The 270,135-nt window shown below is 43.7% G+C and overlaps 9 protein-coding genes across 13 annotated transcripts in view; 2 read left to right on the plus strand and 7 right to left on the minus strand.

Moving 5' to 3' along the window:
* Positions 1–1,002: 1,002 nt before the first annotated feature.
* si:dkey-30e9.6 (uncharacterized protein LOC564083 homolog) lies at positions 1,003–3,094 on the plus strand. The gene is made up of 4 exons (XM_035164277.2): positions 1,003–1,715; positions 1,943–2,027; positions 2,277–2,419; positions 2,562–3,094. Exons 1-4 carry the CDS (start codon positions 1,095–1,097, stop codon positions 2,646–2,648), a joined length of 936 nt encoding a protein of 311 aa, XP_035020168.2. The 5' UTR covers positions 1,003–1,094; the 3' UTR covers positions 2,649–3,094.
* A 1,809-nt stretch (positions 3,095–4,903) lies between these two features.
* On the plus strand, positions 4,904–8,179 carry arl4aa (ADP-ribosylation factor-like 4aa). The gene is made up of 2 exons (XM_035164637.2): positions 4,904–5,286; positions 6,545–8,179. Exon 2 carries the CDS (start codon positions 6,637–6,639, stop codon positions 7,237–7,239), a length of 603 nt encoding a protein of 200 aa, XP_035020528.1. The 5' UTR covers positions 4,904–5,286; positions 6,545–6,636; the 3' UTR covers positions 7,240–8,179.
* Positions 8,180–58,368: 50,189 nt separating this feature from the next.
* On the minus strand, positions 58,369–79,969 carry etv1 (ETS variant transcription factor 1). Of its 2 annotated transcripts, XM_035162483.2 has the most exons (13): positions 79,639–79,969; positions 79,281–79,382; positions 78,673–78,763; positions 78,306–78,353; positions 74,036–74,089; positions 68,512–68,641; positions 67,384–67,572; positions 66,238–66,485; positions 63,483–63,554; positions 63,326–63,394; positions 63,069–63,238; positions 61,704–61,805; positions 58,369–60,181 (listed from the first exon to the last, which is right to left on the minus strand). In XM_035162483.2, exons 2-13 carry the CDS (start codon positions 79,323–79,325, stop codon positions 59,960–59,962), a joined length of 1,440 nt encoding a protein of 479 aa, XP_035018374.1. In that variant the 5' UTR covers positions 79,326–79,382; positions 79,639–79,969; the 3' UTR covers positions 58,369–59,959. The 2 variants fall into 2 exon arrangements, with proteins under 2 accessions (XP_035018374.1, XP_035018375.1); XM_035162484.2 differs by lacking the exons at positions 78,306–78,353; positions 78,673–78,763; positions 79,281–79,382; positions 79,639–79,969 and adding an exon at positions 77,558–78,093.
* Positions 79,970–82,162: 2,193 nt separating this feature from the next.
* On the minus strand, positions 82,163–135,117 carry dgkb (diacylglycerol kinase, beta). Of its 2 annotated transcripts, XM_047340997.1 has the most exons (26): positions 134,983–135,117; positions 134,402–134,663; positions 132,271–132,394; positions 126,956–127,032; positions 126,261–126,281; positions 125,614–125,761; positions 123,638–123,775; positions 121,141–121,190; positions 119,960–120,034; positions 119,295–119,414; positions 118,667–118,784; positions 118,066–118,154; positions 117,164–117,280; positions 116,871–116,969; positions 115,820–115,921; positions 114,102–114,175; positions 113,409–113,483; positions 111,174–111,259; positions 110,442–110,531; positions 109,481–109,641; positions 102,502–102,566; positions 91,853–91,943; positions 90,590–90,785; positions 85,583–85,703; positions 85,356–85,416; positions 82,163–83,989 (listed from the first exon to the last, which is right to left on the minus strand). In XM_047340997.1, the coding sequence occupies exons 6-26, from the start codon at positions 125,729–125,731 to the stop codon at positions 83,882–83,884; spliced, it is 2,154 nt and encodes a 717-aa protein (XP_047196953.1). In that variant the 5' UTR covers positions 125,732–125,761; positions 126,261–126,281; positions 126,956–127,032; positions 132,271–132,394; positions 134,402–134,663; positions 134,983–135,117; the 3' UTR covers positions 82,163–83,881. The 2 variants fall into 2 exon arrangements, with proteins under 2 accessions (XP_047196953.1, XP_047196954.1); XM_047340998.1 differs by lacking the exons at positions 126,261–126,281; positions 134,983–135,117 and having other exon boundaries at positions 134,402–134,867.
* Positions 135,118–145,584: 10,467 nt separating this feature from the next.
* agmo (alkylglycerol monooxygenase) lies at positions 145,585–185,225 on the minus strand. Its single transcript, XM_035164239.2, has 13 exons — positions 184,758–185,225; positions 180,372–180,502; positions 179,736–179,887; positions 170,051–170,154; positions 169,222–169,317; positions 166,923–166,989; positions 166,535–166,600; positions 165,250–165,329; positions 164,736–164,870; positions 162,855–162,971; positions 159,624–159,706; positions 158,353–158,458; positions 145,585–146,059 (listed from the first exon to the last, which is right to left on the minus strand). The coding sequence occupies exons 1-13, from the start codon at positions 184,866–184,868 to the stop codon at positions 145,979–145,981; spliced, it is 1,329 nt and encodes a 442-aa protein (XP_035020130.1). The 5' UTR covers positions 184,869–185,225; the 3' UTR covers positions 145,585–145,978.
* A 2,174-nt stretch (positions 185,226–187,399) lies between these two features.
* meox2a (mesenchyme homeobox 2a) lies at positions 187,400–196,685 on the minus strand. Its single transcript, XM_035164622.2, has 3 exons — positions 195,539–196,685; positions 191,068–191,240; positions 187,400–188,325 (listed from the first exon to the last, which is right to left on the minus strand). The coding sequence occupies exons 1-3, from the start codon at positions 196,107–196,109 to the stop codon at positions 188,107–188,109; spliced, it is 963 nt and encodes a 320-aa protein (XP_035020513.1). The 5' UTR covers positions 196,110–196,685; the 3' UTR covers positions 187,400–188,106.
* Positions 196,686–221,102: 24,417 nt separating this feature from the next.
* On the minus strand, positions 221,103–257,052 carry crppa (CDP-L-ribitol pyrophosphorylase A). 3 transcript variants are annotated; one of them, XM_035164620.2, is made up of 10 exons: positions 256,664–257,052; positions 255,676–255,967; positions 253,714–253,863; positions 248,655–248,759; positions 247,620–247,665; positions 245,949–246,046; positions 241,594–241,671; positions 241,364–241,456; positions 238,529–238,648; positions 221,103–221,998 (listed from the first exon to the last, which is right to left on the minus strand). In XM_035164620.2, the coding sequence occupies exons 1-10, from the start codon at positions 256,891–256,893 to the stop codon at positions 221,894–221,896; spliced, it is 1,317 nt and encodes a 438-aa protein (XP_035020511.2). In that variant the 5' UTR covers positions 256,894–257,052; the 3' UTR covers positions 221,103–221,893. The 3 variants fall into 3 exon arrangements, with proteins under 3 accessions (XP_035020511.2, XP_035020509.2, XP_035020512.2); XM_035164618.2 differs by having other exon boundaries at positions 248,610–248,759; XM_035164621.2 differs by lacking the exon at positions 248,655–248,759.
* A 1,058-nt stretch (positions 257,053–258,110) lies between these two features.
* Positions 258,111–261,789, minus strand: sostdc1a (sclerostin domain containing 1a). The gene is made up of 2 exons (XM_035162554.1): positions 261,452–261,789; positions 258,111–259,094 (listed from the first exon to the last, which is right to left on the minus strand). The coding sequence occupies exons 1-2, from the start codon at positions 261,645–261,647 to the stop codon at positions 258,646–258,648; spliced, it is 645 nt and encodes a 214-aa protein (XP_035018445.1). The 5' UTR covers positions 261,648–261,789; the 3' UTR covers positions 258,111–258,645.
* Positions 261,790–264,840: 3,051 nt separating this feature from the next.
* ankmy2a (ankyrin repeat and MYND domain containing 2a) overlaps positions 264,841–270,135 on the minus strand; it is a 5,492-nt gene continuing 197 nt past the window's right edge. Inside the window, exons 1-10 of the mRNA XM_035164488.2 lie at positions 270,122–270,135; positions 269,595–269,659; positions 268,222–268,360; positions 268,011–268,109; positions 267,699–267,859; positions 267,261–267,475; positions 266,911–267,046; positions 266,692–266,820; positions 266,301–266,430; positions 264,841–265,763 (exon numbers count right to left, since the gene is read on the minus strand). The exon at positions 270,122–270,135 is cut by the window's right edge and continues 197 nt beyond it. Of these exons, the coding sequence (XP_035020379.1) occupies positions 265,633–265,763; positions 266,301–266,430; positions 266,692–266,820; positions 266,911–267,046; positions 267,261–267,475; positions 267,699–267,859; positions 268,011–268,109; positions 268,222–268,360; positions 269,595–269,659; positions 270,122–270,135 (1,219 nt within the window). The 3' untranslated portion in view covers positions 264,841–265,632. The remainder of the gene's footprint in view (positions 265,764–266,300; positions 266,431–266,691; positions 266,821–266,910; positions 267,047–267,260; positions 267,476–267,698; positions 267,860–268,010; positions 268,110–268,221; positions 268,361–269,594; positions 269,660–270,121) is intronic.

The raw sequence follows: 270,135 nt of genomic DNA on the forward strand, positions 1-270,135 counted from the left end.
TTTAAAAGAGTGAAGTGTTTGCACCTGCAACAAAAAATAAATCATACAAATACTATACTACTATATACTATACTAAACTACATACTAAGTATTTTATCATCTGTTCACTGATTTTCAATTCAAAATAAATTACTTCCTGTGGCATCAAGTTTATTTGCTGAAGCATCGTGTTTACTTCCTGTGGCATTTCCTTTTTTTTCAAAATAAATTATATTACAAAGAATTAAGAGCAAGGAAGCAGCAATAAACTAAATTTATTCCACAATGATGCTGATAACATTACGGTAAAAAAAGATTAAATGATAAAATAAAATAAATGAGGTTCCATTAAACTAAGAATCAACTAAGTGTAACAACTGAATTTCCCTGAGTGTGGATCAATGAAGTTCTATCTAATCTAATCTAATCTAATCTAATCTAAAACTAAGAACATCAAGAATATTTCATCGAGCATCGCTGTCCATTGGTTGTACTTAAATATATATATTTAAAATACTTTATATACTGCCAGGATGCTTTATCTGAAGTAATAACTTACATCTAATATTGTGTATTAATAATGTGAATCTACAAAGTTGTAACTACGGTTGTTAAATGTACTGTAAAAGAAAGTAAAACGCGTCAGTATTTTGGCAATGAAATTTAGGGATGTAAAAGTATAAAACAACATACAACTAAAAAGTACCTCAAAATTGAACTTGTACCTTTGTACTGCCAATACTTCAACCACTGGTGTTGTCTTAACCATAAAGTACAATCTACTGCATCAGTACATGAGTATTCTCCCTGCTGCCGTTACATGAACTAGTAGAACGACTTCCCTGATCTGAACGATTCACAAACACACGTTGTTGTTGCTTAGTTTCCTGTTTTGTGTTGTGTTGAACGTCGTCCTGAGCTCAGCCCACTCGACTTCATTCTTTTTGTTAAAGACGACGAAAGCTTCTCGTTACCAAGCAACACTTTTTATGTGTTGTGTCTGTGATCAGCTCTTTTGTCGCTGCTTCTCTTTCGTGGCGTGAACACTTTGTGTCACTGATACAAACTGTACAACAACTTCACACTGTGTAGATTTAAAGATTCCAGATCTCCTGATGGCTCCGTGTGGTTTGTTGGATCCGCTGCCCTTGGTCAGTTTTGAAAGCAAAGCCCAGTTCTCTGCAAGTCGAGCTCTGAGCTTGGCCAGGAGTAAATACTTCAAGCTCCCAGAGACGGAGAGCCGCCAGGTCGACGTGTGGAGCATCAAACCGCCGGATTTCTCCCTCAAACTCTACAGATCTCTGTCGGTTCCTCAGAGGAAAGAGAGGAAGGCTTTGACTGTTCCAGCAGCTCAACAGACAACGAGAACAAGTGGAATATTTCTGCCTGATGTTTCACGTGAGTCTTACAAGAGGAACGACCGTGTGAAGTTCATCACATCGCACAGGCCTCCCGACGCTCTGGAGTCTGAGCTGAAGTTCATCACATCGCACAGGCCTCGTGACGCTCTGGAGTCTGAGCTGAGGTTCCTCACATCGCACAGGCCTCCTGACGCTCTGGAGTCTGAGCTGAGGTTCATCACATCGCACAGGCCTCCTGACGCTCTGGAGTCTGAGCTGAGGTTCATCACATCGCACAGGCCTCCTGACGCTCTGGAGTCTGAGCTGAAGTTCGTTAGGACGGGAAAGTTTCCGTCTGAACCGTACGTGAACCCAAGACCTCACAACTTCAGACCGGTTAGTGTCTGTTTCACTCTTTTGCTTGTCATGTGCACGTTGAAACATGAAACAGTGATCGACACAGACTCAAAACAAGAGAGTACAAACAGGGTCACACACGTTTTACCTTCTTTGTTTTTAGTGTACTTGTAATATCCTTTTTCACCACCAGGTGGAGATAAACACATTCAAATTAACCAGGAGGAACTTTAAAGTTAAACTTTTTTGCTTGAATCTCTCTTCAGCTTGATGAAAACCTTCCAGACGTAGTTACGACATACGAGAGGGATCCTGGGAACCTGACTTTAAGATTAAAGCATTTGGACACAAGTAAGTAGATTCACTTCTTTCATTTTGGCTCAAACTTTTTCAAACTTTGTCTCAGAATTTGATTTATTCTTCTTTAATATTATTTTTGTTTCAAGATAATAATAATCTAACATATAAATGACAAATAACTACTTCCTTTTGCCAGTCAGGAGCTTCCCTGCAAAACCTCTTCACACAATTATAGTAAAGAGACAATAAAACATCTTGAAAATTGTTAATGCAACTGAATGGTTTGTCTTTCTGTTCCAGTGCCGACCCCACGATGCGACACTCGCTGCACTTTGAGGGACACCAGGACGAAGATGGACACATATAGACCTGCAGAGCCTCAGTGGGACGTGAAGCTCGTCCTCCCTCTGTCTCCCTGGCCTCCAAAATCAGCTTCCTACACTGTGAGTAAAGTGATCGTCTCAGTTTGTCTCAGGTGGTAAATGCTCCACCTCATGGAAACAGTGACATTCATCATTTCGAGCAGTGAAGTCAGCTCAGACATCAAAGCTTCACTTATCAACACTGACTGTGTCTGTTTGACAGAGACATCGGAGAAGAAGAGGAGCGTACAGCGCCTTCATCGATCGGGTCGAAGAGAAACTCTCAAGATCCTGGAAACTTACATCATGACTCTGTTCCCACCGATACACCAGTTTGACCAGTCGTGAGTCGGCATCATGATGTTTCAACATGTTTATATATCAAATAACTCATTAAAAACAAACTGTTCACAAAAATATACTTTTTCATGTCCCATCCACTAACCTGGAGGAGGCAGCCAGCCATGGGGGGGGGTCCATATTTCTATTCACTCTAATGTTATTGCGCCCTCTTCTTGTGCCGTGATGTAATGACTCTCAGATGCAGATTTAGTTCCATCAGCTGTTCATTAACATTTATATGAATATTTGGTCCATTAACTATAAAACACGTCTACTTAGATTAAAACACAAATCACTTACAGACATTTTTTATATTTCCTGAGTGTGTTTTTATCATCTTCTGTGTAGCTGCATGATTTGCATTAATTTCAATACAATTTAAATGAAATAAAAGACATTTTAACATAACATAAACCATCAGAAGTTGTGTTATTGTTTGGTTGTGATCATAAACTGGACAGAAGCAGAGAAATCAGACACATCCCTGTGGTGAGAGGAGTCATGAAGTTCACCGACATGATGAAGCCGACCGGTCGACGGACAGCTGCTGCCTCTGAACCCCAAGAATTATAAACATGTGAAGCCTGCACATGTTTGAAGCGTGTGTGTAATCGCTGCACATATGTGTTTAATGAGTCATCCGTGACTCGGACTTCAACTCAGGGACTAAATATAAAATGAAAGAAATATCACAGCCATGTGTTGCACTTATTTTAACCACATGTTTTCCTTTCATATACTCAACGTCATTAAATCTCCCATCAGGGGTTTGTTTTATCATAATTAAAGATTTAGTTATATCTACGTGTGTCTTTTGTTCTGCACAGTGAAGCAGGAACAGGAAAAACAAATGAAGTAACAGGAAAAAAGGAAAAACTGATTTGTAAACAAAGAGTTTTCTATAGAATCGTGTACCCGTCTGAAAATGGGGAGTTGTTTCAGTTGTGTTCGTAGGAGCTGTCATCCCATAATAAACAGTACTTTGTCCAAACAGCTTATTAAATTCTGTAGTTTTATTCTTAATCGGATGGAAAAGTTAAGAAAACATTAGACTTACACACAGATTATGTTTCCTGCTTCCAACTAAAGTTCTTATTTCAACTCAAACTATGATAATTTCCTAAATCCAACCAAGTCTATTTGTCTAAATCTAACTAAACACAATACTTTATTAGTAACTTGATGTTGTTCTTTGCTTTTTCACTTTAACTTAACTTATCAACAGCTAATATAAACTTAAAGTAGGTCAACATTGTATTGTTTTCATTTAAATACGTGGCTGATGCCTGATTCTACTTTATGAAATCTGTTGAATGTCAGTTGATGAAACTTTGTTCATGTTGTGAGTCTGTGTGTAAATAAACAGAAGTGGAGTTCAGACACTGAGGTTTTGTGAAGAGCCAGTGACTGAGTGTTATTGTCCTTCATGCCTGATCTGTGCTGCTCTTCCTGTTCTCTGACCAATCAGTTCAAACCAAAACACAAGGCTGAATGGGGCGGTGCACACACACACACAAACACACACACTCACACACACAAAGACACACACACACAAACACAGGAAGGCTGACTGGCTGAGCTGAATCAACGGTAAGTTGGATTTTTACTTTTAAACGTCAACATTTAATGATAACAGAGTTTCGTCTTTACTTACTTAAGTGGAAACCTAATTTAAAAATGTGTTTTCAGATATTTAAACTGCAAATAGTTTAAAAAGCTGAAAATCTGCAGCTTTGTACTTGAGATAAAATGTATCATAGAAATGTAAAAAGCACATTTTCAGAAATACTTTCACTTTCACACAAATACAGTCATGTATTTGTGTAAAGTACAAGTACCCACCTCTACTCCACTTTATTTGACTGTATGATGTTATATGAAAGAGTTTATAAAACACGATTCTGTTAGAATATGTGAGTAGACTTCTACAGAAATGTAGATTTTTTTAAAACAGCTACTACTTTAAGTCTATTTTCCTGATCAATATTTTTGGCAAAGTCATTATTTGATTTGTGATTGACAGGAAAATAATCAGGAAATGTTTGGATAACTGAATAATGTTTTTTTTTAAATAATATTTATCAAAATTGTTTGATTTAAAAAGATGGGTTTTGAGACGGGATTTGAAAATGAAGAGAGAATCTTTCAAGAGTATATTTTACACAGCAGTATTATTACCTAATATAATATACATAATATAATTCTAATGAAAACTCATTAAAGTGAAGTGTCACGAGACACTGGAGCAACAGGTGATCCCGGGCAGACCCGTGACTGACAGCCCGTGTTAGCCAATCAGCCGAGAGAGAGGCGAGCACGCGCACCAATCACAGACGTCCGCAGTGTCCGTGTGGGCGTGGCCCGGGAGCAGACTCCCAGCAGCGGAGTCCTCGGCTGCAGAAACACGCGGGACGCAGAGGACACAGGCTGCGTGTCTCTCACTGTCTCTCTCTGTCTCACCCACCCACTGTCCCACTGTCTCCGGTCCTCAGCGACCTGTCTTCTTGGACGTGGCCCGGAACAGGACGCCGGAGCCCGGGTTGGATCCAGGTGCAGCCGCTGCAGAGGACCGCGGGTCGTGGTGCTGCTGCTCAGATGAGTCTCTGGTAGGTGACCTGTGTTCTTCACTGCTACAGGAAACATGCACGAGTCCACCTGACACGTCTGTGTGTGTGTGTGTTGTGTTTATACACAACACACAACACACACACACACAGTTTCATCTTTAATATACAGTCCAGCGTGTTTTATTACAGTAACACCACCAACAGGGCCTAACAGGGATTAAACCTTGATACTATATGTGGTAAATTCATTTTTAATCTCTACATTTTGGTCCTTTAACAACATTATTTACTATTTAAATTCAAAATAAGCACAACAATGTAACTGTTGGTGTAAAATGAAGTATGTAGAAGTACTACTTTGGGTACTGTTGGAGTAATATCATCATAGTATTGATCATATTATCAATATGTCACAGTAGATCCAGGATATATCTGCTCTTCCTCGTTGTGCTTCCGGCTGCGTTGGTGACACACGTGTGGACTTTGTTCTGGGTGTGAAATGAAAAGATAAAGATGGATGTTCACATTAATAAGTATTTGCTATTTCGCATTGACGCGTCGTTGTTATTCCGCAAATGTCCCGACATGTTGTCCTTGCATATTTTGTTTCATTTCCTCAAAAGCAAATACTGTCTGTACTCTAATAAGGTTTTTATTGCCACTAGAGGGCGACTGAACAAGTTTAAAACACCACATCATCAGCATATAAAGTTTTTTATGGTGAATGTGTTCATTATCATTTGTCTGTTTACACACCCGGAAGTAAAAAAAACAGGATTAGTATTCATTTTATGAAGTTTTTCTAGGTTGTCAAATGTAAAAAAATATTGTTGTTGCTTTCCTGAGCTCTGGTTTGGTCTCCACACACTTTAAGCTTGTTTCCACTGTGTTTAAAATCGAGTCCAGGACTTTATCTGTTGTCATTCAGTTGCTTGATCAAGGTGCTTTTCCTTCTGAAAACCTAAATCTGAGCTAAAAGTTTCCTAAAAACTGATGTGAACTTTATTTGTGTGTCAACTGTGGTCGACACAAATCCCATTACAATGTTTAATCCAGCTCTAAAGTGAGAGTGTGTAGCTTTTTGAGGACCTGACACAATCGTGACTCAAAGGTTGTGTTGCTGCAGCTGTGTGAGCAGACGCTTGTTGTGTGTCTGACTGTGTAACTTACATCATCTAAGTTGATGCTGTTGGTTCCAGCCGCTGTGGTTTCTCAGTCACTGTTGCATCGTCTCACTTTTTAAATGCTCCTTCTTCTGTGTTATTCACCCACAATAACACGTGCTGTGTATTTTCAGGTAATTGCTGCATCATTGTGGAATACAAGCGACTCTCTGCTGGACATTTGGATCAAACCTCCCTCATCACAAATCCTTCCCCATGAGGAAAGATGGGGAATGGATTGTCGGAACAACCTAGCTTCCTTTCCACTATCCCGATCTTCCAGTCGTTTCACATCGCCATCCTCGGGCTGGACTCTGCGGGGAAGACCACCGTTCTGTACCGGCTGCAGTTCAACGAGTTTGTGAACACGGTTCCCACGAAAGGTTTCAATGCGGAGAAGGTGAAGGTTTCTCTCGGCGGCCACCGGACTGCCACCTTCCACTTCTGGGACGTCGGCGGTCAGGAGAAGCTCCGCCCCCTGTGGAAGTCGTACACGCGATGCACGGATGGCATCATTTTCGTGGTGGACTCTGTGGACGCAGAGCGCATGGAGGAGGCCAAAACAGAGCTCCATAAAATCGCCAAGACCTCCGAAAACCAGGGGGTGCCTCTGCTCGTAGTCGCCAACAAACAGGACTTGAGAAACGCGCTGGGATTGGACGAACTGGAGAAGCTGCTGGCGCTGAAAGAACTGGGCCCGGCGACTCCGTGGCACCTGCAGCCGGCCTGTGCCATCATCGGAGACGGACTCAGGGACGGCCTTGAAAGACTCCACGACATGATCCAGAAAAGGAGAAAGATGCTTCGGCAGCAGAAGAAAAAGAGATAATTATTTGGTCCCGAGACGACGAACTTGTCTTCTGTTTTATGTGAAGGAAACGTAAAAAGGATTGTCCCCCGGGTGGAATCGAGCTTTCACTCGACACGCTGAGTTTTATCAGTCCGTAACTTTTAGGATTCCCGCCCGTGGTCTTGTGTTGATGCTGTTGACGAGGAAGTGACACGTAAAAGGAATACAGTACGAAGACGAGAAGGTTCTAGACATGTGTGGATGTGTGATGAAGAGTTTATATGGACTAACGGCGGGTTCGGGGGTTTGGAAAGGTGGTGGAAGTTGTGCTAAGGGTGGTGTTATGTTTCACGAGATAGCGGCTGTTCCAAAAAGTATTACCAAAAATAATTTAAGAGAAGGTTTGGACTTTTTTGAAGGTTTTGCTTTGGTTCATGATTCCACATTGTAACACCAGGGGGGGGCCAGACAGACGAACGCAAGTTTTATATGAACTGTTTTATATGATGTAAATTTTTTTTTACACTGGACTTTCTTTGAGGAAGAAGAGTATTATCTCGCATTGCCGCATTATTATGGACTTGCTTGCTGTCTAATACTGTAACTGTTGATTTTTTTAAAAAAAGCACTTTAGATTATCACTTCTTAATATGAAGTTTACAGTTTCTAAATAGAGAATGTTGTGTTGGACTTTACAGGAAATGTTTGGGCAAAATGCGACAGACTCTGCTGTAAGGCTGCTCCTCGTCGGCCATATTGTCATTAGACATACATGCATTAAGTTTTGCTCAATAAAAGATATTTAGAACAAAGTTGACATTGGTAGCTGTTATAATGTCCACTGTGCTATTCAAGAAAATCAGGTACATAACGATTAGTTGTTTGTTCCAGAAAATGGTTGAGAAATGTCTGTTTCCAGAAACCCCCACGATGTCTTCAAATGTCTTGTCTAGTCTATAAATCAAAGATATTCACTAAACTGTCTTTCACATGATTCATTTTAATCGATTATCAAAATAGTTCGCAATGATTTTAGTAGTCGATTATTGGTTTTACTTCACTCAGGACGACTTTGCTGCTAACGTCCCACATCTTCGTACCAAAACAACGTAACATCACTAACTTTCTTTACTGATCGGTCAAGACAGTATGGAATAGGTCAATACTGATAATGAGTGCCCCCTGCTGGATCACGATGTAAACTACTTCAGACAGTCTGATGCGCTTCTAGACTTTAGATTTTAAATCTAAACCGATCGTTACAGTTCCTCCACGGTGGAATGAATGTTTGAAGTATGAATAAAAGGTGACACCTCTACAGGTAATATTTAATCTTAAATTCATGTGAGAGCGTAGTTTGAGATTATTTCAATCTGCAGAATCTGATTATTAAGATTTATATTTATTCGCGATATATATAAAAATACTTTTCTGCTGAACTGCTGACTTCACATGACTGTTCAGTTGCATCAGATTGTGATTCACGGGCTCTTCATAAGAACACACTTCATGCTCCTCTGGCCTGTAATTATCACGTCCTCTCTTTCACTTTAAGCGTCTTGCTCAATGGTTGTGTCGACACAGGAGCACACCCTGAACTCGCAGCTCCCTTTGACTGACTGTGTCTACGTGCATGTGGAGCTTGGCTTCTTCTATTGTAGCTTTTCCCATCAAATCCATCTGCTGTGCTCCAGTATTTGCACGTTATGTAATGTGTTGAATATCAGCAGGTGCAGGTTTAAGCTCTAAACAAACGTCTGTCTACCGTAGCTGCTGCTGCGTGAAGGGTTAAGAGGAGCGCTGATGCGTCGCAGCACAAACAGGCCGAGTAGAAAATGTTGTCGGGGCAGTCTGGAGGACCCAGTACAACAGGCTGGGGCAGGAGCGTCCAGGGGCATTACCGGGTGTTTTAGTGGTGAGTCGGGCGGATGCCTGCGCTGACACCATTTGCTTCTCTCCCGTCCCTTTTGAAACAATTAATGACTGTGAAGCTCAAACCGGCCGTCGCAGCTGCCGGCCTTCTAAAACCAGGGTGTGAAGAGGATTGCCAGTTTGGCTGAATCACCAAACAGCCTCACCATAAAAATATCTGCTCCAGTTCAGTGTGACAATTATGAGCTTTGATGTGGGGGGGGGTTCTGAATCTCAGGAGATGTCATGCATTTAAAAATAGAAGAAATAACACGTCTTTAAATCTGGATTTCACACATTTGTCAGATTTCAGGGCTGCACCACAACTCAGATGAAGTATTCTGTTGTGGTTTCAGAGCGGAGGGGGAGGAGGGGTTATGTGGAGCGGGTGAGGCGGAATGATAAGCGACAGGGGTCCTGGCTGGATTCGAACCCGCGGCGTGGTGGTCACATGGCAGCCGATCTCCCCAGAATGCCTTGTGTGTGTCAGATGTTGATGAATCGTGTTTTTGTGTCGGGAAGCGCAGGTGCCTCTTCTGGACTTTGTTTGCCAAGTGGAGGAAGGAAACGCAAAAGGGCAAAGAAAACCAAACTCACACTTTTCCCTTACTTCCTTTTCAGCTTTCAGTGTGTGTGTCTGTGTGTGTCTGTGTGTGTCTGTGTGTGTGAGTGTGAGTGAGTCAGCTTGATGTTTATTTACCTCTGGTCATTTCCGTACATCTGCTGGAGGAGTCTCCAGAGGATTACTGTTAATTATTGGCTCTCGAAGTCATAAATCCTATTCCCCTCACTTGTGCTGTACTTTCGCTGACTCGGTCTAATGGGTCAAAAAAAAATATGGCGAGTCTGAAACCACCGTAATCACATTTTACGTGTTAAAGCAACATGGCTATTTTCAGGAGGGAGGACATTAGGCTGCAGGGATCACATGCTCTCGTTGAAGCCCCCTACAAGTCAGTTAACGTCGATATTTACCCCGGATGCAGCAGGTACATTTCAAAGCAAGTGAGTGGGCGTGTTGTTGACGTTTCTAACACGTGAAAGATGTGAATAATAAAAAATATCTCAGGGTGAAAACGAGGATCCATACAGACGTCAACTTGGAGAGACGATGAGATTCTAAGAGCTTTTCGTAAAACAAAACAAAACCCTGATTTCCGAAGTTGGATTTATATATAGTGTTTCCTGCCTCCTGCATATTCTACCCAAGCTCCTCCCCTCACCTGCATGTTCCTGTTGTTGTGAACGAGGATTCAACCTCCTGCTGCTGCTTCATAAGCGAAAGACAAACTGTCTTGACCCATTTTTCCAGAGTTCACGTCTGAAAATGGGTCGGCTCCACACAGGAGATCGTACCCGCTCACCAACGTTAGATAAAAACCAGAACATACATTTGTGAGTGGAAGTTAAAGTTGAAATCATTGTGAAGCTGCTGTTCTAAGTATAAAAATCAGCCCAGTGCTGCTGTAACGTTTCTCTCCTGTTCCCCCTCCGCCCTCTATCCCTCCTTGCTCTGCTGAAATCCTCGGTGTGAGGTGGATTAGGGTGAATAAACCTCTTGTCCAGGGGCCGTCCATTAACCCGTTAGCCGTTTGGCACCGGGAGGCTTTCACCAACATGGAATAAAAGCACAGTGCAGTGCACGTGTTGTTCGGAGCAGCTCATCCAGAGAAGAATCCCCCAGTTCCCCAGACATTGTGTCTTTAACACAGCTCTGGAGCAGCAGTTTGTGTCTGAGTTTCTCTTCAGGTTCGAGCACTTTGTTTCTCTACTGTACAAAATGTTCTGTGTGTGTGTGTGTGTTTGGTGAAAACGTGTGAAGCAATGTGAGTGTTTTTTTTTACAACATGTAAGCTGTGAAGTGGGAGGAGCTGCTGGCTGTAAATGTCAAAGTTTACCCACAGAGATAAACGTAGTGTTTCTCAACCCGGACACTCCCTGAGTTTACTGCAGGAGCACAAATGATCAGGGCGTCTCACGAGCACATGAACAATGCTGCAGGTTTAAATCACTTCAGCTCGTCGTTTGTCTGCAGGATTAACACAAAAACTACTCAGTGGATTTCCACCCAACTTTGCTGGAAGGATGGAAGAAAGAATTGGATAAATTAAGGCATGAATCCCAGGGAATTATTCATGGGGAAAAAAGGTTATTTAGAGGATTGATATTAATGAGTTTGCACAGTTTGGTGAAGATCCAACTGAAAAACCAGATCTAACGGATTTAAATGTTTCATAAGGGGATTGTTGGGCCTTGATGGAGGAATCTTCTGTCATCGAGAACAAAACATGACGCCATACTTTCTGAATTCATCCAACATCATTTTCCAGAAATGACCGGACTGAAAATTCCAAATGTGCAAGTTTCTACAAAACATAAAAACCTCCCAGCAGCCGCTGGCAGCGCATGACAGATAACAGGAGGCTCTGTAATTGGATTCTTGGGAATTAGAAGTGGACTCGAGTCGCTTTTACATTTTAATCAAGGACGGCTGATGTTTCATAACACGATGACTCAACCGGGAGATTTTCTTGTTCATCCAAAAATGTTGAACGTGCTCCAACCGTCGCCGAAGCCAATATTATCTCTGCAGAAAATGAACGTCGCCCTGAGGCTCCCGGGGCGATGCCAAGCTTCACCTCCTCAAGAGCAGCTGTCGTATAAACTGCTCAAAAAAAATTCTGCTGTAACATTCACTTTTAAAACAAACATCACTAATGTAACATAATATGAGAACCGGTACAAGTTGTTTCAGGAGAAAACAAGACGTTTCTGGCTCGAAAACAAAGAATAAAATGAAGGTGAAGTCACATTTCAATAGATTTTGACTACCCACATTAGAAAAACCAGACTATTTGTAAGCAGTGTGTGTTTAGTGGGTGTGTGTCTGATGTTCCAGGTATGTCAGGGATTAGAAAGCTCACGCAGACGGCAGCACTGGGGAGCCGAGGACAAACAATGTGGATATCTGTGTCGCACAAGCTGCCAAAACCAAGTCCGGCCTCCTGTTCCAACACTGCTCTGTTCCACTGGTCTCACCCAGGAGGATAGAAGAGGATCTTTACTGTTCTGGCAACTGTGTGTGTTTCATTTTTCTTTTGTCATTCTTTTGTTAGCATTCAAAAACAACACATCCCATGAGTCTTAGCCCCAGAGCTGCTGTCAAACACGGACTAGATCTGTGGTTGTTGAACGAAGAATTAAATTATGTCACAACTTTTCCCTTGAGACAGAGTAAAGAAAAAGACAAATTATAAGATCTAAAGGCTAACCTGACATTCTCCAGAGGTTTTTAATCTTCCATGTGAGAAAGCAGCAGGTTTCTGAAAACTGGGAACAACAAAGAGAACACACATACTGGAACCAGTTGTCTGGAGGAGTTTACGTCTGGAGGAACTGAGGTGAGAGGTAAATCATGCTTATTTGGAAATAAGGTCAAAATAAATATGAGCCAAAAGGGAAGTTTGAGGTCCTCCACGATGTGCATGACCTTTTTGACCTTTAACCCTTCGGTAAACTTCCTCTGGAGTTGAATAAATACACATTTGTGTTGGTAAGAAGAAGGAGCCATCATTTAAAAAGCCCATTAGAGGATCTCAGTCTGCACTTTCCCACAATCCCACCTCCAGAGGGTTGTTGGCTTCTTCCTCTGCTGAGTTTTTGAGATTTATCCCGTCGTGTGCGTAAAAAGGAGACGCTGCAGAACGTGCACACTCTCAGTCTGCTTATTATGCAAGGTTATCGTGACGCCATTTCTTCTTCTTCTTCCCCCAGTCTACTGAGAGCAAGTGGCCTATTTACATGTGAATTCCTCCCGCGGGCCTGCAGCCGTGCTCGGAGCAGAGAAGGGGGCCACCTGCGAGGGGAGCGGGGGGGAGGAGGAGGAGGAGGAGGAGGAGGAGGAGGAACTCGCTGTTTGAGGAGCGAGAGAAGTGCACTCCTGTTTTTCTTTTGGCGCAGAGAATAGAAGCTGGTTTCATTAATCCTCAGGAACCAGGGAGACAGAACGAGGGAGCGGTGCCAGAGGGAACTCGAGCTCCACAGACGCAGACTGTGTTTTATCGGCCTCACGCCCACGTTGAGATGCTTATTTATTTTAGATTTTTAAATGATTTGGTGATGTTGTGATTCCAGTGAAACATTTTTATCTTATTTCTTTGTGAGGCATCAGTATTATTCTCTGTGTAGTTGTACAGATTGTGGACTAGCATCATTCCTACACTGTTACGTCACTTTTGGTGTGTGCACATGAGTACAACATGATGAATGTAGGAGCACTGGTAACATTTCAGTAGGTTTCATGGCTACTCCCACCTGTTTTATGTGCTTTTTCAATTTGTGCAAAAACAAGAAACAGAGTAGAAATGCAGAAAATAATATATATATATACATATATTGCAAAAAATACCTTTTGCTTGGCTCAGTCTGAAAAGATTGTCTTGATAAAATGTAAAAAACACCTCTACCAATCCTGTGCTGCGCTAAAAGACGTAAATGACAGTAGACAAAACATTTAAGATTTGTGTAGAGTTATGAAACTGTGAAATAATAAAATAATAAATACATCAAATAAATTCAATCGATGTCGAATGGAAAATCAGTGAACTAACTTCTCAGCTGTCAAGACTTTAGTGGATGGAAATGTGCAAACTGTAGCAACAAAGGGAAAAGACGTGATCATATTAAAACCATAAAGGGGATTTGTGGTTGGAATGGAATAACGACTTGTGTTGGTCGTAAACACACATAAAACACACAACTTTAACACTGGTTTCACTTCGCTGCCTCCCACCTGCTGTGAGGTTCAGACCTTTAAACTGTTTAATGTCAAACGTAGACGGGACGACGGAGACAAGACAACAAGATCATGGAAAATAAATTCCAGCTCTAAGCAGAAACAATAATTTGGTCGTGAAGCGTCATCAGGCATCAAATTAAAGTGAAGTCTGGCTTATGGGCCAAAACATTTTAAATCTATAGTGTATATAGGATATTTTCTATTTTTATATCTCGTGTTTTATATCTTCATGTATCTATCGATGTTTTTTCGTGTGTTTAAGTCTCTGCCTTTCCTCTAACTTATAGTATTTTATTCCATTTTGGTGAGATTCTAGTATCAAGTTCACCGAACCCCACAGCGCAGGCCTCTCATCTGTCCAGTGATGAAACGCGACCCAACAAATCCGCCGGTCGCTGTGACTTTCCACGAGTCGGTGCGCCAACATAAAGCTTTGGAGACCAGGGCCTAACCCCGGCGTAATCCCTCATGCCCAAACAAGACCAAAGACAGATTTCACAGGCTTGTGCCTCACAATGCCCAGACTGGAGGGGACACGGCTCTTTATGGACCCAATTTGTGTCTGGACCCGCTGCTGTCGAGTGGGTGGGACGGCGTAGCCCAAGGTTCAAGGTCAAAACGAGAGAGAGAATGAAAAAGTCGTCTGGCCGTCATCTTCTCCGGGCACATGGAGGTTTCCTCCGCTCTCGTTCCAGCTGCTGACGGTCACGCTCACTCAGACGGAGGTGAAAGAGCAATCATCACCTCCACAATGAGCCTTTCACACCGGCTGATCCCGGGAATGTCATCCCGTGAACTCGGTCAACCAGAAGACACTGTTGCAGCTCGACAGTGCAACATGTAACCGTGCATGTGGCAGATTCTGGTGCAGGCTCCAGTTTGTGTTGTTCACATCACAGTGGTCTCAGAGACAGATTCAGAGCTACACTGAAGTCCATCCTGATGTTTTCATGTTACACATAGAAGAAGCAGATGAAGACGTCGACTTGGAAAGACAAGGAGATGAAGAGTTTTTGGAGATAAGAGCCGATGCTGGTGCGGAGCTGCTCTAAACACCCCTCACCCGAACGTTTCTTAATCAATCTGCTGCTCAAGAACTCCTGGAAGATGTCCCAAAGATTGAGTCTGGATATTGTCTGGAGTCCTGGAGCAGCAGATTGTCTGGGTCAGATTTGTTCATGTCTGAAAACAACAGAAAATAACGACACCATCTTACCCTGACATTGACAGAAATATTGAGTATTTGGCCTTTTTTATTAAAAGTGGAGAGATCTTATCTTCCTGAATTGTGCGCTTGTCAGAAAACCTCTTTTTCCCCAGGACTGTTGTTTGTTCTAGACTCCGTCTGCAGCTCTGGCGTCTTTGTGATATATTTGAAATTCAAATCAGATCCTGTCTGTGACTCACCTAAACGCCTCTTAGCCCGGTCAGCCCTGAAATCATTTCCCAAACCAAAAGACAGAAGCAGGGTTCAGTCAGAGGTCACATGCTCGTCCTCTCTCTGGATAGTTTAATGACAGGACTGGGATCTGATCACACCACTAAGTGTTAGTAAGTAGCTGGTTTCAAACCAGTGATTTACTAAATTTGGTGACAAAATTAAAGCAAAGATTTCTGGTGGCAAAGTCTAGAAAAGATTCCACAAGCTGCCACGTCGCTTACACGTAAATATATATGTTTCTTTTAGAGCTAATGGTTCTCATGCAGTTCAGAGTGAGAGGGAAACATCCAGTTGTGGAACACACACAACTTCTCCAGGAACACCTGCTCATTCATGCGATTAATCCAATCAGACGGTCATGTGGCTGCAGTGTGATGCAGTAAATCCTGCAGAAACACGCCAGGAGCTTCATGTTCACTTCAAACACCAGAGAAAGTTACTTTGACTGTGATTCTTGATTTTGAGCCAGTTTGAGAATTTCTGAAACTACAGATCTTTTGGTCTGCAGAGAGCTTTTAGTGCGTTGTCCACTACAACCAGAAGGTCGCTGGTTCGATCTCCAGGTCCGCTTGTTTGCATGGCGTGGTGTCCTCAGCACTTGGTCCCTGAAGGCTGTTTCATAAAAGATGTATGACAGAAATCATAAGGGATCACGGTCAGAGTAGAGCTGAGTCGGCTCTACTCTGACCTTGATCCCTAATTTGCGTCACTTTCCGACGGGGAGTTAACAGCTAAGTGTGTCAATATCAGACTTTAACAAACAACCTCTGGTTATATAGAGAAAATATGTCGTACGGGCTGAAACGTCATGATTGACAGATGAGACTGGCTCATGATTGGTTGATCAGTGATCATCATCATCGCAAGATTACAGCGTTTGAATCCGGGACGTTTTGGCTTCACCAACGTTACTACTTCATGATTTGTAATTTAATTTAATCTTCCTCGTTCACTTCATTGATTAAACTGAATTTAAAGTGTCAGGTCAGATGTTTCTTACTGAGGTGTTTTATCGTCTTTAGCTTCTCTGTCACATTATCCCTAAATCAGATTGTTCTTATTGAAATCACATGAGGCCGTGAATCTAATCTGGGACCTGAACGCGTCTCATTCCAGCTCGTTGTTGTTCCTCCCTCCTCGTAATGAAACCGGTCACTGCTGACCTCCTCCTGGTGTCAGCAGCGTGACTCCCCTCGTGTTGGCAACAACCCTGACGGAGGCGTTTAAACAGCGTGGTGACTTCATTAACTGCAGAGAAAAGAAAAGGCTGAATAATGAACTGGGCCCTTTTTTCAGCAGCCATGTTATATTGAAGTCGCTCCGTGATTAACGCTCCTGACGTTGTTCTCGCCATAGCTTCTCCATCTGCCTCGATTTCCATGGAAATCAGAGCTGCAGGAGCCTTTTCTGCCTCGTTCCACTGCTCAGGGATATTTTCTGAAGGGGCGATGCACTCGATGCCCTAAAGCTGAGCAGACGTAGCAGATAAGACGAGGTTGATTTGGTTTTTATGGAGTCTGGGTTTTAAGGAGGGTCTTATCTGTATCTCAGGGAAGCCTGGGGATGCCCGTCTCCTCCTGAGCTCACGTCTGAAGGTGTGGAGGCTGCACCATCTCATCAGCTGCAGGGTGTCAGGACATGTGACACGAATTAAGACGTTATCTTTAAAAAACGGGGCTAAAAGTCAACATTTGAAAGGAAGCTTATCAATGGCCCCCTGCTGCCGTGTCAGACGCTGTGGGTGAAGAGTGGAACTATCAGTTTTTTTCAGGGAGAACCAGACGCTCAACTCCGACACAGAGGAGAAGCTACGGGGGGGGCGGCTGATTCAGGGGAGGACTGGTTTACGTCCAGTCACCTCCCGGAGCCGTGAATCCAAATAAATTAAGGTCAGGCTAAAGTCAGATTTGATGGCCACAGTAACTCAACCTTTCTAAACCTGGATGAGATTCAAGAAGCTGTTTATTATTAACTAAATCTGCTGGTGGTTTAATAGATCTGATCAAACCATTAGAACTGAGAGTTATTTAAAACTTTGGTAACGTGTAAATCAGATTTTATCAAATGTAAATGAAGAACCTTCCGTAACATAAATCCCTAAAAGCGACAAATTATGCAAGAACTACTTTATGAGGTGTTAACTGGTTTAATGCCGTAAAGTGTAAATCATCTCATATATTAAATATCACTCTAAAACTAGGTTATGCCAAATTCAGACCTCACAACTTTCAGTGTCGTCAGATTGTTGGAAAGTTCTCGCTGCAGAAATTCCCTTCATCAACTGGAATAGACAGGAACTGGTACTTAAGCCCAGTGGCTCCTGAGTTGGGCCCCATCAGGGTCACGAGATTATCCCCAAGGGAAAACACACGAGATTAGAAACAGGATAGTTTACCTGTATTTATTACAAAAGATAAAAAGATTTAAAGTAAAACCCGGCAAATATAGAAATATTTCATTAGTCTTCCAATTTCCTTTGTCCTCACGCGACCCCCTGAGGTGATTGACAGATTAACGGCAGCGTCAGTTCACTGCTCCACAGGAAACACAACGACACGTCATGCAACGTGCACGAAGGTAATTCAATTTAACATCCTCTGTGTTCTTCGACCACCTCAGAGGAAAGTGCAGGTGTCTGGTGTTTTTATTCCTGTGGTCGGGCTGAATAGTTTGTGAACTCCTGCTCTCTGATGATTTACTGTTTTCTGATGTCTCTCACAGTAAAAGACGGTGAGACGCTCCGTCTCTTTCTCTGTCTCGTGTGGCAGTGAAGTCCGTGTACAGAGCTGCGCTGACACTGAGCCAACGCTAAGCCTCTTATCACTTTCCCTCCCACGGAGCTCTTTTGTTCCAGCTCCTTTTACCCCCAGTTAAACCTCACATGTCAGATTTTATTCTGGAGTAATTTCCTCCCCGTTTGAAGTGAAGATTTTATTTACATGAAAAAAGCCCTGTCTACAGTTTCTAAATGAGACCATTGTCAGGCATGTTTTTAAATATCTTGAATTAGTCTGTGAGCTGATCTGAGACCAGACCCTTGAAACAAACCGTCTCTCCCGGTTCCGCTCAGCGAAGACGAAGGCTTAAGCTGAATCCTCGTCCTCCTCAATTCACCTGATCTCCTGAGAGGAGACTGACCAGTCAAAGCAGAGTAATCTTCTCTCCTTCACATGCAAGTGGATCTGTCCTTCATTCTGCCGCCTGACCCACATCTGTCACCTCCTCCATTCAGCACCGCCCACTAACAAGTGATGAGTTCATTTACACTGAAAAACCCAAACGACAACATGTGTGCGATGGTTTAAAACAGCGGCTGTGGTTTGTAGATAAGTGCGTCACTCACACACTGTGGTGTCAGGGACCAGTGCTGCTCCAGATTGGATTAACAAGATCTGGACGTTTATTGAGAAACTGGCCTTTTTGTTTACTGCTTAAAAATATATGTGTTTATGCCTCAGAATTTAAATTAAAGGTTGTAAAGCAGAAGTGTAATAGTTTGGAGGGGTGGAGGAAGTTCACGAACGACACATGAAACTCTACTTTATTCAACAGGCATCAACAAATGAACAATTTACAACATAATTATTAAATTCTACATCATCGGTTGCAACTAAATTTGACTCCCAACAAAGAAATGAACATCCTCCTCCAACGTGACTGACACACATACACAATTTTAAGTTGTTGTTTTTGGAGCAATGTGCGACAACAAAGTGAATCAGAGAAATATTCAAGATTCAATAATTTTTTTTACTATATCGACAACATTTATTAGCAAGTTCACGAACAAAAATACATCATATGAAACAGGGCGGCGCGGTGGAGCAGTGTTGGCTCACAGCAGGAGGGTTCCTGGTTCGAATCCTGGCTTTGCTTTTCTCTGTGTAGTTTGTATGTTTGTGTGAGTTTCTCTGGCTTCCTCCCACAGACTAAATACATGAGATTCTCCCAAAAAGAAAAAATCTGCATGGGTGTGAATGTGAGAAGGTGGTTGTGTGTCTCCTGTTAGATGATCCTCAAAAGGAGAAGCTGTACAGATAATGGATGAATGAATGGATGGAGTATGAAACACATGAGTAAAAATCCAAGCCCTTCAAAACAATAATCCTAAAAGACCTAAAAACCAAAGTTAAAATAAATGTCACATGCTTAAATTATTCTGAAAAACCATAAAGCTGAGCGTGAGCTGCAGAACCGACGGCAGACTGATGAAGTCTCTGTCTCTTTCTGCAACATGACCTGAAACACGAGTCCCGAAGCCGATCCGAGCCGAGACCGGAGCCTCATTAGCAACATATCTCTGTGGCCATGAGAGAAAAGAGAGAGAATCACAAAGTAGCTTTGTCTCCGGGCAGCGTTTGATTCTCTGCAGCGAGGCCCCTGAGCTCGGAGACACCACGGGGACTGAAAGCAGACACTTCAAAGTGGCCTGTGTCCACCTCCACCTGTCCCTGAGACCACGGAGGAGACAGACGACGCCTTGTTCCTCTGCGGCAGCAACAGTGAGCTTCAGTTCTGCCTCCAGATGATCTGCACCAACAGCTTCACTTTGAAAGTCTTAATATTCAGGTGATGATCGGCAGGAGGCCAAGTTCTGAAAGCTTTGGTGTGTTTGCTTGTGAAACTGGCTGCAGGAACTTCAGTCTGGGGATTTCAGGGGGAAGTTTTTCTTTCACACAGCTGCGGTGGAAAATCTTGAATGGAAGGAAAAGTGAGTGACAAAAGAAGAGGAAGTTGAATCAGGAGGAAAGAGAGAAGGGTGAACTAAAGATAGATCACAGGTGTTTTGCAGCAGCTTGTACAGATTACATTTTAAAACCATTTTAAAAAGGTGATGCATGTTGAACTATTTAAGCTTTGACATCTCAAAACAAATCCCTAAAACCCTGCGAGACATGAGTTTGGCTTCAGGCCTCTGAACTGCAGACGATTTGTTCACAAACAGGATTTAGAATTGGAAAAATTGAGAGAAACTCGAAAGAAGATGACTGGTGGATTAGTTGATTCACAACACTGAATGAAAGTTAAATCAATATGTTTATTAAACAGAATAGAAAGTTTTATGTCAAAGAAAAATATGCAAATAATTAATTTATATTAATTACTAATAGGAATGTTAAAGATCTTGTTTTTATTTGTTGATATCCACTTTTAAGTCACATAATTAAAGTGATTGTCAACACTTGTAATGTTTAAGTGTAACTTTAATTCAAAATGCTTCCATTTAAGCCAGGAAACAAACACAGAGAAATATATTTCAAATGAGAAAAGTAAATAAAGAAATGAACTACATCCGCACACACACACACACACACACACACACACACACACACACACACACACACACACACACACAGAAAAATAAACACAGCAGCCTGTGCCTTGTGTTCCTTGAAGACTGGATACTGTTCTACAAGTTCAGCAGCTTTCAGCACAATGGTCCCCTCCTCCTCCTCCTCCTCCTCCTCTCTCTCCTCCTCCTCCTCCTCCTGAAACGAACGACCTGTTCAACCAGGGCAGGTGCATCCTGGCCCTGCAGGAAGTCCGTGGCACAGGCTGTGCACGCTCTCCGACGGACAAACACGTGGGCACAGGCACATCTAGGGAAGTAGCAAACAATCACTCATCAGCTATTGTCAGCGTCAGCATGTTTTTATAACTCAGGTCAATAACGCTGCCGAGAGAATTCCACGCAACATGTCGAGGCCCGACTCCGACATTTTTCAGGGCTTTGCTCTGAATCCCTGGTTTCTTTAAATCCCGTCCTACAGGGATCCAGGATCCAGACAAAACATCTCCTCCTGTTTGATATCTTTTGTCTCGGGGCATGTCTGTGTTTCTCTGAGTGTTTGGGTGGATAAGACGACTTTAAATGTCCCCTGTAGCTCTTCAACACGCCCACGTTTGAGAGCTGACAACACATTTCTTCCTAAAACACCCCGAGGACGGCTGAGATATGATGAGACGGACTTTATGGAACCCAGAGGAGGAAACTCGGTGATTCCCAGCAGCACAGAGGAGAGAACAGGCTGTAAAACAAAGAGGTAGAAGGTAATAGAGGCTGTAAACATGTTGCTTCCTGATGGAAACAGTGAAATGAGGCCACTGGGACGGGTGCTGTGTGTTACACTGTATGTTCAGTCAATAAAATGCATCTGGGCACCAGCTCCACATATTTACAGAGCTCACCTGACACCAGTGTTTACTCAAACACGTACGTCAACTCATCGTGGCTCTGACGATAGATAGTTTGGATATTTTCCCTAATTAACACGAATAAAAATGTACTGTTTCGATTTTATTTGGTCCCCGGTCGAAGCGTCATTGTTATTTATTCATATTATGTTTGGGAGGTTGTAAATTCCTCGACCCGATTGTGAGACAGTTTATTGTTGAAAGAATGACTGTGTGTAGATATGAGTCAGAAACAGAATGTGACAGATATGATCGAATTTCATTATAAATACGTTTCCTTGTCAGATTGTGGGTGTGCTCTCGATAAGTGAGATGAGATGGACTCAGACACAGACAGAGATTCGTGGAAATACACATTTTAACATTGATGTCATGTAAATAACGAAGGTCAGAAGAGAGTTTAGAGTTTGATGAGACTGAATCAAAACAGTAAAATGTGATGTGACATCTAAACAATGAAATAAAGTCTTTGTTAAATGGTTAAAATACTTTCCCGGCCACTGGATTTCACCAGTTTTTCCAAACGTGGATGATTCATGATTCATGCGACTCTGGTGATAGGTTATTTACACGTGAAGGTTTTTTAGAAAGTGTCTGCGGCAGCATCTCGCCCCTTGACCCTCAGCTGGCGGCGCACATGCCTTCATGGATGCTGCCGTTCTATTTCTGCAGCGGGAGCGGTGAGAATATGTGGGTTTGTTTTTCCTGCCCTCAGCTGTCCCATCACTCAGCAGGGGAGGGGGACATACCCCAGTTCCTCCCTTTCTTCTCCCCTCTCCTCCCTGCCCCTTCTTTCACTCTCAAATGCTCAGCGAGACAAGCGCTGGGCGAGACGAGGCAACTAGGTCAACCTCGGGGCCATTAAAATGCTGCGTCCCCGTTGAGACAGGGGGGACAAATGGGTCCCACTCCGGCTCAGACGCAGACAAAAGGCCCCTCGTATCCACCGGAGACCTCGGCCCCACTTGCATCCTAATGAGGTGAGGGTGGAGGGACGTCCACTCTCTCTCCCTCTAGTTAGTATGCTCGCTGACCAGGAAACACAAAGAGCCACACAGCCACACAATGGGCCCCTGGTTGTGATAAGGAGGGAAAGACGTTTTAATCAGGGCCACTCTGTTTTTAGTAGGTTGGCGCTCCTGTTAGCAAACACGCCACAAACCTGCACACAACACACACACACACACAACATCACGCAACCAGGCAGGTCGGGCGAAGCTTCGCTGAATTTGCATTTCCCTAATAGGGACGTCCCTTCTCTCCTGCAGCTGATGGATGGCGAGTGTCTCCCCAGATGAAAACCTGAATTATTTAAGCTCAGGACGCAGGTTGGACTGTGTTCATTTCCTGTTAAACCAGACACTTTGATGGGGGTTTAGGAACCGCTGAATATATCAGAGGAGAGTGATGTGAAACTATCTTTGAGAAGTTTCCCACTAAAAATAGAGAGAGGGGGCTAGAGAGCAGACTTACAATATTTTTGTACTTTATATATCTGGATGTTTGACCTGATGATGGCGCTAGAGGCAAATTGAAAGAAGTGTTAAAGTTATTAATTCTAAAACTGGACACACGCAGCGAGATCTGAGCCTGTTTTCGACCTGATTCCTGAGACACACGACCCATTTATGAGTCAGAAGGAATTTAAGTTTTGAGTGACGTCGACATGATGCTGCACATTGACGTGAAACATGGAGGCCAAACTGGTCGAGCTGTCACCACAGCCTCTCTGCCTGTTGGGTGTTTCCTCCTCCTCTTCCTCTTCCTCCTCCCATCACAACCAACATCCCAGTGGTTGTTGTTTACAGCACAACACAATCAGGGACTCGCCGTCTTTCCAAGTCGACATCTTCTACGTGTACGACTCCTCTTTTTCATCCTGATATTTGTCTCACATCCAACACAAATCAAACACAAACAGTTTGAGCTGGAGTCAGAAAATGTCCCTGTTCGTCCAGTTTGAGAGAATAATTCATGTATCTACATCTTAATGTCACATTTCAACATCAGTAGGGAATCATGGGTTGTAAGTTTTAGAAGTTAAGTTCAATTACAAGTGTAAATACAATTCATTACAACATCACCAATATGTGTGCTAATCTTCTTTATATAAACATGTTCAGTTCCTGCTGAGACGTTTCCGTCGGGATCAAAGTCAGACCGACACTTTCATTCATTAAACTAAAACAAAAGGGAGAGAGAAGACAGACTTCATTTCTCTGAGCTGACGTGGTCGATCCGCCCTCCACAAACAAACATGATGATCTGCCATGATGTCACTGAGCAAACACAGGAACAAAAGCCAGCGGGTTAATCATAATGTTCCTGCTGCTCCACCAGGTAGGTGCGTGTGTGTGTCTGTGTGAGGGGGGGTGTGTGTCTGTGTGTGTGTCTGTGTGTCTGTGGGTGTGTGTGTGGGACAAAAGTGTAACTCAAACCCTAAATTACAGGCTGTGAAGTCAAATAACAACAACAAAGACATTTGAGCTGTTGCGGCCTGTTGCATTATGGATGTTGAAACTGAAAGACGACCAGAAGCAGAGTCAGTGAAATACAGAAACTATACATTCAGACTATTACAGCTTTTATCTCAGCGACCACTTTACTTTAATTAATAATTAGAAGTTAGTTTGTTAGTTGATGCTGTAAAAACAAGGTGATGTTTGTATCTGGGATGTTTTAGCTTCATTTCTAGATAGTGGGAGGAAGTTCATCCATCTTTATTTAAAGAATAAAATAAAATAAAATCTGCTCCCAAACCAAAACATCACGCTAAAGCTCTTTTTCTCCAGACAAAGAACTGCAGTCAGATAATATAACACGTGTGTGTGTGTGTGTGTGTGTGTGTGTGTGTGTGTGTGTGTGTGTGTGTGTGTGTGTGTGTGTGTGTGTGTGTGTGTGTGGTCGATCCAAATCATGTGACTTTGCAGAAAGCTGATTTAAGCCTGTTCGCCAATTTATTTGCAAAAGAACAAAGGAAGTGACTCAGCTCCACTATTATATTTTGTAATGTTATTTTTTAATTGCTCTTGCAGATTTAATTAGTCTTTCATCGTTGTAGCTTCACCTTTCTGTTTGTTTTCCTCTGCGACTCTGAAGCCTGATAAACTCTCTGGTTTTATCAGCGGTCGCTCGAACGTGAGCACTTCCCACGAACTCATGAGTAATTGGTTTAACGGTAAATCCCACACGGTGGCCAGAGCTCATCTGAAACCACATTCCCCACATTCACTGAGCCAGAGAGAGAGAGAGAGAGAGAGAGAGAGAGAGAGAGAGAGAGAGAGAGAGAGAGAGAGAGAGAGGTGGAGGAGTGAGGACGGTAACACACCGTGACTGGTGCTGACCCACATCTACTGTAAAGGAGGAAAACCGAGGAAACTGAGGCGTCAAGTCGAAGAAGGAGATAAAAGGTTTAAGTTTTAATTAGATTTTCAATTGACATGTTTCACTGATCAGTCATAAACTCTATCGACTATCAAACAGCTGAGACAGTCAGAAAAAATGTAATTTGACCTTTGACTCGTCTGAAACTAACATCAGCTGACGTCGACCTTTACGTCTAATGGATTGTTCCATGATTCAATCAGTCCATCTGCTGTTTGTGTGTTTCTTTGGCCACCAGGGGGCAGAATAACAAACCATAAACATGCTAATGATAGAGTTTCACACGATGTCTTGAAAAAGACTTGAAACCAGAGATTGAGTTCGACGTTAAAAGTCATTTTCTCATAGACTTCCATTGAAACGATTAGTGGAGTCGCCCTCTGCTGGTAATCTGAGAGAATACAGGTTTCAGACCCTTATGCATTGGCTTCACTTCTAGCTTCAGAGTGTCCGACCCCCGAGTTGGAAGTTATGCGTCATGTGTTATTATGAACATTTGTCACTAACAACAGATAGCTGGCTAACGTAAACATTGTTCCTGTGCAACTGGACAACTCGGGTTCTTCGGGTGTGACGTCGTTCCGAGGGCCGAGCTCCGAGGTGTCAGGGAACGCGTCACAATCTACGTCCATTTGTTTATACGATAACAAACCAAGGATCAAGACACAGTCATGTTTCGGGGTTTTTTAATCGACTTTTCTATTATTTTTACATTTAAATCAGTAAATCATCAAAAACCAAAACGTCCTTTTCTTTTCTTCCGGCCGTCAGTTACAGCTTCTCACTCACAGTGTTCATGTCAGGACTTGGCCCAGTTCACCACGGACATGACACTGCTGGTGCCACCCACACTTAAATATAAGCACATGGTGTTCAGGGCGGGACTCGAGGTATCAGGGAATAATAACAGGAGACGTGTCACATGATTGAAAGTTGAAAAAAATATATGGTTATGACTCTAAACTTGAGCAGGAGAGCAGCTCGTTCTCCCATCAGCCTCAACCAGTAGTTCCATGAGTGCAGCTTTAAACCACCAAATATACGTGTGGATGCTTTATTACAGATCAGGCCTTCAAAATAAAGGTTGGTCTCCTGCCAGTAACCGAACTGGTAAAGTAGAAAAACTTGTCACAGCCAGCAGCATTTAGCCGGTGGTTAGTTCTCCACCCTGTTTGTGACACTGACATTCAAAGTGTGTGTGTGTGTGTAAAGTGTTCAAGTCTCTACATGTCCCAAATCTTAAAAAGTACTTCAACGCAAACTCTCTTTGTTGTTGTTGCTGACTGGTCGGACGAAGCCGCAGTTTTTATTCTTATCTGAACGAATTTGGAAGAAACAACATCGTCTCTAATCAGAAGCAGCGTGAGCTCATTTGGCGAGAAACGCCACATACGTGTCGAAATTAGTCACATGTGCAGGAACACGTCAGCGTTTAAAAGCACATGAAACTGGGAAAGGAAAAAAGTCTCACTGATATATTTTTATCTCATGATTACAAGGATTACAGTGAAACAGCCACATATGATTTTAATGAATATATGAGCAGACCCAAGGTATGTAATGTATGTTTTTATCTTTCCTGCTGATTCCCCACAGAGGGTTTTCAAACCCGTGCAGTTTCCATTTCAGCAGGGGCCACAAACCCCGACCATTAACTTCATTCATAATTTATCGCTGTGTAAAAGGACCCAATTATAACGTGTGTGTGTGTATTACCATTACCACCACTCTGGGGCTGCAGGACTCCCATTAAACTGTGGTTTTTCACCAAAAGCCTGCAAATGGAGGCCTTTGAAATGAATCCACTGGGGGATCAGAGATTGTCAACAGTGCCACAGTGTGTAGGAATTTATAATCCGCCCAATTACAGCACATGCATACATTCAACTCCCCGGCTGTTTAATACATGAGTGTCTGGAGGGAATTCTTATAATGTGAGAGAGAAAAGGAGTAGAAAACACAAGAGCTGCACGTCGCTCTGTGTGTGTGTGTGTGGAGAGAGTCGTGTCTGATCCACAGGGGGTTAACAGCATTGAGCTCTGGGGGGGTGGGGCTGATAGTGAAGACATTTGTTTTGTTCAGTGCTGCAGCAGAGAAGACGTCCCGTCCCTCAGTGCTCCTCTCGTCCTCTCGTCCTCTCGTCCCCTGAGCACACTGGGACGCTGACGCACGATCAGCCCGTGGGAGTGTTTGCAAACTGCCGTCACTCTGGGGTCCATCACAGGGGAAATGGAATTATCTGATTCTCTGGTGGAAGATGTTAAAGCTGCATTGATCTAATATAGTATAATCGAATGTTTTCTCATGTGAACTAATGTGGGTCAAACTACTTTGTGCATCTCTCAGTTCCCCTCTGTCGAGTCTTTTAGTGTCTTTTAGCTTTTGTTTCTAAAGCACAACTTCTGGTTCACTCAGGATCAACAGATACAAAAAATACCAGAACAAACCAAATCACATTTCTGCCTGAAGGAATAAATCTTCTTTTGAGTCTCAGCTAAAAGACATATTCCTGAATTCACTTCGGGTTCCAGTCTACTTTGGTCCTTTTTCTCTACTGTTATTATTACCATCATTGTTTATGCACTTCCTTCTGTATTTCAACCATTTGCTTCCCTTTTTGAACAGGACTTGTTCTGCTCTATAAATAGTTTCAGTTATTTTAACGTAAACATTTTTTCACAATAAAAATACACAATCATTTATATTATTGCTGTAACCATTCTTGTTCTTTCTGCCATAAAACAAAACTTATTGGTATAGAACTCATGATAATAATATCACCAGCTAACGAGGTGGCAGAGGTAAAGGTTGTAGTAATAGGAGAAGTAGCAGCACAATTAGAAAATGAAGAATAAAGAATAATTCACTGTATTTATTTTGTCACATTTTCCAGCTGCTGTCTCATCTTCTGCTCTGACTCAAAGTGACGTGTTGTTATTTGCTGCCCTCTGGTGTACGAGTGTGGCGACCGGCTCTCTTCATGCAGATATTTAAACAAACAGCATTTTATCACTGAATCACACTGATTGATACGAGTGGAATCAGTCGACTGCACAAGTTCACACAGCCGTCCTTATTATTTGGACTTTAAACTGACTTTCATTCATTGTCGACTAAACAAAACCTTATTCCAACCTCAACCAGGATCAAACATTTACCTCAATAACCAGAAGGAGCTCAGACAAGATGTTTTTCATCATTAGGACGGAGATCTGTCCCCATGAGGTCGACTGGTCCTGACAAGATCAGTGTTTATGATGGAAAAGGTCCCACCAGTTTACACACACACACACACACACACACACACACACACACACACACACACACACCTCATTGTCATGTGATCAACAATACAGCTGGCTGGTGTTTCATTTCAGTCAAGATACTGTGGTGTTAATGAGCACCAGGGACACACACACACACACACACACACACACACACACACACACACACACACACACACACACACACACACACACACACACACACACACACACTATCTGTAGGTGTCTGTACAGGTGTTGTTATGTCAGCTCTCCATCATTTACTGTCATTTATTATTGATGCAATCATACATTTAATGTTCTACATCTACAAACATCACTAACATGTGTGATAACATGATAATCTGAATATTTCCACAAAGTATAAATAGATAACTAGGAAATGTGCATTATTTAAAAAGAAAGGTTTGTTTTATCTAAACGAAGATTCTGCAGAAATGCAGACAAACCAAAAAACAACAACACAGTAAAAGGTTGTGATGCATTAAACTGAAACATCTATTAAAACCAGCAAAAGTTAATAGTTTATAAATTTACTGTAAAGACTAAAATCTGCTTAAATCAAATCAACATCCCTGTGATAGTCGTGACAGTAAAAGTAAAACAAAAGAACAGTAACAATCGGTTAAATTCAGATTTTTGCAGTGTTGGTTACACAATATACACATTAAACAAAAAGTTCTGTTGTTACTTTTGGACGTTTTGGACGATGAAGTTATAGATGATAAATAAATCCCTGACAATAATGATGAAGACTGTGTCTCCTTCGTCCTCTGCTCTCTCCTGCTTCCTCACAACTAACCCTCAAGAGGGAGCCATTGTAGCTCTGATGAAGACATGCACACGCACGCACACGCACACACACACTCACACACACACACACACACACTCACACACACACACACACACTCACACACACACACCATCTGTCATTTCAACTTCCATTTAATCTTCAACCAAACTTTATTTATATCGTGCCGTCGTGTCCTGAACTGAAATGAACATTTAAACTTTAGACTTTTCTTCTGAGCTCATTTTTTATTTTAAATTTCACCGTCAGTTTGAATTCACACATGGAAAGCACTGATCTTTATGACTCACAGACTCGACCAGTTTGACCAGTAGCGTGCTCCAACTTCACCAGCAGGAAGTGGATGTTCTTAAACGTAAAGAAGAATCAGTAGCTTTATTTTGAAAAGGGGTGAAAGGTGACTGGTTTGAATGAAAACACGAATAAATGAAAAAAAAATCGAAACAAACCGAAAGATTTTTTCTTGCAAAGCCGAAAAACATGTGAATTCATCTTTTTCAGTGGATCTATTTTCAAAACTTTACTTTCACGTGAAGACCAATTAAAAGGCTCCATTCACACCCTCTAACCAGCTCGTCTATAATCTCCCTGTGATCACACACTTGTTTCTCTTTCTGTACTTTCTCTCGTTCTGTTCCCTCGGCGTACACACTCACCCTTTCCGTGCCACGTTCAAACACAAACAACACTCGAGTGTGACGCCTACAGTAGACGGCAGCAGCGCTCACTGCTGCTTTGTCTGCAGTTACGTGCCAGGTCGTCTCCTTCTGTGATTAATTAGCATCCAGTTCGTAGCCCCCCTGAATTAGCAGGAGCAGAGCACTTGGGCTAATGAGCTGACTGAGAACCCGGAGGTCACGATAACCGGCGCAACTCATCCGTCAGGACCCGAGGACTCGGTGGACTCACACAGGCCTCGGATCAGCTGGACGGGGCGTTCCACGTGCCGGGTGACGCGAGTGTGCGCTCGCCACATTTTTCCGGTAGTTTTGTTATGAGGTTTCCAGACATGGCAGCGTTCTGTGAAAGTGATGGTGGAGCGGAGCCGCAGTGTCGAGGTCCCTCTGCTGCACGCACTCGACCAATCATGAGTCAGTCTCAGCTGTCAATCATGACGTTTCACCTCATTACAATATAATACAAAAATGTATTGAAACAAACCATAAAAACACTTGACAGAAATCATGTTTGACAAAAATGTATTTAACGTGTGCTTTGACTTTTTAATTTGGCCCATGTCCGGTTTGCTAACATGGAGGAGGCTAGGTGTTTTTATGATATACCGGAGCCAGCCACCAGGGGGCGATCATTATGTTTTGGCTTTACTTTCATTGCGTCCAACTTATGGACCAAACTAATATCAACCTTCCATCGAACTCCGAACAAGCTCACACCCAAATGTTGAAAGTAACTGGTACTAGTAACATAATCTAAGTACTTCGTTCTCAAACTATAATCCTTTACAAACGTAGTTACCGATCATCATCGTCATGTGAACAGAAGTGATGCACGTTTGATGGTCGATGTGAATTCATAACGGCCTTCATGCTGGATACTGATGTTCAAATATGTTAAAAAGATTTCATCATCAACAAACGTTTCCCAGAAAAAACCAAACTCTGAGTCCAGACTGTGAAGAATACAGTCCTCTCCCATAATGCACCAGGCTCTACGACATCAGGCCTCCACGCGCTCAGTGAGGTTTGACCCACTTGGCCTCCGTGTCGGCCTCGCGGTCCAGTCCAGAGCCGCCAGCTGCTGTTGCCGCGGGTGATGATGAAGATGTTGGCACGGGAGACGTCGACTCAGGTGCCGTCTCCGAGGGAACCAGCGGGACTGTGACAATCTGATCATCTCCGCGGCGACTGACACCTGACTGCACCCCCCAACCTGGAGCGGCTAACGCTGTCAGCTGCCTCCTAACGGGCCCCCGAACGAGGCGCGGGAACGCCACGTGACCTGATGTGACTCGAGACGAGCGAACTCCGTCCCAGTGTTCGAATGAAACGATGAATTATCCATGTTTTTTATTTCTCCACTGTGGGATGAAGACGTGTCGCAAAGTTTTCCAGGTCGAAACAGAAATAAAAAACTGTTTCGCTCTCGGGTAACTCAATCAAGTTAATCAGACTGTAATCAAGGCTTTATCATTATTTAACATTTTGCTTCTTTGATGTTGATGCTTTGTGCTCGTTGCTCTGAGCACAGACTCGTGCACGTGCACACTCACAATGCACCAGCTCTTAGTATTTAGGGGAGGTTGCCCCACAGGATCTGCTCCACACAACTCAGACAAACACAATTAACTTCTTATTTGTTCCTCCAGTTATCATCATTAGTGTTGATTATAGATTATTGATCCCGTGTCCCGAGCAAAGGTTAAATTAGTGTGCTGTGTGTTGAGGGGAATATTAAATAAAATCCAGGTTTAGAAATGTCAGGAGTTCAAACATGTGGCCGCTCCACCTCCACCCCTCATTTGTAATGTGTCCGCTTTGATTCTTCATTGGCTTGTGTGATAACTGGCCTCGTTTTAATTGGATGAGGCAGCCGTCAGGGGCGCTCTCATTGGTTCGCAGGCCGGCCGGCGCCCCCCTCCCTCTGACCACAGCACTTCCTGTCCCCCAGGACACCATTAGGCGCCGCCAGGTCCAAGCCTGTTCGTTAAAACCTGTCACGCTGCGCCGCTGCCACACATAACAACAGCAGCGCGACGGAGAAAATGATTCAAAGCTCCCTCCTTAAAAACTGTAATGCTATATTTATAAGCCAGTATTTATAAACACATTTGCATATATCAAGATGAAAAAGTTGTTTGAATTGGGGGCAATTTGCATTTGGTGAAACATATGGCAGAGCCACGGAAGCCATGGGCCATGCCTTCATTACCCGATCTTCGTTTCATCAGCTCCTCGCTCCCCCGCTGAGCCTCCCCACGGCGGCGCCTTCTGTCCCTGAGGTTTCAGTGACAGGGGACAATATGTCCCCAAGGTGAGGAGCAGGGGGAAAGCCGCACGCACACCACTCCTCCAATGATTATTTAATCAGACTCTTCACTCTGGATCTGAAAGAGGAGAGAGGTACAAAGTGGCGCTTATTACCCATTTGTTCAACGCAGGGAAAGAAGAGCAGAGAGAGAGAGAGAGAGAGGGAGGGAGAGAGAGAGAGAGACAGGGAGAGTGGAGGGGAGAGAATGGCAGCTCGGTTAACACAGCTGATGAGTGGGACGAGGAGAGGAAGAGGGGAAACGAGAGGGGGATGAAGAGGAGGAGGTCGGTCCGAAAGGGCAGAGAAAGGAAGAATCGAAGAGGAGGAGGAGGAACAATGAAAAGGTGACAGTGTGAGGCCTCCTGTCTGAGATTAGAAATAAAACCCTCATTTTAATCATATAAAGTGAATAAACTTGCACATATATAAATAGTTCAAAGATCCTAAATATAACTGAAGCCTGTAAGTTTGAGGAATTTGAGCATTTGAGTGTTTTCTAATTCCTACTCGTCACATTTCAGAAGGAAACAGACTCTTTACATTTAATTGACAGCTGGAGAATTTGAGAAAAAAAACATGAATTATTATAAATTAACAGATGAAGTTGTTGAAACAGTCTCAACCCCTGAAACATTAAAATGTCGTTTCCACTTTTAAAAATCAGTCAAACTGATTAAGTACATTACATTTGATGTGATATTCTGAAAACAGGATGCTTACTTGTAACAGAGCCTTTTATTAGCTTGAATAGTTTCTCAATCTGAATTTTGGGATGTTATAATAGATGAGGAAAGTCGCCAAAGTGCTCTTCATTGTGGGAACGGTTGGTTTCTCTTACATTTTTAAAGTCTTGACCTTCTATGTAAAGTTCCTCGAGATGAATATTATGATTTGGGGCTATTCAAATAAAATAAAACTGAATTGTAAAGTATTGCTGGATAAAGCAAAAAGCATCTGAACAGACGATTGACATTAAAAACAGAGGAGACGACAACACAAGAAGAAAAGAGGGGATGTGAGTTGAAGTTTGGCTTGTTCGACTTTATGTATTAAAGGGTTTACGTCCTGGTTGGTTGGTTGGTTGGTTGGTTGGTTAGCTTGTTAACTTGCTGGTTAGTTGGTTAGCCTGGCGGTTGTTCGATTGGCTGCGTGTGTGAACGCAAATTTATCTACAGACTTTATCTGCACCCGACCTCCTAGTGGAAGTGACAGACGCATCAAACAAAAAAACAAACAAAAAGAAAACAAATATCTCCCGGTGAAAAAGCGACGACACAGAAGACAAAGATGTCAAGAGTCGACAAGAGGCAACAACAGTGTGTGTGTGTTGTGAAGACGATCACGTGATCTCTGCTGCGTTGTGCGGGTGTGAAAGACGAACTCTGGGTAAACTCCCGGAGCCAATTCTTCCGGGTTTTACCCGCAGGTCACATCTGAGAGCGGCTCCTGGCTGCAGCTCGGCGAGCCTCTCACACCAGCGCCGCATTTGCATGTGCAAAAAAGCCCCATGTTGAAGAGCTGCAGCGGCGACCCCCCCCCCCTGGCCCTCCGCTGCCCTCCTGGTTGCAGCCTGTGCGGTCGACCTGTTTACGATTTGTTTAAGTGCTTATGAAAGCTCCTGATGCACGACCGCAGTCTGCCTCTCAGACCTGATGTTTTGTTTTGACATGTAACACCCGTCTCTTCCAGTCTCCTGGGTTATTTCCAGGAGATCCCTCGGAGCAGGGCGGGGGGGGGGGTCAGAAAGTGCAGGTCACAGTTGTCTGTCACGGTTTCTGGCCTCAGTGTTTGTGTTTCTATTTCCATACGCTGCTGCATTTAGAGCCACGTGGTTGTTTTTGAAGGTCACTCGGGGTATTTCAGGAGAACCTGTCCACAAAGGTCCACCTGAGAGACTAATGTTAGGCTCGACTGTTTCCAGCCGTCTCACATGTTGTAAATGTGACACGACTCATCCAGCTGCAGGGGTTTCGAGAGCAGAGGTTTGTGGGTAATTAAACCGAAGTGAGCGTTTACGAAGATTTATTTTTACACGACTTGTTTTCAACAGCGACGGTGAAATGTGGACAGAAGAAGAACAGAGGGAAAGTTTGTCTCTTCTAAATCATCAGGAACATTGCAAGTCATCGTGATATTTTAAAATCTGTTTCCATTTTAAAATCTGTTTCCATTTTAAACACAATGTGGTTCTTCACCTATAAACCTGTTCTGTCACGTGGAGGATTCTTTCTTTACCATGTTACCAGGTTGACACACATTTCTTCTTAACTTTTTCCTTGAAATATGTTAATTTCAATGCATTTTAAATAAGATAATTCACTTTTAAAAAGGTATAAAAGTATAATTTTGGAGTGTTGGATTCATTTTACATTCATACTGTTATTTGGAATGACAGAAGCTGAATGGTCTCACAATTCATCCACGATTTAAGTTTATCTGTTTACTAATTTCTTCTTTTTACTTTCTAACTTTTCAAACATTCTTACTCATAACTCAAGGTGTTGACTCAATATGTAAAAATATACGTCCTTGAATAAAAATCACTATTTACTGTTAATCAAATTACTAATAAATGTTTATTTCATCAAATCACCCTGTTGGTACAAGCTTCATACAATAAAATAAAATTTAACAGTAAATAAATATGAAAAATATTGAATTTGGCCTCCTACTGTATTTCAGAGTTAATTCACTGTTTGTCCACCTGGTTTCAAATTCTAATCTAACTTCTCCCTGAAGAAACGGAGCCATTAAATCTGAGCTGAGCCCAGATAATAATAAAAAACACACTCCTCTGCTGTGTAAACAGATGATTCAAAATACTGGTTTAATTAATCTGCCTTTATGATAATGATTTCATCTGGGCCAATAAGTAGTAATCTTTGCGATGCCTTCTCCCCCCGTAGTGTAACCCCAATATTATTTCTGCCGTTTATCTGGCGCTAAAACGGGGGCAAACAGGATGAGCGCGTCATTAACGCCACACGTCGGCACGCGGCAACTGGGGGAAAAGCATCCAGAGCGTTAATAAGTAATGACTGCCCGAGATCACAGGAACCTGACACTACAACAAAACAAGATAAGCACAAGCTTTGATAATGACTGTTAATAATTCAATATGTGTAATTATCGCTTTACAGGAAAGCACGATGGCGGCGGCGGCGGCGGCGGCTTGCTGTAGGGATGGTGGTAGCAATTAAAGACGAGAAAGATCGGGGTCAGCGGATCAAGGCGGCGGCGGCGGCGCGGTGGGCTCTCGTGGCGGATGCTGACCTCACAGGTGTTTTTACTGGATGTTACAAACAAAAAAACACATTTGTCGATTAATGGGAAACCGTCTCGGCCTCTGTTGTGTCTTTTCTCCGCAGCATCTCCCGCCGCCGCCTGTATGCGGCATCTGCGACCTACTGCTTCCTCACATTTGCTTCTCCATTGTCCCCCCGCTCGCCTCAGCCAAATGTCGAGGTTTGCACATTTGCAACTCAAAACTCGCCAGATCAATGGCGAACGTAATCACTCTATTTGTCATCCCCAGATTTGAATTTCACAATGAGCCCATTGGAGAAGTTGGAGGAGGGAGGGACAAAAAAATACATATAAGACGTCTGACTTCTCTCGGAATCAATGTCTTTCAACAGCCCTCCACTCCTCTTTGCCGGGGAAGGGCATTCATACGCATTTGGCGACCATTGTCGGCAGCAAAATGACTAATCATAACATCATTGATGTGTTTAAAAAAGAGAAAAACGACTACAGACGACAGAACCATTGACAACCTTTGCTCCCATCCACAGAGAAAGAGTTAATTTGCTGGTGATGATGACACCAGGCTCTTTCAAGCCCCTTTTCAGGCCAGCAGCAGCTGGGGCTGGAGGAGCAAGAGACGGGATGAGTCCTCCGCAGAGCGAGGTGCAGGGGGAGGGGAACAAGAAGAGTCGTTATCGCGTCTCCATTTCGGCGACTGAGAGGGTTTCTGAATTGCCCTGGATTGCGATCCTGCGCTCGTTCATTCCTGCATAGGCCCTGTGAGCGGCGAATGGGCCTTGGGCCAGTGGGAGCCGCTGGAGCTGGAACAAGAATAAGATCACAATTGCATTTAAAGCCCAGAGAGGGAGAAGGAGAGCAGCGACAGAAAGAGGGAGCCGATGAGCCCTAATTGCCAGATGGTGAATATTTTCGCTCCCTTTCAACGGCGCATTAATTGCAGGGCTGCCCGGGGGTTGAGACGCACTGATCAGTGTGGCAGAGGATCCTGACCCTGATTATCCCCCCTCACACTCCCCTCGCTGCAGAGACAGGGAGCAGGGGTGGTGGCGGGGGTGAGGAGGCGCTCAGGAGGGGAGGCGAGGGGCTTTGCAACAGTTACTCACCCAATCATTTGCCCATCGAGCCACCTGGGCCTCGACACTTTGGGGTTTCAAGTTGGAGAAGGCTGGTGATGAGGAAGGGTGGAGGGTCTTTTGGGGACAAGAAGGGAAAGCTTGAGGGGTGTGATGAGGGAAGAGGAGGACGGACCACCCTCCTGTCCTCATCTCTCCTCCCCCGTCACCCACCTTTCCCTCCCCCACCTCCCAGCCCCTCAGCTCCTCGTTTACATATCTCCAAAAGATGTAATTGAATTAAATAAAGCTTTCCTTCGGGGCAGCTGCCACAGCTGCTGTTTGTGGCACGTCAAAAGGCCCGCCACTTTAAGAGCACTTACATATGCTCCAAATTAGCAGGTCAGATAGGCGGACGCACGATGACAGGGCCGAGGCTGCCAGCGCGACAAGGGGCCCGCAGCTGTGAGCAATTCACTGGCAGAGTGGGGGCCCTTTCAGACCCCTGATTATGAAGGGCAGCGGTGCACGTGCTCATACACACATATTTACATACGTGTAAGTGAGCGCATGTAGACACACTCACACACTAACAGATGCAGACACAGGGGTCACCGTGGTATTCAGGAGGCATTACAGAGGATAATATGGAGCATGACCCTGACAGATAAAACACTCATTTCTCTGTAAGGAGGTAATGAATAACAAATCGAATTGTGTGAATGAAAAGTATATTTGTGACCACTCGACAAAGACTTTCTGCTTTTTACGTCATTATTAAAACACACATAAACTGATCATTTGCACAAAATGGAAATGCAAATGAAAAATGTTTACAAACAAACAGGGTTAATTAAACTTTACTGTATTTATCAGATATGTTTTTACAGTATTTTCTACAAACATAAGTTTCTTTACTTCCCACTCTATTTATATTTGTCAGTTCAGTTATTTAGCAAATATTTATTGAAAGAGAACAAATGAACTTGCCCATATTTCTCTAAATAAATCAGTTATGGTGGTGTTAAGGTTAGAGGATGGATGGCAGATTATTACGAAGCCAAAATATATAATTAAAAACAACAACAACAACAACAACCTTCCATACAGCTAAAAAAATATAGAGATCAAATATACAAATGACCAATTTCAAGAATCACAGTTGTGTTTTTGTTGCTGATGTGTCTCATGTGTCACAGAAGCAAAAGTGTGTGTGTATCAGTGAATGTGTGTATGACATCAATTACATATTTTTGTTACATATGCTGTAACACGTGCATAAGATTCGTTCACTTATCGTCTGGACTGTGAAGTTTGATTATACATTCAAACAGTGGGCGTCGTTCGCTGTCGCTGCACCTTTTGAAGTTGATTCATTATTTTGTGTGTAAACACGTTTGTTTTCTTTCTACTAATTCAAACATTGAGATAAATATCTGGTCAGTGTTGGATTGAGTTCTGTCATGAAACACAAAAGGTTCTCCAGCACCTTCTCTTCATCTTCACTTCCTTATATCCCTGCTCTCAGCTGGAAGAAGGACATTGTTTGTGTGTGTGTGTGTGTGTGTGTGTGTGTGTGTGTGTGTGTGTGTGTGTGTGTGTGTGTGTGTGTGTGTGTGTGTGTGTCAACAATGCATTTTACCAAACTTAGTGGGGTCATATCTTCAGAGTTTATCTCCAGATACAAAACTTTTGGAGCTGAATGGCCATAAGTGAAGGTTCAACAAAAATATCATACAAAAAAACACGCAAAGCTTAGATTGTTCAGAAAATGATTTCCCATCATATGACGTCATAGAATTGACGTAATGAAGAAGTCAGAAAATCGTGTCACTCAGTTTCCAGGAATCTGCATCAGGCACAACATCAAGTTTCACTTCTATAGATGGATAAATAATCGATGATCATGTGGTTGGAACGATGTCGTCATGACGTTACCACGAAGCCAGAAGATTTCATCATGTAGAGGAGTGATGCATTAACGTTTGCAACCAGTTACATTAGAGACACGATCTTAGATTAATAAATAACTCCCTCATCACGTTGGGTGTGAACGGCCTCTCAACACGTCGTGGTCAGTGTGCACGAGCTGACCTGTAAATCTGCCACATGCAAACATCTCACTAAACATGGTTGTGTAGCTGAGTGTAGCTGTGTGTTTAGTGTTTGACGAGCAGAGGCCTGATGTCAACACTTAACTTCAGCGACGTCTCCAGTGAGACACGCCTGTCGTATCATAATCAACCCTCGTGAACAATCATCTAATGACTTGTCACTCAAGGTCTGCTGGGCAATTAGGACGCATTTGCATGGCAGCGAATGGTGTTTATGACAAATAATCCGTGGCCTAATTGCTTTTCTGTTTTCCTTAAGACGTGCGCCGCTGATCGGATGTGATTAGCTGGATCGGAGTTAAGGGTAAAGAGAAGTTGAGAAGGATCACACAGGTTGTGTTCAGCAGCAGAGGGAGGTTGTTGATGCCTGTTGAGACACATCGTGTGGTTTTGAGATACAAAGTAATGAGTCAACACGGAAAAGTTTTCAATCGCGATGAGGTTACGAGTTTCTTAACGAAGACGAAAGCAATTTGCGAAGAAGTGATCTCTGAGAATCCTTGTATTATGTCAAGATCACAGTAACTTTATCATTTTTTTTTTTTATAATAATCATACCTAACCTCAATTATTCTTCCCGGAACTTTTTCAGTGAGTGAAAAGAGAGAAAGATTTTTTCACGAGTGTTTAGAGAAATGTAGATTTTGCAGAAACTAATTGTGGATGGCTGCTAAAAAACGATATCAAGTATTAAAAGTTGTGAAGTTGAGGCTTTCTAGTTATTTCTACATAGACACACCTGAAAAAGTTTATAACGAGAACGTTCACACCAACATGGGCAGATTGTCTACTCTGGTTGCTTAGTTACAGAAAAACGGGGAACAGCAGTTATGAAAAGTAAGAGCAGGGATGTTTTTCCTTTGACCGATGATGAGGTGGAACCGTCACTGACAGAAAGTGTTAGCAACGCTTTGCGTCCACTGCTGGTCGTCGAGTCGCGACTGGTGAGAACCAATCAGGAAGCCAGTGCATGTGACGTCATTTCTAAACATCTCTTCTCCGACTTCGACACAGCGGCAGAGTTTCCAAAGTAAAACGGGTCCTGCAGAGTTTCCAAAGTTCTCGTGGGCGATGCAGAAATCACGAAGTGGAGCAGAGGGGCCTCAGATCTACGAGTGTGAACAATCTGGTGCAGATCCAAATACAAATCTGGATTTAAATGTGTTTGCATAAGCAGACTGTTGGACCTTGGTGGAGGACTTGAGTTCTATTCTATTTGGTTATTACTCAAATTGTGTCGATGCTCAAAGAGGAAAAAGTTTATTCTATAAGTCAGTGCGTTGTGGAAGAGCTCAAGCTGAACAGGAACTAATCCCCAGTCCCTCTCCAGTGTCCCGTTCAATCACAACCCAGTTCTCGACTTCATCTGCAGACTCCTCCTGCAGCAGCAGCAGCAGCAGCAGCAGCAGCATTTCAGAATAAATAAATCCCCGTGGACGGTATATCTGCCGACACCTTTACACCGGGCACTCTACTTTTGACTTTGAGCTCGTTATTGTTTCACGTTGTCCTGTGGCGGGCAGAAAGGCTGTGACTCAGCGGTTTGCACGCAACACTGGAGAATAATGGATGTGAAGGCGCCCCACCAAACACGCCCTTTAAAAATGCATGAGCGCCCCCCCAAAAACCTCCCTCTCCCTCCGCAGAATAGAGCTATCACGGGTGCCTGTTATCTCCCCGAACCCCCAGGTAGAAAATGGTAATGATACCACTTAACATCGCTGCACATATGGAGGGAAAATGGAAATGCCAACAGCACCTCAACTATAAAGCAAATCAAATTGAAATATTAATCCGCTGATTAATATAACATTATGAGAGCCCATTCTCTTTGTTGTTTAACAACAAAGGGTTGCAAAATAAGCAACTGCCTAAGAGGTAAGGGGTTTAAAAGAGTCCCACAGAGGTGCTAAAGCCCCTTTCAAACATCATTACTCTGCATAATGTATTCCCTTCCACAGTGCTGAGATTTGATATTGATGTTTACTCATTTATTTTTTAATTAACGTTCCTTGGTAATGAATTCTTTGATGAGAGGCATTTTGTAAATCATTATCCTTGGAAGAGGAAAAAAGGGGATGCATCGCTCTTGCCCCCTTATACTCGTGACAGAAGAAAAAATACTAGGTGTAAGGGGAAAAAGTTGCCGGCAAGAAGTGGGGTCATTGTTTAAAGTTTGTTGTTTGATGCGTTGATTTTTTTCTCCCCCCCCCCCACCTTCACCTCCCGTGTTTTTCAGATTTTCTATCTACAGGGATGAGCAGCACCGGGCCGACAGGGACTGGAGCAGGAGCTCTGTGTGCGATGGAGCCGGTGTGGATACTTAGCTAATTACAGGAACATAACTCAAGGCTTTCAGAGAGTCGCTGCAGTCGGGGAGCAGGAGCAGGAGGAGGAGGAGGAGGGGGAGGAGGGGGAGCGGTTTCATCCACGGAGCCCTTGGTGGAACTCTGTCCTTCCCCTCTTTAATATTGATCACTGGGGATCTCTTGGAGGACACAAAGTCGCCTCGGAGGCAGCGAAACTTTGTTGGATCAACAGTTTACTCTTTCTCACAAATGTCACAAAAACAACAAAGTACTTTTTCAGTCGTGCTGCTCGACAGGAGCGATCTGCCGCCCGTCACCTGTCCTGCTCCGTGTTCCACATCCAGTTACATGTCGGTGGAACTTTTATTCTCTCGTGCAGTAAAAGTTTGAGGATAAAACGATCATGTAAAGACCAAATCAGTCAAAGTCGGCCTGATAACGTTTATTCTTCTCTGCCACAGAGTTCTACTATCACACTGTAGTTTATTTTGGTTCAGTCCCACTTACACAAATACTGCCCACTCCTACTTTAGTATTATTTGCTGAAAACAACAATGACCACTATCTTTTTCATGGGTGTTGAAAAGAAATGAAGTATTGCGAAGCCTGATACTTTAAGACATCACCACGAGTCGCATTCACCCACTCACACAGATTCATTCATAAAGCTTTTCTATAAAATACATACTGATCGTAGCCACTTGGGGAAACAGGCTGTGAACTCCATGTGAAAGTCCATTTGGTTGAACATGACACGCCAACGATTCAGAATCTACTCATCCTGCAGGACAGAGAAACCGTGTCATTATTTTAAAGTCAGGATTCTGTCGACCTGATGAATCCAAGTCCATTATTCACTCTCTTTTAGCTCAGTTTTGTTCCTCACCAACGTCTGGGAAATATCCAGCTCTTAAACTGATAAACGCTCATATCTTCAACAGCTAATAGCGTCTGTTTGCTGCTTTAAATCAACACTGTGGAAGCAGAGTGAGGAGACCAGTACAAATAAACAATGGTCTTAAAAATCACTCTTAAACTGTGTCAAGCCGAGGGAAGCTGCAGATTTGAGTTAATTCTTGTGATGGTTCCAAACCTCTCGCATTGTCTTCACATTGTCATTTGATGCATCGTGAAAATTATTGAGGAGAACACATTCTGTTGGACCTGGAGGAGACAGAGAAGCAGAGAACGTAAACACAAGTGTTTGTTCACAGGGAAACTCCACAGGGCAACGGAGAGGAGAGAGAGGTCAGCGGGGAAATGCATATTTCATCACGGGTTCTCCCACATTGAGCTGATGCAGGGATAATTTGCACAGCGTTGTTTGGGGACTGTGTGTTTTCTGATACTGTAGGCGACTCTCAGTGTGTGGTTCAGACCAGTTGGCCACAGATGAGCCTCGAGCCCCCCGACCCATCTGGAGCCATCTTGGAGATGAAGCAGAAATCTGGAGCTTGTCCATCTCTTGGCAGGAGCCATTTTCTCCCTGCACTTACAAGGCTGATCGTCTCTAATCCCACCAAAGAATTAATTGCTTAATTGGATCAATTAGACGTCCCAATAGGTCCCAAAGACGAGCGGTAGGTGCATGAAAAAAAAAAAAGAAGATGATCCAAACCTCAGTCAATATTTGAAAGAACCACGCGGTTGTTGAATCCAGGTCCTTTAGTGCCGAGAGCTATTTGCTTCTCCATTTCACGATATTGAGACAATTCGGCACAGGTTTCAAATCATATTTAATTTCCATTTGCTCATGTCACAATCTCGCCTCAATCACGCCGGCACTTTTTCATGTTGGCGTCACTCCACCGCGACATTATGCCGTGCTTGTTTTTCCCAGACAGAAGAACTATTTTCATGACTTATGGCGTTTGCAGTGTCTCAAAGAATCGCACTGCTGTTTTTCTTCCTTCAAGCCACTTTTAAATGGAGCCACACTGCACGGCTTTAAAGGCACATTCATCAAAAAAGCGAGCGCGGGTGCACTGCAGATGCTGCCACTTTTTCTTAAAAAAAAAATAAATAAAAAAAGATTGCAAGTAGAATTATGGCTTTTCATCAGCCGATAAATTTCACTTGTGATTAATTGCAACGCTCACTTTTGGGATCACTTCTGCACAAAAGAGCATTTCTGCTTTGTAAAATTCATATAAAAGAAATGCAAATCAATGGTGTTCTTGGCACCAAACATATGCTGCCACAATGCCAACAAGCCTGCCCCTGACAACCCCAGCTGGGGGCTTGTAAGACTTGCTCTTGGCAAAAGACGTTTTTTTCCACCCGCTTTGCAAATGATCACCAATTAATACGAACAGCATCCAATTCTAATTCTGCACCTGGTAAGATTGTGAGTATCTTGTAAAAAGCTCTTCGAAGCCGTGGATCCAAATTACTGGGATATATTTTTTTTTTTCTGTTTTCTACCTTTTGGGATCACAGCTGAAAAAAAAAAAAAATTTAAGATTTCAAAAGTCCAGAACCCGTCGACATCAGGGGGAAGCCACAGAAATGACCTTTAAACTTGAAAAGTGTTGTGATGATGAAGAGGTGAAAGAAAGTGTGGCTTCTTTTATCGTCATGCAGCAACAGAAATATTCCACAAAGAGAAAGAAAACAACCACATTCTCTTATTATTGTGAAAATAAGAGACAAATATATTTCTGTTTTCTCCGATAAACAACTTTATTCATCCATTTCCTCACTGAAACTTTCCGAGGTGAAGGAGGGAGAGACGAGAGTTGTGTTTATCACTTGGTAACACAGCAGCATCCATCCATGTGATGAATTCCACATATTTCCCAAAGAAATTAAACTATAACAATTCAAAGGCGTTTCACGTCACTAATTGCTCATCAGAGTTCTTAGCGTCTCTTCTCTCGCTCCCTCTCTCTCTCTCGCTCTGAAATTGACACTCGCCATACGACTTATGATGGATAGGAAGCTTTAATGAGCTCTTACAAGCAATTAAGTAATCAGGGAACCCTGCTGCTCAGCGCTGGAGCAAGCGAGAGCTCTGACAAACGGAGGCCCATCAGTACTGTAATCAGCACAGGACACAGTCACCGCTGCTCGCTGCTCCCGAACCAAGGGCAGCAATGGGCCGAGCAGCAGGCTCCCGTCTCATGATAATGTTTAGTCTGCTCCTGGAAACTTTGTGACTCGGAGACGTGATCTGTTTGGAGTTGAGATCATGAGTAAAGTTTTCCACAGTATCACTTGTAAAGAGGAAAATACAGAGGAGACAAAACAAAGTTTGAAAGTGCAAAGTTCAACCTTCAGGTCTTGGTGTCGAACAGAGAATCAGCCGACTGACGCTGTTTTATTCAGGAGCAGCAGTAACGGACCACACGTCTCAGGTGTGTGGACACAGACTCCAGCTAATCCTCATCACACTGATTAGGACTCATGACAACTTCTCTTCAAACGAAAAGAACTGAAACATCGATGATACAGAACAAAATAAAATATAAAACTGAGGAAACCGATGAAGAAAGCAGTTCACACACACACCTGCAAAAACTACAAATCTTTAGAATGAGTACTTTAGTTGTTTTGTCACACTTTTTTATATCAAGTGATTTTAAAGTAAAATACCACCGCATGTTATCTGCCTGTGTCCTGTGTGTCAAACGTGCTGTAATGTCAGATGTTATTTTAGTCATATTGCTTGATTTTATTTTATTATCAGGCTCCTTTAAATAAATATTTCCCCTCTTGCTATAAAAACCTTGAACCAGGATCCCAGTGAAATCAGTGAAGTGTGTGAAGAAGTGAATTGTGAGTTTAACTTCTTGAGTTAAGGGGGCAACACAAACAGATTCTAAAAGTGGGACGTCTGCAGAACGACTCAGGATCTCCACAGTAACACGCTTTGTGTTCTTCAACACACAATATTTTGAACATATAATTAAATTACTTGACGTCAATTTTATTTATCATATAACTTTAATGTTACACACAAGACATGGATCTAATATCAGCAAAGACATCACCAGTAGAATAAAGATTAATCCATTGACTCATAAAGGCAGCGACGGGTGATTTGATGGATGCAAATCTTTTGTCAACTAGCAAATCGATAGACTGTGAATAAAGATGGAAAACATATCTCAACTTCCTCCCAACGTTCATAAATTAAGCCAAAATATTCTGCGCCACCATTTTGTTCTGGTGACGTCAATCATGAAGTTTTACCTCTTTTTTATATCATCGGATAACTAATCAAAACCAATCTTACACCAGCGATATTGCAGAAAATATCTTTGAGAAAAAATATATTCAATGTGTGCCTTGATTTTTTTTTGTTTGGTCCATGTCCCATCTGCTAACATGGAGGAGGCAGGGTTTATAACCTATACTAAACTCATTAAATCTCTTCTAATGTCAGTCATCTGCACCACGTCACCACCAGGGGGCGATCAAGGGACGCTACAATGTCGTCCATCTTGACGTACGGTCCAAATCTTATAAATGTTAGTAAACACATTAGCATTATGCTTGTTTACCGTGATTTTAGCAAATTTAGCTTTGCATTATTTCATCTATTTTATCATTTTAACAACATTCCGGTGTTTTGACACCTTTTTTATCTTTTTTTCCCTGTATCTTATTTTGTGTTCAGTGCTCTAGAATGGTTTCCTGTTTTTACGTTGTACATTGTGCTAATATGTAGAGAACTTTACAACCTTTGCTTGGAAAAGTGCTCAATAAATAACGTTTATTATCATTCTCTTCTCATATCTGTGTATTAACGAGAGAGCTGGAGCCGGGAGCTGCTTAGTTTAGCTTTGACGCAACTTCCTGTCAAAGCACAACTTTAGATTTTTTACCTGTGTTACATATGTTTTTGTGCAGAATGACGAGATGAACTCATTTCAATCTGTAACAGACGTCATCTGATCCTTCTGGGGCTTTTGTGTCTGTGGTAAACAATGATGTGACAAGGAGAATGAAATGTAACTGTGAGGGGTTTGGCGTTCTCGGCTCGCTGCTCACCTGGGGCGTCTCCACGTTCTCACCGAAGCATGTTGCTCGCCCCAGGGCGGCGTGACACCTCTCCCACACTCTCCGACTCCTCTGAATTATTCTGCCCCCGACCACACGTCTCACATCTCATGCCGTTTCGGGGTGGGGGTGCCGAGACGACAGCGTTTTTCACATTGAAAATCAAATATGTTGCTTATTAATGGGGCGACTTTGGCGAACGCTACCTGGAGAAATGCCGGCGGCGGGAGCGAGGAGGGAGGGATGCCTACAGTGGAGTGGTGCACTTTCTCTGTCTTCTGGGCAAAAAGGGGGGGAAAACAGCTGAGGGTGCAGATTTTTCATTGCTAAACTGGCACAGTCGCACACACACACACACACACACACACACACACACACACACACACACACACACACACACACACACACACACACACACACGGTGGAAACCAGGCAGCCAGGTTGCGTTAGCCGGTCACACATGAAAAGCACAGATCTTCATGTGTTTCCTGTGTGTGGCGCTCGGGAAAAACAGAGAAAAATGAAAGACGGATAGAGACAAATGGACAAAAATGATCCAAACGCTCACTTGTACTTTTCTTGGTTTCAATGCGACGCCCCAAAAAAAGGAATTCACCACAACACACGTTGAATGTCAGTCACAACAACGCCCGATGTTTGGGTGCATCATTAAAACACTGCCAGTTATTTTCATTAGCAACCATCTGGTTCATTATGTCCCTGCTTATTCAAACATGGACTCCTGCCCCCGTTTCGTGAAACTGACAGAAAACGGCTGCTTGAAACCCGCGCGTCTCTCTCGGGCTAAACACAGAGCGAGCTGCGCCGCAGCGCGCCGCTAACTTGGCGTCATTTCCTCAGATTCCGTACAGATTGCACCAGCTAATTATGATCTAATAACTGGCAGACTGTCTGTTTCAATATTATTACAGGAAGAGTAGGTTAAATGAATAGCTCATCATCTGCCCCCTGTATCAGTCATGTTGTTTTAATGATCATAATTCCACCATTAAATCTTAATAATATGTCAAGATCAGAAGGGAGACATGTCAATTTTGGGCTTCAATGAGAATTAAGCCAAGGATTGTTCAAGTTGAGCCTGTTTCTTTTTTTTTTCTTCTAGGAAGGTTTGATTTCGTTAGCTGTGCGCACACATACACAAACACAGACACACAGACACAACACACACACACACACACACACACACAGCAGCAGAACAGACACAGAGCTGTTTCTGAGTCAATCCGATATTCAAGAATTAATTTGTAATCCCTGATTGATGTGTTGATGTTGAACCGGAAAGGAGCTGAGGTAAATGTTTTGCAGCTTTGGTATTTCCCGAGAAGCAAATATCTTTATTTTCATTTAGTCGTGAGGTTGTTGTTCCTTTTTCTTTTCTCCCTTAAGCTAATTTAAAAAATATATATATTCTTGGCCTGGGAAACATCCTCACCTCACAGTCCATTTAGTGTTGGCCTTAAAATATTGATGTTTAAAAATCACTTTTCCCGAAGACTTCTCACTCAAGCTCGCTTCCAAGTTGAGTTTCAAAGTCTTTGAAAAACAGTCTCACTTCAATTTAAAAGCCCTGGAGCTTTTCTATCAAGCTTCATAATCCTCTTCTGCAGTTGACGTTTGCCCAGTTGACCTGGAGATGTAGACATTTAAAGGTCATATAGAAGAAGAGAACGAGGAGGAAGCAGCTGCTCTGCTTTGATTAACGAGGACGTTCATTTGACTTTCAGGTGTGAAAACCTCTCGGCAACAAATGCTTCCTTTGTGACAACGCCAGTGTTGTGTCTTCAGTCTACAGGTGTTGTGAAGCCCAATGAAATCCGGCCCCCTAACACATAACCAGAATAACATAAAATTAACGTACCCTTTGTTTACAGTGTGTCGTGTTTGCTCTGAAACACGTCATGTCGGAGAAATGGAGGAAATTAGCTTCTCTGCCCAGGTGTCATGTTCACGTTACTGTTACATTCAGGAAAATGTGGGAAGGGCCAATGGCGTCAGTCGTCAACATGAGGGAAACACATCCGCTAACATGCTAACGTGCAATTACACGAACTCGCACCTCGACTGGCTGCTGAACCAAAGAACACGCTCACAACACCGATTTCACTGACTGCTCAGGACTCATGCTGTTTAAATTAGATTGAAACAAGTTATTGCTACAATATTAATGTATAAAATCGTATCTTGTGTGAATATACAACTTTTATGAGGTACTTACTTATGTACTTATTTACTTAAGGCATAAAAAAGAGTTTCTTCACAGCCAAAATCTCCCCTAATTCAAATCCTCGTCTTCTAGCCCAACTCTAGAATAAAGTCAAATCGTATCGGATACCGTAAAAGTTACGATTTTATTTTTAAATATAAAAGCCAACATCTGAAGAAAAATCTCCCGTTAAGTCAAAGTGAGTTTGATGCTAGAGGATCGTTTTCTTGGAAAACTCTTTGGATCCTCTGTCGGAGCCTCGATTACAGCACATTAAACTTTGAACGGCCTCCAAGGACCCGGCGCGCAGCCACTTTCTTTGGACGGACTTCTACAGAAAGTCGTCGCTTTGAGGTGCGAACCTGTATTTTCTAATCATTCTCCCCTCAAGGTTTCTTGTTCGCGAGGTAGAGACAGTGACGGCACACAGCTCCCGGCTAAGAATAGCTGCAGGAGCAGGGAGGAAAATGAGGAAAGTGAGGCGACACCGAAAGGCGGAGAAAGAGAGGAGAGGAGGGGGGAGAGGAGGGGGTGAAAAAAAACAACTCAGGAGGGAGTGTGAATAAGACAATGGCTCCGTCAAGGAGTCAAACGAAGTAAACGTCTTCGGCGGCCGAGCTTCTGGACCAAACACGACACTGCAGCGATCAATCTGAGTCACTGCGGGTGGTGTCAGGGCGGTGACGGGGTGTACCCTGCCCCGAGGTCACCGCGCTGCTCGCAGGGAAGTGAAATACACGTGTGTGTGTGTGTCCGTGTAAGTGTGTGTGAATGAGTCCATTGAAGGGTTAATAAGAGAGCATTGTGTGTGTGTGTGTGTCTGTGTGTGTGTGTGTACAGGAAGGGGCATTGTGGGACAACAGTCTGCGCACAATTAATAGGAGTGCACATTGTTTGTGTTGTTGTCGTATGTTGAGCATTAGCAGGAGAGGAAGCTCATACAGGAAGTCCACTGCGATGTGTGTCAGTCTGGTTCCAGCTCAGCGTTTCTATGACTACACATCCGATGATGGAGCGTCTCACAGTTTAGGTCCAGTGTCAGTTCAGGAGAGAATGAGTTCTTTGTGTGCGGAGGATGTTGTTGTGACGTACAGTGGCACAGCAGTCGTACTTTTTCCAATCGTATCTGAGGCTGTTTTCAGACACGAACTCCGGAAAAAAACTCTGATTTGGCCATTTTTATTGGCTCAGGCTCCGGTTGGCACTAATGGAAATGAGCGTGATTTTGGCTGCGAGGTGAGAAAGTGCCTCAGCTTTCAGAGGGCTTGTGATGACGAACTTGACGTAAGGGGGGAAAAAGAGAAAGACACCAAACTCACCTTTTTAGCGGGTTTTTTATTAGAGTTTTTTTGTGTGAATAGTGTGTTTTATTTATCTCAAAAGTCAGAGATTTCCGTTCCGTTTATATCTTCCTTCTTCTGCATCTCCAATTAATCTGTAACCTTAAACCAGTCATTTAGGTCATTAACTATAAAAGTGGTATGTGCAAGGTATCTATCTATCTATCTATCTATCTATCTATCTATCTATCTATCTATCTATCTATCTATCTATCTATCTATTTATCTTTCTATCTATCTATCTATCTATCTATCTCTCTATCTATCTATCTCTCTATCTGTCTCTCTATCCATCTATCTGTCTCTCTGTCTGTCTTCTATCCATCTAACAACCCTGCTGTTGCAGTGGACACCTGAAATAGAGCCCTGGCAAAGATAACAATGTTGTTTCACATGCTCTAATGCCAGTTGATCAATAGTAATTACCAACCTGTGGACCTGGCGAGCAGAGCTCCTCTGGCCCCCGGGGGTTTCACTGTACACAGCTCACAACCCAGTCCCAGGTAACTCCATAGGAAAGACCTTTTAATTGCTTTGTTCACTGTGAGTAATTGAGGACTGGAGCATGTTTGCCACGAGGAGTGTGACTTCACTTGGCCTCCGTCTAATTAATCCCGTCACACAAGCCTTCTGCCTTTAATTTTCACTTTGCGCGCGGCACCGTGAGGTGCGAATACAACCAGAAATATAGGTTGGTAACTGTATACGACATGCTGAGCCAGATGCAGTGCAGTCGCAGCCATATGGATCCACGGAGATGTGTTTCTGTGTGTTGTTTTCTTGCCTCCGTGTGCAGGGACATATTGCCAGACAGCAGCAACTGTCCCACTGCCGTGATGTGATCCCGTCCCTCGCCTGGCCCCGAACCAGATACATGGAACTGTATCAATATGGTTTCATTAGCATACTGATTAATCAACTGGTTAATTAGACAAATTTCCTATAGGCTGATTATGCTTCCCCGGGCCTCGTGGTGTGAAGACGTATAGAGTTCATCAGTAATTTCATTATTCTGTCAGACGAGCCAAAGTGAGGTGTTGTTTTTTCTGTATGGCACAAACACACAAAGGCACAAACACACAAAGGCACAAACACACAAAGTCACAAACACACAAAGGCAGAAATCTACGTGTAGATAAAATTATACAGACGCACTCCACATGCTACATATGTCTGCAGGATAACATACATACATATGTTATTCTGTATGTTAAATATTAATCAGTGTTGAGATGCTGTTGTGATGCAGAATGTCTGCCTCGTGCCTTTGAGGGTTAGGGTTACTGCTTCTATTGATGTGAATAAATATATTGTAAATTGCATTATTAACATCACAAGTATGAACCATGGAAAGTTAAGAAAAGTTCCTCTGTCTTTAACTCGGTTTCAAACCAGAGTTTGAAAAAACCCAACATGTCCGTTACTTTCTATCATTTCCTGTCCAGTTGACAGAAACTTCTGGTATCTGATAACGTGACTGAAGTTGAAGAGGAGGCAGCTGTGACTTCAAAATGCTCATGGGAGTAAATACGATGATTTCTTTGATAAGATACTTTCACATTAGTTGAAATGTTGAAACTTTAAGGAGTCGAGACCCATTTGAAGGATGGAACTGAAACTTTCAATAAACTTCAAACTCGTCTCCATATTTAAAGCTACGGATCATCCAGTGACAAACCTTTTAGTCCACTGGTTTAACTCAAGAGCTTTTTATTGTGGAACAGGAGAAGAGATTCATCCATAATGTTCTTAATGGTAGAATTATATACAGTTAACCACAAGATTTAGTTTTTCTCACGTAAAATGTTTTGCCTTCAGAAACTTCTAACCTTCCTCATTTCGCCACGTTGACCTTCCACTGTCTCTCTGCACGATGTGAAATGTGAAATTAAAATACAGGATTTGTCCATTTTCCCCGGTCGGAGTCTGGATGAGACGAAATTACAAAATTGTTTTATTTACTTTGTACTGTAGTTTGTGTTCAAAGCAAAAATGATGCAACAAAAATGAACTTTCACCACCTCAGCTTCGTGAAGGAAGTTTCTTCAGCAGTGAATATGAAATACTTAATGTCCCTGTGCATCATGGGATAAAACACATCTCGGGTCATTCTTTAAAATACAAGTGAGTAAAGAAAAGTGTGACATTTCCTCTGAACCAGCTTCCCCCCCCCCCCAGGTCTCATCTCAAATTAAATGAACCTTTATGTTCAGCATTACAACTTGATCTCCTCCCCGTGCTCTTGGCCTCGGTCGCTCCTGTAACACTCGCAGCAGCAGAGAGGCGGAGCGGGCGCCGCCGCGAGGTGCGATGGGTGCCGGCTCTGGCACCGCCAGGCTCGGGCGGCCGTGCAACAGTATCTGCAGGCTGCCATTCCTTCTGTTCGCATCTGAAGAAACCAAACTGCACTGTTGCTCACACTCCCCGATCCCGTTGTTGTCATTGGCCGGCAGCCACCAGTCGTGAGCCAACCGAGTTAACAGACACTTCCGCTCGGCACACAAGGAACCATCTGTTTTAAAAGCCAGAAAGAAATAAATAAAGGGCCCCTCTCTCTCTCTCCCTCTCTCTCCCTCTCTATGCCTCCTTTCTCCCCACTTTCTCCTTCCACCACGGTTTTGCAGAATGCAGACCTCGGCTATTATCCGTCTTCGCCATTTACAAACTACAGAGACTGTGAAAAACACTTCTCTGACTATTTTAAATCTCTCCCGCCCATTTTCAAATGACCCAGAATGAGACATGAACCAGTTTCTTGTTTGAGAAAACCTTTTTTTTATTCCACCTGCTCTGCTGCTAACTGAACGACTCCACCTGAGGTCACATCAGTGAATGTGGCGCTGCTGCAGTTTCCCCCCCCCCACACAGAACTCATGTGTAATTCATTGGACATTAGCGAGGTCAGCTTCACGTTGAAGCCTGATGTTTGTAGCATCTTCAGAATCACGGGTGCGCGCCCGTCTTGGCTGCTCCGAGCTCCTCAGACGTGCCAGCTTGTAGCTAAATAAATATTGGCTGAGGGGCATTTGAAAAAACATATTGTCCTGGCTCGGCGCTCGGTCCCCCTGCCCTCTGTTGCCAAAACAAGACGACGGGGGTCCAGAGCAGAATCTCTTCTCACATGAGCGCCTCGGTAATGGTCAGCTCGGCTCAGCTCGGCCTGCAGCCTTTGTGTCTGCGCCTCCAGCTCCTCCAGCGGACTGTATTTCCTCGTCTCTAGCAGAGGGGGGGGGGGGATACTGGAATGGTGCCATTTGCACTATCACACTACGCCTTTGTTTGTCGTGCGGCTCACGAGGAGAAGGGTGTGCTTGTCCCGCGTGTTTTTGCAGGTTCTTGTGATAACCAGAGATATCTTTGTCGCTCCTATTTGTGTCCCGTGTTTTCGAGACAGAGTCTGAAATACGAGCGTCCACCGCAGCAGGGTTTGTTATTCTGACATTTTAACAGTCTGTGAACTGTTTGCAATTGTTTGCTTTGTCTGTATTTACCGTACATGGGATCTAATTTAAGACCAGGACATGATGCATAGAGGGGTTCAGAATTACCTCATGCAATAACACACAGGGAAACAGTGGTTAACCCTTTGGAGTCGTGTTTGAATGCTTTTGATTTTGCTTTTATATTTCACATTCAAAAATATATACCTTGCTAATGTTCGGTATCTTTTTTCTCGGCACAACTTTGTCGATATGACCTGATAATTCATTTTCCACTTTGACATATTATATCAAAGTAAATGACCTGAAAACACAACACAAAGCGATTTGACAGACAGACTCCGGAGGATTGAACTACTTTATATTCATGAAATGTATTAATTAAATCTGTTAAATGACAAATTCTTACTTTGTTTTCATTGTTAAATAAAGAGTCCTCCTCTTCATCTTCTCTCCTTTTCCCCCAGTTCCCCCTCGTATCAGTCGTCACAGTTCAACTCGCAGAGGGAAACTTAAAATAAAAAATATTAATATAACATCCCCGCCTGCATTCGCCTTAATCGGCGAACACCCCATGAATTCCTCTCTCCGAGAAATTAAGGTGTATCGTCACAAGTGCATTATTTAGTAGATTTGACGCGGGCTGCCACGTATTCGCAGAGAAAAGAATTAATACGCCCGTGGAAACGAAAGCAAGAAGAAGAATCCTGAAAATAATTAACTATCGGAGCCTATTTCTAGTCGTCCTCTTAAGCCTATTTAAAGTGCATTAGGTATTATGAATGTGAGGTGGCTCTAAATTTACCCCTGTGATATCTATCTTCATCTGACTACATTAGTATACTCTGCAGACGCTATTTAAATCACATTGCATGACTTCGACTTCCAGCTTTTTTCCTTTATTTCACACACACACAGATATTTCTCTTCCCACCCAGATTAATCTGAGCAGATCGTTTACAGCCGCCGCGATCAGACCGACACACCTGAAAGATAAACCTGACACCCGTGTTTGCTAAACGGGTGAAAGGCGCCCGTAGTGACTTCAGGAAATTAATTATGTATACGCTAAAGAGAACTCATTCGGGAATTAAGGAGGATAAGTAGCAGTCCATTTTGTGCCTGTTAGGGGCCCTCTCGGAGCTACGGTGGCTACATTAGGGAGAGCTAATGGGCCCGGGGAGGGGGTGCGGGTGGAGAGGTGGAGGGTGGGGGTTGGGCCCCAAGGTCTCCGGGCCCCGGTGACAGATGGTTAGCCCGCCTCGCTGGGTGGCTGTGGCTGTGAGGTCTGTCGTGAGGCTGATCCGCGGAGCTGACAGAGTCGCGGGGATCAAACGACATTGTGGAAGGTGAAGAGACGGGTGGCGTGCCAGGGCCGGAGCCGGAGAGACGGGGTCAGGGCTCCACCGATTCTCAAGTTTGGGAGGAATTAGGGAGAACACTGGTATTTTTTTTTAAAGCCAAACTCACTCAGAGCTGTTTGATGCTGATGTTCAGGGTCTGGAAAGTTAAAAGAAAAGATTAAAAATCAAGTTTTGGCTCAAAAACGTTCCTAGAATAAGAAGCGGAGGTAAATGGGAGGTAAAATAAAAGCTGCGACTATTGTTGAATTAATATATTCTGAGGTTTTGATTCATGAAATACCTGAGAGTGATTTCTGATGCAGCTTCTTTACCCACAACTCATTCACTGTACGTTTGATTTATTCACCAATGATCTAAATAATGTGTAAGAAGACTTTTCACACGCAGACGATAAAGAAATCCAAGAAATTCAGAGAAAAATTATTTTACATCACGTCCTTAAACAAATATAGAAAGTGACCAAATGTGCAAACATACGACAAACTGGACGATATAAACAAAGCAATAATTATCATGAAACAGTAATTTATCTTTTAAGTTTTCTCCTGAGTGAAGTTTGAGGTTTTAATCTCGTCTTTATGAGCATTTTACAAATCCGAGGTTGATCAATCATGTGTTAAACCTCCTCACTGTGACACGTACACAATGAAATAAGCATTATATTGATTTGTACAGTGCTTTTGTTATATTACTATTGATACAAATTAACCTGTATAATGTTTTATTTCCCATTTATTGTGTATCTAAGCAAACTGCAGTGACAGCTGAGCGTTAGCAGGTAGTTTGCACCATGTGCTGCGTGTGAGAGGCTCCAGAACCTTTTATCAATGTAGTTTCATTATTTTATTGTCTCATGTTTTATGTTTTATTGTCTCTTCGGACGTAAACGTGTTTTCACGAGTGTCTGTGAAACTGAAGACTTGATGAATCCCCGTTCAAAACGAGCTCGGCATCAGTTCCCCCGCCACCGCCGCCGCCGCTTCCCCCGCGGGCACAGGACACCGGGCCCGTTTGGCGATTAGCCCGTCTTACGTTCCCGGTGATCGGATTAGACGATCCCCGCAGTCTAGTCTGAAACTACTCCCGACCCGCAGCTCCGGAGAGCGTCTCAATATCCAATTTCACAGCTTTCTAAACCTGGATCACGGAGGCTATTTATTACTGTCACAGGCTTTTGTGTTGGAGGGGATGGGGGGGCGGCTTTTGTGTTTCATCTGCTCCGGAGCAGGATCAACAAGATAGTGAAAAGTGTAATGAGTGGGGAACCGATGGCGTCGCCCCGAAACCTGCTGGAAAAAAAAACAACCCTGCTCCGTTAAATTAGACCACGACGACGCCAGGTTCAGCAAAAAGCATCTCTGCAGAGACCTTTGATCCCGAGCAGGAGGGAATTCTGGGAAACCAGTATGACCGCGCTCTGTCCTACAGCACAACGCGGCGTGCTCGGTAATTGACGAAGAAAGAAAATGGAAAAACAACAAAGAGAAATGTGGACGTGAGAGAGAGTGGGGGGGAACTTGTGAAGAAAATTGGGATGTTTTTGGAAGTTTCTGATTTGGGCTAGGAGGTAAAAGTGATTTTTTTAGCAGATAGTGTTGGTTGGATGAACAGAATAGAGCCTCCTGGATAATAAAACCATTTATGAGGCCGTCTTAAACTGGACCAGCCACTGTAATAGGTGCCTCCATTATAGAGGCTTTATAATTTCCCTGCTTTTTCCTCTCGGAGCCTCTGTTGTTCCTCTGAATTACCCCTGAATGATTTATGCTCACTGCCCTGGCCCCTGTTAGACCCTGGCAACACAGATAGAAACACACTTAGGGCTTTTCGGTGGGTAAACACACTGTATTAAAAGCCAACTTGCTTCAAACAGCCAAACACATTTGCGGCGACGGGGGCCCGCTCGGGTGTCATCTCGCTCGTCAAACACCGGCGTGTCCCGGCCAATCGGGGGCCTCCACGGGCAACATGAGCCATTTAACCTGAGCAAACACGGCGTGTCACCGAGCCCGAGGACGACTTAAGAGCCTGAGCAAACACCGGCGAGAGCCATCGGGGCACGAATCGCGGCGGCCGGGCTGAGGACAAGTCACTCTGGTAATGGGTTTGTGATGACTCAAGATCGAGCGGCCATCTGTTTGTTACAGTGGGGGAGGAACCACAATTCACAGTTCAGATACTCGGAATATTAGTGCAGCGGAGGAGGGGAGGATTTGGCCGGTGGCACAGGATGTAAAGCATATGTCCATAAATGGTAAATGTGTTGACGGCTGAGGCCCCGATTCCCTGAGCCGGGGCCAGATAACAGGATTTGCATGGTGATTTTCAGCCTCGGTGACACGACGCCTTGAGAAAAGGTGTAAGACGAGTAAATCCTACCAGTGACCTTAAGACTCTCCAGTGGCAGGCACCGAGCTGTTGCTCCCCCGTCAGCAGCTCACCACTGCCCTGGAAAACAAAAAAAACCCTCCCCACATATTTAAAGCACGGACGCATTTGCATGAGATTTCAATGACGGGAGTTTGAATAAAACCGCAGTCACTCGTGTCCGGTCTGTAACCGTGAAGTTCATTTGAACTGCAAAAGTCAAACCACAGCCACCAACTGGTTCCCATGGCAGAAGGACTTTAGAAATATAGTGAAGCAGCTGCAGCCACCGACCCTTCACTCCCCCAACCGGGACCGTCCATCAGGAATCTGTGTTCAGAGCCTTTATTTCACTAAAATCACAAATATGAGCAAACCTGCATCAAGATAGGGAGGAAAGTATAAAAGTATAAAAAGTCAAAGTTGCTCAGATTAAGCTAATTTAATCCATTTAACACTATTGTAGAAATGCATTATAATTTATACGATAATTATTAAATGTTAAATTTTTCAAAGTCACTGCATCTGTAAACCAAAACGTAAAAAAGTACAATAATCTGAAATTTGGTGGAATTGAAATATAAAGTAGCAACAAATTAATATTCTCTGGTTAAGTACAGGTTAGAATTGTACTTGAGTGCAGTACTTCATGTACTTAGTTACTTTTCACCACTCCTTGAACGTCCGTAAAATGTTGTTATCATTTGTAGACTTCTTGTTATTCAATTAACTGTAATTCTATAATAATTTCAAAGTCTCTGGCCTAAAAGCACTCAAGTGTAAATTAAATTAAATTTAATGTAAATATAAATGGGCCTGTGAAACAACCATGTTTGAACTTTAAGTGTTGAAAGTAAGAAACGTCCAAAGCATCGAGGAGACGTGAACAAAATGTCTCTGAGATCAGAGATATGGTTTTAAAAAATCCTCCTTCAGCTCATAAAGACGGATTTAATTACACTTAAACTACCTTTTAAGTGCTTTGTGTGCCGGGCAGAGTCGTAGATAATCTGCAGTTCTTTGTGTCAGACGGGTTATTACTGCAGATTATTGCCATTTTATTAAAGAGAAACCCCCCCCCCCAAAAGGAGAAGTGTCATTCATCATATTAAAAAGCGTTGCTGCTCTTGGTTTTTTTTGTGTGTGTGTATATGTCGGATCAGATGCTGTTGAATATCCTCGGAGGAAACAATCAGGTGTTTAAAGTTAGCGATCGATACACAAGTGGCAGAGTGGGGACTGTAATGGGGTCGGTTCGCAACCTGCGCTGACAAATTAAGGCAAGTCGTGTTTTTTCATTACTTACACATCCGTTTTCATTTTTTTTCCCATCAGTGGAAGCAATTAAACACTGCTTCCTTAAATTAGTCATTGATTTTTAGCGATAGTGACACTTTGCAGAAGGAAATAATAACTTTAAGGGAGTGTTACCGTGTTGGTGTTTTTTTTTTTTCATTACTGCCAGTCTTGTGAGAGAAGCAGAAACAAAAGGACAGAGACAATTCACCTCCACGAACAAGGGGGTGTCTTAAATTAGCCATTGATTTTTCCTCAGGTGTCACTTTGGTTAAATGCTTTGTGGTTGGGAGTTTTCTCTCGAACCTGGAAATTGACAAGAGCCTTTAATCTATTAGTCGTCACACACACTGACACACACACACACACACACATTCGCTTCGGAGTTCACGTTCATATTGTACATTTATGACCCAGAGCTCATCTTATCTGTGGAGAGACAAGTGATGAATGGTGCGTTTGAATGTGGAAATCAGCGCTAAATTGCATTTTTCAATAGATAAAACCTCCACAAGAGGAAACACGACAATAAGAACCTTGATGCAATGACTCGTTACGTAAAAACATCGAAAACAATCGTTGTTTTTCAGGGATATTTTATTACAGAATTTCTGCTATTGCCAATCCCGCCCCAGACATGTGGCCCTCGAGAACAAAACTCATACAGACCAGACATTTTTTAATTTTTTTAAATGTTCAAATAAAACAAATTAAAAAAAGCAAAATTAAAAATAAGAAAAAATTGGAAATGAAAGAATAGCAAGCCGATATCTGCCGCACTTCTTTTTCTTTTCTTTTTTTTTTTAATATCTTGAGACTAGAAAATACACAAACAATTTGAAGCAGCAACAAAATGTGGATTTACCTGATTATACAATGGAACACTATTTTTGTTATAACATGAATGTTTGTCATCACATTATAAAACTCTAGATATTTCTTATACATTTTTTTTTTTTAAACCCCCCAAAAAAACAACCTTATCAATGGCGATGCAACATTTTAAAGCAAAGTTTACACCTCATGTTCACCTGGATCCAAAAAGAAAACAGAAATCAGGGACATGTTGGATTTCGGGTTTGATTTTTCAGCCTTTTATCGGCTGCAAACCTTCTCAACCCTCACGAGTGTGTTGCTTTGTACTGTACATACGCTTCCCCCAGTTATTCATTTCCAAAAACAGCTGAATGACAAATGAGTGGCTCTTTGAGAAACAAAGGAAACTGCAGTTTACAGTTAATGAGTTATCTTACAGCGGCCTGCGGCTTTATTGATTATCCTAAACACAGGCTGCGATGCAGAAAAGTTTCATCCACGCAGCTCAGAACAGTTCCCGCGCGTCCGTGTGCGCCGCCTCGTCTCGTCTCCGGGGGAGTTCGTGTCGTCACAGCAGAAACACCTACGTGAGATCTACAGTTTGATTGGACCAAGGGGGGGCAGAGGTCGCTGTTCAAAATGGCGGCGTCGCTCGCAGTTCCCACTGACGGTAGCTGAACGTCTCTTTCATTTCTCTGTCAAGTCTGAAATTGTGTCCCTTCACCACGAAAGTATCGTTGAACAATACGTCGCCAGGATGACGAGGAAAAGGTCGAACGAAAGCGCTCGTCCGCCCGTTCGCTGCTCGTGTGCGGACGAGGTCGCTTCGTCTGTCGTCGTTGGGTCCCGTCTCAACACGCAGCCACATGCTCCGACAAACAAATATCAGAATAATAAAAAAAACAGAAGAAACAAACAGAACGATTCCCACGTTAATGTACAAACATAAACCACCACATAGCTCATAGCTAGCAGGTTAACGCCGCGTCGCTCCTCCTGTCCGTAAAGTGCACTCTCCATCCTGCTGTGGACGTCAGAAAGACAAGAGCAAAAAGAACCAGAGGACGTGTGTGTTTATGTGAGAGAGAGAGAGGAGGGAGGAGAGAGAGAGAGAGAGAGAGAGAGAGAGAGAGAGAGAGAGAGAGAGAGAGAAAGCTCCGCTGCATGTGTGTGTTCAGTCTTATTCCTGGAGCGACTGTGAATTAGAGGACACAACAGTCTCTGGAGTGACGGAGGATGGAAGAAGAGATGGAGAATGGAGGTGTGTGTTTGAGGGCATGAGTGTGTGAGTGTGTGAGGAGGAGGAGGAGGAGGAGGAGGAGGTGGAGGAGGCGGAGGAGGGGGGGGGTTGCCGTTAATAAACGTAGCCCTCGCTGTAGGGGTGCGGTTGGCAGTAGGGCGCCTCCTGCACGTAGGCCATGTTCTCGTCAAAGTGCGACAGCGGCACCGTGTCCTCCTCGTTGATCTGCCGCTCCATGTCCGTCTTCAGCACCGGCCGCTGATTGTCGGGGAACGCCATCGAGAACAAGGCCTCGGGGTCGCACACGAACTTGTAGACGTATCTCTCGCCGGCCACCTGGACAAGGGAGGAAGAGGCGGAGATAGTTGAGAGGATGAATTTGGGAGTTGAACTTTTGGGTTTCAGTAAGTTGTAACTTCTGCGACTTAATGAATCACCGTAGATACCACATATATAGAAACATTATCATCATCATCTTTTCATCCAATTTTATTGAGAAAATACATCAAAAATACGATAATTGTGAAACATGCAGGCGTATTTTTGAGAATATTCTCAAGAAAACTTTTCCTCTTAACCATCAATGGGTTAAATATACCAAGTGTATAAAACTATCATCATCCTTTTTTAAAGAAATGTAATTCAAAAAACGAAGACAAAAATGTACATAAACAATTACCATAAATATAAAACCATTACGCCCAAATTTGTTTTGAATATTCTCCTGAAAATCTCTCATCTTTATCCGTCAGTGGGTGAAAAGGGTCTAATATCATTTTTTTAATTCTGTCTTCAAACTTAATATCCAACTCATTTCAGTGTCAATCTATAAAAACCACCTTAAATCAATTATAATTACAATATATCCTGACTCATGATGAAGGCGAACCAGATAAAAAAATGTGGTAAACAGAGAAGAAGAGTTGTGCAACATGTTTCAAGTTTTCATAAAACATTTACCAGATGCAGACATTGTCTAAAGATGCACAAATTAAGTTTGACTGATTGAACACAAAAGACCTGGAGGAGCTGCAGCAGGTTCACAGCTGGATGAAAAAAAAACATACGTGTGGATGGTGATGACACACGAGGAAACTTCATTCATTTGGTTTGATGCTCAGTGGAGGAGCAACGATATTTCCCACTGTTAAGTATGTGGATGTGTCTCCAACTTACTATCTGCTGCACTTATTCTATCACACACAGCTCAAACTATTTGGGGTTCAGTATCTTGGACACTTTGGCATCCGGACTGGAGGAGTCAGGGATCAAACTACCAACTGTCTGGTTAGTGGACGACCCGCTCTACCTTACATCTAAGCACGTCACTCAGAAGAGCTCATATCTCCATCAAGGCCCAACAGCTGCACCAAATTACACACACTCATAAAGATCAGCTCCCTAAAGATCTCACTTTTTTTTTTAGGAAGATCCAGGAATTATTCTGTGGACAATTTGGTGAAAATGTAAAAACTTTTATTTAACTTCACAGGATTAACGTTGAGTCCTTTGTTGTTCAGCAGCTCCACCATCTTTAAAAAGCTCCACCTCCTTCTTTAAGCTACAGAGGAGGAGGAGGAGCTTAACACAGCTGCTGTCAATCAGGCAATGGACAATTGATTTGTTGTTATGTGAAAAAGAAAGGAAGTTAAAGAATGGGGGGACGGCCATCTGTACTCATGTTATTTATATGAAAGGAGGCAGGTTAATGAAAGATTTATCTTCTCCCCGCTTCTTTTTCATCCTTGAAATGTGTTAAAGTATTATTGTATACGTTTTTTGTGATATTTCATTAATCTTATGAATCCAATCATGAATATTCAGTGTGTTTATTGTTGTAAAGTCTCTGTCCTGTTACCTTTTGCATGATCCCCTTCTCGTAGTAGTAGCGCAACGATCGGCTGAGCTTGTCGTAATTCATCGCCGGTCGATTCTTCTGTATCCCCCACCGACGTGCCACCTTCGTAACAAACACACACACGCACACACACACACAGCACAATGTCAGTAAACACAATCAGGAGAGCAGGACACCAGACGAGATCCCTGCAACACAGACGCTCGACCCGACTTCCTGACAGGGAGCGTCGCTGCAGCTGAAACGTTGAACAAACTTATTTATCCACATTCTCCTAATAAGCGTAATTACAGAGCGTCCGGCCGGAGCAGACCTGAGCAGGGATGTGTTCATTAGGAGCTTGTCACACACCCAGCGGAGGAGGCAGCAGATGTTACAGCACCTGTCTACCAGACCACCCACCACCCGGCCTCGCAGCCCAAACCCACAGCCCCACGGCGCTCTCGCTCTCTCGCTCGCTCGCTCTCTCGCTCGCTCGCTCTCTCGCTCGCTCTCTCGCTTCAGCTTCAGCTTCAGCTTCAGCTTCTCCTCTCTGCTTTTCCTCCAGCTCCCATTTTCTTTCCCCTGAATCTCTTGTTCTGATGTTTTTGATGTGCTCCACCTGGTGAAAAGGCAGAAGTCCCAACACCCGGGGTTTGGTCACCTGATGGCATGAATGGGCCCCCCTGTTCGCTGCAGCTGGCCCCTGCCTCCAGACACCGTTGGGTCTGCGTGGACGGCTGCAAGGTTACCCCTCCATCTCCGCCACTCTACAGCCCCAACCCCCGCCTGCCTGCGACCCCGCATCCTCCGAACAGCGAGCAACAGGGACTGAGCCCCACTGTGTGCGATGGGGGCGCACACAGACCCGGCCTCTGTTTCCATTTCAAAAGGCCCAACCGTCGACACGGGATATTATTTTTAGGAATATGTCTTGTGAGATATTCAGCAAGGGGGGGGGGTCGGGTGTATGTGGTTGGTTTGATCAATAAAGATAAAAGATGAATAAAAATAAACTGTTATGGCGAATCCGGGCCTGGTTTGACCACAGAGAGCCGAGCACGTTATTCAATCCTCTTCAAATGCTAATTTATTATACTAGCTTTTACTGCAACGTACTGTAAATCCACACTTCAACCAGAGCTGGAACTGGAAGATTGTTTCCATCATCTTTCCAACACGTTGATTATTTTACATTTTACAATCAGCTCAACAGCTCAAAACCCTGAAGATTTTCACATTTACGAGGATTTTAACTCGCACATTCCAGCTGCTGCAGCAAAGCTCTCACATTCGTCTTTGAATTATTTCACGCTTTTCTCTTGATTGTAACACAAGCAAGTGCAAGAACCGTGTGAAGAATCAGGATTTGGGAACAAACTTCACCTCCTCCGGCTCGATGAGCTTGAACTCCATGCCGCGGCCGGTCCAGGCGATGTAGTGCGAGTTGGACGGGTCGTCGAGCAGAGCGACCAGGAACTGCCAGAGCTGCAGCGAGCCTCTGCGCTGGTACGACGGGCCCTCGCGGTACAGGCCTGCCTCCTGCTTGATGTCACCTTCAGGACACAGTGCGGATCATTATTGCTCTGAGTACGTTTCATTGCAGTGTTTACAAGTATTTGACGTTGGTATAAAAAACTCACCTTCGGCCTTTTCTGGCACGACGCAGGTGTCATCGTAGAAATGCCTCGCCACCTTTTCAAACATACACCCTGGAAGACAAGATAAAGGGTAAAGTGTGACGTACGATCCACACGTACGTGGCAGCGTCACAACGTTCGCTCGTGTCATCGTCTGTACCTTCAGTCCTGGTGGTGTGAGCCAGATAGCCGTCTTGCCGTAAGTAGACAGAATGGCAGCTCGGCACTTCAGCTGAAAGCCAGAGCGGGAGAGTGGGTGTTAAAGGGCCCGAAGGCAGCATTAAGAACACTATCTCAGTTATCTGAGAGCAGTCAAAGCCTGTTCGCTCAATGCACCACTGGCTCTGATTAAAGAAGATGCCCTCCAGCGCCAGCACGGCAATGGCTCCCAGCCACCGGCGAACTCACTATATCAAACCATTAATAGATCCTGGGAGCGTCTCCACTCACAGGGAAGATTTACTACCGAACAAAACACCGGCGCTGGCGTGAAAACACAACCTGACAAAAGATATAAGATTCTTTTCATATCGCGACGGCTCAATAATGTGCTTTTACTTTTTTTTATTAAAGATAAAAACCACAGCGACCTGCAGGTGTTGGTTTCTTTTGACTTTCTCGGTGGATATTGTGCCGACGCAGCACGTTCGCTAAACGCAGATGAAAGCGTCGTTTTTCATTTTCAAGGCCCTGAAAATGTGTTTCCTCAATCAAGCTGCTCCCGGATGATTGGGTCTGTTCACTGGTTCGAGATGGGGCGGGACTTTTTTTAAATGAAAATATAATAACAGCAGAAGGGTATTTGTTCGAGTTGCCAGGCGACCGCCAATCAAATCAGATTAAGACACACCCACACAGTCCTGACGATCAGCCGAGGGTCTGAACATCTTAATAAATAAGAGAAAGATGGTTTTTCCTTTAGTTTATCAAATTATTGTTGCTGCATTTTGAATATTGATAGTTTACAAACCTTTTCCCACATTTCTATTCTTTATTTTCTTTATCACTGCGATGGATCTGACAAGAATCTAACTTTAAACTGGATATTTGCATTTTAAACCACAAAACATAATATTTCACGGATGTAATTAAACATTTTAAAATCAAATCACTTCACTTTTCATGTCTAATAACAGAATTCTCAATAATCCTCTACAGAAACAACTATATAGCGTTGATGCCTGTGTCACTGGCTGGTTTAACGACACTGTCCAGATTGAATTGTCCATTTACTGTATTTGTCAGAACCTCCCACGTACAGACATCACTGTCATCGCTTGTGAGCAACAAAAAAAAAAAAAAAAGGGCCGAACAGGTTACAAAGTGAATGTTCAATAAACAGACCGAGGCCCTTCATTTAGGCCCATAAACATTTCTCTGAACTTCATCAAAGTAATGGGCTTGTAGAGGAAATTGCTGCTAATGAAATTACCAGCTCCCCTCCCATCCTTCCCAACAGGCCCGGTCAACATGCTCCACTGTGACGGATAATAAATCCACTCGGATGCTGCGTCCTGGATCCACAGGACAGGACGGAGATATTCTTTCTCCTCTCTTTACCTACACTCACTTTATTGATAATAAAAATAATAAAAGCAAGTTAAGACTTTTTAAGACCATTTTGATTTAAATTTAAAATCTATAACTCCACGTTATCCCTCAAACGACATAGTTTTTTCCATGTTAGTTTTCAGTTCCACTTTGGTCTTGTTTGTAGTTTTATCACAGCGTGTTAATATCTATGTAATTTAACTACAACACGTGAAGAAATTACAAACTATACAAACTGCCAAAACGTCTGTTTAACCAAGTATTTAACTTAATATTCTAAGGTATTCAAGATTTGTTCAGGCGTAAAATTCTGATTTTGTTAAAGAACCAAAAGAAACCCAGATTTTTCAGTGTCGATAAACTAATAATTCACCGTTGTTCCTTTGTTTCTCTCGTTATCAGACACAAAGAGAGAGTGTTGAAATTAATCTGAGCCCATTCGATAACAACTTTGATCACTAATTATTAATTAATTGTTTAAGCCATTTATCAAGCAAACACACCAATTATTCACTGCTTCTTAAATGTCTGGAAAATGGCATCAAACTAAACCTTGTCTCTGCTTTTTAGATAAAATAATAAAGTAATTCAGTTGCAGTTTGTTCCTGATCTTTTCTCAATCTGTCACATATCCAAGTTAAAACCTGTTTGTCAAAAGGAGGAAGTGTTTTATCACCGAGGCTGTTTTTTTCTGAAATTACCCAGTGGTGTTAATTAGCATTTAGAAGCCGAGCGTCTTTGTGAAACTCGGCAAACACACGACTGGCAAAGTAAACCTGCCACTGGAAACTGATCTCCAGTTTCCAGGCTCCTTCACGACGTGACAGAGAGAGAGCGGAGCCACAGCTCGGCCCCAGAGCTCATCAGCGCGGGAAGAGGTTACTTTTCTTCCTGACTGGTCACACGCTCTCTCCCGGGTCGTCGCTGAGCGCCTGGTGAATGAACCCAGCCGTCCAGCGTATGTTCATTCATGTCCTGGTGTAGCCTCGGGCTCCTCAGAGGCCGCAGGCTGAGGATTAGGTCCCTCGACTCTGACTAAAGGGAGCGAACAAGTGTGGGAGGGTGGATGTTGGACTGTAAACAGGCACAGCCCCCCACCCCTCCTCTTTTCTATTACAGCGCCACAGGAAATGGCGACCGGTGCAGACACCCTGCAAAAACCAGATCCCCTGCCCTAATAATGGGCAAACTCAATAAACGCCGACCCCCTCCTCCCTTGTCTTCTCCCATTCCTGAGATGATAACGCTCCGGCAGAAGAAAAACACTGCGTTCACTTCTTGTACCTCACATACACACACACACACACACACACACGCACACGCACACGCACACGCACACGCACACGCACACGCAAACCTCTCACCTGAGTCATAGGTGAAGTCCCGGGGCTCCTGCTTGATCATCATGGTGGTGGGGTACGTGTGGGGCAGCGGCGCCCCCATCATGGCCGGGTGCTCGAACAGCGGGTCGGGGTACTCCTGCTTGAAGCCCTGAGGAGGGAAGGGGATGTTGGGCTCCGACATCTGCCTGTGGTAGATGGGCCGGCTGTCCCGAGCCATCGTGGGCGGGGAGGGGAACGAGTGGCACGGCTCGGAGAGCTGACGTCGGAATCTGAGGAGGACGGACGCACCAGAGGAGACAAAGACGGAAACTTAACAGTGTTTGGTTTTGATCTTGTTTTTGAAAATGAATTTCAAACGAGCAGTTAAAGAGAGAATCTTTGATCACAAGTTTTTTCTTAAAGACGGAGCAAAACAACATCAGCTTAAAGGCCCAGTTACTCACTTTTTTATTAAAGAAGTCAACGAGAGGCGACTGAAAGCCAAGTTGTTTGCAAATAGAAATTGAATTTGACATGAACTGATTTTGTTGATAAACCTTTAGTCTATGAAACATCAGAAACATCTTCAAACGTCTCAAGAAAAACACTGAGCTATCACGTAAAACAAATAAAAACACTAATTAAGCTGGAAATTACATTTTAATGACAATCTAATCATCAATTAAACTAGTAGAAAGCTCCAAAAGCTTCTAAACTGACTAAAACCCAAACTTATAATTTTCCAATACGTGGAATTATATATTTGTAATGTTCTGTACATTGTAAATATTTTGTTAATATTGTATATATGACTACCTTTTATAGCGTCCTATGTATATATTGTATTTTTGACTTATTTACTATATTTGAGTGTTTCACACTTACTGACACTTAACGTATCGTGAATCGTGTCTTTGAGCCGCGATAATTTGGTGACGTGCAAAGTTCTCACAGCTCAAGAATCCTCCTCAACATAAATACATTTTTACGCCGACTGGTTTTAATCATAGCTTCAGTTATTCAGAGTAATTCTCAGTGAAGTTACAGATTATACAACATTTCTGTATTTAAATGGGTCACAAGCAGAGAATGTTGATATTCTGGATTACGTCACTTCGGACATTAAACGACATCATGTGCATCTGCTGCCGTCGGAGTCGAACCGGCAGCTAAAGGCCTCAGACCCACCTGTGGTCCATGGAGTAGGTGTTGTCAGCGAGCGGCTGGGAGGACGGGATGTGAGCGTAGGTCCTGTCTGGTTTGGGCGTCGGGGCGGCCGTGGGTGAGGCATGGTGGAGGGGGGACACAGGGGTGCTACAGGGGGGCGTCACTGGGCTGGAGGGCTTCATTCCTGCAGGCTGCTTCTGCTCATAGGCACTGGGGTAAAGACACAAGAGTCAGTGAAGCTTCTGGTAAAACTAGAACATACTTTACTGATGCTGCCCAGATTTGGAAGATAGTACAGATGGAAAAAATATATATATAAATAGATTAAAATATACTTGGTTCTTATATATTTAAGTATATTTTGTCCTGTGGCCTTTATTTGATAGTTATAGTGGAAAGAAGGCAAATTAAAACTGATTTACAAGGTGATATTTAAGGGAATAGTTGTTTTTGCACTATTATAAACTTTTCCTTTTTGCCACACATTCATCTTTCAATACCAAAACTTCCAAAATCAAATATGAGCTTTTGTTTCCTCATTTTAATTAACACAACAACAATCTTTACAGTGCGGAGATTTTCCACGTGAAGCCAAATGTCTGTTTGTCTGTTTGTCTGTTGCTCTGAGCCTCTGATCAGCAGGTGAGCAAATGAACCTCACATGTGATTCACCACCAAAAATAAAACACACGACGACTCCCTGCACACGAGGCCATTACGCTAACACGCATGTGGAATGAATGCGATGTGTTACAAATCAAATCAGAGTGTAACCAGGCAACACAAGAGAACTCGCCCAGCACGACTGTACTTATCACAATGTGCGTCGGATTTCAAAATGAGACACGTCCATGTCCATCTAATTTTAAATGTTCATCAGGTTTGTAAACGAATGGATAAAAACAGTAAAAATAACAATTTGACAAAAATGATTTACGACTGAAAATGAATAGAAAACAGGTTCATCGTTGAAGATGCAGAAAAAGTGTAAAGTATAAAAGTGTGGATATGTTCTCCAGATGAGGAGATGACTTCTCAACTGTTTTCTACATCTGTAACTAGTTTATAAATGAATGAATGAACGGGGAACCACAGATCTTGTCTCTGTGAACGAGGTGTCACTCGGAGGTGTTTCTGAGAGACGCTCACCTGACGCTGTACGGGCACTTCTCTCCATACTGGAGTTTGAAGGGCCGCTCTTGAGAACAGTTGGAGCTCAGCTCCGAACACGGGCTGTGCAGCTCTCTCTTGATCTTCAGCTGCAGTCCGTGGAACGCCACTGCAACAGGAGAAGAGAAGACTGTTCCAGAACACTGCATGACAATAAATCAAATGAACATGGTATAAATGTGGCTTTTGAGAACAGATGCGAACGTCAGGGTTCTGCATTTTTCGCGAGAGGATATTTTTTAGAGAAGTGAATTAAGGAATTGAAATAGAATTTATGCAGGAAAACAGGTTAAATTCAGATTAATTTAGGGTTAGCAGCAATTTATATAAATTTCTGTCCCTGTTTAGACACATTTCTGCAATTTAATTTTCATGGCTGAGGTTTTCAAGCGTGAACGTTTTCAGAAATAATAGATAAAGATGATTTTTCTTACAATTTTATTTATAGAGAGGCATTTTCAACCGTTTTAAAATTATTGTTGCTGCCTTTGGAAAAAAAAGTGATGACATGAATCAATTCTGTTAAAAAAACATACAGCAGATTTTAGACGTAGCTACATTGAATGATGTGAGGCTGGATTTAAAAACAACCATATTACAGCACAGATACAAGCGAGTCCATCATAGATCAGGATGAACATGTTTAAGTTAAAAGTCTTTCTTCCGAGCATCCGTCCTCCGACAGGATTTGACATCTCAGATCATCAGTTACACAAACAGCTCACTTCAAATCTCATTTGTTCGTCCTTTCTCCTGACGGGGACTCGCTTAGTGAAATATGACAAACATGAACCTGGGTGTGCGGCGAGCTCCTATGAAAGCTTTATCTGCTTTCAGCTGGCTGTCAATACCTTCCAGACGACAACAACCGGGCCCATTGATCTGGAGGGAGAGGTGGGAGGGGGGGGCTGTGCTCTCTACCTATGGCCGCCGACGAGCCCCGATGCATCTGAGCGGCTGTTAAGTGCCTGATCAGTCCTGATTAACATCCCATCATCCCGAGTCATGATCAACGCTAATCCAATTGGCTGCGCTTCTGACGAAAAAAAAAAACCCAGTCAGTCAGAATGAAGTCGGGCTCGGGGGTTGCCTTGCCAATCGCCGTCTCACCGCACACAAACCAGCGGCGGGGGCCAATCCCGCAGCGCTCTGCCGAACACCAGAGAGGGCCAGTCGCGGTCGGGGGGGGGGAGGATTTGAAACTGATGTTTCAGGCTGAGGGAGTTTAAAAAACTGAAATCACGAATGGAAATCCATCAACTCCTGGTCCAGCAAACATTTAGACATCTGATGAGCCAAAACACCAAATCTGTGGTTAGGGAGTATTTTTATTTTAAGCCCAGCCACAGGCAGGAAGCTCTCCGGGGCTGAGGGGGGGCTGAGAGGGGCTGGGGGAGAGAGAGGAGGATGTTTTGGGGAGTTTTTCTCACGGCTGACTGACAGCTGTCGTACAAGCAGGGGTCGATCTGCCAACACCCCATCTGATGCACAGCCGAGCCCCCGGGGGACGGGCCACACGGCCCCGGCAGGACAAAGCTCAGGGGTTGTTCGCAGCCCTCGCTGGGGGCCTGACCTTTCTGGGTCATCGATCGGAGGTCAAAGAGACACTTCCTGAGGGGAGACCTTTTGACGACGCTGACATGGAAAAGTCTCGCGGAGTCAAAGCAATACTTGCGTTTTCCCTTGTTCACGTCACAATAACTGTCACTTTAATTACCCGCGACAATAAACATACAGGAATATGTTTTTCTTTTTATAGTTCAGCCGACTCCCTGGACGTCTGCGTCACAGCTCAATGCCACGTTTACCCCTGGATCAACAGATACTGGGCTTTTTATCTGTTTGACATCTTGTGTGTAACTCTCAGCGTCACAGCAGCTATGAACAATAGCTTCACATGCGCTGCAGCTCAGGGCCTTAAATTAGAAATGGAAATGTCACGATAGATTTCGTCGGTGGGGGGCCAAGGTACACAAATCAATAGCGAGGGGCATCGCCTCCGACTAAAACAAGAGACTTCCTTTTTAGTCCAGAATGTCAGGCCCATCACTGCTTGATTGCTCTCATTATCTACATATTGATTAACTCCGATGGTGGGGTGTTTAAAAAAAGAAGCAGTTAGAACAATTACTGGCTCTATTTCGAATGCAAAATGTGGTTGTTTTTTTTTTCTTTTCTCCCCCCCTGTGCCATTAACTCAAATAATCTGTAATTTTCTTTGGTCTTTGTTTGTTCAGACTCGACGGAAATCTCGGCCGCAAATGGAATAAACAACGTGTTTTTTTCCCCCCAAGCTCTGTTATACGTGTAAGGAAATAATTTGTGCTCTAGATTATTATTTCACATTTTCCTTATCTGACATTTTTTTTCTATCAAAGAACCGTTGGCGCCGGACGTCGTGTAAACTCAGCCACAAATTGTGTGTTTTGGCAGAAGCCCGAGCCGACGTTTGGCAGATACTTCTCCAGCCCATTCAGGAGAAAATACAGGTCTTTTGGCAACAGCGGAAAAAAACCCCTCCGTTCCATTTTCACCTACTGTAGGTGCTCGCCACCGCTGCTAAATGATGGAGGCTCGGATCTGCCGGTAACGTGTGGCCTCATTTTACACCTCCTCTACTCCTTGCGTTCCCCGCTAAGTTATGCTAATGGTAAGCATCTGTGTTGGAGTTGGAGACAAAGAAAAATTCTCCTTCAGCCCGAGGACACTTTTGCTTCGAGGCCACGCTCACACGCTGCGACGTGGAGGGAAGACGCAGCTTCTCGAGAGGCGTTAACTCCGTGAAAATGTGAAGTAACACCGACGGGAAAAGACGGATCGACAGTAACCATCGAGATTCCTTTAATTTTTCTGTTTCTCTCTTCTATCCAGTTTCCACTTTGACACAAAATGCTGTGAAATACTGTCGCTTTACGTGAGCTGCTCATTTCATTTAAGCAAATTTGCAACTACCGATGTAAAATTCAAGCAGAGAATTGGAGCTAACATTTTAACGCTAATCTTGTTTTCTTGGTATGTGAGTTTAAAACACATATATTTTAATAGTTAAGTGTATTTGAATATAATCTTTTCCTAAAAATACAACAGAATGCTTCTTTTAATTAATGCTAATTAGCTTTTAGCTGATGCCAACTGTTCTACTATGAAAGAAATTGTCCAGTATTTTTAACTAGCACAATTGATACCTACACTCACAATGCTAATGAAGAAATTGCGCTACTTTTTAGCTAATGCTAACCAGACAGCTAACTGGATAGCTCCACTAACGATGCTAAAGGATAAATTAGGCTACTTTTAGCCTAGTGCTAACTATGCTACTATAAAAGATATTTTCCATCATTTATAATGTCAGTACAATCCAACAACACAATCCAACAACAATCTCTTGGCATCATAATTCAAAGACGGAGAGAGAATCACAAGTATAAACAGTAATTTTAGTTTTTATAAGGCCGCTGTGCAGTTGCCAAAACAGCCTGAGGAGTAAATGACACATTTGTCGGGGAATATCTTTACCTGTTTATTTGGGATCGACTCAAAATAAACTACAACGCTGCAGTTGTCTGTTTTTAACAAACACCAGTTAACGTGCACTATTTCAGTCTCTGCAAAAATACACACTAAGTGCAGTAGTGAGTATTTGCGGCAGCAGGACGGGGGGGGGGAGGTGGGAGGACTGACGTACAGCGAACTGTTTTTGTTGGATCGGTTCATCGCTGTTTGTCTTTAATTCGCTGACATCAGGGAAAACGTGGGATGTTTCCAGCTTGACAATCGGTAGATGTAGCATCGGCACCTCTCTGTCTGTCTCCTCTCACTGTCTTCTCTACACAACTTCTGTCTCTATCCTTCTCTCTGTCCGTCTCTGTCCGTCTCTCCACCTCGCCGTCCGCCCCTCCATCTCTCGGCTCGGTGAAACCCATATGGGAGAGCTGCCGGCTGGGACGCCTGCTCGAGCGCCCAACCACGGTGCCCTCACCCTCCCGCCATCTGTCGGTGCCTCTCCAGTCTGCTGCAGGTTTGCCAACAGGACAATTCAGATGGTCAGCGGTCTCCTGCCACCGCGGCCACCCACCCTGGCTATACCTCTGAAGGACAACTGGGAAAGTCTCTGTGACCTCTGGTTCTCTACTGTACAAACGCATCGCTCCTCCATCTTGGATTTTTTTAGGATAATGGCTAATTCACCACCTGATCTGTCACGCAGCCGCTGGGTTCATTGTTTGGATCGTGGGCTGAACAAAGCGAAACACAGACAAATGAAAGGAAACAATGAGCTGGTGCAAATAGGATCTAGTTTAATTTGGACAACCTGATTCAGGATCTGTAATCTGGCTCACACGTGGTTTAAAGGGTGTGTGATCTACTTCGGTGCCAGATCCATCCCCGCTTACCCAATTACTGTCTGTGACCTTTAAAAGTTTACAGTCCACACTGACACTAAGGTGACCTTGTCGTTTTGTTCTAGAGAAGAATCCTTCCTCAACTCCTGTTTCCAGGTTAAAGGACGGGGGCAGAGGGAAGACGCAGCCTGGGGACACACAGATCTGTGTCTTTTCTCACAGTTTCATGGGCGTTTTGGCTCATCAGAAAGACATGTGCTTGCTCCGGGTCCCACTGAGCTCCACTCAATCCATTTCTGTCCCCATCTTGGCACCACTTCCTCCAGAAGTGGACGGTGCCAAGTCACCAGTCACTGTGTGCAGCCACCGTGCGCGACCAGGTGAAGTGCAGCTAACTGCCTCATCACTGCAAGAGACATTTTGTCAAAGCTCGAGGAGTGAATTTGTTCTTTTAGTTGGAAGAAAATAGAGAACATGTGAAAAGGCTTTTTTTCCTGCTGTAAAATCCCCAGTGAAGGTTGGGCCGTGCACGTGAAGGCCAACAAACCTGCAGCTGAAAAGGATAAATGTGGTAATAGCTAATATTACGCTGCCTGATTTAGAAAATCTAACCACACTGGAGGGTTTTGCACAAACAGCACTTTGAGGAGAGGTCGTGCAGGAGCATTTTTTTTTAAAAGATTTTATTTAAAAAAATTCAAAACAGCCATCGATTGACAGCAGTTTCTCCAACCTGGAGTTAAAAATATCACTTCAACCCCCCTGAAAAACATCAACCACAATATTTTGATGTTTCTCTATGCAAATAAGTCACAGTGCGATAATCTCTCCGTGGTGTGAAGAGGTGCACGGGTGACAGAAGGGAGGGAGAGACAAACAGAACGAGAGAGATAACCCCCTGCCCATGCACCTGTCTGCAAACCTGCAAGACTGCTGCAGCTCTCCAGAGAGCACTTGTGTAAGCAAAGGTGAGGGCACGGAAAAACACACAGCGCCACGTGCACTCCCCCCCCAGAACACAAACACACCAGTCGAGATAAGTGAAAGAAAAAAAAAATCCACATATACACACACATAAACACAAGCAGTGATGCGTGCACACACACACACACACACACACACACACAACAGAGAGGAAAACAACGTGGTCTCTTACTCACAGTTTTCAGTCTGGAAGTCTGGAACGAACTGCTCGTCATTGTCGGGAACTTGAGCTGCAAACAGAAGCAGAGAAGAAGAAAGAGCGTGATTGTTTGTGATGTTGATGGACAACGCAGCATTGATCACAGCTCTCCCCGGTCCAATAGCCTCCTCTGACAAACAGGCTCCTGGGACGCGAGCTCGGCCTATCCCAGCGCCGCCTGCTGCCGCTGCTGCAGGGAAATAGAGTTCACAGGAAATCAGGGCGAGGATCCGTTTGTTTTCTCTTTGGTGCCCGCGTTTTTTATTTTTATTTTACAATGTGCAACAAAATGTTAAATCCTTTGACAGTCTCAATTTTCTGTATTTTAATATCTACTATTGAGTCGTATTTAAAAACTATGTGAAAAAATATAAGGAATATTTAATAAAAAATAGAAATCTCACAACAGGGTCCATTTAGTTGTAATTCTGGAGCTTTTCAAACATATCACACTGTCGTCCTCCAAAGATAAATACAATTTCCCTTTTAATCCAAGCACCTAAATTACCTCTTATCCATGTTGATCTAAAATTTAACTAAATTAAATAAAATCTAAATATTGTTTTTATCCATTCTTTTGCCTTTTTTTGTCTTGTATCAGTATAAATTAATTTTGTTTTTAACTTGTTGTTTTAGAGTGAAAATAATTTACCAAGTTAGAAGATTTTAACACTTATTTTAATACAATTTGACCTTTAAGAATAAAAACCAGCTTATGAGCAAACAGCGCTACACACATCAAATAACCTTGAAATGCTTTGAGCAATATGTTTTCAATGATTAACTAATTAACTAGGAATTAGGAAAGCCGGGCGGCGAGGGACATGATATTTTTTTGGTTTAGGTGACTGACTTCCTCCTAATTCCACTTCCTGAGGTCGCCTTGTCAAACGCGAGCGCCGCGGCCCGGCTCTCGCTCCTCGCCAGCAGCCAAGCACCCATTGTTAACAGTGTCTAATTGGCTTCTTCCCTACTGTTGAATCCACCTGTACCTACCGAGTCAGGTCTGTTCCAAACCTCCCAACGCTTCACCTGCGCTTCGAACGCCCCTGCACTCGGGCTAATGCTAAAATAATGAAGCCCGCCCCGCTCCGGCTCCAATTAGGGCACGTCCGCATTTGTGTGGCACGTATTTACACTCAGCGACATTTCCCTTCGTGTCCCTCAAGTTCGACACTTCGCCGGCGAAAGGCAAAAGGAGATTTAAATGTGTCATTAGCACGTCTATTTATACGCACAATGAGGTGGATCCTCATTATCACAGGAGCAGCAACATGTCTCCACATGTCTGGAGATCTTCAGAGAAAAAAGAGAAATCACAGATTTCCCATCTCTGCCGCTCGTGATGTGATCGGGGATGTTTTTTTTTTTGTTTCTCGGCAGAAGGTGTGAATTGAGGAGAGTAAACAATCAACAGATCAAGAGGAGACAATTGCTCCATGTTCTCAGGCGGGTGAAGAGAGCAGCGAGGAAGTCTCTCTAGAATCTGCTCTAATTAAACCTATTCAAACACTATTGTGGGCAATTCTTTTAAATGCAATTTGGATTTTAGCCTGGTTGATTTACTGTTGAAGGATCTGGGACTCGTCTGCTGCTCTACTCCCGATGTGCTGCAGGCTTTTTTTTAAAAGGGTAACGACATAAGACTTTAAAGAAAAAGTAAAAAAGATATAAAGGACAGTCTTTCATACTCAAACCCTCTAAAACCCTCGTCCCTCTGAGTCTAATCACGCCCCCCCCCTCCCCGTTAGTGGTGAAAAACCTCAGCAGCCAAATCTGTGTCCAAACTGAGGAGCAGGACGGATGCGTCAGCGGCCTCAGTCTGTGAATGAGACAGCTGATCCCTGCAACAAACTCCTGGGGAGAAACGGCAGAGCTGGAAGTCTGCCGCCATTCACAAAACAAAAAAAAATCCAGAGAGGGGGAGAAAAGAGGAGTGAGGATGAAAAGAGAGGAGTTGTAAAGGCTGTGAACACGAGGCCCGAGTCTGTTGGAGGCGTTTTTCCTAAAACCTGCAACAACGGGTTTTAACCCGATTTACCATTAAACTAAAAGAGACGCATTTTTTAAAGGGAGAATTTGGAGATTAAAACGATTTTCCCGGGAATGAAAAAGACACTTAAATGAGTGTAGGAGCCTGAGTGGAGGGGGGCGGGTGGGGTGGGGGGTGGGGTCAACAGACGCCTGTCAGCTGGCGAGCTCCTCCAACCTCCTTGGAGTCGGAAATTCAGTCCGTCTCTCATAATTCCTCCTCTTGTTCCAATTACCTGAACTAATAAATCTTACAAATGGGAAGGTATTCCTTTTCATCTTAATGGACAGGAAGTCATTCATTAAATCCACAATCTGCGAGCGTTCATCATCACATTGATCCACGACAGGCAGAACTGTAAATCCTTAACAGTAATACCTCTTATCGCCCGCCGCCGTCTCCCCTCTCACTTTGGATACTGAAATATTAAAATCCTGTCTTATTCTTTTTACACGCCCTGCGGTGGGCGCCGCGCCACCTCACGGTCTGACTGCTGCTCCGAGTCGGCGCCGCTGCTTCAATATCTGTTTCCAGATCGCATACTTTTCTTTTTTTTTTTTAAAAAAAGCTTTGGTTTGCACTCGCAGCATTTTCAAACGGGTTAAAGAATAGATGGAGCCCGTAAGTGATGGAGAGTCGTTTCCACCTGTGTGAAGAGTGAGAGCTACGATTCTACTCGACTGTAGTACAACTCAATTCTTTTTACTTTAAAGTACTGCACTTGATTCAATTATATTTATGACAGGAGAGAAGAAAGAAGAATTGCAGTTTTTCAACCTGAGCTCTGATATGTTCAAATATAAATTATCTTTTTTGTACTTGATGCTTTAATTAAAACATGAAAATAAAATTGCCCAAAAAAAATCTGAAAAAAATTGTAATTGACTTAAATAAATAAAACATATATTTAGTAAAAACATATTTAAAAACGTTGATATTTGTATTTTATTCAGACCGTTCTCGTAGTTTCTGTGTTTAACTTTCAGAAAAGGGACTAAACAGCAATTTAACGCTTTCAAATTAAGAACATTTTTAAATTCTATACTTTTTACTTGAATGTAAAACTTAACGCAAACGTTTTGTGCTAAATATTTAGTTTTATTTTACCTTATAACACAGCAGCATTACTATTGTACTAATGTGTCTTAGAAACGTAATTTTACTCAAATGATTAAGCAAATTTGCAGAGAAAATACTAAAACTTAGTTTGACGTCAGATTTAAATTCAAATCATCTTCTGCAAGTTATCATGAGCTCTACACGTCTGTCTTTTCACAATAACGCCACAATTCTTTACTGATTTTCACTGCAAATCTTCCAAACTCTAAAATATGAAACTCCTACACTACAGAAATATAAACTTTCAGCTTCCATGTACGATTCTGAGTCAGGTGCAAACACTAAAGTCAAGCCAACAGTAAAACATGCACACGAAACAACAACAGACGAGCAATATTCACCACGAACCAAAACTTCGGTGCTGCAGACACGGCGGGAACAGGACACTCGTACTTAAATCCTGAAGCATCACGTCTCAGTCGGACCACAATGAGCAAGTCTTGCCATGAGAGGAAAAGATTTATAAATAAAAAAATTAAAAGAAAAGGACGACTATATAAAAAAAAAAAAAAATCTCTCTCTAACAGACCAGGGCTGATGTTTTGGAAGTCTGCGATAAAAAAAGATATAAATCCATTCTCTCTTTTCTTTTTTTTTTTTTTTTGGCGCCAAGGAAATGAAATTGAAGAAGACAAGGTGATGGTACAGCTGGAGAAGATAGAGAGGTGTGCTGAGAGGAAGCAGAGGGAGAGAGAGAGAGAGAGGGAGAGAGGGAGGAAGAGAGAGGGAGGGAGAGAGAGGCTGGAGTACAGCAGAGCTCTGGTGGAGGTGGAGGTGGCGGCTGCTGGCGTGCGGCGCGTTAGCTCCTGCCAAAAGCAGAAGAGACAGTGAGCGTCGGAGAGCCTTCTCCTGGTAATTTGTGATGACACTCTCTGGGTAGAGCCTCCTCTGTCTCCCTCAAGACCCCTCGCTCACAGTCTCTAATGTATGCATGACACACAAGGTGCCTCTTCCACACAGGCTTTTAATTGGACTGCGACGCGAGGCATGTAACTCCAGGCAGCTTCTTTCTTTTTTTTTTCACCCCTCACAACCTCTCAGTTTCTACCCATCTCCCCTCGTTCCTTTTTTTACTTGGGAGATTTAAAACACTCACCTTCTGCCAGCCAGGTCTCCTGCAGCCGACTGAGGTCCTGGAAGAGCTCTGCAGGAGGAGAGGGGGGGAGAGAGGGCAAGTCAGGAGAAGGAGTCAAAGCCCAGGAGAAGCATCAGAAACAACTGAGTCCACTGTGGCGCTGCTGATGTGCCATCAGTGCCACTGGAGCATTGTGGGCAACTGTGCAGCTAATAACAAGTCAATTTGTGTCTCTGACCTCTGACAGAGGCTTGAGAGAATCATCACAGGCCGCCGTGTTGTAATTGAGATTCTGTAGTTAGCAGTGCAGGTGGACACAAACCAATTGAATTTTGCTAAATGTTTAGGAGCCGTGAAATTAACTTCTCCCTCTCTGCCCTGCGCCTACCTTCAGTGTCCTGAGCCAGGTCGGACTTAATGAATTTTCTCTTTCTGTCATTTGCTGGCCTCTCGCAGCTCCTCGTCTTCTCCTGCAGCCGCTGGAAAGAAGAAAGAGAGAGAGAGAGAGAGACACACACACGAATCAATTGTTTTCTGTTCCTCACTGGAGCAGAGAGTGTGTTTTCTTGGCTGCACGTTCAGCGTTTAAATGAGAGAACGACTGGAGGAGCCTCAGTGAGCCACTCATTGATGCCGCACACACACACACACACACACACACACACACACACACACACACTTCTAAAGTCTGGCACATGCACAGGGACCTGTGCTGCACTCATCAGACATAGCCTAATTAACAAGTGGTAACATGGTGCACAACCAGCACTACTGTGTAAAGTAGTGGGGACCTTGTTTAGCTGCTTATCTCTGATGGTCTGATGAAACTTAAACGGTCCCTGAGGAGGAATGAGTCCTGGCAGCAGCAGGAGGAAGACGAGAGAGATGGAGAGTAACAGGAGAAAATAGACTTTAGATGAGGAGCGAGCTTCTTGTCTTAGATTCAGAGTTAGAGACGATGAAGAGTGGTCAGGGTGGAACTTTCTTTAGACTCACTGTGGAGTTACAGTGAGGCACTTGCTGGTCATGAAATCCATCCATGTTGCTCCACTGTGGCTCCAACTGACGATCAATCTGCTGCGTCTCAGGCGTCACACTCTGGAAGAAGAGAGAGGGGGAGAGAGAGGACGTGGATGAGTGGAAATCATTCAAACACAGATCAGGAAGCCTCCGAGAGCTGAATTACCGACAGTCAGTTCCGGCAAATGTTGCAAAGTTACGTGGAACCGTCTGCAAAATCCGTGCGTAAAGCTGGAGCGCGTCGAGCCAAAAAAAAAAAAAAAAAGCGCACGGAAATGTGTCCGTGTTATTTTTTTGAGAGTTGAGAGGAAGAATGAAAACCTGGAGCTCTTACCCGGGCGACCCCGCGCCGCTTTCCCCCGCACGCACAGGCACCGTGAGGCGGCTGCAGGATCTCCACGGTCCCGGCTGCTGCCTGCGCTTCTCCCCCCGCTCACTGAGTCGCCTCCGAGCGGCTTGGCATCGCCTCCCGGGGCCTCCCCTCGGAAACAAGCCGCGCTCCGCTTCCTATTGGTCGTCAGTGTCTTTCACTGGATCACTTCGCTGGCAGTCGATCGCGCACGGCTGCGGGCGGCGAGACGCGGGAGAAGGTCGGAGGCAACGTGCGCGTAATGTGGTTCTTTTTGTTAAATGATATTGAATTTGCAACCGAGCTTCAGTTTGTTTTATCAAGTTTTTTCAGAAGTTCCACTCACACTCATATGCAAAGTGCACTGAGCCTACACCCCTCACACACACACACATGCCTCTATGTACACACACGCACACGCACACGCACGCACTCCTCTCCTGGTGGAGCGCGTGTCCATGGTGATGGTGTTTTTGAAGCTCTGCCCTCTCCTGCGAGGGACACGTTTGTTTGAGTCCTGCGCAAACACACTGACCTGGAAGTAAAGCTCAGGTCAACTGAGGTCAGAACCGAGGAGAGCGTCCAAAAGGGCCTCGAACACTGCGTCCACACACAGGGATGAGAGGGTGGAGGGTGGAGGGGGTCCAAGCCCCAAGCTGCTTCAGTTGGTGTCAGGCTGTTCAGCTGCAGATTCCTGCTTTGAAATAATAAACACATGAAAACCAATGAACATAGTTTTACTATCAGCTCTAAAATAGAAGCTGTTGATGTGAACTTTTTGTGAACCACCTTTTAGCCGATACAGATGCTTTTTGTGATTAATACGCTCGTTTTAAAAATGATCCGTCGCAAATTTGCTCTTCATTTATCATGTAAATATTGAAAAGACGAGTCAAGGTGTGATTCAAAGGCTTCGAATACACAAACACAACACATTTGGTTTCTCTCTACATGTTGAAGCACATGAAGACACTGAGGACAGAACAACTTCACAGCTCGGGAGCTGGGACCTTCTAGGAGCACGTAAACACACAAACTGTCAATTCTCAGAGGCGTAATTACATTCTCTACTATTCATTAAAAGCCAAATGAGTATCTGCTCCTGATCCGTCTTGTAAATTTCAAGCATTTTATCATTTTAAAAGAATTATAGCAATGTTTTAGTTTCACTACAACACTTCTAACGGTTCGATTTAGAGCAAGTAATTCTCTAAATTGATTTAAAGTAGATTCATAACTGCATCTTCCACCATGTTTTGTGATATTCAGTTTAGTAGTTTTTGTGTAATACTTCTAAATAACAGACAAAATAAATAAATTAATGCAGATCAGAACCTCCCGGAGGTAATGAAACGTTTCCTGAACGAAGCTGGATTTTAGTGGCCAAGTTCAAATTGTATCTCTACATTACAACAATCAAACTTTCCTGCTCGTGCACAGAAGATCGAGCCCAAACCCCAGAGAGAGAACTTGTACCACTGCATTAAACACCTGACTGAGAGACGGACGTATCGGAAGTCAGTGGTGGTCACACTGATGCCATCTTGGATCCAGGCAGGGGTCCATTACCAGGCCGGTGAAGTGGATGTGAAGTGAAGTACCGTGTCACTCCTGCTGAATCGCCCCCCCCCCCCCAAGGACGGAGAAACGCAGGTCAAGTGCAGGCGTCCACCCATCGGACACGGAGACACGCAGTAAGTGCCACCTCCGGGTTACAGGAGAGGGAGATTCTCTGGTTTTACCGAAAATGATCTGAAGATTCTCCAGTTTAATAATGTCTGTAAAACTGGAAACTGAGAAATCAGCAGTAAATGTTTCTACCACATTAATGTTCTCTATACACACACAGCTATGTAAAGATGGACGACACTACTGCCCCAACAAAAGTGAGGCCAAAACATCTTGATCGCCCCCTGGTGGACAGCTGCAGTATAGGTCATACATCCCACCTCCTCCATGTTAGTAGATGGGACAAACTAAAAAGTTCGAAATTTTTCTTAAATAGTCTGTCTGTATATTTTATATTATGTTCATTTTCCAGTAAATTTGGTTTTAATTACCTATGTATTATACAAACTGGACAAGATGTCATGATTGACAGCTGAGACTGAGCCGTGATTGGTCGAGCGCTTGTTTTGTTAGAGTCTCGATAACGTGGCTCTGTCCCCGGACACAGACTGGCTCCAAAAGACGTCTTCGGCAAGATGGCAGCATCGGTAGCCAGGGAAATGTTCCCTTCATTTCTGGTTAATGAGAGGAATTGGAGACGTGTCATCCACCTTTATATCCAGATACTTTAGAAACGTTATATTTAGGAGACAGCGTTTAGCACCACTACATATATGGGCTGGTTGAAAAATGTATTGTGAAGTTTATAGCTTGAAGCTTAAATATGTTTTGCCACAAACAGTTTTATTCTCTTTTGCAAACTGGAAAAACTTTGCACAACAGCTGCAGCATCGTTATAGACACTCAAAGATATCAATATACAAACAGAACCAGAACACAATTTCAAACAACAAAATCTTTTTTTTTTTATTATTACCATGATCACATTTCTCAGTCAACACTGGCAGGCATAACTTTTTTTTAGGCAGAACAACATGGTGTGAGTTCTAGAGTGAAGCGTTAAGCAGAAAAATAAATAATACTGTGTACAAAAATACAACCTCACTGTACAAACGCGGCATCGTACAAAGCAAAAGAGACGAGAGATCGGTCTCCACAGGTGTTTGGCACTTTTAAAAACTGAAAACAGTCGAGTCTTAAAACATGCAGGTGTGTGTGTGTGTGTGTGTGTGTGTGTGTGTGTGTGTGTGTGTGTGTGTGTGTGTGTGTGTGTGTGTAAGAAATCAGCAAAAATCTGAAAGTGGTGTGTGACTGAGTGAGATAAATATTACTGCAGAAATGTACTGAAAAACATCCAGTGTACTACGAAATACTTTACAGCTGGTATGTGCAGACGTGAGCGGCTGCAAAATGCCTCTTGAAAACTCGAATCACTGGATGGGATTGATTTTCAGTCGAGTTTTAAATCTTATAAATGTGTCAGTGGTCATTTTGCATTGAGACTTTAATCGGCAGATGTAGGCTTGTATGTGCAGCAGACTATAAACACCCAACAGACATCAGAACAAATCAATGACCAGAGGAGGTCAAACTGCTTCTTGGCAACGTCCAACTAAACAGTCAAAGAACCAACTGAGTAAAACACTGGACTCTTTTCTTTTTTTACGTTTTTCTATTTTAAAAGTACCTGAATATCGGCTCAGAAAACACGAACAATCTCAGAAAACTGCAGCCTTCTCTTGGATAAAGTATGATATGATTAAAACCGAGCGGCGCCGTCGATGCAAATTCAAAAAACGATCAATTTCCACAAGTGTCAAAACAGATCTCGGTCACTCATGCAGGAGAACGTGTGCACACAATTGGTAAAACTGTCCGGAAATCTCCCGTGCGACGTTTAAAAAAACAAAAACAAAGAGTGTCATGCATTTTTTATGAGCGATCAATAATAATTCCTAATCTTTCCACTCACGGAGCAGCAACACGGCAGATCCACACATGACAAAGATGACTTGCAGGCGCCGGTAAAAGAAACAAAGCAAAAAAAAGAGAGAGAGATTCTGAAGCGCCGAAGAAACGCCGAGCAAAAGAAAACTTCACTTCTCACTAAACACACTCGACACGGCAGCCGCAAACTCCAGATATGTCAGATCCAACAACGGCACGACGACTCGTTCACTGTCCATCATGCAGGGGGGGGAATGCAAATGCAACCAACACAAAAAAAAAAGTTTAAAAAACATCAATAGCAGCCAAATATGAATAAATAAAATTTCATCATGAAACAAAAACACATTCAACTGTGGACTGATCCCACTTGGCACAGATCACAACAGAAAAAAAATAAAAACAGGCTTTTAGAAAAAAACTCGTAGAAGTGGACCCACAGAAATAGCCTCAGTATTTTCGGAGCTAAACTACACAACACACGGTAGATCAAAGCGTCCTAAACACACCTCGTCCCGGAGTGAACGAGGACGTCTCACTGAGGTCTCCATGCTGCAGGCAACACACACTGAACCTACAGTCTGCTACTGTACGCTGGGAAATCAAACAGGCATCAACGACCCTCTTCACCAACGGGCCGAGTGGAGGTCCACTTGGGACCAACTGCTCTGCGGGAGCTCGTGACGACTCAAAGGTCTCGGACCGCGGCGGATCAGTCTTTGCTCTCGGCGTGCGTCCTCCTGATGACGGAGGAGAAGAAGCTCCGGCCTTGTGGCACCCCGATCAACATGGGGGCCTGGTTCTTGTGGACGATCTCAATCTGGTGTGAGAAGGGATCAGAAGGGAGATTTAGTTTGGTGCTGACGGACACACAGTGAAGAATAGGGAAGCTTCACACCCAGAGAAAGTACATGAAGAAACCAGAAGACAAGAAATATCCAACAAACCAGTTGATGCTCCCATTAACTTTGATTTTAAAAGCATCGCCTTGTTCACAGACAAGTCTTGTCTTCTTGCTTTTTTAGGAAACAGAAGATTTCCTGAATCTGAGCCACTCATCGACTGACTGCTTCACTCCAACAGACCGAGGAGTGGAGCTCTCATCTCCTCCCGGCAGAGGCTTTGTCGCACTTGTTGTCGAAGTTGCATTCACTGCTGCAGCGCTCATTGTAAACATGTGTGTTTGGACTGTGGTGATGTGTTGGAGCTTTTCTTGAACGGCAGTTGTTGAGCTACAGGAAGTGAAGACCGGCTGCAGACCTGGTGAGGACTCGGTCTCAACTGTAGAACCGTAGAACCATCGTCACGATCGCACGTCGTGTCGCTTAAAATGTGATCTATTTGAAGTGTTACGGTCCAGGACCCCCTAAAAGTTAATAACACTCCAGTGTATTGTATTGTATCTGTTATTGTTCTTGTGTGAGACCTTAAAAAGGATCCAAACCAACAGACATGTGAGGTAATTACCTACAAGACTTAAAATTCCAGCTGTTGCAGGTTCTGTTTATCAAAGAGACAGTTACGTGTCATATGTGACTTCAAAAATGCAAATGTGTTGATGGTGTTAAATATGCATGCCGAGGAACCCAGACGCATTTGCATAGTTGTTGTTAATAATTAGTAAGATGACATCCCATTTAATCTCTAGTGTTTTTATGAGCATTTAACAGGTCAACTGATTCAGCTGCGACGGTACAGTATGAATATCTCACTGCAGCACAGAGATGTGTTGTCAGATCCTAACTTTGCTCGGTGCAGACACAAGAGCACTTGGGCGGCTACTTATTTTGTCATGCACCGGGTTTCTTTAGCTTCCGTATGTAAATGTGTGCAGCACTTCATCTGCAGCGGTGTTGTAATTAAAGCTAAACACGACGGCAATCAACACAAACCGAGGAGTTTCATTTGGAAAACTTGGATAGAGAGCAAACACTTGTGGAGGTTCACGAGTGAGACGTTGACGTTAAGCAAATTAGAAGAAGTGATGCATGCATCATTAAGTATTTGTGAATTATCTGTGGAGGAAATGCAAGGAACAGATAGAAGGAGCAGAACTGTCTTTTATTTTGATATCAGTCCTTTCAGACCCAAATGAACACTGAGTCTTTCTGTCATATTTCCCCACCAGCGAGGAGGTTATGTTTCCACCCCTGTGCATGTGTTCTGAAGTAGATTTGACAGCTTACTGTGCAGGGAGTCTGCATCCAGGGCTCCCCATCAATCTGCATCGGGAGAGATTTACTGGTTCTGCAAGTGACGAAAGGAAACATCGTGTCAGTGGAACGTCACGAAAACAAATTAAACCACAATCTGTGTAAGAACGTAACACATGTTGGACAGGAAGTGATGAACACACACTGAAGACTAACTCCACTGTCACGTGACATGAAGTCATTTTGTTCTTTGCACCGACCTGATGGTCACGGAGGAGCACTGTGCCAGACGCCGTCCTGCGCTCTTCAGGCCCGTGTAGATCTGACCCATCTCCATGGCTCCTTCCAGCCCCACCACCTCCAGCAACTGGTCAGACAGGTCTGAAAAACACACACGCACACATATTGCAAGTTTCAAAATGTATGCACACTAAAGACATTAATAACTTCAAAGTAGTGTTTTACACAAATGTTGTAATGATTCAGAAAGAAAAGAGGAAATTTGCTGTGTTACGGCTGCAAAGGAGATAATGAACACAGATACAATATCAACCCAGGGAAATATTAAAAGAAAATGATATGTAGAGAGTAAACAGAATATTTACAGCGTAACAGTCTTGCACTTATATGAATTGAAATTGCAGAGACAGAAAACGATTACTGCACAGTTGAATTTGTTAAAACCTCATATATTGCATAGTGCATGTGGTTCACTGGGAGCAGAGCTGATGATTAAATATCAAATAAAAGCAACGTGTATGTTCATGTATGTTAGAAAGAAAGGACGGGGACGGAGAGAAGAAAGTGAAGGAGGATAAAAGACGACTTCAGACGTAACCTTCTTCTGAGACATTTAACATTCGCTGTTTAAAAAAAAGGGAGAAATGGCATCAAGAAAAACAAGCTACAAACAGAACAGTTATTAATTAGATTGCACCGGCAACGCGAAGCAATCTTGTGATCATATAATTATTAATTTCTCTTGTTTTGCAGTTATGAGCATTGATTTTGCCCCTGCTGGAAGCCCCGTGTCACGCAGGGCCCATCTGTTTCCACCGGGCCGCTCTGCCTCCGACTCTCCATCGACTCGTCCCTCCACAAATTAAGAAGCTGCTGCCTCGCTGTCGGGAGCGCACGCACTCTAATTGAAACTAAGACCCATTTTTAGGCGCCGGGTGCGTGCGGGCGAGTTAGCTCGCTGTCACCGGTGCTGCTCAGTCGCTGTCAGGTTTCCTGAGGGAGTGTCGTAGCTAATGTTGCTGTTGTCGTGAGGTGTTGTTGTCGCTGCCAAGCTGTGGTGTCCAGCTGTCGCCATGGTGATGGACACGCGTCCGTCCCTATCTGAGTGCTGGACTGTGAGTGCGGTGCTTTCCAGGGTCGGAGTGGAGCAGTGTGTGTACACACACAGCAGACCTCTTGACACTGGGCTTTAAATTCCCCCCCTCCCCTCCCCCTCGGGACTTCTCACGTTAACGCAAACAGCTCACACAGACCTGCACTGACACATATGATGGACAGCGTCACTACGGCGTTAGGGCTGCCTCGTTGCCCGGGGATACAAAGACACAATATTCCCAAGAGTGCTCAGTGTGGGAAAGAGCAGAGAGCTTCATGCTGAAGGCCACGAGGTCCAGAGGACGAGCTCCAGCCTGTGAGTTAAATCAAACACAACAAAATGTTTCTGTCCTGCAAGTTTTGGGTTTAATTATTAACCTTCAGATGAATCTTCACTGATAATACGACAATATTTGACTCTATTTGAACACACTCACCATCTCAGATAACGTCTACCTACTGGTTCCAGTATGTCCTCTCTGCCGAAGCGTTCGTCTTATCAGCTTCACACTCTGCATGTGTGTTGTTAATGGCTCAGGGAACAGCAGCATTGGATTAAGTGCGATTTAGACACACAATATAGGTTTACGTGTAATAAACAGACGAGCGGCACTCAGCAGTTTTCTACGTCCTCGGATTAACTACAGCAGCGACCAGCAACCGGCAGCCTGCAGCCAATCACATGTGATGATCCGGTTATTTCTATTTCACAACATTGGACTGACACAGACATTAAAAGGGAGTCACAGGTGCTGACCATCGTCACGGTAACAACATTCAGAGAATCACTTCCTCTGTAGCAATTTGTCTTCTAAGTAAAAGCACAACATTTGTTTTGTCGCTGCCGTTCTTTAGAAGCTGAATTACAGAGCTTTATTTTGAAATAAAGTTTTCTGTTTATAATAATATCTTTGGTGACCGAACAAAATCCAGGGTCAGAACTGTAGAGAAATACATTTCAACTGAATGAATCACAACAACTAAAGCCTGGAGCTGATGAATTAAATACAAATAATGTTAAAATTATCTAGTATTTCCTAAAGTGCAGACACATGATTTCAAAACAAGTCAGATTTCATTAATTTCCATTTTTATCTTTTATCACCAGCTATTATTTCTCATATAAGTGGAGCAAATGAAACACCTGGAACAATAAAATTTAAAAAAAACAGACTCCTTCCAAATATAGAATCCCCGTGTTTACTGTCCCAAGATAAACTGGGAGAGAAACCGAGTCACCTGACTGTTTACACCAGGAGGAGGTTGAATTATTAACACACAAGATAAGCAGCTGGCGGCCAAACACAAACACCCGACGCTTAACAATCACAATCATCTGCCTCACCCGAGTGATGACAGCCATAAACACAAACACAGACGCCGTGACGCGTGTCGTCCATATGGGACTCTAACCAACGCAGCCCTGTGGCTCTCCCGTCAGAGGGCGGGACGAGACCCGTCAGAGGCCGGACGCATGTGGAGCGACAGGGCGAGAGCGGGGGACTAAAAGGAGAGAGAGAGAGAGAGAGAGAGAGAGAGAGCGGATCAGCTAAAAGTTAAACTAAAGAGGAATGGCGGGAAGATGAGGGAAGGTGTGTGTGTGTGTGTGTGTGTGGAGGCCCGATCGTCCAATGAAAGCTTCACGGGGGCTTGTCAGGGGGCATCAGTCCCGAGAATCAACCCCCTCCACCCACGTATCAACACCCCCCCACCCCACCCTGAAACCTCAGTCCCATTCTAAATAATTCACTCCGCAGCCATTCCCTTCCACCTGAGGGGCTTGTCTCCTGGCGTCACCAGCGGGACGATTTAACAGCTCCCGAAAGGTCAGGGCTTTTTTTTTTTTCCTCTTCCTTCATGTCCCAGCCAGCCACCCACTCACCTACACAACACACACACACAACACACACACACACACACACACACACACACACACACACACACACACACACACACTCCACACACAATTCCTGCCAGCAGTTTGATCCATGCAACGTGCTCCACGGTTCCCCCTCTGGGCTAATGCACTCCGTGTTTACCTCTAAATACGCCGTTCTTTTGCTCTGACAAGTTGGGCCGCTCACCTTGGGGGCACCTTCAACAAAGAACGTCCACACACACACACACACAGACACACACACACGCACTCCATCACACGTCAATAAAACGCACACAGATGGGTACGTACATACAAGGAGACACAGTGGCACACAAAGACACTCCCCACTAACACTAAGTGCCTTCCCAGGTTCGGACTGTCGCCTATTTTCTTTTTAAACCGTCAACACCAAACTGATTGATTTTTGTTCGAGCATTAATGGAGCTTTGAATTGATCAGTGTCCCGCGGTGCGTCCTCATCTGTCCCACAATGCATCTGCATGACGGACACATTATCGCATTAGAGGAGTTATAAGCATCTAAATGTGCAGCGGTGTTTGTCAGGACCAATGCTTTGTTTGTTTGATTCCTCAGTTTTAGAGTTAATGCTGCTTAAATCCAAAGAAAACAACAAACTGAATAATATCAGGAAGCAGAAAATGGACGTGTTTTTCCAACCAGTCATGTTCTGACCAGTGAAGCCTCATCGGGGATCAACCAACACGGTCCGAGCCTCACTGACTCGTCATGTTTGAATCCCGACACTGATCGTAACATCCACTTTCACCCCCGAGCACAAACACAGCATCGCAGCAGGAAACCTCCAAACAGACGGAACCGTGGAAATAAAAGATAAAACACAGAGAAATCTAAAAACGTGAAAAAAGCAGTCGTTCATTTGTGAGAAGAGAAAAATATGTTAAAACACATTTATTTTATACTCGTTTCTCCTGATTTAGCATTTAAATGTCAGGTTTATAGTTTTCACCCTGTGTTGTGTATATTGTGTGTTTATTGTGTGTATTATATGCTGAAATCGAATGATCTTTGACATTTGGACTGACTCGACATATTGAGGCCCATATGCTTAACCCGAGTTCGACATATGGACATGCTGACATGTGCTAATTAGCACTAAACACAGAGAACAGCTGAGGCTGATGGGTATTTTAATCATTTGGTCGTAAACCAAACAATGGGAGGAATTAAAGATTTTGACCTGCTGGTGGAGTCGGAGGAAAAATCTGAGGATCTAAGTCTTTAACGTTCCATCTTTTCAGGCACATTTTGAGTGGATGGTGGAGGAAGATTAAAAGTCAGGAGATCAGGATTCATCTTCTGGGTGTAAATCCACAGTTTTCCTAATACCTCCTTCACGAGGCTCCCACCATTTTCCCCAGCGGACTCACCCTGCTCCGCTCATTCATGTATTCCCATTGATGGGCTTCCTTCTGACGCAAATGGATTCAGGGGTTTGCCCCGACACCCCCTGAAGTCCGCTCCTATTAACTTAGCCCGTCCACTGGCGCCCACACACACACACACACACACACACACACACCATTAACACACAGGTGACAGCTCCAAACACTGACGTGCCTCTTCTTTGCAAACAAACGCTGCTCCGCGATGATTCACCTTGTCGTGGGTGAAATATTCATGTGCTCGAGAAAAGTTTCGCCCAAAGTTTAGTCTTTGATGTGTCTCATAGGAGCAAGGACACACACGGCTTTAGAGAGAGAGAGAGACGCTCACTGTCAGACCTGTTTAATCCACAATATTAATGTCCAACTGCACAAACCACCGTCAAATACATTCAGGGCCTGGAAAGTGCTGCTATTTCACCTTGGGTCAGGATTTTGTACTTTTACAAAAGAGGGTTGTGCGTCTACAGCCGTTCTAATAGCTCTCAGTAATTTGAGCTAAATGCTAAAATCATAAATTGTACGGATTGTTGGTTTCTTTACCCTTAAATGGTTCCTTTATATTTGAATACTTCATATTAACATTGGGGGGAGGTCCTCTCTACGGCCTTTGATACTTTCAGTGTTACCTTGAACTGCAAACATGAGCTCTTTGGGGTCGACCAGCGGCGTCCTCTTGTCCTGGCCCTTCTTTCCCCCCCTTCGGTGTCCCCGTCTCTTCTTGCTCTCGCCCCAAAGGTTGGACCCGCCGTGCATGCTGGGAATGTTGAGAATGGCGATGCCTTCCAGGGAGATGCTGCTGAGGTCCAGAGTTACACCGTCACACTGTGAGAAAAGAAACAAAGGTCAAAGACAGAATTTGGTGGAGAAGATGCAGAATTCAACAGGTCAGGTCATTTAACTTTTAAATGTATAATCTGAGCCTGATTGAACCCGTCTCTCAGTCTGAAGCCATCTGAGTCTGTCTCTGTGGCTGTCTTCACACATGACTCAGGTGTGCACGTTGTCCAGAGTTGCCCTTTCACACGTGCAGCACGTGCCCACAGATCCGCTTGTTGTTCTCACCTTCTGAAAATACTCTTGTGTATGGGAGGGGGGCGGCACCCGGGCAGAGCGACAGAAGCGTCATCAACGCGCCCACTCGCTCGCCGTGACTCCTCCGAACTGTTACCTGCTCCATTCACACGTCGGCTCAATCGAACATTACACGGGGGAGCCGGCGGTGTAGAGTCTGCTGAAGGTGTGGTCCGACTGATTCGGACATTGGCGTTACAGCTCCTCCTGGGGTCGTGTTTAAAAGTGTGAAGACTTCCTCTGTGCAGGCTTGATCAGGTAATTTAACCAGCAGAACCACCCAGCCTTATAATAAAAGGATAATATTTAAAGCAGTAGCTTTTAAACCCGCCTGGATCTGTCCTCACCTCGGCTCCCGCTCCAACACTAATTAATAAAGAGCTGTACACTGTGTGGACGGCTCTGAGAAGGGGGAAGATGAATTGTATAGACACCATCTTCATTATCACTCAATATCACACGCAGCGGGGTCATGTAGGGCTAATTACCTGTGTGTTGAACTGAGGTTCAGTGAGAAGCGGGTGGGGAGACGCACAGATAGCCTTCACCCATCAACACTTTGTCTGGGTGAATTTGAAACTAGTATAAATTTGGGGCTATTTATGGAACACTGGTTGACCAGAATAATTTCCAGACGCACCATTATTCCTCTCAGGGCTTTTCACGTTCACTCGAATCCTCCTAATAAAAACAAAGAAAGCTTCTCTGCGGCGGATTCTCGTGATAATTATAATAATACAATACAAACACAAGCAGAGACTTGTTCTTTGTTCCGTTTCCGTGTCCACAAACAGAAGACACACACGGTTTTGATTTACCTCAACCTCCAGAAAGTCGTGGAGCTTCTTGCACGTGGCCGAGAAGGTCTCCGAAGTGCCGAACTCAAAGTACCACAGCTTATTCTTTGTTCTGAAAAAGACAAGACAGCAGGAACTGCAATGGGACCAAGAAGAGAGCGAACACGGGCGTTTCTTTTGTTCCCCCCCCTACACATCAAAATCTCAAAGTCTCCTCTTCTCTTAGTGCTGAGTGAGTGGAAAAATGAAAGAAGCAGCAGCAGACTCTTCTGTACAAGGTGTATTTATGTTTGAGAAGAAAATACACAGGAAATACACCTCTAACGTCTAATGTCATTAATCTCCACAGAATATAATGTGCTTCATTAATCACATATTGAAGCCTGATGATGAATCTAACGCCGGTGAAGGAGGGGAACTGAGGGTGGTCACCGGGTACCCAATGCCCGACATTAAGGCCCCGTGAGGGGGGTAAGAGGGTCGTCTAGCTGCCCCTGCAATTAACAGAGGACTGGGGTGCTGCTCCCCGGGCTTCCTCCAGCACACACTCCCATTACCGAGGCCGGTGATGAACGACCTTGCAGGGGCGAGTCACCATCTGTCCGAGTCCTGCTCACGTCCTCTCATGGCTGCGAGAATCACACACAAGTTGCTTTTTTCTTGGTCTAATTTAGTTTTTATTTGTATTAGTAAGTGCGGCAGTTTGGTGTCTGAGGTCGTGCTAATCATGCAAAACAGACATAATGTGGAGAAAATTATATATAACACATTAAATATATTAACTAATTATTCATTTTACAGTCACGACTGACTTTTGCTCTTTCAAAGTGAAGGAACACGTCCTATTACGTCATCAAGGAATTTACAAGCAATTTTGCTGACTTGGCAGTTTTAGTCACTACATTTCCAGATTTCTCCTTCAGCAAGTTTTTTATTTTCTCCACAAAGCACAGAGCTGCAAATTGTTTGTACAAACCTTGGCTACTTTCTATAAAAGACAGTCACCAGTATTGTTCCTCATGTGTGGCCGTGGTTTTTCCCTCCACAACCACAACTCTTCAACTCACTAAAGCCACGTTTCCACTGGAGGAACTTTGTGAGCATGGACCACAGGGACCAGGGTCTAAATGGAGTAACTGAGAAATTGTTTTAACCTAAAAACGTCCCTGCTCAGGGGATGGGACTAAAGTTCAGGAACCTCTGTGGTCTACAGCACTGAACCTGAATGATTGGTTGAGTAGTCCAGTGTTTAATTTCAGCGTCACTCTCCAACATCGCTTGTGCATATGTCAGATTTTTTAAATAAGGATACACTCATTAGTTCCAGGGAAATCTGTGAAAAAACACCTGATCCTGCAACGTTAAAGAAAGAGAAACTAAATTCCTGCATCAGCTCCTTAATCAGTTCTTTCACATCCTACGTCCCATCATTCACAGCTTTTGTATAATCCTGCTGATAAACAACCAAAATAACCAACAACCAAACAAAGGGACAGGAGTGAAAAAACAATCTTCTCATGCTGACTATTCTCTCCTTTAAATCTATCACTCATATCTATTTCTCATAAGAAAAGAGTGCAGGTTAATTCTATACAGAAGCACAGGTCCCAGATGGATTTCTATCTTTCCAACAAGCAACAGACGATTTATCTCAAAGCTTCAAGGGCAGAAAAAAAAAAAAAAACAGCAACAACAGTGCTGACATGCAGAAGTGAAAAGGGTAAAAAATGTCCTTCTCTTAGCTGGAATCAAAGCACTACAAGGAGGACGTATTAGTATAAGCAGAGTAACAATCACTGAATTATTGATTTCCTCATTAGGACTTTTGTCAGGACCATTTAGCCACTTTATAAATGAGCTTTCATTAGGGTACTTGCAAGGTAGCTCAACTCACAGTTGATTTATAATGTGCAACCTGGTCAATAGCAGAGGGAGGTGGGAAGAGGCAGGAGGGCGACAGGGCCGTGCAGCCGATGAGGCTTCTTCACAACAACACATCCTCACGTCTCCGCAGTCTGGACAAACCCAGGAGCACGAGCACGAGCACAGGTCAGGGGCATTTTGCAAACAAGCAAATGAAGGCGGCTACTTTGAAAAGCGCATTCAAAACTCGTGGCTGGGGATTGATGGAGAGAACGAAGCCGCATATTGTGAAAAGGATTTGGATCATCGGACTCTTTGTTGTTTTAGGTGCATACAAAATAAATGGAAAGACACGAGTGCACGTGTAAAAGGGTGGATTTGGTCCGTAGGTGAACTGAGGCAAAGTTCTGCACGAATTAAACTATTAAAATACCGGAAGTTTGTGCTTCAGACTTCGGAAACCTCTTACACTCCAGTGATTCTCATTAAAGTTTACAGCTCGACGTCTTCTAGGAGATCTCCGCTTTTACAAGTATAGCAAACGAAACTGCACTTGGGGCGACCGGAGCCAAAAGCAAGAAAAGTGAAGCACCTTAAAAGAACCGATCGAGATGAAGAGACAACATCTGACTGTCCTGTCGATTCCCACCACTTAACCTAACAAGCGCTCCATGGCAACAAATCACCTCCTATCCCTGTTCATTAGGTAATTAGGAGCATCTCATTGGCTGGATCGGATCGTCGTTTGTTATCTGCCGACTGATGCTAAACTCATCAACTCAAACTGGGCTCATCCCACAGACAGACTGGGTCTTCAGCAGCGGCCCGCCCGTCCCAGGATTAATAGGGAGTCCATTTGCGTTACATGATACTTTTAAGGTGGATCAGGAGGAACCTTACTTTATGGTAAGTGCAATAAAAGTGAACATAAAGTGTCAATTTCCCTAAAATGTTGGCTGACGTCAAGCTTCCTTCCAGGAACGTCTCAGAAGTTTCATTCATTAAATCTGCTGTAAGCGATTTGAGTTTTTTCATGAATAAAGCTGCTTCTCTCTGTAAAGTTCCCCAAGTGGCCACGAGGCCTCGGTTGTGATCGTAGCTGCAGTGTATCGATGCAAAGTGCACTGCAATGATAACTATAGCGGTGTGCTGTGCATGTGAGATCGGCTGGAGAAGTGGCAGCTGCCGGGTCAAAAGAAAAACACTGGCTCGGGTTTCCAGAGCCGCTGAGGAGTCATTTACAGGATTTGCACAAACAAATGATGATACGACACCGAGAGAAGAGTGCAGATACAAAGTGTGTGGCCAGCAGGCAAAACAACACACAACGAGGTCAAACAACCATCACAAACCAAAAGAGGAAGAAGTAAATAAGTGACCTCGACTTCGACTTTATATAAAAAAGGATGTGAAGCGAATGAGGGAGTCCCTCAAACCTGTATTCTCTCAATTGACCACCAGAGGGCGACTACACCGGTTTTAAGTACATTTCTATACCTAATCTTACGTAAAGATGGAGGACAAGACTACTGCCCAAAAGTGAAGCTAAAGCTGCCTGCTGTATAGGTCATAAATCCCGCCTCCTCCATGTTAATGGATGGGAGATGGACCAAACTAAAAGTCAAAGAATATATGATATAAACTTGAGGTGAAAGGTTATGATTGAAAGCTGAGACTGACTCCCTATTGGTCAAGCATGTGTATCGGTGGGACCTCGATACTGTGGCTCCACCCCATGATTGAGGGGCCTTGCTACCTCCAGCTCCATCCCCCGATCACTGCTGCACAGACTCTGGCTCCGACTGTACAAGATAATGTATCTGGGATATTTTAGCTTCATTTCTATTTTCTTTACCCTCTCAATCTCTAGTTTTTAGAAGTTTAGACCAGAAAGCAGTGTATGCATTGGAGCATGGACGCCGTGTGATTGAAAGACCATCCAATGGGTGCGGGTCTCAGGTGTAGGTGGGAGTGCTCCCAGTCAGGCTCCACTGTTACTACTGGCGTTGGACAAAATGCCGAACTCACGGCTTGAAAACAGCAGCTCACAAACCAATGGGTGATGTCACAGTTCCCACTTGGCTGGACATCAGGAAGACAGATGTGGCTCAAACAGTCTGACACTGAACCCATGTTCATCAAGCCTTCGCTGTCTGGTCGGCGTATTAAAAGGACGTCGGAGACGATAAGCTCCAGTGTAGCGTCACTGTCCTGAGGCCACAGCACCTTCAGCTGCAGCGTCCACTGGACAAACCGAGCGCCAGGCACAGCGCCATTGATTTTTTTTCCCCCCCTCTGACACTTAATCTAACCCACGATGATCTACGACCTTATTTTCACACTAATTCCTTCTTGATCAGAGGTGATAAATATCACATTGACATAACCAACTCTGTGCATTGCATCAACGCACTGTTTTGTTTAACATGACACCGCCTGGAGCGCGCCGACTCCGACTGGCAGTTTGAGAAATGACCCCAGTTGCGTCGTCTTGCCTTCAGAGACGCAGCGAGCAGGTTTGAAAAATGTATTTCTTTTTTTTCCCCTGTAGTGTTTTTTTTGTAGCTACTGATGCGAGAAATAAAACCTCCAACATCTTTAGGAAGAAATCAAACAACTGAACTAGTGCGACTCACGAGAATAGAAACTCAGCCAAATATCACATGAAAACCGGAAGATATGTAAATAACAAAACCAGTACATCATAAAGTTGAAACGATAATTATTTCTGACACTGTACTACCACAATATATCGATTACAGCTTTCACTTTGGGGATTTGTTTGACACCTGACATGACGTTATCAAAGCAACGGTGCTAATTAACGATTTTTATATTGTTTACGTGAGCCGAGGTGTTTAAGCAACGTGTTTATCTGAGGTCTGACACCTCCAGCAGCTCATCAGCGAGAAGTTTCTTTAGCTTCCACAGTGAGACTCAGTCGGAGATGGCTCTTCACAGCTAGCTATCAGCCGCTAACGTTCTTTAGCGCGTCCCACACGTCATCTGTTACAAAAACATTGTTAAATCTTATTGTGAAGGCGCCCCCCCCCCAGTGGTCACAGTTCGTATGACAGGGGCAAAGGGGCAAGTCGGAGATGAGGTGGATGTAGAGGACGACAAGAGTCACATTCAGAGGAGTTTGTTGTGCTGATAGTTAAAGTTCCTCGATGACAATTTGACAAAGTTAAAGGTCGTAAATACACAAGATTTTAAATATCAAATCTGCAGTAAACTAATCGGACATGACAACTTTCTTTGCTTTTCCTTTCGGAGGACACAAACTTTACTCAGATGTTCTTCTGGTTGTGTGACATCTTTTCTTATACTCATGCTTGTGCTGCATGGATACAAAATGTGGATGTGCAGTATAATTGAATAAGACTTAACCTGTAGACTATGTAGGCATCACCTTGTTGAGAACACGAAGGCCGATGAAGCATCGATGCTCTGGTTCGACATTTAAAGGCAACGAGTGTCTCATAACCTTTAACCATGTGTTTATCATTGTCGGTACTGATTTTAACCCAAACCATGATCTTTATATAAACCTAACCAATTCGATTTTGTCCCTATAAGCAAACATGCGGCTGTTCCACAACCTTAACAGTGTGTGTAAAGACAAACGACACATGTGGTTGTTCAGGTTTGACGGCATTTTGTGCTTTTTGCAAATCACAATTCTGCTCATTTTCTAAACGTATTAATATTTCTTCCATAAAAAAGGTTTTGAAAATGCTCCGTTAGCTTTTGCTCACGGCAAATATCAGGGAGTCGTGATCTCTATAACAATAAAGTAGTTAAATCTAAAAATGTTTATATTATATCATTGACAGTTTTTTATATTACTATCGCTTTATCTTTTTCTGCTGAGCCCTACTACTGCACGTAGAGGCCTGTGTGTGTGTGTGTGTGTGTGTGTGTGTGTGTGTGTGTGTGTGTGTGTGTGTGTGTGTGTGTGTGTGTGTTCCCACTGAGCAGGGCAGGGCCACAGGTGAGATCCCTCTAAATTACACACAAGTGATCATTAATTATAGATGACACTTTGGTCACATAAACGATTTCATCTTTAAATGAGGTCTGAGGGCGGCCGCTGCTGAGGTCCACCATGCATGTGTGTGTGTGTGTGTGTGTGTGTGTGTGTGTGTGTGTGTGTAAATGAGTGCGAGTGCATGTGTAATTTAGAGCCACATCACCTGTGGCCCCGTTGCCAGCTCGGCGGGGAAACACGCACACACATGTACATGCGAGCACACACATTAGCACGGGTGTGTTGATGGGTGCGTGTGTGTTGGTGAATCCGGCGGCCCCATCGCAGCGCTTTGATGAACATACTCATTATGCTAAAGAGTGCTCCATGCCTGGGCTTCCCTGTGCCTTCAGGAAAGGTTAACTCGGGATGGTTACACAGCACAGCGAGAGGCTGTGGGCGCACGGGGGCAGAGCGGCTCTGAAGGAGCGCGCTGACGGTGTTAGATGTCTCAAGACCCAAAATAGATCTGGGTATGCAGAGCAAATATCATGGGAACATCAAGGTGCCGTGACTAATGCGGCAGAATGAAAACATTGCACACGACGCCACGGCAGCTTTTAATGTCCTAATACTGATACAGATATCTAATGTGTGTGGAAAGTATTTTATCGAATCTGAATTCAGTTTATTTGGTGGGGAGTCATCTTTTATTTCACTGTAACAATTGTTTTGTGTAAAAAAATATATATATAACTTGATTTTCAAGCTTTCCTCTTCCTCTAATTACGTAATAACACATTTTAATTGTGATTCATCGACCAATTACCAGACAAGAATGACACCGTTAATTAACCACCAGGCCTAAATCATGGACGTTTCCAATGTGCCGAAGGGGGCAGGGCTTCCTCCACGAGTTGTGTCACTGCTCCGTGACATTAATTAACTCTGTGCTCACTCGCTTGCTCTCAGGGTCGACTGAGCTGCGACTGTACGAGCTGCTAAACCAGTCGTTGATGTTCTACAGGCACAGTTCACAACGTAAATGTAAATATTTAAACAAATGACTTGTTTGAAACATGTTTTATTTCACTTTGGAACATTGGAGATTGTCCAACATGTTTGTTTTACAACAGCGTTACGAGTTGTTTGTATTTTGCCTCTGCACCAGCGACATCTAGTGGCTGGAGACATTACGATTTTCCGTCTGTCCCATTCTTGTGAACACGATATCTCAAGAACGCCGGAGGGGAATTTTCTCGAAGTTTGGTACAAATGTTCAGTAGGACGCAAAGATGAACCGATTGGATTTTGGTGGTTGAAGGTCAAATTTCAAGGACATTGTGAGGTCACTGTGCAAAAGGGATGAAACTAAACTGTAAATGTGTTTTAAAGATTCAATAACAAATTTGGGTATTTTACCAATTTGGATCTGGATCCAAGGTGAAACAAGGATCAGAAAATGTCTGGGTGAAACAGAAAATACGCATCAAGGATCCTGAGAAATTAAACCAAGATATAAACTAACAAGAGAATATTTCTAATAACTCATCTGATCTGGAACATGAATCCAGTCGGAAGTCTTTGTGTGAGGGAGTTTGTTTTCATCCTGGATGATTCTACACCTCACCATTTATGTTCAGTGCCAACATTCACTGCCAATGCAGGAAGTAATGTGTCCTATATCTAGTGAGGTGGAAAGCAAGGTTGTGGAGAGTGGGTGTGCGACACACAGACACACAAACACACACACACTGAAAACTGGTTATCGGGATCAGAGAGAAGTCGTGTGTGGCTCATGATTTAACAATCCGAAGGTCAAAGAAACTGAAATAAAGTAACATAAATATAAACGCAATACAACAAATAGAAACTTCTTAATTTTCCAATCCCTCCGTCTTTCTATTCCTCTCCTTCCTCCCCCTCCCCCCCCCCAGGTCAGAGATTAGTGTGTAATTACATGAGAGCTCAGCAAAAACACATAGTGTATTTTAACAAGGCGATCGAGGAGGAGTGGCGACGGGGGAGGAGGTGGCGCAGCCCTCGTCACGGGCCGACTGATTGTCTGCTTTTAATCCTCGACCTCATTATCACCTCCAGGTCCGGCAGTGGCAGTAAATGAATCTATCTGCCGAGTGTCAAATCTTCACACCTTCACCCTGGTAATCACCCCAAGGTGCAAATACAGAAGACGGATAGAAGGAAGGGAGACGGGAGACAGAGAGCGTGGCCCCTCTGCATTTCATCAACAAAATCCTCTGCTGCCATAATTAACAAAAGCTACATGATGTTGTTTGGTTGGTAATTAAAGCTGATTAAATATTCAGTTTCTTTAAGGTCAAACTGTGACAAAATGTATAGATTTGGTTCATACGAGACGTACGGAGCCGTTACTGCTGCCAGATTAAAATCTAAATCCTTCAATATTTGACATTTGTCCCTTTCCGATTGTGTCTTTTATGATAATTTGACGATTTATTCTAACCTTGAAAACTGCAGCAAAGAAAGGATTTAAAATGTTAACATGAGAGCAAATAATCATCAAGTTTTATTAATGCATAATGTCTGAATGTATGATACAATATTTTATTTTTGCAGACAGTGCATTTTCAATTTTTTAAGGTTCTTAAATCTATTGGGGATAAAATGAAATAAAATAAAACTCTATTGATCCCAAACTGAGGAAATTCACTTATTACAGCAGCAGATATTCATAATGAGTTAGACAATAGAATAAAAACACAATAGATTGAAAATACAAATGAAATACAAATACAGATCATATGAACATAATACACAATTATAGTATCGTGCAGTGGCACAGAATGATTGGAGGTTGTAAACTATATTTGTGCGTTAGTATCTTGAGATATTGAAATACACAAATATAAATGCATATTAGACTATTATAGGTATAAAGGCAGATATGAAAATATACGTGTGTGTGCATAAATCCACCATAGTATACTAAATAGCAGTATATTATACATGTATAACCATTTAAAGATGTAAGTATATATATATCTACACTTTTAAATTGTCACAATAAGAGGAAAACATTTGGAATAAAACTATTGTATAACTAAGGCCAAGGGTTTTAGAGTCAGCTGTGTCTATAAAGATGTTGAGACGTAAAATACAGAATTATGCTTTATAATGACTGAGTCTACGAAACAGTAGATTACTTATCCATTAATTTAAGAATCACAAACCAAAATATACAGTAATTCCAGTGCATTGCTGTAGTAAATGAGTTTTATGCTGTTTTTTAACTAATCAAAAAGGTGCAGTTGCTCTTTATCCTCCTCATTCATTCCAGTGACAAAGACCTTTGGACCTGTTACTGTTGAAATGTAAAATATTCCCCCTGAGACGAGCGGCACTTTGCTTCCAGTGTCACCAGAGTTCCTGGGAGAGAAGCTTCCGGCTGCAGGAAAACGACTCCGTGATAAGTTGCGATCTAGACTTCCAATGGACACGAGCCCCTCGGACAAATCCCACAAAATCTGTGCTACCTTGAAAAACTATAATCATGCATTATTGAATTGGCAAGGAGAGTGTGTAATAGAGAGATCCTAAACCCATTCCCCCTCCTGAATTATTAACGGGATTTCAAATAACAGACAGAATAATTTTCTTAAAATATCTCAATCATTTTTCACAGAGGCTTAAAAAAAGGGGGTAAAACAACAGAGTGCACGAGTCCGTGTGTCCAAAGTGACCGAATCTGAACCGAGAGGGAAAAGTGTTCATCAACACCGAGTGGGAAAGTGCCGCCATGTTTGAATTACTCAACACGCTCTTTGTTGACTGTGTATATATATATGTATAAATATATGGCTGAGGTTTTAATTAGTTATTTGGTGATATAAAAACGTGGTGAAACCTCGCGATTGACCTCGAAGACCAACTCGTGTTTGAACTCGAAACCGTGGCTCCAAACTACAACCACTACTCTTCTGGCCCCAACATAATGTCAAAAGCACAAAATGGCGGCCCCCATGCGAGTTTCTCTGGCTTCATTTTGGCACAACAGGTGGCAGTGGAATATAAACAGTAAATGGAGGGATTGAGAAACTCGTTTTCTGTATCTCGTGCTCTTTGGCGTTTTCTCCGCCGTTGCGGCACATCCCTTGTAACCATGGGTAACCATCATATCACAGTCGCGCGTGTTCGTCCCCGTCTCTTCACTTTGGACCGTTTCTCTGGTGCATGCGCGTGTTCAAGCCGTGAGCAGCAGGAGGACAGTTGGCTAAACGTTGCACTAAGGCCGGGGTAAAATATGATAATGAGTACAAATGGGATTATGAGGACGCCGTGTGTCATCACTCTGACTGATCCATGATGTCAAACTAGCCAAGCAAATTCAATTAGGCTCGCAATTACTCCCTGGCGCTAGTGGAGACATATCGGAGACGTTAAATATTGATGGAAACATAGATGCCACATTTGCTCTTCTCCAAAGGTGAACACATCTCCTCGAGGTAATCACCAATGCTAAAAATGACGCTCGTCAATTGGTCCTGCTGAGCTGCAGCTAGCTGTCCACAGCAGCTAGCTGTCCACAGCAGCTAGCTGTCCACAGCAGCGTGTCCCGGGGACGCTGAGGTCCAGCACATGCAGGGAAGGTCTGTTCAGACCGATTTCATTTCTTTAAATCTTTTTTTATTATTATTCTACATTTATTTCCATCAGGGTCATTGGTTTCATAACAATTTTGAAATTACGCCTGAAGGTTTATTTGGGGATAAATTAAAATATCTCGATATCTACAAATTCTTGGTTCATACATTTTCATTTGTATATTGGAGAAAAAGAAGCAGACACACAAACATACCTGCTGTTGAACTTCTCGGGATGTTTCTCCCTCATGACGTGGAAGCGATGTGCGATGGAGGCGTCCTGAAAGACAAAACCTGATGTTTATTACAATGCAAATATTCAAACATTAGTTTCTCTCATATGAGGTCATCGTGACCTTTGACCACCCAAATCTAATCAATCAATCTACGAGTCTAAGGGAACAGATTCTATCAAGTTTTAACGGATTCTGTCGAGGTTGTTTTTAAGACACCGCGTTCATGAAGCAAAAAAAAGGGATTCTCCTGGAGGTTTTCCTGAGATGTTGTGTTCACAATGCAAAACTGAGCGACCCTGACGTTTGAACATCAAAATCAAATCACGTCATGGAAAACTTCAACTGGGCGTTTGTAGAAGATTTGAAGAAATTCCTTCACAAGGTTTTTAAAATATCATGTTCATAAGTATAAGATGGACAACCCGGAAAAATAAAGCCTCCAAAGCCACTATAACAATTTTTATGATGTGCTCATCAGTTTATAAATGTGTTATTGTATTTGTATTATTCTGGGATTCGATTCCTTTGGCGCCAACATGTAAAGTTACTCAACAACTACAGTTTTTCACATCCAGGTGGCGCTCTTTCTAATCGACTCTCCTGACTTCAGCAGTCCCCGTGTGTCCCCTGAGTGTCTTTCTGTGAGATGGAGGGATCCGCGTGCAGGAGGTGGCAGCAGGGTTGATCCCGGGCTGGAGCGGTATCGACAGAAACCCTGATGAACAGCACGCCGCCTCCACACGGGCTAATTAATTAAACGCACTGCGAGTAATCACAGCTCCCAACTTACCTACAGGATGCTGCCGACGCCGTGGCAACCAAGTTGTTTTCTCCCTCCCTCCCTCCCTCCCTCTATATGTCACTCGACCTCTCTCTCACCCCGTCTCTCTCTGTGCGGGACCTGGGGCAGACAGTGCAGCCACGTCGGAGTCGTGGTGTTAAGACGATACCGCTCATGTTAGATACGTTAGCGTGGTGTGACTGACGGAGACGCTGCACCAGTGTATCAACACCATCTCAGGCTGGTAAGACTGTGATATAGTATTCAAGCGTGAACTCATAGCATCAGGTGTATTTATAGGGATGTACAGACGCCGCACGGCTCCACTTAAACACAACCAGGACTTGGACAGTGTTGTGTGATTAGAGAAATTAGATCTCGAATTCGTGTTACAGCAAAAAAAACTGCTGAAACGGTCACAGCAAACAAAACCAGTTTTAATCTTAACAAAGTCCTGTGACACCAGAAAATTCCTAAAAATCATCTCATCCTGAAGCTAAACAAAAGATTTAATAACAAATTGGATTATATCAAAATACAAATGTCAAAGAAAATAAGTCTTTAAAATAAAATCAGCTCAGTAGATTTTGTGTAATCCTGAAGACAAACGGACGAAAAGCGATGAAGTAAGATTATCTATACCAGGAGTAAACGTCCGTGATCGTATATCATCAGTTTATATATTGATTCAGATCACATAACACCAGGTGGAGTGTTCATCACCAAGTACTAACGATGCATCCGTACGATTGGTTTTAAAGGATTTAGATATAAATCAAATAATCTGCAAAACAAATGGCAGTTTTTTGTTGTAATAAACTTTAAAGAACACAGCATATTGCATCACTCATAAACTGTAGATCAGCTTTGTCATAAAGATGCACCGGATTTTTGTCAACAGATTTTATCAAGGGGCAAAAGTGACACTAAAATTTCCTTTAATTTCCACTTCTAAGTCGTTTCCAACAGGAAAATGTCGACAGGAAAAAGAAAAACCTCTAAACAAACACATGAAAGTTGTGCAGCTCAAGAAAGGGTTGGAGAAAGTTGATCCAAACTTTTCTTTTGGGGGGGGGGGCCTTGTTCCTCTCCTCCCTCCACTGAAGCAATCTGTTTTGACCCGCTCTCCGTTTTGAGTGGCACCGTTGAAACAGCACCTACAGGGAGGACCCCCTGCTAGCTCTCTGTACAGAAATTTAGGAGAAGCCAAAAAGAGGAAAATCAATGGAGCTCCTCTTGATGTCTCTTCAAGACGCTGTAAGCAGAAGACCAAAAGAATTCTTCAAGATCCCCGCAGACTCGCCTCACGCCTCCACTACGAGCCGGAGAGGTGAGATGATGGATGTATCTGAGAGACGGCATCTTGATTTTTTCTAACAAACAGGACAATAGCTGCAAACAAGAGAGCAAAAGCGAGGGGAGGTTGTCTCCCCTTTGGTTTGGGCTCTATTATCTGAGATCTGTACAAGTGCAGCTGCAGCTTTGCAACAGTAAACAGTGATTTCAAGCAACTGAGAGTGGATACAGCATCGTGTTGTTCTGCAGTGATGCTGCGCTGCAACGCTTTAAGCTGCAAAGACGCCCAAACGCTGCCTTAAGGCGAAACAAATATGTGATATGTTTATATATGTTCATATTTTAGGGATTTAGTTTGAATATGGGTATGTATATATAAAACTGATGAATCTGTGTTGACATATAAAACACAACTTCACTTATTTTGTTTGGTTATAATCACAAAATGCTTGAAATCATTTATTTGAGCGGTGAGTGGTTCTCAACTTTATGAAATATGATCCTTTAAAAAAACTAAATGCGTATAATCACGACCTCCATGTTGGAAATCTGTGATTTGCACAGTTTAATAAAACAGTAAAGAAACAGTAAACAAAGAGATTACTGAAAGTTTTATACGTGTGTTAAAAAGAATTCGGTAACAACATTAACACTCTGTTGTTGTTTTGGGTTTAATTACAGAATTTCCTTTAAAATCCTCGAGTAGTTCGGTTCCTCTCTCGGATTAAATGAACAAACTTTGCCACTCGAGCTTGTTTACAGCGTTTGAACTGAGAATCCTCCTCTGAGAAGATGTTACCTCGTTTCAGGTCGAGAGGTCGTTGCTCAAGTCGAGCTCAAGAGTTTAGTTTTCAACATCTGTAAATACTTTTTAATGAGTTTTCGGGAAAATGTGAAATCTGCTGTTTCTTAACACATGATAGACAATGACAGAGCCTGGTCTGGATCTTTCAACTGCATCACATGAGCTTCTTCATTGACAGATTGAGTTTGTCCAGATTTCACCGTGACGCAGATGTTTGAATCCCAATCTTTCCTTTTGCACGTTTGCTGAAAAGTTGACGTGCAGGTTCGTTCTGGAGAGAAACTCCATCGAGTGGTGTGAGCGAAAAGCCTGAGAACAGCGGCTAAAGGGACCTCGTGGTCATTGTCAGCTTTAAATTCTTGAATTCTATTAACTTCTAAAACATCTGGAGCCTGGTTGTGTATTTTAAAAAACAAAACCATGAAACCTGAAGGTTACAGCACGAGTCAGCGACACCAACACACATCTTCAAGCCTTGACCTCCTCGCGGCAGTGGGACGTCTTCATCTCTCTCTCTCTCTCTCTCCCCCTAGCTGCCCTCAAATAATTACCAATGTAAAAATCTGGCACCCAAATTAATACAGGACATGTGTAATGTCCTCTCATAGCTCAAAGTTTAGTCCAATTATGAGTGGGCCCCAGCGGTTTGATGTGCCTTTCACTACAGGGGAGAGTAATGGCTTTGACAGGAGGGCCAGGGTCGTTAGGGCGACTGACTGCATTATGGTAGTGGAGCGTGCTCAGTGATTAGTTCTGTCTCTCACCCTGGGCCCTGATTGAGATCATTACACTTCACGTCACTTCCACATCCTCCCAAAGGGATGGCGCCATCAATTCTCCGTCCGAACGGGGCCGTGGCAGATGCTGAGGTTAGAATCGCCCCTTTTTTTTTGGGGGGGGGGGAGGAGAATCACTTGATCTGTGGGATTTGAATCAATTAGAAATTTAGGTTTTTACTGTAAATATTTCAGTTTGTCACCGAGGATTTGAGTCTGGTATCAGAGGAACGAGACACAGATTGAAACTTGACTTCGGATTCGAGCGAGCGTTGGCGCCGTGACTCTGCCGCCGCCGCCGCTGCTGATCTTTCGCTTTCTCGACGGCGTCATTACAGAAACAATCTGCTGCACATCTGCATAATCTCTGAGGTAATTATTAGCTTGACTTGTCGCATAATCTTTATTGTAATTTTTTTTTTACAGAATTCGATGCCAACAAAATATTATATCACACTTAAATCCATAGAGAGCTCAAAGTCTCCGTAATCCCCCACAAACAACTTCATTTGTCATCATCACGCCTGCTGGGCACTAATCCCACACACAGCAACCAGGGGATGTAACGACTTTATCAGACAGACAGGACAAAGAGGTTTTATCTTTATATGAAAACACAAGTTTGGTTCAGCAACAAGGACTCAACTGGTCCCTTTAAAAGGAAGGGTCGTCACCAGAAGGTCTGCGGTTCAAACACTGCATATCTGTTTTCTTTCATTAATGTTATTTTTCCTTGAGGCCCAATAATTGTGCTTCAGATTTGCTTCCTCAATAAAAAGTCTGTGAGTTTTAAATACACCAGTGCAGTGTCCGTTCTGAACCTGCCAGTTGGGAATGGGCCGTTTTCTGGGCCTGTGCTGGTTGAAACTGTAAAAGGTCAGTGAAGCTCGACTGGTCACAACATTATTGAACGTGTAGTACGTCCAAATCGCACCAGAATCAACACTGCACTTCCTTGAGCTCGGAACAACACACGTGTAAAGTATGAAGTTGTTTAGAAGAACGGTTCTTGAGATATCAGAGCCACATACAGACAGTTTCCACCAATCACTCACAAAAACACTGCTCCACAGCACTCCTAGTGGTCAAAAACCCTCTTTGGGATACCTGGATTTGCATAATTGTTCTACCGTGAATAACTACATTAATTTTTCAGGCTAATTAAGTTTGGGAGCGGTTCAGCCAAAGGTCAAGAATAAAGAGATCATCAGAAAAACACATTTTATAATATCTATCTCTAGTCAATTTAAAGTTTGAATTTATTGAAACATCATTAATGATTGCATGGTGAGTATAATCTGTATGTATCTCCACACTGTACATATTAACTGTTTGTTTTTATATATGCTTTATATTTCCTTACAGTTATAAGTATTGTATGTTTACTTATTATTACTTATAATAATATGAGACTAATACTGATTATATGTTTATGTATCTTGCTGCTGTAACATTTCCTCGTTGTGGGACTAAGATGATCTGATCTGGACCCACTCACGACAAATGCACTTGATCCTCTAGATCCTCATTCAACATGTTGTTTGGATTTAAAACATGAAGTAACTGGTACTTTGTGATGACTTTGACATGAACACTGGTAGTTTCACATCTCCACACGTTGTGCACAGACCGATCCGCACCACTGTTCTCCTCCATCACAATGTTAACAAGAGCTGTTCCTCTAATATCCTCCAACATCGTCATTAGGGGCCCGGGGGGCTGGAGGTGTTATTCAACTAACATTTGTGAGGCCATGCATCACTTACGTCCCCGCCGCGGTCCGTACGACTCTCACGGCAACGGAGTGGCTCCCTCCTCTGCCACCTGCAAATGTCAATTACCATATTTCCCCCCTGACATTTATCAGTAATGGCCAACATGAGCAATGTAAAATCAGTGTCATTACGCTGGAGATGGACAGGAGTGGCGCTGACGGCCGCCACGCACAACTAGTCTCGTTTATTGATCAGACGGTTGAGGCTTGAGCACATCTCAATAAAGGCCTAACCAGAAAGTGATCACAACAAATAAATGGAGTCATTACCGTGTAACTGCAGCTGCCGTGCACGGTTTTATTCTGTTGTTTTTTTTTAATTCTACCTTAAACAACAGACGCAGGAATTATTTACAGAGAGAATTTGATTTTCAGAGTCGTTCTTCTGTTTTGGGTTTTCATCGTTTACAGCAGCTTTGATTCTCTGTCACTGAATAAACTTCCCTCTGGTGTGAAGGGTTTGAAAAGGCGTCATGTGCGTCGTCTCCTTCACCGCTACTGTGAAACGACAGTCAAGTGTAGTTCCCATTGTGTCGAGAGCAGTGTGGTTATCATAGTACTAATTATAATGTTTATATATCTGATACCAGCCTGTTTTATACAGCTCGGAGGTTTAACGCTAAACCAATCTGGAGTCGATCCAGTTAGAAATGACAAAATGATTTGTATGAAATAATAGAATTTAAAGAAAGTCTATTCAGATATATTCTAGCGGTATCTTTTTGCTCCACGATGGTACAACAAGAAATAAGATTATGACCTAAAGTCAATAATAATCTTTGTGTTTTTAATTCTCACTTTATATTGACAAACTGGTGGTATAAATTTTTTTTTTTTAAATCACCATGTAAACAATGTTTTATTAATTGAGGAATCTGGTGAATTATTGTGAATTTAAAACACAATATCAGAAGTACAAATCTTTTACTGTACGCAAACAAATATACACTATTGTACGGTCTGTATTTACAAATAATGTAATCCCAACTATTTACTATGCCAGTACTTATTTTTAATTCATAATTTAATTAATTATATACTGTTTTTAGGCCAATCGTTGTTTTAACTGTCGTTCTGTGAGGCACTTAGTGGGACATCGTAGCATCAACTGCGACAAAGTTAAGTTATTATAAATTCAACTTCAGTTTTTCAGTTTTGTCTTTTAAATGCATGAAAAAAAACTGCTCAGGAGCAGAAAGTGAAACTTTTTTCTTCCACTTTGGAATTTGTCACGTTCAAAGTGAGAATCAGCAGAATCTCAGCTGCACTGAGTTTGAAGACGTGTGTTTGTTTCACAACAAGACAAAATGCTGTCAATTGCTTGTGTGCAGGCAAAACGACACATCAAACTGTAATTTACTTTGACTCGTCTCTTTCCTGCAAGTTTGCGTTTGTTCAATGCCTCGACTGGAGAGAGTGGTGTTAAGAGCCGAACTCTCTCCACGATAATCCACCCACTGATGGTTCATTCACTCCCTGTCTGTGCTGCTCTGTGCCTACAGACCTGATACAGACGTGGGACTCACCACTCCGATGGAGAAGTAGTTGTTTATAATGCTGTAAGGCACCAGGTCCCCTCGCTCCTCTTTGTCCGTGGGCGTGACGTCGATCTTCCAGCGGTCCAGCCTCAGCTCCGTGCTGTTCTCGATGTCCCGCAGGATCTTCAGGAGGCTCTCGCCCTCGTATCCTCGAGAAGAAGAGACCACACGAGCAGGTTGGACATTTAGATGAGGACAGAATGTGGCTGAAGCCTTCAAGTGGCAATAATCAAGAACTCTGATTTAATTAAATGATTTTTTAAATTGGTATTGGTCTTTGTTGAGATAAGACATAACACTTTTACTTTAATTACCATTTTCTTGTGATTATCAACTCCTTTAAATCTAAAATGTGCTTTAGATGTCGTTCTTATAATGAATGAATCCTAGTGTCTATTTAAAAAATAGGTTTTAGTTTCCATGATGGTTTGATTCTCCTTTAGATGAGAGAGAGAGAATAACATTTACAATTTCTGACATGAAAATCATTATATTTAAAGAATAAATACAAATATTGGCCCTTAAATCTCCTGAGGTTGTGCAGCAAATGATTTAGTTTTGATATCTTTAAATCTTAAACCCTTAGTGGTTTAGTTTAGTGCACTGCAGAAAATATGAATTGACTAATTGCTCAGTCAATCAACAGAAAATCTATAAGAAATGTTCATAATTGATGTATTGATCTATTTTTAAGAAAAACTCATTGAAATTTCTCAAATTTAAAGATTTTCCGCTTTTCTATTTTCCAAAAATCTATTTCTTTGGGTTTGACGATTGATGTAGAAAATCCTCACCAGATAAAACGAGTGATCTGCAGCTCTATCTAGAGAAAACACTTCCTGGGCTCCAGAGCAGATCAGAGGTACAGACCTATATATAACTATAAATGCGATGAGGTTAATTGAGGACAATGTATTTTCACTGTAAAGCGTCTATTTTCTGTCGGTACCTCCTCCCCACCGCAGACATCTTGCCAGATCGTTGCCGGTGCCAAGAGGAAGTATACACACGGGGGGGTTCCTGTCCAGGTTGGCCTTATCTGGAGCAGAGGGACAAATATCACGACGCCGCGCCAAACAAAGCAAGGAAAACAAAGTCACTGCAAAGACTCGCGAACGAAGCATCAAATCCATTTTGCGGCTCCACTTAGAAAATGACAAGTCAATATGAGCGTCCAGTTGCACAGTCTATTTCAAGAGACGCATTTTGCCTGATGGTTATTACCTCTCTTGTTCTGATTGATAAAAAATTGAGGCAATTTATGAGAACCCAAACAAGTAACACGTCTTCAAGACCAGAGAGGATGCTGGGTGATTTTTTTTTTCAAATGACGGCTAATATGTTGTTTTCCAACTCACGTAATCGTCCCATTTTACCTCCCCTGAACACGCAGGCTCGGACGTAATGAAAGTGTTTATACACAAACCATAAAGTACGCTTTACCATTTCAGGCTGAACAACAAGAGTGCAGTCGGCTTTGAAATATAATAAAAAACAAACAATTTTTTTCCAAAAAAAGAAAAGGAAATGGGGTGTTTAACTTGGACCATGTTGTACATTATCAGAATCTGGGGGGCCAGTAGGATACATGTACTGTGGCACAGTGGGAGGCCTGGGGAGTTTGCAATTCTTTGTAAAATAACTCAAACAGCACAAATCTTGAATATATATTTTTCTGTACCTATGAAGTCCAGGATCCAGCCGACGGTGCCGTCCCCTCCGCAGGCCAACACTCGGAAATCAGGAACGTCTCTGAAGAAGTTCAACCTGGAACAAACACACAGAGGCTGGGCTTTACTTTACTTTCTACTTTTTGAGTCGTATATTTACTTCTCCGTTGCTCTGGAGAACATATTTAATGTTTAACAGAGATAAAATAACAGATATAATAACATATTTAAAAAAACGTTAAGTGTTTCCTATAAACATATGTTTAAAGGACTAAAAACATGAATCAACAGGTCTGTAAATGTGTAATTTGCAACTGCAGTGAATTTATTGAATCATTACAATGATAAAATAATAAAGTTATTATGTTTAAAAGAAAGAAATATAGATTCAAGACACAACCTCACAAGAGGCCAAACAGAACATGAGGGTTAAGATGAACTTAGATTAAGTTAAAGAGCTAAAATAAGTAAACTAACTCCTGTAAACTATGACATTATTACTTCAATACTCTATATATCAATACTTCATTAATAGTAAAGTATGTTATCATCATCGTTGTCTGGAGCCTCCACTGCCTTTTCATGTCAAATCCCTCGAGGTGCGTGAACTTTCTTCTCATTCCGAGACAGTTTCAAAAAAATACCACAGCTGCTCCGGTGAAGGATGTTTAATTAAAACCTTTCAGCCTATTTGTTGCTCACAGACGCAGAGAAACAGATCACGAGCAGATCTTAAACCCCCGTGAAACATCCACAACTCGCTCTGATCCCACAAAGTAACACATGTGGCATCGACAATCACTCATTCAGGGGCTGCGCTGCCTGCTGGAGGGTTAATTGGATCATGACGGGCAATGTTCAGTCCAACTTCTTCCGTTCCTTCACAATAACAAAGCGCTAACTGAATGAGCCGGCCTCCGAGCCTCGTATGGCGGCTAAATGATTCGCTCAATTACTCTCCGACTGGGACCACAAACCACGTTAGCCTCAAAACAGACAGCCGCTAACATGAAAGGCAACTTTGGGGATATTTAAATACCAAGAAACAAACACTTAATTTGCCGTAATTGCGTTAGCGAGGCAGCTAATTGACAGCAGTGCGTGCGGCGGCGGCGGCGGCGGCCCTCGGCCTGCAGCGTCCGACGGTGACCGTTCACCTCGCTCTTCACTGAATATTAACAAGGTTACAAGCGGGGTGAGGTCACAGGGAGGAGCTCCAGGTTCCAGCAGGTGATGTTTCCGGCCACGTGCACGGACGCCGAAACATAACAGAGGACACAAGGTCACTTCCCCCAAAAAACTTGGAGGTCGTGGAGGTTTTATCTGTTTCCTGCGTGTGCCGCTGGGTATTTATTTTGTATAAAGGCAGAAAGATTCTGGTTCTCAGGGCTAATCAAAGCCAAACAACGAGGCAGCACGGCGGCGAGGCATTCCTGTGCATTTCGCCGCCGCTGGACGCAAACGGCAAAGTGAAGGAGCCTTATGAATGTAAATGATCCATTCATCTTCTTAATCACAGATGTGAACCATAGGAAACCAGACGCCGGCTGTAGGTGTGGGCCGGCAGAGAGCTGCTCGTCTGTATGCGTGGTCACATGTGGTATAGCAGGAGTTTCACCCCTCATCTGTGGCGGCGGCGCCTCGTTCACGTACAGACTTTATGCATAAGGAGCCGCCGCTCGTCCGAGGCTGCAGGATTCGTTACGAGGGAACTCACCTCATTTGTGTGTGTGGAGGTCGAGGGAACGGAGAGGAGGCTCTAATACCGACGGCCTCCTCTCCTGCATGAGATGCTGGTTATTATACTGAGCAGAAAACAGCAGCGTGTTTGTAAACACATCATTAGTCAGTATGGTTTTTTAAATATAAGGAAGAATCGTGACCATCTGTCTTCTTTCCTTCTTTTGTTCCCTTGTTCCTTCCTTAGTTTTTTCCGTCCTTCCTTCCTTCCTTCCTTCTTTCCTTCCTTCCTCCTATGTAAAGTATTGATTTTGCAGTTTATGGATAAAGAGTCATGGATAATCTACTTCATGTATATTTTACTATTGAAAACCTAAAACTAAAAATCCCTAAAGCTTCAATATTGTTTATTCTTTCAAAAAATATATAATTTCTTCCATGGAAACGTGTTATTTGGATTTTTTACTTTAATCTTTCACTTCAATTCAAAGCTTTACCTTCAGCAGTTTGTTAAAATGTAAGACACTTTAATGTTTGTCCATGTTTCTGGACAGTGACCTACGTACCCCGGCATGGGGCCGTTTTTGGCCAGGTTGTAAACTTGTCTCGGGTTCAGAAGATACTGGAACTTTCTGTAAATCCTTCAGGAGAGAAGATGCAAAGAGATCAACATGAGAAAACATCAGAGAAATACACAACAACAACCGAAGCATGTGACTGAAAAAACAGATGGATTTAGTGTCAGAAGTGTCAGCGACAGGCGGCGTCCAATCAGAGCGTGACGCCGCGGCGGACTGGGCAGCGGGGAGGGGACATCGCCAATGTCCCCTTGAGGAGAAACCATTAGAAAGACTAATTCATTTTAATTTCAATTTCATTATATCAACTGGCTGAAGTCATATTTTGATCTCATAATTTAAACGAATGAGGGCCGGCGTAATAAGAAGTGAATGAATATGTTTCAGTAATAACCCAATTAGCCCTGGGTTAAAGAAGGGGGACCAGCCAGGGCCGTGACAGTGAGGGGTGTGTGTCTGTGTGTGTGTGTGTGGGTGTGTGTGTGAGTGGGTGTGTGTGCTTGTGTGACTGTGTGTGTGTGTGACGGTGGAGGCGGCCAGCGTTAGGTAAATGTTATTGTGTTTTTATTTGACTGAGAGAGCCTAAAGCACTCGGCAGCCAGAGGCCACGCCGCTGTGTGGCGGAGGATCAGGGCTGGAGAGGCCTCTCGCAGCGTGTTGAGACAGATCGTGTGCGCTCACCTCTCTCCCTGCTTCCCCCCGCTCTTCGGATTGACAAACACCAGCAGAGGATGAGTGCCCTCTATTGTTGTGATCTGAATGGGAGATGTCAAAACAAACCGTCGGTGTTGGGAGACCGCAGGATGCTTCACAGGAATTCACTTTCAAGCCATATCCCCTCAGACGGCGCATCGAGCAACATGCGTTTCATGAAACCGTGGGTTTCCTGATACCTGCTCGTGGAGGTGAGGTGTGGCTGCACCTTTCAGAACGAGTTTAATCTACTGTTAATCATGAGATCTAATCACAGGAAGAGTATTCTTCACAACAACATCAATGTTCCTCTTCTGCTGTAGTTTATTTCAGTGATATGGTCGTTATGCTTGTTTTCCACTGGTCAGAAAACCCAATAACAGCCTCTAACATCTGGCTTGTGTCTGCAGGAAACATCACAATCCAGCTTCCCTCTCAGGCCAAATGATTCTGCAGGAGACAGGTTTTTAAATCAGCTGCGACACCAGGTGAAGCCGCTTATTTAGCAAAACCTGCGAGTCGAGAGAGCGTCTATACGCTGTTGTGTGTTTGTGACGTAGAACTTGATGCACTGAGGGAAAAACTGAAACTTCTCTGCTCAATGGGAAAGAAGTTAATGGACTTTGGTTTGTGCGATTAAAGAAATGTACGAATATCCACAAAAAAGTCTGCAGTGCATCAATCTACAGCCGTTTTCAGATTAGTATATTTAAGGACAATAAAAGAACACATCAATCATCACGAAACTGAGCAGATATTAAAGTTGATGAAGAATATTGATGTTGCTGTAGAAGATGTGAATGATTGCTCAGCAGATGCACTTTCAGTAAACCTGACGGTGAAAACAACCCTCGTCTTCCTCGGTCCTCTCAACTGGAAAACTCATGACTCATAATTTGGTCGTCGGTCTCATCCGTCCTAATTGACGGGGCAGCTTGTCTCGTGTTTTCTCCGGTGAAGCCGTGGACGGACAGAGGCCCGGCCCACACGGCATCACGTAAACAAGCGCTGCTCCAGCGGGCCCCTGTTTGAGTCCTTCCTGCAGTTAGTCTGCAACAACTCGCCCCGCGCTCGCCCTGACACAGATGAAGCGCTTAACTCCCCCCTGTCTGCTATCCCAGCAGGCCGAGGGTGAATTAATGAGCTCCCTGTCCAGTCTGGAGTGATCCATTACTTCCTGTAATTATAAATAATAATCTTGATTATTACGCTGGTTAGCCAGCGAGAGGCAGAGATGGATGTGCCTGGGATATGATTCATCATATTTCTCTCTCAGCCGCGCAGCAGACGAGCAGTCGCCACAGACGACGGCAGGTTTCCATCGCTGACAGATACTCGAGAGGATCAGGCCGGACTCGAACGTACGACTGAGCGTCTGCAGATCCCCTCGGACCACACGACGCCAGGCACAGGCTCAAAACATGACATACAACGATGAGAAAAGGTTCTATACTCGGACAGTCTCTTAAATTTACTTTAACAATATCAAATCTGTGCTGGCAAATACGAGATGGAGGAAATCTCCCTGCGTCTGTCTGACAACCACGAGTTAAAAGATCCACAGTTCAGACTTGTGACAAAGTCAAATTCAGTGTTTTCTCGTTTCCATTAATTTTACAAAGCTGTAAACAAAAGAATGACGTTTTATCAAACTGTTATTACATATTTTACTTTGTATATTTGGACACTACTGTATTTTCTCCTACCTGCAGCCCTTGTCCGTCCACTGTGACCGAGTTCGCTCTCTGCATCTTCCCTCGACTCGACTGACTGCACCTGGAGTCTTTCCTCAGCGTCGTCTGTCTCTCCTGGGGTCAAAGGTCAAGCAGTGATTGTTGACGTTACATTTCAAAACACTAAGAAATGAATAAATCATTTGTACTATTAGGAAAATACCATTGTTTGTATCGTATTGCAAAGCAAGTTTCTTTGTGGGTATTTCTGCTGTAACAGGGTGAGATTTATGAAACTGTAGTTTCCCCACAATTCATTACTTTAGAAGTGACCTCTTTGAACTCGTTCTAATTATAGGGACAGTTCTGAGAAAAGCTATTTCAGTTGAGAATATTTAGATTTTCAGAGTAATTCCTTTTGAGGAACTGCTTTTTATTAACCATAGAGAAATTTATGTAATTCAATGAACAAATAAATCAAACAAATAAAATATTTTAAATTACCAGTGTGTATGATTTAGTTATATCACCAAAATCAAATATATAATATTCATCTTTATGTTTTCTTGTAAAAATAATAATTTATATATAATCAAACGATACTATGAATCATCATATTTTTGTATTAGCCCTTGAAATTCTCGAGTCTTTTCTCTACGGTGGCCCAGAACAGACAAACCGACGTTACCTGGAAGAGGAGGGTGAAGCTAAGTATATTCAGCCAGATGCAATATGCAACTTCACCACTAAATTTGACTAAACCCTACACATTGTACCTTTAAAAGATTAAAAACGCATCAATAATTCATATTTCAACGAGCAGTTTATTCCGTTTTTCTCCTGAACTTTGCTCGTGTCTTTTTGGAAATAATCTCCAGGAACGAGAACAATAACTGTGATTTCAGAGCAGAATGTGCAGCCCGACGACTGGATCCTCTCTCTCTTCCACTTGTGAGCCGCCGTAGCGAGTGACTTTCCCCTGAGACGATCGATGAAGCCTCATCACGTCCTCTCAGATCAACGCGGTGTCAAACGAGGTCGGCCACGTGACGGGGGCCCTGACCGGAGAGGAGCGAGCTCTTACCAGCACAACGGGGCAGATGGAGCTGGGGGGCAGGATGTGATCCTTCAGGGGTCCGCAGTCACACTCAGGCTTCACGTGGGAGGCACACTTGTTATGGAGCTGGAGGGAAAACTCGTGTTATTAACCACAAAAGGTTTTATGTACATGTTCAGGACTTTGTTTGCGTTTCATGTGTCAACTTTCAGCCACAAACACGTGTTTTCCTGGGTGTAAATTGGTGAGATGACTTCCAGAAATACAAGTTAAACAACAATAAGCAGTGGGAATATAATGAGGAGGTGGCTGCCTCTCACCGTGATTTGACACCACACACAGTGGAGCCCAGTCAGACCCTGGTAACACTTAATGGTTTTGTGACACTTGTCGCACTTGGTGGGGCAGTTCCCCTCCACCCAGAAATGATGCATCACCTGCAGAGAGACGCAGAGACAACACACGGGAGAGAAGTGAGAAGAGAAACGTGCTGCAGGAAAAAACACGAGAGAGAGAGAGAGAGAGAGAGAGAGAGAGAGAGAGAGAGAGAGAGAGAGAGAGAGCGGAGAGAGAGAGAGAGAGAGAGAGAGAGAGAGAGAGAGAGAGAGATAGAGAGAGCGAGAGCGAGAGAGATAGAGAGAGAGCACAGAGGAGAGAAGTGAGAAGAGAAACCTGCTGCAGGAAAAAACAAGAAGTACACACAACCAGAGAGAGAGAGAGAGAGACGAGAACGAGAACGAGAGCGAGAGAGACATAGATATGACATAGAATATATAGAGAGGAGAGATGCAGAGACAACACACAACAGACAGAGAGACACAAAGATAGAGAGATAGAGTGAGAGAGACAAATATGAGATATGAGATGGATAGAGATAGAGAGAGAGAGAGAGAGAGAGAGAGAGAGAGAGAGAGAGAGAGAGAGAGAGAGAGAAGAACACAGAAAGATGGATACACAGATATAGAGAATGAGAAATAGAGGTATAGATATAGAGAGATGGATACTTTGATCCCAAAGGAAATTCAGGCGAAGGAGAGAAGGAAAGAAAAGAGAAAGAAGCGTTGCTCTCTGTATCTGTGTCTTCAAACTGCTCTCAGTCATTAGCGATGCTTCGCAGCAGACTGTTTTAATTCCATTAGAGGAAGAGAAACTCTCGAGCTAAGCTCCGCCGAGCGTCGCTGATCCAAGCGTGCCACCTGCCAAACACTCCAATCGGACACACCTCCGTGTTTTTCTTGGACTTGACGTAGGTTTTGATGCAGGACGGCGGAGCGCGCGCCACGCAGCGCTCGTGAACCGTGTACTTGCAGACTGGGAAAGAACAAGAGAAGAGTTTTTAACACTCACAGAGGAAAGAGAGAAACAGACTTTTCATAGAGTTATAAGTGACATAAACAAAGGTTTGTGTATCTGTAGCTGAAGAGGCTGAATCTGTCGAACCCTTCAAAGTTAAGCTACTCTCAGACATGAACTGAACTCCGGAGAATCTCCTGACTTTCTCCTGAGGGGCCGTGGACACAAATGTCTGAGTGAGAGCCTCCAGACTTTCTGTGGAGTTTCTCCTGAAAGCCTGAAGTCCACAGAAAGTCCGACACAGCAGGAGATTCTCTGCAGGAATCACAGCGAGCGAAGTGGGTGTGTTGGTGACGTTTCTAACTCGAAATAAACAAAAACACGTGATCTCTCCGCAGCAGATACGTCAAGGTGCATTAATACGTCACGTCCTGCCTCCGCCTGCTGAGATTTCTACAAAGACAGACTCCAGAGAAAGTCCCGACCCAGTTCTCCGGACATCCTCCAGAGTTCGGGTGTGAATCACTCACATGAGCAGCAGAGTCCCTGCTTCCCCAGTCCGATCAGCATGTTGAGACACAGGTTGCAATACGCTGGTTTGTTGAAATGCTTCAGTCTCCACACGTGTTGACCGTCGTCTTTCACGTTCTGCAGCAAGAGGAACAGATGATCCGTTAATTAACTGAATCTATATCAATTATCTGACTCTTTTAATCGTCTCGTGGTCTCTGAGGATCGTCAGCTTTTCTTTTCACCGATTTATTTGTCATTAAGCTTGTTGATCATCTCCTGATGAGGGATTTTATATTATGAATACGTATTTTCTATCATATTGTACTTTTTAAACACAGCACAGACAGAGCTCAGGTCTTAGCAGTGACACTCATTCATAAAATATGAGATCTGGTGGGGATTTCTGTTGGAGATGGTCAAATGCTGCTATCTAGTGGGTAAATAATGAACTGGAGACAGAACTGGTGATGGTTTGAGGGAGTCGATCAGCAGGGATCCTGGATATTATTAAAATGATCCAGTATAAATGGAAAATAACTCTCAAAGCCATTAGAGGTGTTTGAGTGACCAACCAGGACTTTATTGAAATGTGAAGTATTAAGTAACTTTATCTTGCAGGATGTGAGAGAAGATGTGTGGACTCACCGTCTCCAGGCCCAGCAGCACCAGCAGAGGGATGGTGGTCATCCCGCCCTGGATCCACTCCTCCAGGGACACGGTGCCGTCGTGGTCGTAGTCGATCTCCTGCATCATTTCCTGGAGGATCTGGAAACAGAAACTATCGTGATGAACGATATCACCACAAGGCAAATCACATGATTATATTCTTTGTGTAGGAAAAAACTTTAGCAAAATTGTATTAATCAAGTTTTATCTACATGGGAAATTATGTTTTTATCAGAATTTTTCATAATTTCCCTTATTTTTTTGGGAAGTAATGTTTGGATCTGGATTAAAACAAGATCAGTCATATTTAAGGTGTTGAGATTTATGAGTTTGTACAATTTGCTGAAGGAGGCGTTCGGCCCGTGCAGAGGTGTGAACTCACTTCACGACCCCATGACCGACAAAAATAAGAATAAAAACAAAAACAGACACATTATAGAGACACAGACCCGAGTGCTGAGCAGTTAAAATAGAGGAGATACATAAATAGATAAAGCAAACAGCCAAGACAAAAAAAAATAAGATTAAACTGCACAAGGACGGTCTCTGTCTGAAAAATAAAAAATAAATAAAGCTAAAAATAAGATCGAACAGCGAGCTGAAGTGGAGTTTTGTGTGTTAATTCAGGGGCTGTGTTTTCTTACTGGTTTCAGCTCGGTCACGTCCCACTCCAGGTACTCTGCCACGTGCATCATCTGGGAGATAATGTGCTCCAGCTCCTGCGGCGAGACCACAGACGATCATTAGAGCCACACAAACACTGTGTTTACCTTTCCAGTATATTGCAGCCTTACAAACCCCCGTGTCACTAAACGTCTGCGGCCTGAATAGACTGATCCACAGTGTGTAATGACAGGGGTGGGGACGTCATTCTTCCTCACAGACGAGCTGCACGCAGGAAAACAAAGGCAGCGTGGGAAGAGCTGCGGAGCTGAGGGGCTAATTACAATGGTTGGGTTTCTTGGGGGGGGCAGAGGGGGTGGGCAGAGGGGGTGACATTATTATCTGGAGGCAACTGAGGCCATGTGATGCTGAGGATCAGTCAGAGTGGACCAAGAGGTCACACGTTTAAAAATGTAACCACAAAAGTCCTAAAAATATGTCACTGAATTAAAAAACATGTTATAATAATAATAATAAGTTTATTTGTACAGCACTTTTCTAAACAAGGTTACAAAGTGTACTTCATTCCTCTTTCAGGAAGTAATGGTGGGACGTGACTAATAACTGGATACATGACAAACTCCCTCCCCCCACCACACTTCCCCTGACCCCGATATTCCACTCACTCCCTCCTTTACACTTTCTACATATCTACACATGTAGACATAACACTGATGCTCTCATTCATAAATATAATCACACCACACCACCATTACTTTCATCCATTGGTTTACCTGCACCGTGTGTTTGTATTAGACGAAGAGGGATATAGAGATGGAATGATAAAGAGATATAAAGAGAGAGAGACAAGATAGAAAGACAGAGAGAGAAATAAGGGATGGGTAGGGATAGAGAGATGGAAATAGATGGACGGACAGACAGACAGAGAGAGGAATGATTGAGAGAGAGAACAGAGGTAATTAAGTTGAGAAAGAGAGAGACAGACAGATAGAGAGATGGAGTGATGGAGAAAGATAGAGAAACAGACAGAGATAGAAAGATAGATTTCTGTTTATAAAATCATTTACTAATTAGGAATAATGGGAATGATAGATTTAAATGATTGTTAGTTAATCTTCCCAATATCTCCTGTCTCCCTTTGACTTGGTGAATAGGATCAGTTAAAGTAAAAGAAGTGAAGTTGAAGAGGAGCGATATTTACCGAGCTGTCTAAGGACCCGTTTCCATCGGTGTCATAGAGACGGAACATGACTGTGGAGACAGAAACAAAAACAACATCAGGTCACAGCATCAACACCCTGGACTCCCTCCTCTTCCTCTTCCTCGCAGGGGAAGTTCAGTTACTGGAGAAGCCACATCACCCGGTGCTCCATCTCACCTTGTTCACCCAATACTAGAAAAAACCTGCACCCCCCCTGCAACTTCAGGTGTTTCACCATGGAAACCAGTCACCTCCAGTATCCCAGCTGTGACTGGCCGTTCCTGAGCGTCATGACGAGGCCCCCCCCCACACACACACACCCTGTAAAGTCTAAACGCAGCCGAGTTGTAATAACAACAACACGACCTGTGTGCCGATCATTTTCTTTAGTGACCGTTATATATAGAATTGGCTGCTGACATCACAAGGAGTGATGGACGTCACATGGCGGCCGGTCAGGGCCACTAACCAGGAGATAATTGGCAGTTTCCTGAGAGACGGAGACTTTTTTGAGGCACAGGGAGTGGAGGGGGGGGGGATCTGGGGGGGGGTGGAGGTTGGTGGTGTAACGAGAAGGCGCCTGTGGTGACGCAAAGACGCACCAGGAGGCAACAGAGCGCAAAACATGGTCATGATGATTGTTGTTGACTTCTGTGTCAAGTCCAAATGAGAAAAAACTAGAAATATATTTATAAATGAGTGATTAGAGATAAATAAAGTTGTATTAATTGAAACGAGATGTGTTTTGGGTTGAGTTCCTGTATTTGAATCATTTCATATTTTATTCAGACAGTCAAATACTCACAAAATGCTGCTATTAATAAAAGACAGATGACTGTATTTAAAACTGATTTTACCAAATGTCTGAGAGTCATTCAGAGTCTCCACTGGATTTTGGAGTTGTTGGAGTTAACGTTTTAAAGAAGCATCCAAGTCAAACTCTGTTTATTATCTACATTTAACAACTTGATATTTAAATAATAGATTTGTTGTTTTTCTGTGACCTTCTGGTTTTAATCTCTAAAGAAAATCAAAGTCACTATATGTTGACTTATTCTGTTTTAGCTGTTTTTTTTATTCTGTAACGTTTTTACCTTAATTACTGACTTTATTTGTTTTTAATCTTATTTACCTTAATCTCATCTCCTTTAATTTTGAATGCATCTTTATAACGTCTTTGTGTTTTCAGTGCGTTGAGCCTCTCGGCCTCCGTCCTCTTTTCTTCATTTCCTAACACTGTTCGGAAAAGTGGTGTATAAATAAAGTTGGAGCATTTCTCAAGCAAACCAGTAGAGGGACCCCTCCACTACAGAACATGAGTGTGGACCACAGAGAGGGAGGGAGAGGGGGGGATGCAGAAGGAGGGGAGGGAGGGAGGGAGGAGGGAGGAAGGGATGCAAGAGGGGAGGGAGGGAGTTAATGTTCAATGAGACTTGATCCACAGTTAAATCCGTGATGTGCTCACACACATGCAGCTGAATAATTTAGTCGTTCCTGCACTTAATGAACGCTGCTCCTCTCAATAATTCAGCAGCTGGATGAGAATTACAGCAACACGAAAAAAAAAAGAAAAAAAAGGAATCACACTGATGTCCAATTACGCAGCGTAACCCTGTGAATAAATGATGTGATAAACACAATTAGGAGACGTGGGAATTTGTGTCAGTAAACTGCAAACATCTCTTCGTAGAATCAGAGCTGCAGAGAGAGATTTCAGGAGGAAGAAGATCAGGTGGAAAGAGAAGAAACTGTCGAATAACCTGGATTTCATTTGGAAATAAATCAAGAGGACGAGCTCCAGAGCAGAAAATATGAAAACATGAGGGATAGAAACTTTGGTTGTGAGCTACTTATTTGAATTAAGGAAAACGTTGGATTAAATGTGCTTGTTAATGACAGAATGAAAAAGAGAAAAGTGTCTCACTCCGATGAAAAGCTGAACGAGTATTTCTCGTATTGGAGCTTGTTTAAGTTCATGTGCTTCGTTCTTTTTGAAATAAGAAGTTGTTTTTTTTCCAGGATTCACAGGTAAACATTTTGGGGAAATTGTTTCATGCAGTTGTGGACAAAACTAAACTACTTTCTGGTCCATCAGGCGACTTTCTGATTGGCTGATGTCTTCAGAATAAGACTCAGGATTTCCATCCACCTGTTTTTATATCCGATACTCTGCAGCTCTCGGGGACTCGATGCTGCGTTTTTCCACAGAGCAGCAGAGGAAGAATTCGTGGCATTAGCTCCGTCCTCACTTACCCTTTGCCTTTTTCTCTGGGCTTCACTCTGACCTCACGTTGTCTTTCCACCCGCTGAGGTTTTACTCAACCAGTCACATCACATCTGCTCCCTTTAACTCAGACGTCTGGCTTTTGTATTTCACCTTTTTTATGTGTGTTTTCTCTGAGATCCAGGAATCGAGCAGTGGCACCGTGTGCACACCGCTGCGCCTCTGATGCTTGCTGTATAATAACAGGAGAATAAAACCCCGGATGACACTCACACTCCAGCTTGTCCTCGGGACGTCCGCCCTCCAGCAACGACAGGTAACACACGATGTCCTTGAGCTGCACCATGTCCAGAGGCTGCGGCAGAGCGGCCATCTTCAGGGGGGTGGAGCTCCCTTTGATCAGCTTCAACCCTGCGGGGGACGGAGACAAAAGGTCAAAGCATCCTCTGCATCGCGGCTAATGTTAGCCCAACAACCTGCTGCGTTAGGAAGCCTGGCATTACTCAACCGATCAATCGTGTCCAGTTCAACCAAAGGTCAGAGTCCGGTTGTATTTTGCTTTGTGTTTGGGAGCAGGGACGTTTTCTCACTGTGGATTTGTCTGAATTCTACATGAGAACGTCTCCATCTCATCTCACTGAGTTTAACAGATAATGATGAGGAGCGATACGTCATTAACACCATTGGTTCTTCTCTCAAACATGGCCGATCATCTCAAAGTAGAGTTTACATACAGGATTCCCTGTCGTGCTGCAGATGCTAGTTTTGTTTCTCTGTTACATGAAATATTCAGTTTGCTAACCTTTAACCTTTGCTCCCGAGTTTTGGGTAGTGACCAGAATAACAAATATGGACACAAGCGTCCTCTATGAGTTTCCCTGGCAGGCGGAGACGACGGGTTTGGAGAACCACTCCTTGGCTGTGAAGCGGCAGCCAGTGGAAGTGGCTCAGGCAGCTGATCGGGAGGCTTCTCCAGAGCTTCCCTGTGGAGGTGAACACGAGTGTGTGAGTCCGAGTGGGGGGAGACGCTTGGCTGACCCAGAACAGAAGCTGGAGGGATTATATATCCAACCTGGCTGAGACGCACCTCCAGATCCCTGAAGAGGGGGAAGACGTGGCTAAGGAGACGTCCTTCATACTTGTATAAGCAGCGGAGAGTGGATGCATGGATCATAGACTGTATATAATGGTGGACGACATGACAGCTCCAAAGCACGAAGCCAAAAAGTGTCGATTACATAAAGATAGAAATAGCCAAAGGTGAATCTGCTCTCAGTGGCTATGCTGCTTGTAAGAAATACGAGATTTGACAAACTAAGCAACGTCATCGCTAAGGAGACGTATCGACAGGAGCAAAGGTGCTGCAACAACTTCCAAGACACAACTCAGCCTGAATCAGGAGGACAAGGAGGCCGGAGCCCATCTGGAGTGAGCGACTGGGAGTGGAGCATGTGTGTTTAATCACAGGTGACGGGGTCGCGGGTCCAGATTTCACTTGGAGATACTTGCAGGTAACGAGTCGGGTCCGATTTACTGGTTTGAATAAAAGAACCCGTGCAGGACGCTGCCCCTCCCCTCACCCCTCCCACTCCAAGCATTTATGGGGCTTCTACTGTGCCCTATAGCTCACAATGATACAAAAGCATTGTTAAAAATTGAATATAATGGAATTTCACATAGAAAACACTCCTTTTCTGCCAATAGAGCCTCGTAAATCATGCACACTTTTACCTTTAACTTAACTTTGTTTGAATTACCATCACAAACTGACGTTAGACAAAGTGTGGGAGGTTGGTGGGACTTTGCAGTTTCATTAAACTTTACACAAGCAGTCAGTGAACAGCTGTATTTCCTCCTGACTGAACCAACGATCAGTCCTGTTCCATGCATCAGTTAGTCATCACCACATAAGAATGAGACATTAGTGTAAAATCTTATAAACAAACAAGTCTCTTGCCAAGACAATTGGCAGCGTCTACACTACGATTTACATTGTTCTCCATCCGGCTGGACTTGGCAGCAGCTCTATTAGTCTGAAGGCTCGAAACAGAAAGAGGCTATTTTACATATCAATGAGGTGAAGCTCAGTTTTCTGTGTTATTTTAAAACTCTGTTAAAATGCTGCGAGGACAGAGAATAATTGACACACTGGCGCTGGAACAGATTCATATATCATTAACGGACACAGGACGATGTCGTGTTTACACTCCGAACGTTCGTTGGAGTAAATATTTCATCTCTACACTTACCAGAGACTTTGGGTTTGTCAGAACATGAGGGACTGGGTTTGGTTCCCTTGTTGCTAAACGACATGAAGAGGTGTTGACAGAAGTCCTCTGGCAGTTCGCTCTCCAGGAACGTCTGCATGAAGACCTTAAAACCCTCAAAGTCAATCTCCTGCAAACGGGAAGAGAAGACGCTGTGTGTCATGGTAGAGCTGCAGAGAAACACACTGGGTTTTCAGAACGTGCTGCAGGAATTAAAGCTGCAGCCGGAGAAAGTGGTGAGATCCGTCTTAAAGTAGTTCACTTGTTTCTGCAGCTCATTCCTTCGCTTACAATGCATGTAATGTGTTTTTTATTTTTCTGACAGCTTCATCCGTCCTGTTGATTGCTTGCTTGCCTGAATCTATGAGTCGTGTGCAGAACGACACATTAGTGGACCTGCATGTTGCATTTTGTTATATTGTGCTGTGGAAACTGACTTATTACCAGTCTGTGTAAGCGACTGTTCAGGAGAGTAATATCTGCCTGCAAGCGGTTGCATCCCCCGATATATATATATATTTTTTTTTATTGCTCCACCACAGCTTGACAGTTGAGTTATTCAGCGAGGAACTTTATGAACATTTAGCAAAAACACAGCAACAACAGAGAGAGGACGAGACTTCAGTTACCTGGCAGAGGATTTCCTGCTTCTGTGGCATTGAAGAGGGAAAGAAACCCAACAAGTTCACGGATGCATCGTGCAAATATTGCATTTAAAAAGAGTCACAATAAAAATGCCACTGAATTATGGATGTTTTAACTATCACGCAGCAATTATTAATGTATAAACTGGATTAAAAGCCGTGAGCTGGATTAGACTGAAGCTGCGGTTTTCTCTCCGCACCCAAGAAGACGCTCGATATTATATATATTCATTTAGATATAAATTTCTATATAAAAAAGGTTATAAAATCAAGAGTTTAATAAAGTTTTATTCTCCACACCTCATTATTCTCCCACAAAATGTCAAATCCAAAATAGAAAATGTCCAGCCTTGAAATGCTTTTATTATGGTGACATACCTGGAGAAACCATTCAGCTGCAGGGATGTAAATCCAATTATTCTACCTGCTAGAACGGCAGCTTACAGCTCAGCCTGGGCGTCACAATATTCTTCAGAAAATGTGTGAATGGGAATATGCAGAGGAAACCGCTCGTCTAAAAAAATGAATACTTCTGAATCATGGTGTTTAATTATCTGTGAGAAAAGCAACAAGGCGAACAAGTGCATGTGAAGAAACAGCCTTTGTTGTGTGTGTATATGACGACGATCTGGATTGAATAGGCCGTAAAGCATCTGTTATGTAATGTAAACTGAACATACCTCCTCTGGATTGTATTTAGCCAACACACCATCTCCATGGAACTCCTGCAGCACATCCTTCAGCTTCTTGGTCGAGTCTGAGCGAACACATCCAGGACAAGTTAGTGAATGTGTGTCCATGTTCTTCTGTTAATCTTCAAAACAAAAACACACTGGATTCCCCGTGTAGTGAGGACATTAAAACTTTCACTTACACTGTACTCGGCAAGCAAAGGCGTGTGTGTGTGGGTGGGGGGGGGTGTCATGAAGTCTGAGCAACAAATGAAGCTTGTTACTGCAAATGACTTTCTACTTTAAAATCTGCAGCATCTGCAGGGAGACACGTATGTCCCCTGTTTGTGAGTCAGAGGTTGTGAATAAGCAGCCAGACAGTCGAGGTCATGTCGGTACACAAAGTGCTCCTCACTTGAGATCCACTATCCTGCACACAAACCTGTAAACGTTGTGTTTTTACTGGTGTCAGCTGTAAAGGAAACTGGTGTAACTCAAATAAATGCAGCTACAGAACAATTAAGCTTACAGGTAAATTCCTGATAAACGGGTATGAAAGAACCGAGAGGATCAACACTGGTCAGAAAACGAGACAGAAGTTAGCATTGGGAAAACTTGGGAAACGACCGAAGATGGACGACATGACAGCTATGACATGAAAAGCACAAACATCTTGATCGCCCCCTAGTGGCTGGCAAATGATGTCACAAGAGAGAAAGATGTCAGCGTGTGTATCCGTAAAATGTCTTTGGTCATAGAAAACCAATACCATGTTTTTAGGCTGTATATTGTTTGTAAACAGGTGAAATGAATGAGATATGGTTGGTTGGGATATTTATGAACTTGCTTCCAGTAAACCTCTGCTAGGCGACGCCAACCCTCCACCATGTTTGTTTTTTGTCTATAGAATCGTCACTGTGAGATCGTGTCGTCTTACGTTCTGTCCGAATCGTCCAGTGTTTGCATTCTGATCATTATAATCAGTTAAATCTGTCATTATATTTGTCAAAATTCGTCAAGAGTTGAAAAATCTTAAACGAATCCAGAAAATGTGTAAATTTGAACTAAGCACAGGCTAACGTGTCCCCACTTGTGTGAAGATTAGAGCGACTCGGTTTACAGACGGAAATAACTTGAACAGAGTCGCTGTGATAATGACCGCGTGCTGCCGAGCGTTTATGAGCCCTACTGCTAAATCAATTCCCCGCGCCACAGATACCAGGTTCTAATGTTACTGGAGTTAATAAGAAGAAGCATTTTGTCACAGGCGCCGGACGGCCTGGTTCATCTCCACGCAAGAGCCAATCGCTGCTCACAGCAAATTACATTAAGAGGTTTGTTTAAGTTCTCGTATCAGTTTCCTCTTCTTCCTTAACGAGGCCCAACGAAAGCGATGGAGCAGCCGGAGACCCTCAGGTGGCGTCGTTCATGGAACCGCACAGCGTGTCACTGATGGATAATCAGCAGGTGAGTTCGGCAGGTAACTGAAACTGGGTTTGTTACGAACGTTACAGTAAAAGTCCTCACAGATGAAGAGAATAAGAAATGTAATAATTCATAAGCTTTTGTTTTTCATTCGATTTCAAGCTTATAAAGAACCAGGCTCTTTTAGAACAGATCAGGTTCCCACCGTAAATTTTTATTTCATTTGCTGTTTCGACATCCCAGCAAATCCTAGTTTTAATGGTGGATCGATGACGACCGGCTACACGATGAATCACGACCATAAAACATTTGATTAAGAGCTAATAAATGTTGGAAAATGGAAAAAAAGGCAAAGGTACCAGACGGTGTACATGATTTATAGAGAGGGAACGAACTACACTTCCCATAAACCATTGCAAATGATCAGTTCTTGAATTAAACCTTGTTGTAGTGATTTTCAGCCGTTTGGGTTATTGTTCTCATCCCTTAAAATCTCATCCGTCTATCCCATCATAGCAGATGTGACTTTCATGGTTGTGGTCAACATTTCCATGGAAACAACAAGCTCCACCAATCAGAGATGTCGCTACTACAGCAAAGGATTGTGGGTAGTGTAGTCCTCCTCGTCGTTTACTTAAAATGCAGTTGACATCATGGACTTGTGACTTTTGCATAACATTGTTTTACAATCACGTAGTTTGTGGACTGTTAAAATATTATGGCAGATAATAAAAGTAATGGGATTTATGCCTCTGGAGCCACACTGTTAATCTGTGAGTTACAATAACATCTTGTGTTTACATTCTGTAGATGCTGGAGAATAAATGTGAGAGAAACCTCCGTCTCTCTAGATGCATTTGAGTTTCTCTTCAAAGCTTCATGTCGTCTCCTTCTCGCACTAATGGCCTCGTGTCTTTTCTTTTCTCAGGGTGAATTTTACCATCAGTGTCTGGAACTAAACGAGCACGTGTCATCATTATTAGCGCGCCATCCACACACGACCATTACGGAGCACAGTGATTATGTGTCCGCTGATTGCCTGTCACATTCACCAGCGCTAAATTACAATTTATTCTCTCCATCAGGCTGATGATTTAACCAGTGTGCGGCTCCGAGTCATCAGGACGTCGGGGTTTTTCGGGATCATAAACACATTGAAGATGTTTTTCAACCTTTGAAAAAGTAGAAATCTCTTAAGTGGCACTCTGCTGCACTTTGCACATGCACGAGCAAATACATCACATAAAGAGAAACTCTAATTGTTGTGAGTCAGATCTTAAGGTGCGTGACTGGGCGCACAGCTATTAAAATGTTATGAAAGTGTACGGCTTTAATGAGAGAGACAGGGGGGTGGGGGGTGCAGGGAGAGATGAGTAGGTGAGGTGATGTGATGCCTATTGTTGCTGCTCAGAGAGAACGGGATATTTTATGACCTGTAGCAGGGCAGCGCACAAAGAGTCGCCCGGAGCTCGTTGAAACATGATTATCCAAATCTGTCTCGCGTGCACACATTGCACACACACACACACACACACACACACACACACACTTTAGTTCTCTCTTGATGCTTTGTGTTTCCCCACCCCTCCTAGTTCTGCTCTCTGCTTATTATTCCCACACAATTTTTCATTTCGAAGCTGCATTGTGAAGCCTCACGTCGCTGAAACGTTCATTCAACCAACTCCTGAGCCTCCCACAAATCAAATATTTGCAAAACATGAAAACCCATGACCAGAAGCTGATTGGCTGTTGTGTGTAGCAAAGAGACAGACAGAGCTCCCTTAGAGTGTAATGTTGTCAACGGGGACGGAGCAATTAAAGGGAGAAATGTGTTTATCAAGTAAAACAGATCCTGCGTGAAGAGCATTAATTATTAAGATTCTCTTAAGAGCAGATACAACACACATTGTTTGAAACGGCTTGAGGACGTTGCGTTAACAATAGCTGAGATACTGTTCAGCCACTCGCATTGGGCTGCAATCACACAGCGAGCGGACAAGGAAGCACTCAGCATCTAAAAAACGTTGGACGTCCAAAAGACTTTCTTGGCCATCGTTCGTCTTCCCACAAACGATTTACTGTGACGGACGTTGTTTTTTGCACTTTCAAAGCCGCCCCGACACCTCGGCGTGTGTGGGCGGTGCACAACATCCTGCGGTGAGCCTGCCAGGTAGCGTCATACTTTCCATCCCTGGTACCATTTCAAATGATGAAATGTGTCAACGTCTCGGAGCGTAACATAAACTCCCGGCATCCAGAGCACAGTCTGCTGAGCCGGGGAGCCATTGGTCGGGGCGGAGGATGAATCATTCAGAGCTCTAACGGCACCACACGGATTAAATGCCCGAGCAGCTCGAGCATCAGCGAGACGAACACGCGGCCGACGATTAAAACATCAAAAATTCATCATTAGAAGCCGGGGATGTTTGAGATTAACCACAGTGAATTGAATTGCGGCTGTAGCAGTGTTTCCGCGTCTGTGGAGGAGGACCACTGACGGTTTAGAGGCTTAAATCTGAGTCGCACTGACTTTTCTCAAGATAAAAGGGAAAATTTACCTCACGTCAAAACAATGACAACTTTTTTTAGCTAGAAGAAACGGCACAGACACGAAGAAAGAGACGAGGAAGATTCAACGTTTGGGGAAAGATTGTACGTCGTCTTACCAAGATTCACTTGAAGAGGAGTCAGTGTGTTCTTTAGAGACACTGGTTCAAGACATTAGCTTAGCACAAACAGCTAAACCTCATCAAGAGAGGTAAAAATACACCTTCTAAACAAGATGGCTGCTGAAATCCAAACATTTAAAGGAGGTAATTTCAGGTTCTCATCAAAAGAACCACACAAAGAATCCATGAAAAAAAGATAAATGTAGAATCCTCTAATATTTCCTTTACAAAATTATCTTTGCAAATTATCTGACGAACGTCGCCGTGCAGATTTAGATTTCATCATCGACTATGCAATCTGCAATTGACGCCTCCAACTATTTTTCTTCCATTATCAAGAATATGCATAAACAAGTTCAAATTGCAAAACCTTAAATATCTGTTCTTAGAAATCAACAGCCAAACATTTCAAATCCAGTAAAAACCTGCAGAACGACGATGATATGACCACAGCTGCGTCGTTGTCAGAGCTGAAATAAAGTGGGATCTCATTTAATATGAGAATTTCCCTCCAAACTCTACTGAATCCAAAGTATAATAAATAAGCCGGAGACATTTCTAACTTGGGATTCTTCAGATTCCTGATGTCAAGTGTTTTTCCCCCCGTGGAAAAAGGGAGATCATCTGTAAATGACCCCGACTGACACGTGACTTCTATTTGCACCTGGAGAAACTAAAATGTGTGAAGCAGTCTGTTGAATCACTCGTGCGTGCAACTGATGACCCGGGAGTGGTTCAGGGAATAACTGGCTGCTATTGGCCGAGTTTCTTCATCAGCTGTAGTTTAGTTTAGCTTCACCTGTCAGACGTGTATTTATCAGGGCTGATGAGAACAGAGGGTGTGAATCAAAACCATAAATGGGCCATAAACCAAAACCTGTTAAAAAGAGACTTCGGGTTTTGTCACTGCAGGAAACCGCTCGTACGTTACACATAATAATTTGACATTCATTCATCAGACAAAATGTTCCTTTCCCAGTTTCACACATCCTTGAACTTAACCACGAGCTTTAATTTGAAAGTGAAAAAGTTTAGCACAGTGGGCAGCTCTTTGTGAAAGCAGCCTGGGGGTGGGATACAGGATGTGACTTGGAAAAGGACTTTTCACACAGAGAAGGCAACGACAGCAAAAAAATTACAGCATCTCCTCGACATCACACACACACACACACACAGACACACACACACACACACACACACACACAACACACACAGAGTAGCTCTACTCACACTGGGTGTATTCCTGTAGCAGGGCAACTCAGCCGGGTCAGTGTGACCCATTTGTCCTGGCAGCTCATCGTGTTCAGGCCTCGTCTCTCCGTGCGCCGAGCATCGGGCGCAGCGGGGCGTCACACTGGGGAACAGCAGCACACATCAGATCACCTGTCCCATTAGCAGCTCCTTACTTAATGACGGAGAAAATGACAAAACAGCAGAGACGTGGCGGAACTGACACCGAACGGGAGACGCCTGTGGGTCGTAATGAGAACATGGTGCATTTTGAAAGGTTCAGGAATAATGGAATCAATTTAGATATTGATATATCAAAGCATAGTATTGGTGGAGCTGTGCATCATGCTGGGTGCCATTCTACTCATCCTATATCTATATGTCTAGATTTTCAAAAGGTCACAGATTGATCCAATAACTGTTAAAATGATCGAATAAACCTGATAATGACCAATTAGCAACATCTGGACTGCAGAATAAATCATCCCATCATCCCGCTTCCTAATGTAAACACACGTTTTCACTTCTTTAACACATAAAATATCCACAAGGATGTTTTCTGACCGACAAGAAAATATCACAAGTTGCATTTCTGTTAAGGAAAAACCGCAGCGACAAAAAAAAAACATAAATTAACATCAATTCAACTGTTTACTCATTAAATGTTTTTGTGCTAATTTGGGCATAAAACACTTCACAAGCTGGAGCTGGTTTCTGAAACGACCTTGCATCAGCTCGGCTGGTTGCTATGATGATGACAACATGATGGAGATCAAGCTAAAATGTTTTTTTGCAGGCTGGTACTCATATTCTGTAACCGAGTCCAGTATCCAGCGTTTCATTGGCGGTAAACGAGTGTTTCTGCGAGAGTTTTCGCCAAAAGCCATTCACACGATGTGTCGACCGTTATGTCACATACAGTAAGTCAAGGTTTCCAGCTGCTTTAGGGGAGAACGATGCACAACACACAGCAGCAATCACATGAATCCAAAACGTGCAAAAGAATGAATTGAATTTGAGGTTTAGCAGGTTTGTTCTCTGAGGCTGAGATTCTCCATCATGTCAGAGTGTGGATCACTCGCCTCATAAATATTCACCATGTCACAGAAGCAAAGTGTCGACGTGATATTTTTGCGTTAACCAGCTGATTTATCAGTTTGACACACATCAGTCCCTGTTCGCTGTATTGATTAGAACAACATCACGGCTCTGCTGTCGAGCTTTGCATGACCTCGCTTTCCCTCTGGTTTGTGTAATGAGCGTGCATGTTAGCGTGGGTGTCACTCAGGCATCTGTGTGGGTCTGCGGACGTGCATTTGTACAATCGTGTGTGTGTGTGTGTGTGTGTGACGGTGGATCACTCCTCCAGCTCCTTATGATTAGCTCAACAAGTGGACGTGTTCATTCATGTGAAGGATGTGTGCGTTTCTGCGTGCATGTGTGTAGCTAACAAACACCAATGTGGTTTTAATTAGGCATCAATGTTGTGAGGACTGTTATGCAAGTGTGTGTTTGTGTGTGTGCATGTGCAGAAAATGTTAACCATCAACAACCCCTGCAGGAAAAGGCTGTGACATAAACATAAGCTGTATAAATTATGAACAGAGCATCGTTATTACTGTGTAGATACACATAAAAAGCAAGAGTCAGAACAGTGAGAATCCACCGGTGTTGCTGCGTTAACACGCTGGGTGCGTGGGAATCTGCCTCCCTCGCATAAACTTTGATCTGCCCCTGGAGCTCAGGCGAGAAAATGATCTGCAGTGTCTTTATTTCATGTTTCTGCACATGACGGCACAAAAAGGAGCTGATGGAGAATCTTCTCATTCATCTCATCTGTCTCCTGTGAGTCTATAATTCCAGCAGCTTCATACACTGTAGTAGCGATGCGTGCCGTGTGTGCTCCTGCTGTTGTAGTGCACCCCTCACAACACACAGGGCTGCCATCCTCTGAATCCAGCTCCATCACACCAGCTCCTCTGTGCTGCAGTGCTGCAGTGAGGAGGCTCCATGTGCAACAATGCCCCAAGATCTGAGCTGATGCCGCGACAGGAGATGCGGAGCAGCCGTGGCCACACTGCGACACAGAGCAGCACAGAGACGAGAGAGGAGAGATCAACACGCTGCTCACCTGCTGCAGAGAGGAGGAGGAGAGGGAGGCGTCCTCCAGTCCAGCCAGATGTTTTCAGATGAAGCTCCTCATCGCCTCCTCTGGCTCTTCTCTCTCCGCTGCACGGCTGAAGTGGGTGTGCGTAAAAAGACGGAGAGGAGGATGGAGGAGATGGAGCAGCAGCAGCAGCAGCAGCTCCTCTCTGATGCATGCGAGCGTGAGGAAGATGGGGTGGTGTTTGTTTTTCTCCGGCGGTGTCTGGTCTCTGGTCAGAGCAGCATCACTGTGGATGTGAGGGAGAGAGAGAGAGGAGGGGAGAGAGAGAGGAGGGGAGAGAGAGAGAGAGAGAGAGAGAGAGAGAGAGAGAGAGAGAGAGAGAGAGAGAGAGAGAGAGAGAGAGAGAGAGAGAGAGAGAGTTACCCAACGCTGCGCTGCCTGCAATGATCAGTTTCCATACTCCCGCTCCCTCGCGTCACATCCCTCCATCGCTCTGCTGCTCACCTTCCCCTCCCTCCTCTGAAACACCCTGAGGTCCAATGCTCTCCTGTTATTTTTCTCTCTCTGTCTCTCTCTCTCTCTCTCTCTCTCTCTCTACTCCCCACCTCTCTGCTTCTTTCAGTCCATCTCCATCTCTCCGGTCACGGTGGCACACATCAGTCATCCGGCCACATTAGCTTTCAGCACGACGGGCGGTAAATGCAGCAACTGGTGGGATCTCTCTCCTCCAGAGGACTGAGGAGAAAGAACAGAAAAAGAGGGGGGGGGGGGAGCATACAAAGAGATGAAAAGAGGAGAAATGAGGACAAATAGAGTGAGAGAAGACGGAGAGAGAGAGAGAGAGAGAGAGAGAGAGAGAGAGAGAGAGAGAGAGAGAGAGAGAGAGGATGAAGCTGAGGCAGGAGGAGGAGGAGGAGGAGGGTGGATTCTTTGACCAATTTGTTTCCTAAAAAGGAGATTTGAAAGCTCTCATACAGGAATTCATTTTACATTTGAAATCAATACATTTCAAGCAGAAACAAAATGTGGAGATAAAATATAGAAATGAAAAACCTTTGTAATTGTTATTTAGAGTAAATGAAAAACTAGATCCAATCAGAATTTATGAATGCAGAATAAAATGCACAATTCTTTCAGGATTTGGACACAGTCTCAGTGTTGGTGAAAAACCAATAAGCTCCAATGTCGGTGGCCAAATAATAAATTAGATTAAAGATATGATCGAGTATTATCTTGTTACATCTTCAATATAAACACGTAAAAGAAGCATAAGTAACGTTGATTTGCTCTGGATAACAAGCATCATCATAATAATAGTATAATAACCACTACGACCCTGACCTCCACACCTTTGTTGTCTTTACACACAAAAGAATGAAAGACACGAATCATCAAGAGTCTGACGTCCGTAGAAAAGGTTGATAAAAAAAAAAAAGACAATCAACAAAAAGACTTGTCACATCTCAGAGGATAAAATAACATGTTCATTCAGTTAATTTTATTCATAAATGAAGATTCTGCCGCTTCGTGTTTATGCATCATAAATATGTTTCAAACGGCGTCATTGACATTTTGGGCGTTTAGTCGACTCACTTGTCCTGAGAGATGCACGACGAGCGCGCACGTCGGAATGAGCTCAGTGTCTTAGGTGGCTTCACTGGAAGCGATCAATAGCAATGAGCCCCGGGGGTCAGAGCCTCGTCAATAACACATCAAATGTAAGAAAGTCTTCAAGTTGGCACAGAAAGGAAACAAACACTGCTAGAAGAAAGAACATGGGGGGGGGGAAATCTGCATATTTTAGAAAAATGTGACTCATAATATTGCGTTTTTTAAAAAAGGCGCAAACTCTCTCTCAGCACTGCTCACATTAACAAAAGGTCGATCAATGAACACAAAACAAATCAATAGAAACAATAAATATTTATTACAGGACGAGCATTTAAATCCACATTGTTCATGTATACGTCGACTTTAACTGTAAATGGATGCACGTGTATGTTTACACGACATTACGACAGACGTAAAATGGAATTGACCCCAAAGAGAAAAGGTCAGTCAACCTAATCATAAATCTTAAGAGGATTTACCAGATATTTATACAAGATAAATATACAGGCCCTTTAAATTCAAATCCTGGATCTGCCCCAGATATCTACAGCAAAATGTATTTGTTTTCTTCCTCGAGCCCTATACCACGTCTTTCGTTAAAAATCTACCTCCGTCATGGAGGTAATGAGATAACAAATGCAGCGGACCAAGTATCGAGCCATGTGGCACTCCAAACATTACAGCAGGATGGATTGACTATTTATATAATTTGGTTTTTGGATTATTCTTATATCAAATTTAAGTTTTCACTGTGTTGGCTACTTTTATCATCCACTCTGGTTGGATAGTAGCTTCAGTGACCTTTTCATTTATATGGAGACGAATCATTTGAAGACTACGACAAAAAACACCAATATTTTCAACACATTCTCCGATTCTCAACTACCTGACTATTCTCTGAGGGAGGGATCACATTCCAATTCCCCCTCGTACGTCTAGTTTGGTTGTGAAGCGTCTTGAGGCGAAGGTGTGAAATTTGGGCAAAGAACCAACTCTTCGGCAGCTATTTTTTAAAAGACTAGTGGATCAGGGGCCAGACATTTACCCTCCAGCTCCTCCAGGGGAACTGCTGGAGTACAAATCTCCACCTTTATGGAAACAGCAAACCTTTCCGCAGGAGGCACAGAGGTTACTCAATAGTAGCGTCTGCCCCCGTTGTTCGGAGGAGAAAAGACTTGAGCTGCTTCCTGGAACAAACCTCAAAAGTATAACATTTCATTCATCAGCTCACCGACGACCTTTAAGTCCCTCGCACCGTTTATGTAGCCTCCCACCTGCAGGAGCCACCGACCCACCAGCGTCAGCACGGATCGACTTTCGTGAAAGATCGCGGAACAATGACCCAGATATGGGCGGTGTGTGTGTGTGTGTGTGTGTGTGTGTGTGTGTGTGTGTGTGTGTGTGTGTGTGTGTGTGTGTGTGTGTGTGTGTGTGTGTGTGTGTAGCTGAGCAGTGTGCCAATAACATTTGTGTTTCAGCGCTGCCTCCAGGCCGTCTGTGTAGGTCATGTGGGTGTTTACATTTGTGTCAGAGGCAGAAGCTGCTGAAGTATCGACACGTCCTTCACATGTGACGCTCAGCGGGAAACAGGGCATCTGCTCCTCAGGGACGAGCAGTGAACAGGACTCACAGTACACAGTATTTAGATTATAGGTCTTTAAATAACTAAATGTAGTAAAAGTTAATATTGTAGTGCTGGTGCATAAAGGAGGCAGTCTGTTGCTCACTTTATTGCCGTGTTTGCACAGTAACTTTCACTCGTGCCGTTACCTCAGCTCTGAAACACGGCGACCAGCAGGTAAACGGAACAGCCAGAGACGACTTCCTCCTGGCTGCCGTACCCTGACCAATCAGCAGCCTGCATATGCTGATTCTGCAGGTTACGTTTAGTGGTAGTAGTAACAAACAGAAGTTCCTGATGATAACATTAGCTAATAAAGATTAAAAAAAAATATCATATACACCTAAAATAAAGCAGTCACTGAGACAGGGTGTAGAGCGGGTCGTCCTCTAAACAGAAGGTTGTTGGTTCAAACTCTTCACCTTCTACATGCCGAAGTGTCCTTGGGCAACGTGCAAATGTGTGTGAATGGCAAAAAGTGTCCTGCAAATAGAGACCATTTACCATTTGAACCACAGTCTAATGTTAATCTGTAAACTTCCAACAATGATAAATTAATTCCTAAGATTTTTCTCAGAAGACATTTAATTCTCTGCAGTTAAATTCAACTTAATTTATTCTGAGCCGCTGCTGGACACTGATTCACCGACCCCCTGTGTCAGTGGTCTACATTTAAGCAATAAGAGATGATCTGATGTCATAGACAGCCTTCTGTATTTCTAAGGGTTGTGTTGTAGATGAATCTAGATCTTGACATTCACCTGCCTGAGCGTCATCGCACTACACAACAACAACCACCACCTCCCTCTGTGACGCTTCCCTCTTTGTACAGGATGTGTTAAACATGCAGATGACACAAAAGACGCACGTCAGACGAGGCCCGTCAGCGCTGACAGCATCGGACCTGCATCATCAGGGGATCTCATGAAGTCATCGAACATGTGGGTCACACACACCCCGGCAGCTGACTGCATCCCACTCCGGATCAATGAGAATCATAATGTAATCCCTTTGTCTCCACGGTGGCTGCGAATGTGATTCAGTTAAACCAGTTTAGCAATAAATTTGCTTTGTGACTAAGCAGCATTGGACACACGCACAGAAACAAACAGTGAGGGAGTAGAGAACGTTAAAAACCACAAGCTTTGCATACGCACTCTGCTGATATGACGACATCAATACAGAGAATAGAGTCTTTCCTACTTTCTTTCTCGTTATATTAAATTCATTAACCTGCGTAAGAAGTCGTCCCTCACTTCTTAAACAGGATTTTTATCCGAGTAAACCGGTGACTAGATTGACTAGTGGTTAAGTAGCTTGTCTGAGGTTTAACAAAGTTCAGAAATATACCAAACAACACATCTCTTTCATTTGACTTGTACACAAAAATCTACTGTATAAAAATGTGGGTTTGTTTTATATAAAAAGGCTTAATGATACAAAAAAAGACTAAATACAAAGACAGTAGTGGTCGAGGGGCGGAGCAGCCGTATCGAGGTCCCACCAATTAATGTGCTCGACCAATCACTAGTCAGTCTCAGCTGTCAATCACGACGTTTCACCCCGTTTTTGGTGGCATCAAATAACTAAACTATTTTGACTCATGTCCCATCTGCCAACATGGAGGAGGCTGCGTCTTGGAAATCTAAATATTTGGCTTATTATCCATCTTTCTATAGTTTGTATAAAGTCTACGAGGGAAAGAATATTAATGTATTATTTGGTGGATTTTCTTTCTCTGTTCAGCTTATAGTAAAAAAAAAAAAGCGGTTCATGCCAACTGACCAAACAAAGACCAGTAATACGAAGAGTAAATCTAGAAGCTCCAGAACCCCGGTGACGAGGTGAGTCCCTCGTGCAGAGGATGTGAGTCTCTGGTTATGTCGCCTGTATTATGACACACGGGTATAAACTGATGATTCCAACACATTCCTGAACACCACATATTGTATCTTGATCCATCTGCCGCGAGCAGGTTGGTCTTAGAATAAACATCACATTCCCACATCGACGTTACAACATCACACAGCCAATCAAATCGTTACGTTACCGAGACGGGGGCGTCACCGCCCATGCCTGACAGCAGCACGTACAGTTTATCAATTCCACCCCCCACTTCTGGCCCCGTGCGCTATAAATAGCCTAGCGAGTCTAGTTGCGGAACACCATGTATCATAATGGGACCATTACGTAAGGTCCTGTCTTGAGCGAGCACACAGGCCGACCCCGGGTCCTTCTTCCCAGGAGGCCGAGGCCAAATTGATTCTTGCTGGGTAACCGACAGCTGGGTCTCCCTCGCCGAGTGTACGTCCCCGGGCAGGAGTGGAGCAGCATTAGGAGTTGGGAGAGAGTGACGTTAATGTATGAACACTTAATGTGAGCCCGGGGGGCATCTGCCATTTCCAGCTAATCTCTCAGTATGTTAGAGGAGCACTGGTCATTAGTGGAAGAGTTTCATTCAAGGCCGTGTGTGTGCACAACATACTGTGTGTTCGCGTGGCGTCGGGATGATCGACGCCATCGGGACTGAAGGAAGGAGGTGACTGTTTAAAGTTGTAAAGGATAAATGTTATTTGGGATGTTGTGAACGATTAATGGATAAACACAAACTATCTGATTATTACTTCCATCCCTCACTCATCACTTTTAATGTCAACTTGTCAAACGTTGATTCTGTCACTTGCAAACTGTGTTGATCTCTCACAAGCACCTAACTTTACACCTTTTAGCTCGTAGAGATTCATGTGAATACATTTTTAATTTATTTATCAGCCTGTCAGAGCTCATCCATTTTCTTTTTCTCTTAATCATCATGCAGTCTCTGTCATTCCTGGAAAGAGGCGTCATTGTGTTGTTTAAACGCTCCAGACACACAAATACAACGTGTGTTGTTTACAGCCTCCATGTTTTTCCACATTGTAACTTAAAAGCAGGCTGACAAGAGAAGATTGGAGAAGATTCGGTCTCACATGAATGAGGGCGGTCAAAATAAAAACGCTTCTAGTACAATAGAAGCATTTCAGTATTAAACAAAGGAGGAACAGGAAACAGAGCAGCAGCAGTGAGGTCACGTAGGTCATAACTAAAGTCTTAGGAAAATAAATAAGCGACGACACTATAAAGATATGATACACAGAGAAATAGCAGTAAGTTAAAAGCTCTAAAAAGGAAATGAAGTGCCATGTTTCAGGTTTGCAGATGAGCAGGAAAGCAGCTGTTGGAGACCAAACTGAGACACAACAGGGAGAGGGACGGAAACACCAGGGAATCCAACATGTGACAGAACCAGTCAAACCAAAGTGGGAGGAAAAGCTGGGACGTCCCCAACAGAGCAGAGGGAGGAAGCAGGTTAATTAAACTCAGGTGTGTGTGACACATGAGGTGGAAACAGGAAACTCACACACAGAGAGGAAGGGAAGCAAGAAGAGGAAGAAAGCTTCAAAATAAAACAGGAACTAACTGACAGGTCACTGAGAGAACATATACCTCCACCAAGGCCCCAGTCCCTCATGGAACCACATTTAAATTCATGAAAATGAAACCTACTCATCAAGATTTATTTCTCTGGGAAATCCGACTTTCCTGGGGAATCAAACTTTATTTAAACTGGTTTGGCAGGAAGCGACGGTTCCTGGTTCCAGAAACATAGAACACATGCAAATACTAGGATAGAACATCACACAGATCTGATTCCATGTAAGTGACGTGTGTTTGCATGTGCCCACATTTGTGCATTCATGCATGTGTATGTAGTAGGACACACACACACACACACAGACACACACACACACTTTGTGCGGACAGTTGGTGATGTTATCGTAGAATGACTCACTGGAGGAATCTGTGTTGCTGAGGGAGAGCGTCACATTTGTTCAGTTTTTTCCATCTGCCACCGAGCAAACGAAGAGAGAAGAAGGAAACAGACGAATACGATGTGTTGATTTAACTGTTCATACAAAGATAAAACTCGTGTCTGTAGAACAAACGTAGATTTAAAGTTATAGAATAAAGTTTGACTGATGATCGTCACAGTGTCTTTTTCAGTGTTGTCATCTTTGTTGCTTGGATCTCGCTCATTCTGCACTTTTCAGAAAGTCAGTCAAAGAAAGTGTGTTATAACCTTTGTTTATGTTTATACTTACAGAGCATTAATTAATTAATGGATATCGTAGCCGTTATGCTCAGAATTGTGCATAAGCAAATTCTTACATCATTTTCCCTCTTTTCTACATCAAACACTATAAAATAACCAATAACTGCTGCAATGAACGGCTCAGTTTAACAAGCTGGAGCAAAGAAAAGTTGTAACTCATGAAACGCAGAATCACGTGTTTACTCCAGATGCTGCAGCACAGAGGCCGTGAGGCGTTGGAGTCGTCCGGTGTTTTCCCAGTTTGCAGGTTTCCTCTGAACACTGCTGATGCAATTCTGTCCTCGACCCAGTGAACAGAACAAATTCTTACGAGAGCACAGGCGCTGTGATGATAAGGAACTGGCATGTGATCATATTCATTCAGCTTCGTTCTTTACCCGGTGGCCGCGCGAAGAAGAAGAGGAAGAGTGAATATTTATGTTCTCACTTCGTTTATCTTTCTGTCTTCTCATGAAATCCTGGTGGTTTGTTGTTTTATATCAGACTTTTTAATATTACTTGTGTTTTTCTATTTGGTGTTTAGAGCTTTTTGTTCTTTTTCTGAATCTACTCTGTCACTGAATTAAAAATTTAAATTAAGCAAACCAATTTACATCAAGAGCAACAGATTATTTCCTAAGAAATTGACGGAAATGTAGAAAAGATATTGCAGCATTTTTCTCTAGGACGGCATCTGTAACTTTAAGTCGTTCTTATCACACAGATGTTCGAGTCTTCATGTTCCTGATGAATTTGGTTTCAGTTTTTTTGATGAGATAAAACCAGGTGAAACGTCATGATTGACAGCTGAGACCGACCCATGATTGGTTGAGCGGGACCTCGCTACCGTGGCTCCACCCAAAGTCCAAAATACACAAGATGGCAGCGTTTGAATTCAGGATATTTTTGCCATATTCCTGGATAGTGGGAGGAAGTAGAGACACGTCGTCCATCTTTATCTGCAGTTTGTGGTCGTAACAGACAGAAAATGGGTTCAGTGCTTTTTGTGTAATGATCCAGAAAAATAAAAAAGCAATAAACACAGACAGACTCACATTCAGAGGATAAATTGGCTCTAAGATATTAAATTGTATTATAACCACAGTAGCTGCAAATATTTTCTGTTTAAACCGATCAGCTGATATTTATAACTTCATTACACGAGTCTGGGAATTTACTGGCGTCAGTTGGGTTTTTAAAAACGCTGCCGAGGACGAGATGGTTTGTTTCTGCTCCTTTTTCCTTCTTCTTTTAAATTACAACGAGATCCAATTGTTATTGACAGCGTCATCGATCGTCCGTCTTGAGCGACATTTCCCTCGTTCCATTAAGCGAGACCCCGGGCGGCGTTCTCTCACCACTTAATAGTAGGATTTCATGTACAGGTAAAGGCCACATCCTTCTCCACCGCGATCAATACGTCGGATTCTCATCTCGTTACGTCGGTGGGAAGCTTCAATAACACAACAGATCATTAAAGCTGCAGAGGAGCACAGGGAGCTGATGCTTGCTGGAGAATATTCTCAGACTTTAACAGGGTCACGATTATATTCATCATCTTCTTGTTTTTAACGTCTGGAGTCAAGAGAGTTAAAGGCTTTACAGTTTAAATCGGCTTTTATTTCTGCACTAAATCTAAAGACATTAGAAACTAGAATGGCCCCGAGTAGAGCGCGTTTATCTGCCAAGGCCCCGATATTAAAGAAAGGGATAAAAGTTTAATGGATCCTCGCGTTCGTCCAGATCCAACAGCAGCTGAAAATAACTCCCAATTCATGAGATCCAGATTTTTAGAAGGATTCCTACGCTCATACATCTGTCTGCTAAATATTCCAGATTGCTAAAATCAAGATCCATGAATTATTTCCTGAGAAATCTGTGATAATGTCCGAAAAACGTCCTTTTTCTCAACGTTGAAGAAAGTGAAAATCTGATCTGCCCCCTGATCCGCATCTGCACCAACATGTTTTAGGTTCTTTCTTGACCCATCTCACCTCCTTCCACCAAGTTTGGCAGAAATCCATTTTGTAGTTTTTTTCGTAATCCCGCAAAACAACCAACCACACAAGCAGACAGAGGTGAAAACATAACCTCCTCGGTGCAGGTAATAAGGAATCAGATGAGACCCCACAGGGCCTCGTAAAAACAAGTCCCACTGCTCCTCTCCCATTCTCTCTCCTCGTCTACAAATGGTTTATAGAAATTGATTGAACATTAACGAGCCCGAAACCGTGTTAACTGTCTAATCACTGTCACGTTAATCAGTGAAAGCACCGCGTTACAGCAGAAGCACAATTCCAAATAGGCCCATACAGCAGAGAGCGCTGACACTGGGAAAAGTAATAAAGCACAATAATAAAATCAAAGAAACAACATCGGGCGTCGACACTTGTTTCCTCTCGTAGATTCTCTGAACGTTACTCCTCCAGTCGTCTGCTGTTTCAATGAGGTCATCGAACGCGTCACTCCCAGTCGGCTACAGGTGATCCGACGGGATCAGGTGACTGAGGTCAGAACATATCACATGATGTTCAAGCAGCTCAAACCAGTCACTGAAGCGTCTGTGTTCGTTAAACCTCAACACAGGTTGTATAACAGTAATTCAGTCATTTGTATCAACTGAATCCCGACGCCACGGTGGAACAGCGGCGTTGAATCCAGCGTCTTCCTCTCACAGGCCAAAGACAAATATGTTCGGTTTATTCTTTGAGTGGAAAAATGAAAGACTGGACTTTGAGCTCGAACAGCAGTGAATCCGCCAAGTTTCTCTAAAAATATCTTTAAAAACAAAGAGTTTCAATCATAAACAGCTTAAATAAGAAGTAAGAACCACATTATTTATGATTATAGCAAAAGTAAGAAATGATGAACTTCACGCTGCGTTGTGGAAATTTGCAAATATGCAAAAATGTATATCTTATACACATACTGTATATCCAGATGAGACAGATGTTATCTGCATCTGTTCGATACCCTCAAACGTTGTTGTTCCACTAAACCACCGTGAACGCTCCTGCACACGACGCCATCTGTGGACCTGCTAATCTGACGCATCATTAACATTCACACCTGCTTCTGCTCCTTCGCCCTTTTTCCACACACACACACAACAGATGTGAGCGGATGTCATCATAATTAACGTTACACAATGTCACACTGATTCATATTATTAATCTCATGATGTCACACACAAACAGATCTACACTGAATGTTGTGTAACTGTACATTATTGATGGTTTTCACCTTATTTCATAAACATATCTTAAAAAGTGATTGTTGTTGGTATAGAAATACATCTATATAGATAAATATAGCATGTAAATATTGATATATATGTGAGTATAACACTATAGCATGTTTATTAATATTATACTCATTTACATTTACAGTGTGTGCATGTATATACATATTAAATACACACGTGTATATATGTTAAGCTATATTTTTATTGATACTGCATACAGCTTGTCAAACTTTACAGTAATAATGAAACACGTTGTTAAAACACCTAAACTTACAATCAGTTCATTCTCTGACCTCCGACTCTCTGTTTCCTCGATGTGCATGTTTTTTCCAGAGATGTGAGAAGCTCAAGTCTTTGGTCTCCAGATACAGTGATGTGCAGTTGTGCAGTTGTGCAGCTTGAAAAGAAAGATGCTGATTTAAGTGACAGTGTTGCATGGGGGCAGCGACAGAGGGAATAACAACAGCACCATCTGCTGAGGACAGTTCGCTGAGATGAAAAACATCTCACTGCACAACCTCCACGGCTTCATATTTTGAAAATCTTCTGTCTGCCCTGTGTGAGTTTTTGGGGAAAGTCAAAATATAGAGGAGACTGACGAAGCTGGAAATGACGACGGTTTTATTGCATTTAGATGTGAACAAATAGAAACTGTACAGTGTTGTGCAATATTGCAGGTGAACGGTGAAATTAAAAGGCATCAACGTGAAGAGGTATAATGTCTGTTGTATAGATAAAGCTGAACATGTTTCTGTACACAGTAGCTCAGAGCAAACAGGTTAATAGATTAGTTCTTATAATAATATAACTATTTAATTCTAAGCAAGAAAAGAAAATGATGAAGTTATTAGTTTAATATGTCACATGGTTTAATTTAAAGTTAGTTCATGAGTGATGATTAAACATAAACTCATTTGTCTATCTTCTCCATTGGAAAGTTGATGGACGCCACTGATTGGAAACACGTTACTAATAGAATCAGTCGGATTGAGTTCAGTTGGTTTTCCTCCTGAGGCTGTGCAGCTGCGAGACGCTCTGCAGAACCCAGTACAGCAGAGAGAGGGAGACAAAGGCCTGGACAACACAGAGACAGAGAGAGAGAGACAGAGACAGAGACGGAGACAGAGAGAGGGAGAGACATACCAGATTCAACATAATGTGAAACTTTGTAGAGACTCAGAATTAGGACACTAACTGAATAAAGAGCGTCATCAGCATATACATGTACATATTGTGTTTGTGAAGTACTTTGTTACAGGACCTGCCCTGAGTGAAAGAAAGCTGCGATGTGACATAACACCCCCCTCCAAAAAAAAAAGATGTAATTATTTATGATTATCGAACACTAATGGAAAAACAGAGAGAGAATCTGTGATTAAGAGGAAACAGTGCGACCCCTCCACGATGTAGAAAGTGGAATCGGAGGTTACGGAGCAGGTCTTCTCCCCAGATGCTCTGGAGGAGGGGTCAGGGAGGTCGCCGCCATAGGGGACCTGGCTATTCAGAGAGAGTAACAGAAACAGCCCCCTTCCTCCGCCCCCCCGCTGCGTTCTGGCCCATAAACTGCATCCTACATCGCAACTCCAGCCAAAACCAGCCCGCTGTCCATCACAGGCAGAGAGGCCTGATGGGAAAAAAAAGTAATGTTTCCTCCTGGACACGGCAGCTGTTTTCCTCCGAGAGCGAGAGAGAGAGAGAGAGAGCGAGAGAGGAAGAGGGAGGGAGAGAGAGAGAGAGAGGGAGAGAGAGAGAGAAAGAGAGAGAGGGAGAGGGAGGGAGAGAGAGAGGAAGAGGGAGAGAGAGAGAGAGAGAGAGAGAGAGAGAGAGAGAGAGAGAGAGAGAGAGAGAGGAAGAGGGAGGGAGAGAGAGAGAGAGGAAGAGAGAGAGAGAGAGAGAGAGAGAGAGAGAGAGAGAGAGAGAGAGAGAGAGAGAGAGAGAGCGAGAGAGGAAGAGAGAGAGAGAGAGAGAGAGAGAGAGAGAGAGAGAGAGAGAGAGAGAGAGGGAGAACAGCACACACCACCTCTCTCTTCCTTTCTACCGCTCACCTGCTCCGACACCGACGGACACAACCCAACGACGGACGGAACAAAAGGTAGCGAGGGGATTTATCAGCGGTGTAAAGACACTGGAAACATGTCAGAGGCCCTGATCCTTTAATTAACTGCTGGACATGTCTCTCTCTCTCTCTCGGCTCAGACTTTACACAACGTGCCCGTATAATTCACATGGTTTTTAAACTCCAAAGCGAAAAGAGGAGAAGTAAATCATATCATAAATCTGTATTTCAGTCCAGTGCGCAATGTAAATAAGTATTACTTAAGTACAGGTTACTTGTACTACTATTTCATTCTTCTATATACTTTTACTTTACAGGTGTAGTTATTCGGGTAGTGTACTCAGTTACTTTTACATCCTATACATGAAAAACTTCATACATTAGGAAGTAAAATTGATTAAGATGATCAGAAAACAGTACAATATTTAAAAGTGAGTGGTACAGCAACTGCTCCAGTTAAGTATCCGAGTACTTCTTCCACCACATATTTAGAGAAAGTAAAGATATGAAGCTTTTAAATATTTACATATTAAGATATGTCAAATAATAATGAACAGCATAATACTGGAAGACGCAATGGATTCCTGATCCCGTACATTAAAAAATTATTAAAACATTTATTAAGGATTTGCAGTGATTTAATTTCCTTTTGCTCTTTCTATATTTTTAATGAACATCAATAATAATGTTTGGAGGAAAAAACTTGTACTTGACATTTTTAATTCAATCAGATATAGAGTATAAATAGAGTTAATCATAAATACAGGGATCATTTCTTTAAGAGAAGACATTTCTGATTGATTTGCAACAAACTTCTTTTGAATATTTCCACTCTCAAATAACTGTGAGGAGAAAAAAGGTGAATGAGACAACTTGACAAAACAGTAACTGGGTAAAGAAACTTATAAACTGACAGTATATATGGAATCCATCAGGCACCGAGGCCACGCGATGAGTTTTTTCAGATCCTCTCGATGTTTTTATTCTAACTTTTCCAGCAGGTTCAGCAGATCCTGTGGGCAGTGCAGTGTCTCACAGGGGGAATCACATATAAAACCCCCAAATTAAAATTGTCTTGACGTTTGAATTCCAGCAAAACGTTCCGGATGAAGTCGTTTCACAACCCTCTTGTCCCTCTAAAGTCCACTTAATACAATTTAAACACGATGGCTTACAAGTCCAAATTCCCTGAAGGAAAAACAGATGGAAGATTAGAAAATAACATGGCGCTGCGCTGCGTCCACCTCGGAGACGGATTGGGATCGAGAGCCGAGCGCCGGCTTGGCACAGCCTCACAAATCACATTTCACTGAAACACGATCGAGGTTTCTATCAAAGCCGCATGTTGAGGGCACCTATTTTTTCGTCCGTTTCCATTTCTCCTCGTTTGCCCCTCTGCGTTGCCATTTAATGGACTCTGTAGGAAATCCATGTGGGACAGATTACACAGTGGAAGGAAGCGGGTTTGATCGTCTACAAATAAGCACCACGTCCAGACAGCAGCGGCTCCCAAAGTGGAGATCTCAGCAGATCAGCTCACACTCACTTTGTTTTGGGCAGAAAGTACTTTGTTAAGGGTAGTAATACAAAAAGCCACAAACCTGTGGTTTTCTGTAGATTTGACTCTGTGTCTCTGTCGAGTTTTATTTACTCGAAGACGCAGAGGCTTGTTTTTTGTTTTTCTCCAGCTCCACTGAAGCAGATGAGGGGAACAGCTAGTGCCTTGCTCAACAGCTAGGGCCTTGCTCAACAGCTAGTGCCTTGCTCAACAGCTAGTGCCTTGCTCAAGAGCTTCTCAGAATTACAGAATCAGGGCCTTTTCTAGTCTGGTTCAGTGAAGTGGAGGTTTTTCTAGAATCCCATTACTCATTTCACTACACAAAGTGAATCAATTTGCTATATCGGCACTTTTGTCCAGACTTGTTTATACATATCTAAAAATCTATTGGATCATGTGCCGGCTCCTCAGAGGATGAACCATAACGATCTTGTTTATCCTCTGAATTTCTTAGTGATTGATATTTCCAGCTGAGACTAACTCACGATTGGTCGAGTGGGTGTATCGATACCACGGCTCCAGACTCTGGCTCCACATGACACCATCAGACTGAGATGTCAGCGCTCGCATACGGGATGTTTTGACTCGTCCATCTGGATTTACAGTCCGGGGCTGAGTTGGACAAGCCGAGTCTATAATGTCTTAAAATGCTGATACAGGACAGTACATTAAAGTGAAATGTACCATACAGAGGATAAACTCTTTCAGTCTTTTCATCCATACACAAACTTTTTGTGAGTGGGATTAACCGTCAGTAATAAGGCTGTAAAACTCAAATGTCCTTAAATCATTAAGTCCTCAACGCATTATACTGGACTTAATTTTCACTTCCTGCACCACCAATAAAAAACTGTGCAACAAACTAGATTATGGATAAAGAAGTTACAGGTTTTATATCCAGTTACATAACAAATGTGATTGATATTCCCCAAATAAATCAACATTTAAAAGCCGATCTTTGACCCAAGATGATGATTTCACGTTAAATATTAAGAGTCACATGAACACTGCTAATATCGAGTTCTCCATTTTGGGTCATGACATGCAGACACGAGACAGGTGGCATCAAAATAAAACCCTCCCCCCCCCTCCACCAGCTTTCAATGAGCAGATACCTGCAGCTTCATGAAGAGTTTATTGTTCCCATGTGTCTCACGATGGAGGAAACATCATGTTAATCGCAGCCCGACATGAATTAAGTTTATTTGCGCAACTTGGTCCAAAGTAAAACATGAAAACATCGTCCATCTGCAGCTCGTATGCAAAAAAACTATCTGCGCCGACCTTCAGAGCAGCGGTGATCAAACTCTACATTAACCAGAGTCGAGTCAGGTGTCGCTGATGGATACGAAGCATGGAGCTCTGGGCTCGAACCCCCCGGTGACTGTCGTCCAGCTTCCAGCGGGTTAACATGGCAGAGCCTCGCTGCTCCAGCTGCACTCGTGATTGAAACGAAAACACGGCAGAGCGGCTGCTGTCAGACCTGTGATATATGACCTGTAATGGGATGTTTCCAGAGCTCCCCCTCCACATGGCTGCCTACAGTCCACCGGACCTGGCCTGAGCTGTATCGGAAAATAACTCTGAGCTTCTCAGTCCTAACCTGGCTGCAGTGTGGAGACGAGTGGGTGGAAGCTGCTGCATCTGGACATTGAGAAACTGGTGGAAACAAACCGCAGGAAGTATCTGTAGATTCTGTTCGATCCTGAGCACGACTCTTTATACACAGCCTCTTTGGATTTAGTTTGATTCTGTTAAAGAATCAGACCAACTTGCAACAGAGCAGCAAAGAGGACCATGTGAAATACACAACTTACACCCGATGAGTCAATTAGACAAATGTGCAGCTACACCGACACCCATGCAAAGTCTAAGTAGATATTACACTTTAAATCTTCTTGTAGAAACACATGAAATGCAGAAAAGTGTATCTGAACACATGTGCAGCAGTGTTCGCCTTCGCCTGCACATGTGTAGAAACATGTACCCTCCACACACACACACCCAAACACACACACACACACACACACACACACACACACACACACACACACACACACACACACACCAAGGAGGACTTCCTGTCTGTTCATTACGAGCAGATATACAGTCTCTGCGCTCGGGCAGTTTGAGCAGACTCAGGAAGGATACGCTGAGCAGGTTAACGTCCCACAAGAGAGTCGGTTTAATGCCTCTCTGTAGCACAGCCATGAGAAATATCGCCATCACACTCCCACACTCCCACACACACACACACACACACACACACACACACACACACACACACACACACACACACACACACACACACACACACACAGTTGCTGCAGAACCCAAAGTGATTAAATGCAAATTTAGAAAAATACAGGTGTTTAGAAGTTTTTCTGTTTCACATCTGGGATCTGTTCTCGTTTACCATGCGTCTGCTCGAGGGTCGAATGAAAGGTCAACGACGACTCATCCAGACCTTTACACCTCATTGAAAACACGAGACTCACGCCTGAGAGGAACTATTTTCATATCTGTTCGATTCCACTTCAGACCCCAGCAGCTTGGCACCGCCTCGGCCTGAGTAAGAATCATTAAGCACACGTCTCTGGGTGGCTGCACCGGCGGACCTGTGGGTTAAGGCCGCAGTAGTTGGCGGACATTTGGGAGGGAGGAGAGGACAGGAAGTTACATTTACTGCCATAAAATCAAGTCCTTTGGAGCAAAGAGAAAATGTCTGGTTCCGTGGTGGATTAGTTCAATGGGATTTCTCGGAGCAGATGAACGAGTCTCCGAGGGCCCGTAAGGAGTGTATCTTTACCCAGACTCCTTTCATCCATCCCGGGATATTTATAAAAACATTCCGACTGCAGTTTGAAGCCAATGGCTCTTGAAGCCATTCCGCGTTCTTGCCACATGTGTGGCATTCTGGGTAGGAAGGTCCAAAGAGGCGAGTAATCAACGTGGCCAATTTTGGGGTAATGCAACACAAATGGTGCAGCTGTAATCAGCTAAACAAACAGAAACATGTCTCATCTCTGCCAGCTTGGTTCAAGGTGTTGGGAGAGCTGGCACCTCGTTCAAGTTTATTTGACCGAGACGCTTAAATGTAAAAATCTGGTCAACTCACGAACATTTGCCACAAAGATAATGAGTCAACCTGCAAAGCTGGTCGAGAAAAGTGCGAGGCTGAAAAAGGCCATGAGGCAAAAAAAAAACTAAACCCCAACGCTTTCTAAAAATAAGATTCATCAGCTCAACTTGCTGCGTCAGAAAAGAAAACATCTCTGTTCCAACCGTCGGGTCAGGACCTGAGCAGGGAGAGGATCTGTCACCGTAAAGAGCAGCTCCGACGGGGGGCACTGTGCACCAGGGAGTCACAGCCTCACAGAGGGAGAACGAGGTCTGGAGCAGTCAGGTCCAATAGAAGCTTCACAGCAGGTAACTCACGACGACAAGGTAGAGACGACATGAGGATCAGGTCAAGGCCTTTTAGAGGGTCAGGGTTTTTTGGGATGCTTGTGCACCTGAACTCAAAATGTCGGACGGTCAGGACAGGAGTCTTTATGGAGTCACATGGACTCGTGGTCAACAGACCTTGATGACATCTCCTCTGCAGCTGCAACATTTGTTCTGAACAATCGACTATGCAGGAGTTGCACTGAAGAACTACATTTTAAACTAGATTCAATTTAAGGGGGCCAATCCAGGGATTTCTTATTTTAACGTTGTGAGACAGACATTAGTCTTGATGGAGGTAAACTGTCTCTGAGTGACATCCTGGTTTGTGTCAGTAAAAGTTCTGCAAAAGTTAAAAACCCAAAGAGTTTTCATTTCAAAAACACCTGAAGCTGAATATGAGCAGAATGTGTCTCCTTCAAAAACTGCAGCTGACAAATCAACAGCAGGCGCTTTTGAACAGCCGCAGTAAAGGAAGAAAGCCGGAACAGCCAGTTTCTTTTGCAAGGGGGGGGGGGAACTGCAGGCCACTGTTTGTGCTGCACAAATATGTTTGTCGCTGAGTTTTGGACGGAGGTGAAAGAGAAAGTTATTGGGTCGGGGGGGAAATCACAGAGCGATCAATAATTAACAGGGGAGCGAGCCACACAGAGTCAGCATGAGATGTTTCAGTCTGTGACAGGCGCACGCTGGGTCCACATGCCAGCCAACATTACATCACTGGATACAGAACAGAGTCTGCAGAGCCTGCCACCAAAACAGGGCAGTGGGCCTTAAAATAGGGTTTAGTACATTTATTACATTTATTAGTCTTCAGGAGCTCAACGTCAAAGTGTAAAAAGAAAAACAACGTCGTCCACAAAGTTACTGACTCATTCTGAGATAGTGTCTTAAATCCTGTTTCTGCTTTTATAAAGGTAGATGGACAGTATGTGTCATGCACAACACTTAGTGTTTTTGAAATTCAGGCCACATCCACACTAGAATGTTAAGTACTGACTTTTTAATTTCGCCCATGCACGTCCCGTTTAGTAACATGGAGGAGACAGTGTGCTCAGGAATACCTTGATATGTGGAGGGAAGGTTTTCAGGCCTGTGGCATCGACGTAAATACTCTTTATTTGCCACTCGTTTAAGTTTAGGTGTCATATCAGGGGCTAGAAAGTTGGACTGACGCTTCTCCTGAAAAAACATGCAACCATCGACCTTCTCATTACACGTCGTTGGACATCAGGGAATAATATTATTGTCGTTCAGTCTTTGTGTGACCGTGTCTATTCCCAACTCTGCAACGTTAGATCTGAAGTGCGTCCAAAGCTGTAACCTCCTGTGGCTCATGGATCCTGGCAGCACCAGACATTTTCCAGCTGACTTTTGGCAGGAAACGGAGGCTATTGTGAAAAAGGGGCCATGAAGAATGTCTTTTTACTACAATATGAGACGTGCGATGGTTAGCCAGTGAGCCAGAGAGCGCCGTGAAGAGAAGGAGATTAATAAACCGAGAGCAGAGTGATGAAAGCTCGCACTGGAAGAAGGATCGCTAAATTAATATGCTGCGGCTCCACTGATAGATTCTGCATTAAAAAATCATTGACTTATTTATACTTGAATTTGCGAGCAGACGTCTTTGGAAATTGGCTTTACAGTTCTTTACAGTTCTGTGGAATCAGGAGGAGGAGGAGGAGGAGGAGGAGGAGGAGGAGGAAGAACAGTGCAGCAGGAATCATCAGGTTCAATCAGGTTCACATGTTGGCTCCGAGGCCGCATCATAAACTGGACGACTGTTGTGTTTCACCCATGAATTAAAGCACAAATAGGAAGACAAATTCAAAAGAAAGTCGACGCTGGCCGCAGAAACTAACCCCGGGAAGGCCAAACTAAACACGGCGAGAAAACCCCCAAAGGGCCAATTGCTGTTGGATTTCCATCGCTTTACCTGGCAAGTGGTTTGACAACATAAACCAAGCGGTTACTCTTTGACGGGCACGATCCCCTGCACATTGAGTGATAATATTTCACACTGTGTACGGTCTACCGCCCCGCTGTTTACTCCAACGGAACAGTCCTACCCAGCGTTTCTCTTTCAAATCCCTCCATTTTCTCCATGGGAGGAGATTTCCTTTCCTTTCCATTCCCGCGAGCTCTCGGGTGATGTCATGCTCGCAGAGTTTCCACAGCTCCACACGGTCCCGTTAACCTCAGCCCTGCTGCTCGCTACCACACATTCCTGCTTCACAGGGAGAGAAACGAGAAGAAAAAGGTCCGCTAACCTCGCGCACCTGAGATCTGGCGAGTGGAAGCAACACCTCCAGATAACGGCCAACCTCTCGCCGCGTGGCGTCTTATCTGCCCGCTCAGGGCGGCGAGGGCGGGGGGGAGAAACCACTTTGTGGCGAGCTGGGGCCTTTTGTTTCTGACATGAACTTCATAATATTGTTCTGACCTCCTCTTTCTGGCCCAGCAGCATTTGTCTTTCCCTTTAAAGTCTGGCAGACGGCGGCTCTTGTGAGATTGGAAAACACAATCAGCATGGAGATGAAAAGATGGAAAATCCAGAGGGGCTCTGAAAACAATTTAAATGGCTTCGTTTTCGATTTTTGGATTCAAACGGATTACGTAGATTTAGACGTGCCGCTCCAGTGTCAGACTTGCATGAGCTAATAATCGACTCGAACGTCTCAGTCTTCATATATCTGCTGACATCTAAACGTGGAGGGCATCTTTTTATTATTCTATTTTTCAGATTTGACTATTTACAGCTATTAAAAACAGCTAAACGCTTTCAAAACAACAGAATTTCAGCCCAAACGCTTCCTACAAAAGCCCAAATGGGTCCCAGCAAAGACAGGTGGATTTTTATGAGCTCTCCTCTGAAATTACTGGAACTTCCCCGGCAGGTCGAGGCCGTTTTTTTGTTTTTTTTTAAAGAATCACAGCTCAATTACTCTCAGAAATCCAGCGTCTACGCTCAGCGCTGCAGCATGTTTCCTTTTTCTGCCTTCGGGCAAAACCAGGGGCCCGAACACTTACACAACCATGTTACATCATTGCAGTCCAAACTTCACAAGTGGCCCCCCCGACGCTCACTCAGTGAAATACTGTGCGTGTGGACACACAAACAGAAAAGAGGGTGGAACACCAGACATTATAAAACAATCAGGTGCAACAGACGTGGGACTGAGATTAAACTCTGTTGGCAGGTTTTCAGAAAGGTGCTGATTTGACATAAATGCCGTGATGGTAGATTCTATTATTTTGTCAACTCCACATATAGAAAAGGGAATATTTTAAATTGGCAAAGATTCCCAACATGTTGGTATATTCCACAGTTTATCCATCAACTTATAATAAAAAGAAAATGCAAACCAATATATAGAAGTGGAATTAAGAAAACAAACATAAATGCACATCTATTTTGAATTTCTTATTCTTTGAAATAAATGTTTTCATTCCCGCAAATATAAACTTTAATACCGTTATGTGAAAAATCCTCATATTGTTGTCAAAGTCATAAAATAAAATCTAAACTAAAGAGGAAAATCTACCTGATCAACTGTTTGAGTCATTTTCTTTCAAGCAGAGGCTTTTACTGCTTTTTATATAATCTGATATTCAATTCAATTCAATTTTATTTGTACAGCGACAAATCATAATATACATTCTCTCAAGACACTTTACATAGAAGACGTCACTTTGAGCAAAACTCAGAAAACTGCAAAACTGCTAAAGGAATTTTATTTTTACATAATATTCAACAGCCCAAACAATTAATCTAGAAAACAATTACGAGAATATTCAGGAGTGAAAATAATGATCCACCCTAATTATGTCTGTTACAGCATCATCGTCATCATAGAGCAACTTAACGTGACACATCCACGGTATCAATAAAACTATTAATAAAAGGAGTTGCTCATCAGAAGTTAAAAAGAAGAGGGTGGAGACTCGACTCCCGAGCTTCACGACAGATAAAGATCTTCATATTGACCGACAGCAAACACACACAAACACATCTCCTCAGCTTCAACCCCAAGCAAACCACCGCAGCTCAATCACACACACACAGACACACACACACACACACACTGTTGCCAGCCTGGTGTCGTCTGCAGCGGCGAGGCCTTCATGCGAGCCGAGCAGACGTGGGTTTGGGGCGAGCGAGTGGGCGGCTGGGAGAGCGAGAGGCGGCCCTGGTTTACAGGTCAAGCCTGCAGCTTTACAAGGGAAATCTCCAGAGCCACTATAAATACCACTGTGAGCTTTAAGGGTGCAGTATATCACACCACTGGGTTTCAAGGACCACAAACCGACCTAGTTTTTGTAGTTTTCTTTTTTGTAGTCGTCCCCCCCCCCCTTTTTCCCAACTGTACGGCCACATGAGCCTGAATACAATTAAATGTGAAATTTCCCCTCCTCCATTTCAAGGGACTGTTAATTGATTGGCCCGACTTCAAAACACGCCCTGCCTCTGCAACAAAGAGCTGCCCGCTCACCTCACGCGTCAGAGCCGTATATCATTAAAGTACCTTGAAGGTTTTTTTGGGTGGGGGGGGGGGGGTTCTTTTCTTCTCTTTGCTGTAGTTCTGAACAAAGGGCACAAATATGTCAGGAACCATTTCAAGTCCATCGTGAGGGCTTTTCAACGAGCCCCACCTGCGAGCAGCGACATTTATTCAGCTCAGTCTGATGGACTGCGACTTGAAATGAGGCCTAATGATCCGCTTAAGGAAACGGCTGCGTAAAAAAACCTGCAGCGCTGTCAAAGTGACACGGCCGCGCAGCATGTGCAGCATAAATCAAGACTTTCCTCCGGCTGTGAAGCTGGCTGGACGTGCACTTCACTTTAGACGGGGCTTTAAAAATATTGTAATTCATTCAGGTTTATTTTCGTTTTTTAACGGTGAGAAAAAGGGAAAAAGGAGGGAAACCCTCCAATTGTCTTCTGAGCACCTGAGCCGAGCAGATGTGGAGGCAGAGCGATAAAAAAAGCAGCGATTCGGCGCTCACGTGCAAATCTCATCAGCCAGCGCCAGTTAGCAGCAGACGGAGCTAATTGGTTCCAGAGGTGTTGCTGTCGTTCACACTGGCTGAGATGGCGAGCAGCGACGGCGGGCGGGGGGGCTGAGGTAGGGAACGTAATGAGAGGTCAGCCGCCATCTACAGTCGGGCTGCCAGAGACAGAAAGGAACGCCAATTTTATGGTCAATTGGGCAACGCATCTGGACTCGTAGATCACAGGGCTGCAGGGCTGGACTTAACACCCGGCTCGCACGTACTTCACACACACAAAACAGACCACACAACACACAACCACACACACACACACACACACACACACACTCTACATGCTACATGAACAACTTGCAGGCTAACAAGGTCTTAGACTATATATATTAAGATCTGAAGACAAAGTATCCCTGAGACGAACGCTGCCATCTTCTCATTTAGACCCAGAGTCCAGCTGATACACACACTTTACTCCTCAGTGTGATAACAACTACCTAAAGTAAAGGCGACCATATTTGAGAAAAATCTATTAACTATGTCCATGTCTCATGCGCTAACATGGAGGAGGCGGGGTTTTCACTCTTTCCGGGAGCTGCCATGTCGTCCCCCTCGACACACAGTCTGTGGTTTGAAGTGTTTTCTGGACACAAACAGTTTTTTCCTCTTTCCCGATGAACAGGACGCTGATGGAGGGCGGCAGGCACGACGCCAAACTTCAGCGTAAAAACCAAATGAACGAGCAATTTCCACATTATGTCATTAAGCTGTTAAATGAAACTATTAAACCGTTTTGGGAACCGTTCTGAAGATGGTGTGCGAGACGATCACAGGCTCCAGCTCAGCGACGTGAACGGACCCGGAGGAGGGATTGTTTTTGGTTTTGACCTCTGAACCTCAGCTGTTCGGCCACGAGAGACAGGAAGTGGTCAGAGAAAGAAAAACAAGAATTTGAACTTGTACACTTCTGTGACATTTGAGCAAACTGATGATGAGCGATGATGATGATGTGCTGGGATCATTATTACGGGTCTGAAGACGTCTCGCGACCGCGAGTTATGTCCATTTCAACTGTGGGACAACAAACTTCACATTTATTTTCTGGACGTTATGAGTCCATCAGGAATATTTCAAAACTTTACCACTTATCATTTGAGGGTTGTGTGGGGGGGGAGCTGGAGCCAAGTGGACGAGAGGAGGAGAAGTTCATACGATCTGTTTACTCGAGGATAAACGACTGCATATGTGAAAATAGATATTTAAAATTGTGTAACACTGAAACACCCCCCCCGGTCGTCTTACCTCTGTGGGCACAGCCAGTGACGGCAGCAGCGGCGCCACATATCCATACCTCTGCATCGTCACCATGACGACGCAGCGCAGCATCTCCAGGACAGCCGCCTTTGGCCTGAGAGGGAGGACACAGCAATGAGAGACACGGTGACATTTCACATCCGACCCATCTTGACCTTAAGTGACCTTCACCTCGGATTTCACTGTGATGATGTAACAGGAATAATCAAGTTTTTCTTAAATGGAAGACGCCTCAACGTCCAGAGCTGATTGAGTTCGAATGGATTCGAGCCCTGAGAAGATTCACGGTCTATTTATTAGTGATGATATGTTGAGGTGAATAAACTTCTACAGTTGTTCTTAGATGTTTAGTTTAGAGTTTCATCAGCTCAGCTCGGTTTGGAGACGAAGAGGAGACGAAGAGGAGACGTCTGCTCACCGGACCGACTCCAGCTCATTAACGCCAACATTCAATCCAATCCGGGAACTCAAGTGATGAAGGAAAATAAAGAAAAGTCTCTGAAAGAGTTCAGTCAAACTTCTGTTGTATTTCCAGCTGTGTGGGGTTTTTTTTTTGTGTAAAAACTGATTTTACGATAGTCACGTCACAGAAACCAGACTCCGTCCTTATGGACTTTCCACCTGTCTGCTGAAATAATTTGATATCAAATGAATCTAATGCTTTGCAAATAATGTAATAATACTAATATTAACGTTATATAATGTGATGAATTTGCCTGCGTCAAAGATCCATGACTGGACTTGGACTTCCTGGACTTCTGATCTAACCGTTTTGGCTTGTGAGGCTGCGTTTGTCTGAGTTGCATGAAAGTTCAACTGATCAATAAAATGAAAAGGAAATTGTTAGATTACGTGCTTTTCATAATCTATCAGCTGTTAAATTCTGTAAATGACAAGAATTAAAATATCTAATAAAGTTTCTATAGTTGTCAAAATCACGTTTACACCATTAAATTCAAAATGTGATGTTGCAGCAAATCCTCACCGAGGCTGGTGCAGGTCAATATTTGGCATTTTTGCTTCACAATCAATTTCAGTATCAAAGCTGTAATTTTCCATTGACTGAATAATATTTCTAATCGCTATTAGCAGACGTATAGTTTTGTTAATTTCCATCTTTACAGCCACCTTGAAACCTCCAGATTTATCTTTTCTCCTAATTCCAAATCCAGACTCTTCCTTCCTCATCGTTTTCCACTGAAATGTGAGAATGTGTCCCATGCCTCTATCACAGTTAACCCCTGAAGAAGTGTCCGTACCTCTGGTCCATGAGGAAGCCCAGGGCGGTGAGGGTGAGCAGGACGTAGCTGGTCATCCCCAGGACGGTCACCTGGGACAGCATCTAGGACCGAGGTGCATTCGGATGCCATGAGAAATGTGGACGGGGGGAAAAAACACATTAGAATCTAAACCTTAAATCAATATCGTGGCTGGTTGGGTTTCGCTCACAGGAGACCTGACTGGGAGAGCGCTCGTAAACCGCTGTTTGACTGTTTACCTGGCGCTGCCAACCCAAACATGTCTGACCTTCAGAGTAAGTGTACTGGCACAGGCAGGATCCTGCAGCAGAATGCACACCGCCTCCTACTTTACGCTGCCTAGTTTACGTAGACGCTCTAATCATCCCAGATGGGCCTCGACACTTGACCACAGCGTCGGAGACAGCAGTTTGAATCCCGATAGCTCGAAAACGGAGCCAAAACAACCAGCGTCGGAGCAGAAATCCCATGCAGATTCCCACCGAGCTTCTTTTTTTTTTTTTCCCGAGCTCTGCGGGAATGCGCGACACACACACACACACAAACAGACGCGCACAAACACACAACGAGTACACAACGTGATGTACGGTCTAATTGGTGTTCTCTAACCTACGGCCTTGGCTGAGGGCAGCAGCTGGAATCCCCGTGTCTCCTGAGGATGCCGTGGGCTGTCAGCTTTGGTTTATATTTCTCCGACACTCAATACAGAACCTAACAGCCAAATCTCCCCGGCTGCTCCCACACGGACCCAGACGGCCTGATATAGAAAACATAAAATCAACCCATCAACAGGATGCAATATAACAATATTTTTTTTAAGTGTTTATCCAAGAGTTGTAATCCATAAGCCCCCATAAGGGGCGTACTATCTGAGGCCTCACAGGGGAAAGATGATATGATTATGTTTTCCGTGAATCAAACGGGGGATTTTGGGCTGAAGGAAAAAGAGACGCTCCAGACTGTCAAAGTTTGTTAAAGCTGAGCCGTCATTCCATCAGAGTTTAAAGGCTACGGATACAGTTATTTTTAGCGCGAGGTGTAATAAGCGGGGAATTATTTTGGTATCAAAGGTTATGTGAACTTATCTGTGGTTAATAAGTGCCGAGGCTCAGCAGAACACACAGGCTTGGTCCCATACTCTTTATTTTTTTAATTTATTTGTACAATTAATCACCCTGGGGTCCAGGTGATCGAGTCACTGAGCCCCAGAAGAAACTCCTCCTCAGATCCGTCCGTGTGGCCACATTTACAGGACCAAGTGGACGGGATGTGATTTGTTGCTTTTTGTAACCGTGTTAATTTTTAATGTGATCGAGTGTCGAGCTGCAGCGACGCCAGTGAAAGTGAAACATCTGGTGGCAGCTCTGATTGTGTTGTTTCTATTTGTCCCCGGAGACGAAGCAGATTAACTCATTACTCAGGTCGGGGCTGCAGACGGTGAAGTTCAGGACGTTACCACAGAGCTTCATCACACAGATTATACTTTTGATTACTCACATTTTTTATTAGAACTTTGGATGGAGATTTTAAAAAAATTAAGCGTGTGAAAAATTACTTCCAGACTGTGGAACTTCATGACGCCATTTCAAGACTGAACTACAACTTGGAAAGTCGGTGAAAATATTGGTACATGAGTTGCCGAGTTGCCATCACTTCTAAATAAATTAACATGATTTAATAATCAGCATTAAGCCAAATTAAGGGGACGCATCCTTCCATTTTGAAGGCTCCCCCCGAATGCGTCCTTCAATCCCCGAGAAATAAAGGCTTCAACAGGTGGTTCCTTCTGAGGTCAACCTTTACGAGGATTCATCGTGCTTTGGGGACAAAACCTTTCTCAGACACGTGTCAACTAAACTGAGCAGCTATAAACACGTTCAAAAGAATTATGGGCTGGACAAAGTGGTGACGATACCTCGGCCGACCAGACCGTCTGATATCGGTTCAGTCTTCACGGTCCACGCAGCCCAAGAAGAACGTCCCTATTGCTTTTACGTTTTTTAACGTGCTCACATTTGAAGTTATTTACATGCTTGTCAAACCTGATCTTCTTTATTATGTTAATATGGGAACGAGGAGTCCAGGTGTTGTTTAAATTATGTTTCTTGTCGCTCTTTGTGCCTTTAAATTGCATCTTATATCCTCAAGTCCTTCTTCTACATGAAAACATTTACGTAAAGCCGTTCTGAGAGGAGCAGTCGTCACTTGGTCAATTTCCCTCTCTGCCTCTAATAGTAACTGTTCAGGAAACCTATAATAAAACCTACATGTTGGCCCCCGGCTGATGATGTAATTGAAGAGTAGCCTCACTTGTTTGAAATAACCATGTTTTCATGAATTAACGCAAAGCCCATAAATTGTCCGGCAGCGTATCATCAATTGTCAAGCTAAATAAGTGGCTAGCAAACATGTGGGTATAAATATAAAACGGCAACGTGATTTATTGTCGGGCTGGACAGCTCACTTTGTTATTTTCCCTCCAAGTCCTGATTGCTGCATCCTGAAGGCTATTTGGGTTGGGAAACGGTTGACTCGACAATTAAGGCGTTTGTGTTCACTGCTGGACCACCAGCTGGTGTTTCATTCGCCAAGAGGGAGGGGAGCCCTCCACCCTGGAAGGGAGGTGCGTGTGTTTGCGTGTGAATGTGTGTGTGAGAGGGGGACCACAACTGAAGGAGCACCACGAAGGTAGTGATCACAAAAAAAAGACAGGCCGTTTTTATTTGGGAGTTTGAAGGGGCTGGGCGTGACGGCACTTTTTGGCTAACCAAAACTATGCCTGGGGAACAACGCCTTCCAAAGATAACTGCCGAGGAGACCTGCTTCTCTCCTTCTTTTTTTTGTCCGGAGGAGGAGGAATGGGGGTCCTTTGGCTCGTGGAGTGGAAAATAATAGACAAAGGTTGTTCTAAAGGGGAATGCCGATCAGTCATTCTGTCATGATGGGAGACAGAACTGGTCTTTTCCTGCCGGCTAAGTAGAGGACTCTGCCCGAGCGTGGAGCCGCCACAACAAACTGCATAATTGGGTGAAATAATGTTGGCAAACAAACACGCAGCACTCAGCCTTAAATTAAGAGCCCGGGACCACCTTGTCATACGTTATATGAGGGATTACAGGAGCCTAAACATCGAGGCAGCGTGTGAGCAGACTGAAGTCACCAGCTTCTTCAGGTCTTTTCGGGAATTAGAGAAGTCAACGTGATCACATTTTTCAGTTTTATGACACGTACCGTCTTGTTTTCAAACAGATCGTGGTAACTCCGCAGCACGAGCAGGAAATGAACGACCACATAAACTTGTAGAAGCAGCGACCAGCTGCGGCTGTGGGGAACTTCCTTTCCAGTTACCTGCACAGGGAAAAACAAATAAAGTTTAATTCCCCTAATCCCTAATTTTCTGGCCGGATTCTCACTGCGGATGACGTGCGGTGAAACTTCGTGTTTAAAGAGAGATTTTACAGAACAGTGCAGTGAGAAGAAGAACAATGTGTTCCCTGCATAGACTGTAAATAAAGATGGACGACGCCCTGTTTTATAGCATCAAATAACTCATTCAAATCAAACTTGTCATAAACCATCTTAGTGAAAAATCTATTTCAGTTTGACCCGTGTCCCGTTAACAGACGTGGAGGAGGCAGGGTTAATGACCTGCACCGCAGCCAGCCACCAGGGGGCATCATGTCGTCCATCTTTATATCTTGTGCATGGTTGTTTATATCTTGTGTGTGAGAGCAGAATTAAACTAATAATCAAAAGACCTTGTATTTGTATAATGTAAATACAAAGAGTCAACAGAATAAATAACAGGTCTTGTGGTTATCCGACATTTTAATGAAGAGCTGTTACATATTAGATCTTTAACAAGGAGGCAGATAAGAGGAAAAAACACAAACCACTTGAAAACAACACTGAGTCAGTGTGAGTGTCTGGACCTTTAAAAAAGGAAAATCTAAACTAATAAAAATCACGGACAGAAACTTTGTCGGCCAAGTGCTGAAGCCAAAACAGCCTCAAATTTGTCTTACGACCTTTTCCCACTTCTAAAATCCTGGTGCAAATTATCTTGTTGTGTTCCATCTACAAAGTCGTCCAGGATTTATTGTGTGTAGCGGTTTCCCCCCGAAACACTGAGGAACATATGAGTCTCTCTGTTCGAGCTCCCTGACTCATTTGTCCTCTTCGCGTCTGCATCTGCATCCAAACGATAACTGATTAGGCCTCCGGGCTTCGTGTTGAAACCGCCGTCCTCTTTTGGGAATGAATTACAGAAAAAGAGAAACTGGCCAATCACAGATTCCTGTGTCTCAATCTGGGGGTTTCCCAGGATTCTGAGGATCCAAACCACCACATGTGGGTTCCCCCCCCCCTTCCCTGCATCCCATCCCCAACCCTGTAGGTATTCCAGCCTGCTGCTCTGCTTAATCTCACAGAGCTGAAACACGTTCAACCCTCTCTCCTCCTTTCACTCCCCTCGCTTTGCTTCCTCTCTCTCCCTCACCGGCAGAAATCAATGAGCAGACGTCGACATGAAGCCCTTTCAAGATATTTCAGTTCAAATCCCAGCTCGGGCCGTGTTTAGAATCACCCCGCTGGGTTTAAGGGGCCAATTTAATCACAAAGGCAAAGGGTTAGAGTTAGAGTTAGCTTTTCTTTTCTTTTTTTTCTAAGTGTGAAGACCCGAACGAGCGAAATATGTGACACCATCAGCGTTATTTCAAAGCTAACCACCGGAGAGTTCAACTGGAGCCTGTGTTTCTCTCTGCACACACACACGCACACGCACACACGCACACACACACACACACACACACACACACACACACACACACACACACACTGCATGCGGTTTTAATCCCGCAGACTGCATTTAAAAGACGGTGAAAATGAACTTTTTTGTGTTTCCCCCTACAAAGGCTTTACAGCTTCATATTTGATGTGGCAGTTCCTTGTAAAACGTGTAGAATATGCGAATCCTTCAACGAGGAATGCTCTGCGTCATTTAGTCCCGTGTTTACAGTGCGTCACGTGATGGGTAATGACGCCTGACGACTTTATTATGAAAGTATGCCACCTTCAGGAGCGACCGTGGAAATAGAGGCTTGTTTTACAGACCTTGGGATTGTCGGCGTAGTCTCCCAGACGAGATTTACCAGGTTTCCAGCTCGGACCTTTGATGAAGGTTGACAGTTTGTCGCTGATGGTTTTGTACGTTTTGGACTTCTTCCACAAATACGAATAGTAGTGCAACTGCAAGGGAGAGAGAAAAAGGGAAAAGCCAAAACGTCAATTCACATTCAAATGCTACATGGAACTGATCAGTGCTAATGAAGCCATAAGTGTGACAATCAATCCCGAGTAGAAATGTTTCTGCTTTCATTGGACAGGACGTCGTTCACGCTGCGCTCTGCCAACAGCGAGGGCAGCGGAAATAATCACAACATCCAGCTCCTCGCCGTTTGGTTTTATTGGCGCCCTCCACCTCGGCCGGGCAGCGTGTTTGGAGTGGAGTGATAATGTTATGGTTACAACACGGCCACTCAGCCAACAAAGGAAACATGAGCTCACCTCTCATCTACTGGAAGTGTTTACACGCCGATGCCCGGCCGGTGGCCAACGACAGACTAACCTGAACGTAGACGATTTCAAATGTTTTGATCGGGTACACCAGGCCGTACACCACTTTCTCCTCCTCTGGAGCAAAGGTACCTGCAGAAAACACGAACAGATTTACATTTTCAAAACAAAATTACATGAATAAATAAATAAAAAGTAAACCAGTAGCTGTCGTATAATAGTATAACTTTACACCTACTGTATATCTGTAATTGTTCAGTGTACACATCCAGTTATATAGTCGGTGCACTGTCCCTATTTTTAGGGAACTACAGAGCACATTCAGAGGTTTACAATAAAAGCCAAAGGTTTAAGCCCTCGAGTTGTTTTTATTTTATGTCTCTTATCTGCTTCAGAGGCAGAGAAATAAAGGCTGTGGAGTTTTGTGGTTTTTCAGAACAATGTTCATAGGTTTTATCGGGCACTTTAGATTTTAAAGGAGATTTACCAAACTTCTGTGAGGCCAACAAAACTTCAAACTTATGAAAACAATCTAAAACGTGCTCCTTGACAGAATTAAAAACCCTTTGAGATCACAGGATCAAACTCTTAAAAGTGTTTGTAGCTACTGAGCTAAAATAAATGTCTCAGGGAACTTTAGGTCAAAGTTAACCTCAAGATTCAGTCTGTTACCTCTCACAGTCGAAAATTGCTGAGTCGAGTAAAACAAGCTACAGGCAAACCTGCAGTTTACAGAGTCAGTGTTTCCCTTCATGTCGACGTAATAAATGGTGATACCACAACTTTTGGTTTCCATTAAATAGCGGGTAATGAGAGGGCAGTCCTCACAGACACCAGAGCAGATTCTATATGATCCTATAACTTCTCACAGCCTTAAATGTTATGCACTCACCGGTTCAAGTGCTAAATCTAATGTGACAGTAAATCAACACGTCAGTTAACGTGACAACAAATAAAAGCAAATCTAAAATTAATTTGACTATGAAAGTACTTTTTAGTCCAATTCGCTAACATGGAGGAGGCCGGGTTTCTGACCAACACTCCAGCCAGCCACCAGGGGGCGATAAGGATGTTTTGTCATTTATATACAGTCTATGTTAAACAAAGGAAATTTAAGAGTTTGTATGTTAGAATTGTTTGTATTTAGTAATGACTCACTCCTACTGTCTGGTGCAGGTATTGCGGTTTCAATAATTTCGTTACTGATCCGACCGTCACTACCTAGCATAGTAATTCTCGCACAAAATATTTTAACGGTCACAATGAGCAGTAACTGATTTGGAGACTTTGAAAAAAAGGCCACAAAAAGAAAATAGAAGCTAATTACGAAATCTTACCGAACAATCTGTCCCACACGATCAGAATTCCTCCGTAGTTCTTGTCAATACAGTAAAGGTTCCTCCCTGTTGAGAGAAATGTTGGTGAGGTTACCACAGACATTTTTTATAAACACAGAAATCCTTGGACCCAAATGCTCCGGTTCATTCCAGCATCTCCTGTTTTCCCACGACCAAGCGGTCGAACCTGCCAACAAAGATACCGACTGGACCAAATTAAACACGACCACAAATAACCAGGTTCCAACGCGGCCGAACATCGAGCTCTTGGCCTCGTCATGCTCGTGGGGATACATAAAAGCTTAGTCCTGGAAATCCTGGCAGTAAAACATGATCAAATAGGAGGATTAGATTGTCACGTTCATTTATGAAACATGGCGTCTCTCACCGTGATGAACTCGGTGGTGTTTGGGTGTGTTGAAGATCCACTCCAGAGGCCCAAGGTCACTGATGAGCTGAAGGACATGATGCACAGAACATGCACATTAAATCTAATCGCAATAATCTGATTAATTTCTGGTATTAAAGTAAATAAAAGTGATTAAATAAACATTAAACATGACAAAATGAACTGTCAACACATAGTTGCTGTAAAATAAATCAATGCACTGCACCGTGTCACATCCCATAATAGAACAGTTTCATCCACTGGGGAGCATGAACATCATCAGTAAACACCAGGGCCAGGGTCTGTGGTAGTAAGAGATCCATCAGGTGGTCACCAAAAATTACAATTTAACCCCCTGATGTGCATGAAAAGCAAAATTCTGCACATCTCATTTATATTGGAATTATATTTTTGGGGATGATGAAACTTTTTTGGGGGGAAAATGACGATTTTTCATGAAACAAAGCAAAAGAAAGACACAAACTTCTGGATCCATCATTTAATCCCAACCTAAAGTTAATGGGAAATAACATTTTGCAGATTTTGCTTATTTCCTGCTAATAAGTAAACAAACAAACAAACACACAGACACAAAGGAAATCATACCTTCATTGGTTATTATGGGAATAACTTTAGGAAAGATGCATTATGGGATACCTATCCTGTATAACTGTGGTGAGCTGGTTAATTCTTTTACTGATTTTTAAAAATTGTTTATTTAATCACAGCAGGACGGTGGTGGGAGTGATGAGAACTTCTGGGAGTGGACATGTGAACACTGTCGATAACGATTGAACCTCTAAACACACACAGAGGAGACATGCACACGGACGGTCTGCAAAATAAAACTCACATGAATCATTTACTTCTCATCCACCAGATGCAGCTCTAGAGGTCACCGGGGTCACGCTGAGCATATTTCACACACTTCCAAGTTTCTCTCTCGGCCGCGTCGCAGATATCTTGACGTTTCCCATCGATCCCACTGACCCCCTTAATCTGGAGAAACGTGCGCGGCTGCACAGGATTTCTCTGTGATTCATTATTTCCATGTAATGGCTGCGTCTGGCAGTGGAGCCTGAGAGTTTTTATATTGAATGAGAAGGGGTCTGCGCCACTTCACTACGGCTGCAGAGAAGAGTGCGCCAATAAATTACATGACATCAAAAAAAAAAAAAGAAACAGAAAAACGTAAAGCCCATAAAGGAGGCATAAATTACATCCCCTCAGAAAATCGTGAGTATTATGACTGTTCTCACTAATAGTGCACTAAAAGATGGAGGGCGTTCCAAATCCATTCATTCCCTCTAACGATCGCTGGGATTGTAAAAGTGATACTCCCAGTCACTTTAAAGGCAGACAGAGCGCTCATGCTTCTGTTTGGAATATTTCATAAAATCTCATTATTTTTTATTGAATACAGGTTCCACTGCAACACCGGGTCTACAAAGGCTCGGCCCAGCAGACGGATTAGTATTGGCACGGGGGGATAACTTTACAGACTTCTCTCTCTGGCCAGAGAAACTGTGCAGAGCGAATGGAAGAGTGAGTTCACACAGGACTGGAGCTGGAGGCTGATTCACATCTTTCATGTTCTACACATTCAAAAACCTGGTTTTTAAAGACCCTGAAAATAACTTGTGATTGATTGTTTTTATATTTTTATCATTTATCTGTAAAATTACAAAAGCTCAGACCCACAGTGTGTTTTCTTCTGTCAAAAAACCTTTTTGGCTTAGATGTATTTATTAGGTTGTTATGATTTATCTTTAAATCATTAATTGTTCATCTTTTATTTGATCACCCGTTAATCTTTAAATATTTCCAAAATGTTTCATGACTCAAAATGTAGTTTTTTCTTTATTTCCCCTCATATTTCTTTTACCACATAACTTTCTTTATTTTACTGACACCACTTAGTATCATGGTTTTGTTGTGTTATTTTATATAATTACTATTTCTCTAGGTTCATGTGTTTTCATAGGATGTTTTTTTAATTAGCATCCTTAACAATAAAAGCTAAACAGCATTACATATCTACTATTAACCTGTCAAATATCTTTATTATATCTAGAATGGGATGAAGATGCCACTGGGAGGTAAGATAAACTAGAAGAGGACATGATGTCTGAGCCTCACACACTCCTTCACCTTCTCTCATCAGGAGCTACTATGTGTGTGACTGTGTGTGTGACTGTGTGTGTGACTGTGTGTGTGACTGTGTGTGTGACTGTGTGTGTGACTGTGTTGAACCCAGTCACACACACTCAGACACACTGAATCGTTCAGTGATGGTTACCTCCGTGTGGATCCAGTACTGGTAGAGCAGGTTTAACTGGATGTGAACAGCGAAGATTGACGGAGGAACAGCCAGGGCCATGGGCATGTAGAAGATCTGAGGAGAGGAGGGGGGGGGGGGTAATTCATTTAATACACACCAGACATAAATAAGACGTCTTCACAGCAGCTTGGTGTGAACCTCACACTTTATACCAAAGTAAACCTCTGTTATTCTCCTCTTTTGATCACATACTGTATAACATAAGGACAGTTTTCAGCCCAGTGTTTTCTTTGATACGAGTATTAGAAATAAAGTTGTAATTGTAGGTTCAACTTTATTCTTGAAATCTCAAGACCTTTTTTCCTGCGTCGTAATAAACAAACTTTGAGGTTCAAACGTTTCCTACACATTCAAGTATTAGAACTGAAACAAACATTGTGAGTCCTCTCATCTCTACTGAAGACGTAAATCTTAATAACATTTAGTTTTATTTCTTATTGAGGCCAAATCGTTTCATAAACAGTTGGGCAATAACAATTTTAGAAACAATATCCAACACAGGATTTGTAGTACATTTGTTGGAGACTATTTTCAGTCGTGGTTGAAGGAACGTGGTTCTGTAGTGAGTATTTGGAATAGATGCTGTGTCTGGGATTGTTTCAAATTAAATTCCCATACTTATTTTGAATCAAGGAACTCAGTGACTTGTTAATAATGTTTGTTTTATAGTTTTGGGCAACAACGGTTCTCCGGCACTGAGGAATAAAAAACGTCAGCTAGTCGGATAAATGAGTTTCGATTAATAAATGTGATTCCTTATCCTTGAACAGAAAGAATGAGACGTTACCCATGACGCGAGCTGCTGGGTGAGGGACTGTCTGAGGGCGGTGGCGAGGTTGTAGTGCTCTGAACTGTGGTGAACCTGGTGAGCAGCCCACAGGATGGCCACCTCTGCACAAACACACGCACAAGCAGCATTAAAAGAGTGCAAGGGTCCAGATCTGATGAGATGTTATCACTTCATCCACCTTCTCACGACTGCAGCAGGCGTGGAGCCGTGCACGCACACATCCAGCGCACGCCTTGAAACGCTCACACACACATTTCGGCCGCTTCCACATCACCACCGCCGGTGATTTATCTCGACAATCAACCCTGCTTCTCCCCAAGATCAGTAACTGGACACCTTCACGCCCCAGAAGGAGCCATTTTGCTCCTGCTCCTGGCCGCCGGCCGTCATGAAAACCCGAGGCTGGAGTTTAGCTGGCCACAGGGGTGGGGGTGTGGGGGGGGTGTTGGAGCTATTATGACGGCGGGTTTTCGGGTGCAGCTGGTTAACGTCCAGCCCGGTGTCCCAGAGCTCCAGTTTACATTCCTCCACTGTGTTGTGATACTTGCTACATTAATATCTGTGTTACACTTCATTTTAACATCCAAAGGGAACATGCTTGTTAAGTTTCACTGGATCTCCGGGCCGTTTCCGGACCACCCCGCCTGGCCTGTGCTTTTTGGCACCTCGCGTCCGCTCTGGCTTCTGCAGTCGAACAAGAACCGACTGTATCCCTCGAATATTACAGGACCACAAAAGCCCAGAGTGTTGTGTTCTTTGTAATAAAAGCAGCGCAGGTTATTACACAAAGGTGAAGTTTCGACTTGATGTGTGATGGGATTTGTCATTAAGAGATCAATTATCTAACAATTAAACTTGAATTTAAAAAAAGAAGATGTGTGGTATGTTAGCTCTGGTGCTTTTATTTCTTGCCGCAAAGAGTTTTGATACTAAGTCAAGAAACAAGATGTAAGTTAAGATGTTTCCCTGGATCCAGTTTTGTGCTAAGCTAAACTTGCCGTCTTGAACTCAACCTGTTTTCCCTGAACCTCTTGGTTATCGCTTATTTCCTAAATTACAGCCCCGTGACCAATATGATCAGAACCTGAATATGGTTTTAAAGGTTTTGTCCGAACTCGGCTCATCTCATTAAGTCTCGACGGGCTTGGGTCATGAATCCACATTCTTGTGCATGTACACTCACTCCTCCCTTCTTTTTTTGAGAAATCATCGACAAACCACATCTCAAACTCCTCCTCTCTCATCGTTTAATAATCCTGCGAGCTGCATCGCGGCCGGCCAGCAGTCGTAAAGACCCAGTGGGTCGAAGGTCGACCGCACCTGAACAAACACACAGCTGAGAAGAGGAGGTGAGCGCTGTGTGAGCGGAGGAGCGCCCGCGATCTGTCCAAATGTTTTCCAATCGGAGACACTGAGGTGGAATTCCTTCTCTATTCGGGGGAAACCCGGAGGAGCTGAGGAGTGAAAACCACCACACCTCACTTATTTAACAGGGTTATTGCTGGATTGCAGCAGGTGTGAGAGAGTAAACGTCACGGGGGGGGTGTTTTCGGACGTGTCGCACACAGCGGTAAACGGTGTACGTTGGATGGGGTCGAAATAGAAGCAACAGGATTTTATTTCATACTTTATTTGCCCTCTCAACACAACTGCCAGTCAGTTAGGAGAGGAAACAAGGAGACGAGAGAGGAGAGGTCAAAAACTAATGTTATGACGCTCCTCCCGCTTTGCACCACGGGGGATTCAGAGATGAACTGCCCTGCGAGGAACCACATTCAGAGGATAATCCAGCCTTTGTTTGATTCCAACTGCCTGAGTCCTTCAGCGTTTCTCCGCTCGCTGCAGTGGAGCTTGGCAGGGTCCAGGACTAAGGGCGGTGAAGATTGATGCTGGTTGTCACTGATAGGAAGTAGGAACTGCTAGGCTTCACTGGAAGCCCATGTCCTCATCTCGAAACTCGGCGGGACGCTGCATAGTTTGGCAGGGCCTATTCAGGAGGGAAGCCCCGTTAATGGTGAGAACCAGTGCCACAGAGTCTCCGTGTTCCCAGCAAGAGCAGAGAGAAACGTCTGGCCTCCAGCGAGCCTCCACTCCGCCGGAGGAACAAGGAGCTCACGGACAGTTAGGCACCGGGCGGCTCCGTCACCGACTGGTGCCCCCGACGTGTCTGAGGAGAGGTCGCTCCTTCCTGCTTCTGTTCGACTGTACAATCAGCTGTGATCCCACTGCACCACAAGCTGGTGTGTCTCATCTAAATCGTACGAATCTTTGTTTTCTTTACTCTAGAATGAGCCCTTTATATTTAAAAACTCTTCGGGAGCTGGTCCTCTCTCTGTTTTTTACAGTAGCCCAAATAAACCTTTCCTGAGTTTTCCTGATGTTATTTTCCTGTATTGAAACACACCATCAGGTATCAAACCCTCCAGCCACAGTAAAGTACGTTACAGCCACAGTGTTCAGTGCATTACAGAGAAGAAGTGGCAGCACGGTGATGTAATCGTCTACATTTCTCTAAATTGAGTTGTTGAATTATATCATGACACATAATCAGGGCCTATATGTCATAATCAGTCAGAGTTCGACTTTAACAACGCGCACCTCCTCCCCGTCAGCAGCGGCACTTACATAAGTCACATAAACGCAAGAACCCAGGTCCTGTTGAGCCTCGTAAATCCAGCTCCATTATGAGCCATGCACGCAGTAAAGCGCCAACAATTATCAAACTGCACTTTGAATAATGCTGCCGTGAAAAGAACGTGTGACTGGACAAGAGGAAAATAAGCAGCGTGTGTAGAAGGAGATTCAAATCAACTGGTGTACCACTCAAACCTTGTGAAAGGCTTTTACAGTTACATCAATCAGCCGCTTCAATCATCACCCTCAGCGACAGAGTCCTGGCACTAACAGGCCGCGTCCTTCATGTGCAGCCCTCCGAGTGGTGGGCTGCCCCGTCACTCACGGAGCTAATGGGCTGTGAACGGCCCTCCAGTGTTTGGACTGGTGGGCTCTTGGATGGGATGCCAACCCAAACAGCGAGCGCTGGACTCGGCGGGACGGTCGGCCAACTCCCCTCCACCGCTGCCATACTTCATGCTGTCCACACGGCTCAGTCACACACACTAAACTAAACACACTAACGCCGGTCAGGGCCACTTACAGCTCCCGCACGGAGGGGGCGAACACCAGAGAGTAGAAAGTGACGGGCGAGGTAAGATCTCATATTGTTTTCAGCCCATTTCCATTTGCTAGTTGGTCGGTATGTTTGTTTTGTTTGATTGTGAGCGTGATTACACAAAAACATCGGAATAGATTTCCATAAAACTTGGAAAAGGGGGGTGTGGTTTGGGTCCTAGAAGAACTCATTCACATTTGGTGCCGATTCAGGGATTTTCTATATAAATAAATTCTTCTCCAATCTCAAATATTGTTGTTTAAAATGACTAAAATCAAAATAAGTTTACTTTTCCCTCTCTTTACTGCTCAGATGCAAACAGATGATGTTTTATTTAAGATATTACTTCGTGGAGGTTTTTCAAAATACAGACAAAATACAGAAACTCAAAATCCATGAAGAAACTAAAGGAACTAAATTAGGCCAAAGACCCAAAACGAAAAACATACGACTCTTTCAGTTCGTTTCCCTCATTTCTCTGAATCCTCTAAAATATCCACCATAATCCTGCATCTGTCACAGTTACACGAAAAATAATAAAAGGGTAAAATCTAATACATGGTTATTTTCTATGACCATAAATGTGGGGATTTTCTTTCACAGCCAGTCTGTTGCATTTCTTGCACATCTACGAGATCTCACCGACTGAAACCCTGAACAAAAAGCTTTCTCCCTGAAACCTCCAACACTCCACATGCGAGGCTTCTCCTTCATCGTTCACACATCAGCGGCGCTTCGTCCTCAGCAGCGTCAGCAGTCGTCTGTCACCACTGTTGACAGAGGGAAGTCTGTCCGTCCAGCGAGCGGAGCACGCGAGGGCAGCAGACAGCCGGACTGTGGCCTCTGCTGAGCTCAGCGTCCTCCTCCACCATCATAACACTCTCCTCTTTTCTACACTTTCTTTAAGTACTCCACACACAGGCCCTGTGGACATTCTCCCTCCGCGAGGACTGAGTTCAATCAGACCAGACGCTCTCTCAGTAGACGTCCCCCTTTTGTCTCTTTCATCGCACACAGCCGACGGAGAGTGTGAGCTCAGTGACCTATACATCACTGTTGATGTTATCTCTGCCTCCCACGAGGCCTTTCACTCGCGCTCTGCTGCTGCCGTGTGCGAGACCCCCACATCCTGACCAGACCGTACCGACACAACCAGCGCACCGAGCGGGGGCCCCGGATTCTTTTGTCAACCCCGCAAAAACCTGCAACCGCGCCAGGAACTCGCCGTCAGAGCGAAGATTTATGGAGCCCCCTGCGCCCCCCCCCACCACACAGCCAGGAGGAGCTCCTCTTTAAACAATAACATCCACATCAGCTGCGTCTGCTCGGGAATGGAGGACACGCAGAGGAGTGCTGAGCACATCTGTTTGACTTAACAACTGCTGCTGTCTGCAGGAGGGAAGGGAGGAGTGTGCACGAGGTGCGAGCTGCAGAGGATGTGGTGAGGTGGCAAGTGATCGGGAGCAGGAAGAGACAGAAAGTAGAGATGGACGCTGCAGGGGAGGAGAAGACACTGGACCCAGAGGAGACGTCTGCAACTTTACACCGTTTATTTACTTGTTTAAGGAGAAATGTTGAGAAACAAATTGTTTTTTCGAATTTTGCAGTTGAGGAATTAAGTCAAAACTTCCAGAGTCAACTTGAAATGTAGAGTTTTGGTTTAAAAGTGAATAAAAAGATATCTATGTGCATCTCCTCTGCCGACCTTAAGTCAAACAATGGCGTCTTTCTCCGTTTCCAACCAGATCAAATTGCCTTAATCTCCAACACCAGCAGCTGACTAACTTTCCACTAATATCAATACCTCAGTGTTCTGCCTCGACACTTCACATTAAAGGAGCAGTGACAGAATTTCCCGAGTGGACTCCCCGATGTCTCCTGAGCTATAAGCGTAACGCAGCGGCGGCAGCCCCCGGTGCGGTGAGACGACGGCAGCGTCACTCCATTACCTCACATATAATCAGAGTATGGACAGCTGACTGGCTGATTAATGGCTGCAGCCTGGCTGGCAGGCCTGGATATAGATGCTGCCCGAGACTAGAGCTGCTATTAGTGGTGCCGGCGATATGAGGTTAGAATAAACAGAATCAACAGGCCTGTCAACAACATGGCCGCATCTGAACCGGGTCGGCCTCCTGCTCCCCCAAAACCATCTGAGTTTTGAATATATTTAGTCTGTCTGACGGTGGGAGGGAGGGGGGGGCAGCAGGGGAAAGAGCACGTGGGGTTTTTTAGGAATTTGTTTTCGATTCCTGTTGGTCAGCAGGTTATTGAACTAGTGTGTTTAAAGATGGCCTTGATGCCCTTGAATTCAATAACCTGTGGTCAATGTTTATACAGGGTCGTGTTATCTGAGGAATTAGAGCAGTTACACGTCGTAGCATTCGGTCAATTTAAAACGTACATGTAAGAGCAGAGAGGACTGGAGCTTCAGTAGATCAGCCGTGGGACATCGAGGATGTTTATAGGTAAACAAACACTTTGCTTGAGTCTGTGTGCACAAAGGTAATTCAAGTAGAATCTGTAGATTTCCCTAAAGATTAACCACGGCCGGTGTTTGTCTTCAGTCCACACGTTCAGCGAAAGGCCACAAACGCAGTCCGGTCACTGGGGTTGAAACCCGCTGCCAATCAGACACCTGTTCCCACACAGCCGGCACCGAACACACAGGAAGATGTTGGTGCCTCATGTCGGTGCCTGACCCATCTACTGACATGGTCGCCCAGCTTACAGTCGAGTTAACATTACACTACAGAAAACATTAGTCGACACAATAACTAAAGCTAAAGCAGAGGGCGGGGAATCGAGAGCAGGGACCTGATTACTGCTACTGGGTCCCGGGAGCAACAGCTTGGTGGAGATAAATGCACCAAGTTGTCTGTGATCCACCAGTAACCCGAGAGAAGAAGAACGAGGAGGAAGGCAGGTCAGACTAAAAGGTTCAGTGTGTAGAATATAGTGACATCTAGTGGTAAAGTGTCATGTTGCAGCTTCCAAACACGTCCTAAAAACTCAAAAGGTTTAGTTTGTCCAGTCTGGGCTACTGTAAAAAACATGGCGGCCTCCGTAGAGAGTATAAATATAAAGAATACCATTCTTGGGTTAAGAAAACAACAATTTGTACAATTTAGATGATTAAACACCAGTGAAAACATCACTGGGATTATTTTATATTCAACATCTGATCCCTTTCACCTAAATCTCACACACTGGACCTTTAATTCAGCACCTAGCGATGCATGGTTCGGTTCTGGCACCGGTACCGTTTCTTAAAAAAAAAAGTATGGATTTAGCAGCGGTATCAGAAAAAAACTCCACCGATACCAAACCCTGAGAGTCTCAGTCTTTTTTCTTACACTGAACGGAGAAGCTTGAATAAGATCCAGACCTAAACGCAGACTGGTGCAGCTCGCGTTCCTTCCAATCTGCTCGTATCTCCAAGATCCCAGTGTCTGGAGAGAGCAGAGCCGAGCAGTCACGTCTCGTCAGCGGAGGAGGCATCAGACGACAGGCCGCCTTTCAAAGTACTTTCCACTTAATTATCTTTTCGAGCTGTTCCTCTCATGTGGAAGTCACGAGAGGGAAACTAGGAAAAAAAACAGGGAGCCGTAAAAACTGGTCAAAGTGAAATTGATATTTTACACTCGGGCTAATAAGGGCTTGTATTCCCCAGCAGACCATGTCACTTGTGCCTCTTTCTGAAGTTTTCTGCAATATTTATAATATTTATAGCTCAAACGTCTTGACAACACGATTATAGATGCAATATTTTCACTGGTCAGGGTGTAAAAGTGCACGATGATATGTGCAATAAAACAGACCCACCGAAGCATTTCTACATGATAATTTGACACTCATCAAACTGCTGAGAACTACCGTCTGGCCGCATCCTGCATACGTCTCATTCTTCGGTGCTTTATCGTGCAAAACGTCTCTTCCCACACATCGGAAAACATTTTGCTTGAACCTTGCTGTGGAACAAGCCCGAGGTCAAACTCCGGTTGACCGAGATGACCTTGGCTGACCAGAGTGAGGAGTGAGGACCTTGTCGTCTCTGTCCTGCGGTCGGAGCAGAGCCACGTTCCTTTGGTAACGAGGAACAAAAAAAAGAAAAAGGCTTCTGCATCCCGAGCGAGCGCAGCAGCCACAGAGCAGCGGACAATTATCTGTGACGCCACAATATTCCATGATAACAACCCCAACGGGCTGGGAGAGGAGGAAATGAAAGTGGAAACTTTCTTTTATTAACTGAGACATAAAAAGGATTCTGCAGTTTAAAGCATAAAAATAAATAAACCAGCATATGTACGAGTGCGAGTGTCACTCCTGTAATATGCATCGTCAGACAACGAGGGCAGGAACACACATCGTTAAATCCTAACTCACTCCATATCACTCAGCAGACACGTTACCATGGTAATTCAAAGAAATAGTCCCACACACGGATCATCAGGGATTATCCTCGGCTCCTCGTGTGGAGTTTGATCAACGTGATTCGGTTTCACGGTGCTGATTCAAGGTTTAACTTAGATGTGACTTTGCATGAGACTCGTGACAGATCCCAAAAAACTGACCCATTTTCTCAGAAAAGGGAAAAGAGCAAGTTATTGATTTGGTTTGGTTTTCTTACAAAACAATGCTCTGAACATTTTTTTATCGATATTAGTTCAGTAGTTTTTGCAGAATCCTGCAAAGTAACAAACCCCAATAAAAACACTAGATCTGTTTTTTCCTTTTGATGAAAAATGGATGAACTAACAAATTCCAAGACCCTAATTATTCACAAAAAATCCTCTGAGAAATCAACGACATGTGGAAATAAAATGCACAATGTTAAAGAAATTAAAGAAAAGATCCTGGATATGCACCAAAGTTTAATGGATTTGTTTCCTCACCAATAAAACATCCTTCCACAAAATTTTGCGGTAATACATCCGGTACTTTAGTGCTTTTCATTATTTTAAGATGTTTTATTGACTCAACACTTTATCAAATTGAGAAAATATTCAGTAGATTCATTAATAATAAAAAATAATCATCAGTTATCTCTAAAACGATGTCTCTGGCTGTTAAGATACTTGACATGTTGATAATTCTTTCTGAGACATGAACTTCATGAATCCAGTAAAAACCTGTGGAGTGATTGTGTTCCACAGAAAAAGCCTCACACAGACACACAAACTGCACAACGACAACACAATCTCCAGACCCGTCCTGTGTCACGGTGGCAAGAGATAAAAACAGAGCTGTAAAGTAGAAGCTTCCTGAGGCGATGTTCTCGCTCACCTCAGAATCATGTCGGGAACTTCTTGGCGAGCGGGCGGCTGCACATTTTGAAAACACAGCTTCTGTTTTGCCAAATTCTAACGTCAACACCGCGGCACTGGACTTTTCATTCCAGAGTCATGTGGACGCGACGTCGGGCAGCTTGATGTGCCGCTGACACAAATAAACATCAGTGCGGGCCACAGATAAATACCACTTTAAATCCTGTGTGCGCTGTGTGGCAGCTGAGCATCTGGCACGTGCATCAGCCAACACACACGGAAAGAGTCATTTCTAAAGACGTCCAGCCACTACTTAAGAAATACTGCATCCGGGATATATATTTTTTTTATTTTTCAGCGTAGTGATGCTGCTGCAGGATGTTGCTGCTTCAGAGCCGGGACTATATACGGCCAGTTGCTGTGACAGCTCCGGGTTCAGACCGCAGTCCTCTGGAGACCACGGCCTCTCACATCTGCACAGCTCCAGAACAGCTGGATGTAACTCAAAAATAATTGCTTCCTCTGCAGCGTCCAGGAGAGCATGATGTGTGTGCTATCTCCACGACTCCTCCCTGCAGGGACGGCGACTAAATCAACATTTTACTGCCATTTATCATCAACTCGCTTTGTACTTTTCAGTTTCTATTATCTCAGGGGCAGACGTTTGATCAATGTTCGATTCACAACACAAATACAAGCTCCTCCATTCAGAGATCCATCTTTGAAGCATCCTACTTATCCATATTTTGAATTAGGTATAACCGCTCGAAACATACTAAGCATGTGTCTGGTCGGTGGAGACGAGGATCATGCAGCAGGAGCGGCTTGAAAAAAAAGTTTCTACTGACATTTTAATACTTTTTCCACCAGGGAAAGTGGTCACCATTCAAACCCTTCGTAACCACCATGAATCCAGGCTGACCACAGCCGCCATGCTCCGCGTAGGAGCAAACTTCAAAAGCCGTCACGTGCACCTTTTTAAGCCTAAAGACGTGAGTGTTCCTCCACATGATGAAGATGATGGATGAGGCAGAGAATCACTTTTGTCATCTACGGTCGATTTTCTGTCAATTTTACTTCTTAAACACTCGAGTGATGCTTCCTTGTTTCTGGGTAAAACACAGATCTGAAACCACACGGCGTTATAAACACGAGAAAACAAGAGTAAGAGGAAAACGTTTCAATGAACTGCACCCGACCCCTCAACCCCCTGAACTGTCTGTGAGCGTCGGCGTGTTGGTACCGTGAGCACAGCGGTGGACCCAGTAGTAGCAGAAGTCCACGCCCAGGAAGGTGAACCACCAGGTCCAGGCGGAGTCCCAGGGCAGCTCCACCAGGCGGAACCGCTCCCACGCGTACATGTAGGCGGTCAGCTCGCAGCCTCGAACCAACAACCTGAGGAGAGGGAGGGACAATCAGAGCGACACGTCACAGGCTAACGACCGAATCACAGGATCTAATGCACCAATCCACTGGAGGAGCTGGTTTAACGTCAGGGCGAGTTTGCTTCCTCTGCCACCAACACCTCCCGACACCAGATAAGTGGAGGGTGGGGGTTAGGATGGATGGATGGATGGATGGATGGATGGATGGATGGATGGATTAAAGTGAGGGTGACAAAAATATGATCCTCCCCATGCAAATGGTGCTCTTGCATTCGTAGATCAACACCGTGCACTCTGTCTCACACCACGTTAGCTTAGGTGATGATGTTCCTTTGAATAGAATTCATCCATCTACCTGAATCATGTCGGTTTCCCAATTCATAAACACACCTATGAGAAACAGGAAAGAAGTCCGGCCATGAAGCACGTGACTGATTCAGCTACGACATCCACCTCCACCATCTTTACATATCACGACCTGCCTGAACACTCACGTTGGGAGCCTGGAGATCATTCCAGAAGATATGGAGGTGAGGCCGTCGCTGATGGTGACCACCGGGGCTCCGGTCTTCAGCGCGCCCACCACCATCTCCAGAACCATCAGCCCTATGAAGAAAGGAGTGGCCTACACACACACACACACACACACACACACACACACACAAAACCATGAATCAGCTGTTACAGACTGTGAAAACAAGACAGTTTCAACTCCACTGTTGCTTTTACCAGTTGTGTTGATCAGCAGTGTTTGTTTTGGCGGAGGAGCTAAAAGCTTGCGTGACTTTCGCGTCTTGTGATCCGTGATGTTTGTTCCGCTGTCCGAGGCTCGAGCAGCGGCTCTGAAGCCGACGGCGTATTTGGCAGATCGGGGATCACAAACATTTGTCTTTAGCAGAGCCACTCTGGAGGTAGACGTGCTCTCGGGGGGGTTTGAGTCAAACCACCGGGCGAACACAACAACGCACGTCTTCACTTTTACTGACGTCAGGGGGAAGCCAAGCGAAACTAAACTAAATGAGGGGTGAGATGTTTCACAACTAATAGATGAAATAAATAAAACACACTCATCTAAGTAAGGTTAAGATATAAGTTATTCTGCTTATTCTGCTAAACAATTCATAACGACATGCAGCTACCTGGACTTTCATTAATAGTTAAGTCTCAGAGTAAAATTTAAAAAATGTAAAAAGTGCTGTAACTGTAGCTTTAATCAGTAATGTGCCAAATTCAGATTACGTCATTAAAATTTTAATCAAAATGTTTAGTTCTGCCAACATTCAGCCAGAATCTAAATAAAAATCTGAGCGTAAAAACAATAGAATCTGTTAATAATTTATTAAACCTAGATATTTACTAGAAAATGTGAGGATTAAAAGTTGCAAAGTTATAGTCATTGGATAAAAGCTGTTTTTAAAGACACTGTCCTCACAGTTGGTGGGAGAATGTCCCGAGTTAAAAAGTCCCCCTTATTTAAAAACAACATTTTCACAAAACATGTGATTCATAAAGTCAAACATACAATGGATGTTTTTGTTGTTGTTGTTTTTCATTAGCAGCTCACTAACAATGATTAAAATGATTAAAATTCTACTTTCTCCCGAAGTTGCAGAGAATGGATGACGTCCAGTAACCGGCTCTGACAAAAACAAATGGCGAGCGCCAACCAAACAGTCAGCGACAGGCCTCCACCTCTAACTGCGCTGCAAACGTGTAATAACCTCTTAATGGGTCTGTCAAACATGGAGCCAATTAGCGAGGGACGGGGTCACGACTGCGACTTCAGCTGCTCTGCTGGTTAGCTTTAGCTCAGAGGCGCTCACAGACCAGAAGCCTCTGCAGTCGTAACCGGGACACATGGCCCCCGCCGAGAGCCGGGGTGTGCCGGGATCGCAGAGGAACACATCTGCAGGTGGGTCGGGAGGAAGTGTGTGTGTGTGTGTGTGTATTCACATGTGAAGGCTTCCACTTGAGCATGCAGGTGTGCGACGTGGATGTGTGTGTGTGTGTGTGTGTGGATGCGTGTGCACGTGCAGAGGCGAGAGCAACTGCAGGGACGTGCGATCACACGCAACACTCCAACATCTGGCAGCAGACTGCAGAGCTGCGGCGAACAAATGGGCCTCGCAGCGCAGGCAGACCTCCTCCGAACCCGCTGAGAGAGACATTATCTTTCTGGACGCCGGCCTACAACCTCCCCCCCGCCCGCCCCCCTCTCCTGGCTAGAGGATAGTTTTACCTCTGCAGCTCCGACTTCTTGACAACATTATTCAGCAGCTCATTCTCATGTGCAAGGAATAAAGCGTAGAAGAGGAAGAAGCTTGCATCTTGTTGTCTGCTTGTTTCATGAGAACGTTTCTGTCCTTGTTCTGAACTTGCAAGCAATAAAAGCGTCTTTCCCTTTGTTTTGTTTTATCTTTTTACAAATAAACCAAAAATCAAAAAGCCTCCTTCATGCTGCAGCATGTGTGTGACTGTTTGTTGTGGTTTCTAATAATCGTATTTTATTTTAAACCTTATATAAAACATGATGTTTGTGCACCAGATGTCTGCTTCTTCCCCCAAACATCCTTTTCATTTAATAAGGTTACGGATGTTGGCTGCAAACATGTCGGCTGCCAAGAAACTTTTATCGTTACTGTCTCAGAAATATTTTGTTTGCTTTCATATCGGCAGAAGAAACCTGGCAACACAAACTGATGATTCCAAACAAAATTAGTCAGATTGCGTTTTGTTTTTTCTAATTAATTTGGCCTTTGGGATCCAAGAGCAATAAATGTGCAGAGTAATTAATGACACGGGGAAAACTGTAAACAGTGCTGAGTCACAGACGCCGAACACACCCATACACACCCATACACACTTTTATAACCACTGAGCCCCGCGGCAATAACACATTTGTTTCATCACGTTTGGTCGTGGATTCTGAGGACTCCTGCTGTGAGGGTAATTGTTCTCCTCCCCCGATGTGCCCTTTAAGAACCTCATAACAAACACGTGCTGCTAAAACCTGCACCAGACACTCGCCACAATAAAAAGGCAAATGAGACACAGTAAAGTGACAGAAACAAGTAGGAGAAACCCCGACTGCAGATTTACTGAAGTGCTGCACTTAAATACAACTGTGACGCCCATGATTCACTTCTCTTTAGTTCAAGTACAAACATGAGAACTGCAGTATATCTGTGTTTCAGTTGAGCTGGGTGATGAAACTATGATCAAATTTACAATTGTCATTATTGATTAATGTCCAAAAGTTATTAATAAACTATTTGGTCTATAAAACTGCAGAAAATAGAATAAATTTATAAATTACTCGCAAATTTAAGAGTCTCTTGGTATTCAGAAAAATATAAAATACAGTATGACACAATAAAAACAATTAAATAATTACACAAGAAAATAGAAAATATTTTATGAATAAAATTTCAACAAGAAAATGTTTGATGATTTGATAATAATCAGGTTATAAAATAATCTATGTAGATATTCTTTATATAATTAACTGTTGCAGCTCTTAACAACTTGATTTAAATTTGTCTCAGTTTTTGTGCAGATGTTCGTGTTTATTTCACTTTAACGTGTAATTTAATTATTTTTTAACATGTCTGTTGAAATTCGTCAGAATAAGGAATAAAAAAATAACGTTCATATCTGTTCTGGAACTCAGACTGAAAGAAAAGTCAAGTATCATGAATTTACAGATAAACCAGTCATGTGTGTACAGCTGTAGTGACTCAGAAGAATTTGAAAGAATTAATAGGTTTAATTCGTCATAAATAAGCGTATGAATCTCACTGTGACCTTGTGACTATAACTGTGAAAGTTTAGGATTCAATTTTAAGAAATTTCCTCGAAGCAATCCCGAGGTTTCCTGCATCATGAGGAGAACAACGTGGTGAGGTCACTGGGATCCTGACCTTTGATGACCCAAATCTTATCTACGGGTACAAGTGAACGTTTGGACTCATTAATTACTTTACAGTGTTCTTGAGATAACACATTCATAAGACTGGACAGGACGGACAAATGGACAAATGGACAAACAGACAAACAACCCACAGTAATGTCTTTAAACTTATGATGTTTAAACCTTTTAAAGAAGAATCCCTGGATCCATACAAACAATGACTCATTGACCTATAAGCTGTGAGTCAATTGTCCTGTGATGCAGAGATACCTTGAAAAATGGATTTGTGAACTATGCATGACGTCCTTCTCTCATTGTGACTTCTTCATAACACTGATCATAAGACATCATATGATGGGGGAAGATTTTTCTGGTCAATTAAGCTTCAGACTGTCTCTCTTCTCCTTACATACATTTATATAGATATATATATAAATCTTAACCCTCAAACAGGCCAATGAAAAGTAAGGTGTAGGGTCTATGCTGAACATGGTCCTCACAAAGATATAAGTACAAGCACACACACACAGGTTTGTGCAGCTTTTCCAATTAGGACGATGCATCGACTTCCATTCATTGTGGAAAACCAAACCAAAACCCTGTCCCTCACATTAACCGTGACCAACTCATTCCTAACCTCGATCTTTACCTAACCACAGCTCACATCTGACCACTAACCTTAACCAGAGCCTCGGACATTATGATTAGCCTCATTAGAACTGGGATTTGGCAGCAACAACCAGTATAGACATGCAGGATGTTCCCCCAGTTGAGGGTATGTCTGCACAGTAATAACGTAACACATATTTAATATTGGCTGCATCATGTGCAGGTGCAGCATCTCTCACTGTTGTGTCTGCAGCACACTCACACATTACAATTTAAATGACTTCCTCTACTACAGTGAATCCCCTGAGGACACACACACGCGCACGCACGCACACGCACACGCACCTGTCGTTACACCCACCTGCTGCACATAGTTGGGAACCTCCTCCAGCCTCTGGAACGAGGACTCTCCGGGTGTGAGCAGGGAGAACATGGCCCGGATCCCCGTGGACATGTTGCCGGTGTCGGCCATGAGCAGCCTCCTCCCCGCGGCGCTGCTGCAGGTGAGTCCCCGTTACCTGCGCTGAGCCCCTGAGTGTGTGTCTGTGTGTGTGTGGGAGTGTGTGTGTGAGTCCCAGCCTGCAGCTCGCTGTGACAGAGTGTGTGTGTCTGTGTGTGTGTGTGTTTGTGTGCAGTGAAGTGGGACAGCTGTGAAACTCCCCCCATGAGAAAAGTTCTCCTCACAAACAGGAAGTGTTGTTCTCTTAAAGTGGCCGCAGGTTTCTGATCGTTCCCCAGAGACTCAGACTTCAACCTTTGCTCCTGATCCTGGTGTCTGTGACTTATGCAATGGAGCCAAGTTTATTATTATAGATAGAGATATTATATGAAGTGTAATAATAAATAATAGATTGAAAGAAAGATAGATAGATAATAGATAATAGACAGAGAGAGAGAGAGATACTATATGAAATATAAGTATTAATTCAATAGATAAATAGATAGATAAATGGATAGTATATGAAGTATAATGATAGATAGATGGTATATAACGTATAAGTACTGATTCAATAGATAGATAGTATATGAATAGAATAGTTATATATACTATATAGATAGTATAAGTACTGATTCAACCTCTTTGCACAAGTAAAAGCATAAAAGTACCGGCTCTGAAATGTACTTTAAGTATCAAGGTAAAAAGGTTCCCACTGAAAGTCTCTTAATCACAGTAACTAAGTATTTGTACTTCAGTACTTCTCACCTCTGTCATCGTGGTTATAAATTACAGATGTTTGAGTTCTGCTCAGTTTTTAACAGGATTAAGATGTAAAACATGTTTGAGTATTAAAAACTCTTTGTTCTCATTCTAAGCAGATGTACAGTGTTCAGAACAGAAAGCTGGTGTGCACTCTGGGTCACTGTGAAACCAACAGAGGACTATCTACTGAGCATATCTGATTGTCATTATGTAGAAAAGGTCATTATCATATTGTAGAGCTGTGGGTTTATGTAAAAAGTGGGTTATGAACCAAATAATCAAGGGTTGAGGAGAAGCTGTTACGGCTTCTTGAAAATTGCAATTTAAACAGTTTTTCATGCTTTGAGGCTCATTAGAGGATCACCCTGAACCACCTCAGAGCTTTTAGATTTACAAATAATTTCTTTATTACAAGAGTCGCAAGTAAAAAAATCAAAATTTCTGATTCACGAGGGATTTTACTGTTTGTTATGCATCTATTGTCTTAGGTGAGAAAATCACTGACCTGATAAACACTGGTAGTTTTTAGAAAGAGCAGCTTTTAATCAGTAATGAACAAAATGTGAACTGAGGACGTTTTTGTTCTCATATTTTATTAATGTCACAACCTGTTCTCCCAAACCTCGGTATCCGAACCAAGAGGAGACACAAGCTGAGAGGTTTCACTCACCAGTTGTCGGCTGCAATTATTTACACAGAATGTGAGGAACATCCAAGATATTTGTTTTAATCTTTTGATTTGAAATGAAATTATTAAATAGTTTTATATTTACAGAACCTAGTAGTGTTTATACTCTAATGCAACCTGTGTATATATTTTTGTTCCCAACAATATTTAAATGTTTATCTCCACTCCTCGTGTTTATCTCGTGGCGAGATGAAGATGGTCCTGATTGGACGATCAGTTCCAAAGAGATGACCACCGGTCACGGATTGGTTTCCAGGCGCTGATTGGTCGGAGAGCAATGAAATGAAAACACTCGCAACCTGGATCAGAGCAGAACGATAGAAGAATTTGAGTGTGTATTTGTAGCGTGTTTTCTATTTGCTGCGCATGTGTTAAATCGATTCTGTCTCTGTTTACACGTGTTTTCTTAAATTGAGCTCTCAGGGCCACCGTACAGCCTGAGAGCCTGAAAGGTCAAAACCAATCAATTTAATCTTAGTATTGTGCTTCGATGGTAACGGTCATTAAACTGTGACTTGCCATCAGAGGATAAAGCCTCATGATCAGGCAGTTAAGACACCATAGAATCATGAGACATGTTTAAAAAGATCAATTCAAACGCACAAATTAACAGTTTCAGGCCAGATTTACTATTTGAAAATGAGCGTTTACAACATAACGTTTATAATCTGTGGTGTTTCACGAACCAGTGTGAGAGGTGAGTGTCCTCAATACTTGTGAATACTTTAACAGTTGCAACGTAGAAAAAGAAAGGATCACATTCATCCCACGGATTTTGCTTCAGGGGAAAGAAAGAAAGAAAAAGCCGCACATGTCACGTCATGTGCCCGTCTGCACGAATTAGAATGCACAATCACAATGTGGTGAAAGACGAGATCCACTCGTGAAATTATTTTCAACTGGATTCTGTAACGGAACACGATCCTTTTGCGGGTTCGCTCTCCGAGTCTTGGCAGGAACCGTGACCTTACCCTGAGGCAAAGGTGAATTTAGCACGCAAACGCCATCAACCGGCTTTCTGCACCCGCTGCAATGTTTAACTCATTTCACACACGTCCGTCAGCCCGGATTCCCACGGATGTGCACACACACGCAAAGGAAATCATAAGAAATATTCCATTTTCCACTGGTTAAATTTTATTCAATTTGCAACTGTCACTGAAAAGATTTGATAAGTGTTTCAGTTTTCAGGTTTTGTTTACAAAAAATGTCATCACCAGGCAGAAGAAGTGTCGACTGAAGAACCGTCAGTGTTTATTCCCGCGTGGCTACGAAACTACTGTCAAGACAATACTGAGAAGTATTTACAGATCATTTATATTAGCTCGGCAAATTTCATCTCCCGCTACTTGATTTGATCAATCACATCGTACTTTACATTTTTACACAGTAGGAACTGATGGAGGTGCAGACCGTGCGTTCAACAGTGCAAATCGAAGCCGCAGCCTGCGTCTCTCACAGCACGCCACATGGAATGTTTACAACAGTTTGACTAGATATGATTTCCAAAAAGTCCCGTATAGTAAATCACGTTTTTTTAATATTTTTTTATCAAGGAAACTTATAACCAATGTTTTTTTTTTTATATTTCACCATCTTGCTCTGACGTGCTCAGTTCTTGAAATATACATTTTGCCTGCATGATGAGCGTGTTCTCCGACGCACGTCATCCGTCTGTACATCTGTACACTTGTTTAGCATCGTTGTATGACGATGGCCGATCAGCAAACAGCAGTCCCGCTAAGGACAGTCCTGAGGCGGGGGGGCGGGGCCTGTACTCGGAGGGTTAGAGGGGGAGGGGTCAGAGGGGGGCGGGCTGCATCATAAGTGGGCGTGCTCGGAGCTCTGGTCGCTGTCGTGACTGTCCTCGTTGGCTAAGGAGTCCGTCGAGTGGTGGAGCGCGGCGATGCCGGAGAACTCGGACGGCAGCAAAGTTCCCTTTTTCACGTTCACCAGTTCTTTCTCTCGAGCTGCCGCCCCCTGCTGGCCGCCCTTCACCCTTTTCCACTTCATCCTCCTGTTCTGGAACCACACCTTCACCTGCGGGTCAGAGGGCACAGAAGGAAAGTCAGATTCACGGTCGTGTGAGCAGCGACACAAACAGAAATAATCAAGGAGCAGCGATGAAGCCTCAGTGCTCGACCCGGAGTTTGGCAGCTCCCTCTCCTGTGAACTCGTTCCGTTCCATCTGCCACTTGGCGTCTACCTGTTTTTCCCTGACTCAACAGCCTCGGCCGTATTTGCGTCTCTCAGACTGATGATTAAGCTGTTGCTTAAAACAGTTTGCACGTCAAGTAGCAGCAGAGGCTCTCGGAGTGTTGACACATGCGCCTGAGGGGAGGGGAGGGGGGGGGCCTGGCCGAGCTCACCCGCTGTCACGCAGGGTGAGGTGGGTTTATTTTTGGGGGAGCGTCGGTCCGAGGGGGGCCCAAGTGAACACATGGCACAGGAAGTTAGGTGACAGCACAAACGTTTGTCTTGCGCGTCAGGGGCGTACGCCGGGCCGAGTGTCACCTCGGATTCCTCACAAGCCTCTGGGCCTTTTCTGGGAGCAGCAGAGGGGGATCGAACATGTGATCCTCCCGGTAAATCACAACAACGCATCCTGAGACTCCTGACCTCTGACCGGTCGAGCAGAACTGATGCTTTGTTTTGAAACGGGTCGTTTAATCATCCGCGGAGCAGGAGGCGGCGGCTTGGTGCAAACACACAGAGCAGCTGGACTGAACCTGGGTCACATCAGGTGAAAAGGTCATGTCGTGAGTAACCTCTGGGGATTTAATGCTGAAATTGTGTCATTAAAATCATAAGTTATATGTAATTTAAAGGTTTAACCCGAATTTAACCTGGTTTTGATTGAAATATTTATTAATCTGAAAAAGTCTTCTTACTGGGAAAACTTCAATCCAAAAACTTCAATTCCCCTTTTTTCTTTCCTATGCTCGTGGCGTCAACTCTAAAAGCTACAACGAGCGAGGCCCCGCTGCTCCACCTCTGCCATCTTTGAATCGGCTCCAGTTTTGTCACGGCCCGTGGATCCATAAAACATCCGTCAGATTTCCTCCAAACAGCTCGCTGATTGTAATGCCAATATTTACCTCACTATCTCCCGCTGTATATTTTCCGCGACACAAAAGCTGAGGTCACACACAACTTGCGGTGCATGAGCCGGAGACGCTTCACGCACGTTTTGTGCCGCTCGGTGCCACAGACGGATTTATCGCCGCAGCCTGGGAGACGGTCGAAGTGGAACGGAGGTGGCTGCGCTGACTGGAGTTATGTGGACGGGGGTGTGACGCTAAGCGAAAGCAGAGGTTTTCTGACACACTTGATGTATTTATCACTCTTCACGTCAGTTTCTTGCTGCTTGGAAACTGATGAGTTCGCTCCTAAATGTGACCGAGCAGGTTTTTACGGCTCACTTTAGTTTGAGAGGCCGTTAAAACGCACCTGCAGATGGTTTCAGTCACTGGGAAAACTCGGCATCGAACCACCAGTGGATGTCCTGTGCAGTTCTATCACGTGTGGCCACAATGATAAACACTGGAGACCAATCAATATATCGGTTGGATGATAATATCGATCGATATGAGGATTTCACAGACTCACGGATCAGTATCAACTTTATTTGACATAAGCAATGTAGAAAACATGTTTATATTTTGCCTAAAAATTATTATTTTCAATATATTTGGTTTTATTTGTGTTTTCTTTTCATTTATATTTATTTATAATACAGTTTATTGTTAAAATCACCGAGCTGGTGAAGATGTTCTGAAATCAGACGTGATGCATTTTACTGAAGGAAAACAGGGATGGAACAATCATTTCTAATTTCCAAGGTCCATAAACCTGAGTTAATGTAATTTATTAGATGAAATTTGAGACTATTTAGATTTCCCTGCATTTTATCGCACTTTAATTCTTTTATATTGTTTAATTTGTCATTCTAGTTTCTTTCGTTTGGCCTTGGACCTTTCCGACGTTTTAATGAGGCTTTACAGGAAAATCAGGTGGAACTAACAGCCGGCTCTGTTCCATTCTGCTGTCCCAGTCAATGCACAATAAAAAAAGTCTGGGCCCCGGAGCTAAATGGAACGGTGCCACCGGTGATGTTATTCGCTGCACAAATCAAAAGAACGTCAGTTAATATCGTCCGTCAGAGGATTCACGTGACGCGACGTAAATGAATCTGCACGGACGCTCACAGCTGAAGTTGTGGTTTTGAATCCGAGGCTTCACCTGAAACGCTCGTGTGTCCGATCTGCTCTTCACATCCTCTCTTCACTGTATCACGCTGCAGAGAATCACCGGCGAGGTGTCAGCTGCGTGTGACTTACAGCTTCCACTCGGGTGTCAGGGAACAACAGGCTGTACGAGCGTTTCCTTCCCCAAACCACTGATCTCCTGTGATTTATTTCACGTGTCTGTGTTTTACAGCAACCGACCAAACTTTATTTTTCCTCTGCTCGCAGGGTGTAGTGGGCGAGAGGAAGTGACTTGCTAGACAGCACTTCCCTTCAGCCCGTCTCCCTGTTTTGACTGTGGCCCCGGCTGAAAGAATAGACAAGAACATCTGGAATACCATAGTCCCGTCACACAGCCACATCTGGAACACGACGGCCCTCTGAACCAAACTTAGGAAAACACAGTAGCGAGCTGAAGGAGCCTCTTCGTCGTCGTGCCGAGGCCACCTCTGCTTTCACAACATGGCATCAACGTGCTAATGTGAGGGCTCGACCGTGTCAGAACCTGAGGGGGAAACGAGCAGCGGGAACGTACTTGTCTTTCAGTGAGGTCGAGATTGACGGCGATCTCGTAGCGCCTTAGCCGGGTCAGGTAGTTGTGGTGGGCGAACTCGGCCTCCAGCTCTCGGATCTGCTCTTTGGTGAACGCCGTCCTCTCCTTCCTGGGCTTGCTGCTCACGTCTGACTTGTAATTCCCGTCCTGGGACTCTGAAACCAAACACCACACAGGTTTCTGTTCCACTCAGAGCAGATTTATGTGCAACACACACTCTCACAAAAAATAAAACTTAATGCAAATGTTATGTGGCAGGTGCGAGTCAGCAGGGGAAGAAAGGAGCAAGGTAAGAGAAACAATGGGAGCTGTCACTCACTCTTTATTGTTCAGTCATTGTTTATGAACACTTTAAGTGGCTGGAAGGACTCGCAAGTGGCTGCACATGTGTGTGTGTGTGTGTCTGTGTGTGTGTGTGTGTCTGTGTGTGTGTGTGTGTGTGTGTGTGTGTGTGTGTGTGTCAGTGTGTGTGTCAGTGTGTGTGTGTGTGAGACTGTGGCAGCTGTGCTCTCACAATAAGCCGACTTTTACAACATGGATTTAATTTGTCTTCGTCTTTAAGGAATCTGCTGCTGCAACTTGATTTCTTAAGTTATGAACCAAAACTGGTGCAGGATTAGTTTTTCACTCTCAAACCTGCAAGAAATATCACGACTAGAAACTATTTTCTGTTATTTTCTTCATGCACCTTTTTAATTCTCCTTTTCTCTGCAGTTTCCAGGAAGCCAGGAAAACAATAATTCCTCTAATCGCAATTGGGAAATTGCAGGAAAAGGCCTTAGAAACTTCATGCATGTATAAATAAAAGGTTACTAAGTAATATTAAAGAAAGCATGTTGGGGAAATGAAGTGATCCCTTTGATTAAAATAAGAAAATATGAAATAATACACGTGTGCAACAAATATAAGAAAGGGACTTTTCTTTTATTCTAATATTTTATCTAAAAGAAAATGCGAGAAACGTACATGTGAATAAAAACTAAATAAAATCCCCAGAACGTGTGTCATCTCCACTTTATCTCCTCGCCCCAGAAAATACTTTTTTGTTTTGGTATTTCCCCAAACTCTCTGGAGAAAAAGCCGAACGGTTCATTTACCCTCACGAACTTTCCTATTGTGTGCAGACTTTGAGGTTTTTCTCCGTTGGACAAATCGCTCTCGTTGCACTTGAAGGCAACAGCGATTGCATGCGAATTCATCAGCAGCTCTGTTCTGCAGCGTGTGTTAATCCAGCGGCGCCTGCGTCAAGCCAAACTGTAAATAGTCCTGCAGCTCGCAGCCAGACGCAGAGACGGTGCGAAGCCACGTCACAGGAGAAACCATCACCGAAGATCCCCCCCCCCTGGACCGGAGGGACCCCGGTTTGTTCTGCTTCTCTGCCAGAAAGTGGATCTTCCTTCTAATTAACTGTGTGTTGTTTTTTTTTTCCAGGGTGAAATTACTCCCTTGGGACGCTGAGGAGAAGATGAGGGGAAACTGAAACTGCTCTACAAAAGTTATATTTGTAAAAGCACCGTTTTAGAGCCGAGGACAAACACAAACAGATATATAAACTGCAAGAATTCCCACATCAACTTGATGAAATGAAACAGGTCTTTGCTTGACCCGCAGCCTGTGTCCGGCTCCCCCCCCCCCTCCTGACCTTGCCTCTCCCTCCCTGTAATTTCGACCCGAGCGCTGCAAACAGTGTGTTGCTGATTGATGCCGGGCCTCAGACGTATTTATCCGCTCGCTCGCTGGTAAACACAGACATTGTGTAAAGAGAAATAAAAGAATAACACAGCCATCTGCTTCAGACCAGCAGGCCTGGAGTTAAAACCAGCGGCGGGCTTTTATGACACGGCCACGCCACCGCAGCAATTAGGTCCCCGCCGTAACTTTCATCTCGCCACAAGAAAGGGAGGAACAATATGAGAAAAATACGTGCACGCAGACAGTGCACGTCGTTCAGGAGCCGGGCTCGATGCAAGAAGGACCCTCGCAATTTTTTTTTGTATCTACGTTGACTTGGCGAATGTTTGTCCTGTGCTGAACAATTAGCTGGTGGTTTCTTTCCTTCTGTGCTTTGGGGTAAAATAACATCACAGCAGCTCATTAAGAACGAAGTGAAATGCTTCAACACATTCACAGTTTTTCTTTTCAAAGCAGATTTGGTCGCCAGCGAGAAGCCTTCGTTACCTCACGCCTCCTTTTTTACAACAACGCCTCAACAAAATGAGACGTTAAGCACCTTTTATTGTTCCACACAGAGAATCCAGTAACTTGTTAAAGAACGACCACTCCCTCGACGGCTCTACCCGAGCAGACGCTCCACAGGCTCCCGCAGCTCGGCCACAAAAACAAAAATCAACAGGTTCCCCAGAAACCAGACACCCAGAATCCCGAGGAGGTGGCTCATGTCATTAACCGACCCTGTGGCCTTCCTCGAGGAAACAATCACAACCGAGTATTAGAGGCAGAAATCCGAGACGCTTAATATTTGAGGAAAAAAAACGAGGGTGAACCCAGCATGGAAATGAGCTCTCGGTTTTTTTGTTATTATTTCTGTATCTAAATTCAGGGTTTCGCTCAAGTTCCTGGTCCAGATGGTGAAACCTAATCAGGGCTGTATCTCATGCGACTGGCAGCGGTGTGATATTTAGACAGCTGATCGAGTCAGCAACCTAGTTAGCCCCAATAATCAGCGTGATTGGTGTCAGCGTGCAGGAGAGGAGGCACCGCACATGTAATGAGTGTGCAGGAACTATTGTTGCAGGGGGAAGTGGGATTTAGAGGCCGAGGCTCGGTTTCCAAGGGATTTGACGAAGCAGGACAGGAAATGGGAGGTGGTGTGTTAAATCTGTGGATTTAATATGTTGTTGCAACAATTTGCATGTGGATAAAATGACACTGAGCCCAAACAGAGCTGTGAAACTACAAAAAGTGTCAGTGTAGAGTCAACATCTGTGAGTAGCGAGGATTTTTACCTGCTCTTTCTAATATTTGACACTTTCTATTATATTATAATCTAAACTATTACAAACACACACACTCCCTGCGATGACCACAACCCCCCACCCCCACCCCGATGAGTGGTACCAGCGTGTGGTCGAGTGCAGGTGACACTCAGAGGCCTTTAAAAGGCTGCAGGATCGCGGCTCACGGCCCCGCAGTCCTCAAATGGACAGAGGGAGCGGTGAGCGCACTTTCCATGGAAAACTAAGAACTCTCGCTAATATCACGTTCCCTGCGAGAACTCCCGTGACCCGACCCCAGCGGTTTGTCACGTTGTGATTGATTATTGTGGTGACGGCCGCGTTGTAAATGTGCTGCGGGTCAACAGGTTGTGTTACCTGTTTGAGTACAGTCCCGAAAAGGAGGGATTAATCTTACTTTGTGTGGATTATTAATAATATGCAGGTTGTGTAATCCTGTGTTTGTTCCTGTGTTGAGACTTTAAAGCAGCTGCTCTATTTATGGATTATCTTTGAAAAACGGTCCAGAGGTTATAAACATTAAGGTCCAAACATCTGCAGCCACCTTCAGTTTGTAAAGTCACTAATTTACTAACTTTAACTTTGTCCAACACAAAGTTTGTCTTTAGATAATATCTGTGAAAGTAAAACTGTGTAGTAAATATCTCTGACTTTTAAATTTAAGTCCATTTTAGAAAAATGTGCCGGAATATTAATTTGGGACAATTAAATAATTCATATTCCATGAAAAAAAAATGTATAAACCCCACATTTACAGCAGTTTATTGTTAAATGAGTTAATTACATTTTGCATTATGTTAGTTTTTATATACTTTTTTGATTTTGTAAAAATGTGACAAACTGATTAATTCTTTTTCCTCATTCTTTCATTTCAGTTTCAGACCCGACGTGACTTATTTTAACCGCAGTGATTTAGGCAAGTAAAAAAGTTGCTGTGTCAGTCGGGGGGGGGGTTTAGTGCGTCGCGAGGTCTTTTACAATCCATGACGTTAATTCTTTACTGTGCGCCTCATTTTCTGCCCCGTGAAGAGTGTCGCAACAAACCAGATGTGATCCTCGCAAACAAAACATGCCCGTACAGTCGGATGAGCCCACACGGTCGTGATGTGGCGTTTGCTGCACGCCTCAGTCCGTCTGCATCGCTCTTCCTCTGCTGCAGCCAACACCTACAAACTGCTTTTCAGATAGTTCTGTGTTTATCTATCGCAGCTGCAGAAACTCTCCACAGTTTATGTGCCGCTGAGAGATTTTGAATGACACGTACAGATGTGTGTGTTGTTCTTGAGCTCTGCTTGGAATTTCTTCTCACGCTGATATTTATGTGATGATGTTTATCTAGCGGACTGAACAAAGACACGCTGGACATGGTATTGATAATATTTGCAGAAAGAAATGTCAGAGGAATAAAACCTCTGCCCTTAGGATTGTTCCAGTTTTAAACACTGCAGTAAAATCACGTCGGTCTCAGTCGGTCTTACCTGAACTGTCACTTTTCCTCTTGCTGTTCCTCTTCTCGGCCTCAGCAGGTGACAGAGTCTGTCTGCCAAAGTCTGCCGGCACACAGGAGGCCCCTGTGGGGGTGCTGCCACTGCCCAGACTGGGGGTGCTGGCACACATGCTGGGCCCACCGGGGTGGCCCAGGTCCGGGGGTGTGGGCCCGCTGTCGTGGGACGAGAGGGAGTGCGGGTGGCACAGGTTGTGGCGCGTGGTAACGCCAGGTGAAGGCATCTGTGGGATATGCCAAGATGCATGGTGCTGAGGCGGGTGGTGATGCTGATGGGAGGGCAGGTGGCCGCGGTGTGAGTGTGGGTGGGGGTGGTGGTGGTGGTGGTGCTGCCCGGGGAACAGGCCGTCGTCCACCGGGTAGCTGGAGATGATGCAGGGCGCCGGTGAGGAGGTGGAGGAGGAGGAGGACGAAGAGGCCAGGTCGGGGTAGGAGACGTGGTCCGAGCGTCCGTGCAGAGTCAGGGGCGACTGGGTGAAGGCGGGATGAAGGGCCTGTGCCGGGGCGTGGGGGCTCCGCAGGCAACCGAACAGCGTGTGATCCATCGCATGCAAACACACCGACCCTCCGGGGAAAGGTGAGAGGGGCGAGTGGGGAAAAAAGGGTGAAGCTACTAAAGCAACCAACAAAAAAAAAAAAGCCAAGAAAGATCACCAGCACATATCCAAGATGCTTCACAAGTCTCCTCTCAGCAAACCCAGAAAAGCTTTTCCGTGGAAATCGAAATAGTCAAAGTAGAAAAGTATTTTGAAACGGGTGTCCTGTGGTAATCCGGAGCGTGCGGCCGGTTGCCAGGCCGTGCAGGATAAACACCAGGACAGAGCTGCAGCAGAGCCTCTCGGATGTCGGGAGGAACAGGGGACTGGAGCTCGAGGCTGGGAGCAGAAGGAGGTTCCTAGGAACTGCAGAACGAGGGGAGCCGGCGGAGGGGATGTTATAAATAGGGTGTAACGTGAGAGGGAGGCTGGGTCACAGACTGCATACGCGCTACTGACCACATACATATGATCACCCTCCAAAAAGCACAGCACAATAAATCTGCACTATTAAAATGGCTGAGCCTCAGGAAAGAAGGCAATTTATTTTGGACTTGGATGTGACCTCCGGTGGCCATCTTTTTTCCCCCTGCTAGAAGAAAACAGCCTTAATGGTTCATGGGTGTGGCTGGGGGGGGGGAAGGGGGGAAGGGGGAGGAGGGGGTGTGGAGAGATCGAGGGCACGAGGTGTCAGAGGTTATCTCAGCATGTTGTCCCCCCCCCCGACTCTGTCAGTTCTGACCCCGTTAAACACAGTTAGTCTTGTGGACACTCACTGGTTTGAGTCCCGGGATGTTAGAAGCTCCAGTGAACCACTGCTCGTCTGTGTGTCTGCGGCTTTAAAGAGAATACGAAATGTTTTATTCTAAAATAATAACGAGGAACTAAAAAGTATTTATCGCAAAGTATAAAGCTGGAAAGTCACTTAGTCGACCACACACTCACCTGAAGTTTGCCGTCCACCATGAACTGAAAGTGAAGAAATAAAAAATCCTGGCTACGCCTCTTTGTCCCGGATCTGCACCAAAACTTCAGGAGTTGTTTCTTGGCCCATGATTCATCCTTCCAGCGAGTTTTGTGCAAATCCATCGAGTAGTTTTTGCGTAATCCTGCTGACAAACACACAAAACAGGGTGAAAACACAACTTCCATGGAAAAGGTAATAAAAGCAATTTAAGTAAATAAGTAAACCAACCACAGTCCAATTGAATCAGCCGATCATTGTGTGAGAATGTTTTTTATTCTTATAAAACATATTATTTGATGCATATTTTATTTAAAAAGCCTGAAACAGTTTATACGATTGTTTTAAATTAGGAACAGACCGGTGGCCCAGAAGACAAATCCTGGAAATCATTAGGAAAGACAAAATATTTCCTCCACAATACATGAAACACTCAAGAGACGTATCGTCAGTCGTCACGTCAGCGTCTCACTGAATCATAAAAGTCATTTTATAGAAGTGAAGAGGGAATAAAAACAGGGAACAGGAACCTTTGATGGATTCTTCTATCGTCTCTGCAGCTTCAGGGAAAGTCAAACAAGAATAAAAGGACTCACCCTCAAACTTATTTACTTAATGTTAATGCAAAAACAGACTAAGTACAATTAAAATATGATCAAATCGTGGTTTAGTTTGAGAACTTAGAATCTCTGAGTGGGAATTTAGTCCCTAAATAGATTATTTGAAGTTGAATAATCACCTGACCCACATATTTCCTCCTCTGTAAATCCTATGGAAGTCAAAACAACAACAAGACGACACCACGACCTCGTCGTTCTGTCGCTGAGTCTAAAGAGTTTCGCGGCACAAACACAAAACAAAGTGAGAATTTACGGCCGAGCCTCCGAGGCTCAGACGGGTTTCGCAGATGGACGGTCACAATAACTCCGAGCTCTGGGGAAGTGGCTGGACGACGCAGGCGGTGCCACAGGCGCTGCGAGCCGCCTGAGAAAGGAAATTAATTCCTCTTTGAGGGGAAAATGACTTTAGCAGATATAGCACCGGCCTGTTGTCCACCCCCCCCCACCCCCTTGCCTCCGCCACCACCAGTCCCTCCAAAACGTCCGAAGGCAGCAGAGCCAGCAGAGGGAAAGCACCTTAGGTGAGCGAGTGTCAAACTCTTCTACTGTTTGTCTTACAAATTAAGGCTATTAGCAGGTTAGCGGAGCTTTTTATTTGCTCAGGGCCTCGAGCAGGTATTAATACACACGTGTTTCCAATCCGGGCGCCGCAGCGAGGGCCGGCGGCGGCGGTGTTTTCTGGGAATCTCCAGCCCCGGTGGGGAATTTGAGTCAGAAACTCCCACTGTGTGAATACGTGTTAGTTTGTGTGTGAAATACGATTAAACTAAATACAGTATCAGGTATATACTGGGCTTTTATTGTGAAAATATCACCTTGTCCGGGTCTTATTTAATTTTCTTGAAACTTGAAGATAATTCTATTTTCCATATATTCCTGTTCCTCCTTTCAACAGCTGCTTATCCTGAAACAAAAACCAGGTAGTTTGATTTTCTCTGTCTCGTGGAAACCTTTAATCTGGACTTTTAAAAACACCAGCATCTGAAGATAAAGTGAATATTGGCCCAAAGCATCACTGACATAGAACTGACCCCACCTCCAGAAGCACCTACATGAGGAACCCTGCTACATGACGACATGTGAGAGGAGGAGGAGGAGGAGAATGAAAAGAGGTTATTAAGACGAGGGAGGTGCAGCTGTCGGAGTCAGCGGAAAGACAAGGCCGCTGACATCCATGTGTGTTTGTGACGTGCGTTCGAGCCCGGGGAGGTCGACAGGAGCGGTTGAAGGTACAGACCTGCTGCTCAACCTGTGGCTGTCAGTCACACACGCCGGGCGGATTACAGCTCGGTGCCGCTCTCACCAAAAACAAACACGCAACCGCCACTTTAGCCCGTTTCTCACACGGGTTCACAGCTAACGTGGTCATTTGCTGCGCGTTTCGGGTTTGGCCTTCATTGGAAAATGAGCAGCCTCCGCTCCTGGATAAAGTTTTGCCTCCTCTGCAGAAACGCGACACTGGCACAACAGCGATGAGAGCGGCCGGCTTCAACTGAGATCAATCAAAAGATGAGGTCGTGGTGGAAGAAGTGAGGCCTCTGCGTTCGTGACGTCTCTAAATAATACTTTAAATACAACTAATCATCACTTATAATCACCAACATTTCATAAAGGGTTTGTCCTAACCCTGTGTTGTCAGCAGATATAAGTGTTTTTAAATGTATTTGCATTGTTTTAGGTATTAATATATATATTTTAAAATTTAGAATGAAAAGTTATGTTTTCGTCTGCATTTGTTTGCAGGATTACGCAAAAACTACAGATCACATTCCCACGAAACTTAGTGAAATGATGTGTTGTGGCTCAGGGAAGAAGCTGCAGATCTGGGAAAAACAAATTCTACATTTTCCTTGATTTCTCAGAGAATAATTCACGAATAATTCATGTTGAGGGGACTGATCTTTAGGATCTAGTGAATTAAAATGTGGGTTGAGTCCCCGTTGGGCCTCGACGGAGGCATGAGCTCTACCGAGTGACATTCTAGTTTTGTTGATGAGCTCGGTTACACACGACAGCTACGGCTCTTCTGTCCGTCGACTCTCTCTGAGGTTTCCGTGGTTCTTCCAGTGTAAAACGTTTTTTGGGGGAGTTGTTCCTCCCTCAAGTCAAAGGTTAACGTCAGAGGATGTCGGACATTATTAAACCCTATAAGGAAAATTGGGATTTTGCTGTAAATATATAAAAAGACAGATTTGATCGATTTGTTCTCCTGTGTGTGAGAAGTCTGCTGCATGAAGATATATATATATTAAAGTAAAACAGATAAAATATGTCTTCAGGGGAGAAGTTATGCAGTAAAAATATCCTCACAGTTGTATAATACAACTACATCAGTGTTTCATAAACCACTTGTGTATCTTCAATGAATAGAATTAATAAAAATGCAATTACGAAAACTATTGCAAAAGTATAAGAGTTTAATATTTTCAGTCTTTTATTGACTGAAACAAATTGTATAATAAAAAAATCTAAACAGCCCCGGATGTGTAACATGCTTCACTACACAAAACTTTGATGTCGCTCTCTCGACTTTACAGTGTAACACATGGAGTATTTAAGGAAACCGAGCGTGTGTGTGTGTGTGTGAGAGAGAGAGAGGGAGAGTGTGTGTTCATTATTAGACTTTTTCCCTTTCTAAGAAAATTCGCCAGCTAATATGGAAAGTTTTTTCACAGTGTGTGACTCTCAGGGGGCGTCTGTCGATCTGGATCCTCCAGTCGAGTGCAGTCAGATGAGAGATGATGTGTTTGGTGGCAGCTGTAAAGTTAACGTGTCCAAAATGAGACAGTTTAGTAAAGTTTGGCCTCTGATAGGAACCAAAAAGTCTTTTGACAAGTTTGAATTTAAAGGAAAAAGCTAAAGTCTACAGTTGAGGACAGAAATAAAGAAATTCACGAACAAATATTCCTTGACTGAAAAGAAACAATTTGCTCATGACTCAATAAATCAAACACTTAAAAGCTGTGATTCTTTTTGACAGAGTTACTTTATCTCTGGTTCACATCAGCTTCAGATGTTTCACACGTTTCCTCGGTTTGATCCTGCGACTAATTACAGTGACAGTGTTGCAGTTGTTGAGATGAACATCTGCGGGCGGGCGGCGTGGAAACTGTCGCCGCCGCCCGTTTCCTTTCAGGCCTCAGCTGCAGATTTACAGCAGCAGTCGGGGAACATTGTCCGTGAGCAGGATGTCGGTGATATATGACAAAGTAACTGTTGTTTACAGGAGGAGAACAGCAGCGGCGCTCGGAGTGACGGCACGACGGCATCAAGGAGAACGTCCACAAGGAGAACGTCCACAGCCTCGGACGCGTTTGATATTTTTTAAAATCACGTTTTCTTTGGCTTGAGATGGAAAAAAAACATCTGTGTATTAACTGAGTCGCAGTTTGCAACAGAATTATTTTAAAGTAAAATGTTTGTGTCTCTTCTTTAAACTTTTCTGTATCACGAAATGTACATTTTATTAAATCACGGTTATTGTTTAGGAGCTACCATATTTAAATTCATGTTGAAATATTACTGGAAATCTTTCAGGAAGTTTGTTTTTTCCTTCATTTATTGTGTTGTCACCTAAATTGGCAGAGAAACACAGATTTAATCTAATAATTTCCAGACTAAAATCGATACCGGACCCAAAAACCGTCTGATTTTCATTTTCAAAAACGTTGACATTTCAGCGATAAAACAGCTCCGATGTGACACTGATCGTATCTCTGAGAAAACGTCTGTTTTCCTGGACTAATGAGGTCATTTCACACACTTGCTGCTCTGAGGTGGCCATTTTCTGTGTCTGTAATGGCCGCGGACAGCTGGGGTGACATCATCATCTATAATGGGGGGCGGTTGGAGCCGCCTGGTGCGACGGTTCCCCCTCCACCTCCAGATCCAAGGCGCTGGAGCCGGAGCAGACGTGCGTGATGCTGTGCAGGGCCTCGCACCAAAGTCAGACCACACCTCAAACAGCCCGGGGTCGCCGCACTCAAAACCTCCTATTTAGATCTGGACCGGGTGCGAGCGCCAAAACCCAAAAGCGGCACCGGCTCCAGGCGGCCGCAGCGCTGCAGGCCCGTTTCCTCCCAGACTAAATTTGTAAGCGCCCTCCTCGGTTACGGCCCCTTTCACACTCCTCGCCATCTTCCAAGAGCGCGGGGGCGGGTGCCAGGCGGCCAACAGCTCCAGACGTCTCAATTTGTGAACGGGGGCCATTAGTGACTTTTTATTTGTGCGATTGAGTCGCCCGCCCACCGAGCACTCAGCCAAACCCGGCTCGCTGGACTTCCTCCTGCACATTCACAACACGGCGTCGGTTCAGTGGCTGCGGAGGAGCTGCGACCACATTGCGTCACTCCAGCGTCGAGCTCCGATGGTCCAGCTTCAACATGCTGTTCCAATAAAAGGCAAATCATTCAGAAGAGTGAAGTCAACCTTTTATGACTTAACAGCTTCCTTCTCTCTTCAGGTCCCTGCTGCTTCCTGGACGAGGCCCAGGCAGTTTGTTCTGTTCGGTTACTGCTGGAAGGAACCGGCCTGTTCTCGGACCTGGAGAATCTCATTCACATTTAATCAGACTCATCACTTCTGCTGTCCCGGTTCCACCATGATGGGTCAGTGTCAGGGTTTGGTTCACAACTCAGGTCTCGGAGAAATCACATCCAAACACAAATAATCTGCCACAGCAACAACACAGAGCCATTCTTGATATTAACAATATGAGGACATGTTGTTTATTAATGTTGCTGGTATAGTGATACTGAACATATGGGTTGAATGTTCACTGACAATGTTTTTCATTTATTTTCTAGAAAAGCATTGTTAAAACTTTTATAGTTATATTTGAGCCGTGACTTTAGACTTTGTGTGTTTATTCATGTTGAACTGACACCAAGGTCTTTTGTTGTCGGGTCAGGAGACAGGATGCAAACCCCTGATTCTTAAAGGTTCCCTCTGAACATAACCCAGCGATCAATATAAATAAATCTGCTCTCAGTGTCGTCTCACGTCCCCGGTTCAGATTTTCTCACCGTGGATTAAACCTCGTATTGCTAGAGACTGCGTTGGAGGCGTGTCTTGTGTTTGACTGACACCTCACTCACTCCTCACAGGAGCCTGAGCAGATGTGAGACAGAAGAACTGAGCACCTCCTTATTTCAACTCCATGTTTGTATGATCACATTTAAAACTATTACTGGTATTAACAGTTCTTTAAAATCATTATATACATTATAATGATAATAAATCCTCAGTTTGCTTCGTGCTCTTCTGGGGAAACAATGTCACAGGCTTAGATTTCTGTTTTTGGCGATAAATCCAGATTTCCAGACAAAGTGAACATGAATCCACAATTTGCTCAGTTTGATCTTTAAAGCCGGAGTCACTCAGGTTAACTGACGTGAAGCTGCAGCTCAATATATTTATTCTTTATAATCTCAGGACAAACTTGTATTAAAGCTGCAGGTTGGAGGATTACTGACTGTCGCTGTTTGGATTATTCTCTGTTTCCTGTGTTTTGTTTCATCATGTGAAGCTTCACTCTGGTTGTTCGGTCGGATGTTCATCAGCTTGTTGCCTGTAAAAGGTTTTTGAGGAACATTGTGACGACCGACTGCAGCAGCAACATTAGATCTCACCCTGCTGATGCGTCCCCAGACACTCATCATGCTCCTCATGAGGTTTAACTTTTTAATTTGGGTCTAAACCTGTCTTCAGTCTGATTAGAAATCAAACTCCTGCTCCCCCCCCTCTGCCACTCGGCACACTGTGACCTGAGGACCTGGAGGTGCTGCAGCTCTGAGGTCACAGGAGGTGCAGCGTGCGGCAGGAGAACAGGGACCTCTGCTGGCAGGGGATGAAAGAGGAGTGTGTGGGAGCAGCTGTGATGGTGAAACTGAAACTGTTGTGCTGCGTGTGACCTGTGATATTCTGCAGAATCTGGATGATTGCATGTGCAAAACGGGTGAATGTAAAAATATATTCTAAGATAGTTTGTGAGGATTTAACAGGACGTCTGTAAGTTTTATTTCTATTGGCTCTGACGATGGTAAATGTTTTTTAAAATGTGATCAAAAAAGGAAAAGAAGATTGATGTTTCAAAAATGTTATCTCAAATACATCAACTTTTCTAAAACTAGAAGAGCAGCGTTCGAGTCGAGTCATATTTGGCGTTGGAGGCGACTTGTGTGACCTCAGTGGGTTGAGAACTTGGTCTGAAGCCACGAACGACAACAGAGGATCACCTCCGGGGAAATGGGCAGAAGCCCCACAGGCCGGATTCCTAACAGCCCCAGATTTACTGCAGTATTTAATCGCAGTACTTACGAGACTAAATAAGACTTGAAGTACGTTCAAACAAGCGCATATTTTACATTTTACTGTACATTTCAACGTGAACCCTCGGGAGCAGACGTTGTCGTCGAGGTAACTGCCTCAATAAAGACATCAACCAAGATGAGTTCTATTGCAACTTTGTGTTGGGCCGTGGTGGAGGATGAGCTCCACTGAGTGACACTATCGTTTGTTTGTTGATTGGTTTGTAACCAATTGGGTGGGGGAGCGTGAGGCTGGGAAACAACGTACAACACATGATGTTGCGACATCAACATTTCGTTGGCTGAGGTAACCAACACGGAAACACATCTCGGGCAGAGGCCAAAAGCTCTGAGGTTATTTCTTAATCTGCAGTTTGTTTGTCTGTTCGTAGGATTAAACAAAAACTATGAGACAAGAAAGAAGACATTTAATTTTTCGAGCGGATTTGATCAACTGGGCAGATCCAGGTTTTCTTTCTTGAAATTTGCGAGATAAGGTTTTAGCAGAGATATGTTCTCTCTGAGTTACTAATGTGATATTAAGGTGCAGTTTCTTTCTGTTGAAGTTGGTTGAGATGCAACTTCTTTCTATTGGAAAACAATGCATCGTATTTTATTGATTAATCCTGTTTTATATATATTAAATCTTTATCTGCAAAGTAAATTGTTGACATGGGAACAAAAAGTGCCACATTTCTCTCTGACATGTTGTGGAGCACAAGTTTAACTATTTTACCAAATACATGTGAGTCATTTCTTTTCCCTTCTCAGAGATGAAAATCCCTCGCCCCCATAAGTTTACATCCTCGGTCGTTTCCTTCTCATTCCATGTTATAGAATCTGCTGTTTGCTTGACATTTATCTGCCTGCAAATAAACAGCGCGTCTCCCCAGCAGCTCTGGAGTCGTTACCGCCGCACGGTGCCGGTCAGATTTAGCTCTTGCCCAATAGAAACCCCGCCGACCTCTGCATACTTTGCACTCAGCGGGTCACCGGCCTCGCCTCCGGGGAGCCGTTCTGCTCTGCGTCTCCTCTCACGCTGGGAAGTGGAGCTCCCGAGCATTTCCCCCGACTGTGATCCACAACAATCCCATGTCGTCGCCCAGTCAGGAGGCCGGAGCGACTGTTCTTCGGGTGGTGTGGACATGACGCAGGGCCGGGACAATGGGAGGATGCAGAGGCACGCTGTATGGATGAAATACCTTTGTCACGACGACGGGGTGAGATGGGTGGTTATATGGCGCAGTGTTGATTTCCTGAATTTTATGTTTTGACACCTAGAGCCAGCTGAGGGCCCCTCCGTGCTTCGCCTTGTTAAAAACGATGGGACGCTGCATAAAAGAACCCAAAATACGGAGCTGTGACCCTATAATATATAAAATGTGTTGCCTGTGGAGCAGATCCACAGAGAGTCACGCTATAAACTGCGCGGAGAGCCCAGCGTTTCTGCTGCCGTGACATCTGTTGAAACCATAGACCCGTTTCCAGCAGGACCCCGTCCCGTCCTGTTTGCAGTTGCCGTGGCGACCGGGGCAGTGTGCAGGAGGCGGAGCAGGGTTTGGTCCAAAGCTCGCAGGGACTGAGGAGGAGGCGGCGGTTTGGACGGGATGGACTGCATTCCGTTCCAGGGCTTTCCAGAAGGTCCCCGGGGCTTCATTAAAACAAAAGGAGGAGGAGGAGGAGAAGGAAGAAGAGGGGGTGGGACTTCCTGTTGGAATGCAACAGACCAACCGTGACCCCACGGGGGTCTGTAATGTTTAATGTGGGCAGAAGGTCCACTACAGTCGTATCATGTGGATCCACAATGCAGCAGTGTCTGTACTGCAACACACACCTGCAGTGGAAACCACAGACTGTTCAGAAAAAGAGCCTGAAACCTGTGTGAAGTCAAAACATCTTGATGGCCCCCTGGTGGCTGGCTGCGGTATAGGTCCAAAACCCTGCCTCCTCCATGTTAGTGGATGGAGCACGGACGTCAAAGTACTCGTCAAATAAAGTTTAGTTCATTCTTATCACACTGATGTTATTTGATGATATAAAACCAAGTGTGTGTGTTTATCGGCAGGACCTTGATGTTGTGACTTTACACTTATAATCACTTGTGCACAGACTTTGGCTCCAAATGACATAACTCAAGCAAGATGGCGGCGCAGGAATCAGGGATATTTTGGCTTCATTTTGAACAACAGGGGGAAGTTGAGACACTTCATCCGTTACAACTTGACAAAGAGAAGCTTGAAGTTGGATTGGAAAGCGGATTAAAACCTGATTTGTTCTAAAACTTTCGGACTCACCAACATGAAATGACTCGATGCTGAGCTGCAGAAAGAGAGAGAAGAAGAAAGGGTGAGAGTGGGAAGAGGACGAGAGCAGCACCTGGACGTCAACATCGCTGCAGCTCATCGTCCAAGAAGAGACAAAGAGGATGTTTGTCTCAAGCAACAGAATCGCTCAGGAACCAGCGTGGACGACTGCCACTTGGATCACAGGCTGTTTTTCATGAGGCTGATTTACAGTTCACTTGTTTTTCAGGGTTTTAGTTGAGAAAAGTAAAAGAAGCTCCAGTGTCAGTAGAATAAAAGTGTGGGTTTCATCCTCTGTGACCTGATCACATTCAGGTGATGGAGACAAATGACAGGAAGATAAATTTAGGTCCAAGAAAGAGAGAGAAGAGGGAACATGCACGATTCTAACTTTTTACTATAAAACTGATTCTCCTCATTGAGCAAACAGCAATTTAATCAATTTCACAATAAGATTCCCACCCAATGAATTAGCGTCACTGTTTATGATATTGACTCAACATTGACAAGTGGATTCATTATGAAATCTGCATTAAAATAATCAGTTTCTTGTTTTTTAAAGAAATAAAAACTCAGATGATTTTGATCTTGGCTTTATTTTCAGTGTTCTATGAGCCGAATAAACTAATTCTGAATAAATAAACTCTATTTTGTGATTTTGACTCGGAATTCACAGCAATTTGCCAAATATACAAACAGCAGCTGTGGATCATCCACCAAAGATCCTTCAAGGGAATTTACCCGAAACGGCACAACAAGTTTCAGAAATACATTTAACCGTGAAACATATAAGAGGTTAGAGGTTAGTGCATAGCTCCACCTTATGAAAACACTTACTGTACATATACACACATATATCATGTACGTGTTCTCTGTATTTCTATTTAATTTAATTCTATTTTGTTCATGTTTTCTTTTTATCCTCATTTTGACGATCTGCTGCTGTAAGAAGTGAATCTCCCTCGTGTGGCATCAGTAAAGTTGATCTCATCTATGACGCGTTCCTCCAATCAGAGCGAAGGTAAAGTGATGACACTCTGCACACGCTCGACTTGTGAAACGCAGAAAATGACTCCAGTAAATTTTTCGTTTTTTTAATGGTAGAAATTGAACTTTTTTACGGGACGTATTTCAGGATTCTGTCCTGAGATCAACTGCCTCAGAAATCTGGTCGTCGCTGTTTTGAGAGTTAAAAATAGAAACAGGTGTCGCGTGTCCGACGAGTTCACACGAGGAGAAAACGACGAAGGAAGCACACGTCAGTTTCATTTACATTTTAAAAACATAGAGGCAGCAGTGGATGATTCTGAATGAATTATAAAGAATAGTTTTAGTATTTAATTGATTGATTAGGTATTTTTATCTGGAATAACACATTGGACAATTTGCAGCTCACTTTTATCCCAAAGGTCATTTAAATCTTAGAATTTTAAAATAAAATAACAAATATGATGAAATTAAACTGTTTATTTATTCCTCATTTCCCATTTTACTCATTTAGCTTATTACTATTTCTATTATTTAAATCTATCTATCTATTCCCTGTGTTTCTTGGTGCCAATGATATTTATGTTTTTTATTTCATAATTTTTTAAATGAGGTCTCTACCTTCATGTATTTATGTTCAAATGTTACAGATCTTCTACCAAAAGGATCTAGGAAGAAGAATTCAGATATTATAAACACAATTAATGTAAATTAATTTCAATTGCCAGATATTTAAATTTAAGTCTTTAAGTTAAGATTTGTCCCATATTTAAAACTTTTAATTTAGATTTTCCTACAGCTGAAAATGTATTAACATTAGTCTCAACATTAGCCAATTTCTAATTTATTAAATTATGTTTTAATTCTGGAAAAACTACACATTTTGTAATTATATTTGTGATAATTGATTAGTTAGTCATCAGATAATTATGGTTTATTGCAAATTTTGATTTTTTTTTGTAATTTATACATTGATTTCTGTGATGAGCAATAATTATTATTATAGTTTAACATCACTAGAACTGGTCACTGTTCCTAATTCAGCACTGAACTTCACTTTCATACTTATTCACAAAATTATTACCAATATTTCTCATTTTCTTGAACTTCACGGGGTTAAATCGTCGTTCACATATTCTGATTTAACTGCCGTCTTGTTCTCAATCTGTCTGAAAACAGCTTTTGTTTCTTACATCTGTCAAAACTATGAAAATGAGACTCAAATAATTTGGAATAAACCAGAATTATTCATAACAACAATCTACTTAATTGTTAAAATATGAATTTTCCTCCTTAAACCAAAGTGTAAAAGCAGAATTATTTTAAAATCTGAACAGTCGACATCAGACGTATTGAAAGTGCAGCAGTTTGTGTAAATACTGTAACAGCGTCCATCTTCTTTCTCAATGTGTGTGTGTGTGTGTGTGTGTGTGTGTGTTACACAACCAGGCCGTGTTTATCTTCCACCTGATTGATCCTTTATAGGGCACTGATTACAATCCACACACACTCACACAGTTAAACACACACAGCTAAACACACACGAGTTAAAAGGCGTACACACACAATTACAAAGCACAAGAGGACACACAGGGACACGCATGCATAAACACAGACAAAGTTTGCACATCCATGCACACAAACACACAAACACACCCAGGCGTGGGTATAAATACACAAATTTCCTTGCCTCGTTCTCACACCCACGCAAACACTAACACACATTCCTTGATTCCAGCTCACGTCGGGTGTGTTTACATGCCGCCATCACTTCGTGGTCTGGCGTGAGGCATCGAAAGTGATCAGAACCGGGGCCGAGGAGTGGCCGGGCCGAGCCGGAGAGTAAATAAGTAATAAATCTATCCCACATCAGCGGAACGTCTCACTGTAAACACGCTCTTAAAAACCCAGCGTGCTGCGGCGTCCCGTGCTGATGGGAAGATGGCGGACATTCCTGCTGCTCTCCACAAGAAAGAGCTGCGATAGAAACAGAGCCGCGGGTTTACGGGGTTTTGGCCGCTCTGGCCCCGAGCATCTGGTGGCTTTAATCACAACAAAGCTCAATTAGTCAACGTCAGAGAGATGAAGAGGAGGGCGAGATGAAGGGTTTCGGTGCAGGATGGACGACGTGTGAGAAAGAAGGGAGGGAGGAGGAAAATGTAGTTTCCCCCGGGAATCGAACAACGATATTATAATGAGGGGAATTAGCTCTGTATTAATACCAAACACGCTGAGGACTGACAACTCGGGATCAGCGGCTGTGGGTGGTAACAAAGATAAGATCAGAAACACGTCCTGAAGACTCAGGAGACGATTCCATCACTTTAACGTTCGTGGAAACGTTGTTTTACTCTTTGAAATCAAGACGAGGGTCAAAACACATTTCAGGCAAAACAATGGAACTTATCTGGTTTGTTTTTTAAAGTTCATTATAGTTTTTCTTGTCTTTTTCATTAGATTCTATTCAGATTTGAAAAGTTTCTGTCGAGCTGCATTATTCACATTTTTAGCCACATGGGCGCACACGCACACACAGCACACACACACACACACAGCACACAAACACACACACACACAAACACACACACAGAGCAGACAGCCACACTATCATTAATTGGGCGTCATGTCTCTGGCCACTCGATGAATGTAAGTTGAATATTAGCATTTCTTTTGGCTCCATTTTGGTCTCCACCAGCAGCTAACTTTTATCATGAGTGCGTTTTGAATCTATTTATCTTAATTTATCTTTAACGGCGTCATTGTTATATTTGTTTCTGTGACATGACATCATGATGTTGTCGAGATGTGATTTTAATGTGTGGTAAAAAGCCCAAATGCTTTGTTTTCAAACGGGAGGTCAAACAAGTACAGTAAACCAGTCAAGTCTGTTTTCTGTTATAAGATATTTAAATGAACTTAACTTTCATCTGTGAACCATCATGTGTTCTTTGTCTGTGGAAACATTAGTGTTCAGATCGTTTCTATTTGAACCTTTATACCAGCAAAGATTAAAGGTTAAAGCTGTCGCGTAGTAACTTTGTGGTTTTGACACAAAGAGAAAGAAAAACCTGGATCTGGTCCAGAGAAACTGATTCATGCGACTTCATGACAAGTTAACAACAAAGTTAAAATTCAGAATCACATTAGAAATTATTATAGAATATTACTTTTAGTTAAAGACTGTTTTTTTCTGATAGCGTGCACTTATTTTGGAATACTAAATCAGTTTAGCATCACTCCAAAATAAAACGCTGAATGTTATCCACTAAAGAATTTATAAAACCCCTTTTTTATAATAAAATGTTGCAAAATGATGCAAATATTATTTACCTGTACATTTTATTATCATATTTTTGTTGTTTTTGTTCAAAAAGTCCCAAAAACCAGAAGTGTTATTAAAAAACGTTACTAAAATTATTATTAAAAAGCATCTTAGGATCCACTTCAGTGAGTCTTCACCTTTGAGTCCGGCTGCATTTCGCCCGTGCGTGTCCCCGCGTCACGTTCAAGAGGTCACACATAAGCATAGTGATCATTTTACTGGTCAACATCGGGTCCGTTTAATACAGATGGAAAGAAGCTGGGATTTCTGGGGGAGTCTGAAACTGATCCCCTCTCTCACTTGTAAAAGTTGCACACTTTACTGGACGCATGCGAGGAGGTGAAATTGATCGTAGCAGAGTGGGTGTGAAGTATATGCACAGCTCTCAGCCACCTGGAGGGGTGTGTGTCTGTGTGTGTGCGAGTGTGTGTGAGTGTGTGTGTGAGATCTAAGAAAGCATACAGGTGGTGGGCACCGCTCGGAGCTGAAGGTAAAGCGAGGACCAATAACCCCAATAACTTCTATGGCTCAAATTAGTGGTGTTTTTTTTTTTTTTAAAAGAGGCCTCCCACACAGCTATCACCGCGCTCCCCGCCGAAGACCCTAATTATCGGCTCCGAGAGCGCCGAGTTCACTCCAGAGACCGAACCTCATATGTCATCGTCAGACACGCGGCCACGCCTCCCTCCCAAGAATGGGAACGCCATCATAAAACGCTTTGACGACATAAAACAAAGAGATTGGTTTTGACATGGGAGGAGATTTTAGCTCATTTGGGGTTTTTCAAAAGAGGGAACCAGTTCTGAATTGATCCTGTGCTTTATGGTCTGCTTCCCCCTCTGTGCTGGGTCGCTGGATTTATTTCTGCGTCTGCACAGCAGGACATAAATCATCCTCGGACTGTCTTTCTTCTGCTCCCTCTTTCTTCTCCTCTCTCCTCTGCAGGGAGGGATGTGGCCGTCTGCAGCTCAGAGTCCGACTCGCTCCCCTCCGGAAGAATTAGGCCCGCAGACATTACCACATTGTATTTTGCGGTGCGTAGTTTTTCAAGAAGGGGGAACCAGTCCTGGCTCCACCACAGTCCCAGTCCTGCGGGCCCCTCGGGCCTCTTTCCCTCACTCTTTAATTAGATTAGCCGGGTCCCCAATCTGGCAACCCAGGGCTCCAATCTGGCAACCCGGCTACCTTTGCGGCGGCGCAATATCTGGTCTTCAGAGGAGGAAATGACCTAAATGTTGGTCAGCATGGTATTCTGTTACACCCAATGGTGCGCTGACAAAACGACTTGAGTAATGAAGACGTTTCAGGCGAAGGGAGAAGAAAAAGAGGATTTACAGCCGCGCTCTATGAAAAGTGCAGGGCCGAGCGAGGGCCTGCGGTCGGAGCAGCCATTTTAGGAGGGAAGCTGGCAGCTGACGGAGCCATCGCAGGTCGGGTCGGTTCCAGAACAGCCAATTAGGCGCTCGGGGGCTTTTGGATATCAATAAATATCACTCAAGCACGTCGCTACTTGGAGGCGAACAGTTAACGTGCAATGAAAATCAAAAGGGGATCTTTCAGTCACTGAAATATTAGCAGCAACTTTCTGCTTCAGCATCTTCGTGTGTCTGAGCAGGAGTTTTTTCGAGAATCTTCTTGTCGGTGCAGATGTTCCCCTCGCTGCCACAGAGACGATTAAGAAATATAAAAGAAAACACAAATTGAGTCTGTGCATAAAAAAAAAAAGAAAGTAAAGCTGAACAGGGACGGTGAAGCGCTGCCGAGCCTCCTGCAGCGAAACACATGTGCGGACAAGACAGATTCAGCCGTGCACTAAATTCCACAGGCAGCCATGTAGATGGGACATGACAGAGTAAAACGGAGGAGGACGTCTGGAGATTTCAACAGGAAGTGAGCGCTGCGAGTGATTCGGCCTCGTAAATCATTTTTCGGGGGAGAGATGCGAGACGCTTCCAAAAAAACCAGATTTCTTTTTTTAATGCCCAGCTGATGAGCTGATCCCTCAAAGGCTGCTGCGGAGAGCCGTGTGTGTGTGTGTGTGTGTGTGTGTGTGTGTTGCAGCTCCCACGCTATAACACAAATCAAGATGTTATGGCAAGTCGTGATGAGTAACTTGCTGTTGTTGTGTTTGAGGTTGCGTTGTGGGGGAAATAGTTGCCGTCCTTCACCGGGGCCCAGAGGGAGAGGAGGCTCGGGCCTGAGGCAGAGTCCTGAGTCAGGGAGACATGTTCCTGGGAAAGATCAACTGGGGATTTGTCTCAATGAAGTTAAGACTTTGCCCGTCTGTGTGAGTGTGAGTTTGCGTGTGTGGGTGTGTGTTTAACACGGAGTGAGAGAAAGAAGCAGCTGAGTTTTCAGGCTACGTTCACGTTGAAAACAAATCGGTTTTTTTCCCCCCCGAGCTTCCGTTTTCCATCCCTGGAAATTGATTCTTTTGGAAAATTCCCTCTCTGAAAACGTTGTTGTGTGGACGAAACAGAGTAGTACCACCAGGAATTATAGGGGGCAGTGTAGCCAATAGTTCAAGCGAGACAACCAGGGGTGAAGAGGTCGAATATTTTCTAATATTTTCTCTTCCTGCCTTTAAAGAATCTCTAACAGGAAGTGTCGTGAGTCCAGTGTTTAAATGTTGGACTCTTCCTTTAAGACTGAGCACATGAGACACAACAGGAGAATTAATGCTTTCAACTTTACTACTTGTTGTTTGGTTGAGCTGCTTCTGAACATTATTCACTGACACATTTAAGATTTCATGTGTCACAAGTCGTTTAGGGTGAGTGACAGATTTCACATCTTCATTGGAAATGTACTGGTTAAATCCACAGGGACCTGTTAGAACTAAATATGTTATGAGTTTATAATTATGAAAGAAATGATCAGACCTCAACTCGTTCAGTGGTGGATGGGCGACATCTTGCATATATAATTACTTTGCTGGACTAAGTACTTCTTACCCTACTTGAAAAAATACTATGAAATACTTTCACTCAATACTTTCACTCCTACTTTTGTGAGTATTCCAGTGTTGAAGTCACTTCTTTTGCACAAACCTATTCGTCAAACGTCAAATAAAAACGATTTCTTCCACTAGTTGTTCAAGACACTTATACTGCTGGACTTAGTACTTTTTAGACTACTCGCATAAATACTATAAACTACTCTCACTGCGTTGTTTCGGAGTAATCTAGTATCGTACCTGGGGAGTCATGCAATACAGAGCCGTCACTGCTGTAGGTGATTCTCTTCAAAATGTCTGAATTGGCCTCGGATTTAAATCCATTTTAATATGTGAAAGATGTTTAAGGTTTAAGTTGGATCACGACTGTCGAGCGCTTACGGAGAATAAACGATCGGACGTGTTTTAATATGGAAATGTCGTGGTTCGATTCCTTCACAGTCTGCGGGGGTCAGTGTGGTCAGCGTGTGGGTCTGAGCTGCAGTGGACGGACGCCGAGCGGAGACGCCGCGTCGAGCTCTGCTGACATTTCATGGAGTGAATCACGAACAGGGCCACAACATGGCTGTCAGCGTGATGAAGGGCTCATCGAGGGGGTGGGGGGGGACGGGTGGGGGGGGGCGACGGCCAAATCCACAGCTGCTTCCAACTAACTCTCAGTTTCAGCTCCAGTCAGTGAACTTTACTGGCTTCAAAGATTTCTCCCTCTCTTCCTCCACCAGTTTCTATCAGTGGGTTTTTTCTGAGGCTGAATAATGTGTAATAATTCTTCTCTTTCTTTCCTTTTTCTAATTTCTAATTCACCTCTTTCTTTGATTCTCTCCATATTTTGTCCATTTCTATCCTTCTTTGTTCAGATTTTTCATCATTTCCCTCCTCTCTTCTTTTGCCTTCCTTGCTTCCTTCCTTCAATTTTACTTCCTTCTGTTTCCCTTCCCTTCTTTCCTCCTTTCTATCTGTTTCCTTCCCTCCTCCTTTTCATTTTTACTAAATTAAATTTTCCTTCCTTCCTTCCTTCTCCCTCCTATTTTTGCTGTCTTCCTCTTTTCTTTCATTCCGTTTCCTTCCTTCATTCCTTTCATTTTGATTTCCTTCTTTTTTCTTTCCTTTCATCTATGCTTCCATCCTTCCCTCCATTCCTTCCCTTCTTATTGCCTCCTTTTTACATTCTGTTTCCTTCTCTCCTCCGTTTCATTTTTACTAAATTCAACTTACCTTCCTATTTTTGCTGTCTTCTTCCTTTTTCTTTCATTCCGTTTCGTTCCTTCTCTCTATTCCCTTAAGTTTTATTTCCTTTCTTTCATCTTTGTTTCTGTCATTCCTTCCATTTCCTTCCCTTCTTTTTGCCTCCTTCCTTCTTTCCATTTTCGCTCTCTCTTCCTTCCTCCCTTGCGTCCATTTAATTTAACATCGCCCTTCCAATTCTTTCTTTCTAGTTTTTTCTTTTTGTGATGTAAACACATTTTCTCCCACATATCAGACGGTTTTATCTTCATGTACAAAGACAAATTAACAACACACAACACACACACACACACACACACACACACACACAGGATGAGTCATCCTCCTCCACCTCTGGTGAAGCACCATTACCCCGCAGCTCGCCACCGCCTCCAAACACAAATAATCAGAGCTGATGTGCGATGGCGTTCCTCCGATAATTGTAGATAATTGTTGGACCTCATTTGGACCAATTCTCCATCTTATGACTAAACTCTCTGTAACACGTGAAACACCCGGTGGTTCTGCTAATGGAGACGAGGTTTGGATCTGAGACCTGCAGAGAGACGAGCTCTGCAGAGATCAGGAGAGAATATCACAGATCTGAGGTCGAGTAGTTAGACACTGTGCAGAGAAGAAAGGACTAATATTCAGGTACTGAGTTTTATTATATGGACTCAAATGACTGGCTGTCGGTGGTATAACTCACAAATCCTCCACGTTAGCAGATGGGACATGAGCCAAACTAAATAATTGTCAAAGATGGTTTCATCACACTGGTGTTTGTTCACGTGTTCATGTTCCTGACAGGTTTGGTTTTAATTTTGTTGTTTGATGACATAAAAAGATGGTGAAACATCATGATTGACAGCTGAGACTGTGATTGTGATTGGTCGAGGAGATACCACGACTCACTACTGCTCCGACTCTAATCACATCTCCAGCACAAGATGGCAGAACCCGTATATCTGCACTGATAGTTGGACGTTAAAACCTCTGATTTACATGTTTTTGACGACTTCGGATCTTCCTTTACTTTCACTGGATCTGAGTTTTGCTGCTTCACACAGACTTTACCTCTGCGGTGAAGAAAAAAACCCTCATTCCAGACAAACTGAACAAAACCCCCTCGTGTGCAGAGAGCCGCGGCCGATCCTCTCAACATTACCACTCAACGCCAGGTACCCGCAGCACAGTTGTGGTGGGCCACAGCACCACCGTGGGCCCCGGGGCCTGTCCACGTCCACACACCACGGGGAGAGATGAAGCTTCACACCGACCGACCGACCGAATCTCCATTTCCAGCAGGTTGTTTCAGACGTAGCTGTCAGCGAGAGAAGCCGCGTCCTGCTGAGTCTCATTTATAAAGGCGAGCCTGGGCTGTGTGTGCAGCAGTGACAGCTCCGAGGGGGAGAAATGTGGAATTCATTTGGCCCTTAGCAGCGGTCAGCTCGTGGGGACGGAGGAAATATGTAGGAGTGGATGCGGGGGAGAAGACAGCGCAATAAAAAAAAACACAATAGAGTAGAAATCTGCCAGTTTCTACTGTTTTATGGTAATTGAACACCAACACGCAAGAGTGACCGAAAGCTGTTCCCTCACCGAGTGGAGGCCTCTCGTCTTTTCTTAATTATGGCTTCATCCACTCACTTGTGTCTTGTTTGTTTTCCAGCATCGACCTGATTCCAACTGTTTGTTGTGTTCAAGTGGAAACACTATCGTCAGGAAGTAAAAGCTCATTCAAAAAGGTAGGAAACATATTTATATTGTTTACAGTTGTGGAGAAAACTAGGATGTAAAATTATAATTTGGACCGAGCTTAAAGGTCAAAGTCATTTTAGGTATATTTCTTATCACTCTGATGTTTGTTCATGTGGATTCCAAATGACGCTTGTATCTGGGAAACTTTGTGGACAGTGGGAGGAAGTGGTCATTCATCTTTAATTCGAGTTTATGATTAAAAACAACTGGGATACGATGGACATAAACATTTTCTGCAATACTAAATATTTAATTTGCGCACAGCCTTTACTATAATCTGCATGTTTACATCCCAACGTGGTGGTGAACAGATGCTCGACGCTTTCGCCCCTGAAGGGTCGAAAAAGGACAAACTGACTAAAATCCACCACATATCCCAGAGTCTCGAGTACGAGGGGAGAATCTAAGAGGGGTTGTGCAATATGACATTTTCCCAGAATGCTTCTGTTTCCAAAACCACCAGGATCACAGCTCTCTGTGTAAACCCGTGTTTTTCGACTCTGTCCCAACATGTTTACGTGTCTGACATCACAGCAGTCGTTTCCTCGTCTGTTCCCGTCGCTGATGGATCTTTAGGGAAAAGTGTGATGTGAACTTTACAACGAGCTCCACTGTGGTTAATGTGGTTTGATGCGAGGCAGCAAATAACTCACATTGAATTACATAATCTGGTGGTTGAGACTGTTTTGTTTTCATGGCACCCTGGTGTTAAAGAGGCATCTCCACCAGGGGGCACTGTCGCGTCCCTGTGATTTCAGGGGGACATTTACTCTGCACATGTTTACGTTGCGTTTACATTATTGGAGTTGACGGGGGAGCCAGGACAGGATTTCAGTGATGTCTTAACAGCAGCGACACAAACAGACGCTGGATCCCACAGGTCTGAGCGAGCTTCACTCTCCGGGACACCACGTGTTGAGGGCGTGCGCCGACCTCACCAGGTCAAATTCCTCAACACCTTCCCTCCTGTATTCCCGCCTGCTTTATTTCACTTGGCACCCGCACCTCTCGGAGCTTCCTGACCCGTCCGGACTCCTCATATTCTCCGTCTGCTCCTCTGACCCCCTCAGCCGTGTTTGTTTTCCCAGTTTCCAGGAAGAGCGGCTTTTTCTTGTGGTTTCTCCCCGTGTGCCCCGTGCTGGGCGTTGCTGGCATGGACGCCGCGCTTTTATTGTGTGATCCACAATTGGGAATCCTTCAGCCAGGGGTAAATTTAGGTTTGTCACGTCCACTCCACACAGAGGACGTGCTGGTATGAAAAGGCACAAACGCACCTCTGGTTGCGAGCACAGTTATAAAACCAAGGCCGTAATCAGAGCTGACGACGTGCTGTCTGCAGCCGGGCAGAAACTGCACAGTGAAACTCTGGGGATCTGGATTCGCTCTGTGCTCTCCGCAGCACAGACAGTGGCACTATCTAAACAGGACCTGGACTGAGGCATCAGCCAGGGCCTGCGCGGGGCTCTGCTTAGCTTTACGCTAACCGGGCTCCGACAGGACTGGAACCATCTGCCAGCACCTACAGCCACAGCATCAGAGGTTAATCACAGGAAATTAGGAAGAGCTGGATTTTCCTTTTTCCTCCTCAATTATTAAACTAAATCCAAAAGTACGGCTCCAAGAAAAATAATAGATGACTCGTTTTGTCCTTTAAGACAAAAGACAAAGGTCACAGGAGGTTTTTTTTTAATGTCTGTATTAGATTTTACAGAAAAGCGATGACAGGAAGTGAACGCAGAAAGAAAGACGGAGAAGGACGGACGCCTCCATCCAGACTGGAGCTGTGGAACCTGTGGTTTTTACACAACCATTGTTTCCCCTCTGGACACTTTGAACCAGAGACTGTTTTCAACCCCACTGGAGAAAAACATCATCAAAAGCTTCAGTGTGGACAAACTTCATCGTAAAGAAAAGACAAAGAATGAGCAGATCAGAGGGAAACAACCAGACCAGAGAAAAACCCTATTTCTGTTCCCGCTCTTTGTCTTTTAGTTTACAACCTTTAAGAGAAATCGAATTAACAAAACAAAATCACGACCGGCCTGCTGATCCCAGCCCCTCTCCCACAAAGAAGAACTTAAAACTGTAAATGGTTGAAGGAGAAATCATTAAATAACGACCGTCCTTTCACAAAAAGTTCAAATCTTTGTTGCAAAAGCTTAAACAGTTTGTTTAGATGCAGATTTGGTGTCAAACTCACCGGAAGAGTCCAAACTTTTCCAAAGCAGCAGGTACCTTGTCCTCCATGTGTTGACAGCAGTCCAATGTGCCCCCTGGTGGAGAAAGAATGCGTAACAACCCCATCACACCAGACTTCTTATCCACTAGGTGTCACTAAAGTCAAAGACAAACACCTACAAGTCTTCATCATTCAATTTAGATGTTTAAATTTCCAGTTGCAGTGACAGTAAAGGACTTTTTGTGGATATCATTTTATTGACAGGCATCAGAAAACTTCTCTGTGAGGACAGCAAACTGATCACTGGTCTGTAAACTATGAGCATATGAATTACTTTAAGAATGAATCTGCTGATATTCTATACTATATATTATATAATAGACTATATTATATAATAATATATTTAATGAATTATGTAGTACTATATCCTGTACAACCAGCCCTGCATCCAGTCAACCACAAGTTCAACTTTTACTTAATTTCACCCATTTACTGTTGTATATGTGCAACCCAGTATATATTCTGCTCAAACTGTATATGATCTATTTATATTGAATAACAGTTCTACTCTTTATATTTACATATTTACTTATTTATAACTTTTAATGATGCTTCTTATTTCTACTCTCCCCTTTACTGCTATAACAAATTTCCCCATAATAGGAGAAATAAAGGATAAATGTATCTTATCTCTCTTATCATATCTACGATCCTTTTAAACCAGAACCAACAGAGAACAGATCCCAATAATCATCCTGTGTTTCCAAAGCCCTGATATATCTTATTCCTCTGAACCATAAACATGAGTTTTTGTCCATAACCTATTAAAATAACAACAAGAACAGATGAGTGAAGTAAAGGTGACGCTGGAGTAAACATACACACGAGGGACAAAGTGGAAAAACCTGAATGCAAGAATAACTAAGAGAAGAAATGCAGATGCCCGCTCCCACTTCCCACGTTCAGCTGCCTGCAGCTCTCATCACATGTCACTGTGGGTTACAATCTCCGGCGAAGGCCCTGAAATCTAAGTATATGTTAGGAGGAGTTCATTACAGGAGCCTGGACGTGAAGACGGAGCTTCTCTCGCCCGAGGCGTCTCTCTATCAACAGCTGGAATTCCACCGAGCTGCCGGGGAGCGAGAGACGCAGGAAACTGGAGATGGCCTGGAAGTGAGAGGTGTACACAAAGCGACGAGGCCTTTGTGGCGATCGGAGGAATGTTCAACACTTTTAAAAAGACTATTTGATGTCCAGCGCCGCTTTTTCTTTCCCACCTTCTGAGACAAATACATGATCCTGAGGACGAATACATTCACACGATGGGCACAATCGTTTCTTAAATACACGACCACACACGAAAGATAATCATTCTTTATATCATGTGTCTTTATATCCATATATTAACATTTTATTTGCTCTATTGCCAGATATGGAACATTTCTTATTCATTCAGTTACTACGTAGTACAGTTTGGTTGTATTTTCATTTAACTCCTGTTGACGCTCTCCTAGTTTTAGAGGTTTTACTCAACAACTTTCATTTGAGGCTGAAGTTAATCAGCAACACTCGTTGACCCATAAACTGTAAATAAAGATGGATGATGCATCTAAACTTCCTCTCATGCATCAAAGGAAGCCAACATATCCTGGATGCTGCCATCTTGTGTGAGCGACGTCATTCAGAGTCTGTGCAGAAGAGATCGTGAAGCATCATGGTCCTGAAGATACGTGTGTCACCTGTCAATCATCACGTTTCACCTTGTTTTTATATCTAATATCTGTTCAGAGCTTGTTTTTGCTCTAAAGGCCACAACAATATTAAATAATATGTTTTCAACAATATGAAAATAGACTTCTCTGAGCTTTTCTAAATGCATCTTATCAATCATCAACTAATTGATAGATTGAATTAAAGTATTAGTGATAAAAATGCAGTCAAATTAGTTTCTAATTTACGAAGACAAAAATAGCTACAGATCTATTTTCTCTATTATAGCGATAATATTATGGGAATAAGGACGTTTTACTGCTTTACCTCCAGTTTGGCTTCCACCTCCTAACCTCGGGAATAAAAGCACGAATCTACCTTCTCACTTTCTCTCCCCACCAGCATCCTGTGCACGGTTACGTTGCTGCAGGCTCCGGTGGTGGTGTTAGAGCCGGGTCAGTGCAGGAAACAGGGGCCTCCTCCTCCTGAGCTGCTTCATTAAGTGCTGCAGTGATGCGTGAGGTCGCAGACAGACGAGCAGACGAGCAGACGAGCAGACCTGCATCTGAAACCTCCGCCACACCTGAATATACATCATGTTATTGTTAACAGCTGGAGCGTCTGTATGAGAGCGTCTCCTGAAAGAAGAGCACAGGTACAGCAGAGGGTGAAAAAACAAGCAGTTTTAATGGAATACAAAAAATATATATTACATGTTAATGTTCAGCATCACAATACAGGTGTTTTTATTGACGCCCCAAATTCACATGACTCGTTGACGTACCTCACTTCACCGATGAAGCAGTTTTACAGTTTATTTTTTCTCACTTGAGTGTTGAATGAACAAACATAGTTCTGCGAGGGTGGGGTCGTCCCTGAAGACACTTTCATATCATTACGTAGTGTTGTCAGTTTTCTTTTCGTGTGCGTTTGTTTTGTTTGTTTGCAGGATTACACAAAAAACTACACAACCCATTTCCATTTCATTTAGCTGTAGATCTGCGTCAGATGCAGGACTTTTGTTTTCACTTTCTATAAAATTGCGATATTGGATGTTTTCTTTGACGTTTTCACAGATTTCCCAGCGATTCATTCATCTCATTGAAAGAAATCTGACAAGCTGGTGCAGCTTGATGTATAATGAAAGGGCTGTTGGGCCGTTCTGGTTATATAAGTCTTGTTTTGCTCGTACAAATTGGGTGGGTGGGGGGAATGGGGATTGAGCAACAGAGTTTAACAACAGAAGCTGTGGAGTTGCATCATGGGAAGACTAGGATCCAGGGTTTCTGGAGCTCGACACCCACTTGGGAGGAAAAGTGAGGACATCTGGACCTCTGCTGCGTCGACTCGACACGAAAGTCCCCGAGCCCCTCGGATCAGAAAAAAGCCATGTGACCATCTCATCCCTGCAGGATCGGTGAGTCATGATGAGGGGATTTTCTGTTGCTGCTGCTTCCCTTCACGCCTGCAGAAGCTGTCCCACCAAGGCGGGGCTCCTCTCCCGGATCAGGGCTGAAGTGATCTCAGCGACCCTCGAAACTGACCTCTCCCAACGCTCGGGGTCCTGAGAGAGAGAGAGAAAGAGAGAGAACATAAAACTACAGACGGACCCGTTAGCAACGCGCTGCCTCGCTCGTTACGTCAGCGCAGTGGTACGACCCTGCAGGAGCAAACTTCAGAAACCCTCACGGAGACTCACATTTGTTCACGTTTATCGTTTCTCTCACGAGTCACGAGCTCGGTTTGAGTCATACATTACAAATGTTTGCACAAGAGCCGGAGTTTATGGGATTTCCAGCGACATCCAGTGAGCGTTAGCAGCCAGTTCAAACCAGCAGGAAGCAGAGTTGAACCAAACCCACGTTGTTCCACTTGTAGAGACGTGAGCGGAGGGAGGAGGGAAGTCAGAACATCAAGGGTTTGGATTTAACCTGAGCTGCGTGGCCATTCGCTGACGAGCAGTAAAAAGGAAAGGATGTTAGCTGCCACTTAGTGATGAAGAGTGACGGGTGTCCTGGATGCCGAACTTCTCACGAGGTCCAGGATGTTCCTGAGAGGATGGAAATACTCCTGCTCGTTTCATATTCTCTTCATCTCTCTCTGTCTCTGTACTTTGCTCAAGTATTTATATTTCTACGATACTTTTACTCGAATTTACCAAACATCTTTTGTTTTAATGCATTATAGAGGGGAATTATCAGTTTTGGTTGTTTTTTTTATACAGCATCATCGAGCGCCGCCTTCCAAACATCAAGACAGATTTCAACCTAAATGGACAATAACTCAGATTCCGTGTTGTAAATGTACGAATGCAAATCACACACAACATAAGATGTTTTCACACATGAACTCCAGAGAAAGCAAATGCAAAATTGTGTCTGGACTTTCTCCGGAGTTTCACATATGAAGAGCGCAGCAGGAGATTCTCCGTTTGGACGCAACAGACGAAGAAGAAACTGACGAGAGGGAAACTCGACTGCGGAGAAGAGGCTCTGTGCGTATGACCGTGACAGGAAGTAACAACATGTTAGAAAATGAAGAATCACTGATGAGGAAGCCGAGAAACAAAACATCCCCCGTCCCCGACCTCATTCAAATGAAGAATACTTCCTTCACTACATTGTGCACATTTCCTCTCGGACTATCTTTCATGCTCACACATCTTTTCTTGCTTTAACCCTGTTTCTACTATGTTGCTTTTATTTCACTTGAAGTAAAGGTGGTTTGAGTTAAATAGTCTTATATTGTAGTACTGGATTAACCCTAACCACCTCTGATGAATTGAATTACAACCTTAATTGACCACATTGTATTTGCATCACAGATTCTGGTGGTGGGAGGATTCTTGTTTTTCTTTACTTGGTTTGTTCAATCAACAGACGGAAGCAATTTCCCAAAGGAGGGGAAACAAAAACACCACAGAATTAACTCACTTTCATTTTCTTAAAGTTCTCTGAAGCTCGTGAACAAACGAGTGCTTACTCTGAGATTTATGGTGCATGATATTGGACAGATCCACACTAAACCGCACGTTAAGACAAAAGGAGACCATACGTTCCCCCAGTCGCTGTCGGTTTGTTGTGGTCGTGATTCCTCTCTTCTGTATCTCTTTCTTCTTCCTCTTTCCTCCACAAACCGCCTGCACAATGCACTTTTAATGGTTTCACTCCCCTGACTCCGTTCCTCAGGCAGCGACGACTCCGTACTTTGATTCGGTTTCTTGACGAGGGCCGAGGACGACCTGTTTTCCATCTTTCGCAAAGTGCTGCAGTTCAGTGAACTTCACTTCGCTCCAACCACCAGCTTGTTCCTCACGTGGATCCGTGCTTCGTGTTTCACCTGGACTTTGTCATAAATGATTCCTGGTCTTTAACGAGACTTCTGACAAAGTCTTTGATGCGACAACATGAGAGAGAGAGAGAGAGAGAGAGAGAGAGAGAGAGAGAGAGAGAGAGAGAGAGAGAGAGAGAGAATATAAGAAGAAAGGTTTTCATTTCTAGAAACACAAGTCCAGCATGTAAGGTGTGAGAAATTTGGTGACGATCACTTTGGAGAAGACAGAACCAAACTTACTAAAAGTTGTAATAACCTGTAACTATCATCAAAAACAGGTTTGGATCTGACTCGTATTATTTCAGAAGAAAAACACAGACCACTCTTTTATCCAGTGGAATCAAATCATTTAAGTTGGCTTGAAAAGCTTTTTCTTGTTCTAACCTCCACAGAGAGGAAAATAAAAAAAGATTCTAAAAATATATCCCAACTAGAAAGACAGAATCTCTGCTTTTTCGTAAACGTCAGATCCAGTTTCCTAACGCATGTTGCTTCTCAGCCATGTGTCAGCAGTTTAACACCTTTGGAAACCGAGAGCAGGATCAACTGTCCTCTCTCGGCCGTAAAAAGCCCAAATCCACCGAGCGTCGCCTGCAGCGGCTCAGCTCGTGCAGCGATTGGCCGGGAACACGACGAGGTGTGAGAGCGATGAGCGTGGAATCGGAACCTCACCGTGGTTAATGGGAGCAAGAGACCTGGGATCCAGAAGTCCCGGAGCACTGGTCCCTAATCAGAACCAGCGAAGGGGGAGTCAGATGACATGGATTTTCCACACCGACCGAGGGAGAACAGATCAGTGACTCCAGCTTCTCATTGATTAAAGCAACGGGGGAATGAAGAAAAACAGAAAAACAAAATGTGATCGCTTTCAGTGCGATCCAGCGGCGTTCGGCGTCAGCACCTAGAATAATATGCTGTTATATTTACAGTTGGCAAAAAGCATAGAAGAATCAAAAGAAACAGAAAAATGTGAGGTTCTCCTGTTCTGTGGTTTCATCTGTGCTACGAGGAGATGAGGAGGTGCATCTGCACGTCGATAGCACAGCGCTGTCCACATCGGTTCATCCGAGATCAGTCAGGAGCGACGTATCAAAGTGTTGAGCTCGATCTGACGCCATCTTTCCCTCGTTTAGAAGTTCAAAGCATTCCTCCGATAGTTATCTAAAAGCAATTACATCTTCACACGGAAAGTATGCTAGAGACGTTACATGTGTTTCGGAGGAGCGAAAAGGGCCGAGGGGATGATGAATGTGATGAGCTCGATCATCGGCTGATTACCACCCAAGTGCATTGACGAGCACCATGGGAAAGTCACGAGAACTGCGGGTGTCTCGGTCGTATTGAAGACAGCTACGACCATCAAGCCGCAGCAAATGACTCTATTATAGAGGTCTGTTTTCTTAAAGCTCTTCAGTTTGCACACGAGAAACTAAGAGAAAAGCAAAAAAGGCAAATCAAGATCACCAAGAGGGATCAAAGTCTCAAGCCTGTCTAAGCCTTAGCTCTGAATTATTTCCACTCCAGATATGGGGCCTTTGAAATATGAACCACGCTTCATAAAACGGCATTTGTTATTAAATCGAGTAGTTGCTTGCACAGTGGAACACAAACACGATCTGAGGTCTTCATCGACTCGTGGCACGGATTGAAGCCGTCACAACCGTCACTCAGGCTTCGAATGCGGTGGAGAGAGAAGCACGACACGGCTCGAGTTTCTCAGCGGCAACAAACGCAGAGACTCCGCCGAGGAGACGTTTTCATATCTAACAGATTTCAGGGTGAACTCTGGAGTGAGAGGGAACTTTGCAAATGGAATAATCGCTGCTCGCTTCGCTGTGCACGGTCTTGAGCTGGTGGCTCCGCTGACCCGTTGGCGCTCGGTGCAGCTCGTGTCTCCTCTTTCCACTGAGCGCCGTCCAGGATGAATAAAGCAGATTGCTAATAAGCTGCTCACTGGCTCATTGTGTTGGGACACACGCATATAAAAGTCCTAAATAAAGCACAAGCCGGGGACACACTTCATTGTGCAGGGAGCATATATATCTAAATATAAGCCTGCACCTCCACAGACTCACTGAGGTGGAATGTGATCCTGCAGGGATTTGCATGTCTCCAGATCTTCATCATCATCATCAGAGCTTACGTCCTCCAGCGTTGACTGAGAGGGTTTTCCACTGTCTGTCTTATTCTAGCAGGGCACAGACATGGAGACACCATGAGCGGACGCCTGGGCCTTTGGATAAACATGAGATAAAACCTGAAACGAAGGCGTAGCTGAGCCTTTGAGATGAAAACCGAGTCACGAGGTGTTTACGCTGATAGAAGCTCCTCACTTCGCAGGTAGACATCTCTCCAATGATCCAGAGTCGGACTTCAGTCTGAACGAGGATTTCTTTATGTTCTCGTGTTTTTTAACGAGATTGTCTTTACGATTATTAGACGTGAGGGAAACTCACTTTCCACTTCATAATCATTACCTGCCACAAATGCTCACTTTAAGGATTTCCCAGCCACACGTATCATCGTTTATTCACATTAGTGGAAGGACTATCAGCAGGAACGTTCGCCATATTAAACGTGAATCATTTACATTTTAAGAGGCAGGACGTTTTTTTTCCACAGACATCTTCTGCTACATCGATTACCGACACGTCCAATCCCTCGGTGGCTTCGATGCCATTTACAAAGTTCCTCTTGACAGATTTCACTGTTAAAAATAGAGACTGTCAGCAAACAATATATGAACTGGTGTCGAGGGGAAAATACCACAGGATCCGAGTCATGCATGGAGGGAGCACAGGGGGCTTTATGGGGGTTACTTCATTTTTTATTTTGACTTCACGCAGCAAAGAGCCGGATTCCAGTCCAAGAGAAAGTCATAATACAGAGCTGAGTAGCAGCATTGTTTTGAAACATAAACAACCCAATATATTATCATCTGACCGGACTGTAACTAAAAGCGAAATGTTCTCAATTACTCCCATGTGTATGAATGCACAAACACATGCAACAGCCTTGTTATTCCCGAGCGGCAACCACAAGTTTATGGAATGGAACTTCAATCACTACCTTCTATTTTTGCGTTACAGTTCAAAAAGGGGGGAGGATTTTGACAAGTCATGAGGCGACAGGTCTTTGAAACGCAGAGCGGGAGGGGGCATGGAGGGCACGGGGGAGGAAAGCATCGGCGGACCACACAATAAGCAATCCTCAGACTTTCTCTGCTCTTAAATGCCACAGATGCAATCAACCTTTCCATCTGAGAGGAGCGGCACAGCGGCACTTCTGCCACACAAGACGAGCCCGCTTTGAAGCTTAAAGGTTTCAGGCAATTAGGACCTTTAGCAGTGACAATTTGCACGCCTCCGTCATTTACCCGAGATCGTCAGCCCCGAGGACGGCTTCTGCTGCCGCCGCTGAGGGCTTCCACTTCTGTTCCCTTCATGAAATGCCAAGAGACGCAGGGTCCTAATTGAAAAACAGCCCATGGAAACGCTTGGCATTGAGCCGGAGCCAAGAGAACTGGAAAGATTTGCCAGAGTGACACCAGCTACAATAACCGACGCGGCCAAGAACATTTAGAACGTTTTTATCGCCTCTTTTCATCATGTCACTGTCCCTGTCCCCCCCCCCCGCCCCTGTGATATGAGAGTGCAGCAGCTCTAATAGCTGCAGAATCCACTTGAGGGCAGTATCATTACTAACATCACCATCCAGACAGCAATCCCCAGGATGGGAGTCTTTAAAGTGAAGACCACCACCTAACGTGAACCTCGCTGAGCATTACTCCGACTTCTCCTGCTCCTAAACTGGATGAAGTAATTCCTGAGAACAAACTCTCCCCAAATGACCCGCGTGTTGAATCCCGGTGATACAGCCCTGCTCAAAAACACCCAGTGCTTTGGTTTGAGGGAGGATAGTGTTTCATGGTTTCTGACAGCTCGTCCCTGAGTGGGTATTGTGGTCCCGGTGCCCCCCCCCCCCCGCCCCTCTGTGTATCATTGAAGACAGGCAGTAGCTGGGGGCCAAACAGAGAGGAGAGAAAGGGGGTAACAGGTCCAATTACTCAGTCCCAAAAGTCTGATTAGAGCCCCGGATTTATCACAGCCGAGGCCCGGTAGAGACTCGCTGATACACTGAACAATGGTGGCGGGGAAATGCATTTTTTACAATTCAAAGAGGTGCATTTAAACTCCCAATGCCTTCATTTCCACTGTTACCTCCTTTATTTCCCCTTAGGAAGTATTAAAGTCTGAAAATCTCATTATTCCACGTGGGATCATATATATTCTGTCTCATTGCAGGTCTCTATTGAAGCTATATGATGTTTACAATGGATGAGGACTTCATGTTTATATGGCTGGAGATGTTTTGAAATGACTCTTTGGTTTCCCCCCTAAAATATGAAATAAAGATCTGTGGTTTTGAAGAACGTCCGGCTGCACAGCAGGAGTTTGTACTGACTTGAATCACAAGCTGGTAGATGGGATTAAAAACGTAAAGGTAAACAAGTACTAGCAGTAAAATATCCTCAAATATCACAGATAAAAGTACGAAATGAAGAAGAGCATGTTAGATGTTAGATGAAAACCTTTATTTTTATTTATAATCAGGGGGGGTTTCTTACTTTTACAATCAGTACAAAAAGGAAGGAACTAAACAAGAATATACAGCCAGGAACATAAAACGCCTTAAACAAATAAGGAGTCGTTAACATTTAATTGAATCAGAGACTTTGGGTTTAAATTGATTGTTTTGTTAAATCAACACTCAAAATTGGTACTTAATTGCTTCTTAAGTACTTATTATTGCTATAAACACAATTATTATCCTCCCTTGTCATTTAACTGAAGAAGTGCTTGTATCCATAAGTAAAAGTAGAACAATGACTAATAATATTACTTTTTAGACAGGATTTCTGCAAGTTTCAAAAAGTTAAGTTGGACTTTTTAGGACCATAATGAATGAAATGTAAGACCTATGTCCAGTTTGACCATATCCCCCATAATTAAAGATAAGGTGCAGTAGCCTAGTAGAAAATAAAAACCTTGAAACACGCAGATGAAATCATAACCTCCTTGGCGAAGGTAAATATGACCAATTATCCCAACAAGTCTTATTCAGGAGCTTGAGGCTCACAGAAGAGAAAAGAGGAGAAACCTCCAGACTCAGATTCAGCTAGTTTTAATATTCACTGCTGAGCTTTAGGTCTTAACGACCTTTAGAATATCATGCTTACACCCAGGGTTTAGCAGTAAATATAGAAATGTGCTTGCTTCCACGCTGAGACTCCACGAGCAGCAGCTGACAGAGATGACAAGGACAAAAGCCTTATTTCATACGTCTTTCAGATGAAGCCTCTCCAGGGAATTTATTTTATTGAATTTCGCAAAAACCTACTTAGTGTCGCTGCCGGAGCGTCTGTATTTTAGATACTCGTGTCATTCCCACTCTGCCTCACTTCATCTGAAAGGGATCGTAATGTAGGAAAATGAATAATGTCTGTATCCCAGCCTACTTCTGAGCGACTGTGACTTCCCTCAGACTTTCCAGCCATAGAAAAAGCAAACTTTTGTACTGATAACTGCTTTTCAGAAGCCACTGCGAGAACAATCGCTGCCACAGAGCCCTTTCACGGTACGCCGGCAACGCTCTTTCAACACGGGCTTCCAAAATATCCTGTCTGGGGCGACCATTGAGCAAACAGAGCATTTTGTTAGTCATGTCTAATGTACAACTTCCCTGTCTGTGTGTACCCTCTTCAGAAAAGGTAAACCCTGCTAAGAATGGGACACAGAGGGGGTCTGTCTCTCCGGCGGATCCCCTCTGTAGGAAGTTTTTCAACAAGCTCCGGTGAGAGACAACTTTGTTTGAATTCACCTCACCGAAAGACATACCTCAAAACAGTAAGCAGGACAATGGAGGCACAGTCGAGGAGGTATGAAAGCATGAAAGCATGGGTGGGATTTATGAACTGGGACATACCAAATCCCACATGTGGTGAGAGAGCCCCACAAGCTCACACACCCTTCACGGATGCCTCATTTACTTATCACACTGTATCACTTACAGAAAAACCAGACAGGCCAAAAACAAGGCGATATCGTGGGCCATCTGAGGTCAGCTGCAGGTGCAGGAACGTTTTCACAATACCAGACAACGTGGGTTCTCGGCAGTGCACCTCCTGGCCAAGGCTTTTAATGCCCTCACTTTCATCCTCAATACAAAGTAGGAGATTGTAATTGCAGTAGGCAGCGAGCCACATATATAAACATAGGTGCAACACCATGTTCTTGTAGTGCTGACAAAATATCGGTGCACCGCAGACCGAACACCAGGAGGACGGAGTTGGGCCGTGTGGCTTGACAGATGTAGTGCGAGAACAAGAATGGGCAATTACGAGAAAACTGGTAAAGGAAAAAATCATTCTCACATGAGCCATCGTGAGGAAACTCCAGGACCCAGATGATTCATTTGAGGACATTAAATAAAAAGACCAGATTTAAGTTCCTGAATCCAACCTTGAAATCTGGGTCTTTATGACTTTATAGTCTCTCAATCTGAGCAGTAAATCTGATTTCAGCAGCGGTTCCCAAAACTCACCAGCCGTTTTCACTTTTTTTTTTTTAACTAGCCGACTGAACTTTCAAATTGCTGGGAAATGGCTCCAAAAACTCTTGGTTGGTCAATTCCTCCATTAAAAAGCCATCTTTCAAATCTGATCCGGTGCTGTTCACTTTTCTGACATTTCGTGGAAAGTAAGATCTTGCCCCAAAGCAGAAAATTCTGATTTATGGTTGTGCATTAAGGATTTATGGCTGTTGCTGCAGCAGCTTTGTGTGTAGACTCTAAAGTAAAAAGTGTTAAAGTGTATATGTTGGAGATGACATAAGTTGATAGTGTTGATAGTGAAGACGGAAGTTAAAGAAAATGTATTATGGAAGTAAATGAATAAAAATGGTGATAGTGTCCTATTCAGTACTGAGATGAGGCAAAATAAACGTAAATAGGATATAACTCATCGAAATACACGTCAATAAAGCTGTTGGAAAATTGGGTGAAGTCTGGCAAATGCATTTAGACTTGACGAGGCAACACATGACGTATTTGTTCTGATGCGTTTTTGTCTACAGCTCATTGACACGTCTTCGGTTCCTCTTTTACATACCGAGATATTTGTATCCTCCCAGTTTCAGGATTATGTCCAGACTTCAGCGCATGTCTGAAAGCAGCTGACTGAATCAAGTGCGGCTCATCTGCGTATAATACATTTTCAGCACTTGAAGGCTTACGTTCCTTCAGTTTGAAGGTGGAGCAACAGCAATGTGATCAATTCAAAAGCCCAAAGCTTTGGTCATGACTGGGAATGATTCAAAGAAGAACTACTGCCAAAGGACTCAGGTATTTTTCCTGAGGTCATGACCAGTATCAGGCAATCAGATGTTCTGGTGTATTCAAATTTAGTTTGTTAAGCCTTGGCGCTGGTGTTTGCCCCCTGAGCATTCACCACTTCCACCTTTTTAATTTGCAAAAAAGGGACTGAAGAGCAGATCATTTTTTCCAGCATTCGGGGGCATTGGGTGGTATTTCCCCTCATCTCAATACACTGAATACACAAATATGTGCCCTCGCAGAGCAGGAAGGTGAGCACCACAGAAACAGGCTTTGATGAGGCCTGTTAAATGAAAACATAATCTCTGCAGAGCTGAGGGAAAACTCAAACCAGGACTCCGGTGGGTGGTCAGAAACAGCTCACCGCCGAGTGGCAAAACAAAAATACAGGCGATGTTTTCACCGCACTCGGTTTGATTGAATGTTTACAAACTAATTGTGAAAAGCTGGTTTACGTTAATCTTCCATAAGAACACGCCGTTTATTTGGAACACTAATTCTCTCCTGGAATGTCACTTCCCAGTTGTCTGTAAGCGCCGGAGTCAAGTCCCATCAGCCCAGACAGTGTGCTTGCTGCTCTTTTTAATCTAAGAAATCAAAGCTGAGTAAACACCGCTTTGGTATGTCTAATTCTTTGAGCCAAACTCCAGTGGTCAAGTTTCACACATGCCGACACACATCTGGAGCACTCTCGGCATGGAAGATCAGGCTTGATATCCTGCACATGTTGCAGCAGCGCGAGGCTCCTCCGAGGCTCTGACCCTGACACTCTACAAATACATCACCGAGGAGGGGATCTGATCCTCGGGCTTCTGTATTTATGGAGATGTCAGGGATTTCACAGAGGGAGCCAAGCGCTATCATCCACGTTTCCAGGAGGAACTTAGATAAAGCTTGAAGACATAATCGTCAGAACAAAGACAAGTACAAAACAGCAGAGGTGGATATTGCACTTTTACCCTGATGCTAAGGGCAGTCGATCAACGAGTTCCAGGGGAAGAAGGAAAACTGTTGAGTCCCAATTTAGCACTAGATATATATCCAGGACTTGCTTTAAGATTTATAGATAGACTTAAGTTACTTTTTCCTCAGTCCTCACTTAAACTTTGTCTTCAGTTGTCAGACAACCTTGACTAGAAGAAGCACGAATGCAAATTTGGCACAACTGTCTCGTAAAAGGACGCAGTCATTTGTTAACTCTGCCAGGGAAGTTACGCTCTCACCCCTGTCCCTTTGTTTCTTGGTAGGTTTAAATGTTAGTTAGTTAGTTAGTTAGTTAGTTAGTTAGTTAGTTAGTTTGTTTGTTTGGTGGAAGGATGAGACATTGGCCAAGAAAGAACCAAATGAATCAATACAGTTTTGGTGCAGATGCATACAAAGAGATGGATCCAGGACTTTTTCCATCGTCGTCTCCATTTCTGGACGCGTTTCTGGACATTTTCACAGATTTCCCAAAGAATAAGTCATGGATCTTGATGAAAAATCACATATTCAGAGAACTGATATCAACGAGTGTTGCATTTAAATGATTTTTCCGCCATGGATCCACACAATGGGGCAGATCTGGGAATTTCTTTTATCACATTCTTTGACATTGCCAAATAGGGCCCCTGGCGGAGGTCTGTGCTCTGAGTGCTATTCTACTTATGAACTGGGATGATGATAAGACTCTCGGGGTACGTTAAACCATCCCATTCCCTTCCATCACACAAAATATAACACCAGCCAGGAATTCATTCGAGGGCGATTGTTGGATTTGCTCGGAGACAGGTCGGGAGTGTGCTGAGGCAGCGGAGACGGCAGCCGTCCCTGATCTCCCTTGACCCGGCCAGGGTGCAAATACATCGGTGTCACAGCAAGAGCTTGGGTTGCTTGTGTTGGGTTTCACCTGTCAGCTTTGTGGGACCCTAACCACGATAAGCTGCGTGTGTCGCCAGAGAGGTTTAGTGTGAGAATAAGTGTGGACAAAGATCTCTGGAGAAATCATCTGCCCTCGGCGCCGTGTTTAGCAAATTCTCCAGGAATGTGTTTTTCCTTTGAGAGCATTAACTACAGGACCAGGTTTGGGTTATTGAACTCTGCAGTGGAACCTGCATTTTAATGACTTTATTAACTTTGGCTCAATTTTTAAGTCTCTGGGGACGGCAACATTAGTCAGTCGCTCGACCCACTTTGGTTGAGACTGAGTCCCTAAAGGCACGTCTCGCCACTCAGGCAGCCATCTTGGCAATGCCCCTGGGCGGTTATTTCAGGAGAATAAGGAAAGGCCCCTATCGAATTAAATGGGGAAGAAGCCATAACCATAATTTCAATGGGCATCACGGAAATAAAAACATGAGAAAACACATTCTAATGCCTAAAAATAGGAGCGATGATGCTTTTTTCCACAGGCTACACTTCTATTACACACGTCCAAGGTTTCACAACAGCTTACCTCATGAAATCACTATCTTTTGCATATTTCATCTGATATTAAAAACCTGTTCACGCCGTTCCCTGATGATGAAGCCTAATGAATCTGGTGAACTGCTAGCATGGCTGTGTACGCTGTGATTGTTGTGGTCAGAATCTCTCCTCTCTGCAGCGCCCTCTAGTGGATGTATTTCTTAACAACCATGGCAAAGTAAAGGACGCATGGACGTGCCTGGACAATCTTTGAAAGCAATGCATCTCTTTTCATATGTAGATGTAGCATTAATGAGCATTTAGTGTTTAGAGCTGAAACAATGAGTCAGTTATCTTCAGTATTTACATCTTAAGACAATCAATAAAACGTTTTTGTAATTTTTCTGTCATGTCACCATGTACTCTATGTTGTGCATAGATTATACGAAGATGCACACATGTTAAAACACGCAGGGCTGTGTCTCCCCATTAAAACCAGTTGTTTAACCAGCAGAGGACATTGTTAGACCCAGTCTCTGTCCTGAAACCACAGAGTCTGCAGTCGTCCCCGATCTCCCTTGACCCTGGCGAGGGTACAACTCCACGGGTGTCACAGCAAGAGCTTCGTTGGGTCGTGTATGGTTTCACCTGTCTGCCTTTCAGACCTTGATCTGAACAGGTAGAGGAGAATACACCTATAGAGAACTATCCTTTTCTTCTGCCATCCCCTCCCTCTTCTCCTTTCTCTCCCTCTCTTTTCTTCCTGCCCGGGCTAATCTCTTCTCAGGTTTAGGATTCCCGGTCAGGGCTCTTTGAGGAGGAGGAAATATGGGGTTGGGTAAACATCAGGGCTCTCACTGCAGGGATTACAACACCCATATATCACTGTGACAACTCCCTTTTCAGCGGATGACAAGTAGCCAGGACCCTGTGCGAGGAGGGATCCCATGACACTTCCTATCGCCACAGCCGACACCGATAGCGTATACCGTCACCGTTTTCACAACATCGTGTCAGTTTATGAGGATCCGGTGTCCGAATAGTCTCCGTCAACAGCTCTGGACCGGTTTGAGGTTTTCACACGTTATTGCACCTGATGTTTTTGCTCGTGGGCATCTTCACAAGAGGTGGCAACGTAAACGGAAAAGGACTCTACAGAAGTGCTTTGATCACACGTCCCCCTCAGAGAGACTGCACTTCATTGTCCGTGACTCCGTTTCACTCTCTCCCCTCGAACGCAGCAGAGTAGCTGCTGGATGCATTGTGCCTCCTCTGAATGATGTGAAACCGAAGTCAGACCTCATTTGAGGAAAAACTCACTTTTTAATCCAGGAAGACATCGCTGAAGGTCAGTGGGGTGGATCGTTTTTCCCCCAACTTCTCTGGGACGAACGCAATTCCATGCGCTCATGCACTGTAACTGTCAAAGGTTAAAATTCAATTAGCGGAATGGCTGTTCTTTTCCAGGCCGGTGGGTGCGTCCAATAATTCCTCAGAGTGATACATAATAAGAGGCAAGAGGCACTTAAATGCTCTCCCCAGTGGTTCTTCCCACTGGTGAGCAGTTGACAACAAGCAGTCATGTCAGAGGATGAAATCATTTAGGGAGGAACAAAAGAGGCTCTTTGTTAACGGGGGTTTCTCTTTAACAATGTTTTGTAATGAAAAATCTGGAAGGTGCACATAGGATTGATGTAATTTCTTTATTCTACCATCAATTGGGGATTCAGGAGGTTTTTGAGAAATGATCAGAAAAATTAAATCTGCCGTGTATTTCGGTTTCAAACCTTGAATTTTCATCTCGTTAGTAAAGCAAGGACACAGAACTCCATCCATTCATTTTCTATACTGAATATTCTTTGAGGGTCGCAGGAGGATCTGTGGTGTTAGAAATGTTGAACATTGCAGCAAAACCGTTATGGACACTAGTGAGTTAGCATGCAACATATAGCACTAGTGCTGAGGTTTACAATGCAGCAACAGGATAAAACACCAATTTAAAGATCTCTTATGTTATTACAAGGAGTGAAAATGTATTATTGGTTCATCATGAAATGGCAAAACATGAATATGGTGGCCTCAGTCTAGATACTTAATGGGAAACACTCTCTGCATGTATTTGAACTGTGGGGAGGAAGTCGGACAACCTGGAATAAACCCACGCAGACACAGGGACAACATGCAAACTCCACACAGAATGAAAAGGAGGGTATTTCATTTGGAAATTGGAGATTTTGTTAAATCTTAAGTAGATTAAAAACATTTCTAGTGACGTGCAGCTCTGAATATAGTGTGAAATAGAAGTTCTTGTGTACTGGCCCCTTGTCCTGGTCAATGGCAACGTGAACCTTCCAGTTAAATCCAGAAAAGTAAGCTTCCCATGTCTGGACAAATATTATTCTTCATAAGACACAAATCCTCACTGATGCCCGGATAAAGCCCGACACATTTTGAATAATATTTACCTCCGTGATTTCTACAGTAGATACCAAATATTTACACAACCCACTTTTTTTTTTTTACAATATCAATTTGAAGACGTAGCAGTCCAAGAAGTGATTTTGATATCACATCAGAGGAACAACTTTTACATTTAAAACTGATCTTAGACCAGAACACTCACAATTTATAATTTAATTCAAAGAGTTTCCTATGAACTATGTTCCCCTCTATTGTGCCTCTGCAGTATAGATTCAGTGAGCAGCTCTAATGCATCGTTCCTCAAGGGCAACTCAGTGGTGGTGATTAGGGAGTTCACCCATTAACATGTTATAACAGCGAACGCAGCCACGGTTCAGATGTTCACAGATTATGGCTCCGACTGGGCTATTGTGCTTTGTTTCACCAGCGTCTGCTGTTGCCAATCATAAGCAATTATCCCACACAAACTATTTTCACAAAAATGCACCGAAGGAAAAACAAATCTAATGTTAATCTGGCCTGTAGCAGCGTTTAAGATGTTATCTACGAGGCTGTGGCGAGTGCAGTCACTTTGGTGGATGTTTGACAACATGATAAAGTTTCTCCGAGAGCCAGAAACAACATAGAAGAATTTTTAAGATCTCGTCGAGATGATGATGATGATGATGATGACTAATGTTATTTTATTCTGTGGTGCAGAGGATGGTAGAAAGAAAAAGGCACAAAGCCACAAAGACAAATAAAGGGAAAAAGGAAATCTATAATTTTCAGTGTCAAACATAAATAAACACATTCATCAATAATGGTTTAACAGCAAGAGTGAATGTTGATTGCTGTCGAACTATAGACAGCAGCATAGGTATAATTATTAAATCATTGTATCTTGGCTTCCCTTACAAAAACCTTATCAGGCTTTCAAACAGAAAAAAACTTTATTTGTCTTTCCATGAAACAGAACATTTTATCGAGGCTGTAAACAAACTGAAAATAAACTCATCTCCTGGGTAACAGAGCTGTGCAAAAACCAAATCATTTGTTAAATGTCATGTTTCCATTCAAACAGACCCATCCACTAACATGGAGGAGGCAGGGTTTCAGTTTTTCATACTGCAGCCAATCACCAGGCGGCAATCAAGACACTTTGGCTTCACGTTTGAGGAGCTGTCACGTCGTCCATCTTCCAAGTTTTGAGTTATTCTCTCTTGTCTTGTCTGCTTTATTAGAAGCAAAGATATGAAACAAGCTTTGTGACAAACACTCACACACACTGTGCGGCCGACAGAGGACGTGTTGGCAGGCACCTCGACAAGTACGAATGAGGCCATCTGGGAAGAATCATCCTCATTATAACAAAAGGCCAACAGTCATTTATACTCGGCGGGATTCTGCTGTTCCACTGTCTGCTGAAGGACATTTTATCACGGTGAAACACGTATCATCTCCGTCCACTCCCTTCCTCTCCTCTCCGCTCCCTCAGAGGAGCTGAAGCTAATTAACAGCATCACCCGCCATAATTCCGAGAAAAGCTATGAGGCTCAACATGCGATAGTGGAGTTAAACTCAGATGTGGGTCGGCGGTGATTGGATACGATTAAATTAAACGACACCGTGACGTCAGGGGTTCGATGCCGACTCGCCGGCCACAGCGAGGACCTGGTCTCCTTCAGCTCATCGTTCACTTGCGCAGGACAGAATAAAAACCGGCGCAAACATCCGCTCGCCCAAGGATCAGAGGTTTTTTTTACCACTGATTTGCGAAGTGATCCATCTGCCAAGAAGCCTCATGTGTCACACTGCTGCAGAACATCTCCGAACACAAATCATACCAGATGTCAAATGTTAGGCCAACGACGCCATGAATATTCAACATTTGTCTCCGACTCTGCCCTGCACATCTGGACGAGAAGTTGTGATTTGACATAACGGCTCTGGTAGCATGAATCCTGACATCTCTCACTGTGCAAGATGAATAATTCAACTTTATATAATCCTGTAATTGCCGAGCTGTCAGTCGTGGATTTCGGGGCGACCGCATCCACCCTGAAGACTCCAGTGAGCACTTGGCGAGCCCGGTGGAGGATTCCCATGACAACACAGCTTAACGGTGGAGGTCCGGCCCACGCGTGTGGTGGTCGAGCTGCACAGCGGGTTTTTTTTAAAACCTAAAGCACCTCTGTATCCTTTTCATCCTTCTGGCATTCTGTTCAAACAATACCGCATGAGACACACACACACACACACACACACACACATGGCGGGAGGTGAAAAGTTTATATCCTCTCCTCTAAATCACACTTGCAGCAGCCACACGTTTATTCCCTCCTGAATGACAGATAGACGCACGTCCACGTGTGCACGAACACGAACACATGCACACGGGCGATAAAAGACAGCGAGCTCGCCCGGAGCGTGGAAGAACGAGACCAGACACTGGAACAAAGACACTTAAAAGGCATTTTCTGTTCTGTTTACTTTGGCTTTCTCTCAAATATGCGGAGCACAGGAACTGTGTTCACTGCAGGAGGAAATAAAAGAAGATAAATGAGAAGACGGTGGAACTCACCTTTGACTGGTGGAGCCGGATGCCGTAGAGGAGAATATTCCTGAGCTTGGCGGCGGAGGCCACGTCCATGATTGCCGCTGGCTCTGGCATCACCGGCTCATCCGGACGGCACAAACGCACCTAACAAAACAAAAGGGCAACACGCCCGATCAGACGCCACCGGCCAATACGGAGTGACTCCTAACAGAACTGCAATTATGTCCCTTTTATGCAGCAATTACAGCTCATCACTAAAATACTTGGTTTAAACATGTTGCAACTCAATAGGCCTGTTTATTTAAGGTTTGTGTTGAGGGAGGATTTGAGCAGCACGAGCTCGGCTGTGTGGTTGATGCTCGGTCCTGTCTGAGGATATAATGACTCTAATTCTGTTGTAAATCTTCACGGCCTCTGCGGTTTATTTTCACCAATTAAAGCGGCGTAATCCAGACACATTGGCTCACGTTCCCGTGTCATCCCTGCGAGCTGATTTCACTAACCGTCCCACTGACGGCAACTTACATCAAGATTTATTCACTGCAATTATTTCGTCATATTTCCTCAAATCCGGTGACGGTGAGACGTTGAGAGTCGTTTCACACGGGTCGAGACGTCTGCTCTAAACATGTAATTATAATACTTGGGCCTGAAAATCAATCAGATGTTTGCTGTCGTCAGGTGACGTTCAATCTGAAGACGGATTCTTCTGAGTCAAATGAAACACTGAGGCCGACGTTTGAACCAACAACATGAATCACTTTGTTTCCACGGACAAATTGAATCATAAACGTTTTACAGCCCAACAGGTTATTAAGACAGATGTTTCTTTTTCATCTGCACCAACAGTGACAATGATATTCACTGACTTACACGTGTTAACATATGGAAACTCCCCAATGTCAACCAATGTAGAGCTGATACAATAAGTCAATTAGTTGATTAACAGAAAAATAATCAGGATTATTTATGCTGACAAATGACAAATATACAACGTTTGCAGTTTATTTTGGCCTCAGACAAACTTTTAAATCATCGAAGGGAGATTAAGAACTGCCTTATGCCTCTAGGTAATACTTTCTACTCATTTCCCTGGACAACCTGAGTATTTTTACTGTTTTCTTGTGTACTTTATGTCTTAATTTATCATACTTTTGAGTATGTTTAGGCCCCAAACAGCTGGAGATATACTTGCTTTTAACTACGTATACATGTATGTATCACGGCTGCTTTATACATCCTGCGACCGATTGGTGCATCGGTTGTGCAGGTGGAATATTCCTGTGATGTGCAGAGTAGAAAGCAAGAGATGCATCTGGTCGTCTACGTGAAAACATGGTTGCTATGGTTACTTGCTGTGTAATACAGTGACCAGTTAAACTGCTGTTTGAGTTGCTCAGACACATGATCTCAACCTGTCAGTCAGAAACAAGCATCTATGTAAAACAAAACCTCCCGGAGCAGACGCCCATGATGGATTCATGAAACCTAACAACACAAGACATGAAGTGGTAATATCAACAACATGGGGTTCGGTCTTTAATGCCTTGCTCAAGGCCATGGCACCTCGTTTTCACAGGCTGTTTGAAACTGTGACCTCCATCAATCAGTCTGCCCCTCTGCCCCGGGGGCTACCACCTACCCTTCAAACTCAATCATCCCCCCGCTGATCACAACCATGTGATCAAACCTGCGATACATAACCAGAATCGTATGTAATCTAACTGCAGCCTCGTATGAGGGAAAAAAGAAACACCTCTTTGGTCCTGAACTAAGCCACATCGCTTATAAGCGTGAAACTCAGCGGCTGCTTCAGGTTTCTCCAAGTCACAGCTTCCCAGACTCGGTTTATTCACGTTCGAATGTGACCATGAAATCAGGTTAGACGCAGACAGAAGAGTCGACTGTGTGTGATCCTCTGATGGAACTGACTTTTCTCTTCTTTCTCCTCAAACTTCTACAGATATTTTCTCCTGGAAGAAAGCAACTAAGTTTTATTTTTGTGATTTTGTGAATACAATGTCTGAAGAAGTGGAAATAGAATAGAATAGAATAGAACTGGTGGGAACTGTGCAGGTTTTTCCTCGGTTGAACCAGAGCAACATGTTTTCGGACTCTCGGCGCGGTGATGCTGAGCGAGACGTGTTTTTGTCGTAGAAAAACCTGCAGCTTTATTTTCATCTCATTACGTGACATTGTTTTGACTCCTGCTCTGTGTGTGTTAGTTGAAAAGGGGGTCAATTCCTCAAATTTAATAAAAGCATAAACAGGCCTTTCACAAATATTTAAATGTTTCTCTGAGCAGATTTCAGTTTGTTTTGAGTGTTTTCTCGTCTCTGTGTTTCTCTGGCAGCGGTGAAAGTTTGAATGAGGGGAAACAGCGAGCGAGGTCGAGCCGCGGCGGCGCCCCCTGGAGAGGTGTTCGGTTTCTAAACAGCCACTGAGCTTCTCCAGGGACCTGAGGTGGACAACAGGTGACGTTTTTACAAGGAAAAGGGTCGGCTCACCTCGTACATGGCTACATGTACCTCACTGAAACTCAATCTGTCCTGGGGCAGAAGTCTGTGTGTTCGCAAACAGGCAAAGAAAGGTTGATTCAAACTGTGGAAATGATACAGAGTCGTGTTCAACTCGACCTCAATCAACGTTCACCACACACAGTAGCAGTTGTGTGCCGACTGACGTCTGAAGAGACACAAGGTCTGATAAAAGTGTGGCCAAATTAAAGTAAAGACAAACAACCACGCTGGTCTCACCGGTAGTGAGCGTCCTCCAGAAGAATTATAGAATCAGTGTGTATCATGAATTTGGGACAGAGCTTCGTTCTTGTTAATATAACTAAGACGTGTGTGAACTCACCCAGATGACGACCAGCGGGTGAAGAAGAGCTCGATTCGCTGCCTCCAAATCCATCAGGAAGGATTTTACTTCAGACAAACAGGAACCATTAACCTGGAGACCAGGGGATAAAGAAACGTGGCTCAGAACCTTTATAGAAAAGATAACATTTTCTCTAAAACGTGTTTTGGTCGAAGCAGATCATGTTTTTTTATTTATCAGAAAAGGTTATGCTTGAAATGGGAACTCACAGAAACCCGGATGAAGTTACATTCCTCTGACAGATACCTGCCGTTGTCCCCCGTCAGATCTGAGACCACGTCCAGCTCCTGCAACACAGAGACACTCGGACGTTCAACATTCAGCTGATGTTCCGCTTGTTAAAGGACGTTGAGTGATAAACACTTGAAGCAGGTGCTGCAGCGGCAGAGCAAAGACGTTTGTGATGTCGAGTGACGGATCGACTTCGGTGCTCAAAAGGTCAAGAGGCTTCTGGTTTTTGTTTCAGCCACTTCTTCAGTCATTTGGTGTGACTGCCCCCCCCCCCACCTGTTTTCCTGCCACGAATCATTTCACTTGAGACTGTGCAAGTGAGTGGTTTATTTCCATCAGCTGTAATCGGAAGCGTATTAGAACAAATGGATGAGGTAAAAAAAAAATAAAACATAAGCCATTTCTGGGCTCCTTTATCCTTCTGAGCTGGCAGGAGAACTCTGCCATATGCAAAAGCCGGGGACGCTAATCATACACAAGCCAACTTAAATTTCATTACTCTGCAAATTGAGTTGAAGGCCGACGCACGGCCAAGAATCGTAAAAGCTTTTCCTGCTCGAAAGGACCAGGACATTCAGGTCCCGATCGTTTCAGCCCTGGCACCCGAGTGACGAGAGGCGACCGGCGAGCGCAGCGTCTGTCCGCCATGTCCGATTTACGTTCACCTTTGGTGCTGCGCCTCTAATTACAGCTTGGTACTTCAATTTCACACACGCAGCGGACAAACAGAGAAATAAACATTCGCAGTCTGCGTTTGGCTTCGACACACAGTTGTTCTACCCATTAAAATAACAGAGTAATTGAAAATGTGAAATGGTGATGGAAAACACATGTCGCTGGGTTAATTGGTCCTGAAAGATAAACCGCCCGTGGCTTCGGGAGGAAAATCATTTCAGTCCGAAATGTAGATTTGCGGAGTTTAAGAAATTTGACATGATGTAAACCAGCGTGTCCATGAAATCCCAAAGAAGGAATGTTTATTTAAATTCAGGCACAGAACAAAAAGCCAAGAAGCTGCGAAGGCTCGACGACCACACCACTGCCAGGACCGGAGAAAAACAAACATCAGCTCACCAGCGAGAAACCAATTTGAATTTCAAATGGGTTCAGAATGAGAACAATTCTCTCTCATTTTAGTGACAAAGAATTTAACATTGAAATTTTACCCAAAGACGCAATATTTCAGTGTTTCTCCGCGACTAGGAGCCGGTGGAATTAAGCTGTAACACAACGCTGACATATTGGCAACATATCAAAAGTATAATATATTATATTATTGCAGTTATGAGTTTTCTCTGTAGGGTGACTGGTCTCAGAGGAGTTGAGACATTCGGAGGGAGTAGGAGACCCTGGGGTAGACCCAGAACTCGCTGGGAGGACTACATATCCCATCAGGCCTGGGAACACCTCGGGATCAAACAGAAGGAGCAGGAAAGCTTATCTTGGGGAGAGGAACATCTGGAACACCCTAATTATCCTGCTGACACCATGACCCGACCTCAGGTATGCGGCAGACAGATGGATGGACGAACATGGACGGATGAAATCATTGGGAAGCGAATTAAAAACTGCTTGGAAAACTTGGAACGCGTCGTTTCTCACTGTTAGAACCGACAAACAAAAAGAAAATCTCGTTCCCTATTTGAAGTCTGACCCAGTTTCTTTCCGTCTAAATGACAGATGCGCTTCTCGATCGAGGTTAATCGTTAAAAAAACCTTCACTTTGTTGATACACGAGTCGGAGAACGTGTTTTGATGTGGAGCTGAATATAAGAACATTATCGTACATCAAGATAAAACAGGATAAGAGAGAGAACACAGAGGAGGTGATTCAGCCTCTTTCAATGAAATGAAATACCTCTTCCCCCTCATGTCACCATTTAACATCCACTTGTCTGAGTTCAGCCCTTGTTCCAAAATCCACTGCTGCCAAATGTCTGAATAATGGGTCCTAATTATAAGAGATAGCCCCGCCCACACAAACTGGTTCAACTTGTATAAAGGAGTTTATCATTCAGTTTTATAAAACCTTTCCTATTATCGGACGTAGAATTGTCTCAGTAATAATTATTTAAGACAAAAATATCTCATATTGTGATACTTTAAGCCAGGATACTTAAAATATAGATTTACTGGCACATTTCCTGATTGAGAGACAGAAACTTTGAAACATTGCTGCCACCGAGGTGCCGCTGATCATGGCCCTTTGTCACGAGGGAAACTTCCCTGGATAAAGAAATGTTAAAGCTAGAATGTCACACAGGAGAACACGTCGCTCCACCAACGGCCAACACTCCCCTTAAATCAAAATTTCTTTCACTCAAAGATATCAGTCCCCTAAATATGCCAGTTTTTTTCAATAAGAAGACCCTTGAATTATTCCCTGGGAAACTGGTGAGAATGTCAAAATGTTAAAGGAGGTGATTCCTGGATCTTCCCCCTTTGTCCAGATCCAATCCAAAAAGTAATGAGCTTCTAGTTTCATAGAAATCCAACCTGTAGTGTTCACGTTCTCCTTTTTGTAGTGATTCACTCAAGAGTCCACTCAAGAGTTTCCGGACTCTGTGTCTGTCCTGCATGTGCTTGTGTTTCACACCCGTCACCTGTTGGTCATCTCCACTGCAGACACAGGCTGACGAATCACCCACACATGGTTTCATGTATAGAAACGTGTTTCCTGGATCATCCTGACATATATATGTTCCTGGGTGTAGCTGTTCATAGGCCAAGGGTGTGTGGGTGTGTGTGTGTGGGGGGGGTGTTGCAGACCATTATGTGTCTCTGTGTTCCGGCGTGATCCAAACAGTCCATCCTCCTTTAAACTCGCTCCAAGATCTTGTTCTTCGGAGCTGGACCGGGCCCCACAGACAGATCAGACTGGAGCCGTTCCCATGTGTGCTCAGGTGGCTGGGGGCGGGCGGGAGTGTTTATCCGGTGCGCGTGTTCTGAACCAGATACATCTCTTTCAGGGAGTTTGGGAAGGGAAGGAGGATGAAAGAGGAGTGGAAGTAGCGGAAGATGAAGAATTACCTTTGTCCCAGTGCTGTGTGTGTGTGTGTGTGTGTGTGTGTGTGTGTGTGTGTGTGTGTGTGTGTGTGTGTGTGTGTGTGTGTGTGTGTGTGTGTGTGTGTGTGTGTGTGTGTGTGTGTGTGTGTGTGTGCAGGTGGAGGATTTGGCAGCATGTGTATGTGTGAGAGAGGAAGACGTCCACAGTAAGAACGTGATGAAGGGATTCTTTCAGCAGGATGTTACATGAGATATGGATTTGATCCAGATTAAATCCAGACTCACACTGAAAGATAAAGTTTTAAGTTGTAAATTCCAATAAAAAAATGAATATGTCAGGAGGAGGAGGAGGTTTTTCTTTTCTCTTAGAGTCTCGGAGCTTATGGTTTCTCTTCTGTCCATTTGTTTCTCAGCAGGATTACACAAAAACTCTTTAGAAAAATAAAAATAAATACATTTTCTATTGCAACCATCAGGTCAACATCACTTTAATGTTCTAAACACATCTTTGCTCAACAGATCAGAAAGCTTGTGCCTCTGATGCTTCGATTAACAACAAGTTGAATATCAAAGTTTATTTTCGCATTCTTTCTTCGTCGTTCTTTTTAAAGAAAGACGAGAGTTGACTCGAGGTGCTGGTTACGTGGTTTGCTCGAGGGAAACCCAGCAGTTATTGAGGTGAAAGAGAACATGTCCCATGTGGAACCTCTGTGTGGTCTGCGCCGTCAGATTTAATATCTCAGACTGTCGCTCCGCACCGTTTTTGCATATGGATGCAGTTTTCCATCGTCCATTAGGAACAATTTCACAAATTAAACGGGGGATGTTTGCAACACGGGCCGAGGACAACATGGGAATTTGATTTGCCCAAAAATGATTCAGAGTCGAAGGGAGGGATGCGAACTGCGGTGGAAACTGGGAGCTCGTCAAAGTGTGACTGGAGCGAGGTGGTAGGACGATGAGGAGGAGAAGGCAAGAGAGCTCATCGCTGAACACTCCATTCATCAAGCAGACTCCCACCGTACAGGAAATAGAACTGCCATCTGCTCTCCTGGACGCAGCGCAGCGAGAGGTGGAGGTCGGGGGAGCGGGGAAGAGTGAAAATGAGGAGGAGGGAAAGTTGCAGTGTGGACGTCCCAGACAGACTCCATTAAAGCAGCCTGACCACAGATGGCGAGTCTCACTGCCGGGGCCACCCAAGTGGAGCTGACACTGAGCCGGAGGGCGGACGGGAGGTGCAGGTCAGGGAACAGCGAGGAAAGGATTGAGGGAAATAAAATGGCCGGGAGTCAAGCTGCATATTGATCTGTTACAGTCACTGTCTTACCAGGTCCAGAGCTGCAGCAGCTTTCTGCAGAGCGTCAGCCAGCGTCACAGCTCCGGCTGATCCACCCGTGATCACACAGGCCGACCCAGACAGAGACTCTGGAAGAGGGAGACGTGTGATTGGTCAGAGACTCAGCTGCAAACATTTTTTAAAACATTAAAAATCTGAAATTTATGCGAGCAGCGAAAGATCCTGGACTTGAATTAGGGCGATGGCTCAAACCCAGAGTCCCTTTCAAACGTTTCTAAATTCAAACCGACGTGCACACACTTCTACAAGAGGAGGGGCACACAGCCACGAGTGAGCCCCGCCACAAACACAAACACAGTGCGCAGGTATGTGTGCACACGACAACTATGAAACACAAACGCACACACAACCTGACAACACTCGACAGTTTCTCAAAGTGACAGATGTGAGAACTTTCATCCACACACACACACAATGAATTCATTCACTTCAGAGGCTCTGGGAATAATCACCGTGCACCGTGTGGCACCATCAAACAGGTAATTGTTGGCCCAGGTGCTGGTGGGGGGTGAAATACAGGGCTTGTGTTTATTTCCATTTCTCTGATTGTGATAGTCTCCCTTGTCCCGACTTGCTCTGGAGAGTATTCATAGACGGCTGCCACCCTCCCTGTGCAGCAACAAAGAATCTCTGCCTCTGAATACAGGGAAGAGCAACTCCGGTTCAATGTCGCCCATTCAGCGCCGGCCTCCACAGCGCCGCACAGAAACAGACAAAACACCCAGAACATTGTCTCCTTCAGCCTTTCATGTACAGTTTGTCTACATATGTACATGCATGAGCTTTACTGTGGTTTTCGCTGTGTCAGACTAATGTAAGGTTTCACATCCTGTGCTTGTCTTTGCGTCTGCTCTTTATGATTCAGTCACACACCTTGTCTGGTTTGAAGATTCAGACTTTTCAGTTTAGACTGAACCTAAATATCAGGTGTGAAAGGTTCCTCGGACCAAAAGAGGAGGTCTGGATCCGGATCCAACTGAAGAGTGAAAACTGTTTTTTGATGGTTCAGACTTTCGGACCAATCCCAGGAAGTAGAGACAGCATTAAACAATAGAAGAAGAAAAAGAAGCAGCTGCAGTCTTCAGCTCCATCAACATGATGTTTGAATAACAGGACCATGATAGTAAAACCATAATGATATTTCTGTGGCAACCAAATGAGCCCGTTTATTCACTAGCCCCCCCAACTGACAACACGCCCACGTCAGCCTCACGTTCAGATATGAAAACGTTGTTCGTGTCTGACGATGTGGTACAATGTTGTATTTGGTCCATATTTCTATTAATATTAATATCCCTCATTTGTATTATCTGTAAATATGTTTAGATAGTACCTGCCCATGTTATATAAGGGTGTCTTTCCTGAATGATGTTTCTATTAAGATGAATATTATCTTTTTATTGTCATTATTGTTCTGCATGATTAGAAATTATAAATACCTTTGTAATTCCTATTACCCGACTTTGGTAACATCTGTCAACTCTGGCACATTTACAGTCATTTTTATGAATTACTTTGTGGCTCTCACTCTTAAATAAGCTAAAAAATAAATACATAATGTGCAGATAATCTAAGAAGATGAAGATGTCCACTATACACAAACAGAAAATAATGCAAAGGTGAATAAAGAAGGTATCTCACCTTTGATAATGGACTCTGCTGCAGCCAAATCCCGTTTGTAGGTCACCTGAAGGACAGAATGAACGTGGTTACGCTGGAGTTCAGTAAAGCTGAACCATAAGAAAAACCATTAAAAAACAAATATACAAAATATCTACATATTGATAATTCACCAACCATCTAAATACAAAGTGTTATTTGATTTGCGCTACTCAAAGTACTGAAGTAATGACATCTGGAGTCGGTCCTTCCAGAAACATTGTCCTTCTTATGCTCCGGGTCAACAGTTCCCAGTGTCACAAGATGTTTAATAAAATTGTGCTCCACACAAAGCTTTTCTTTAACCTTTGCTTTTTATTGATCTGTAAAGTTTTATTCAAATGAAACAATCTAATTAGACTTTTCCACGAACAGGATCTTTCCAGGGAACCAGGAATCTCTGCAGAAACCAACCTCGACTGGGACTTTCCCCAAGAAACTATTTCAGCAAAGTTTGCTCTGCTAATAAAAACACCACATGACTTGTTATTGTCTCTTTTGATCGAGCTGCTCTCGGCTCACGGACCCGTGTCGAAGGGTCACGGCTTTGTGTTTGTCACAAGCATGAATTCAGGGTTAGTCTGGAAAATAAGTTGCTCTTTAAATCTCATTCAAATGTCGTTCTTCATCTCTTTGACCAAAACAAACACAACTCTGACCATGTTCATTGTACCAGGGTGGAGACGGGACTCTCAAAACCTCAACACATAAAAACAAAACTGTTTTCACGGACAGTAATGCTCAGTGTAATTGGCGTCATTTGATCGTTAGGATTTAATGGTTTAAGCCCTCAGGCCTCACAACAAAGTCTTTACATTTAAACTAATTTCTCCACGTTAATCCCGGATGTCACATTCACGAGATTAGGATTTCCTCCTCTGCCAGCGCCCTTCAGTTTTAATTCACAAGCTTTCTTTGTACCCTCGTGATAAATAAGTAGCAGGCGTACAGCTGCGCTCGCCAGGGTGTTACCAGATCCAGAATCCCCGACCCAAACCAGGCTCCTGGCGCGCTCACCTTCCACAGCGTTGGCGGCCCCTCGATGAGCTTGGCGTTGGTGCCACAGTACTGCAGAGCCAGATGGAGACACTCGGTGCCAAACTCAAAGTCTGACTCAGTGCACTGCAGAGGGGACACAGAGGAGAGGCAACTGTGGGACAATGAATTTCCATCGGAACGCAGAGAACGACTGTGTCGCTCCGCTGCATCGAGTCCCCGTCTAACGAGGGGTTAAAAGTTCACACTCAAACTGTTGTGACTTCCTCAAACTTAAAATGTACAGTCTGGGGAAAACATCAGACGGTCTGAAGAAGTTCGCCCCCTGCTCCAGCAGAGGGCGCTCACTTTTAACCTTGACCTATTGCAGGCCCACTTGACCTGATCGGAAAAGTAAGTCAATCAATGTAAAAGTGTTTTATTATGAGAATGGAGGACGCTAGCAGGCGAAGCCGTCCCGACCGGACAACCACGACACCAGAGTAGTGGCGAGAAGCAGAGTGCGGAGTTATTATGGGTTCTACGCTGTAGATGGCAAAGTACAGAACAAAGCTGAGGCTGCAAGGCGACTGACTTCCTCTTCAAAAATATCAAAACCTCGTCTGACTGTGTGCGAGTGGGACAAATCAAACCAGTGGCAAACTTCTTCTTGGAAAAAGGGACAATTCTACAAAATACATGATGAAACTCTAAAAAGCCCTTTGAGATTTGCCTTTTATTTCATCGCCATCGGGCCATTTACTTCATTACATAACATTCAAATTCTGTTTTTTACAGTGATTTAACAAGACTGAATCCTGCAGTGACCAGTACATCAAACAAAACGAAAACACTCCAAAGATCAGAGCTGTTCTTCGAGCCAATACTGGCGACGTTTAAAGTTTATGTCCTTAAAACATCACATCGCACGCTGCTGAATAGATTAAGATAACTTTGGGGTTGTTCGATCTGTTGGTGCAGCAACAGAAAACCCTCTCACGTTTAAATTTCACATTAATCTGAAGTTTGGATTTTGACATAAGCTGTGATCAAAGGGTCAGCTGCCAATGTGGCCTCTATTGTTGGTCCCTGAATCAATGGAAAAGTTAGGTTACAGATTTTTTGCCAAAGGGTCATTGACACAGGGGAGTCACAGGAATCTTTACAACCCCCGAGATGTCATGAGGCTCCTTTGGTCAGCGGTTCTTCTAAACCCCTCATCCTAATGAAATGAGTGGGCGGGCAAGCCAAACGATAAAAATGTTCATTCTAAAGCAGTGGTACCAGTCAGGCAGAAACAGAAGAGGTAATATCAGTACATGTGAGTTTAGTTCTCTTGCTTTAACACTTGTCTTAAAGAGTTTGGATTCAGTGAAATTCAAACCTGCCGTGAACTCACTGATCTGACACTTTTCTGATCTAACGGTTTGTTTTTATTTCCCCACGCACCTCTGGACGCTCTGCATCACGATCAGCGTCTTCCCACAAGAGAAACTCGTAACATGAAGCTGCCGTCACCACATTTTTCAGCAGATACTTCGGAAGGACGATGTTTTCTTTGGCTGACGGACTGTTGGCCCTGTACCACTCTTATCTTCCTGAGCTGAGAGTTGCAATGTGCACGTTGGGTTTCTACAGGTCACAAGTTATTTTCCCACATTGGGGAAAGTTAGAAAGTAAGAAGTGATGTGTTTTCTTGTGGTAACTGTGGACTTTACACAAATTGTTGTTTCTGCATTAACGAGAAACGGTAAAAACCTAATTGAGGTTTACTGCGAGAGTTGTTCTGTTTATTTTATTCAAAGAATTGTTCATGTGGGTGAAGCAACATGATCCAGGATCCTGTAATGTTTCCCTACTTATTTAAAGATTAAATATTATTTCACCATTTTCAACCGAACTGCTTTAACATCAGAGTTACACAATCATTTATTGTGTTGGTTGACTTTATAAGAGAGTTTCTGGAGAGTTGAAAAGTGTAAATATTGAAAAAAAAACAAGTAAATATTCTAAAACACTTTAACAACTTTAATCATTGTTGTTTTTTTGTATTATTATTATTAATTATTATTGTTGATTAATTTTTTGTATTTCTCCCAGGGGGTCGGGATGCAATTATGCTTATGTGGTGAGTAATACATGTATATTTATGTGGTGAGTCTCATATTTACATTAATCACTTTTTCCGTGGTTTTACAAGAAACAGTGCGACGTATGCGACTGGAGGAAAATGCCGCACGTTCAATTTTGATGTTTATATATTTTTTTCTAAAGAACATGCATGACATTGGCTGCAGATGCTGTGAGAGGGAAAAACACGTCTCTTATAATCAGCTGAATGTCACATTTCAATGGAAGAAAATAAATGTGAAGGTATGACAAATGTTTCTGGGGCAGGGACAAATCTGTGTTGGTGGAATTCCCACATAAACAGGCAGAGGAAGGAGTGAGCCAAAGGTCTCCACCAACTCAAGTAGATGTTTTAGCTGCTAAACGTTTCCCTGAGGTCCTCAGCTTGTTACCGAACCCGTGTGTGGCTGCTGTTTGCTGCAGAGGTTTGTCCACTGGGAGTTCGTCGGAGCTCATCGGCTGAAAACAACAACACAAACAGAGCAGCCGAACCCAAACAGCCACAGTTGTGGGGTGAAATAAAAAACCCTGTGAAGCTGAGAGGGATCACAGACAGAAAATGAAGATGGACGACATGACAGCTCCTTGAAAGTGAAGCCAGAAACATCTGGATCTCCCCCTGCTGGCTGGCTGCAGTACAGGTCATAAACCCTGACTCCTCGATGATAACGGGAGGAAGAGGAGACTCGTCGTCCACCTTTATTTAGAGTCTATAAGAGAAACCAGAGTAAGACAATGATTCTCTGAGGCTCCGTCACTATAGAGGTTTTCAGGCATGAACTCTGGAAAATGTCTGGAAGTTTTCTTACATTTTCCGGATTGTCTTTCACAACGCAGCAGGAGATTGTCTTTCCAAGTTGACATCTGCGTCTTACACGTGTAGACTCCTCTTTTTAATCCTGAGATATTTGTATTCCTCCAGTTTTGTGTCCATCCCATGTTTGAAAGGTCATTAAATGCTGCTGTATTCTCACATGGACTCACTCTGACATTTCCCTGATATTTTACTTGGGGGGGATTGTGGGAAAGGTTCCCGGAAAATATCAGGAACAACTTCCTCGGCCATTTGTGTTCTCACATACAGTGGCTCTGGAAATCTTCAGGAAAGTGACAGGACTTCAGATCAGGTGAAAGTGAAAGCAGCTTCTCACTTCACAGCCATTTAATCCATTGTTAGAATATTGACTGGAAACCCTTTAAACTAAAAAGTAGCTTCTCTAGTTTCAGTGGAAGCAGCGGCATTAACAGCCTGTCCTCGCTGTGGGTGCATTTACGTCATCTCTGCCAACTGTGATTTATTTTCCTGGACTAATCTTAATCAAGATGAATCAGTCTTCCCAGTTTATTGTACCGACTCACTCGTGGCTGGGAAAGCTCGGTTTGTGAAGATCTCATGGACGTTTGGATCGAGGCGATGAGCTCATTGGGTTTAAAAGACAAAGACGAGTTCGTGCTACCTGAGATTATACCTGGGTAATATTTTATCAAGCTATAAAAGAGAGAGGGGTCTTTTATTCCAGCGACCCTGGAACTGAAGAGAGAAATTACAGGAGCAATATGCTCTTGGTCTTGAGGTAATTTAACCTTTAGTATTTTCTCCCGGTACAAAAGCCGTCAGTGGGGACGTACTGGATAAAGTGTCTCCCCCTTTGTCTCCTCAGCCCTGAGTTCTTCTCCACTCAATGGATGTCAAGCTACAAATGTGCAGCTCTCAGAGATTTTCCGTGCACATGTCCTACAGTCCTAACCTGACACTTTCCCGTCTTTTGAAGGGTTGAAGAGGAGAGCAACCCGGGGAGAGGGGGGACACGCTCTCAGTCGACCCCAGCCTCCCCCTTCGCCGGCGACCTCCCCGGCGACCTCCCCGGTTTGTCTTCATTTCTGGAAACCCGACTGGCCTCGAACAGCACTGGGCAAAATGTGAGCTCATTTTTCTGAAAAGGCCAAAGCCAACAAGGCTCTCAGAGCGATCTTAAGATCCCAAATGTGCCAGGAGTGAAAATAACTGCGGACAAATGGGGCTCCAATCGCCTCTTAGCTCAAAGTTTGCTGCGTTCTTCAAAAAACGTGGCTATCGCAAGAACCATCTAATGGAGGTGAGGTTGAAAAAGCAAACTCAAAGTGTCTGAAAAATAAATAAGGTCAACCTCTGCAACTCCAGTTTCACACTTGTTTGCGCTGCCAAGTCTTCGCAGTAAGCCCCGGCTCTGAGAGAAGGATCGACACATTTACAGCTTACATCAGCGGATAAACTCTTTCCATTTTTTTTTTTCAGGTACACATTAAAACACACTCAACTGCCCGACACTATTAATCCCAATCCACCTAAATGTGCCGTGTAATTTCAGAGCTCTCGCAGCGTTTTTCCAGCTTCGCAGCGTTCGTTCACACACACACACACACACACACACACACACACACACACACACACACACACACACACACACACACACACACACACACACACACACACACACACACACACACACACACACACACACACACACACACTACACTCACACTCGTCTGCTGCAGCGTGGCAGAAAGTATGAACATGTCATATCGTTCCCACATGCAGAAGAGGCCGGGTGAAAGCGATAGCACCCGGGCCACAAGCTCTGACACCCTGCAGGTTCTGGCATATCAGCTGAACAATGAGGGACTGTGAAGTCCTGCTGTGATGTATGAGGAGCATGACGGCCTTTGTCATGTAAGTGGTGTAATTTTTTGACGGCATAAATCTCGACCTGACATTTCATGAGGTTTCAGAGACTTGTTTTGTAAATATAAACCATGTTTCGACTTCTTCAGCTGCATAAAATCATCAGATAACTGTAGTGCAACAATCTCAATGGGTTCCTAAGTTTCATACATTAGGAATCATTGCATAGGAGGTGTTATATTGAATCAGCTATCCACTGAACCTTTTCTCTGACAGTGAGAATCAAATTGTCGCCAGTGAGCGTCCTACCCTCTGATAGGCTTGATGGATGACGTTGTACGTGAATCCCTGAGGCATCTCGCTGGCTCTGTACTTGCCTCGCTCCAGGGAATGGTCGAGGTAACCCTCTGACGTGGTGGCTATCACCGTGGAAACAAGAGGTCGGATAGCGCCCGCGGCCTGAGAGGAGGAAAGAGGATTCAGTTTTTAATAATACAGTCTCCTCATAGTTTAAACACAAATCATAACTTATGAACGAAGACGAGGAAATGCAGTCGAAAGCCTCAGAAAAAAGCTTGTAAGTTGAATTTCTTTCAAAACTGTACATTTCAGAGAAAACATTAACTTGATGGTACTCTCCGTCAGCTGGAGCACGCCCCCCTCCCGCACTTCCTGCCTGGGAAATTTAAAATAATCAACTTTTCTGAGATAATATTTTCATCCCACTATAACATGATTAAAGACAGTTTCCAGGAGCAGGAAGTCAGCGAGCGTGTGCGGGCGGGGGGGGGGGCGAACTCAAATGAAAGGAAAGCAAACATGTGTTCTGCGTGTTACACATGTGAGTGAAAATCTGAATTGATCTGCTGCTCTTCGGCGCTGACAGACTTTCTGTCGTGAGCCGGGCGAAATAATGAAGACCAGGCCGCCTGCTGTGAAAGTTCACACACACACACACACACACACACACGCACACACACACACACGCACACACGCACACGCACACGCACGCACAGGCCGTGCATGTTGGTCCGTGAGCTCTTTGCCTTCTTCCCAATCTGTGTGACCTGCGTTCACCAGCGTCTCCTCTCAGCTGCTGCACCTCGCACATGAATCATTATCAAACTTCCCCTCGCCCGAGCGGCCGTGGCGTTGGCCCAAGTGTTTTCCATTTATCCCAGATGAAATAAACACGACCACCGGGAGCAACGGACGTGTCAATCTGATAAACAGTTTACGAGGAGATGGAAAAGGCCGATCACCGGGATTATTTGTCTTCTTTGGTCTGAATTCCCAAGTGGAAATCTTGACTTTGACGTGTTTTGGTGTTTGGTTTGTTTACGTTCACGCGGCACGGTGAGTCCTTGAGAGGTGAAAGCTTGGACTCCAGCTCCTATAACCGCTGTTGAGATGATGGATTTGTTTATACTCTGTGTTGTAATTGACCCTCTCTGGTTTTTAGCTAAACGCTCAAGAAGAAATGAAGTATGAGCCACGGCTGAGATTTGATTAAATGTGCTGTGCTCTCCAAGCATGAAGCAATACTGGCATATCGGGGGTTTGTTTCCTTGTAGGCGCAATATAATCTTCCTGACCTGCTCCAGGAAATAGACACATCCTGCCTCCATAAGCCCCTCGAGAGGTTACACATCTTCACTTCATTTCCACTAATGGGAGCTTTGCAGATAACGTTGATTATTGAAATTTTTCCTACAAACACTTGAATGTTTGCAGTGAATAAAGGAGTATTTCAAATAATTTCTGGCAGGATTTGTTTTCTCTCTGCTTTATTTTGTTGTAAAAAATAATATTTCAGTCATCTTCTGATCTGAGCTTCTACTTTTACTTTTTTTTTAAAGATAAAGATAAAGACAAATTCACATTTCCCAAGCATCAGTATCTCAATAAATCAATAGTTTTGTGTGTTAAACATTTGAAAATAGTGAATAAGATTATTTAAAAAAATATATAATAATAATAAATAAATACTATTACTAATAATCCTTTAATCTCTTCATTTTTTCACCCAAAAAATTATTATATATATTATATTGATGCTGTAGCTTCTCAAATGTGAAGATCTGCTACTTGTACTTGTCTTGAATTATAGTACATTCAATATTTTGGGGTTTTAGACTATGACAGACAGGAAAATAGAGCTAAAAAGTTGCTCAGTCATTTTCTGTAACTATTAAATCATTAATATGGCGGAAACAAAGTTCAGATACAATTATAAAATGCTTTAGTTGAATTATCTTTTACGATACTGACCCCATGCTCCTTAGCAGCCACGGCTATCTTGTAGAGAAACTCCTCCTCGACAAAAGGCCGCACAGCGTCATGGATGATGACGACCTTCGGCCTGTCCGCTGACGCTGGCCTCCCCTCCTCCTCCTCCTCCTCCTCACCCAGAGCCAGGACGCCGTTACAGATCGACCTGTGGCGAGTGGAGCCGCCTGCCACCACCCGGACCTTCCTGTGCTGGAAGCGCTGGACGATATCCGTCATCAGCTCCATGTTTTCTTTGGCAACGACGACCACGACGCTCTGGATCCATGACACCCTGCAAGAAAACAACTGCTGCTTAGAAGAGGAGTTAAGACAGAACAGGAAAGGTCAAGATTACAAAACATCCAGAGATTCAAACATCAGTATTTTCCTCTGAGATGTGATGGAGTAGAAGCAAATGACAGAAAACGTGAATACTTAGGTATTGTGTTCCTGTACTTATACCTTTTAAGGACCATTTTAAGCATAGGACCTACAGAGTGAGAACATTTTGGCTGGTCCTCACTCTCAATGGGTTCCTTGAGGGTTAAGACTTTGTTTAAGGGTTAGAATTAGGTTTAGGTTAGGGTTAGGAATTTAGTTTGGATGGTTAAGGTTAGGGTAAGGGGCTAGGGAATGAATTATGTCAATGAGTGTCCTGTCCTCACTAAGATAGAAGTGTGTGTGTCTGTGTGTGTGTGTGTGTGTGTGTGTACATGTCTATCTGTAGTTATGAGGGCATCTTTGTTCAATACCATCATTGTGGGGACATGTTTGTTGTTCCAGGGATAAGACTTGGTTTTAGAGTTAGACATTTAGATGGTGTGAGTGTGTGAGCAGCCTGCACTGACACACTCCGGCCGGTAGAGGCGCTGTTCTTGCTGTCACTCTCCACCTGTATCCCAGGCTCGTTATAATAAACAATAACAAACCTGGATATTAATTCACTTTATCGTTGAATCTTAATGTTCCTGTCTTTATGAGCTCGTACCTCTCGAACGCCTGGACGGTGAAGCTGACGAGCGGTCGACCCAGGACCGAGCAGAACTGTTTGGGGGTTGAGAGTCCGGTTCTCTCCCCGGTGCCGCCGGCGGGAAGAACCACGGACACCGGGAAGTCGACCCGGAGCTCCGCGGGCTGCGGCTCGCTCCGCCCGGCCTCTTCGCCTGGGAAAGCCCGAGGATGAGAGGGCCCGTCCGGATCACAGCGGCCGTCCTCCATCGTTGATGTGGTTTGTGTCCGTGTGGTTCCCCGGGGGAGAGGAGACAGGGTCAGGACGGGTCCATCACAGGTTCGAATCTATGGGTTCTAATCAGGTAAACACCGCAACGTGGAGAAACAGCGCTGTCAAGGTGTGGGATTCAAACGCACGTTTCCGGTGAACACCTTCAAAATAAACGTCTTTTGTTTATTGTTTCCTGTGTAAATGGGAAACTCAATAAAAAGTGGATACTTGTTAGTGGGTCAATAATATGTCAGTTTAATATCTATCCCACCACCTATAAGAGCTAATAAACATTTAATTTATTTATTAAATAAATAACATATACATTTAATTGCAGCAAATTACTTATTCAAGAGTCTTAAGCATTTATTTGTGTCTTACTTGAGAATAACAGTCTCTAAATAGGAATGATTTATGGAAAATAATTATAAGTATAAAAACATAATATCTACGTTTCTGACTGTTAAAAAGAAATAGCAATATGAAATGTGTTGAATTTGTTTTTTCCAGGAAGGTAAGCACTCCTCCAGTGGTTTAAAGAAAACTAATAAATGTATTTCCTGCTGAAATGATGTTGAAATTGACAGAGAGCAGAGCACGAGTTGAAATTCCAGAGAAGTTGACGACGGCTGATCTTGATTTGCAGAAGAAGAAAAGTTAAAGAAGCTGAATATCAGTTGAGTAGGTTGACAATTGTTAACCAGGAATAAGTGTAGTTTACATTATAAATTATTCTTAATACTTCACACTGAGTTGAGGTTTTTTATCTATTGTCTTGTATCCATTATATTGCCTTTAGATATTCAACTTCACTTTTAAAGAACTAATTTCACTTCCGGTAAAGCTCAAGTGAAATCCACAAATCTGAAGTCATTAGAAAAAGCTCCAAGTCCGAAATCTCCTGAGATGTCAATACTACATTACAAATTAGAATTAAGAAACCAGTTTGCTGTATAAAAAAAAAAACGTACAAGATGAATCTTCGACCTTACTTTATGTTGGTGTGGAATTCATGATACAGAAATTATGAAATTGTCATTTACGAGGAATTATTTCACCAGAAAAGACCATTTTCTCTGATCCTCCTTCTAACTTCCTCTGTTTATACAACATAGACACTTGTCCTTAGTAAAAAAGTGATATTATATACATGTGTAATATTCACTCTTCATCTCAACCCACCTGCAGATCAAACTCTCCACTGACAACAATACGTGATCAAAAGTTATATTTATTTCAAAGTTATTACAAGAATGAACGATGAAGAAGCTTTTCCCGACTTCACCCACATACTGACGTCACGTATGTATCATGGTATATGTTGCCACAGAAAAATATATTACATCATACATAGTACAATTTTATACACATGGCCATACTTCAAAAGGCAAGTAAGAATTCGATATATATGTACAAGTATTTACACAAGATTGTTTTTTAAATGTTTGGTGTCATTTACTGGTGTTGGCATGAAATGAATATGGAAACACAAGCACACGGCTGCATCATGGGACAATGTGGCGTTGCTCAGGGGTTCGGGGAAGCTCTGCAGACTGTGCACCCCCAGGTCTGTTCACATTGTCTTTAACCATGTGGATTCAAACGTCAAGTCCTTCGCACGCCCCCTCAGAGCTTGGAGTGAGGAACCAGCTTCACAGAAAGTCCCAGTCAAAGATAATCCACAATGGCGAGCTCTGGATGACCACCTCCTGTAGGTGTGTGTGGATTCAGAGTCTGTGTGCCGGCTCTCAGGGTTCAGTCTCGTGCCAGTTCTCGCTCAGCCGGTTCTTTCCCAGCCTCCTCTTGCTCTTGGACTTGTGTTTGTGCACGAGCTGCGGCGGCGACACCGCCAGCTCCTCGAACTTGTGTCCCGACTCGTTGTGCTGCCGCGTGTACCTCTTGCACTTGCAGGAGGTGACCACGGTGATCTTGTACGTTCTCGTGCTGCCGTCCTGGCACTGCAGCTGGATGCGCTGGGTACGGGTCTTGTCGTTCACGCACCGCCAGTCCTGGTTGCCGCTGCTCCGGCGACCCCAGAACTTCCTGCCGCCGGGGCCGCCGATCCAGTTTTGAAGCATCTGAGCCGGGAGGCACTCACCGGCGCACACCAGCTCCTTGATGGGGTTGATGCTGGTGCAGTGGCCGTCAGAGATGTACTTGGTGGACCTCAGCTCTCTGCATCCGATTTGGCTTCGATCTGTGGAAACACAATGAATGAGAATTGTGAGTTGTTTTCTCTGACCAAGTCCAACAAGCCAACACATTCAGTCTCACGTTTGACCACAGACTGTAAATAAAGATGGACGTCACGTCTCCACTTCCTCCCACAACCCAGAAATGAAGCCAAAACATCCTGGATGCAGCCATCTTGTGCCGATGATGTCATTTGGAGCCAGAGTTTGTGCGGTAGCTGTGTGTCAGCATGTCGTCCGTCTTTATTTACAGTCTTTGACAAGGAAAAGCAGCAAATCCTCACAATAACAGAGTCACATTATATTGAAACATAATAGGTCTAAATGATAATTATGAGCTACTATCCAGCTCTGTACCCTGAACATTATACTCTATTATAGGTGGTGAGCTTCTCTGCAGCCTCAGGACCCTGAAGAGCACAGGAGCATCGTGACCTTTCTGCTTCATAAAGGGAATTAAACTTGTTATTTTTCAGTGTATCAGCGATTTATATACCAGGAGGATTATGTCTGTGCTGCAGGCGACATCCCCGTCCCCCTGCTCCCCTCTACCACTGTAACCAGAGCTCAGCTCCATTCATACAGCTGCATACACCTCAGTGACAATGGCCCCCTCTCTGTGACAGCGTTTGAAGAATGAATAGGGGTGAGGCTCCCTCCCTCTATGTCTTACCCCCCCCACTCTCTCCCTTCCTGGGCTGCAGGGGTCACATGGTTTCCTGTGGACGACACCGTCACCGCCTCGCATCCCTGCATCCGGCCGACAGCTCGCCAGGTGAAATAATCTCTGTTGCATGAGCAGAGGCTTTTTTTATGATCGATCCGTCAACTTTATCTGTTTTTGTTTGTTTTTAGCAGCATTACACAAAACTAATGAACAGATTAGCACATAACTTGGTGGAAGGATGTTGTTTGGTTCAGGGAAGAGCCAATTCAATCTTGGTGCAGATCTAGATCAGGGGTTTTGGGGCCTCTGCAAACGTGTACTCTACTAAGTGCTCTTTTAAACTCTAGGATGGGATTACATTCTACTGTGACAGGATCGTTTGTGGTATCTTAACTTTTTATCAAAATAAACTCTGTGATATTTACTATTTTTGATAAATAGTTCCTCAGTGATTAAAGCGATGATGGGATTAAGTTCCTGAGACAAAAAGAGGAAATGTGACGCCTACACATGAACTTTCTCAAGAGCTCTGGGTTGTCTTCACCTTTTAATGAATGAGAACTAATTATATCAAGCAAAGAAGAACAAATGTTTTTAACGGTCACATGGAACAGATTATTTTCTGCTGCTTCTCTTTTCTCATCTGTTATTCGTGCTCCTTAATTTGGCCTCGTCAGCTGCAAAGAGCATGTTTGACTGCATGACAGTAACCAGATCATAGACAGACCCTCATTCAAAGAGCGTCACTCGAGGATTCCTCAGGATTAAACACCAGAACTGAAAGGAGCCGATGAGAAAGTTGTGCAGTAGAAACTGATTATTCCTTAAAATAAAGTATCTACAAGCACAAAACATCCATAAACATCTGGTTTGTTGATGAACAAACATCAAGAATTATCGCAACATAACTTTAATCATTACCAATGCAACAGAAATACCAATAAATATTGATATAATACTTATATATTGTGCAGTGAGGAGGTCAAACATATAATTCATCTGCCTCAGATCTCTGAAGTGTTTTAAAAGTGTTTCTCATTCTCTGAAGAAGAGTTTAAAACCACAACTTTCACTCAGGAGCAAAAATCTGCCCTAAAAGAAACAGTTATCGTGATTATTATCGACTGATATAATTTTTTTTACTTGATTTAATATTTGGGCCATATTACCCAGCTATACATCAAATACAATAAGAGATGCCAAGTTATTTAACCATTTATTATAACAATAATGTAATAACAACTTCTGTAATAATGTAATAACTAATTTCTGTTGCACTTATCTAACGAAACAAAATATTTGTCCTGACATGTTATGACGTTTATTGCGATAATTATCGATATCAACGACCTACATTTTTTTAAACCGTCATATGATTTTGGCCATATTGACAAACTGGACCCAATCTACATTGTTGTAAAGCTCTAAAACTTCAAATTCTATTATGTTATGAAATTCTCCATCGTGGCATCAGTCTTTAAAGTTGAAAGAAACAATACTGTGACGTTTATCTTGATAATAAACGATATCAATGATATCAAAACTTTGATCTGGATGTACTTTTTGGTCACATCATCCAGCTCAATGATAAACTATCATTAGATCATTAGATAACGTCTGACAGCCTCAGTAAATGTCAGAGCATCCTCCTCTCCTCCTCCTCTCCTCCTCCTCTCCTCCTCCTCCTCCACTCACCGTCTCTCTCCTGCGCCTCTCCGCCCTCTCCCCTGCCGCCGGTGCGCGCTCGGTTCAGGGACACGTTGCTCGGGACCTCGGGCTCCGGGGCGCCCTCCGGGGGGACCAGCAGCTCCGTGGCGTGGTTCCTGGAGGCCTGGCAGCTCCTCAGCAGGATGCACAGTAACACCAGCGACTCGTGCGCGCTCACCTGCATGTCTGCCTCTGGGTGGTGGAGGACGTGGAGGACGTGCAGCGGTTGGAGGTGGAGGTGTTGGCCGGGCTGAGGTGCACTGATGCTGGGTGAAGTGCAGCAGAGGCTCCGCTGAGCCGCTGCTTTTATACTGTAGCTCCGCCTCCAGCTCGGGCTGCAGCTCAGGTGTGTCTCTGTCCCGACGATCTGATTGGTCCACTCATAATGTAAACCCGCCCACGTGCTTTTATTTTGGAGGGTTGCTTTCGATCATGGATGATGATGATGATGATGGTGATAATGAAGTTAATTGTGATGATGATGAAGAAGTCAATTGTGGTGATGATAATTGTGGTGATGATGATGATGAAGCTTATTTTGATGATGATGATGATGAATTTATTGTAATAATGATGATGATGGTGACAATTGTGGTGATGATGATGATGAAGTTTATTGTAATAATGATGATGATGATGATGATGATGATAATTGTGGTGATGATGATGATGATGATGAAGTTTATTGCGATGATGATGATGAGGATGATGATGAAGTTTATTGTGATGATGATGATGAAGTTTATTGTGATGATGATGATATGATGATGAAGTTTATTGTGATGATGATGATGATGATGATGATTGGATTGGATTAAGTGTCAATCATGACATTTCACCTCATTTTTATATCAACAAATAACAGATTAAAGAACATGAACCCCAGAACATCAGTGTGATAACAACTACCTAAACTTTGAGAAAAACGTATTTGACGTCTGTTTTGACTTTGTAGTTTGGCTCATGTCCCATCTGCTAACATGGAGGAGGCCAGGTCTATGACTCATACTGCAGCCAGCCACCAGGGGGCCCCTTGAGACCCTTTGGCTTCACTTTTGGGGGGGGCTGTCATGTTGTCCATCTTTATTTAGATTCTATGTTTGAACAAAGCCACTAAAAATATGAACTATTGATCAGTGAACAGATGAATTTCCTGTGAAATCGTCTGAACTCTGACATGTGAAGTCCATGATTCGGTTCACAGCTGCTGACGTGCACACAGCCGACGATTCCAGACACCGACTCACGTTCTCCACGTGTGCAACTCGCCTTTTTTCTCGGTCACACGTTTAATCCAAGAATGAAAGCCGATATTGTTTGTGTGTCTGTGTGTGTGACGTCCTCCTGCTGCCTCAGTGACACGTCTGAAGGTCTGAAGTGCTCGGACTAACTGGAGTCTTTGTGTGTCCGCCGCACTAAACAAGAGGAGATATAATTACTCGTGTTGGGAACATTCAAACCGGGCTCGTCTCACTGATTTGAAAAGCTGCGTCGTGCACGGACACTAATCGTTGCTCATGTGAGTGAAATCTGATCCGCAGATCACACAGACTCTTTCAGGATGGAGAAGATGGAGGAGGAGGCCCGAGGTCTTTTTCTTTTTTCTGAGTGAAAGGTTATCGGTGGAATCAGCAGTTAGAGAAACACACTCAAATCCAGCAACAACACAAAGTTTAAACTTAAGATAAAGTTCAGGGAGAAGTGCAGACACACTCGTAAAATATAGAGAAGAGTTTAGTTTTGCAGTTGAATATTGAATAGTTCCAATTTTAGTTATTTTCTGGAGTTCAGATTTCCAAGAAGGGAAGTAAGAAAAAGAAAGAATTTAGTAAAGAATGAAAGAATGAAATTGGACAAACAGAAGCAAGGAGAGAAAGAAGGATAGAAAAGAAAGAAGGAAATAAAATGGCCAAGGAAAACTGTAAGATTAGAAAGGAAGGAAATATATCAAATGAAAGAAAAGAATAGAAACTAAAGTGCAAATGACGGAGGAAAGAAAGAAGAGAAGGAAATGAGGTAATAGAGAAGTAAAGGTCCAAGAGAGAGAAGGAAGAAGATAGGAAGACAGATGTGATGATAAGGAAGAATGGGAAGAAGTGATGAATGACAGAAGGAGGAAGGAGGAGGACAGAGGGAAGGAAATAAGTGATGAGATGTAAATGTGAAGGGACCAGAAATACTGGAGTAAATGGAATTGTTCCTCTACAGATTTAGGTTTTGAAACTGACCCGTGTCTGTTGTTAACCTTCACCCTCGCAGTCTGTTGTTGTTTCTGTTTGACACCAGAGGCTCATTCACTCCACTTCCGAGAGAAGATAAAGGACAACGTGGTCGGCTCCTCTCAGGACACTGTTCACACTCCGACGCCCCACTGAGCCGCGCTGCGTGAATGCTGAAACGTGAATATGATAGCAACCCCCCCCCCCCCCAAACGGCTTTTGTACTTTCACTGTGTAAAGAAACAGAAAGCTGAGAGCGGACTCCCTCTCTGTGCCCACTGAAACTCGGCAGCAGGAATTCCGTTGCCCCTAACCCTCATGGGAAATGAGAGGTGGCTGGGTTAATAGCATACTGACAAGAGGCATGGTCGGGGGGAAAAGTATGTACAACACCGAGAACAAAGCCAAGAAAGGAAGTTGGGAAAAGATCCCAACAGGAGACAAACAATAGAAGGAGAGAACGATATGACAATAGCCTACTTTTACTATTAGTTCGAACATGGCCACATTAACCTACTGCGGGGCCAAGGGGCCAAAATGTGTCCTTAGGCCTCTGGTGTCCCCCAACGTACACAGAGGTTTTCATCATGTCCCCCAGAGACAACAACCAGCAGCTTCTCAGGGACTGACGGAGCCTTCTGTCCCTGCTCTGGGGGGTGTAACCAATAGTTCAATCGAGACGACCATAAGACACGAGGAAGACATTTCAACAAACGTTTTGAGAAGAGACTTTTGTTTGGCAGAAACCCTTTGCTGCCCTCTAGTGGATGTACTGCTCAACAACAAGAGCCAACATAAAGGATGCATGGAATTATGTGGCCAGTGTTTGAAACAGACGTGTTGAGCCTTAAGCTGATCAGCCAATCAGCAGATTGATTATCTGCAGGAGTTGTGACCAATCCCCTGGTGGGATGTAATGAAGCATGTTTCATGTATTTGTACTTGACTTGGTTTCAGGTATAATTCACTTTTACTCCAATACAAATATCAGATGAGGCCCGAGTGTAAGAAATTGGCTGCAATACAAAAGTTGTGAACTCCAGGAGTGAGACCTTGTGTTTCTGAATCATGGGGAAACAGCCCCCTCTGCTGGACACCGACCTTCAATACAGACACATTTGAATAGTATCTGTAAAATATGAAAATGTACAGCAGAAATGATGAGGATGGTTTTTATTTAACGATAATTCGGGGCAAACAGAGTCTTGTTGGACATGTTCAGCTTCTCTGTTCACTGTAAAATAATGAGAGATTATCACAGATTTTTCAAAGTAAAAGGAGTTTTGTTTGTAAGTCATGAACATGATGTTTCTTTCTTGTGCCGTGTACAACAACGTTCTGTCAACAGGTGATTCAGCTAAATGAGAAATTTGGAAAATCCTGAGCATTAACGTCACCTATCAATTTCAAAATAAAGCCATAATTATATCGTTCCATGTTTAAAAATATACATTTTTGGTCATCAGTGTGCAGCCACGCTGTCCACTCACAATCTACCACGAGGTTATCAGTACAAAAAACAACCAATCAATAACAAATCAAGTAAATTGTGAACAAACATCAGCTCTGATTGGCTACAGTCACTTTACTCCCCACACAGGCTGCTATCGCTTCTTAAGGCAGATTTACGCTCCGTCGTGGACGCGAACCCTCAACTCCTCCCCCCCGACCTCTACCACAAACATCAGCCTACACACCAGGGTTCAAATTCACATACGACGGTATTAATCAGAAAACATAAAAAAGGACAAACGGATTGCGGCTGTGCCACAAACCTTCCTTAGAGGCTTTAGTGCGAGAGTCTCAGCTCCATAATAAATATGTAGGCTCCTCCCTCCTGTCGGAACCGGTCCGTGTCTGGCTTCGAGTCTCGCTGCCAGGTCTCTGTCGGTGGAGTGTGGATGTTTTCTGGAGAAGGTGGCGGCTGACACGTCGACGGTGACATGGTCCTCAGTTGTCAGCGGCTGCGGGGGAGGGGGTGTCTGAGGTTTCTGAGACGTTCAAAGGAGCAACTTCACTGTTGTTCTCCACCGACAGCTCCTGTATGGAGTCCGTCGCCTCCTGCACCGCGTCGCTCTCGTCTGAAACACAAACACAGCTCGTAACTGGAGGTCCGACCTTTCTATGACTCTGAGGGCAACATGAGGTTATGTTCAGCCATCGTCGTGTTTAGTTTCATGAAGCTCACAAGCAACATGGACAACAAATGTTCATGTTTTCATCCGTGTTGATTTGTTTGTCTGTCAGCTGGATTACGGAAAAACTACAAAACTAATTTCCACAAAACTTGGTGGAATGATGGGACCTGGGCCAAAAAACTTGGAATGAAAACTGGAATTCAAGCCCTATATATGTATTTTTTTATACAAATAATGCTGAATATTTGCTCAAACTAGAAATTCAAAGCTCCATAAAGCTGAAAAATTATGCTTTGAAAAATATCTGCATCCATTACTGACTGACACTAGTTAGTTTGCAGACAGGTTGAGGTTGAAATCGTTAGAATCGCCGTGGTATCGATGCTACTTCTGTTCACTATGGAGTATTCACCTCTTATTGTGAAACATTCCTCTGCAACAAGCGATAATTCGTTTCATATTTGTGAATCATAAACGCACCTTCTGTCTGCTGCATCCTGAGTTTGGCTGATTCTGCTTCCTGCGTCTCCCTCTGGTCCTGAAGCTTCTTACAAACTTTCTTGTGGGTGAACCAGTGCATCTTCTGACAGTCGTGGTCGCAGTAGATCACCTGGTGGACAAAAGGTTTTTAATAAAATAAGAAAGTTATGAAAAGTATTTCTTCGTGTTTTATGGGAAAATCTAAATTGTCACTCTTCTTTAATTTTGTATAAAGTAAACATAATCCTATTTAGATAGAAGACAGTTCGGCAGAAGGTCAACAATGAAACACATTGACCCACAGATCATCGGTTTATAGGGGAAACATTTTGTTCACATAAAACTAATCTCATGTATAAACTGATTTAGTTGCTGTAGTTTGATTTCTCACCATTTTACAGATGGAACATCTCTTCTCGGCTCCTTTCTCTCCACACGACGTACAGAACTCTGCGTCCATGAAGCCCACCTGACCCGTGATGGCCTGAGTCAGCACAGACAGAGCTGTGGGGTCATTCCCCTGAAAGACAAGCACAACAAACCTGTTAAACATCTAGAGGAGGCTCTCACTCAATTTAAATTCTCTTTTAATAAATGAATCCAGACTCACAATGTCCACGGGGGCGATGCTCCGCACCAGCTGCTGCAGCAGAGTGGCGTCGCAGTAAGGGAACTTGCGAATACATTCCCTGATGAACTTCTCTTCATAGACGGGGAAGCCATCGCTGTCCCGGCCCTTGAGCAAACTGCAGGAGAGAGAGCAGGAAGAGTTCAGGAAAACCTTCATGTTGGAAATACCCAGCACTGTAACACACCATCAAAAGAAATGAGTTTTAAAACTAAAAACTACGTGAATGCAGCTAAACAGCGATACTCTTAAAATCTGTTCCACCTCAGATTAATTTAACATTTCAGTTTTAACAGTTGATGCCGTTTTCTTCCACATCACATCACACTCACCTCTTGACGAGTCCATCCAGCTTGTCCTCGCGGTTCTTCAGGAAGGACGCACACTTTCCCAGCACGCAGCTGATGTAGTGCATCTTCATGGCGAGCACCTCGTTCATGTCCTGCTGCTTGATGCACTTCTCGCAGATGAGCTCCATCACCCGGCGACACTTCTCCAGAGCCTCCACCTCCGCCAGCAGGGGGTTCTCCTTCACCAGCATCACCATCTGGGGAAACACAAGAAATTCTAATTGTACCAAAAAACGTGGTGTGTGTCGTGTATTTTAACACAATTTTCAATGAGCAGTCTTTTTTTTCCTCCAACCATTATAAGTAAGTTAAGTGTATTTATATAGCATTTAATTTAATAGCTTTACCGGGACACAAAAAGGTCAAATCTGAACATATATTTAGAAAACTCTTATCAGTGCTGGTCTCGTGGCGTCGCACCTTGACAGGGTTCAGGTTGGTGCTCATGATGACCTTGTGGAGGGGCCCGGCCAGTTTGGACGGCAGCTTCGGCTCCTTCTCCAAACCCTGCGGCCTCGTGTAGTAATCCAGTCTGGCGCGTGAAAAGAAGTTGTTTATCACCGTGACGCAGTCGTGTTGCCCTGAGGACGGAGACAGGAAGTAGAAACATGAAGAGGTCACATGTTGAGGTCTAGATAGAGCTACATTTGCGTAAAGAAGTGGCCCTCGTCTTTGTGTGCATGATGTATTAACTAATAAAACTGTGTGAGTCAGGACAGATAACATCCGTACCGACAAAGGCAGCCATTTGTGCGGCGGTCCTTCCGACAGAGTTGACCACATCCGTTTCCGCCCCCGCGTCCAACATCATCCACGTGATGTCAGTCTTCCCTGCAGGCACAGAGGAGGACAAGTCACAACACATCCACGGAGGGACTTTCCAGACCAACAGAGGAAGATGATTTTAATCATTCTGCTGCGATGATCAACTCTGACGTCGTACCTGACAGTCCGGCGAACATCAGCGCTGTGTATCCGTGCTCGTGCTCATTGCAGTTCACGTCCGCTCCGTGTTGCAGCAGCAACCTGCACATGTCGGCCTTTCCTTTGTAAGCAGCGTGCATGAGAGGGGTCATCCCGTACTGTGGAGGAGACGAGAAGGCTGAAGAGCTCTGTGCACTTCACATCGAACACACATCACTTCATCAGAAAAACTAAATGGTATCAAAAAGAACCTCAGAGTTTTAACGTGAATATACAAGTCTTTATTAAGACCAGTAACAAAGCAGCGTTGCAATGTCGCTCCTAATAAGTTTAAGCTCTATAACAGCTGAAGAGCTTCTGAAAAGACTCGCATGGCTTCAGTTACTTAACAGAACATCTGAGTGAAACACCTGATTGTGACAGGTGAGCACAAAGAGCGACAGACAGAGAGAAGGAGGATCTCCTCCAGGGCTCTTCAGCATGAAGACTCAAGTCCTCTTGTCCCACACACATGTCCCCAAACAAAGGGAGAGCTCTGCTAGAGGAACTTATCGTGTCGTCCTGAAGCGTGACAGTCGTACGTTGCACAACCAGCTTCAGCGTCTCTGATGTGTTCATGACACTTCTGAAGTTATGAGAACAGTCGAGTCGGAGAATAGACACAAGAGGAGCTGTTTACCTGCCAGGCCGTTTGATGCAGGAAACATATGAGAATGATATAACACATGAATGAAATTGTAATAAGTTGGTAATTTATTAATAGGTGAATAAAACAAACTACCGATTTAAACCTTTATTTAACAATGTTTTTTATACTCATATCAGATTGTAGACTATTGTGCAATTACACCTGTTTATTATACACACATATATACACGTGTATTTAAATATCTCCTTAGTCATAATGCTGTTACATCCTCGTGCAATCAGCCTGTAGCACTGCACTTTAAGTACATTTCTTTAGTTTTCAGTTACTTTCAAATTTCTATCTGTAGTGTAATGTACACATATCTTATTTAATATATGAATTCTGTTGCCTATTTTATTCTATTTTACACTTTCAGGTGTTCTCTTGTGTTCCTCATTTTGACTTTCTATTGGTGTAACAAGTGAATTTCAACAACAGGTATATTATCTTATCAGCCTCAAATATAAAAAGCGATTCGATATAACATGAAAATGTTTAATCAAGTGTTCTACGCTTTCTAAGTCACCATCGTCATGTTGTGATTTTTAAATTCATTTTATTTGTTATTTTTGTTACCTGTGCATATAAAAATAATAAATAAACACCACAGCCTCCTCCCATGTGAGTTAGGACAGATTAAAGCTTTTTTTTAAATCTATATCTATATATAGAGATATAGATTAATATATAAAGTTCACTGTTACCTCATCCAAACAGTTGACTCTCACATCTTTACATCCCAGCAGCCTCGACGCCTCCTGAACGTTTCCTAGAAACACAAAACTTCTTATTATGACATGAAACACAACATGAAGCTCGACCAGCAGGTAACACAACTCCAGACCCTGTATCCCCGAGGTGATGTTACACACACACACTGACAGCCAATGACCCACAACACATTCTGCTGTGCACTGACAAAGCAAACACTTGTATACAAACTAGTTATTGTGCTACAGGTGGAGATGAAGACAGGAAGCTGCTCCTGGACACATCACTGGCTGCTAGCTAGCATTTAGCTGCCGTTAGCTTCCCCCCTTTGAACTAACCACTGAATGAATACAGTGTTGTGATTCAGCAGAGCTCCAACAGAGCAACTCACGAGGAGCAGAACTGACAGTGGTGTGTGTTGTGTGTCTGTCATTATAACTTGAGCTAACAGGAGCTAGCTGCTGCTGCATTGCTTTCCCTGAGGGATTAGCATTAGCCCGGAGGGGGGGGGGGGGCTTACCTGCAGTGATGACC

The sequence above is a fragment of the Hippoglossus stenolepis genome, chromosome 8 (assembly GCF_022539355.2).
Source record: "Hippoglossus stenolepis isolate QCI-W04-F060 chromosome 8, HSTE1.2, whole genome shotgun sequence".
Classification (NCBI taxonomy): Eukaryota; Metazoa; Chordata; class Actinopteri; order Pleuronectiformes; family Pleuronectidae; genus Hippoglossus; species Hippoglossus stenolepis.

Bases quoted from the DNA above. Each gene is read 5' to 3' on its own strand.
- etv1 (XM_035162483.2), bottom strand. From the start codon at position 79,325: ATGGATGGATTTCATGACCAGCAAGTGCCTCACTGTAACTCCACA. The intron at 78,354-78,672 runs GTAGGCGCAGGG...CTCCTCCTGCAG, and splicing joins CCTGGCTCAGGACACTGAAG to AGCTCTTCCAGGACCTCAGT. The intron at 61,806-63,068 runs GTGAAGTTTGTT...TTTGTTACGAAG, and splicing joins AGCTCATCGAGCCGGAGGAG to GTGGCACGTCGGTGGGGGAT.
- sostdc1a (XM_035162554.1), bottom strand. From the start codon at position 261,647: ATGCAGGTGAGCGCGCACGAGTCGCTGGTGTTACTGTGCATCCTGCTG. The intron at 259,095-261,451 runs GTGAGTGGAGGA...GTGTTTCCACAG, and splicing joins AGAGGCGCAGGAGAGAGACG to ATCGAAGCCAAATCGGATGC.
- si:dkey-30e9.6 (XM_035164277.2), top strand. From the start codon at position 1,095: ATGGCTCCGTGTGGTTTGTTGGATCCGCTGCCCTTGGTCAGTTTTGAA. The intron at 1,716-1,942 runs GTTAGTGTCTGT...ATCTCTCTTCAG, and splicing joins GACCTCACAACTTCAGACCG to CTTGATGAAAACCTTCCAGA. The intron at 2,420-2,561 runs GTGAGTAAAGTG...TCTGTTTGACAG, and splicing joins CAAAATCAGCTTCCTACACT to AGACATCGGAGAAGAAGAGG.
- dgkb (XM_047340997.1), bottom strand. From the start codon at position 125,731: ATGCAGACGTTCCTGGAGAGCGAACTGCCAGAGGACTTCTGTCAACAC. The intron at 111,260-113,408 runs GTACGTAGGTCA...TGTTTGTTCCAG, and splicing joins AAAAACGGCCCCATGCCGGG to GTTGAACTTCTTCAGAGACG. The intron at 85,417-85,582 runs GTCGGTGCAAAG...CGTCACTTGCAG, and splicing joins TGCTCCTCCGTGACCATCAG to AACCAGTAAATCTCTCCCGA.
- agmo (XM_035164239.2), bottom strand. From the start codon at position 184,868: ATGGCCGACACCGGCAACATGTCCACGGGGATCCGGGCCATGTTCTCC. The intron at 179,888-180,371 runs GTGAGTGTTCAG...CCCTCTCCTCAG, and splicing joins ATGATCTCCAGGCTCCCAAC to GTTGTTGGTTCGAGGCTGCG. The intron at 165,330-166,534 runs GTAAGATTTCGT...TGTTTTCTGCAG, and splicing joins CGTGTGGGACAGATTGTTCG to GTACCTTTGCTCCAGAGGAG.
- crppa (XM_035164618.2), bottom strand. From the start codon at position 256,893: ATGGAGGACGGCCGCTGTGATCCGGACGGGCCCTCTCATCCTCGGGCT. The intron at 253,864-255,675 runs GTCAGTATCGTA...TCCTCCTCTCAG, and splicing joins TGGCTGCTAAGGAGCATGGG to GCCGCGGGCGCTATCCGACC. The intron at 241,672-245,948 runs GTAAGACAGTGA...TCTGTGTTGCAG, and splicing joins CTGCTGCAGCTCTGGACCTG to GAGCTGGACGTGGTCTCAGA.
- meox2a (XM_035164622.2), bottom strand. From the start codon at position 196,109: ATGGATCACACGCTGTTCGGTTGCCTGCGGAGCCCCCACGCCCCGGCA. The intron at 191,241-195,538 runs GTAAGACCGACT...GTTTGGTTTCAG, and splicing joins GAGGAAAAGTGACAGTTCAG to AGTCCCAGGACGGGAATTAC. The intron at 188,326-191,067 runs GTACGTTCCCGC...TCTGACCCGCAG, and splicing joins TCGACCTCACTGAAAGACAA to GTGAAGGTGTGGTTCCAGAA.
- arl4aa (XM_035164637.2), top strand. From the start codon at position 6,637: ATGGGGAATGGATTGTCGGAACAACCTAGCTTCCTTTCCACTATCCCG.